General features: G+C 48.6%; 1 protein-coding gene, 1 long non-coding RNA gene and 2 pseudogenes across 2 annotated transcripts; 2 read left to right on the top strand and 2 right to left on the bottom strand.

The window, feature by feature from the left end:
- Positions 1–19,652: 19,652 nt before the first annotated feature.
- LOC149326736 (uncharacterized) lies at positions 19,653–41,798 on the bottom strand (annotated as a pseudogene).
- A 28,627-nt stretch (positions 41,799–70,425) lies between these two features.
- LOC149326734 (uncharacterized) lies at positions 70,426–202,146 on the top strand. Its single transcript, XR_016286556.1, has 3 exons — positions 70,426–71,208; positions 168,104–168,210; positions 202,045–202,146. It is a non-coding gene; the product is annotated as an uncharacterized LOC149326734 (long non-coding RNA).
- On the bottom strand, positions 99,768–110,816 carry LOC149326735 (uncharacterized; annotated as a pseudogene).
- A 47,933-nt stretch (positions 202,147–250,079) lies between the features above and the next one.
- On the top strand, positions 250,080–250,769 carry LOC149326733 (uncharacterized). Its single transcript, XM_089564663.1, has one exon. The coding sequence runs from the start codon at positions 250,080–250,082 to the stop codon at positions 250,767–250,769; it is 690 nt and encodes a 229-aa protein (XP_089420789.1).
- Positions 250,770–288,358: the final 37,589 nt, after the last annotated feature.

The following is a 288,358-nucleotide window of genomic DNA, read 5'->3' as shown; positions in this document are numbered from 1 at the left end:
TTTTGTTGAAATAAGCGTGCTATGCTATGCTAAGGGATGATCCCCACGCTGGCGTCGCTGCGTCTCATGGTGGGATAGGTGGTAGCGGTTTATTTTAAAGAAAAAATAAAAAAAGGCGAACGAAAGGAATGTTGCCGGCCGCGTCAATTGCCATCTGTAGCACGCGAGCTGCAGCCGGCGGAGGTGAAAGGGAAAATATAGCGAGGAGAAGTATAACGGGGAACGATGGCAAGAATTAACAGGGAAGAGCTTTGTATGCTATTTATAAAATTCAAAAAGTAATCAAGTTCGCGCCGCTCGCGCGCAAATGTCCGGGCAGTGGAGACACTCATTGGAAATCAAAGCGAGCCGCCGCCAGCCTCGAAGAGAGCGCGCACGTGAACGGGCGAACAACCAACCGAAAAGAGCAGCAGTCGGGAAAGGGAACTTTACGTGTGGGCGTTCCTCCTCCTCTAGCATGCGTGTGGTTTGCTTGCTCGACGATAGTCCTTAATTAACACAAGATGTATACTTTACGCGGATGATACGACATTATTCACTCAGGACAGCATTTTCACAAGCCTAATAAACAAATTAAACATGGACTTACAGAATATTGTTTTATAGTGTGACAATAACTTGCTACAACTTAATCCTACAAAAACCACTTTCATGATATTCCGATCTCATCAAAAGCATGTCATCCCGAGCCCACACGTTTATCTGGGACATCATATTATCACTGCCTCCGAATCCGTTACATTTCTCGGCATCACGCTTAACTGCCATCTAAAATTTCATCTACACACGAAATCTATCAGTAAAAAAATTTCGTTTGGAATAAGGGTGTTAATAAAAACTAGACATTTCTTTCAACGCCATGTTCTCTTATCCCTGTTCTATGATTTCATTAACAGTCACCTTAATTATTGCCTGTCATCATGGGGAAATACCTATTCATGCCATGTGTCATGTATTTCTCATCTTCAAAGTCAAGCGCTTCGCATTTTATCTTTCAGCCCATACACAGCCTCTGCTTCACCTCTTTACTCTGACGTAAACATTCTGCCGTTGAAATGCCTCCTTAATCTTAGGTTGGGCCTTCTAATCTACCGCGCTCGCAATGATAATAATCAACTTCTCTGTTTTTCCGCATCTTTCCTTGCTAATAGCAATAACACTAGATTCTCTGAACAAAACAATATTCTTCTACCAAAAGTGAGTACAAATTATGCAAAACAAACTGCTTTTTTCTCCGCCATATCAAAACCTGGAATTCATTACCACTAGCAATCAAATCCGCACGTTCGCAGCCCGCTTTCTACACTTTACTAAAAAAACATCTCTCATCAACCCATTAAGCCTCATTCCATGCTTAAGGTTGCCTTAATCTCATTTTCTGTTCCCCACTCTGACAGCAAACGGTCATTTGTTACTCATCTGGAACCTCTTGGTTTTTCCTCCGCCTATGTTTTATATCTGCATTTATTCAATGCCCATTGCTATCCGATGTCTTTTTGTGTTCTTTCTCTTGCTCTTATGCTTTGCTGTTTTATGCCTTTTTTGTTAAATTACGCCCGCTAACTATTGTCTGACTTATTCATTGGCGCAAATTACACCAATCGGTTTTAACTTAACAGTATACTTTTGTTCCAGCTCCCCTGCCAAACTTGTGCACTTTTCTTATGTATTCCTGATGGGAGGTCCCCCAGACAGTTTCCACTTTGGGACCTCCTACTGTACTAACTTTTTTATGAAACTTACAGCTCATTTATATTTCGTTTTAATAAACCTTTTAAATCTGCGAAAAAAAAAAACCGTTCAAGAGGCGACATGTGGAGTCATGACACATCCGGTTCACAAAGGCGGCGATGAATAGGACTCCAGGAACGCTTCCCTCCTCGTGTGTTAGTGCACTGCGCCACGGGCTAACAAAGGCAGAGCGAAGGCAGCACCCACCCCTGAAGAAGGGACCAAGTTGGTCCCGAAACGGTGGGCAAAAAAATGAAAATATTGGTTGGCGTCACTTCCCTCTCAACTATCTCAAAAACCCATAAAGACGGATTTCGGTCGAAGATGTTTTCGTTCCTACAATTACTGCTCTGAATGCGGCTTTCAACGCAGCACGAGCTCCAGAGCATTCTTAACTGCCAGAAGAAAAAAATATCCAGCCACTACGAAGTGCCTGGGCAATAATTGGATGCACGCACATGAAGTAATTATTTCTGCAAGGCTGCTTCTGACGACGCCCGAATTTCGCACTTTTTTCGAAGCTCACCAAGCACAGCCTACAATTTCGTTGTTATCAGTTATTCAGTTCAACACTGCCTACCCCAATTAAAAGTGTCAATGTTGCGTGAATCTGAGCACGCGTCGTTGGTACCTGTAAGCTAGACGCCTACGGCGCCAGTAGGTTCCTTCCCCCTCTCGACGGTAACTACCGTGTCCATCGGAAGTCTAGAGGGGTTAGGAATGGTGACAGCGCGTCGCGCGCTTCGGACGCTCTCCAAGGCCGCGGGAAACGGGGACCAAGGGGCCGACGACCGTTTCCTATTAAAAAGAGATTAGCTCTCAAGTGGGTGGGGGTCAGTAAGGTCGGCGACTTCTGAAAACCCGCACTGTCTAGCTAAGCAGCGGACACTACTGGCGCCACTAGAGTCGGGCTCTGGCGAGCACTGGGCGCCGCCCACTTGTGCCTACAGTGCCACTGCAGCAGTATTGATTGAAATTGCGCGAGAGCAGATTTAATAAAGCTCCGCCCAATTATCGAAGGTATTAAAACCAGCTGAAAACAAAGAAGAGGAGCGCGCCGAGTCCCAACCTCGGCCGCTTTTCTACAGACCTTTTTCAAACCGCCTTTTTTTTAACCGCCTTTTTCTCCTGTTGCCTTTATTTTTGTTTCCGTCTTCAAGAAAATAGTTTTGCTTCTCAAGAAGTTTGGAGTTGCTGCCCCAACCGGCAACGTGTCGCCGGACGAGTGGACGAAGGCAGTGTGCCACGCGCGCGATTAGTTCGAGACAGGACGCTACGTACAATTTGTCGTTTTCTGTAAATGATTGTGCACAGTGGCCGCTCGCGCGCTCTTGCTTTCGGACAGAGCCCGGACATTTGCGCGCGAGCGGCGCGAACTTGATTACTTTTTGAATTTTATAAATAGCATACAAAGCTCTTCCCTGTCCATTCTTGCCATCGCTCCCCGCTATACTTCTCCTCGCTATATTTTCCCTTTCACCTCCGCCGGCTGCAGCTCGCGTGCTACAGATGGCAATTGACGCGGCCGGCAACATTCCTTTCGTTCGCCTTTTTTTATTTTTTCTTTAAAATAAACCGCTACCACCTATCCCACCATGAGACGCAGCGACGACAGCGTGGGGATCATCCCTTAGCATAGCATAGCACGCTTATTTCAACAAAATCACGCGTTTCTCTCGTCTTAATACGCTCACTGGGGCCACGCATCGGCAGATTTCGTCTGTCGTACCCGTCTGCTCGACAAGTGAATTTGAGCACAGCACGCTTATTTCAACAAAATCACGCGTTTCTCTCGTCTTAATACGCTCACTGGGGCCACGCATCGGCAGATTTCGTCTGGTGTACCCGTCTCCTCGACAAGTGAATTTGAGCACAGCACGCTTATTTCAACAAAATCAAGCGTTTCTCTCGTCTTAATACGCTCACTGGGGCCACGCATCGGCAGATTTCGTCTGTCGTACCCGTCTGCTCGACAAGTGAATTTGAGCACAGCACGCTTATTTCAACAAAATCACGCGTTTCTCTCATCTTAATACGCTCACTGGGGCCACGCATCGGCAGATTTCGTCTGTCGTACCCGTCTGCTCGACAAGTGAATTTGAGCACAGCACGCTTATTTCAACAAAATCACGGGGTTCTCTTGTCTTAATACGCTCACTGGGGCCACGCATCGGCAGATTTCGTCTGTCGTACCCGTCTGCTCGACAAGTGAATTTGAGCACAGCACGCTTATTTCAACAAAATCACGCGTTTCTCTCGTCTTAATACGCTCACTGGGGCCACGCATCGGCAGATTTCGTCTGTCGTACCCGTCTGCTCGACAAGTGAATTTGAGCACAGCACGCTTATTTCAACAAAATCACGCGTTTCTCTCGTCTTAATACGCTCACTGGGGCCACGCATCGGCAGATTTCGTCTGTCGTACCCGTCTGCTCGACAAGTGAATTTGAGCACAGCACGCTTATTTCAACAAAATCACGCGTTTCTCTCGTCTTAATACGCTCACTGGGGCCACGCATCGGCAGATTTCGTCTGTCGTACCCGTCTGCTCGACAAGTGAATTTGAGCACAGCACGCTTATTTCAACAAAATCACGGGGTTCTCTTGTCTTAATACGCTCACTGGGGCCACGCATCGGCAGATTTCGTCTGTCGTACCCGTCTGCTCGACAAGTGAATTTGAGCACAGCACGCTTATTTCAACAAAATCACGCGTTTCTCTCGTCTTAATACGCTCACTGGGGCCACGCATCGGCAGATTTCGTCTGGTGTACCCGTCTGCTCGACAAGTGAATTTGAGCACAGCACGCTTATTTCAACAAAATCACGCGTTTCTCTCGTCTTAATACGCTCACTGGGGCCACGCATCGGCAGATTTCGTCTGTCGTACCCGTCTGCTCGACAAGTGAATTTGAGCACAGCACGCTTATTTCAACAAAATCACGCGTTTCTCTCGTCTTAATACGCTCACTGGGGCCACGCATCGGCAGATTTCGTCTGGTGTACCCGACTGCTCGACAAGTGAATTTGAGCTTAGCACGCTTATTTCAACAAAATCACGCGTTTCTCTCGTCTTAATACGCTCACTGGGGCCACGCATCGGCAGATTTCGTCTGTCGTACCCGTCTGCTCGACAAGTGAATTTGAGCACAGCACGCTTATTTCAACAAAATCACGCGTTTCTCTCGTCTTAATACGCTCACTGGGGCCACGCATCGGCAGATTTCGTCTGTCGTACCCGTCTGCTCGACAAGTGAATTTGAGCACAGCACGCTTATTTCAACAAAATCACGCGTTTCTCTCGTCTTAATACGCTCACTGGGGCCACGCATCGGCAGATTTCGTCTGTCGTACCCGTCTGCTCGACAAGTGAATTTGAGCACAGCACGCTTATTTCAACAAAATCACGCGTTTCTCTCGTCTTAATACGCTCACTGGGGCCACGCATCGGCAGATTTCGTCTGTCGTACCCGTCTGCTCGACAAGTGAATTTGAGCACAGCACGCTTATTTCAACAAAATCACGCGTTTCTCTCGTCTTAATACGCTCACTGGGGCCACGCATCGGCAGATTTCGTCTGTCGTACCCGTCTGCTCGACAAGTGAATTTGAGCACAGCACGCTTATTTCAACAAAATCACGCGTTTCTCTCGTCTTAATACGCTCACTGGGGCCACGCATCGGCAGATTTCGTCTGTCGTACCCGTCTGCTCGACAAGTGAATTTGAGCACAGCACGCTTATTTCAACAAAATCACGCGTTTCTCTCGTCTTAATACGCTCACTGGGGCTACGCATCGGCAGATTTCGTCTGTCGTACCCGTCTGCTCGACAAGTGAATTTGAGCACAGCACGCTTATTTCAACAAAATCACGCGTTTCTCTCGTCTTAATACGCTCACTGGGGCCACGCATCGGCAGATTTCGTCTGTCGTACCCGTCTGCTCGACAAGTGAATTTGAGCACAGCACGCTGATTTCAACAAAATCACGCGTTTCTCTCGTCTTAATACGCTCACTGGGGCCACGCATCGGCAGATTTCGTCTGTCGTACCCGTCTGCTCGACAAGTGAATTTGAGCACAGCACGCTTATTTCAACAAAATCACGCGTTTCTCTCGTCTTAATACGCTCACTGGGGCCACGCATCGGCAGATTTCGTCTGTCGTACCCGTCTGCTCGACAAGTGAATTTGAGCACAGCACGCTTATTTCAACAAAATCACGCGTTTCTCTCGTCTTAATACGCTCACTGGGGCCACGCATCGGCAGATTTCGTCTGTCGTACCCGTCTGCTCGACAAGTGAATTTGAGCACAGCACGCTTATTTCAACAAAATCACGCGTTTCTCTCGTCTTAATACGCTCACTGGGGCCACGCATCGGCAGATTTCGTCTGTCGTACCCGTCTGCTCGACAAGTGAATTTGAGCACAGCACGCTTATTTCAACAAAATCACGCGTTTCTCTCGTCTTAATACGCTCACTGGGGCCACGCATCGGCAGATTTCGTCTGTCGTACCCGTCTGCTCGACAAGTGAATTTGAGCACAGCACGCTTATTTCAACAAAATCACGCGTTTCTCTCGTCTTAATACGCTCACTGGGGCCACGCATCGGCAGATTTCGTCTGTCGTACCCGTCTGCTCGACAAGTGAATTTGAGCACAGCACGCTTATTTCAACAAAATCACGCGTTTCTCTCGTCTTAATATGCTCACTGGGGCCACGCATCGGCAGATTTCGTCTGTCGTACCCGTCTGCTCGACAAGTGAATTTGAGCACAGCACGCTTATTTCAACAAAATCACGCGTTTCTCTCGTCTTAATACGCTCACTGGGGCCACGCATCGGCAGATTTCGTCTGTCGTACCCGTCTGCTCGACAAGTGAATTTGAGCACAGCACGCTTATTTCAACAAAATCACGCGTTTCTCTCGTCTTAATACGCTCACTGGGGCCACGCATCGGCAGATTTCGTCTGTGGTACCCGTCTGCTCGACAAGTCACTAAAAAAACAATTCCACAACCGCCGCGGACGTGCTCTTTCGCTTGGCGAACAGGCGGCGGCCACTCCGGGCAAGGCTGCTCTAACGAGCTGGGCGGTTGCGGCGCGACAGCGTAGCTGTAGGCGGAGGAGAATGTAAAAGGGAGAGGGAACAAATAGTCTGGCCACACTGGGTTTTAGTTCACAATCTGGCAACCTTATAGCCTGGCAACACTGGAAGTCGCGCAAGTCTGGCAACACTATAGTATGGCAACACTGGGATAGCAGACGGCGGGTACGTCTCACGAAACTCTGCCCATCGGCCTTGAGCTGTACAGGACGCACCGCAGGTGAAGGGCCGTCGATGAAGCTGGTAGGTTGACCGGCACCGAAAGTCAGGAACGGGAGGAGAACCTGTAGCAGCGTAAACGGGAGCTTGAGAATCATGTTCGTTGCCGTGCTGTCCGCGTGCCCACTCTCTAAATCTTCTCATCTACTCAGAATCTTCTCAGAAATTCGTCCTGGTCTGCAGACCAGGACGAATTTTTCTTTAATTGCGAAGATTCTGAGAAAGATGTATAGCTTGCCTTCGCAGCCGTATGGCTGCGTTCGGGTGGATGTCAATGAGTAATTACTCCCTTATTACAGAGCACAATCATATGCACAGCAACAAGAATTTGGAACACAACGATTGCCAGAAAAGGAATGAAGTAGAAAATCGAAGGACATGGGAAAATGCGCAATCAGAGGGCGCGACATACGAAGCATAGGATTGTAGTTATGACTAGGGAAAAATACTTCGCACGTGCGCAAGATGGAATTATAATTTACGAAGCCAATATTTGCTTCTACACATTGCTAAGAGTGTGCACTAAGTCGCTTCAGCGAATACACTCACTACTGCGGTTTATGAAGCTATTATGGTTGATTCAGGAACCCGTTCATATAGGCGCCCGCCGGGCAGTGTGGCAGTTAGTGCTATAGCAGGAAAGAAAAAGTGACTTTTAAAAAATAATATAGCGAATAGAACGTTATTTGATTTTAAAAAGCGCCTTTGGCCTTGTTATAAAATATCGGGAGAGCAGAGCACTTAAAAACGCTTTTAGAGGCATCATGTTTCACGATAAAATGTGAAGTTTTTTATGCCGATAAAGTTGGGGAATGGGAACAGCGTTAGTTCTGTGTCTGTGCACTTCACAAACAACGAATATACTTTTTTGATTAGCAGGTTGGCGGAGCCATATATAATTGCACCAATCATTGACCCTCGGTCGCGCTTGTGGACATTCGTTAATTCCTATATTAGCGAGAGCTTTTACAACAAATTTTATTGTTTAGTTTGCTGCCAGTTCATGTTGCCTAGTATTAATGTTAGAATTTAGTACATCTCTGTTCGTTGCTGGGGTTGGTGTCTGCGTTGGTCTTATATGACAGACTGACTCTTGTGCAACGGTGTCTGTCGACAGCCCATGGACCACTGAATTCGACGTCCGGTTGCTCGAGCACCTAAAATCGCGAACGGTAAAAAAAAACAACAACTAGATGGCAGTAGCGTCATTGCTATACGGCGAGCGAATGCGCTTTGAATGCTTCCGAATTCTTCTGGAAATTGTTGCGAAGCATCGCAGAACTCTGTAGCATCCGAATGACATTCGAAGTGTCCAATCCCATTTGACTCTACTGCCATTTAAAAGTCCCTGTACACTGGTATTCTGTTCGAATTGAAGCAGTAGTAGTAAATTACTATGCACAGCACTACAACTCTATGTTACTGCTAATATGCTATAATGCACTACAGAACATACATATGTTTCGATCTAAAGGATGAAAGTAAAATATCTGCTTTGGGAAACTGTTAATGACAATTTTTCAACTTAAAACAGTGCGCAGGGACAGGACACAGTCAAGAAACACACAGACACAGCACTGACAGTGCTGTGTCTGTGTGTTTCTTGACTGTGTCCTGTCCCTGCGCACTGTTTTAAGTTGAAAAATGAACCAACTGGCCCCGCTACTTCCCATGATGTTAATGACAACTATACTGAAACTCAGAAGAGGCAAGCCTATGCACGTCTAATACCTCTTCTAGATAGCTCAAGTGAATTTTTATGCATGATATGGATTTAGCTCCTTTTGTCGGCAGTGTGGTGACGTCACGCCGATACCGAGAACCAACATCCGGGCACTGAATTCCACTCATCTGGGAGCTGAAAGGATGGCTTCCGGGCATCGTACGAGATTTAACGAGACTCATACGTGACCTGTTAGGGGCTTTCAGAGAGGGCCGCTTAGAGCAAGAGGGGAGCTCCAGGGCGAGAAGTGCTTTGGGCGGAAAAACTGCTTCCGCGCCGTCCCCAAGGATGGCGCCACGGTCCCACACTCACGCATGTGAGTGTGGGACCGGCCTCTGGGCCGCTGGGCCTTCACCGGCCGCTGGGCCTTCAGCTCATGACGTTTCCCCCTTTGGCAGGCAGATGTATACACGCTTGCGGAGTATTCGAACTAGGGTGCCTCGATGCGCGCGCGCTCCGTTGAGGGTGAAGACAACTGCGTCGTCTGCTACGGCGGCCGCCATTGCCATGCCCACTTCAAAGGCGCGGGGCGTGCTCCAACAGGCTTTGTGCACTTCCCGCTGCAAAAGCGCGCTTGTCTTCGCGACCAAAAGAAAACACAACTGCGTTTCGCGCCTTTTCTAATGAAGTGGCAACAGAATAGGCTTGTAAGGGACAACTGTCCAAATATTTTAAGATTTGGACGGTCGTTTCTCCTCGCACACGACGACTCCGGTGCTGGATTGGAAATAGTTCATAGAGCGCACTAGGAACCTAACTGCAGGATTAAAATAAATAATAACAGCAATATCGTAAGCAGGTAGATTGCATTCAATCACTCAATTGTAAATAATTAAGAACGCTCCAATAAGTGATAGCAGGTACCAAAAAAAGCCTATGCAGATGCACTGAAAAAGTGAAGCTTTATTTTCGCATGGATGACTAATCGTACAAATTCACTTTTTCTCAGCTGTTATAAAATGTTTAGGAGAGTACAACTAATTTTATTTGTAACAAACTCAGGGGCACAATTATGCCATGTGTACTATAAGCGGCTTTCCGCGCATATCATATCGAGCAATGAAATCAGGCAGGTGGCATCACCGATGTGAGCTGCAGTCGGCAGACTGTTACGGCTGTCACTAAACGTTTTAATGCGAGAGCAGCTCTCGCATTCCTTGGCTCGTTGTGCCAAAAGCCCGCCGTCACCGCGGCAGGAATGCGCGGCAGGGCTCCCTCGCTGCAATTAACCCAGGGGGGGGGGGGGGTTATGACGAGTGTATTGTCACCGCGGGGGTGACAATGCACAAGTTTAAACCTGTCGGCATGGTGAAGGAAGGAGCGAGCAGACAGGGGAATATTCCTGCAGCTACCGAGTGCATTAAAAGGAAAATCCCCGCGGCCAACATCAGCTGGTCTTCAGTTTTCGGAGAGCGAGGGTGCGGTGCTATGCCGTCTTCACCATCTGAAGTTCAATCACTCGCGTCCACATCATCACGCGAGACAGCAAAGCGTGGCCGTAGGCGGCAGAGCATGGTCGTCTCGCTTTGTCGCGACCTCATAATCAGCAACTTTCAGAGCCTCACAAAAATTACGTAGCCGCACTAAACATTGCAGTAGCATTTCCCCGCAACCCTACATTCAGAGACAAGTAACGCTCTCGCATTTACACATCACAAGGATTGCTTAAGTGCCCCCATAATCGAAATGGACTGCACTTTTCCTTTATTTTACTATGAAGGAGAATTGTTCGCGCCATTGTGAAGAGATTTCATGTTCATTGTTTCAAGTTAAAATGCAGTCAGTGAGTCAGAAGAGCAGGCGCACCAAAAACAGGCCTCAAACTTTTTTCAGCGAGAAAGTCTCATTCAAAGGAAAATACTCGAACAACGCCCTTTTTTTTCTTTTTTTGCAGTCCATCTCGTCGAGTGAATGCGGGCATTTTTGTTTTCTTAGAAGGTGCCGAACTTTCCGGGCAGTGATACTTGTTCTGTGAGCAATCTAATTTGCTCCCAAATTCGCCACACAATCCCTGTGCACCAAGTTGCTAATCCTCAGCGGCACTTAATTTCAGAGCGATAATATTTACATTTCCCTGTTCAGACCTTCCACATTGTCTCTCAATAAAAATAAATTGCGTACCTCAACGGCACGCACATGCGAATCCTATGGCGTGCGAAGGAAAGTTTTACTCATGCTGCAAATGCACGATCTGTTTGTCTGCTGCCACTTGTCGCGCTTAGTATTTACTGTCAAAAGCAGCCTTCTCTTGGGGTCCCTCGGGAACTGAAATATTCTCCATCCATTTCTGGAGTGGTTGGTGCACTGCGGCACACAACAACCCGGCATTTTTCGATGCGCGCCCGGTCAGCACCAAGAGAAAAGGCGACAAAGCGAACGCACGTGTTACGGCCGCCGCGCCGCCGCGAGAAAGGGCATGAAAATGGCCGCCGATGGACTGTCACGGCCGGCGAGGCGGCACTCGCCCTCCCAAAGGGTGACTCCACCCTAGAGGGGGCGCGCGCGCATCGAGGCACCCTAATTCGAACGCGCTGCATATACATTCTTGCCAGGCCTGCGTATCGTCGTGTACGTGTACGCTTCTGCATCGTCCTGCATTTCAATGCCGCCACCGTCACAGCTGCTTAATCCGAGCAATAGAGCCTAATTATAGGAGAGGTAGGAAGCGTCTTGCGGAAAGCGATCGCTTTGCGAGTGATACGCCACAGCAGAAGACTGCTCGCCCCTGCCGACAACGCCATGGTTATGCGGCGGCTCCCAAAAGCGACAAGGCCGCCACGGTTCGCGGCTGCCTACCTAAGCCCGCACTATTGCAGGCGATCGCTTCGACGCAACAAGAAGAGTGTGGTGTGTTAAACACTAGACCCATTTCAAGATTTTGACTAGTACCATCTACAACTAATGTGTTATGCCCTTAAACATTTCATGCTTACTCTACTCTCGGTTACGGGAGAGGCAGAAATTTTTACATATTCGAAAACTCTAAACAGTGAAGATGGTGGTTGTAAAGACTTTTTCTGTCATCGCAGAATGAAGGTTGGGATGCAGTTTTATAAGACCGCACTACATTGTCCAAAGTTTACGAGCATACACATAAAATGGAATATGTGATTGCAGAAGTAGGCAAATGCCCAAGCAGCATAGCTAACTGGCCCAATATTTTTTTTATTCACATACCCTAAAGGCCCTTTACAGGCATTACATAGGGGGTTAAAGACAAACAATAAAGCAATCGTATTACATAACACAGTGAAAAATATCACAAGGCATAAACAAACATGTGCTCAGATAAATAGGGAAGACAACAGGATAAATAAAGTATTTGAAAACACGCACACACTTGGACCACATTGTTCAAGACAATCTAAAAAAGAATACACTTCTGATAATATTCCATTAAGGGCCAGCAAAGAGTAAGCTCTTCAGTTTGTTAAGAAATGTGTCGTAATTGTTTTCGGAAACGATTTCTGCAGGTAGTTTATTCAAGTGATAGATGGCAAGGAACAATGGCGAATGACGCATAAGTTCAGTGTGAGCTATCTTGGGTTGCACTTTGAAGCAGTGGTCTAATCGGGGGAAAATGCGATGTGCTGGATTGATATGAGAATCTGAATGGCGAGTGATTGCCGAGTGAATGGCGAGAGATCTTGTGAAAGTGACATAGCAGGGTGACAAGTCTTCGCTTTCCAAGAGAGCTTAAATTTAGAGTTGATTTAATATCAGTGATGCTGGAGTAGCGCGCGTATTTCCTTGTGATAAACCTAGCAGCCTTATTTTGAAGTGATTCTAGTTTATCCGCAAGATAAGCTTGATGTGGGTTCCAGTTGAAAGCGGCATATTCTAGTTGTGATCTGACTAAAGTTGTGTATTCTAAAAGTTTGGTCGCCTGATTGGCAAAGTACAAGCTGCGCCTAATGAAACCCAGGGTTTTGTATGCTTTAGTGGTTATATATTCAATGTGTTGGTGCCATGTTAAATCAGAAGAAATGTAGACACCTAGGTATTTGATTGCAGGAACTTTTTCAATGGCCATGTTACCGATAGAATAAAAGATGGGTTCAGTGACTCTAGCCGTCGTAAATGTTACAAGTTTCGTTTTCGAAACGTTTATTTCCATATGCCATTGTTCGCACCACTTAGCTATTTCATCAAGATCTGATTGCAAAGCATTAGTGCCATGAGGGTCAGTAATCTTTCTGTAAATAACACAGTCGTCTGCAAATAGCCTAATTGTAGAAGTGAGGTTGCTGCTTATGTCGTTGATGCAAATAAGGAAGAGGATCGGCCCGAGCACCGAGCCTTGGGGCACACCAGACTTTACATGGGTTAGTGCGGAGCAAAATTCATTGGCAGACACGAACTGCTGTCTGTTAGTAAAAAAGTTAACAATCCAGTTCAAGACATTGCTGTTTATGTTAAGATTTCTAAGTTTAAATATAAGACGATTATGAGCAACTTTGTCGAACGCTTTTGCAAAATCAATGAATACGGCATCAATCCTCATTAAATGATGTACAGCGTCGTGCAGGTCGGCCACGAGCTCAAATAACTGTGACTCGCAGGAATGGCCACGCAACAATCCATGTTTGTTGACAAAAAAAAAGTTCTGCTGACTGAGGTAGTTCATTATTGCTGATGATGTGTTCCAGAATTTTGCATGGTATGCTTGTTAATGAGATGGGCCTGTAATTTGAAAGGCTAGAAGAATCTCCAGATTTAAATATAGGTGTAATGCGTGCGATTTTCCAAGCATCGGGCACAATTCCTGTATCAATGGACTGCTGAAAAATTGGAATTGTATTGGCAAAGGCCGGCCAGACAAAGGACCACAGTGAAACCATTCACTTGCAATATTGGCCCGACTGACTGTGCTGCGTGGGTATAGCTACCTTCATGGAATCGCGCAGCCAGTTTTGACAAAGAAGGCGGCAACTTCAAATATGGCCCATGATTGCCAGGATTCTAAGACGGCGCGACCAATAGCGGCAAAGGGTGCAGAAACTCCGGCTAATTTGTTTTTACGCTGCAGCGCATACGAAGACGAAGTGATGAGACAGACACAGCGCTAACCAATAACGTCTAACCAACATGCCCAAGCGTTTACCTTGTCTGGCTAATTTGGCCCATGTTCTGCAGGGTTTCATGTTGGCCCATCCAATACTGGGGACATGACAGACAACCAAGGTCAACATTGAAAGCGTCAAGGCCTGGCATAGCCAATGTAAGGGTCACATCGGTAACTGTGGGTCTACTTGAAGCCACCCTTGATCAGCAGATTTCTAATATTGGCCTGATGCTTTCTGGTAAATTGGATCTGCGGTAGTTCGTCATGCTATACGTTATCGACTAGCCTCCCGTACTGGACCACCAGAGTGCCCCATGCTGGATCTCAATTTGTGGTGTCTGTATTGCAATCTGAGGCAGGACCGCTTCTCTAGCTTAGACCCCAGCTGTGACCAAGAACAACGCACCGATGAATATCCAGCAGGCAAAGGTGTTGACTGGGGAAGTCCACTTAAGACCTCACCGGTAGTACTTGCGGCAGCCAGGCGAACAAAGCTAACGTAGTCGCGCAACCTTGATAGCTGACGCTCCCCGCATCGTCCAGTCCCATCCGCCTCTATCGCCGTGGCTCGTCGTCTGTCGCTCCAGTCCGTTTTTTTTTCCACAACATTTGCTTCCTCTGGGGGTGGCAAAAAATCGTTTCTTTCTGGTTCAAAGCAAGCATGGAGGAAGGAAAGGATGAAAGCAAGCGCCCGTGGGTGACGCAGGACCCAGCTGTGCCTGCGAAGTGGCGAGTCTGCGCTTGACAGTTGCCGCTATCTGTCGCATGCGCCTCGGCGCATGCTCTTTAGGAACTCGTGGTTTTCTTATTCAACTACCTGGAGAAGAGGCGCGCACAGCGGCCTTGTGAAAAAGGCGGATTACCGCGCTGTCGCCGAGGGCGAGAGGTGGAGAGAGGGCCACCTCTCCCCCACGTTCTCCGCTGCCACTCGGAGGGATGCCAAAATGAGGGGGTGGGGGACTTGACCAACCGCGGAATAAATGCTGCTCTGGCTAGCGCATCGGGTTCTTTCGACGCCTTTCGTAATGCGTCGGCACGAAAGCAGCGAAGGGCTTTGTTACTCACTGGTTTCGGTTAGTGCAACGTCTTAATAAAACTGAAACATTCATTGTAACAACATAATTATGTTTTTGCGCGCATATTAGTTACGAAAAATCTACATATTTGTGAAGCATGATGCATGAATATGCGTATCAGTGTGTACGTGCGCTGGTTCCTACGTTCGTGCGTGCGGTGTAGTGCACCAAATCAAAGCCATCCGACTAGCTGATTGCAGTGTTGGGCGACGCGCATGCTTGCGGCACTAGCCAAATGCTGGGCAAGGCTGAATTCGAAATACCAGCATGGGCGTCGATTGTTTGCTCGTGGAGCTTCTGGACACACAACTGCGCATGGCTGAAACTGTGCTGGCATCGCAAAAGAAGGATTACCCATGTTTGCTACATTTGTGGCTCTCTGTCTGGAGGTGGCTAAGTAAGAAGTTTGGGTGTGCGCCCATCCAAAAAGTGGTAGCAGCTCACGAATAACCGGTCCATAGGGGCGGACGCCTGGTCGACAGTGATAATGATGTTAGCAATCTGGTTTCATCAATTGGCGAGTCGAAGCGCTCGGTGAAATGCATCACTAACTTTGTTGCAAAATGTCTGGGTCGTAAACAGTGACAGTGGCCATTTGTACTATGGTGTGTTTTGATTACAAGACTGCGCTCTTCTACAGTCAGACTTATTATCCCTGCGCCGCCACGGTAGCTCAGTGTTCATGGCGCTTGGTTGCTGACCCGAAAGACGCGGGTTCGATCCTAGCCGCGGCGGTCGAATTTCGATGGAGGCGGAATTCTAGAGGCCTGTCTACTGTTCGATACAGTGGACATTAAAGAACCTGAGGTGGTCGAGACTTCCGAAGGCTTTCACTACGGCGTCCCTCATAGCCTTAGTTGCTTTCGGACGTTAAACACCAGTAACGAAACGAAACGGTATTATCCGTGCTACATCTGTCGCTGAAAGCTCAGATTGATGGACCGCGTGGGTTCCCTTCTGTTGTGATGTGATTGGTGAATAGTTACGGGAGAATATTTCCTTTGGCCGCATGTCACAAAATTCGGCGCATTTGAAACGAGTGGTCCCTTCTGCTTTGATCGAATGGGTGAATGGTGGCGTGACAATATTCCCTGTGGCCCCTTGTCACAAAATTCGGCGTATTTGAAAGAAAAAGAAACAACAAGCAGAGCCTCGCGGACGGCTCTCGCTGGCGCGCGTCGTAAAACGGGAGAGAAGGAAACCCTGGTGAGCGACTAGCCTCGTGTGCGTGGCTGCCCTCTCCACCACCACTCGCTGCCGCGGCGCGCGGGGTGATTGCCGTCGATTGTTCTAAAATATCAGAGATGCTTGTACACCAAACCGGCGGAGAGGGCGTAGCCTTTAGTGTGCTAACACATGTCCTCCCCCTCTTCACTGACGCGTCAGCGGCGGGGCAGCAACGAAAAATTCTCGATGCTCCTGGAAGCCAATCCCGGCTTTTGACCAATCAGGGACGCGCGCCCGGCGCGTGAAAGAGCAGGACACTGCACGGCAGATACTGTGTGTATGTGCGCTCCCGCCTTGGCGTGTAAAACGAAGAGACGCGGACCAAGCCTATATAAGAAGGGCGCTGAACGCTGTCGGTTAGTCTGAGCCGCTGTTTAAGTTTCAGTGGAGCGCGCCCGCTCGACTCCCGGGACCACAACACTCGCGCAGCCGAGGTTCAACGAGGCAGCACGCGCCAATCTACGGGATGGCATCGTTGTGAACCTCTGGTCGTCGGACTGTCACAGCGCCCGCTGAACAGGCTGCGTGTTGTTTGTTTGCCTCTCTCTTGTGTTAGTGCACTTTAGGCGCAACATCCCTTTTGTATTTATTTATTTATTTATTTATTTAACAATACTGTCAACCCTCGTGTGAGGGTCCTTACAGAGAGGGTATAAAAATTTCATAGAAAAACAGCACTATTCACAAGCATTGAATACATCAGCATGACACGGTACATCATTCAGTCAAGCATCAAATGGTACTTTCAAGCAGGTGGTTATCCAGAGATCGTTCGAATGCATGCACATCACTCTGTTCCACAACACTCATTGGCAAATCATTCCACATCTCAACTGCCTGAGGGAAGAAGGAATGTTTGAAAGTTTCACTACGGGCGTTGTAAGGCTGAATTATCCGACCATGATTTGTTCTAGAACTGCGTTTGCCTGGTGCTTGTATGTACGTTTCCTTCTGAATATTTATCTGTCCTTGGAGCATCTGGAACAATAACTTCAGCCGATTTTTTTGTCGTCGTGTTTCTAATAAATCCAGGTTACAGGAAGAGAGCATATCCGCAACTGAGTCTGTCCTTCGATATCGGCAGCAAATAAAGCGTACTGCGTACCTCTGAACTCTTTCTAATTGTTTCTTTAAATAATTCTGTTTAGGACTCCATACTACTGACGCATACTCAAGGACTGGCCTCACAAAAGCTTTATATGCAATTAGTCTTACATCCCGTGTAGCATGCTCCAATTTTTTTCTCAGAAAATGTAACTTCTGGTATGCTTTAGAACAAACCTCTTCTATATGTGTGCCCCAATTTAAGTTTTGTGTTATTGTCATTCCTAGGTACTTAAGCTGAGTTACATTTACCAAACATTTGTCACCAATGACATATGGGAACAAAATAACAGACTTCTTCGTTGTAATGTGCGTGTATGTTGATTTCGAATAATTTATTTCCATGTTCCATTTTTTGCACCATTCGCTTAAAGCCTGTAAAGAGTTGTTAATTCTAAGCTGGTCGTCCTTGTTTCTAACTGTAGAATAAATTAAACAGTCATCTGCAAATAGCTTTAGTCGTACATTTGGTTCCAGAACAGCAGAGATATCATTAATATAGACTAAAAATAACAATGGTCCCAGAACAGAACCCTGCGGAACTCCTGAAAGCACTGCTAGTGGGCTGGACACATGACCATCCACTTTGACCACTTGGTTACGATTTGTTAAATAAGCTTTAATCCATTTCACAATATTCAAATTAATTCCAGCTCTTTCCAGTTTAAAAACTAATTTATTGTGCGGCACTTTGTCAAAAGCTCTGGCAAAGTCTACAGCGATTACGTCAATCTGCTGCTTCCCATCAATCGTCATTGCAAAATTATGAATTGTCTCTACAAGTTGTGTAGTGGTGGAAAGGCCTGCTCTGAATCCGTGTTGGTGAGGGTAAAGTAAACCGTTTGTTTCTAGGTGATGAAAGATGTGCTTCGCTATAATATGTTCCATAAGTTTACAAGAAATCGATGTAAGAGATATTGGGCGGTAGTTATTTACAAGTTCTCGGTTTCCCCCTTTAAACACCGGAATTACTAGTGCATTGCGCCAATCTTGTGGTACACAATGGGTGTGCAAAGATTTTTGAAAAATAAGTATAAGGTATCTCGACGCCCACTCGGCATATCTTCGGAGAAACTGGGTTGGTATGTTGTCTGGTCCATTGGCCTTCTTAGCATCCAAATTGAGGAGCTGCTAAAATACACCATCCTGCGTAATTATGACGTCATTCATTTGGCTAGGCAACAGGTGTTCTGCACTAACGTCTATGTCATCTTGGGTTACAGTGAATACCGACTGGAAAAAGTGATTAAAGTAATCTACTATATGCTCCTTCTTTATCAGTACCTTATTTTCGTGCTTAATCTCCTGTATTCTCTCCTTCCTATCACTAAAGTATCGCCAGAACTTTTGCGGCGACGTTTTGAGGAAGTGGCGCAGCGTTTCATCGAAGAACTTTTTTTTTGCTTCTTTCAGCGCTTGCTTCAGCTCAGCACGAAGTCGCAAAATTGGGATACGTTTATTTTTCTTTTTACGTAGTCTTTTTATTTTACGTTTCATATGAATTATGTCCCTGGTGATCCAGGGGCTTCGGTGCTTCGTCATTTTAACACGAGTTGGAATATATCTGTCAACGCATTGTTGTATAATTTTCTTAAATTGCTGCCACAACTCTTCTACCGTTATGGAATCATAGACAGTTTCAAAATCATCAAAGGCAGATTCCAGGTAGTCAAGAATGGAGGTGTCGTCCGCTCGCCCATAATCTTTAACGCGCACAGGGATATAAGGCCTTGAGCACTCACTGGTTGCAAGTGGTATGGCAACAACAATCATCTTGTGGTCAGAGACACCATCTTCAACGTTAACAGTGTGTTCTTTTATGTTATTTGACAGGAACACCAAGTCCAATAATGACCGCGAATTTGGCGTTATTCTTGTATCTTCTTGGACAATTTGTTTGAGGTTATACGCGAACAAAATTTCTAATAGTTTCTCTCCGTTACACGAATCAGGACCAGCAGAACATAGCCGTTGCCAATTAATTTGTGGTAGGTTAAAATCGCCGGTCATTATTAGTCTCGTGTTCGTTTCGACATTCGCACATAAAAAAGTGTCTAGTTCATCTAGGAACTCAGGTGAAGCAGAGGGTGCGCGGTACACAGCTCCGATAATGTAAGTAACGTTATAAAACTTTATCTTGCACCAAACTGTTTCAGCAACATTGCATTCCATTATTACTGCAGATAAAGAGTTTTTTACGATGATACAAACGCCCCCGCCACGTGTGTCCCTGTCTTTCCTAAACATTATATAGTCCGGAGGAACAATGCAGTCAGCAGATATATTGTTATTCAACCAGGTTTCTGTTATTATTACAACATGCGGACTTTGTGAAAGGAGCAAGTATTCTAATTCTGTAGTGTTATTTACAATGCTTCGCGCGTTGAGACTTAAAAGGCGTAGCTATATCTGCGATGTGTCCGACGCTGCACTCTTGATTGAGGTATCAAGGTGAGCTGGGCTGCCTGGTTCATCTGACTGGTGCTGTCTGGAATTACCAGCCTTATCTCCGCGGCCTGTAGACAGCAGACATCGTTCGTTTCGGCTGTGATCCCAGATATAGGTTTCATTGTTTACGCGAAGTTTATCATGAACAAGAAAGACCTTAGCCTTCTTAGCCCTGTCTGCAGCCGCACTGTCCCATAGTTTTCGGCGCACTTCTACAATTTCTTTGGCATAGTCAGGGCTAATACGCCAAGAAGTTCCCTTCAGCTTTGTGCCTTTTTTCAGCAGACTCTCCTTTTCTCTGGAATCGTAAAATTTAAGAATAACTGGTCTACATTTCTCTGGTTGGGCTTTACCAAGGCGATGAATTCGCTCCACTGTGTCAACCTGCACGCCCATAGTTTTCTGAAATATATTTTCCACAACAAGTTCCTTCAGTTTTGATTCTGTTTCCGTTTAAGTGTCTGTCTCAGTTTCAGTGACGCCAAATACTAGTAAATTGTTACGTCGGCTTCGGTTCTCATAATCGATAAGCTTTGCAGCCTGCTGTTGGACTACTTCTTCTAGCTTACAAATCCTGTTATTCATCGCATCAAATGCATCAAGAAGGCCCTGCAAGTTGTCGGTTTTTGCGCTCACTGCAACAATTTCACCTTTGATGTCATCCATCTTACGCGCGAACGCAGCTTGGTTCTCAAGAATTTCTTCCAACTTCTCATTCACTTTTGGCCCGGGGTTCTGTTCAACGTCACCCGACAAAAGCAATAAGAGCACTGACCAGCAATCGTACAAAATTTCACAACACTTGCGGGGGCACGGCACGACTATCAAGAAGCGTTTGTCACTACAATAAACAATGGTATTGCTCGGAACACTTGCCTGCAAAAGCAGTAGCGGATGCTTAGACATGTTGCTTGCCAGCCAAGTGCCGTGCCCTCTGAAGCAGTGGTCGCTGCGATGCTCCTTATGTACAGCGTCGAGTGATGACATCACAGATGACGTACGGTAATCGAAGATCAGGCGTTCCACGGTGTCATTGTCACGAGGCCCTCGGAAGAAGGCCAGTCGTTGACCGTTGCTGGTTGTTGTAGCAGTAAAAATCCACGGCAAAATCTGCAAAAGCAGTAGCGGATGCTTAGACATGTTGCTTGCCAGCCAAGTGCCGTGCCCTCTTGTAGTCTCTCTCGAGTTTAACTTTGCAAGAGCTGCATTGTATTCTTAATAACTTTGTATGTGCTTGTACTAGTGATTCTGAAATCTTCTGTATCGTCTCATTGCTGTATAAACTTTGTTTTGTTTGTGAACCTTTGCCTCCGACCCATTCTCTGGCTTGCGACCGGCGAAAGCTGGGCACCAAATGACCAAAAACGTCTTGTCACTTGGTAGCTGGTCTCCGCTGAGCTGCCACGCTTAGTCGAGGGCATCTCCTTTGAGTCTGAGACCACTACCCCCACACGCTCTAAGGGTGTCTGGGAACGCCAGTCAACAGTGCGTGATATTACGTGACACTGCGGCTTATAGCAAAGGCGAAGAGTTTGGTATGAATGTTTGACCAAGTGGACGTGTCAAGCTGGATCATGTGTAAGAAGGCTTTCGGGATAACATTTAAAAATGGGCCAGCACCGAACCGATTGCCCGTCGCTCTCAGCCGCGCTGAAGTTAAAGCTGATAGCGAATGTTGGGGTTAAAGCGTGCAAGCAACTAGAATATCCTCGAACAACGTAGAATCGGCTCCGCCTGAATGCGGCCATTCGAGATAAATTTTGTTGCGTCTTGCATAATCAACAAGTAATAAAGCGGCGTGCCGGCAGCTTTGAAGAATGAACACTACAAAGATTCATGGCGTTGCTCTCCTTAATCGGGCAAGTCTTCGGGCTTCTTCTCCGTGTTGAAGGTGGGCAGTGACGTCGACTTTATCTTATGTCTAACGCGCACCGTAAGAGGACTCTCCGCACAGTTTTCTTATCGGCTGGCGTTTGAAGCAGTGCATAGCGGCTGCTTTCAGCTGATTTGGGCGTACTCGCCCCTTCCTAACCATGTGACCTAGAAACGGCACCTATTCATAAGAAAAGTGGCATTTGTGTGCTCTAAAGGCTAGCCCGGAAGACTTGGTTGCGTCTAGCACTGTTCGAAGCCTATTTTGGTGCTCTTATATGTTTGAGGAGAAGAAACCAATGCCATCTAGATGTACTACACAAATTTTCGACTTCTGACCTGCCAGCACTGTCTCCATTCCTCGCTGAAACGTTGCTTGTGCCGAACAGAGATCATATGGCATTATCTTAAACTCGAGGACGCCATCCGGAAGGATGAAGGGTGTACACGCGGTCTCTTTCTTCGACTGCAATTTGCTAGTAGCCGCTCTTAAGATCCATCGATGAGAAATATTTGGCGTTGCGGAGCCGGTCTAGTGTGTCGTCGATGCGGGAGAGGGGCTAGACGTCCTTCTTTGTTATGTTGTTCAAGCGTTGTTAATCAACGCAGAATTGAAGTGCGTAGTCTTTCTTACTCACTAGAGCAACCGGTGCCACCCAGGGGCGCTTGGAAGGCTGGGGGACATCGTCACGAAGCATTTCTTTCACTTTGTCCCGAATGGCTTGTCGCTCTCGTGGCGATACTGCGTAGGAGCTTTTTTCAGTTATTTCCTCAAAGGCCCGCTTGTATTGGGGTATTACATAAGGGTGGGATTTTAATGAAATGACCAAACAAAACCGCGAATATTATTTAGCACTGAAGGTGATCGGTTACATGCTCTTGAAAAGCAGAGAATGAAGCGATTGTGACGATGTCACGGGTTAGGCCGTTCCAGCTCTTTGCTGCTCGAAAGGAATATGAAGCAGTATGCGATGGCGGCAAGGCAACTTGTAGGGGATGACTGGTGCGGTGAGATACGCGTGGTGCAGCTGTGATATACGGTTACCGATTGAGGAAAGAATGAAAGAATTTGTGATAAAGGGGGAGACTTGTAATGCGGTGACGGAACGAAAGGGGAGGGTAGTTCTGATGATGCTTTCAACGAAGAAATGCTGACGCCATATGAGTATGAAGAGTAGATGAATCGAGAGGCTGGGAGAGGTCGAAACTGCTGCTCGAATATAATGCGACGCTGGGCAATTGGCTTTTGTCGGAACTTCGGCACTCGCTACAGCACTCGCTGTAGCTTGGAAGGAGATTGCAAATTGGTCTTCTCTCCACAGTAACAAGGCTGGTTGATGTCTAAAGTGTGCGAGTTCTCTTGGTCAGGCAAATTTCCTGTGGATTGGTAGGAGAGGAAGAAGTGCGGTACGTCGGATATTTCTTCTAAGAAACCAATTGTCGTTCTTGTGTTAACGTGCCGGTGTTGTTCACTGAAGTTAGTCAGCAGTACTTAAGCTTGGTCACTGCGAGAATGTGCGATGCCTACTGCATTGCCAGTTCCTCGGTCTAGAAGCAACTTAATGTTCCCTTCGATGATGGCTTCAGTTTTATTGAATTTCGAGGCTTCAACGGTGATGATTAAGCTTGAGCAGGATGGGGCGCTCACTTCTTCCTCCACGACACTTAGGACACCTTGAAGTTCGAGTTCTCATCAAAGGGATGGCCTCGTCCGTCGAAACGGTGATCAGCTAGAATCGCTGGTCGGTGACTGCCTGATGCTCATTAATGAAATCCATGCTCAAGATCTCTTCGCGGGAAAATTTCCGCAGCACAACGAAGGTCACGGGATAGGTATGTCCCTTGGTAGTCACTCGCGCTCTGCATAGTCCCGATTTCATAATGAGGTGGCCACCGCACCGCCCTTCGAACCAGTCGTCACTGTCCTCAGCTTCTCAGCGAATGTTCTATTCTTCACCGAGTAACCGGCTGCTGTGTCGACTAGAGAGGCAACTTTCCGACCGTCGATAACCACATCTAAGTCGGAGGTCCTGGCTTTTGCGTTGCACGTCGTCTTCAGCGTCACATTAAAGCTTCGTCTTGTATCTGAATTATGGAGAGAACGTGTCACCGAAGCTTTTCTGTGTGGCGGCGTCGTTATGAAGATGTTTCAGGTCTTTGTCGAAGCTGTCATTGTATGCGGCGTCGGCGTGCCGCGGGTGGCATCTTCATGCGGTATCGTCATTGGAGGATCCTCGAAGTTTTGCTCGTGAGCAACTTTACGTCCTGAGGCTGCTGTCTTTCGTTTCCCCTACGGAAGCTGGGAGACATTCCTCGTACCGCGGCTGTGTAGCTGCGGCGTGGCGACGCGAGACACAAGGCTGACGACGACGGTGAGCGCGAGAGGCTGTGCGGCGCACACTCCTCTAGACGCAGCTACTCGTAAATGTCTTGCAGGCGTTGGCTGAAGCGGGGTTGTGGTACATCAACGTCAAAGCCACGAAGAGTGATACGGCGGTATGCGCAGTGACGAGGATTATGGCCGGCGTCAGCGCAGCGGTAGGTTTTGCGAGGTCCTCCAGGCGTCCCAATTGCTGGGGCTTGGGCGTCATTCGTAGTCTGGGCGGGCGAGAGCAGTGGGGCGGCGTTCGAGAACAGCTGGTTTACGTCGATGATGGGGACTTAGGGTGTGTCGCTGGGGCTGAGGACCTTGCACTGCCGCTGCCTATTTTAAGGCTGGAGCTTCTGCTGGAGGTGATGATGATGGGTTGCCAAGCGCATGCTGCACTTCGCGGACGATATCCTCAAGAGTCGCTACTTTAGGCTGGTTGGAAGATGGTAACAGGCGACGCAGCTCTTCCCGTACAGTTTTGCATATGACATCCCGCAAGTTGCCTCCGAATATTGTGCCATACCAGAGGGTACTCCAGGCCATTTGGAGCTGGAGGAAAATGGCGAACTCGTGCTTCTAACGTTTTCTCTGGGGTGGCTGCTTGGCTAATGAATTCAGCAACCGTATTCGGTGGATGGCTGGTGTCATGTCTGGCATCCAAGAACTGGGCGGCGTAGAGGTAGCATCGAAGGAGCGTTTTTTCCTGCTACTTGGCAGGAAGCCAACAGGTTACATACTGAGCGCGGTGGGCCCGTGCGAGTGGTCTTTTAAAGCCAGCACGGGCTACCCGATAAGAGATAGCCGGGCAGTGAGCATGTGCAGACAGTACGCGATAACACGCGTGCTTGGTTTCGCGCGCACACAACATCTCCTTCCTCCTAATGAGCGCAAAGTCCTTTTGCTACATTATACAATGCAACTGATGCTATGGCTGATATCTATCAGGAGGTCGCCGGTCCTTCTGTGGATAGCGTCGCTCCCCTGGAGGGTCGTTCGTTGCCGCAGGGGCCGCAGCTGGAAGTGGCTCGTTGGCGCTCTCAGGATCCCCGAAATCTTGAATAAAATCTTCCGTGATGCTCTGCTTTGAGCTGTCGATGCTGAGCAGTAGCTGGTCGTGATGACGACGCCAAATGAGCACCCCACGATTCGTCTTAACTCGAACCTTGAATGAAACGGGGCCAGACTGCTGAATGATAGTGCCAGGGACCCATTTCTCAGGACCTCTGTAATTCCTCACGAGGACCTCATCGTTGATGTTGAAAAGTCGCTCACGTGCCTTGCGTCGCACCATATCGGAGAGCTGTTGCTGAGCCACTCTTCCCCCGACAGAAGGCTTGACTGCGTCGAGTCTCGTGCGCAGTCGTCTACCTATGAAAAGGTTTGCTGGAGTTTCTCTTGTAGTCGCATGCGGCGTGTTGCGGTACGTCATGAGGAACGTCTGTAAGGTTGCCTGCAAGGAGTCTTGGGGTCGTCCTTTCCGCAACGCCGATTTCATTGTCTGTACAAATCTCTCCGCAAGGCCATTCGTGCTTGGATGGTACGCTGCACTCACAATATGACGACCACCGAAGCCTTTGACGAAGCTCTTGAATTCTTCGGAAACGAACTGTGGTCCGTTGTCGGTCACGATGGTCTCGGGTACGCCAAAACGCGAGAACAGGTCTTGGAGACACTGAATTGTGTGGTACGCCGTAGTCTTCTGCATGACATAAACTTCCGGCCATTTTGAGTGTGCGTCCACAGCAACAAGGAACATTTTGTCTTTCATGGGTCCAGCAAAGTCCAAGTGAACTCTTTGCCACGGCGAAGTCGGCCATGACCATGGATGAAGTAGAGCCGGTGCTGGTTCGTTCTATTGCTGTTGACACTCTTCACATTTCTTCACGTGTTGCTCTAGGTCCGCGTCGATACCACGCCACCAGACGTAGCTCCTCGCGAGTTCTTTGCATCTTACGATACCGGGATGACCCTGATGAAGTTCCACAAGCAAGAAGGCTCGGTGTTTTGGAGGCACGACTACTCTCATGCCGTACATTAAACACCCTTGATGAACTGTGAGCTCCAAACGCTTGTCGAAGAAAAGTTTCAACTCCTTCTCAGCGACATGCGACGGCCAGCCAGCACTTGTGAAGTTCAGTACCTTGCTTAGTAAAGGATCACGCCTCGTTTCACGAGCGATGTCTTGGCCTGTGACAGGCAGCGTTTCCAAACGAAGCGAATAAAAAGTTTCGCTTCCTTCTGCCGATTGCTTTTCGCTGCTGTCGAGCGGCAAGCGCGATAAACAGTCTGCTTCCGCATTATCGGTAGATTTCTTGAATTCAAGAGCATAGTTGTAGGCTGACAGCGTCAGCGCCCAACGCTGCATGCGGGCAGCTGCCATCGCGGGAATGCCTGTTTTCGGACCGAAAATTGTTTGCAGTGGTTTATGGTCAGTCACAAGCGTGAAGAACCTTCCGTAGACGTAGAAGTGAAAATTCTTTACGCCGAATACGAGGGCAAGGGCTTCTTTCTCGATCTGACTGTAGTTCTTTTCGGCACTTGACAATGTGCGGGATGCGTAGGCAACCGGTCGAACTGACCCATTTATCATTTTCTGCGAAAGAACTGCGCCTATGCCGTACTGAGATGCGTCGCAGGCCAGGTGAAGCGGTCGCTTCGGATCATAATGGGCAAGAACTGGAGGGGAAGCCATAGCTGCTTTTATCTCCGTGAAAGCAAGCTGGCATGACGCATCCCACGTCCACTCTGTCGTTTGATTTAGCAGCCTGTACAGCGGCTGTGCCAAAGTCGAGAGACGCTGAACAAACTTGCCGTAATAATTGACCATCCCAAGAAATGACTGCAGTTGGTGCTTGTCTCTTGGAGCAGGCGCATTTAGCAGTGCCAATACCTTTTCAGGCGATGCGCAAACACCCTCGGAGTTGATGACGTGGCCCAGATAACGGAGCTCTCGTTGAAAGAACGAACACTTATCGCGCCGGATGCGCACACCGCGTTCCTGCAATCTTGACAAGACGGCTTCCAAGTTATGGAAATGCTCTTGCTTGGTCTTGCCTGTGACCAGGATGTCGTCAAGGTAGCAACTGACTCCTTGCAACCCTTTCAGCATGTTGTCCATAATTCTTTGAAATATGCTTGGGGCGGACGAAATGCCGAAAGCCAGACGGTTCATAGTATACAAGCCCTTATGCGTGTTTATCGTCAGTAGTTTCCGGGAGCTTTCCGCCATAACTACCTGCTGGTAGGCTCTACTCAGGTCGATCTTCGAAAATTCCTCTCCTCCTGCAAGCGCTGCTAGAAGGTCATCTATCCGAGGTAGCGGGTACCAGTCTACTTCCAGACAGGGATTGACGGTGGTTTTATAATCGCCACACAGTCGGAAGCTTCCATCCCTCTACACTACCGGTACCAAGGGCGTTGCGTATTCGCTTGTAGCAACAGGCGTTATGATGCCAAGCTTTTCCATTTTCACAAGTTCAGCTTCTACTGCACCTTGCAGAGCAAAGGGAACGCTTCTTGCCTTTACAAACTTCGGCTGTGACCCTTCGCGAAGGACAAGCTCGGCCTGCTCATCCTTGAAAAGTTCGGAATGGCTGTCTAGCATGGCTTCCAGCTTTTCTTGCCAGTGCTTTGACATTTCTCGAGAGAGACCAAGGTGAAAAAAAACTAGGTTCTTCCAATCAAGACGAATATCTTGCAACCATTCTCTGCCGAGGAGTGCCGGTCCTGTAGTGTCCAGGACGTACAGGGGAAGCTCCACGCTCTGGTCGTTGTGGCACACGACGACTTTCGCCAGACCCTTCGGTTTTACTATGGCCCCAGTATACGTGCGCAGCTTTAACGATGCTGGCTGAAGTCGCTTACGTGGAAACAGCCTCTGGTATTCGCGCCATGATATGACGGATACGGCTGCGCCGGTGTCAAGCTCCATCGTCAGTAGGACACCGTCAACGTTCACGGGTACAGTAAATGGGTCTGCGTTGACTGATTTCAGTGGGACAGACGACTCGTTTCGGACGGACGTGAGCATCTTCACACGTTTCCGGGGCTTTGCCTCCCTAGCTTTCTTTCCTTTCCTGCAGGCGCGTTGAATATGCCCTTTTCGGTTACAATTATAACATGTATCGCCGATATGAGGGCATGCTTCGCTAGAATGATTGGGTGACCCGCAACGGAAGCAGCTTGGCGACATCACAGACTGCTTTTCGCCTCGAACCTTATTCACTTCGTACGCAGGGGATGCGCTGTTATGCGTGAATGCCGCGCTTTTAGTTGCAGTTTCCATGGCAAGAGCTCTATCTACGGCCTTCTGGAAGGTGAGCTTTTTGTCTTCCGTGAACAACACAGGGTGAATATCCTCGCGGAGCAGGCCGCACACGAAACAGTCCCGGAGCGCTTCATCCAAGAAACTTCCAAATTCGCAACTCTGCACCAGCCTTCGAAGTTCCGCGACAAATTCGGCAATGGACTCACCGCTTCGCTGTGACCGCTTGTAAAATTTAGCACGCTCTGCGATGACGGACGACTGCGGCGCCAGGTGATCGCTCAGGAGTTTCAGAAGACTGTCAAACTCTCGTGACGACGGTGCGTCCGGTGCCGTCCGCGACTTGAGCAGCGCATAGGTCTTCGCGCCGATGAGACTTAGGAAAGCAGGAACCTTCTTTGCTACTGGAGCATCATTGACCAAAAGATAGGCTTTCAACCTTTCCTCGTACGAGCGCCAGTCACTCGTGGTCTCGTCGAAAGGTTCAATGTGGCCGATGTGACCCATGACTCACTTGGAAGTTTCGGCTGACGTTATGCCAGTTTCAGGAATTTCACCGCAGGGAAATCTTCGTGGCGGGAAGCTTTTACAAAGAGGCCAGGTTCTTCACACTGTGAATTCCGTACGGCGGTCATCCCATCCTCGTCGCCAATATGTCATGTCTGGCATCCAAGAACTGGGCGGCGTAGACGTAGCATCGAAGGAGCGTTTTTTCCTGCTACTTGGCAGGAAGCCAACAGGTTACATACTGAGCGCGGTGGGCTCGTGCGAGCGGTCTTTTAAAGCCAGCACGGGCTACCCGATAAGAGATAGCCGGGCAGTGAGCATGCGCAGACAGTACGCGATAACACGCGTGCTTGGTTTCGCGCGCACACAACAGCTGGTCAGGCCACAAACAAGTCTCTCTTTAACACTACTCAACAAGAGTTCCACCTTCTTCTCAGCCATATCAGGATTGTCACATCAAAAAAGGCGTTTTATATCCTCTACGACGTACGAGGCCGCTGCCTCATTGGGGTGCTGGACGCCTGACTGTATTAGCAGCTGAGTGCTTTCTTTCCACATGATGATTGTGAATGCCTTCAGGAACACCCGCTTGAATGATTCCCACGCCGCCAGAGCAGCTTCTTGGTTTTCAAACGAAGCAAAGAAAATGTGGCTTACTTTGATCTTGTCATCCCAACTCCTGAATACGGCGGCACCGTCAAGCTGTTCGATCCATTCTTCAGGATCCTCGACCGGTGAACCGTTGAACGTGGGGGAAGTCGGGGCTGGTGCAAAATAATGGGAGCTTTTGTTGTAGCCATAGTTGACGTCGTAATTGGAGTCTTTCTTTGATCGCGTGCGGTCCGGTAGTAGTCTGTATTTAGGGCAAAGCCTCTGCAGATGACGACTGCCTTGCACTTCGTCTTCGGTTGCTCCTTTTTTTGTGATCTGCTTCTTGGAGACGGCTCAGGCTACTTTGGCGGCTGCTGGGGTGAGGGCGACCAGGAAATCCGTTAGCACCTCCACCAGATGTCGCGTACGGAAGACTGGAGTCCGCAGAGCAGGCAGAGAGAGAGAGCAAATGGCTTCTAAACAAAACTCTTTATGTGGGCTGACCATCTCTCACAAAGAACTGAATGAGTGAGCGGCTACATTGCAACAAGTGTGCTCGGCGGTCGGCGAACCCAATGCATGCCGCTCGCGGCCGTGCACAATTTAAGGCTGATATCAAACTTTCAATATAAAGCATGCAAAGTTACCAGAACATTCTGAAACAATGTAGAATCGGCTCCACCAGGATGTGATCAGTCTAGATAAATCTGGTCGCATCTCGCATAAGAAAGCGCTAAAGCGGCGTGCCAGCAGGTTTGAAGAATGAACAAAAAAACACTACAAAGATTCGCGGCAGTGTTGATTTGGGAAATATACAGCAATTATTGTCGGAGACAGAGCCTGTTAAGCATGTGCTGGTTTTGACAATTTCATGTTAGGATGTGTCTGAATTGTAGTGGCTGTGTGCCAAGGAAGACATTTATCACCTCAAAGACGGTTACTTGTTATAGATTCATGTAGCATTTTGCAAGCTTCAGGGCACGGCATAATGTGTGCTTGAGCTCTCTTGAATTTACTCAGATTATGTAGTCAGGGTGGATACAGCGGAACACAGACGCAGGACAAGAAAAAGGAGGAACACACACCACACCGCTGGACTTGCAGCTGATTTATTGCCAAGAAAAGCGCCACATTTAAATGTTTCCCTGCGCAAGCGCACACTCTGGACGATGGGATCGACTGCATTAAGATAAAAGAAAGTTATATTCTTTATCTCTGATAAAAACCGAGAGATTGCTGCCGCGCACCTGCTTGTTTTTTCTGATTAAAAACGCTTCCAGAATTTCACGCTCGCGTCTTGTTCTCCCCCGACCGATAATACTCGTGCGGTGAAGCAAAGGAGAACAACCTTTGCGTACCTTAACTTGCAAAGCTAAATTGCTTCCAGTGCCTGAATTGAACGTTGTTCGGTGCTGCCTCAGACGTTCATTGATGCACCCCCCGGTTTGCCCGATGTAGCTTTTCCCACAGGACATGGTATGCAGTACACCACCCCCACTTCACACGAAGTGAACCTGATGCACCCGCGGGCAAACCGGGGGGTGCATCAATGACCGTCTGAGGCAGCACCGAACAACGTTCAATTCAGACACTGGAAACAATTTAGCTTTGCAAGTTAAGGTACGCAAAGGTTGTTCTCCTTTGCTTCACCGCACGAGCATTATCGGTCGGGGGACAACAAGACGCGAGCGTGAAATTCTGGAAGGGTTTTTAATCAGAAAAAACAAGCAGGTGTGTGTCAGCGATCCCTCGGTTTTTTTCACGGATAAAGAATATAACTTTCTTTTATCTTAATGCAGTCGATCCCATCGTCCAGAGTGCGCGATTGCGCAGGGAAACATTTAGATGTGGTGGTTTTCTTGGCAATAAATCAGTTGCAAGTCTAGCGGTGTGGTGTGTGTACCTCCTTTTTCTTGTCCTGCGTCTGTGTTCCGCTGGTTCCACCCGGACTACATTATGAACCAACTAGCCCAGCAATTTAAGGTCCTGAACTTTTACTCAGATTACTACATCTTCTCAGGTGTGTGACTGAGGTGAGGGAATTGAATCAGCTTCTTTCTTAGTGGTGACATTAATATCACTGTTTAGGAAGGTGCTGGCATTGTTAATTTTTTATTTTTGATATGATGATATAAAACGTGAAGTTCAGGATTATTCTTTCTTATTTACGCCGGTATATACACTATAAAATCTGTGCATCTGTGCTTGTAAGTCAAATGCCTCTCTTATATCTACGAGTGTCACCGACGCAGTCTGTTTCTGTTGAGCATTAATGCAAAGCTTCGTTTTCTTTTTCATTTTTGCCTGTTTTACATAAAACATACATGCTCACTCATCTGATATTTGTCCTTATAATGTTTTAAGAGTAGCGTAGCTGAACAAACTTGTTTTGCGGTTTCAGACAAGTCCACGAATGTGCCTAAAGGTTTCATACAGATATTCAAGTCAAGGCTCAAAATACATGAAGCCTAGCAATGTTACTAAGCTTAGCCTTGCATGAACTTCATGTGTGTGTTGATGAAATAGTGAATTTTTGTTTTGGAGGTTGACTTTCACAGTTTGACTTCAATTTTTAGCTTCTTTCAACACATGAAACATGGATGAAATCTATTACGTCCTCCAAGCAAATATATGAAGCCTTACAAGCATTCGTTACCGCACCCAGTTATCCAATGTACTGACTCCACTCATGTGGAACACAATGTTGTTTTAATCTCCTAGTGTGATTCTGAGAATTACCACAGCACCATCATAAAATGGCCAGATAGTTTGTGGTAGTGCAACTTTCAGAACAGGTAGTTGAAGAACTAACGTCATTGCAGTGATGGTTGCCATCATAAAAGAAGGCTCCCGTATGAAACCTGAAAGTCATCATGCATACGTGGTTGGCACTTTTGTGCTATCTTCCAGCTGACTGTATTTGTTGGGTGATCTTGTAGATAAGAATGGACATTTAACCTTGAATTGGACATGCAGGGTTCGTTCTGCCAAAACGAGTAACGTGATTCTTTCTGTGCCTTCTGAAGTTTTCTTTGTGGTGAGATTAAATTGGGTATTTAATATTTTTTCTTTTTAAATTATGTCATGAAACGTGATGTTCAGATTATTTCATTCATATTTCGTGTATATTCATTGTGAAATCTCTCCTTATATGTCACATGCCTCTCTTCACTTTCGGAGTGTCACCGAAGCAGTCTGTTCCTGTGGAGCATTAGTGCTATGAACTTAGTTTGCTTTTTCAATTTTACGTATTTTTACATAAAATAGACATGCTCACTCTACTCATGTTTGCTCTTATTTTCCATCGAAGTAAATGGACACCTCCTAAACTGTCTGATTGGTATGGTTAGCTTATTGACTCATCGCAAGAAGCAGTAATCGGCTCAGGCAGGTTGGATATACACATGCTTAACCCAAAGGCGGTGCCGCTCAGGCAACATGTACGGTATAGATACTTGGCACATTTGAGGTGTATTGACTTTGTTTTGTAGCCATACTGGCAATAAATTAATCATTCGGCAAACTGCGAAATCTCTGAACGTTTGGCGCCAACTGTTAATCGAAAACTTTCTTTTCAGCTTGGCATATAGGGCCCCATGAAGTGTATGTAAATCTTTGTTACTGAATTTCAGCTTCAGAAATTGCCTCTAACATTCCTGCTCCAGCCCACAATGCGCTTTCTGCACCTCACGTTTGACTAAACTGTAATTTATACCCTATTATAATTGTTGCACCTACCATTTACAATTCAGAGTTATGGTGGCTAGTTATTTATTTATTTATTTATTTGCAGATACTGCAGACCATACATATACATGGCACAGGCAGGAGGGGCATCCGCGGCAAAAACATGAGTACACATTAACAAGCACGCAGCTGGTCAGAAACAAATTTCACACAAAAATTTCATAACGAGCGAAGTACAATTAACAGTGCAAGAATTGACGCTCCAGTTCTTTAACAAAGTCGCTAACATAGTGCTAACACTATAGTGCTAACATTGGTTTTGCTGCTTCTGATTTTGAAATGCGACTTTCATCTACACAACAGGCAACAACATAAGTCCTCTGTGCGGATTTCATCATGCATATATAACACATCTGTATATTAATAAATATGTGCTTGAAGAAACAACTAAAGGATGCTGTAAGAGTCGTTAGCGGCATGGTTTTGACATTATTTTACAATGCATACTCTCATATACAGGTCCCAGCAGTATGAAAGGGAAGAACCAGTTTGCAATAGAACAATTTTTGAGTTATTTTTCTGCGAATGGCGAAAATGAGAAATGGGGACTATATCCGGGGAAAATTAAAAATTAGCAAAAAGTGTGCTTATTGCGCAAAAGACGAAATGATTGACTGAATACTCAAATTTCGTTCCCTTTTATATTGAACGGTTATGCACATACTGGACACGCTACTGTTAAGCAAGCAAACCCACATATGGCCACGCGCAGCCTATGCGAGCTGGGTCAGCATGTTCACGGGTAATTCCACGCTGGCCACACTCAGCACGTATACAAGGTGTTTGACGTAGTTTACACAATTATTAAAAGTAAGGGTTTTGAGTTAGAAGAGGGATGCCTTTGTCAGTGGTGTAGTACGCGAGACGTGCTAACTAGCAGGCTGGGTAACCAATATATTATAGTTAGGCTCCTTAATTATTGAGGTGCATGTAGCTCATCGTAAGTGATATCCATATCAATTTTTAGAATCTAGAAATTCCTGTCACCGTCGGCGCTGTGGCCGAAGAACTTTTGCTAGATCGCACCAAAATACACGCACTTTTGAGAAGCTTGCAGGCAAAGCAAACACTCCAGTGCACGTGACTCACTGATATAACCAAAATTTGTTTGGCCGCAGCGCTGAGGGTACCCGCACTGTCGATATTCTAAAAAGGGATCCGGATATTACTTACAGTGGGCTGACGCCTCTCAATAATCAAGGAGCCTAACAGTAATGGTTAAAAGTTAACAATTAAATGTTAGCTAAACAGCTTGCTGCTTAGCACGTCTCAGCAGCATTCCGATGCATTGTATCCATGACTCATGACCATGCTAAGCAGAGAAAGCCTATTTTTAAAATTGTTTAAAAGTCTTACGTGCAACTCTCTGTCCAACTGCGAGTTCTTGTACAAACTGTGCGCGATCGCACACAGATTTCGGTTCTTGTACAAATTGGCGAACAATCTTTTCAGTCGGGTGGTGCAGAGAGGTCTTCAAGGACTATAATTCGATCACATGTGTTACTTTCTCAAACCACAGGGCTGAGAAAGAAACTTTAACGCCACGGACTGCCTCCTCAGCAACTGATATCAACGAAAAAACAACCACAGGACAGCTCACCACCAAAACGTCAACAAGGTCAACAACAACAACAACGACAACCACAACAACGACAACAACAACAACGACGACAACAAAAAAACCTTGTAAGTTACCTTTTTACCACGCATATACTTATCTTCATAATGTTCTTTTGGGATAGGGAGAAGTGAATTCGCTTAGAACGTTTTCTCAACGTAGACATATTAGAATTAAAGAATTCGCAGAACCCAGAAATACTGAACTCGAAGAGTACCGCATTTTAGTTCGATATGGCTGCCAATCATTAAATGAAAAACGACAATAGAAAAGCTTATCGTTAAGCTATAAACAAGGATACCTTACTCCACGCTAGTGTTGCTCATTTTGCTGCGACGTGCAGCCTGCTGGCCTAATGACAATGCAGCACTCTCTAGTCGTGAAAGGTTCCATGGAACTATCCACTATCTCTAATATAAGACGTCTAATCTTGTTACCACTGCGTTATAAATATAAAACGCGCTTACTAAAATTAAGCTAAAGTTGGCTTCCGCCACGTCTTCGACAGCGCAGCGCGCGAAGTATGCCATTTGAGGGCTACCAGAGAGCTTAAGATTGCTTGGCGTCAACGCATGGTAGCGACGTTGAATGGAGAACGAGTACCAGAGATAAAGGACAACTGTCTAGGCTTTGAAGGGAATTTTATTGGACCGTTGTCAGAAAATAGTTACACTCCAGCGACTGATGTCGCCCGACAGAAAAAGATACAGACTGGCGACTTTTGTCGCCCAACCCCCAAAGGTACACAACCGCGACTAATGTCGACCGACACATAGAAATGTTACAGAGCGGTCAATATTGTCGCCCGCCATAAAGAAATACGAACACAAGTGTCCCACGAAAGTTCATGACAGTCCAAAAAAAGTCGGGGGAAGCACGCGGAAAATACTCTAGGTACCCCTCCGCGCACGAACATCGCGCACAACACCGGCGCTCAACACTTAATACAGGAAGAGCCGCACCGTCACGCGGCCCCCGCTTGCGACGATGAAGCGGGTGCTCCACCGTCGCAGGAACTAGTCGTCCGGTAGCAAAACCCAGTATAAGCATGCCTTCTCAAACAGGCGCGCTCGCACGCGCTGCAGCGGGAGTACATTGCTCGTTGTGGACGGCCCTGCAAAGACGCGACGCGTCTCTTGCGCCACACCGCAAAAGCACCTACACAAAATAAAAGACGCACAAATTTCCGGCGTTGACTGGTGCGGGAATCCAGGGAAACAAAAAACATATGCGACATCAGTCGCCAAAATGTCCTCGCCACCATGCACTCGAACATTGCGTGCTCTAGGGTCTCAGTATCACCGCACTGCGCACACCGCGAGGAAGGTGTGTTGTCACAGGCTGCGATGCGCACTCCCGTCGGCAAGGCCCCCCAGCTTCGCAGCCAGCCGAAGTCGCGGACGTCTGGTGGAAGGGTATGAGACGTCAAATGTCGCCACCGCACCCGCCTGCTCCGCTCTAGCTATTCCGGTGTAGCCTCCTGGGTGGCAAGGAGCTCACAAACGCGGGAGGCCTGCGTCTGAGAGACGTCGACCTCGGGCCATACCTCGGCACCATGAGAGGTGGCTCACTCGCACTCACACTCATGACCACTCGCGCTCACAACCATTCACTCACACTCACATTCATGTCCGCTCACACTCACAGCCACTCACTCACACTCATGACCACTCACAACCACTCACTCACACTCACAACCACTCACTCACGCTCATGACCACTCACTCCCACAGCGATTCACTGGCGCTCGCAACTATTCACTCACTCTCATGTCCATTCACTCTCATTCACGTTCACTCACTGTTTCCTTGTTTGCTGACAACGGAGGGGATGAGAGATTTACTGTCGCGGGCGGCTACCCTCGTGGCTCCCCTAGCATAGCCTGAGTTGCAAGGATGTTGTGAGCCGCCCCAGTATTTGTCAGACTATTTGGCAAATTTTCACTGTTTCGATTCTCGAAGAAAGTGGTAACTCCCACGCATATTCCATGCACCGAATTCTACGCACGTGTGCTCCCTCACATGCTGCTGAGACGATAAGTGCCTGTATAGAGTCAGCAGCTGAGATGCTTAGACAAGTTTTTGAACGGTGTCCACAGGCGTGCGCAGGATTCTCCATGTGAATGAGCTGAATTTCAGCGCTGCGCTCTCATCACCCCCCCCCCCCCACCACGTCTCACACAGGCCCCTACTGCCAAAACGGAGCACAAAGATGAGGAATAATTATAAAATATTTATTTACATGAGATGGAATTGCAAAATATACAAGATATTATAGAGATGCAGGTTCTATTTTAATCTGTAACATCGGCAGAAGAATATATGGTACAGAGAGGATAAGCGGCTGGTTTTTTGACGCTCAAAATGTGAACAAGTGAGGGAGAAGATTCAGAGTATTGCCGGCTTTTCCACAAGAGGTCTTGTTTTCACCCAGACGAAGGCAGTCCTCTTGATGAAAAGTTCGCAAGCACCCTGAGGCTTTTTCCTCCCTTTTTCACCACGTGAGTGCCGGCAGAGGAAGGCATTCACTGCGTCGCTGGAGCATTCATGTAACATCGCGCTTCCAGAGTGATTTCCATTCTCTCTAGACGCCAGAAAATGTGACAAATGTGTTTTTGATTACTTTCACTGCAAAAAAGAACCTGGAAAGATTGCCTCAAAATGACCCGGCAAGTAAACACTTCATGGAATGCAACATCATGGGTCTTCGGCCGTTAAAAAGCCTGCTTGGCCACAGCACTGCACTGAAACAATGACGGAACAGACGCGACAGAGTAAATGTAGGGCAGACTTGCTAAAACAGCTGGGGGGGGGGGGGGGGGGGTTGCAGCCCACTCCCTTGTGTGCGCGCCTATGAAGGCGTCTAAGTAACAATATAGAGTTTGCTTTGACAATAGTCTAGGATGGGGTCTAAATTACCAATATTTAGTCTTCTTTGACAATGACGTCCGGTGACTGCATGAAAACATTGGAGTGAAGTGGCGGCTGTGAATATTTTTCGCGGAATGAAAAATGGAGCACGTTTTTCAAACGATCTAGTCATTTCCTCACGGAAAGAGAAATGGCTGGAATGAGCCGCAAGTAGAGGATTTCCCCGCGTAGTAACGATGCTAGGGGTAGTTGCTATGGTCAATCCATTTACAAAACCTTCTAAGCTTACTATGTGTGACGGATCTGTCGACATGTCTGTGGTGCAGTACGGTTTCTGCATTGCACATAGTCCCTGTCTGAAGGTTGCTTTACAAGCCAGCCAGGCATTTTTGAACCCAGTGCGTGTGGAGACCACGTGCGCATCCGCATGTTAATAAGGGGTGCTTACATTGCACCTGGTTATTCTCCAACGTCCTTCGAGGAAGAATGTGCATGCAGCTAATTTGTGAGCCATTTTGTAGCGCGTGCCCTTCTGAGACGATAGGATTTTACTGGGAAAAAGCGCTGTCCAGAAGTTCTTAGAGGATATTGTAGTATCTGGTTCAAAGGATACCCCATGTTGTCCAGATATCAGTGCGGGTAGGATTGCTGGAATCGCTGCGTGCAAACAGAAGTTAATCCACTTACTGTTCTGAAAACACAAAAAATAAACAAAATCGCATTTCACAAGCTCATTTCGATTTCACTCGCCCAGTGCCAATGATTAGGCTCCATAAATCGAACCATGCCTTGCACACATACAGCGGAAGCTTGTATGCAGTTGTTGACTTGCCATAGGGCAGCCCCAAGCCGCCGCTGAAATTTCCGGCGATGGAGTTCCGCTTACATGACGCTGACGGGAGCCTTTTCATGAGCACAAAAGAAAACTTTTTGTTTGGATTACGGGGAGAGCGTGGGGGAGCTTAATTTTAAACTCTTTCTTGTTCTACGAGCACCATCCAGTCTCGAACATGGCGGCACCCTTCGGCCTTTTACGAAAAGCTCCTGGCCCCCTTTCCGCCCTCCGCAAACAGTTTTCTGTTTTCCTCTCGTCACAACTTTGGTTGTGTCGGCCGTCGGACTTTTTTTTTTCTTCACTGCCGTTCCGGTAGTGGCAGTTTGAACCGCAGCACTTGCTTGCACGATAAGTTTAGGCGAAACTAGAACTGTCGCCCTAGCTTGATTCTTATTAGCTTTCATATGCTTCTACTGCTTTTATTTTGTACACTGTAAAAAATTTATGTGTAAAATAACAGAAAACGTCTGGCAGCTTTCCTGCCAGAAAGTATCTGTGATTATCTGTTTTCCGTTCTAGAATGTTTCGGTCATTTCACGAAAACATGTTTTTTCATTGTGGAGAAATATTCTGTAATTTTCTGTTTTGTGTTTTGAAAGTTTTTAGTGATTTCACAGAAATGTGTTTTCACCGCAAAGAAAGTTTCTTTGAATATTTGTTTTTGTTCTGACAAACATTCTGTGATTTCACACAAATATGTTTCCACCGCTCAGAAAGCTCCTGAAAAATGCAGAAAATATATATTACTTTCTGTTCTCCATATATATTTTTCCTGCATTGTTGGAATTATTTTTTTTTGCTGTTTCACAGAAACATTCAATACAAAAGCAGGAAATATCAGTTGGTTTTTCTGCACCTTCCTTATTGTCCACAAAACTGTTTTACAGATGACATACTTGCTGCAGAAAACAAATTGGTGGTACAACTCTCACTTTGCTTAGTTTACATTGTTCTTGTAGCGGACCCTAAATTCACCTTGGACCATGCTAGGCCCATACTGATACAATAAAACTATAGCCAGCAAATGAGCGCCCCAAAGTAAAGACAATTTACGAGGCTGTGTACGAAATTTGCATCTAGAACGACCAAATAGCTCAGGAACAAATCCCTTTGTAGGTCATTACTGCGGTTAAGAACTGAAATGTACTCTATACCGTCTGACCAGGGATGACCGATTGCCTAGGGTTTGGCGCCCATTGGTCAAGGATGCCCTTGCGACGTAGAAACCTTTTACCATCATTGTTTTTTTTGTGGAGACATCTTAAAGTGCCATAGTGTTTTAAGAAGAAAAGTTATCTCATTGACATAACAAAACAAACATGTGAAATACTTTTTCTAATAATGCGTAAAAAGGGCTAATTAAAATTGCCTCTATGAGGTGTCGTAGCAATACTTTAAACTACTCTTTATGTTCTGCTTCTGTGATGGAATGACATGACTACAAACAGTGATTCGTAAATAGTAGCATGGAGCATCACTAACACTCATCAAGCAAAACTACAACTATTGAAACGTTTATTTCCATTCGTCATTGATTAAAATGCAGCTAAATGTCTTATTCAGCAAGCGAAGTGATAAAATGTTCCTAAAAGTCATACTCGGCAAGTGCCCTAATGAGTGCGGCGACCTTTGGTGAGAGAGAGTGCTGTTTCTTCTCTGATTTCTCAGTTTTCGTGCCCCTGGCTGGGTTTATTCCAGCGATGGCCCTGGAAAACAAATCAGTTTTGGCTTTACTTACAAGACCACAGTTATATCATACAACTTTCATTTAGAGACAGGTTGTCTGTTGCATGCAGCGGCCTTCACTGCCAGGCCTCTTTGAAGCATTACATCCACAGAGGGAAGAGGTGGAAAGACAAGATTGCTAAACACGCGAAATATGCAAGGGTCAGGAAGGAAGACTGAACTTAAACATAAAAATTACGCAGGGCACTTAAAACTGCTTACGTGCTGTTAAGGCAAAACCACATATCTCTTTTAGGGTTTTGTTTGTTTGATTTGCTTTATTTTTATATGTGGATTTGATTTCTTTCATTTTTATTCCTTTAATTTTACCTTTCGTTTTTCCTGTTTTGTCTCTTATCTCTAATGATCACAGTACTAAATGCATCGTGCATTCACTGGGTCCACAAGAATTCGTGGCCTGAGGGTAGCGTGCCGAATTTGCAATACGAAGCTCCAGCGTTTCACTCCCACCCTATCCGAATTAAACATTTTGTTTTCAGCTCACATTAATTCCTTTGTGTACGCGGGGCTTCCTGGGAATTTCGCCCTTTCCAGTTTGGCACCGGTTGCTGAGTGGTCTCAGGGGGGATAACATGAAAGTCCTGCTTGGCCAATCTGATTTTTCTAGACCACTTCTGCTGGCTGATATGGATGCTGGGTTACTTTCCTAATGGGGCATAGAAGACTCACCCTGAAGTCGTCTTTTTGAAACGCCAGCTGCCGGCCGAAGACTTTGCTTTAGCTGCCTCAATAACTTTAAAACTAGTCAAGCACGCATAATAACTTCAGTTCACTTCAGAACGATTTAAAAAGCAATTATTCACCCCACTGGTATTTCAAAACACAATCGCTTGAAAATAAGTTCAGTACCTTGGTTCTCAGTCCAATCTGCAGTTTCACCATTTCCCAAACCACTATATCCTCTGGTTAAATATCACACTTTCAATGTGCCATCAACATGACGCTATTATCGGGCCGTTTTTTTTTCAAACAAGATTTTTCTCACTGAAGTGTTGAACAATAATTCATATTTTACCCAACATTTTACGAGGGCGGCTCAGGTCAGCAGGACAGAGTTTTTCTTCAAACAAGCATTTCTTGGCAAGTTGTCAGAGAGAAAAGAAAGGCATTTATTCTAATGTAAAATATGGTTCTGCACGAGCAATACTTGTCTGTCTGGAACCGGAAATCATGTGGGTAAAAAGAATCCCTTTTCTTCCCTCAAGTCAAAATAAACCTGAATGCAATCAAATAATGTCAGCCTACGTTTGGCCCGTCACAGGAATATTGCTCTTTATGGCGCACACTTATTCAGCTCACTGAAGCACACAGTTCTACAAAATAGATGCTTCACTTTAGCTAAAGTACCCCAAGAAAACTATTGGCAAAAGAACACAGCCTGTTTCTTATCTTTGGGTGAACTCCATGATCCGGCTCGTATCGAATTGGTATTCAATGTTGAAGGTAAAGTGAGACACGAACATCATCTTGAAGGCCTTCGCTGCAGTGGACGCCTCAAAAATTGGCTGGCCGTCAATGGTGACGGTAAAGGACTCCGCAGTGAGAAAGCTGCATCCTGCACAAATATGATACTGTTATGATGTGACTGTCATTGCATAAATTAAAAGCACTACCTTTAGCACAGGTGAATGGTGAACAGGGTAGGTCTTCCAGGTCCTCATCGGCAGCCGTCTCCTTCATGGTAAGGGCATAGTATGTGCTACAGCAGTAGTCTTTCCAACAGCTGATTTAAATTTATGGTAAATGCACAATGTAGATAGGCATTGTTAATATGGAAGTTAATGCCTGAATAGAAGCACTGAGAAAGCCTAAAAAACTGGAAAGCATCACGAGGTTCACTGCACAATTTTAATCTGTCACTCCTCTAGCTACTGAAGTTCCCTAACAACATGCACTCTCGACTAAAAAGAAGTGGCTCAAAATGCGGACATAGTTTGATTATGACACGCAGAAAAGTCGAGCGGCCTGGCTGAACAACATGGATGGCAGTACCAAAAGAAGTGCGATGACATGCATCTTTGTGGCTTTAGTACTACAATTAATAGAGGCTTGTTATTGTAGACATTTATGCAAGAGTTCAACGAATCATAACGCTTACCTACAAAACTTTATAGAAGAGGTCTTCCTCTTCGTCGAGTAAAGCAAGTAACAACAGTGGGGTGCCTTCATATTCAGCTGCAGCCGACCTTCTCTCAGCCTTTGATGCCTCTGTTGCCTTTGATCACTTTTTGACATTTTCCCTTTTTACCTGGCGGTGGGCATATCGAAAAAGCTGCCTTCGAACAGTTTGCAGGTTCTTGTCAAAAGCGTCTGACATATTAAAGCCCAGCAGGACGTTGACGTGTGAATTCAGATTCCGCTCTTCAAACAGAAATGGGCAGTTTTGCTTGATATCCACTATGCTTCTTGATTTGTTGATCAGCATGTCGCTGTGTAGCGTAGGTTTCTGACATCAGCGGAGTAATAAGCATTTCATTCCGAAATGAAAGCCTGAACTGCTCCAGTAAAGAAGCTTTCTTTTCCTCCTGCCGTTCAGCAGTTTCACCATCGGGTAACTTGGGCGCCCAAGACACTCATCCATACGAGTCTGTCCGCACGTTGGGCTTCTTCATTTGTGGTCGTTCCAAGTCATCTGGACTTGGAGAACGAGTGCGCCTGCAGCTTGTTCTCTTTTTGTTCTTGATAAAATTTTCCAGATTCCAGAGTGAGCTTTCAAATCCACTTGCGATGACAGTTCCGTTAAGCGAATCCTGAAAGTTGTTCGGGTATCTCCCAATAATTTCACTTGCGACACTTTTTAGCACTTTACGTCCAGGTTTCGGTGTGATCTCAAGTATCTTGCTGCTCATGATTATTGCCATTTCATTTAAATCTTGTTTTTGTGGCCTTTTACCTTCTTCGGACGACTTGATCAGCTGGGCTGGAAACGCATTCCATGCAATTATCATTTCTTCCGGAACAGCAACACTGCTGGCTTTAGTGTCCATTGATGAACTCGGAGCTTGTGGGGCAGACGTAATTGCCTTCATCCTCTGGAGAAGCATTCTCCTGTCCACAGGGTTGAGAAACATCAAGTCGTTTTCTTCGATGTACTGAAGATGCTCTAAGCACTGCACACCACATTCCCGCAGTTTTGCAGTGAGTTGATGGACGTCTTCTTCGCCCAAAGTGGGCAACCACTCAGCAATAAGCTTTTACAGGTTCATTGCCTTTAACCTGCCAGTAAGAAACGAACAGAGATGGAAAGACCAACCAACGTGAAGTGACAGCAAAGGCTCAAATTAAAGTACATCCAATGGAGCATGTTTCAGAACGAAAACGGCATATTTGCTGCATGCAGGTTTGTACGGGACTAGTGGCGCATAGCTTAGGAGAGAATTTACATTGATACACCTCACTGGACCGTCGGTGTTCAAAATATTGTAATACATCATTACACAGCTCATAAGATGTCCTGAGAGATTTCAAAAGAAAAATATATTCTTTGCATTGGGAAAGAATGAGCACAACTTCACCAAAGACGAGTACACCTTCATTTCGGGAAATTATGACAACCATTCTTTGCATTGGGAAAGAATGAGCACAACTTCACCAAAGACGAGTACACCTTCATTTCGGGAAATTATGACAACCATTTTCGTCCTATACAAAACGCTCCGAATAGTAGCTTGAGTGGCTGTGAATATGGCCTCTTGGCCGAAAAAAGACCCACTTATCAGGCTTCTTACTTCGGGATCATAAAGTTCAGGCACACATGCAGATGCATTATCGAAAGCATCAGTGTCATTTCCAGAGCCTTTATATGCTTCGAAGAGCTGATGGCGAGTAGACAACGTGAGTGTAAGATTCTCATAATTCTGACAACTTCTCGCACACTTTCTAAAGTAGCTGTGTTTTCTTTCACAGCGGAACTTCCACATTTTGACAAGAGGTCTAAACTGCAGCACTAGATAAGGATAGTGTAGCAAGTAGTGGTGCTTTGGCTTCATGGGAATGCCAGGAAAGTGAGCTGCTCTGCCTGTTATACAGTATTCAATAACGTCTTGAAGTCTCATGATCATAGCACGGGTAATTGTCGGCGCTGTAGTCAGCAGCACTATCCCGGAAAGGAGTAAAACCTGTTGCCATACTTCGTTCACTGTGGATCCTACGTTTCCAAGAAAAAACAATGGAACAAAGCGCAGCATGTTCCAGTTTTGGACGGCATGACCACTGAGTGTCTTTTTTAAATGAAATTCACATGGTCTGTCGTTCAGGTCACTGTATTGAAATGGGAAGCGGGATATCCGTTTGTTCAAATCTTTCAGTGAAATCAATTTGCATACAGTAACCAAATGGCTTAGATACAAAGCAAGGTCAAAAGAAACAACACCTTCAAAGAGATCATGCACTAAACATGGTGGAAGGCCAGGGGCACAGACGTGAAAATACTTAAGCTCATTGAATGAGTTGAACTGTATCCCGTTTTCAGCACCCATGTTCTCGGTGTCCTGCAACGTCTGAAGAGAACTTTCATATCTGGCTTTTGTCCGTATCTCAAAGACACCTGATAGAGCTGCTGCCGAAAAAGGTAGTCTCTTCCTGCCAGGCAATATCGACAAATGTGCTGCGCTGTGCTGAAGTTTTCGACAAATCCACCTTCTCCATTGTGATAGCGTCAAGTGCATGACGCGTCACTTTGCCATGACGCGCACTGATAGCAGCAGCGGATAAGCAACCGCTGCGTATAAAAGAAGCGTCAGACAAATAAACGCTGATTTCCTTGTCCTGCACCGGTCTTCGCTGGTTCTCTGCTGCGGCCGCTCGGCTGCCGCACGCTACTACATTACACTGGCGACGAGGATGGGATCGAAGCGGCTGGCTGCTTTCTTCGGTTGCTGCTGAAGACTACTGCCTGGCGAATGCTGCAATGGCGAAGGTGGGAAAAATTGATACGTTTGACGAAAGGAGCGACAGCTTCGAGTCCTACTTGGAAAGATTTGAGCTTTACGTCATGGCAAATGATGTGGCTGAAGGCAAGAAGCTAGCCGTATTCCTGACTGTAGTAGGACCTCGAGTGTATGAAGTATTGAAGAACCTGCTAGTTCCGAATTCCTCTGCCAGCAAAACGTATGACGAGGTCACGGCGCTACTGAAAACACACTACAGTCCCCGAAAGGCCGTGATTGCGGAAAGGTGCCGATTTAACCGAAGATTGCAACTTGAGCAAGAGACTGTAGCCGAATTCATTGTGCAGCTGAAGCACCTGGCCAGAACTTGCGAGTTCGGCAAGTTTCTCGACGAAGCGCTTAGAGACAGGCTAGTCGCCGGGCTACGCTGCGTCGACACTCAGCGTGAGCTGTTTGCCGCTGAAAAGCTGACGTTCGAAGAGGCGTGCAAAATTGCGTTAAATCGTGAACTAGCAGCCACCCAGACTCAACAAGTAAAGCTAGAAGAGCGGAAAAGTATACCACAAAGGCGCTCAGGACTAGAAGTTGATGTTCTGAGTCAAGGCTACCGTGCTAAGGACAATTATCGAAGCAAGACTGAGCCCGTAGAGTGCTTCCGTTGCGGTAAATGCCATGCGGCCAATAATGGCCGATATCGCAAGTACAAGTGTCATAACTGCGGAGAGCAAGGTCACTTGAAATCAAAGTGCAGGCAGCGCACAGGCAAACCGAACGCGCTGAATGCGATCGATAGCTCGGCCGATGAGTCTGACGAAGAGCAAGAAATATACAGTATGACAACAAATAAGTCTGCATACTATGTCACAGTTCTGGTGGAAGGACAGGCCTTAAGGATGCAAATAGACACAGGGGCGTCCGTCACCGTCATGCCGAAGTCAGTTTTTCTTCGTAAGTTTCCCCATCTGACAGTAACGACGGCTACGGTTCCTTTACGAACGTACACAGGAGAACTAGTGCCGGTCGTAGGGTCGGCTGATGTGCGTGTTGAGCACGCTAATCAAACTGACGTTCTACCTGTTCTGATAGTAGATGACGGTGGGAAAGTGTTGCCGTGTCTGCTCGGCCGCAATTGGCTGAGGAAGCTGAAATTAAACTGGCAGGAAGTTCATGCTATACAGCAAGACGACGCCGTGGAGGAACTTAAGAAGTTTGAGGCTTTGTTTTCACCGCAGATGGGGCTGATAACGGGCTACAAAGCACAGGTCCTCTTGAAGCCAGACAGCAAGCCAGTATTTTGCAAGGCCCGTCCCGTGCCTTTTGCATTGAAGCAAGCTGTGTCCGAAGAGCTAGACGCCTTGGAACGGGCGGGGGTACTGAAAAGGGTCACCAGAAGCGATTGGGCGACTCCGCTGGTAGTGGTACCGAAAGACGGAGGAGCAAAAGTGCGGTTGTGCGGTGACTACACGGTCACGGTGAACCCTGTGCTGCTGACTGAGCACTACCCTCTTCCCTTGCCAGAAGATTTGTTCACAACATTGGCAGGCTCAAAAGTATTCTGCGTCCTAGACCTTGCTGCCGCTTACCAGCAAGTAGAACTTGCCGAAGATGCAAAGGCGATTTTAACTATAAACACCCACAAAGGCCTTTACCAGTACCAACGGCTCCCTTACGGCATTGCCAGTGCTCCTGCCATATTCCAGTCGCTCATGCACCGGCTTCTCAAGGGTATCCCTCAAGTAGGGTGTTATATTGATGATGTCATCATTGGAGGTTCAAGTGAGAATGAATGTCGGAAAAGGCTGGAAGAAGTTTTGACAAGATTGCAGGAGCACAATGTGACGCTGCGCATGGAAAAATGCAAGCTCTTTTGCAGTGAAGTCCGCTATCTGGGCCACATAATTTCAGCGGATGGAATAAAGCCACTGGGCTCGAAAACAAGGGCAATAGAGCGTGCACCGGAGCCTACAAATGGTACTGAACTGAAGTCTTTCCTGGGAATGGTAACCTTCTACTCAAAGTTTCTATCGAACTTAGCGACTGTGGCTGCGCCGCTCTACGAGCTCCTGAAGAAGGGCACGCGTTGGAAATGGACAAGCGAGTGTTCTCGCGCGTTTCGATGAACAAAGAACTTGCTCACGACCAGTCCGGTACTTGCTTACTAAAATCCGAAGCAACCCTTGGCTCTAAGCGGTGATGCGTCGCAGTATGGGCTCGGCGCGGTTCTTTTTCACATACTTCCCAGTGGGCAAGAAAAGCCTGTCGCTTTTGCTTCCAGGACGTTATCGCAAGCTGAGCGTGGCTATGCCCAGATCGAGCGAGAAGCGCTGGCAATAATCTTTGCTCTCAAGAAGTTTCATCGTTACCTATATGGAAGGGCATTCACGTTGTTCACGGATCATCAACCATTACTAGGCATCTTAGGGCCACGGAAGCAGGTCCCATCTTTGGCGGCTGCTCGAATGCAACGGTGGGCGTTAATCCTGGCTTCTTATCGCTACGACTTGAGATATCGGAAAGGATCTGAAATGGAAGTGGCGGACGCGCTGTCCAGACTGCCTGTTGCAACCGAAAACAGCGTTGATGAGACACATACGCTCGCTGTTTTTGAAACTACGCCACTGACGGCTAAAGACGTTGCCAAAGCTAGCAAGTATGACGGCATTCTCAGCAAAGTCTACAGATATACGCTTGAAGGATGGCCAGCACAAATCAAAGATCCTCCACTTGTACCGTACTATAACAGACGTGCGGAGCTGTCGCTGGAAGCGGGATGCATCACATGGGGCAGTCGTGTTATTGTGCCAACAAAGATGAGAAATGCAGTGTTGAGTCTGTTGCACACGGAACACCCCGGTGCTTCACGCATGAAGATGCTCGCACGTAGCTTGCTCTGGTGGCCAGGGCTAGACGCAGACATCGAAAACACGGTAAAAACGTGTAGCATTTGCCAACAAATGCAAAATAGCGCTCCCCGTTCTCCACTCGAGCCATGGCCGTTTCCCGCCCGCTGCTGGCAGCGAGTGCATGTGGACTTTTTTGACTTTGAAAAAACGACATTTCTTTTGTGCGTGGACTCGTTTTCAAAGTGGATCGAAGTGTTTCCTATGCGCTCTACTACAGCCGCGAAGACTATCGAGCGCTTGCGGAGTCTGTTTGCTGCTTACGGATACCCTGAACAACTGGTTTCTGATAACGGCCCCCAGTTTTCAGCGCAGGAGTTCCAGGACTTCCTCGATGCCTGTGGCATCCGACGCACGTACAGCCCGCCATACCATCCGCAGTCCAACGGGGCTGCCGAAAGGTCGGTGCAAACTGTAAAAAGGAGTCTTCGTAAGCAGCTTCTGCACGACAACAAGGGAGGTAACAACAGATCGATGCGGGAGAGACTGGACGACTTCCTGCTGGCGTATAGGACAACCCCTAACACGGCAACAGGCAAGTGTCCGGCTGAACTGTTTCTGAAACGAACTCCACGCACTAAACTGTCATTACTAAGGCCATCATTTCGGGATGACATGCAGAGTAGGCAAGAAGGGCTAAAACAGCAGCATGACCAACGGAGATCAACTTTCCGTTCGTTTAAGGAAGGAGACTGGGTGTACGTGAAGACTGTCCGGCAAGAGAAGGGGTCATGGACGGAAGGGCGTATAGTGCGGCTAGTCAGCCCTGTGACCTATCTCGTAGAGACTCAGAACACAGTTCGGCACGTTCATGTTGATCATTTGCGATCGCGCAGCTCCTTCCAGTATGCAGGACTGGACACCGGGGCGGAAGCCCCGAGACGACCCGACACCGACGACTTTGAGCGTCATCAGGAGACGCTCCCCTCCCCACCACAAGAGGCGCAGCATGACGCGGACGCGGCAGTACCCCCTCTTCGCGATGATGCACCAACCCCGACCCCGCCACCACAAGACGGGCAAGAATTGCAGCTGCCAGCTGCTCACAACGCACATCCTGAGGCGCAAGCTGAAGCGCCTTCCGACTCTCCACCAACAACACTGCGCAGAAGCCAGCGCGCCCGGAAACCACCAGACCGATATACCTCCCACGATTTCCGCCACTGCAGCTAATGAGTGGAGGCGAAGATCTTGGAGGGAAGAAATGTGATAGCGTCAAGTGCATGACGCGTCACTTTGCCATGACGCGCACTGATAGCAGCAGCGGATAAGCAACCGCTGCGTATAGAAGAAGCGTCAGACAAATAAACGCTGATTTCCTTGTCCTGCACCGGTCTTCGCTGGTTCTCTGCTGCGGCCGCTCGGCTGCCGCACGCTACTACATTACATCCATGAGTTCCCAGGTTATCACCAAGAATTGCAACCACTGTTCCGATCAGATAGGCTCCCTTTGCAGTGCAGAACTGTCCAGCTTCCAACTTCTTCAAATCACCTAGCAGTGGTGAAAATACTTTTCTCTGACCAAAGTACAGAAAGTCGCTTTCTTTGCAGAGGAAGCAAAGCTTGATGGTTTCCATTGAACGCCGTCTCCAAGGATGAAGGTTGCCGAGCATAAAATAAACAGCCAACAATTTGTGCTTCTTTTTTGCAGACCGAAGCGGGTTAACAACTTCAAATGCATCTTGAAAAAGTATTATTTTTAGAGCTTCAGGGTGGTCACGAAAAAGATAAATATTCTGAAAAGCCAAGCCATCGGTGAAATCTGCCAGTGCACCATTTGTGACAGGTAGTGGATTGTCACATTCTGCACTTACAGATTTTTTCTCTAGCATAGCTTCGATGTTTTTAGCAAAGGCATAGAGTGAAAAACTGCACTTATCCCCTTTCTGTTCTTGCCTAGGTTCATTGCAATTGGCGGTACATAGTGCAGTTCTTGCTCAAAGTATGATGCGCGACTATGTTGGGAACGAAACGTTCCGTCAGGTGCCTTGTGCAGATTAGAGATTATATCTGCTTTAACGATATCATCCACATTCTTGTTAATTTCCTGGTCGCCTACAACTGCACTCTTGAGCCTACAACTGCACTCTTGTGCTGAAGTAATACACGTCTCGTTTAGCGGTCCCTGCATCACCCAAAGGTATGCCAATGAAGATGGACTACACTCATCTTTCAATGCTTTCACAAAACAATGTTCAACTTTTATAGAACAATAGCATCGCTGGCAAGTTATCTGTTGTCAGAAACAGTCACATTGCTCCAAGACAGTGTACTGCAGAAAGTGAATAAAGGGCATGTTGCGTTCGCAAATATCAAAGAAATAATTTTCTTAGACACCTCTGGCTTTCTGTTTACCAGCTGCCCCACTTCGAACTGCCAGCAATATACAATACTTATAATTTAAAGTCTTATTGGTCCCTTTATCACGCTTCTTGGTACCTTTATCGATCAGGAATAATAGCCTGGCCATTCAGAACTGGGTTGTCTCACTCATGAATGGCTCTTTAGTCACCAAAAAAAGAACTCGACTTAGTTTTTTAATTGCAGTCCGAGTTTTGTGACAATCATTTTGTGATCTCGACGGAAAGTTTTGTTTTCTATGCCTCACACTTTTTGCGAAAAATGTTCATAAACCTAAACATCAGCTTTATTTAAAAAAACAGAGCCGCAGCATCACAAAACTCCTTTTTTTTTGGTCATGACCATGAAAATTGATAAAGAAAAGCATTTTCTGTGTCGCGAATATGCAGTCGTATTATAGTTTCTGAAAGCTTAAGTAATCTTCGAGAACATGACCAAATCTGAAAATTGAATTTTGGAAAAGAAGAAAAATGCGAATAAATGCTCTGAAATATCAAATTTTTCTCCTCGATGTCACCACAAAGAGCGATCAAGAAAGCAGTTTAAAAATTTTCTATGCCGACCTTTAATATATTTGCCGAAAGCTCAAGATGTGTTCTATTAGAATGTTTCAGAATATAAAAATCAAATGCTTCTATAAAAAAACTTAACCCTCTCACTTTACCCTCGATTATTCTATTGCGCATTGTACATGTCGTTTGTGTTTCCTTGTTTTCGTCCCGTCTTTCACGCAAGTACGTACCCCTTTGAAAAAAATCTATTATTCTGGGACAGGAAAGGCTGTAAACTACAAATTTTTCAATACCTAGCTGATAACGTAGGGTAATGGTGTGACTGTCCCCACAAGCACATGTATCAACAGCCTTCTCATGAAAACCAATCTGCCCTTTTCACTTGTCCCGCCAGCTGCAGAAGCCCGCAATATGACTACAATCGAAATAAAAGCTGCAAATATTTCTTTACAATAAAAAAATGCAACGCTACTTACCTTCGAATTACGGGATTTCCAAAGCAGGCACTTGTGGATACCGGCACACTTCCCTACAGCCACGGCAAGTTCATGGGCATATTCAGTAGTGGTTGGTAGAGGTTCCAATGTTCCTGGTGTGGTGAAAGTGCAGTGCTCAAATGTGGAACCGGATAAGTGGACACAGCTGAAAATGCACTACAGCAGAAGGAAGTGGCCACAGGATAGGACACAAAACACAGCACCATGTTCTGATTCCCTTTCCGAATCCTGTCTGATGCGATATTGCTATAGATTACATGAAGCAACTCGGGCACCATTTAGACGGGACTTCGAAACTTCCAAAAGCATGCTGTGAAAAAAAAATAGCGGGCGTTTATGCTCACTTGCCCAGCTTTCTCTCGTGCAGGCATTTCTCTCGCGCAGGCAGATCGAGGTGACATTTTACGGGTGTCTTTACCAAGCCGGATGGCACCTACATAGAATGAAAGCACACCTCCAACACAAATCAGTGACCTATCTTCGCATCTGCTAGCGCGCCGACTTGGTCGTCGCCGCTGCCGCTGTAATTAAAATATTTCTTTTGCCCTGGCTACGAGGAATATCCGCAAAATTTAAAAAAAAATCAGGGGCCCCGCGACTTTGGCCACATGGCCGTTGGCACACACGAGGCGGCTAAGGGGCGACTTGGTTTGGCTAGCCATGACTAAATGGGTCATGACTGGTTAATGACTAACTAGTCAAGATTAGTTAATTGATGACTGGTTAAGAAGTAATTAGTTGATGACTAACTAGTCATGATTAGTAAATGACGAACTAGTCATGTCTGGCTAATTACTGGCTAGTCATGACTAAACAGCCATGACAAACCAGTCATTAACAGGTCATAATTACTCATGACTGGTTAACGACTAACTAGTCATGACTGCTTAATGACTAACTAGTCATCACTAATCAGTCATTAGTCATGGTCAGTCATGACTAACCAGTCATGTCTAACCAGTCATGACCAACCAATCATCACTAATTGGTCATGACTAATCTGTCATGATCCATGACCTACTAGTCATAATTGTTTATTGACAAACTAGTCATGAATCGTTGATTGATGACTTTTTAATGACTAGCTATTCATGACTAATTAGTTGATGACAAACTAGTCATGATTGTTTAATGACGAAGTAGTCATGACTGCCTAATGACTAGCTAGTCATGACTAACGAGCCATGACAAACCAGTCATTAACCAGTCATAACTAGTTATGACTGCTTAAAAACTAACCGGTCTTGACTAATCAGTAATTAGTCATGGTTAGTCATGACTAACCAGTCATGACTAGTCATGACTAACAATGACTAATGACTAACCCGTCATGATGTTATGGCTAACTAGTCATGACTAACTAGTTATGAGTGGTTGATGACTAATGACTAACCAGTAATGACTGGTTGGTCATCACTAGTCAGTCTTAACCAATCATGACTATCTAGTCATAAGTGGGTAATGACTAGTTCAAATGCCAAATGAGTAGTTAATGATTTCCAATGCCAAAGGCCCTGGTTCGATTCTCAGCCTCGACACAGTTTTTTTTAAGTAGTGACGCCGAAACGCGGACACATCTGCCGACACGGCTGCCGACACGGCTGCCGAGATGGCTGCCGACATGGCTGCTAACGACAATATGAGGCATTAAAGGCTTTCGCCTTAAAAGGATAGGCCTGTCTACTTAGTTGGCAACGGAGGACTAACAATATTTGCAGCGGGGTAAGGGCGAGCGCACTACAGGCATAGATGCTTGTCAAATAACTGCGACTGCTTGACACCCATATTCCTTCAACAACCGCCGAGCCTGCGCGACGTCTTCGAGACAGAGTCGCGCGTTCTAATGACGGATAGCCACTCCTACTAGCGTAGAAGGGGATCGACTGACGCGTCAAAGGCGCCGTGCTGGCGAGAAAGGGAGAACCTGAGAGGGAAAGGGAACGCGCGTCCAAGAACCAAGGATATAAACGCGCAACGAGACACGCCCGGCGAACAATTCAAGTTCTAGAAAAATCACGCTAGGAGCTCGTGCACCGGGTTCCCACGAAACACCGATCAAGAGGCCACGCTACGTCTACGAGAAAACGAGCCGCCTCACAGGACGACCGGATGCGCAGCGGGTCACAATATAGAGCCCGCGACGTGACACTCCTAACAGGCCGCCAAACGCCAACGAGACAAAAAACGAAACGACGCCCCACGGACGATCAGTCATGACCTCCGTGAAGGGACGGACTCTACGTACCCAAACTCAAGCCATGAGTGACACTCTGCAGATCCGCAGACGCTGAGAGAAAGCACTTAACCGCTGGTGCAAGTCACTGGTGCACGTCGCCTGTCGCCTTACTTAGTTAAGTTTCGTACACAAAGCAACGGAGCGAACAGCTGCAGTCCTCGCCTCGTCGCGTCGCTGTTTTCGCACACACGGAGCTCACTGCAAGCTACTGGGTTGCGCGGCCTCATGGTTCCGTTTTTACCGGTGGTCGTACCCTACATAACGGCGTGAGCCTTTTTTCCGCCATCGTTATAGCTTGTCGTCTCCTCATGAACATTGACTCTTCATTAACTAAAACCTCATTAATTACAAACTTTAAATTTAGAGAACATCAACAGCTAATTCGTGTCAACGATTGTGACAGCCCCATTAGCACAAGTAGCAGGAGCGTTCAGAGTAATGCCAATCCGCATGAATCATTCCCGTAACCAGGCGCACTAACAACAAAAACGAGCAGAATCAAAGGAAAGCAACTTATAATTTTAGTACAGCAATAGAAGTGATGCTACATACCTTGTGGAGAGAGTATTCCAAAATAAAAGGTCCTGCTCCCCGGCGCTGAACCAACGCACTTGCCTACGGCGACGCCATGACGAAACTGATTTGCTGCCCCGCAGCAAAAAGAAACGCGGTGCGATATTTTGCTTAGTATTCTTTGCCTGCAATAAATAACATCTAAATTCATTACATTTTTATCCAAGTATTTTGCAAGAGTAAAATGCATACGTAGTTGATTTTATTTTATTGTCCCTGCCTCGTGTGAGTAACCGGATAAAAAACAAAATTTCGGTCATTACCTAATCCAGAACTATGTTTTGGTTGGGCCACAGAATTTTTCTTTCCGGCAACAGAAACTTTCAGTGAAATGTCTGTAATTTCACATCTTTTTTTTTACAGTGCAGTTTTTTTTCTTGAGCGAAACGGTGACAATACTCAAAGACATTCCATTTTCTATCCCTTTCCCGAGTACATAAAATTAAGTACATAAAAATTAAGGACTGTACGTCCACCCAGTCGAAAAGGCTGCGGCCGGTTTGGTTGCCACCTCATATTCACTGCCGAAAATCGCCGCAACATTTCATCACAGTTGAGTCTTCCTCTCAATCTTTTAGAGGGTAGTTGCATTGGTGATTATTATTGAAGGATGCTAGATGTCGTGCAGATTCGATGTTGCTCAAACAGATTTCTAGAAGACCATTCTGGAGAGGTCAACTTTTTATTACCAATTAATCAAAGAAAGAAAGATACCAGCAAGGAGAAATTTTAGTTACATTTGACTGACTCGTAGACTCGTAGTTCCGCCCTCGGTGGGGACAGTAACCAATCAGGTAACTCTACAAGCATCCACCCCATAAATCGTTGGGGGAACGAAAACATCAACTATGAACGATTGGGAAAGGACAACACAGCGAATCAATGATTTTGAAAAGAAGATAGCTAATCTCGACAAACACTGTACAAACTTTCCAATATAAAGATTTCGGAGGATTCTCCCTTCCTCCCGCGAGCATCGCGAACATTCTCGCTTTCCCACTGGTGCAGGTTGTTTCAACCTCTGGTAAACCCAGGTTCGAGGAAAGCCACCTCAAGGCCCATCTGTTCAGTACCATCGCTTACAAACTGTCCTCATGCCTGGAGCTATCGTGGCAATATCCTGTTGACCGCGCCTCAAGCTGTCAACGCACGTCGCCATAGACATAAGACAAAAGCCACACGACGTGACGCGGATCCGCCTTGCCGCAAGAAGGTGCACAGTGGTACGCGACCTGACGTATACGTTCCTGAAGATGGTTCGACCTTTCCCGTATTCTCGAAATCCTGCGCTGTCCGGCGCCCCTTAACCCGCTGGGCAGCGAGTGTGACTCACCCCATTCTCTGCAGATGTGGGGAGGGCAGAAAAACAAAAAAACTCAACGTATATTCCTTTATCGCGAACCCTGATGCGGCAAACAATACACAGCACTGTGAACGTCACTATGACTATTGGCACGAAACAATCATTTCTGGTGCAAATTAAAACATAAAATATTGTCACGTTGTAGTGACGGCAATCCAGCAGTCAGTCAGGAAGACAGCAACAAGCATTGCAAACGAAGCACTTTATTTGGGCTGACTTGCGCCCGCAAAAGAACTGAGGCGGCGTAAGTAACAAAGGTGCTGGGCAGTCGTCGAACTACGAATGCCCGCCGCTCGCGGCATCGCTCAGTTTAAAGCCGGCAAGGAAACTTCGAGATAACAGGACAAGATCATCTACAGTAATCTGGAAAAACGTAGATGCAGCTCTTCATGGCTGCGATCAATCGAGATTATCCCGGTCGCTTCTCGCGTCATGAACAAGAAAGATAACACCCCTTTTCTGCAGCGTTGAGCGCGAACGAACGGACACTACAATGATACGTGGCAATATTGCCACTTTCGATATTTCTTTTTGAGTTGTAGAAGAAATGCGCTGAGTATAAAAAAGAGCAAGACCAGACAAAGCTAGAGGAAGCGCATCGTCCAGTCTTGTCTCGTTTTGTTCTTTTTATACTCAGCGAATTTCTACTACAACTAAAAACATTGTCGCATTGTGAGCTTGGATATCTCCTTGGGCGTCAAAAGTATTACCATGTGTGATGTATGCGTACAAAAATAAAAACTGCATGCTTGATTTGCGACTCTGGACTCGTTCATCTTCTTGCTCCTCGCCACTTGTCTAGCATGATGATGCTCCGGTTGCATGTTTTTGGGAAGCGGAAGCGTAAGGAATTTGCTCTGCCACTCTTTAGGTATATCTTGTACCTCAGCCATTTGCTGTGGAAAGCTAATGTTTAAATCTTCTAAGACCCTGCGGCCGGTCGTAGTTGTGGCCAGTCGCATTACCTGGCTTGTAAGATGGGCGCTATTTATTCATCAGCCGTATTGTGTACCCCTAGTTTTAGCAGACGCTCCGTAGATGCTTTCATGGGTAGGCCGATTGCCTTACAAGCCGTTCGAATGATAACGTCCAGGTGGTTTAGAGCGGTCTTCCTCATACGAAGGTACGGGGCCACGTACAATATCCTGCAAATGACAAAGGCCTGTATTAGTCTAAGGGTATCCTGTTCTTGCATTCCGTTTTTCTTGCTTGTGATCCGAGATATCATACGGATGACTTGTTCGCACACCATTCGGAGCTTGGTGATCGCTGGTGCGTTCACACCCTTGTTGTTAATGAGCAGCCTCAAAATCAGTATTGTTTCCACCTCGGGAATAGGTGTATCATGGACCGAGATTTCCAACGATGCAGTATCCCCCTTCCCTCGCAGGACGAGGAGCTCCGACTTGTCAAGGGAACAGCGCAGTCCGCATTCTTCTGCATACTTTTGAACCGTACTGGCAGCCTCTTGGAGGGCCTCCTCCATCTGTCCCAAGTTTCCCTCCGTTGTCCATATGGTTATGTCATCCGCGTAGAGGGCGTGGCGGATTCCCCTTATGGCATTAAGTTTTTCCGGCGGGTGCATGAGGGCAACGTTGATGAGCAGTGGAGAAAGGACTGCTCCCTGAGGCGTCCCTATGGTGCCCGTGGCTATCGCCTCGGACCTCGTGTCGCCAATCCTGATGTGCGCTTGCCTATCTCGCAAGAAAGCATTGATGTAATTAAAGGTACGCTTTCCATAGTGAGCACCCTGTAGATTTTCCAGAATCTTTGAATGCTTCACGTTGTCGAAAGCCCCCTTAAGATCTAGTGCCAGTATGGCCCTACTGTTTCGTTTGCGCGGGGGATCGATAACCTCCATTTTCAGCTGCAGTAACACGTCCTGGGTTGACAAGTGTGCCCTAAACCCAAACATTGTGTGAGGTGTAATATTGTGGTATTCTATATACGTCGAAAGCCGTATGTGTACCGCCCTCTCCATATGTTTCCCGGCGCATAACGTAAGCGAGATGGGCCTGAGGTTATTGATGTTCACCTCCTTTCCAGGCTTGGGAACAAAGCTGAAATCAGCCGTCTTCCATGCCCTGGGTAACTGTCCACTTTTCCAGCATTCATTGATGTACTGCGTAAGATGTTCAAACGATTGCCGATTGAGATTGACAAGCAATCCCACCCTCACCCTGTGGTTCCCTGGCGCTGTGCCTCGATGGATGGATGGATGGATGGATGGATGGATAGGAGCGCCCCCTTTGAAACGGGGTGGTGGCAATTGCCACCATGCTCAGCTTTTCTTTCTTTATTATTTTTTTGTTTACTGTGTTGGCAATTCTCATTAAGATTCGCCATCATCTTTACCTACGGTTTCCTACAATTTTAACCTTATGCCACATCTCTGCTTTTCAGCCACCAATCCTCCAATCGCTTTTTGCTAACTTCCACTGCAGATTTATTTACATGACCATTGATATCTTTAAACCCTAGGGCCTCAGGAAGAGTGACTGTGCCTGCATCGACATCCGGGTGGATACAATCACATTTGATTATGAGGTGTTCAATTGTTTCCACAGATCTGCCGCACACTGCACATGTGTCATCTTCTTCGTTAAATTTCTTTTTGTAGCTGCGCGTTCTAAGACACCCTGACCTAGCTTCAAAAAGTAGGGCACTGCCTCTTGAGTTTTTCCTGAGTTATCATAGGAAAATTCTTTCCTGATCTGCCTTTTCCAGTATCGATATAGTTCTACACTATGTTTCCTTTCCATTGAATTCATCAAATTTTTAACTTCCGCGTTTTTAACCTGTCGTTTAATGCTCTTTCTCTCTCCGCTCTCATGACCGGCATACTTACTGTTTAGTTTTCTAGTTCTTTTCCGCCACTGTGAGTCAACGCTCTTTATGTACAAATATTTGAATACCTTAGCTGCCCACCTGTTATCGTTCAATTTCCTCAGGCGTTCTTTTCTTACTCTTAGCTTCCCGTGCTTCAAACGATGCCCAGCCCATATCCCCTTGTACTGCCTCGTTTGTGGTTTTGCCATGGGCACCTAGTGCTAATCTTCCAACAGCTCTCTGATTTACGTCTAATCTCGACTGAACTTCTACCCTTAAGCACAGAACCGCATTGCCGAAAGTAAGTCCTGGCACCATTATTCCTTTCCAAATACCTCTTAGTACTTCATGGCCATAAGCGCCGCCTGTATTTCCTCCACTTCGAACTCTCTGTCCAGGTCCGGATTGTCCATACCCTCATAATCCCGTACTGGCTCGTTGTCTTTCACTGTACAGAGTACTTGCTCGCGAGGGCTGCAACTAGCTGCTGGTCCGTGCCTGCGAAGCCGTGTAGGGCTCTTTAGAGGTTACGTTGCTAATCTCCGCAAGACTTGGAAAGCTCTATCAAACATCTCAGAAGACTCCACACCGCCGTGGTGCTAAGGCTGCCTTTCATGGAGTCGCATTTGGCCAACCAGTTGTTTTCGGCCAGAGATTGTGCATACTCTTCTGCTTGCAAGCTTAATTTCGCGATCTTGATCTTGAGCTTGCGGTTATGTTTTTGCGTTTTCCACCACGGTGTGAGACTTCTTCAGGCCTCCCATAGATGTAGTAGGTGGTTGTCAATGGCTGGGACTTCTTCTGATGTCTGAAGCGTACGTGTGAAGCGGTCCCTGACTCCCAGCAACGACTCAGCCCACTCCTCGTACTTTTCAATGGGTGCGCTGAGCGTACAGTCTTCCGCCTTGCTGCCCGTCAAAAAATTACGGACAAAAAAATATAACCTGATTTGACTGCAGCACTCGAGATCCCATGTTACGGTAGTTATCGTCGAGAAGCGGAGAGCCGTTGCTTCAGCAGCAAGCATTGTAACTCTTGTGTATACGAGATCGAGCCGTGCGGGGAGCGTGGCAAGAGACATTTATCTATATTTTGAAAACTGCCAACGCGAGGTTCGATAAAGGATCTAACAAAACTCTAAGGGTTCATTGCATCAGTGAAGGGCCTGCGCCCGTGGCAACGGTGAACTACAAAAGCAACAAAAGATTGCCGTTCCCATGAAAGCGGAATCCTCTGTTTCGGTTGTTCAAAGGCACCGGCATGATGCCTTATGCTGCCTCGAGTGCCCTCAGTAGTGAATAGCTGCTTCCCTCAGCTGTCGACATGAAAATACGCGACCGATTTCGCTGTCGCATCCACCTGCCACTCACATCCATTCATTGCCACTCACGTCCACTCACAACCACTCATTGCCACTTATGTCCACTCACGTCCACTCATGGCCACTCACCTCCACTCATGGCCACTCACGTCCACTCATCTCTACTCACACTCACATCCACTCACTCACAGTCATCTCTACTTACACTCCCATCCACTCATTCACATTCACACTCATGGCCACCCATGCTGGCATCCACTGACTCGCACTCACACGCACTCACTCACGCACAGCCGCACTCGTAACCGCTCACTTGCACTCACTCATGACCGCCGACACTCAAATCCACTCACTCGCACTCACACTCACAGCCACTCATTCGCACTCACACTCATGACCACCCACACTCAAGTCGACTCACTCGCACTCACACTCACGTCCACTCACACTCACTACCACTCATTCACACTCACAGACGTGAGTGTGAGTGAGGCGATATTAGTGCACTCATGAGTGAGTGTGCCGACCTATTCCTCGGGCAGGGTAGCGGTGAGAGACTCGGGTGCCCAGACAAACATACCGAAAGAACCTCGGCTGCTGTTCGACTGAAGGACCTACTATATGACCAAAAAAGAGGCGCCGCGACGTCCCGAGAAGGTAGGCGAGGTGTCCTCTCCCCGGGCAGCCGGTGGCGTTGACCAGGTCGCGGACGCCTCGGACAGCGAGAACGCTGCACATTGTCCGCAGGTTGGGCAGGCTAAACCCGCCCATGCGCTTGCGAAGACGGAGGAGAGCGCGATCAACAGTCTCCTTCTTTCCCACCCAGAAAAAAACTGCCGCAGAGGGCGGCCAGGCGATGCGTGAAAGTGCGCGGCGGACAAGCAACACGGCCGATGTAAAAGAGGGACGCGCACACTAATGATCGTATAATAAACGCGCGCTCTAACAGCGAGAGACGGAAACGTGCTGCCGCTCTCAGACGTCTCTGTGCGGTTGCCCTGATCTGAGACCACGACTCGCGGGCTACCTCCCCTGAGGAAAGGAACACAACGCCTAACACCTTCACTGCCGAGACACACTCCACATTGCCCAGCAGGTGTAACGCGAAAGCGCCGAAGCGCAGAGCTTTGCTCTTGCCCCAGTTGAGTAGGGTGCCGGACAACTCACTGTAACATGTAAAAAGCTGTAAAAACGCTGCGTATCTGTCCTCGTCCCGCAAAAACAGGGAGACGTCGTCTGCGTACGCTGACACCTTCACCTGAACCTGGCCCGGCAAGGGAAATCCGCGTATCGATGGGCTCTCGGCTGTTCGACGAAGGAGCAGTTCCAAACACAAACAACAACGGCGACAGGGGACAGCCCTCTCGAATGCCACGCTGGAGGTCGAAGGGGTCGCTCAACGCTCCACTGAAGACCAAGCGGGCTGTGAGATCGGAATACAGCCGCTCCAACGAACTCCGGCAGAAAACCGAAAGCCCTGAGAACGCCAAAAACGTAACGGTGCGAGACACGATCAAAAGCTTTCGCCTGATCGTGTGAGGCGAAACAATTCGGTATTCCCGTTCTCGAAGTGAACGTGAACAAGTCACGCGTTAGTGCGAGAGAGAGAGAAACTTTAATGTATAATGGAGAGGTCTGCCGGGTTATGGGCCTGGCATGCAACTCCAGATGAGGGTGAAAGAGAGAGAGAAAAAAAATGACATCAAACATACTCAACACTCACGCACTCACAAACACACATGATTATCAAAGTATGTCCACTAAACCCGTGTCCCTTAGAAAAACTAAGAAAGCTTTTGTCCCTCGCTCAGCGGAAGTCGCATCAGTCCAGGGTCCAAAGACATGCTCCAGGTGCACGGGGTCGTCCCGACGAAGTCCTAAAGCACCTAACAGTGCCTTGCGATCAGTATTAAAGATTTGGCAGTGGCAGATCAAGTGTTGAATATCTTCGCGCACACCACATGTCGGGCACAGACGGCTACTTGATACACCAATTTTATAAAGATAGAATTTAGTGAAGGCAACGTCCAGATGAATTCGGTGCAGGCAATTAAAGTCACGTCTATCTAAATTGCGGGCATTGCGGAATTCACAAGAGGGGTCGATGCGAAAGAGGGGTCTGTATGGACGCCACGGATCACACCACAAAGAGCGTTGCATCTGCCAGGATTTAGCAGAGAGGTCTCGCGGCATTACTACGAGAAAAGGGTATGGGTAGGAACATGGAGGTGTCGCCATGCGCCGATCTTGCTGCACCGTCAGCACGATCATTGCCTGCGAGGCCGCAGTGAGCGGGTAACCACTGAAGCACAACACGGTGACGTAACTCACAGGCCTCGGTGTGTAACCTGTTCAAGTCATCGACGATCTGCTCGTGAAGGCTTCCTGGTGAAATTATCGCCTGTAGTGCAGAGCGAGAGTCACTGAAGATAACCCACGCTGTTGGCGGTTGTTGTAGGATGTAAGTAAATGCAACACCCAGAGCAGCCAGCTCGGTAGCAGTAGTCGAGGTGCGGTGACTGAGTATCGCTGAAATTGTGGTGCATGTTGACGGAATCCAGACGCCAGTCGCTGAGGATAAGGACGTGACAGAGCCATCTGTGTAGATGTGGCGGTGCGCATTGTAGCAACTATGAATGTGCTCAAGCGCAAAATATTTAAGTGCGGGATTGGGGGTGTTTGTTTTTCCTTTAATGCCAGGGATTGTGATCTTAATTTGCCATGCTGCGTAACTCCAAGGTGCGGTAGAGGTTGTGACAGGACGCTCGTACTGTGATGGGAGAATGTTAGAAATTTTCTCCATGCAGTACTCAGCGAGTGGATGGTTTGGTACACGAGCCACAAACCGCACCTGGGCCCGAAGGATCTCCTGGGTTAAGAGCACTGATGCCGATAGACATCGGCTCTCAGCTAGAGTACCCATCGTGGAGGTGTTTTTGGGAAGGCCGAGACAGATTCTCAAGGCTTTAGCTTGCATGGCTTCAAGGATGTTAATATTTGTTTGTGAAATACCCTCCAGAGCTGGGAGACTAGCGCAAAAGGCCTTCACAGAGCGCTCCATACAGTCGTAGTAATGAAGGTGTAGAACAGCCTCTTCTGCTGGCGGTGAGCATACGAAAAATAGAGGCGTAAGAGCAGAGCTTGACTTTCATCTGTTGCACATGTGGGGACCATGACAGTGACCGGTCAAACGTTACCCCCAGAAATTTATGGGTTGTGACGTGCGGTATTGGAGTACCAGCCACTTTCAGCACGTAGCGCGAAAGATCACGCCTTGAAAATGCAATTGCTGAGCTTTTGTCTGACGACATGGCGAGACCGCGCTTGCTTAAGAATGATTCAATGCAGCCTATTGCCGTCTGTAGACGGGCATGCAAAATGCGCCTATTGCATCCGGAACACCATATACAGATGTCATCTGCATAAAGGGAGATTTCAACTGTCGTTGGCAAGCATTTTTCCAAGCCAACAAGTGAGATATTAAAAAGGGTGGGACTTAGTATACCCCCCTGAGGTACTCCGCGAGATATTTGATGCGGAGCTGTCACCTTCACTTGTTGACATAAAAATCGATCTTTCGGGAAGATATTCACGCAGCCAGTCATACATTCGTCCGGTAATGCCAATTGATTGTACAGCTGAGTGAATGGCCTCATGTGTGACATTGTAAAATGATCCCTTCACGTCAAGACACACTGCAATGCTCATAGACCACACTGCTTTGCTGCGTTTGACCCGATTGGCAAGGACAATAACATTGTCAATGCTGCTGCGTCGTTTTCGAAAACCAGACATGGTCGGAGGATAAATTCCCCTGTTCGTCAGGTCCCAGGTTAAACGGGAGTGAACCATTTTCTCCATCAACTTCCCGACGCAACTTAGAAGGGCTATGGGACGATAGGCGTTTAAGTCAGTTGATGGTTTTCCAGGCTTGAGGATAGGGATGACACGCGCGCGCTTCCAACACGTTTCAAGGGGGCCGGACTCCCAGGAGGTGTTATAAACTGCGAGGAGTTGAACCTTGGCGCTAGCTGTCAGATGAGAGAGGGTTGTGTAGCTTATGCCATCTGGTCCAGGGCAGGATCTTTTATTGGTAGTTGCCAGAGCCGCATGAAGTTCATCCATAGTGAACGGTTCGTCAAGGAGGGCGGTGTTAGGTGAAGAGATGAAGCTTTGGGGAGGTAGTGGCATCGATACGGCTGATGAACGAGCAATTATCTTAGAACAGAAAACCTCCGCTGCGTCGAGATGAGAAATATTCGCATTCACAGCTACGCACTCAAAAGGATTTAATGGCGCCGGCTGACTACTGAGGCTTCGCAGAATGCTCCAAATTTTCGAAAGAGGCTTTCTGGTTAGTGCGAGAGATAAAGAACACTGAGCGTGCGGGTACTCTGCAGGTCTGCGCAGGGCTTACGAGCACAGCTAAAACCTTACTCAACCTTTTAGCCAGCAGTGACGCCATGATCTTGTAATCTGCGTTAAGCAGAGTCATCAGACGCCACGCCTGAGGGTCAGATGGACACCCTCCAGGCTTCAGGATGAGCGCTACGCGGCTACCTCTGAAAGACTCCGGACTCTCGCCATCGCTGACAAAGGCGTTCACCATCCCGAGAAGTGGCTTCTCCAGGACGGTGTCGAACCACCACACGTTCAGGTCGTGTTTGTTTCACTGCGCTATGGCTGCGATCAGGCAGCCAGAAGGGCGTAGCAGACTCGTATGCACGAACCAATGATTAAGAGCGCTGCGCCGCGTGAAGGATACGGTGGGCAGTTGGATATTTCGAATGACAGGATAAATTGGAGTTTGACATACAACACAACTGCCCTATATTTTTTTTGCAGCAGTTTCGAGGGGATAACCTGTGTATTTGTTGCGAATTGGCGACGCGTCCCAGACTGCGCAAGGGGAACGCGTTCGCGTGCATGTTCGTAAAAGAAAACAAACAGATCAAACAAAACAAAACGAAGCCGTAGTTATAATTTAAAGGAAAGGAGCCAACAAAGAAGGGGTGGAACGCGACAGCGTGTTGTCGCGCTGCAGGGAGTCCAAGGAAACCCTAAAACAGGTAAGGCCGTGAATACGGACAACCTGAGGCCCATATCACTGACCTCATGTGCGGGCAAGCTTATGGAGACGATGGTTCGGGATCGCCTCTCTCCATACCTGGAGAGTAAGGGCTTCTTTGCAGTTACCATGTTCGGGTTTCGCCCCCACATGTCTGCACAGGATGTCCTTCTCCAGCTGCACAGGGATGTAATACGACCCACAACTATGCAACACAATGACAAAGCCATCCTCGCCCTTGATCTGAAAGGAGCTTTCGACAATGTTAAACACGGAAGCATCCTGGCCAACTTGAGTTCTACCGATTGTGGGGCTAGGGCCTACGCGTATGTAAGAGATTTCTTGACTAATCGCCAGGCCTTTCTTCGGATTGAGGGCGAGGAATACGGCCCTTACATGATGGGAACACGGGGTACCCCTCAGGGAGCGGTGTTATCACCGCTCCTGTTCAACATAGCTATGATGCACCTCCCAAGCCAACTGGCTCGGGTGGAAGGCATTCAACACGCGTTGTATGCAGATGACATTACAATTTGGACCACTGAGGGGAGCCTTGGGGACATGGAGGCCCGCCTTCAGCAGGCCGCTTCCATAGTCGATGCGTATGCCATTGACTGTGGGCTCCAATGTGCTCCAGCGAAATCAGAGCTTTTGCATGTCAGAGCGAACCCAAAGGATAGGACAGCAATTCACATCTCTCTGTCAGGAGGTCCTATTAGAGAGGTGGAGGAGCTCCGTATTCTGGGCCTTTTCATTCACCACAGACTCAGACCGGACTCCACCATTCTGAAACTCAAGAGAGTAGGCGAACAGGTAGGGCGCATGATCCGCCGCGTTTCCAACAAGCGGGGCGGTCTGCGGGGCAGGGACGCGCTTCGGCTCGTCTATGCCTTCGTGACTAGCCGGATCCTCTACGCCGTGCCATATCTCCGCACTACTAAGCAAGACGAGGCGCGAATAGACGCCGTCATCCGCAAGGCAACTAAGCGAGCCCTGGATCTCCCGGTGGCTACCTCTAATGCCAAACTCAAGGCATTGGGGGTGCTAACCTCCTACCAGGAGCTGCGGGAGGCCCACCTCGTGAACCAATACACGCGGCTCATGCAGACGGCCCCTGGGCGCCGCCTGCTAAACCGCTTACACATCCAACACGACTGCACTCCAGAGGAGGCGGAGCGTATCCCAGTACTGTGGCGCCATATGCTCTGGGTCTCCCCGCTCCCCCGTAACATGGACACCGACATGCACGTAAACAGGCGACAAGCGCGGGCTCGGGCTCTTGAGAGACAACACGGCTCCCGACCCGGTGTATATTATGTAGACGTAGCAGGCCCATCGCCCACGGGATTTTACACGGCCGCTGTCGTTCACCAGGAAATGCACGTTGATGGACTCTCTTTTCGAGCCCCGAATTCAATGCGAGCCGAGGAAGTAGCGATAGCGCTTGCTGCCGCCCACGCCAATTCGAGAATCATCATTACGGACTCCCGAAAAGCATGTGATCATTACTTGGCAGGGGAGATCTCCCCCTTAGCTGCTTGCATTCTAAGACGGACTGCCACTGATCCAACACCCAAAAGAATCATTTGGGCTCCTGGCCACCAGGGCTTACGAGGTAATGAGGCCGCTGACGCGGCTGCCCGAGCGCTTACTCACCGGGCTCCTCATCCCAGCTCTTCTGGCTCGGAGACTAACCAGCCGCTGCTGCGATTCAAGGAAATTATAACGCATTATAGCGACATCCACCGCCTTTTCCCGGCCCCTGCAAAGGGGCTGAGTAAGACGGAGGAGCGAACTTTAAGGCGCCTGCAGACAGGTACTCTACTCTGTCCTGCAATCTTAAAGCATTACGATCCTAACACGGATGGGCGATGCCCACACTGTGGGGAGACCTGTGATATCTTCCACATGGTGCGGGCATGTACTCAAAATCCCCACCTCCCTCCTTCCCCTACCCCTTCCAGAGAGGCATGGGAGACTGCCCTTCTCAACTGCTCCTCGCTTGAGTCCCAAAGGGCTCTGGTGAAACGGGCTAGAGACGGGGCATTGTCATGCGGTGTCCCGGACTAGGGACGCCGACCATGTAGCGTGGCCACTCTGTGGCTCCCAAACTCTATTTCAGAAATTAAAAGTTTTCACCACCACCACCAAGGAAAGTCATTCCCTGTTCAGCGCAACGCCTTCGCCTGTTGGAAACAGCTTTGAACGGAACGAATTCTTGGGGACAGGAAACGGATCAGTAATTGTCTCACATCTCGGTGGACCCAGAGGAGGCGGAGCGGACCCCAGTACTGTGGCGCCATATGCTCTGGGTCTCCCCGCTCCCCCGTAACATGGACACCGACATGCACGAAAACAGACGACAAGCGCGGGCTCGGGCTTTTGAGAGACAACACGGCTCCCGCGCCGGTGTATATTATGTAGACGTAGCAGGGCCATCGCCCACGGGATTTTACACGGCCGCTGTCGTTCACCAGGAAATGCACATTGATGGACTCTCTTTTCGAGCCCCGAATTCAATGCGAGCCGAGGAAGTAGCGATAGCGCTTGCTGCCGCCAATTCGAGAATCGTCATTACGGACTCCCGAAAAGCATGTGATCATTACTTGCAGAGGAGATCTCCCCCTTAGCTGCTTGCATTCTAAGACGGACTGCCACTGATCCAACACCGAAAAGAATCATTTGGGCTCCTGGCCGTCAGGGCTTACGAGGTAATGAGGCCGCTGACGCGGCTGCCCGAGCGCTTATTCACCGGGCTCCTCATCCCAGCTCTTCTGGCTCGGAGACTAACCAGCCTCTGCTGCGATTCAGAGAAATAATAACGCATTATACCGACAACCACCGCCTTTTCCCGGCCCCTGCAAAGGGGCTAAGACGGAGGAGCGAACTGTAAGGTGCCTGCAGACAGGTACTCTTCTCTGTCCTGCAATCTTAAAGCATTACGATCCTAACACGGATGGGCGATGCCCGAAGTGTGGGGAGACCTGTGATATCATCCACATGGTGTGGGCATCTACTCAAAATCCCCACCTCCCCCTTCCCCTACCCCTTCCAGAGAGGCATGGGAGACTGCCCTCCTCAACTGCTCCTCGCTCGAGTCCCAAAGGGCTCTGGTGAAACGGGCGAGAGACGGGGCATTGTCATGCGCTGTCCCGGACTAGGGACGCCGACCATGTAGCGGGGCCACTCTGTGGCTCCCAAATTCTATTTCATAAATTAAAAGTTTTCACCACCACCACCGCCGTAAGGAAAAGGAGGTAGGTGGGAGTTTGAAAAAATAGAGAGAGAGAGAAAGAGGTGCCGTATTGAAGGCAACGAAAATTGGATTTCATGAAAGGAAGTTGCAGTAACTGTCTCACACATCTCGGTGGATACCCGCAGCAGTGATTATAGGACGCCGGTTCGAATTTCTGCCGCAGGCTAACTTAACTAGTAAGTTTATGCTGCTCGAAACGCTGAATGGTATCACACCATCTGCAACATTTTGCGGCAAACTGTTGGCATGATAGATTTCTTTCCGGCGCGCGGTGCCGCCAACTACGACGCCGATGGCTTTTCGACCGAACTAGCTCTATACGCTGCTGTGTAAAGCAGTGTTGTATACTGAAAAGGGCACTATAGAACTACACAGACAAGAGGTCGCGCTGATATTGTCAACCACAACATATCTCTTAACAGCTGTCACTGAATATGGCGTTGACACGTGGTGACCGTCAGGTCTTTTTTTTATGTAACCTTAACCCCCGAGTAAAAGATATGCGGATTGTGAGGCATCACAGGGGAGCATGGAGTGCTAGCCTTCTGTCGCAAGGAAGCATATGAGAAGTGAAAGTAGAAATTAAAACATGGCCGGGGCATTCACGCGTGCTTAACATCATGGCGCAGGGGCGCGAATGTGAGTGAAAGAAAGTGGGTGCCTATCTGGTTTTTCAGCCGGCGTTCCTTTCCGCGGACGTGGTTGTTGCGACGCGTGTCTTTTGTCTTCCTTTTTCTGTTTCCTCTTTTCTTTCGATGCTCTTCTATCCACGTGGCAGCGGTGGTGGCTCGGCTTGAGTCAGTCCGCAGGCCGGTGCGCTTTCCTTTTCTTGCTTCTCTCAGTCGCAGCCACTACACATCAGCTTAGAAACGTGCTTAATTGATACCTAATCGATGGTGTTCGAATGATATCGGAACGCGATTTAAGGCATCCTATGATAATTTAATGATAATTAACCTTTCTATTCAGACGAGATAAATGGCTGGGGCTTAGCTAAGGTTAAGCCTGGATGTCTTGAAGCAAAAACTGCGGTGAGGCTTTGGGTTCAGCTTATGTTTATGTTGAACGTCGCTGTTCAGCTTCGTTTTCAAGCCGTTTACCGAGATGTGCCTCTCGTACTTCTGGCGTTTCAGACTCGGCTTTGCTGCGTCGTTTAGCGAGACGTTCTTCTCGTTGTTCGTGGTGTCTCGGACGCTCGTTGAGCTTGCCGCCTTTCATTTCTTCGCTCCTTTTCAACCAACTCCCGTGGTAGCACTTCTGTATCGGTAGTATCACTCTCTTCTCCTTCCATGTTGAATGCGCACGCCTATTCTCTGGCAAGCGGTTATACTATAGCCGGCCTCCGCGATAATCACGCGCTTGCTGCGAACGCCAAACGATGACGCATAGCGCGCGGCAGCACGCGCCTGTTCTACGTTGTTGTTGTGACTGAGAGGAATGAAAAGGAAAATTGCACGGGCCTGCCTACTGGCTCGAGCCAAGCCACCACCGCTGCCACATGCAGATAGAGGAGAGTTGAAAGATCAGAGGACAGAGAAAAAATGGCTGAGGCTTAGCTAAGGTTAAGCCTAGTCAGATGCGAAGCATATTGATGGCTAGGCTTGGTAATACATGGCTTTCCTTGGTTGAATACTTGGTCATTTTAATACAACCATAGCCTGCGCCATGCGTAACGCCACTCGTGCTCCGACATACGCCGGCTCACGCGAAGCGCGGTGTTGGCTAGCGTAGTGAAGCTTTTCGCTTCAAAACTGAGTAGGAAATTGGGTGAGTTGTGGAATCCAACCAGGGTCTTCGGAGTGCGAGACGAGCAGGCTAACCACTCGGAGACGCCGCTAGGGGGCCAGACGAAGAAAGCGCCTTTCGCAAGTGCTCCTGCCTCGACGCCTCATTTCACCCGGCAAACATCAACGCAGTAGAAAATGAAGTACTCCATCGCTTTCTACTGATCAAGCGAAATCCGTGGATACCCGCTATACATCCGTAAGTCCAGATTTTGCCATTTCCGGCCCGTTTGAAAATCCAAGGCGGAGAACGCCACGCTAAGCCTAGGCGGCGTCGGGCAGTCGGCCCGAAGGAACGCTGCTACAGCTCACGCCGCACTCGTGAGGATGGCGGACGCTGACGCGGCGGCGTCGGCCGGAGCCACGACACCGCTCGAACAGAATCTTCAAAGCGCCCACAACGCTACCGACAACGCTACTGACCTCTCGCAGAAGAGAACAATCGACAACAGGGGATGGTTCACTGCCAAATACCAGAACTCAAGACCGATTGCCGTTCCGGAGGCCGGGACAGACGCGGCGGACAATTCAGCGCTGAGCCAAACCAAACTGCAGTGGAATACCGTTGGAAGAGAGAAGCTACCTGCTTTGCCAAAAAACGACTTCAAAGTCATCCTTAGACCGAAGAATGGACTCAACATCAGCGAACTGAGCACGCATCAGATGGCCCGGGCTATAACCAAAGCATGCTGAAAACCAGACATCTGCAACGAAGTTAGCTTCCTTATACGGCTGCGCAACGGATCCAACATCGCTATACTCAGTACGCCAAGCATGGAGACTGCCAGTGCTGTGCAGTGTATCTCGAGTCTACGCTTTGGTGCAAACAACTATGCAGTGACGGCTTACGTGGCCGCGCCGGACAATTCGTGCAACGGTGTCATTCATGGAGTGGACGCCGGGACCACGCCAACTGAACTACTATCACATCTTCGGGTACGTACCCAAGGAGTCAAAATACTTTATGCAAGAATGCTTGGCAAATCCCGAAGCGCGGTCATTTCCTTCGAGGGAAAGATCGTTCCGCGCTACGTCTACTATTACGGCGGCGAGATACGTTGCTCCCTCTATCGATCATCGCGGCAAGTTTGCTGTACATGCTTAAAGGCCGGACATAGGGCGGACGTATGCCCGACACCTGACGTCGTCGTCTGCTCTAAATACACCAAACCAGTGATCGAGGACGGACACTCCTGCGAGCCCAGGTGTGTGCTATGCACGGAAGCGCCTCCTACAGGGGAAAAGGAGTGCAAGGAACGCCTCAGGAAACCGACACCACGGACGAGAAAAAAAGAGGAAGCAGGCGGCGGAGACAACTGCGGACGTGGCCGGGCCCGGAAACGCTGGTTCAGCGAGGCCTCCTGTTCGAGATCCAAGTCCAGATCGGCATCGAGATCACGATCAAAGTCGAGATCGGCGTCCCGGACCCGGGAGGATCCGGAAACCAAAAAGAAGCAGCAGCAGAAGAAAACCACACCAAAAAAGGAGGAAGCTAACTACGGTGAGCTGGAAAGAGCATCTTTTGCCTACCTCTCTCACTGCTCCAAATATTCAGGGGCACTTTGACTGTCTAAAGTGCGTAGAGGCGAAAGCGTTTTCCGCACCACTTTCAGTGCTTCTGTGGCACTGGTGGCGTCACATGTAATTGAGTACTAATTACTAAGTGATGACAAACCACTAATTAATGGTTAATTACTGATAATGCCTGAATACTAATTAGCTGCTAATTAAGCTTAAGCTTAAGCTTCGCCTTTAGGAGTGGAACGCGACAGCGTGTTGTAGCGCTGGCCAGGGAGTCCACGGAACGCCACCACCCGTTCGGCGCGATGCCTTGCCGTTTCAACGCAACGGTTTTTGAGGAAAGGAAATGGCGCAGTAAATCTCTGTCATCTCGGTGGACACCTGAACCGCACCGTAGAGGAACGGAGGAAGTGGGAGTGAAAGAAGAAAGACGAAGATGGCCCGTAATGAAGAAAATGAAAATTCTATTTGAGGAAAGAAAATTACGCAGTAACTGTCTCACATATCTCGGTGGACACCCGTCAAAATTCAGGAGGTTGGGGGGGGGGGTGCACTTTTTTGACCTAAAGTGTGGTCACTGATGTGTGGTTAAGATGTTAAGCTTCGCCTCCAAGAGTTGAACGCGAGAGCGTCTTGCAACGCTGCCAGGGAGTCCATAGAACGCCATCGCCCATTCGGTTCTACGCCTCGCTCGTCGGTTAATTGGTTTTTGAGGAAAGGAAATGTATTTCTCTCTCATATCTCGGTGGACACCTAAACCTCGCCGGAATGGAAGGGAGGAGGATGGCAGTGAGCGAAGACACCGTATTCACTAGATGTGCCTTTGTTCATTCCAAACCATCGTGCTGGGATGGCGGAGTGGATAGCATGCTCGTCTCGCACTCCGAAGACCGGGGTTCGATTCCCGAGCTCGACCAATTTCTTACTAGGTTTTATTTATTTATATGGCCTGACTAGAGAAGTTAATTAGGCTAATTGGGTAATTAAGCAATTAACTGAGCTCAGTCCTACTTACTTGGAGCATCACTATATGGTCCCTTCAATTGGTTGCATGGTTACTAGCCAAAGTATAATTGGCCCCGTTTGAAATTGGCGCACTGTGACGTCACGACCGTTTCGACCAACTGAAAAGCGTGACATTCTCTGTCGACAACTGCTGCTTACAACGATGAGACATTAAAGGCTTTCGCCTTAAAAACACTAACACACCGAAAACAGTGATAGCTAACAACGCCAATGGGGAACCTAACGAGGAAGTTCGAGAGCTAAGACAAATAATTAAGACGCTCAGGGCAGAGAACGCCTACCTGAGACAGAAACTATACGATCTGATAGACGAACTAAAGGCCCAAAGAACAAGGCAGAACAACACTAACCCGAAAACAGACGAAGATCAGGCGACAACTATAGGGCGCCAAGAATTTACAACTGCCATGGTTGCTGTTAAGAATGCACTGGAAAATCTTAGCAACCTCATCTCCAACATCCAAGACGAGACACGCAAGGATAGAGAGCGTCTAGTACAATTCACAGCCATGAAATCCAGAGGAAAACCCTTTAACAGGCCATCTCAGTATGGCGAGCAACCGTAAACGCTCGGTCAAGTTGGAAACCCTCAAAATGTGGCGGGGGAATTGCGTGGGATCCGCCGAAAGCAGGGTCTTCTTAAACAACACATCACAAATTGCACCTCGCCGCCAGACATTATCGCCCTACAGGAAACCGGCTGCTCACTCACTCTCGCGTGGTACTCCGTCTACGAGGGGCAGGGGCAGAGCAAGGTCGCCACGCTGGTTGCGAAAGCAGTCACCGCAATCAGACACGACATCGACGGTACAGACATTGACCACGTCCTTATAGAAATCATTACCCAAAAGAGAAGCCAAGAAATTTAGCACCTTCCTACTTAACGTGTACAGCCCGCCAAGCCAGAGGAAAGCCAATTTCAGCTACCTGCTAGGCAAGGCAGAAGCAGCAGCAGGCAAGAACGGTATCGTTATCCTGGGGGACTTTAATGCCTGACATAAAAGCTGGGGCCACGTTTGGGAAACCCAGAAAGGCAGGGATCTAGCCAGGGAAGCTGATTGTAGAAGGCTCACCCTCATCACTGACCACACCAAACCCACGCGAGTGGGGAACAACATCAACCGAGATTCGTGTCTAGACTTATCATTTCTCAGAGGGGTAAGGCACGCAAGATGGGAAAACGACGGCGAAACTCTAGGCAGTGACCACTGCATCTTGCGCGTCCATATAGAAACCCTCCCGATAGGAGACAACATGGCCAGGCTAGACTGACAAACTGGAAAGGGTATAGGAAATCCAGGGCACAATCTGAAAACGCTGAGATCACCGACATAAAAGGCTGGGTCGCAAGAATCAAGACGGACTGGCAAAAAATAACCCGAAAGGTCGCCCTCACTACCAACCCCGGGGTGGACAAACATCTCTTACACCTGTGGGATTCCAGACGGGGCCTACTAAAAAGGTGGAAAAGGCAAAAGCATAATAGGCGGCTCAAGCGTAAGATCGCTGAGGTCACCAGAAAAGCCGAAAAATATGCGACGGAGCTCTCGAGGCGCGACTGGAACCAAAAATGCAACGAACTGCAAGAGACTCTAGGTTGGGCCAATACATGGGCCTTGCTAAGGGCTCTCATGGACTCAACCACGACAAAGTCCGAAACTCGTAAGACGACCCAAAGGATTGCGCACCAGTTCCAAGGCACTGACGAGGAAATACTACAGGACATCAAGCAGCGTCATATCGGCAATGCAACACACGCGGACAGCAGCTTGGCATACACGGGCGAAGCGAATCCCGCTCTGGACGAACCCCTTACCATAGAATAAGCCAGACACGCTGTGATGTCCTCCACAAAGAACACAACACCAGGGAAGGATAACATCACCAATGCCATGATAAGGAATCTGGATGACAATTCAATCAAAAGATTCACGGAATTCGTCAATAAGCACTGTGAACAAGGGACCCTCCCGGACGACTGGCGACATGCGGAAATAGTAATGATTCCTAAGTACGGAAAGATTCCAAACCTGGAAAATCTTACACCCATTTCGTTAACATCATGCTTGGGAAAAGTGTACGAGAGAGTTGTGCATCACAGGTGGCAGACCCACCTTGAGGACAAGGAACTCATGCCGCACACTATGTTTGGATTTCGAAAATACCTATCAACACAAGACGTTCTCCTGCAGATCAAGGAGGAGGTGCTCACTACTGTCCCAAAATATGGAGAAAACATCTTGCTCGCTCTCGATCTTAAAGCGGCCTTCGACAACGTCAGTCACAGGGCTGTGCTGGAGGGGCTCAGCAAACTGGGTTTCGGGCAGAGAATACTCAACTATGTGAAAGCCTTTCTGACTAACAGAACCGGTACCATTGGAATCAGAGGCATCAGGACTGACACCTTCAACACCCTTGAAAAAGGAACACCACAAGGCTCTGTACTATCACCTATGCTTTTTAACATTGCAGTGATTGGTTTAGCAAGGGCGCGCGATGAAAGTGAAGGAATCAGGCATGCCATATCACACGCAAACGATATCACACTCTGGGTGACAAGGTGATCCTTAGGAGAAAAACAAGAGCTTCTTCAACGAGCAGCAGACATGGTCAACGCATACGCCCGACACTGTGGACTTGCATGCTCCCCTGAAAAATCCGAGGTGCTCAGAGTCTACAGAAAAGGGTACGATCTGCAAAACACTATAGTTATCTACATAGGGAAAACGAAGGTTCCGGAAGTATCGAAAGTTAGGATCCTTGGCATGTGGATCCAAAGCAACCGTCGTATTGATCACACGATCAGACAGCTAGCAAATACCACAGCACAGGTCACCAGGATGATTGCAAGAATTTCTAACAGAAGAAGAGGTATGAAGGAGGAAGACACATGTAGGCTAGTACAGGCCCTCGTGGTCAGTAGGATCTTATACGGCGTCCCCTACCAAACACCGCTCGAGCAAGAAAAGGAGATGTTAGAGGCAATACTTAGAAAAGGATACAAATACAAATGCGCTCTAGGACTGCCGGTCAACACTTGGACGGAGAAATTCCTTAAACTTGGCATAAATAACACAGTACAAGAACATATCGAGGCCCACCTTCTTGCGCAGAAAATAAGACTGATGCTGTCGGAAACGGGCCGAAACACGCTGCGGTTGGGGGGCATGAGGGACGCTTTGAAAGAAATCAATAGCACAGCTAGCGTTCCAAATGAAATCAGGAGGATCATTGAGATCAGTCAAATTCCAAAAAACATGCATTCAGATATACATAAGGCGAGAAGAAAGGCAAGACCCGAATTCCACGAAAGAAGCTTCGCCGGGGCAAAAGACGTATTATACGTTGGCGCAACAACATACAGACACCGACACGGCTCGGTAGCCAGCGTGGTGGATCACCAGCTCAGGGAAATCAACTGCGCTTCGATAAAAACCAAGAACATCCTCGAGGCTGAGGAAGCAGCACTTGCACTCGCCATCATCAAGGCTAGGGCAATCACCTTTACGAGATGCTTCATCACGTGGACACCAGGCCATGAGGCTGTCAAAGGGAACCAATGTGCGGACGGCAACGCCCGAGCATACGCCAACCTGGAGGCGCGCACAGAAGGGGAACTGGACGGAGTCACTAGACGGTATGGAGCCCTCTTAGAACACCAACGAGCCCTACGGAAGACCTACCCTCCTCCCCACAAAGACCTTAGTAGAGAGCAGTCGGTTGCCTGGAGACAACTGCAGACTAATACATACCCCAATCTCAGTCTACTCAGCAAAATTTATCCTACCACATATGACAACAAATGCCCGCTATGTGGTGAACACCCAACGCTTTACCACGTTACATGCGCCTGTCAGAAAATGCAGGCAGCGCCAATAAACAACACACCAACACCGGAGCAGTGGGAGGCTGCGCTGTCGAGCTCGAAGCCTGAAGAGCAGCTCAAGCTGATCGACAGGGCTCGCAAAACTGTAAAGGCCGCTGGGGCCCTGGACTGAGGGCTCCACCTACGCTTAGAGAAAGAACCCTTGTAGTACAATAAAGTTTTTCATTCATTCATTTATTCCGCCATGCCAGCTCGATGGTTTGGGATTTGAACAAAGGCGCGTCTAGTGGATACAATGCCTTCGTTCACTTCCATCTTCCTCCCTTCCCGTTACGGCGAGGTTCATGGATGGATGGATGGATGGAAAAACTTTATTTTCTTCAGAGAGAACCCATGGCTGACGGCGACCTGGGTGGCCCACTCCACGGCCCTGGTCTGGATGACCGGGTCTGAGCTGGCCAACACGGCCTCCCACTGCTCGAGGGAAGGATCACGCATAATATCCGCCGGTGGCGGTGCTATGCTGCAGCTCCATAATATGTGGTCATAGGTTGCCAATTCGTGACACCATTTGCACTCCGGCTGAATGTCCGGGTAGATTTTGCTCAACACGTATGGGTTGAAGAAACATCTAGTCTGCAATCGTCGCCGGACGCATTCCTGCGCCTTCACCAATTGCTTGGCCGGGGATGGGTAAATCCTCCGCTCAAGTCTGAAATAATTAGTAATGTCATGAAAGGATACCAGCCCATCTCTCGTGGACATTCCCGGGACGTCCGGCTCACCTACTCGGCTGACGAAACCTCGAGTATTCATGTTAGCCGTCTAGTTCCCAGGGTTCTCAGAGTGTGCAGGTACCCAGACAATTTCCGCCTCTGTAATCCCTCGCTCCGTGGCCGGATTCAGCAATCGCGCCGCGGTGACATATATTCTGCCCCTCGCCAAATTTCGGATGGCTGTTTTTGAATCGCTGACGATCAGGTCAGCATTACTACTAGTTATAGCTTGTGCTATCGCCGCTTCCTCTGCAGTTTCTGGGGAGCGGGTTTTGACTGATCAAGAGGCGATCAAGCGTCCACGCCCGTCCACCACAGCAATTGCAAATGCATCCTTGTCCTTATACACGGCGACATCTACATAGACTGCCCCGTTGTACTTCCCGTACTTAGCATGTAAAGCTTTGGCTCTTGCCTTCCTGCGGTCCTCGTGATGTATTGGATGCATGTTCTTGGGCAAAGGTTTTATGTACAAGCCCTTGTGCATTTCTCGCCTCATCTGAATTTTCGTGTCACTGGCTGGAACGTCAACTCCAATGCCGATCCTTTCCAATATGTCCCTTCCTGCCTTTGTTTTTGAAAGCCTACCGAGCTGCATCACCAAGTGCGCCTCCCGTAGTTCTTCTAGGGTGTTGTGCACCCCTAATCTCAGCAGCCTTTCGGTAGACGCATTGTCAGGCAACCCAAGGGCCGCTTTATACGCCTGCCTAATCATAGCCTCCAGCTTTCCTTTTTCCGTCGCGTCCAACTTCAAATAAGGCGTCGCATACACTATTCTACTCAGCACAAACGCCTGCACTAGCTTACACAAGTCTTTTTCCTTAACACCTCTCTTACGATTGGCGATTCTCCTGATTAGCCGCACGGTAGCATTGACCGTATTTAAGGTGTCCATCGAGATATGCGAGACACATACATTTCCTTTCCTCAAAAACTTCTGGAAAACTTTTGGAAAGTTCTTTAAGACGTCTGTTTGAGGCGTCCGCGGTTTCTGAAACGTCTAACTGAAGACTATGTTACGAGGACAGGCCTATAAATTCAGGTGATTGGCAGAAAGCTGCCACCATTGATTAAACATGATATAGATCATGGCATGCGTTTTTACTTCTGAACGAACCAGAGCAAAAAAACACAATGGACAAGAAAAAGGCGGAACACGACGGACAGGAGCGCTGAACTTTCAACTTTATTTTGGAAGTACAGATGCAACTTATATATACAGCTATGTCAGGGGGCGTACCACACCAGGAAAGCAAGAACAAGTGGAATCTCCAAGGTCATAATGAGACAATCGCGACACAAGCAAACCAAAGATCTTAACTAATATAATACGTGAAGGGGAGAAGTTTCAATGAAGGGAAGAATAAACAACAGGAGAAAAAAGGGAAAAAAAGAAAAAAACGCCCGACCTCGTGAAGATGAAAATTGATTCTAATAACAAAAAGCAAAAAAAACATCAATAAAAGCGATAAAGGCAATAAAGTTAACAGGGCAATGGAAATGAAACAGATAAGATGCCAACAAGTAACATGGCAAAAAATACTAACAGCTCAAAATAAGAAACATCGTGGAAAAACTTACAGCTAAAAAGTAAAACCCACAGGAACATAAGGTAAAATTTTGTATACAAATAGCGGAATCAAATTTGGCGGGAAAAAATACGGTTACTTAAGGTGGGAAGTTAAAGACTCAAATTTTGTGCCAGATAGGCGTGTCCTTTCTCAGATAGCGACACTGAAGGCTTGCTAATGCACTTATCTTTTAACGCAGCTATTGTGATTACATGAACTATTTCACGGGGCCTCTTGCTTCTGATTGTGGCTATTACCCGAGTTTTTTTTCAAAGTGCGGCAAACAACCTGTTTCTACATCTTTGCAATCTGGACAATGGATACCGATGTGACGGCACTTTTGGACATTGGCGTTCTAATCATTTCCTTTTAGTCTTTCATTTAAACAACGCCCTGTCTGTCCAATATACTGCATCCCAAAGGACAAAGGGATGGAATAGACAACTGAATCAGTGCATTCCACAAAATTCTTGTGCCTGATATTGCATATACTCTCTTTTTTACGATTATCATTGACCTTTCTGCAAAGCTGGGAAAGTCGCTTTGGGGCACTAAAGACGACTTCAACACGTTTCCCAATTTTCTTCATGTTGTGCGAAATGCGATGCAAGTAGCGAATAACAGCGACCTTTTTCTATTGGCGTTGTCAGCCGTGGCAGTCGAATCGGGTCGTTTTGATTTTTTAAGCATTGCTTCAGCGACTGAGACTAAAAGCTTAGTGGGGTAGCCAGCATTTTCTAATCTAATTCTTTGCGCTAGAAAACTGGTCTCAATTTGGTTTTCACACAATTTTACCAACGCATTTCTAAAGATTCCTTGAACTACGTACATTCCTTTTAGCCAACATAGAGTGGGCTGAGTGAAAGGCAGCACCGGCTTCTTGCCGGTACTTCCTTAAAGGTAAAGGGACTTCCGACTAATGGGTCCTTGAGATTTTTAGAATTGGGCCTTCATTTCAAGTGTGATCACCTATGCTGGTCTTATGAGCCAAGGGGCCGGTACTTCCTTTCACTCAGCCCACCCTAAGTCGGTTAAAAGGAATGTACGTAGTTCAAGGAATCTTTAGAAATGCCCTGGTAAAATCGTATGAAAACCAAATCGAGACCAGTTTTTTAGCGCAAACAATTAGATTAGAAATTGCTGGCTACCCCACTAAGCTTTTAGCCTCAGTCGCTGAAGCAATCCTTAAAAAATCAAAACGACCCGATTCGACTGCCACGACTGACAGCGCCAATAGAAAGAAAGTCTCTGTTATGCCCTACTTGCATCGCATTTCGCACATGAAGAAAATTGGGTAACGTATTGGAGTTGAAGTCATCTTTAGTGGCCCAAAGCGACTTTCCCAGCTTTGCAGAAAGGTCAATGATACTCGTAAAAAAGAGAGTATATGCAGTATCAGGCACCAGAAGAATTTTGTGCAATGTACTCATTCAGTTGTCTATTCCATCCCTTTGTCCTGTGGGAAGCAGTATATTGGACAGACAGGGCGTTGTTTAAATGAAAGACTAAAAGAAGATGATCACAACGGAAATGTCCAAAAGAGCCGTCTTATCGGTATCCACTGTTGGGATTGCAAAGATGTAGAAACAGGTTGTTTGCCGCACTTTGAAAAAACTCGGGTAATAGCCACAATCAGAAGCACGAGGCCCCGTGAAATAGTTGAGGCAGTCAGAACAGCTGCTGACTCAGAAAAGTGCATTAGCAAGCCTTCAGGGTCGCTATCTGAGAAAGAACTCGCCTATCTGGCACAAAATTCGAGGCTTTAACTTCCCATCTTAAGTAATCGTCTTTTATCCCGCCAACTTTCATTCCGCTATTTGTACACAAAATTTTACCTTATGTTTCTGTGGGTTATGTTTCTTATTTTTAGCTGTTAGTATTTTTGCCGTGTTACTTGTTGGCATCTTATCTTTTACATTTCCATTGCCCTGTTTTACTTTATTGCCTTTATCGCTTTTATTGGTTTTTTACTTTTTTGTTATCAGAATCAATTTTCATCTTCACGAGGTCTGGCGTTTTTTCCCTGTTTTTCCCTGTTGTTTATTCTTGCCTTCACTCAAAGTTCTCCCCTTCACGTGTTATATTAGTTAAGATCTTTGGTTTGCTTGTGTCGCGCTTGTCTCATTATGACCTTGTAGATTCCACTTGTTCTTGCTTTCTTTGTCTGGTACGCCCCCCTGACATGGCTGTGTATATACGTTGCATCTGTACTTCCAAAATAAAGTTGAAATTTCAGCGCTCCTGTCTGTCGTGTTCCGCCTTTTTCTTGTGTTTTTTGCGCAGCTTCGTTTAGAAACTGCGAAGACGGGAACACAGAGGTGAAACGGAGGGAATTAAACACGCTAGAAAAAACAGACAGAATTTCTCCGGCTATATCTTGAAGAACGTCTGCTTGGGATATCTTTAAAATAACCAATAAATCATCTACATATCTCAAAATTTTCACGACGCAACCGTGTGTCAAATTGAGCGCAAGCTGGCGGTTAAACTTAGCAAGGAATATCTCAGAAAGAACAGGGGCAACACAGGACCCAATGCAAATTCCTTTTTTCTGTACATAACACCGGTCTTCAAATTTGACAATAGTCGACTCAAGATAAAATTTTGGAAGCTCTAGAAAAGATTCAATGGAGACACCACAAGCGTTCCGAAAGGCAACAGCACCCGACTGTTCTATCAACTCCCTTACAGCAACGAAAAGATCACCGTGAGGAACTGAATAAAAAAGTTCCTCCACATCCACCGAAAAGGCAGAATTGGCCCTTGGAGCACGTTCTTTGGGAATGTCAGCCACACAATTAGACCTGGAAACTTTGAACGGATCTTCCGGTTTAAGTTGACCCAGATGGGACTGCAAAAACTTGCTGACGGGCAACAGCCAGCTGTCTCGGTCCGTTAGTCTTCCAGAACGGACAAGAGTCTTTGTGGGTTTTGGCGGTAAAAAAGATGGTTAATCCCTCAGGTTTGCATTTAGAAACCTTAGTTGCTAGGGTCTGCAGATTCAGCTCACACAGGAGAGAGACGGCGCTTTGCTTCGCCTCGGACGGCAGAAGATTAGTTTTCTTGAAGTTCTTGTTGATGACCTGTCTGGCTTTTTCGTCCAAGAGCGCTCGAGGAAGGACAGTGAATCCTGCTTCTTTGTCTGCCAGGAGCAAAGAAAGGTTGTTTTCACGGAAGTGGTCGTCGATATGACGCAAAACCGCCCGACTACCAGAACACTTTTTGAAGTTCCTTCACAAGCTGTCAACCCCTTCCAACTGCAAAGAATGCACTGCACCGCGCACTGCAAACAATGCGGTTGTTTCCCGCTCTTCAGCGGTACAGGTATTTTAGGCCGCAGAAAAGACAAGCTTCAAAGAGAAATCTTTGAAGCAGCAGTCATCCTTCGTTCGGGGACAAGCACATGCGTGAGCAATCCATCTGTGACGCTTCTCAAGAGAGAATTAGAATTCCTATCAGAATGATAAGATTTGGGGCATGATGATGTTCGCTTGTGTCACATGTGCTATGGGTGCTAATCATTTTGTGCCTAATGCTCTCTTCATTGCATGTTATCTTTTTCCTTTTTTTTTCGTTGATGAACGCAAAGCATATATTCGGTGACGCGGGTTTCACTAAAATCAGTTAATAGTTGGCGCTCTGTGGTGTTTTTTCTATGTTTTGTCCTTGTCTGCCGCGCCAAAGCATTTCTTGAAATATGTATGATCAACTGGCCTACAAAACAACCCTTCTAAGCAAAACATTTATCATTACCCTCATCCCCCTCGCCCGAAAATTGGCAACCATACCTTACCTGTAGCACACTCTTTATGCCGACGTTATCAGACTGTGGACCACCCACGGCAGTGACGGCGGCATAGAGAACACCTTACAGGAAGCACCCACCCTCACCCAAAACTACGCACGGACCATCGGACTGCCTTGCTCCTCAGAGAAGTCCGAACTGCTCCTCATCCGGCCTAAGAACCGCCATTCTCCCCGCTCCCCCATTGCCATTGAATTGAATGGTGACCCGGTGCCTGAGGTTGACACTCTCCGTGTATTGGGCTTGCACATCCAGAAGGATGACACAACACCACCACCCTCGAGAAACTTAAGGAGTTTGTAGGCGCGATTTCGCACCTCATCCGCAGGGATTCGGGACATCATAGAGCCATGAAGGAGCGCGACCTATGTCGCCTCATTCATGCATTTGTCCTCAGCCGTGTGTACAAGGGAAGAAGAGCGGCGAGGGCCAAGGCTCTCATCGACCTGCACGCCAACGACGAGCACGCGCGGTACGTGGACGCGGCCGAATACCAACGGAACGCCTTCGCAGCGGTCGTCATAGAGGCATCGACCGGCGCCACGAGGACGGCAGCGAGCGTGAGAAGCGCCGGCAGACTGCTACACGGTGCTGAGTGACTCGAGAAAGGCGGTGCGAAACTTCGCCAAAGGCCAAGTCTGCAGGGAGGCCGAGCGCGTACTACGAGCGACTAAACTGCAAGACAGAAGAGTAAGAATCAAGTAGTTTCCGGCGCACGCGGGCGACGCGTCGGAACGCAGTGCGAACTACAATGAGAGGGCACACGCAGCGGCTCGAGCGCTAACCAAGCGCGCCCCGGCAACACACCGTCCGACGTGGTTCGGAGCCAAGGACCGCATGACCGACTACAGCGAAATCACGAAGGCCTACCGCCTGGCTCGCAGGACTCTCCCACCCCCGCACCCGAGGCTGAGTCGAGCGGAGGCGGTACTACTGAGACAGCTCCAGACCGGATCGCTTCCGAGCCCGGGACTGATGCATCGCATGTACCCCGAGACCTACCCGACTGATACGTGTAGAGTCTGCCGGAGGAAGCCGGCAGATCACACGCACATCTTGTGGGACTGCATCAGAAATCCAAAGAAAGCAAGATCAGGAACAATCCCGCCGCGGCTGGAGGCAGCCGCGAAGAGCAACGACCATGACCAACAGCTATGGGCCGTCCAGCAGGTCATCGGGGTGCTCGAAAGGCAGGGACCCAGCGAGCCGGCAACTGCGAGCGGGGACCCGCGCCGAGTAACGGCAGCCTCGTAGACGACGTAGGCCCTCGTCGGGGCGCGCGAGCGCCCAACTGCAGGCATAAATAAAGTTTGCTCCAATCCAATCCAATTGTACACTTGTACTATCAGAAAGGAATGAAACGCGAACAAGGCAGCTGAGCCACGAAAGGCAAAGTAAGAATATTTTGTCCCGGGGAAGCTCAATACTTGCTCGGGTTCTTCTGACTTGGAAGGCGCGAAGACTCTTCTTCAGGAGTGGTATTCAATAGCACTAGCATTTCCATTTAAGGAGTTAATATTACCGCGTCTTTGAGATGTCATCTCAGTTTTCTTGTTCGCGTTTCATTCATTGCTGATAGTACACTACCTCCTACCTACAACTATCCAAATATGATATAAACGCTTTGGATCCTTTGATTCGTAAGGCATTCAAGGTAGCACCTCATCTTTCCCTCAACGCACCCACGGACAGATTACTAGGCCTGGGCCTCCACAACACGATCGGGGAACTGGTGGAAGCCCACCGACAGGCCCAATGCATCAGGCTCACACAAACCTCCACAGGCCGGTATGTCCTGGATTCCCGCGGAATCAGTATACCGGCCAACGACCAAACCCTCCTCACCATCCCACGACCCCTTCACCGGGAGCTCCTCATCAAGCCACTCCCCAGGAATATGCCCCCGTCCCATCATGAGCAACGCCGCAGAGCCCGTGCGAAGGCACTCCATCGAGTGTACGGCTCCAAGCCGGACTCCTAATGGGTGGACGCGGCCTGCACGGGTGATGAAGCGACAGCAGCTGTGGTGGACTCCTCTTCATCCACCCTCCTCACACTACTTCCGCCTCCAGACACCTCTACAGAGGCTGCAGAGGAAGCCGCCATTGCACTAAGCTATCACCCGCATGAAAGCCCGGCATATTTTTAGTGACTCTAAAACTGCGATTCTAAATTATGCTCGAGGCAGAGTCGATGTCCCTGGTTTTGACATACTGGACTCTCCCGATGCACCCCCACCCCGCCAAGTGGAGCTGATATGGGTGCCTGCTCACTCCGGGAATCCCGGAAACGAGGCCGCCATCCCTTTAGCCTGAGGTTCTTTAAACCGGGCTCAGGTGTCCTCGGATCGGGGATTCAGGAAGAAGCTCATGAACTCATTCAGTGAGCTGACGCAGACATTCAGAGCCTCACTCCAACTCTATCCCCCGCCCCGCCCCTCCCTAAATAACAAACACGCAACACTCTGGCGCAGACTACAGACACACACTCTCCCCGTACCCCTTACCCTAGCCCACTAGCATCCCTCCTTCCACACTCCTGCTTGCGCCCTATGCCAAGATCCCTTCGCTTCTTCCCTCCACATCCTTCCCCGCTGCCCGGCGGACCCTCCTCCGCGGGACCTAGAGAACCTCAAGACCAGGGAGGACTGGGAGATCCTGCTGCACTCGGAGACCCGGCCGGGCAGACCACCGCCACCAGCTGTGCTGCCAGTGTTATGGACCTTAGGAACATAATCTCTTCAGTGCAACCAGCCGCAGTGGCTCAGTGGTTACGGCGCTCGGCTGCTGACCCGGAAGAGCCGGGGTAGATCCCGGTTGCGGCGGCCGAATTTCGATGAAGGCGAAATTCTAGAGGCTCGTGTGCTGTGCGATGTCAGTGCACTTTAAAGAACCCCAGGTGGTCGAAATTTCCGGAGCCCTTCACTACGGCGTACCTCAGAGCCTGAGTTGCTTCGGGACGTTGAACCTAAATAAACCAAACCAAACGAAACTTGAGTGCCGTTGGGTCATGCGGGGACCCTGGGGCGTGCCCCGAATTCCTCTTAGAAAAAAGTTTTTCTCTCTCTTTCGTCAGAACCGCGCTTCGCCTCTTCTGCGCATGCGCGAAACCGAGCGACGTCACGCGCAGCACAGGTGGCCGCCGACTCGGTAAGAAAAAAATAATAAAAACAAGCACAGAAATGAGAACACAAAATAAATAAAAAATAAAATATAATTAAAAAATAAAAGACAAACAGTGCGCCACGAAACTCTCATACCTGGGTGGACACCCGAACCGCGCCGTCAGAGAAGGAAAATGAAAAGAAAATTGGTTTTAAGAAAAAGGAAACGACGCCTGTCTCTCCCATATCTCGGTGAATGCCCGAACCCCGCCGTGAGGGCCTTATGGAAAGTGAAATGAAATGAAAATTGGTTTTAAGGAAATTAAATGCCTGTCTCTCATATCTTGGTGTACACCTGGAAGGAATGTACACCGCAGTACATGTCTCTAAAGCAACCTTCTAAAACAGCACCGTATTCACTACACGCGCGTCTCCTCCTCCGCCTCCATACAGGCAGTGTGTGGACGGCCGAACACCTCCATCGTTATCGTGGTGCTCGTGCGCGCGAAATGCGACAGCCATGACGTCAAACCAAGCGTAACTGAAACTTTTCGTTGTATATCCAGGCTTAACCACAGCTAAGCCACTGCTAATTTTTTGCCTCATTCAATCAAATCCTTTAGCGTTGCCACCGTTTCTTTTTACGGACCCACGAAAGGAGGAAAAAAACGGCTTGGTCCTGTCGCGGATGCCAAATTGCCGCGAATTGGGTGACGCATACCTGACTGCCGAAGGGGACGTTTTCGCGTGCACTTTAGTCCGAGAAAACAAAGAGATGATACAAGAAAAAACGAAGCTGCATTTATAATTTAAAGAAAAGAACCCAATAAAAAACGACGAACACCAAGAGAAAACATACACTCGACAAGCGTATACAACACTAAAGATAAAAGGAAACAGTTCATCAGATACAGACCGTCCCAAGTGAAGCGGGAATGTCTTGCAGGCAGCAAGGACGCGGGTTGATCACTTGCGATGCATCTCTGGCGTTGCGTCGAAGGAAGCGGTGGTAGAGAGCCAGGTGGTAAGGTGGAGCACGGCAAGACACCGATGTAGTCGTCAGCCAGCCTAAGAACTTGGCAGCAGCAGCGCGAAAGACGTAGCCAAGTCCCGTCGACGGCGTGCCGAAACGCCGTAGGCTTATGCTTCAATCCAAAGGACCATCGGCAGCACGGACCCCCAATCCGTCGGCTGCCACCTTCTAACTTCAAAGGGACGTTGTAGGCTTGCGTCGGTGATCCAAGGGAAGTCCCGGCAGAATGGACCCAACGTCTGACGTCTAGCACCTCTACGCTTGGATGACGACACTTCCGCTGCGGTGTCTTCCTTCACACCTCGGTTTACTGTCACATCAGCTCTCCACTCCTCGTACCCGCCTCGCAGACACCATTCGCACGTGCACACGGCCAACGCGGGGCTGGCACGTGCGGCGCTCCACTGTCCGCTGGTGGTGAAAAACATTTATCGTGTATTAGATTTTGTTTTACAGAGAGGTGATTGGGTAGGCCCTATTGGCCGTTTCCGCTCACTATACTTGGTGGAGCCCCTATCCGCGGCCCCATTGGCAAGCAACGCCGTCCGCGTATGGTGAACCAAGGCCTTTGGGTCTTTAGGTCCTCACAGCCGCACAGGGCCGCCTCCCAGTCCTCTCTGGTGGGGTTAGGCGGATACATGCCTGTATGGGTGGGTTTGATAAAGTAAACAAGTGGCACTTCTCCAACAAAAACGCACTTTAGCACCGATTGTTTCGGAGCCCGCTTCACTCGCTCTTCAGTGGCGAATTCAGTGTTGGCAGTCACGCCTGAAGAAGGAGCCGACACAGCCTGGATATATATATACGCCGCCGCGCTGGCTCAGTGGTTATGGTGCTCGGCTGCTGACCCGAAAGACGCGGGTTCGATCCCAGCCGCGGCGGTTGAATTTCTTTGGAGGAGAAATTCTACAGTCCCGTGTACTGTGTGATATCAGTATACGTTAAAGAACCCCGGGTGGACGAAATTTCCGGAGCCCTTCACTACGGCGTCCCTCGTAGTCTTAGTCGCTTTGGGACGTTAAGCCCAAACCACATATATATATATATATATATATATATATATATATATATATATATATATATATACATATATACACATAATTCCGTTGACACACGGTAGAAAAAAAAACTTTATTGTAACGTTTCGACCAGGGTCTGGCCTTCGTCAGAGTGATGTGGTACAGGAAAAAGACACAGCTTATGAGCACATGTACGCGGGGTGGAAACATTCTGATTCGCGCTTCGCCTCGGCAAACACCTCAGTATGAATCGCCAGTGAATGATAAATGTAGTCAACTAAGCACAGTAAAAAAAATACTAAATCATCGAGGAGGACCACTGCAACCACATTGTGAAAAAAATGTAAATAATACAAAAATGTTTTGGTCGTATGCTCAAATGCACAAAAAAAGAGAACACAAAATAAGGCGAACAAAAAAAATTTATCAGACAGATGAGAACACAGATGAATACCACTTTTGATTAAACAACGCCTCGTGTGAAAGGGTATGGTACTAAGATGTGGTGCTGTTTCACAGATAAGCCACATACTAAGCATGAAAAAGAAGCGCTAACAGTAAAAAGAGGACAAAAATGATCAGTGCAGACGAAACATGGCATGGTACTATAAAGTCTTGCGGTTATGACGCTAGAGAAGTCAGCTTCCCAACATTTTCATTGAGATCGCAAGAAACCGTATTAAACTTGTGCATAAAAAACGATTCACGAACTTCACGTTCATGATGCGTCTTGATGCCTGATTCCAGTAAAGTTACTTGAATTTTTTCGAAAGGGTACTTAGTGTTATTCAAATTCATTTTGGGTGGAAAGAACAGCGCGAAAGGGACGGAAGGCAAAGATGAAGGAAACCACACGGACGAGCGCTGACTCACAACTATTTTTTACTCAGAAAAAACAGAGAGTTATGGTTAAAAAAGTCACATGACCTGACGTCACCCGCGCCCATGCTCAGAGTACAACAGTCTAAGAACCATACCATGAGTCAATATTAAAACCCTACAACGCGATTTCAGAACACCGTGATTAACCGAAAAAGCACGAGACAGCCAGACTCAAAAAACAAAAGCGCTGAAAAATAAAACAAAAACCACGCGTTGTCAAGAAGCGCGACCTCTTCATCAACATCATCAAAAAAATCATCAACAAATCTTGAAATATGCATTGCAAAACCCCCAATTTTGTTTTTTATTTCCTTGTTTACCTGAGCAAGATAAATGTTGCTTAGGGCTGGAGCAACCTTTGAGCCTATGCATATGCCTTTTCTTTGAACATATACATTTTCTCGCCATCCCACGTATGTTCACTGCAAATAGAAAGCCAAAAGCTCAAGAAACGCAGACACAGAAATGCCGCACCAACTCACAAACCTAGCTTCGTCATTTCCTTTGTAGAAAAACCAGCGCTTACGAACACGGACAGAGGACAAGGGAAACAGACTGACGGCGCTGAACTTGCAACTGAATTTTATTCATACGTACGCAGTCAATTTATACATTTGCACAGACATGCGCAAAGACATCTTGTCAAACCCGGATACACTGTTGCCACTCACAAGCGTAAAAATAGAGAAAACAAAAAACAGCAATCATCCATTCAAGGCACGTGTGTCACTACCTCACCCTCCCTACCCAGAATGAAGCAGGCTCATTTCCCTCCCTGACAAGCTAATCGAGGATTTGCTTACGCATCCCTCGCCCTTCCTGATGATGTGAAATGCGTCCGTGATCTCCCTCGTGCGCTGATCATGATGTACAAACAGCACTTTCGTGTCAACAAAATACGGAACACAATCACAAGTGAGGCAGTGTTGTGCTACATTTCTGTTATCTCTGCTGCTGACCGAACTGGCGTGTTCTGTGAGGCGAATGTTGATACAACGGCCCGTCTCACAGAACACGCCAATTCGGTCAGCAGCAGAGATGCATATTTCTGGGTTAGAGGGGTACAACTATATTGTCCCGAATTTCTCCGAGCATGTCAACTTTGGCGGTTGTTGTGTTATCTCGGCTCAGATTGAGTTTTCCGACAACCTGAGGCCCATCTCACTAACCTCTTGTGTGGGCAAGCTTATGGAGACGATGGTTAGGGATCGCCTCTCTCGACACATAGAGACCAAGGGCCTCTTTGCAGACACTATGTTCGGGTTCCGACCGCATATGTCTGCGCAGGACGCCCTCCTCCAGTTACACCGCTACATAATACGACCCACTGTCATGCGCCACAACGACAAGGCCATCCTTGCCCTCGATCTTAAGGGGGCCGTTGACAACATTCGTCACGGCAGCACCTTGGCTAACTTGAGTACCACCGATTGTGGGCACAAGGCATTCACATATGTAAGAGACTTTCTCTCGAAGTGTCAGGCCTTCCTCAAGATTGAGGACGACGAATACGGACCATACATGATGGGCACACGGGGTACAACCCAAGGGGCGGTCTTGTCGCCGCTTCTTTTCAACATTGCCATGACGCAGCTTCCCCACCAATTGGCCCGGGTGGAAGGAATTCATCACGCACTCTACGCGGATGACATAACAATTTGGGCTACCGAAGAGAGCCTTGGGGAAATGGAGGACCGCCTTCAGCGGGCCGCCACCATAACCGATAGCCACGCTATCCGCTGTGATCTCCAATGTGCTCCCGCAAAATCGGAACTTCTGCACATCAGATCCAATCCTAACGACAACACGAGTTTGCAGATCTCTCTGACGGGAGGTCCTATCAAAGAGGTCTGTTCATCCATAACAGGCTTAGCCCAGAATCCACTATCGCCAAACTCAAGCACGTAGGCGAACAGGTCGGACGCATGATCCATCGCGTTTCTAACAAGCGCGGCGGGTTGCGAGGCAGGGACGCGCTTCGGCTTGCCCATGCCTCCGTGACCAGCAGGATCCTCTACTCCGTTCTCTACCTTTGCACTACGAAACAAGAAATAACAATCGACACCATCGTTAGAAAGGCTACAAAGCGAGCACTGGGCCTCCCATTGGCCACCTCCAATGCTAAGTTGTCGGCGTTGGGGGTGATCAACTCCCACCAGGAGTTACGGGAGGCCCACCTCGTGAACCAATATACGCGACTCCCGCAGACGGCATCCGGCCGCCGCCTGCTAGACCGCTTGCACATCCAACACGAGTGCACTCCAGAGGAGACGTGTCGGATTCCGGAGCTATGGCGTCACAAGCTCTGGGTCCCTCCACTCCCGCGCAACATGGGCACACATACACACGAAGGCATACGAGAGGTGCGCGCTCGGGCCCTCGAACACCAACACGGATCCAAACAGGGTGTATACTACGTTGACGTGGCAGGGCCGTCGCCCAATGGATTCTACACGGCCGCAGTAGTTCACCAGGATCAATGCGTTAACGGGCTCTCCTGTCGAGCTCGAAATTCAGCACACGCCGAGGAAGTAGCCATTGCGCTTGCCGCCTCGGACTTCAATTCGAAGGTAATCGTGACAGATTCGCGTCGAGCCTGTCAACACTACTTGGCTGGCGAGATTTCACTTTTAGCCTACAGTATATTAAAGCGCACAGTGAGGGAATCGGACCCTTCGCCCAAAACGCATAGTTTGTACTCCGGCCCATCAGGGCGTTAGAGGTAATGAGGCTGCGGACGCGGCTGCCCGAGCGCTTACCTACCGGGCACCTCATCCAGGCTCTTCCAGCTCGGAGATTGTGCAACCGCTTCTGCGGTTCAGAGAAATTCTGGACGACTATGCGAACGCCATCGGCTTTTCCCTGTGCCTGCTAAGGGCCTGAGTACAGCTGATGAGCGAACTCTGAGGCGCTTGCAGACCAACACTCTGTTGTGTCCTGCAATAGTGAAACATTTCTACCCCAAAATTGATGGGCGCTGCCCTCACTGTGGGGAAGTATCCGATACTTTCCACATGGCTTGGGCCTGTCAAAAGAATTCTTCCCTTCCCCCCAATCCTTCCCCTTCCCGAGAGGCATGGGAGGTAGCCCTGCTCAACTGCTCGGGGCTGGAGTCTCAAAGGGCTCTAGTTCAACGGGCGCGAGTAGCGGCCTCGTCCAGCGGGGTCCCGGACTAAGGACTCCACCTATGTAAAGGGCATTTTTGGTCTGCAAACTCTCCTTTTGTTTATTAAAAAGTTTTCACCACCACCACCACCCGGATTTTCTTGCCTCAGGAATTTGACAACTACATTGGAATTTTTCACAGCAAAAGGATCGTGAACGGTCAATCCTGAAATGTGTTCCTCTAGGTAACTAGAGATTAAATACTGTCAGGTGCCGCCCTCGGAAATTATAGCCCTAAATCGGACATCGATCTTGTGGGTTTTTGCCGAAAAAAATAAATCCAATTCTGTTCCCTCTGATTTCTCAACCGAGGTGGCTAATGCCTTTAAATTAAACTCATTCAACAGTGAAATCACCCGCTCTTTCCCAACCACATGATCTACGTTGACCCGTTTAAAACACTTTTTGACAGCCGCCAAAGCCTTTTCATTGAACATCCCTTCAGGAATCACAACATAATGCTCTTCCATATCTGATAACACAAGTCTTAAATCGGCAGTGTGGAAATAATTCTTACTCTGTTTTGGTCTACCCAGAGTGCTTTTGTTTTTTGTGTCTGGCTGTCTCGGGCTTTTTCGGTTAATCACGGTGATCTCAAATCGCGTTGTAAGGTTTTAATATTGACTCATGATATAGTTCTTAGACTCTGGTCATGTGCGCGGGTGACGTCAACTGATGTGACTTTTTTAACTATAAATATCTGTTTTTTCTGAATAAAAAATAGTTTTGAGTCAGCGCTCGTCCGTGTGGTTTCCTTCATATTTGTCTTCCGTCCCTTTCGCGCTGTTTTTTCCACCCAAAATGAACGTATACCAATTCGCCCAACTTTCAATTCTACTACAATGTTATTCAAATGTTTAGAGATAGGAAGGTTAGGCACTGTCTTTCAATGAGCTTTGTGATTATTAAAGCGATATCTGAACGGTGTTTCTGTTTGGCCACTATACTGAATTTTGCAGACTGAGCATTCAAGCATGTAGATTACGTTGCTGGAATCACATGAATAGTTTCGCCGAATTTTCCCTCTAAAGTTCGATGCAGTGCTGGAAGCCGTTACTTATGTCATCGTCTGCGCGAAGACTTTGCAGCGCGATTTATTACATCGATGACAACCGTTTGAGCACTGCTACGCTGTAATTGCTATAACTGTACATGGTTGTTCAGAGGCATGACTAATTCCCCTACAAATTAATGGGCTAACGGATTGTTTGATGTTTGTGGCGTCGTAGAAACTTTCACAAACCCTTTCACACACTTTCACAAACTATCGATAGCGTAAAAAACTATCGATAGTGTTGCTATCTATAGTACTACTAGCGATAGAACCGCTATCGATAGCAAGACTATCGGTCGTGAAACTGTCGATGGTAAGATTATTGATAGTAAGAATATTGATATTTTCCTTGTGCTTGTTTTAGAAGAAGTAAGAATGTCACTGAGGTTTTTGCCACGGCGATAGACGACCCGGGGAGCTTGATGAAAAATGTGTTTGAGTCGATCACTTTGCATGAGAATGACATGGTGTTTTCTTTTTCAAAATGCCCGCTACGTTTGGAACTGATGATGAGTGGGTTAGTATCAGGTTGACATGCGATTTATGGGATGGTTGGTGTTTTGCTTTGAGGAGTGTCTCACGGTCAAGAAGGCCTGCGCGTTCTACAGCATCGTTTATTAACTGCGCAGGATATTTCCGGTTAGTCAGGGCGTTTCTGAGGCTAGTACCGTTTCTTTCGAAGTCGCTTTCGTGAGAACATTTCCGTTTAAACCAGAACCTTGTCCATATGAGATGCTAGTCTTCCAGTGTTTATGGTGGCTGCTTTCGAAATGCAAGTATTGAGGTCTGTCACTGCGTTTCCGGTATAAATCTGTGCTATGTTTGCCATTCTTTATCGAAACTGTTACATCTAGGAAACGAATTGTGGGTGCCGAGTAGGAATTAGAGAAAATAATGGCCTCAAGCGTGTTATTAAATCTAGAGAAGAATGATAGAAGTTCAGCTTCACCATGCTCCCAGATAAGAAAAATGTCGTCAATGAATCTTTTGTAGTAGAAGAGTTTTAATGGGTATGTAGCAAGAAACTGGTCTTCTAATACACCCATAAATATGTTGGCGTAGTTGGGACCAATCCTTGTGCCCATCGATGTCCCGTTTATCTGGACATAATGTCTACTCTCAAATTCGAAGTTGTTTTGTTGGAGTATTAATTTCAAAAGTATGGCTAGCGTGGGACCATCAACGTTAGAACCGAAGTCTTGCTTCTCAAAAGCCTGCACAGCTGACCGGATGCCGTCGAAATGCGGAATGTTAGCATAAAGCGACGCAACATCAAGGGTTACAAGCAAAGCGCCATGGGGGATATTGATGGCGGCTATATCGGCTAGGAAGTGTGTTCGTTCGTAACTTCACGTTAACACTTTAAAAAGTTATGTAGCATCCTCAACTGCTCCGCGTGGTCTTCGCGTTAATGTCAAACCAGCAACGTCCAAACTGTCCAGCAGCAACGCTGCAAAGTGGGAAAACTTTCTGCAACGGCTGCTTTGGGATTTATGCGTGTTGTTCTGGGTCACCATCAATCAACCCTAAATTTACCAACAAATATAGAGAAGCAATTGCTCAGCCACTCTAAACTGCCTTCCGAAGAACTCACCGCCCTTGATATTTACAAAGACAAGAAGTGGGCGAGATATACGCCATCAAGTCAAAAAAGCTTTCGCTTGACAAAATCTTTCCCTCCACGCAATGCCAGCCTCTGCTGCCACTGCCATCTCAATTCCAAGACCCAGTTACCAATCTGTCAAACTTCACCTTGACTCATGACGACGAGAGAGCCCTGTCACATGGTCTTATTTTCTCCCCCGCGTCCGGTGGGTTTAATGAGTTTCACCTGTTTAAAGACTTACAAAATTTTGCCCGCAATATGAGACTTAAGGGATACTTCCATGACCGACCACAAGATCCGGAACGAGATGAAAATTTGCCGTCGCAAAATCTCTGGACCCCTCCTGCTCAGAGAGAAAACTGCCTTGACAATTACATTAAGACAGTTCAAAAGGATGTGCTAGAAGCATACAATACTAAAAAGAATTTCCGTCGCAACCTTTCCGGAAAAGAAACCGCGGCAATAAAAAGACTGGCTTCTCAAACTGACATCGTTATCAAGCCGGCTGACAAGGGTGGTGCCATCGTGGTGATGAACAAAACCGATTATGTCGCTGAAGCCGAAAGGCAGTTGCAGATAACTCATTTTACCGTCTCCTAGACAGCGATCCAACTGCTCAGTTTAAAACTGTTTTCGAAAAACCCTGTCCAATCTCATTCTGGGTAGTAAACTTGAAAAGAGTACAGTCAATTCTATAACTCCACTGAAGCAAGGATTTATACCGGAAATACAGTGACAGACCTCAATACTCACATTTCAAAACCAGTCTCCTTAAACACTGGAAGACTAGCATCCCATATGCAGAAGCCGCCCGGTTTAAACGGATATATTCTGACGAGAGCGACTTCGAAAGAAACTGTACTAAGCTCCGAAATGCCCTGACTAAAATCCTGCGCAATTAATAAACGATGCTGTAAAACGCGCAGGCTTTACTTACCGTGAGGCACTCCTCAAAGCAAAACACGAACCATCCCATCAATCGCATGCCAACCTTGTACTAACCAACTTGGCATCAGTTAAAAAAGTCGCGGGCATTTTGAAAAAAAACACCATGTCATTCTGAAGCAACATGATCGACTCAAACACATTTTTCATCAAGCTCCCCGGGTCGTCTATCGCCGTGGCAAAAACCTCAGTGACATTCTTACTTCTTCTAAAACTAGCACAAGTGTGTCAATCGGCTGTCGTCCATGTAATAAATCACGCTGCAAAGTGTGCGCGCAGCTGATGACATCAGTAACGGCTTCCACCACTGCATCGAACTTTAAAGTGAAAATTCGGGGTAACTATTCATGTGATACCAGCACCGTAATCTACATGCTTGAATGCTCAGTCTGCAAAATTCAGTATATTGGCCAAACAGGAACGCCGTTACGATATCGTTTTAATAATCACAAAGCTCATTGCAAGAGTGTCTAACCTTCCTATCTCTAAACATGTGAATAACACTAAGCACCCTTTCAAAAAAATTCAAGTAACTTTACTGGAATCAGGCTTCAAGACCCATCGTGAACGCGAAGTTCGTGAATCATTTTTGATACACAAGTTTAATACGGTTTCTTGTGGTCTGAATAAAAATGTTAGGAAGCTGACTTGTCTATCGTCATAACCGCAAGATTTTATAGTACCATTCCATGTTTCATCTACACTGATACTTTCTGTCCTCTTTTTACTTTTAGCGTTGCTTTTTCTTTCTGATTATATGGCTTATCTTTGAAACAGCACCACATCTTAGTACGATACCCTTTCACACGAGGCGTTGTTTAATCAAAAGTGGTATTCATCTGTGTTCTGATCTGCCTGATATATTTTTTGTTCGCTTTATTTTTTTTTGCTCTTTCTTGTGCATTTGAGCATACCACCAAAACATTTTTGTTTTAGCTATATTTTATTTCACAATGTGGTTGCAGTGATCCTCCTCGATGTTGCAGTATGCTTTGACTGTGCTTAGTTGACTACATTTATCATTCTCTGGCGATTCATACTGAGTTGTTTGTCGCTGCGATGCGCCAATCAGAATGTTCCCTCCGGGCGTACATGTGCTTATAAACTGTCTTTTTCCTGTACCAAATCACTCTGATGAAGGTCAGACCCTGGTCAAAACGTTAGAATCAAGTTATTTTTTCTACCGTGTGTCAACCGAATTACGTTTATGTTCTACCGGATCCATCCGATCTTTCACCCCCTTTATATATATATATATATATATATATATATATATATATATATATATATATATATTGTTGCGGGAAAGAATATATTTACAAATATTTACAAATAGAAAAGAACAGCTGCGAGCGGCACCGAGAACACAATCCGAACTTCGTTGTCGTCTTCTACTCCCCTCACTCGTGCCATCCCTCATTGTCGTCGTCGTCTGCCCGCTTTAGGACCCCCGGCTGCTGAAACGCCGTCTCGGCGTTAGGGCGGCGACCTATGAGCGTCGTGATAAGGTTTAAGGCGACAGACGTGGACGATGTCGGTGGCGGCGGCAGAGGACGATGGCGAGGTCTCAAGGGGAGAAATTTCATAGTTCACGTCGGTAACACGGCGCACGACACGGTAAGGACCACGGTAGTGCGAAAGGAGCTTCTCGGAGAGCCCGACGCTGCGAGAGGGCGTCCAGAGAAGGACGAGTGATCCTGGGGTATATTCGACTGCCTGGTGACGGCGGTCGTAGGCGGACTTCTGAGAAACTTGAGGGGCTTGGAGCTTACTACGTTCTATTTGGCGCGCCAGCGTGGCTTGGGAGATGGTGTCCCGAGCGTAAGCAGTGGTGGGGACTGAAGAAGGCGGCAATGAGTGTGTCCAAAGGCAAGGTGGGATGCCTACCAAACAAAAGGTAGAAAGGAGAATAGCCTGTTCTGTCATGAAGGGAAGAGCTATATGCAAACGTCACATAAGGCAAGGCTGCGTCCCAATCTCGGTGGTCTGGCGATACGTACATAGCTAACATGTCGGTGAGCGTACGATTGAACCTTTCCGTAAGCCCATTGGATTGTGGGTGGTAATGTGTCGCGAGCTGGTGCTGCGTGTCACACGAACGAAGAATGTCGTGAACTACTCTGGATAGAAAATAACGACCGCGGTCGGTGAGCAGTTGATGAGGGGCGCCATGGTGAAGGATGACGTCTTGCAGAAGAAAATCGGCGACATCGGTAGCGCCGGTGGACGGCAAAGCACGCGTGATGGCGTACCGAGTCGTATAATCAGTTGCGACAGCGATCCACTTGCCGTAGAGGAACGTCGGAACAGGGCCAAGAAGGTCGAGGCCATCACGGTGAAAAGGTTCCGGAGGTATGTCGATGGGTTGCAGAAGACCGGCAGGCAAAGTGGAGGGCCTTTTCCGACGTTGACACAGGTCGCAAGCGGCCACGTAACGCTTGACGGAACGATACAGCCCAGGCCAAAAGAAGCGATGCCGCACCCGAGCGTACGTGCGGGACACGCCATGGTGACCGGCTGTCGGCAGATCGTGCAGTTTTTCAAGGACAGAAGAGCGTAGACGTTGGGGTATCACGAGCAGGAGCGGAGGGCCATCGGAGCGTAGTTTGCGGCGGCACAAAATGCCGTTCTGGAGCACATAAAGGTTCAGAGACGAAGATCGGTTTGCAGAACGGATGCCATCAAAGATAGGTCGTAAAGATGAGTCGTGGCGCTGTTCGTTGGCAATATCGGCAAGATCAGAGATAGCTAAGAGGCAGGGCAGGGTCTCAGCGTCCTCTAGGTCAGGTGGTTCCACAGGGTATCGGGATAAACAGTCAGCGTCCTGGTGATGACGCCCTGAGTTGTACACGACGCAGTATAAGTATTCGTGGAGGCGCAAAGCCCAGCGCCCAAAGCGACCGGTGGGATCTTTTAGTGAATAGAGCTGTAAGGAGATAGCACCACCCAGCGTCGTTTGTGAGAAGACGAAAAAGCACGAGGAGCGCGTGCGGAGGGGTACGCCGGGACAGGTGGATGAGGATTACGTAGCAGAGAAGAGAAGAGCGCGGTGGGCGACGGACGTGGACGAGTTCTGCTGGCTCCCTGAGTTCCGGGCTTGGGCCTCAGCCGCAGACGTCCGGGCCACCAGACCCGGACATCCGTCGTCGAGAGCCTCAACCACCAGGCACAGGCGCCACTCTTCTCCGTCCATCCGTCAGCTGCTCCACACAGGCCGCCTCTGGTGCCTACGTGGCGCACCCGGGCTACCAGACCTGGGAACCGTGCTGGGAGCCCACAGACGCTGACGCTGCGGTAACGTTGAAGGCCAACGGGGGAATCGCCGGCAACAGTGCTTCGGGCATTGTCATGCGGTGTCCCGGACTAGGGACGCCGACCGTGTAGCGTGGCCACTCTGAGGCTCCCAAACTCTATTTCAGAAATTAAAAGTTTTCACCACCACCACCACCACCACTGGAACGCCCAGAGACTTCCTGACTGCCCGACACCCAGCCAGTCCTCTCCGCTCGATGCTCGTATGAGAGACAAGTAGTGTGCCTTTCCTTTTTGACTTTCTTTCTCCTGTATTTTTCGGAAGGATTTTCTTCTGTTCCCCCGTGTGTTTTTTCCGTGTGTTGTTGCGTTGCTCTCTTGTCTCTTTCCTCTTTTCACGCCCATACCGAAATTGGTTTCCTTTCCTATAAAAGCCGCCTCATTTATTGCGTATACCTTTAATATTGTGTAAATTAAACCTGCAATCTTCCACATCCTCACAACAGCCAACAGAGAGCGTGGTGATCGGTGACAACAGCGAAAGAACGGTCGAACAGGTAGGGTCTGAATTTAGCTACTGCCCAGACAAGGGCGAGACACTCGCGCTCAGTAATGGTGTAATTTCGCTCTGCGGCTGAAAGTAGGCGGCTGGCACAAGCGATGACTCGATCTTGACCCTGTTGACGTTGGGCTAGCACGGCGCCGGTTCCATATCCGGAGGCGTCGGTGTGAACCTCTGTGGGAGAGGACGGGTCAAAATGTGCTAAGATGGGCGGAGTGGTCAGCAAATGGACGAGGGATGAAAATGAGTTCTCTTGAGCAAGGCCCCTGTAGGGGGCTAGCATGCGCCATGTGTGTTTATTCTCCCCCTCCCCCCCCCCCCGCCCTCCCCTCTTCGCGGCTAAGGGAGGGGAGCTTCGCCGTTGAGCGGGCCCCAAGGAGATCTGTGGATGCGCGCGGTCTCATTAGGAGCGCCCACCTTTCTGTCCCCTGTGTCGCCGCTGTAGACCCCGGAGAGCCCCCGGCGGGGGGGGGGGGGGGGGGCGGCGTGGAGGGCGCAAAGCGGGCAGCAGCCAGAGAGGGAGCGGCCGGCTCACCCAAGCCTCCCATTGTCCCCCTTTGGGGAAGGACGCGTGTTTCTCGCCGGGGCCGCTTCGCGCCGGTGCACAAAGAGCCAAGAGCCATAAAGATGTCAATGCCACTGTTGCATCGTACGCCGACAGCTCACCGCGACTTGACAAACACCACTTGCGGCCCAATTAAGATTCGAACGCTTCGTTCGGAGGTTGGACCGCTTTTCTTTTGAAAAGAGAACACTTCTGGACGAAGCGGGCCCAGCGCGTCCGGATGAATGGGAGCCGTGGGCGACGGTGCAGCTGGCTGGCGTCCGGTATAGCCCCGAGGCTCGAAAACTCGGTCTCAAGAAACGAGAGCGCTCAGAAGACACCACCGGACAGAACGAGCACAGCCACCTGCTTAATTGGGGACAGTGGCGGCCACTTGACTTATGTCGCCTCCCGGACCCCGTAGGACGGCTGGTGGGGTCGGCAGTCCATTGTGAACCGACTCGTATAGGAAAGTGGATCTGCGCTCCCGGGTGTAGTTTGCGACGGTCACAGCTGGGTTGGGGCCGATAATTGCCCTAGTTCCGGGAATCGCCAAGGTCACGGGTACTGGGGAGACAGACATACCCGTGTCAGTGTTTTGACATATTGTTTTATGTGTTTTGCTGTGTATTTCATAGGGGAGAGAGTTTGTGTAATACAGTGGAAGTGTGGGGCGGGGCCCGTAACTCAGGGGGCCAATCCGTATGCGTGTGAATTCTCGGAATGTACTATGTTTTAAGTGAAAATGATGCCCTTTTTACAATATGTACATTTGAGAGAGAGTTATGTGCTTAAGGAAGTTGGAGGGCGGGCCACACGGCTAATAACCAATCGTGTTAAGAGTTTGACACGACTGGATGCTGATGAATGTGGGTCGGGCCCATGTGTCTTTAAAACTGGGTCCCGGAGCCCGGAAAGGAGGTTCTGGGCTATGGAGATAGATGTAACGCATCTTCGGCTATGCCGAGTAGGGGCCTCACCTAAATGTTAGCCAGTTCCATGTTGCTGTTGTGCTCACTGCTGAACTTGTATATATATGTAAATACTTGTACATAAAGCTTCAGTTTATATCCCCAGCAAGTTCTCTGTTGTTGTCAAGTATTGTCTAGCCAGACCTCCACCCTTCAAGATATCAAAAGCCGTCTCCGACGGGGCAGCCCTGGTGCAAAGGAAGAAAGGAAGGAAGAGAAAAGAACCTGTTCACTTTTGCTGGACAGGCGAAACTAAAGGGGGTGTCGTTCTTCAGAAGATCGGTGAGGGGTGTTACCTCGGCAAGCTTGCCGTTCTAATACTACACGTTGTACACGCCAGTAGAAAGACGGCTATTGTAAAAAAAGCTGCTGGCTGAAGGAAGACTTAACGCGTGCCGTTACTTTATATTCAACATGGATTAAAATAAATGATGGTTCTTTCAGTAATAATTTTAGGCCTGCTGCGCGTGATTATTGAAACGCCACAAGATGCCGCGGCATGACAGAGCATAAGCTGTCTTCGCTGACAGATTGCACAAGAACGTCAGTTTTCTCCTCTCGCCAAGCAAAGGCACATTCTTCAATTAGGCCTATGGTCAACCGCATCATCTGCACCCTTGGGGAGTGAGCACAGGAAGACGCAGGAGCATGTGCCTACGCACGCACGACTCACAGGACGCACGCTTTGACTTTGCCAGCGTTGGCATTGTCAGTGACTCCGATTCTTACTGCCTACTACAGCGCGCCAGGCCATGTAGCAATCTTCGTTTAAGCGCTGGCTTCAGTCACGGCGGGTCATTGCAAAGCTGCAAATGTTTGAGCTAAACGTTTTATAAACCTTAAAGGAAAGCCAATTGTCTTGAAACTTTCGATGTCTGGGTGACAGGTTACTCGCGTTCCTCAAACAGGTTAAAGACACGCTAAAAGGAATTAAATTTTAATTCTTGACGTATTAAAAATGTTCACAAGAAAAGAACATGCTTTCAATGTATTTTCAAGACTGCCATACGCTAAAATCCAAGCACGCGCATTGAGTTTGAAGCTGAATGCATGAACATTACTTTTAACAACTTGCTGTATACAGTAATCGTACTTGGATGCAACAAAGTCTGCGTGCAGAATTTATTTTGTATTTTAGAAGAATATAATGCGAGACTCCCTCTTGATCTAGAATTATCAACCAGAAAACGACACTGAAAAAATATTTACCAAAACCCAGGACGATAGGTTTTCTAAATGTAATTCAGTTGTCCGCATTTCGAATATTACGTTCTCAATATGGCTCCAACAAGCACACATTTCTTAATTTATTCGTAATACCATACAGGGCCTTGTAATGCATTCAGTACGGAGGACGAAAAATGTCGCATGTACACTGTAAAGAAGTACGAATACAACGCAAAAAGTAAACAAAAAGGTTAAAAAAGAACAAATACGCACAACTATATGCTGCCCAAGTGTGTTGTACTGCATAACAGTACATAATGGCAGATTTATAAATCACAAAAAATGAAGCCTGATGATCTGCGTCCCTCCTTCCCCATTGCAGTAAAAACACGGCGCTAGTTACAATGCATTACAGCCCTACAACCTGAATTTTTCGGTGTTACGTTTTGAATAATTTTGGTTTGCTTCCAAGAGAAAAGTTTCAATAGAATTACTAAGAAACTCTTCACGTTTCACAAAATTATGGACTGCGATCTAAAGTTATTTGTATTGAAGATCTGGAAGTTTTTTTTCCCCTTCTTATCACATATAATTTTTCTTCCAGAAGAATGCAGGGTTTCCTACTCAAAAAAGATATATTCTTGTCTGTACGCATGTGCCCATGGCTTGCGAAAATTAGTTTTAAAACCAAAACCTTATGGCAGCTCGACTGCTGTACATATGTGCACAAACCCAATATCTAAAGGGGTGTTTCACGAGAAGTTTAAAAAAATCTTGAAAGCAAGCCGTTGCTGGTATCAACGGCCTATTCTTTGCCGCCATGGGACGCCATGTGTCGTTTCTTTACATCCTCCTTTAGCCAAGCGCGCATCAAGTTGTAGAGGTGGTTCAGGAGCAAACGACTCAGTTACATTGGTAGCATGCTTCTTTCGCAATTCTCTATTCCGGTACTGGAAGAAAATCCGCGGAATAAAATAGTAGACATGAGTGAGCTCATACGCTACCATAATGCAGCGCTCTCAACCAACTTAGTAGGGCAATAGTGTAATCGTTTTACGACTAAACGAATATTGATAAATAACCAGAAGAAAAAAACCACATGACGCCAGCGCGATCCGAGCCGAACACCTCCAAATGTCGCGTACGGTGCTTTTTGCACTGAACTACGGGACGAATGTCTAGTTTTATACCTTGGCGAACACGCCTGACATTGGGTTACACTCAGCGTAAATACCCCGACAGTTTATTTGTAGCATGGTATTAGCATAGCACCTTACATGGAAGCGGGCGAATGATGTTTTGTGTTCGAAGAAATTTAAACTCTGTGTACCTTGGGCAGAGTTAATCTACGGATTTGCCTAAGCTATATTAAGAACCAAAGTATTCAAAGTGAACTATGTATACATTGGCAACTCTTGCAGATCATCGCACACCGCTGATCTGCGAAGCACGAGTCATAATGCTGGAGCCCAGAGATCTGCCGGACAACTTATGTGACCACCTTTTTTTGCAAGAGTTCTATTTCGAAGATCTCCTTAGAAATAAGAAACAACTCGAAGCTCATATTCCAGCTTTTACATCAACGCGGGTTGGTATAGGAGGGCAGCAACTGTAAGTAGGATTCATTTTGCTTCAGCTTGCAAAATGACATGCAAAGTTATATGCAAAAACTTTATCAGCTACATGATAAAACTACTTGATCACGCGCCTGAAAGGGCACTATTTCAGGAAGGAGGAGATAAAACTTTAATCACTAATATGAGGGGAATATTTCTTGAGGATTCTGGGTGTCGTTTCTGTACAGGAGGGGGAGGGTAAGAAGTGCGTTGAGTCCAGGGCGACGACGAGAGCTCAAGAAGTGAGTCGCTTGATATCTGCATTGCAATGTACTATCGCGCTCAATATGAGTTGCAACGCGCGGTCATCGACCGGGGCTCGCTCCGTGGTGTGCCTCCTCCAAACAGTCGCTCGGAATGCTGGGAGAAACTGCTGTTCTAGGAAACAACAGCACCCCCACTCAGGAAAAAGTTTCTCCCGGAATTCCGAGCGACTGTTTGGAGGAGGCACACCACGGAACGATCCCGGGTCGATGACCGCGCGTTGCAACTCATATTGAGCGCGATAGTACTTAATTGCTGTGCCTACCATAACGAGAGAAATGCAGCGTTTCTAAATCTTCAATACGGAATACTATTCGAACCAAAGTGCACTGTATTGATTCATTACTAATAATTGTTATGGTGGCTGACAAAAGAAATTGGCAATGGTTTAACTCTGATTAAACAGGGTAAATTGCGTCAGCGATGGCAACCTCGGTATTCCGCTGTTTTTGGAGTCTTTGCGCGCGTTCTTCTGGCGCGTTCTTCCTGTCGCTTCCACTTGTTCATAGAGGACTGCACAGCAAAGCGTTGACGCCAAGGCATGCGCGCATTTATGGGCGCTTAACAGCGCGGTAGCATGAACGCTGCCATATTTGGTCAAGTGACCGTTCCCCCACGCTGCCAGGGAGTCCACAGAATACCATCGCTCGTTCGGCTGTAATATAGTGCGTAGAATAGCTGTATGCCTTGCCCGTCGGTAAATTGGTTTTTGAGGAAAGGAAATGTATCTCTCTCGCACATCTCGGTGGACAGCTGAACCTCGCCGTAATAGGAATGGGGGAAGATGGGAGTGAAGGAAGACACCACATTCACTAGACGTGCCTTTGTTCATTCCAAACCATGGATCTGGCATGGCGGAGCGGTTAGCGTGCACTCCAGAGACCCTGGTTCGATTCCCCAAGTCAACCAGTTTCCTAATCCGCGTTATTTATTTATGTAGTGTGACTGGAAATTAGGCTAACTGCATTTTTTTGAGGGTCACTTGACGTTTCGTACACAAGCTGCGCAGCAGCGTTTCGAACTGCACGCCAGTGCTCCTAACGCCGCCTTCGAAGGCCAGAAGTGCCAGATCTCCCAGTGGCGCCATCTGTCGTAGACACATCCAACGTGTCTCGCCGCTGCCGCGCATGGATGGATGGATGGATAGGAGCGCCCCCTTTGCAACGGGGTGGTGGCAATTGCCATCATGCTCAGCTTTTCTTTATTATTTTTTGTTTAATGTGTTTTCAATTCTCATTAAGATTCGCCATCATCCTTACCTACGGTTTCCTAGATTTCTAACCTTATGCCACATCTCTGCTTTTCAGCCACCAATCCTCCAATCTCTTTTTGCTAACTTCCACTGCCGATTTATTTACATGACCATTGTTATCTTTAAACCCTAGGGCCTCAGAAAGAGTGACTGTGCCTGCATCGACATCCCGATGGATACCATCACATTTGATTATGAGGTGTTCAATGGTTTCCACAGATCTACCACACACTGCACATGTGTCATCTTCGTTAAATATCTTTTTGTAGCTGCGCGTTCTAAGACACCCTGACCTAGCTTCAAAAAGTAGGGCACTGCCTCTTGAGTTGAGGCTGAAGTAGCGCGCCGACGGCGCTGCCATCTGGCGGCGTGCGGCTGAAGCAGGGGCTGTTCGAGGTCATCCGTCCCTACCGATTGGGGCTACGCCACGAGGCAAAACCTACAGTAGCATTGCTAACGCAATAAAACATCTGAATGTTTGGCTCACTTCTGCAGTAAACCTCCAGGAAATCACTCAGCTGCTCATATTTATTTATTTATTTATTTATTTATTTATTTTGAATACCCTCAGGGCCCGGGTCGGGCGTTACAGAGAGGAGTGCAATACACAACATAATTAAGATAAAAGCACAGGCATATATATATATATATATATATATATATATATATATATATATGTTGGATTCAGACGCCGTGAAGTCAAGTATTTATTCGGGCAGCAACACGACACAACAGACAGAAACAATTCAGTGGCTTCGCCTTATAAAGACAGCCTGGGTGCAACCGAGTCATGCCATTGGCCAGCGATACAACTGCACGCGTGGACAGTAATTGCGAACATCAGATACGCGGCGCACAGTAGCAAAGTGCTGCAAACACTTCCCCTCCGACAAGATCAGAAACTGTCATACATCAGACTTCCGAGGCTTCCGCCTTTCACGCATGCTGCATCTGGGTAGTACCGGCGAACAGGCCTCGCTCTGTTCCGATGTTGACGCACTTTTGGCTTCAGTTGCGAGTGGGCAACCATCACTCCCATCCAAGACTTGTGGAGTTGAGGCGGGTCCAAGGGAACACTCACTTTCTAACATATCACTAGCAAGTGGTAAAGGTATCTAACTTTCGTTAACAGCGAGCTTCACACAAGAATGTCGCAAATGGTCCGCATGCACAAACCGAGTCTGTCCATCCACCACGACAAGATATGTCATAGCAGATTTCACATCCACCACCTTGCCTGGACGCCATTTCACCTGTTCCCCACGTACCGAACTCACAAACACCCTATCTCCAACAGAAAATGCTTTAGGTGAACTCCTCCGCTTGTTTGCACTGCGAACATTCCTCTCCGATTTGGCATTGATTGCATCTTGTAGTCTTGGTTTCAATAACGACAATCTAGTGCGCAACTTCGTTTTCATGAAGAGTTCAGCTGGTGTTTGGCCGGTGAATGCGTGCGGCGTTGTTCTATAAGCGAACAGAAAATTATCGATTCTGTGCTGCATTGACCTAGAACTTTTATTCCTCTGATCTTCGAGTAATTGCTTCAACAGTGACTGCTTTACTGTTTGAACCGCGCGTTCTGCCGAACCGTTCGACTGAGGATGATATGGCGGAGTAAGGGTGTGCTTAACCCCGTTTGCCAAAAGAAATTCCTCAAAACTGCGAAAAACTGCACGAAACTGCGGTCCGTTATCTGTGACTATCTCAGTCGGTAAGCCATGGTTTGCGAACAACGAGCGCACTGTCTCGATGGTGCTTTGCGCTGTCGTTGACGTCATGATCTTGATTTCCAACCATTTAGAATAGGAATCGACAGCTAAAAGAAACATCTTGTTTTCTTTTTCCGCAAAATCAAGGTGTACCCTCTCCCAACTGTTTGTGCACCATTTCCAAGATGAAAGCGGTGCTAGTGGCCCCACAGATTTTGTGCTTTGACAAATTTCGCACTGCTTCGCAGTTTGTTCCAGGCAGTTGTCTATCTGTGGCCACCAAACCATTGACCTTGCAAGTGCTTTCATCTTAGTATTTCCAATGTGTTGTTCATGCAACAAACACGTAACTTCACTTTGAAGCGACTGGGGTATCACGACCCTGTTGTTCCACACCAAACAACCACAATCCACAGTAAGCTCAAATCGCCTCACGAAGAAAGGTTGATAAGAAGCGTCAACAGCGCGCGGCCATCCATGCCATACCATTTCACGCACAGCGCTGAGCACTGGATCTTTCACAGTTTCTCGCTCGATATCTTTAGCTGTAGCGGGAAATATACCTGCGCTTAAAAGACACGGACTGAAAGATAGAGACACACACACACAGCGCTGGACTTACAACTGAATTTTAGAGCGCAGCTCTTTGGCGTCCGTTCCTGGGTTTCGCGTCGTCGTCGGCGTTGTCGTCGGCCTCGTAACCAGCTCCGGCCCCCTTTCATCCCCCCAGCGCTAGCAGCGACCGACTGATACCGCTGGATGCCGCTGACGCCGCTATAGAGTCAAGATAACGTGACTGCATAGAACACCGTCGCCGCCATGCAGAAAGAGGAGGAAAGGGTCCCCCCCCCCCCCCCCTGTTCTTGTGTGGCGGATAGGGTGCTCTTCAGTTGCCGAAGCGCCGGATATTTCACGATTTCACGTAGGCCCCGGCACGTCGACGAATACGTGACCACCTTCCCACGGCTAGACCTGGTTCTTAGCGCTGCGGAAGCGAGGGTATCATATTGTTTGTGTCGGCATCGGCGGCGTTGTCCCTGAAACCAACTCCGCAGCTGGGGTTGACTCACTATCGAAAAGGTGAAACAGCTTATTTGCTGCGCTCAAATTTCGCATTAGGAAGTAACGTAATCGTCGGTAATTTTTTATTCGGGAAACACTGCTCTTTATACACACCAGCAGCTGATAAAAATGGAAGATGGTAACACCCAGATGATAAAAATCGACAAACTGTCTCGTCACATGTCTAGTCCTACCTTCCCTTTTGCAAAAATGCCCTTTCCTTTGATAGTAGTGAAAGGAACGTGCTACTCACGCATGCAACCCGACTGTCCGCTATGCTCATGGCTTCAATTATTTCACGCGCCGTTTGGTCACGGTTCCTGCTTTCTATCTTCGTCTCGTTATAGGAAGGTACACATTTACACTCTTGACAATGAACCACCAAATTCCCATCGCCTTTCCGTTCCATGCCCTTCCGATGTTCACGGAGCCGCTCGTTCAAACATCGCCCCGTTTGGCCTACGTATGCTTTGCCACATGTCAGCGGCAAAGTTTGTCGATTTTTATCATCCGGGTGTTACCATCTTCCATTTTTATCAGCTGCTGGTGTGTATAAAGAGCAGTGTTTCCCGAATAAAAAATTCAGTTGTAAGTCCAGCGCTGTGTGTGTGTGTCTCTATCTTTCAGTCCGTGTCTTTTAAGCGCAGGTATATTTCAATATGGTAAACCAACTCGCCCAACAAACCACTCTGTAACGGGAAGTTTGTTGACAGGCAAAAAACAAAAAAATTCTTCTGCCTCGTCACCGGTTTCCGGCTGTGGAAGGCGTGATAGTCCGTCTGCATTGGCTACCTTTGTTCCTGGTCGGTGCGAAATACGAAAGTTGTAGTTTGCAAAAAAATTCCCCAGCGGTGTACACGAGCTGCAGCTACGGCAATTGTGTGAAGCTTTGCCTCAAAAAGGACGGTAAGGGACTGGTGATCAGTGACTACATTGAAGCTACGCCCGTAGAGATATTTATGAAACTTCCGCACTCCATAAACAACTGCAAGAGCTTTTTCCACTTGAGCGTAGTTACGCTCGGCAGGAGTCATTGTCCATGATGCGAACGCAATCGGTGGTTCTATACCTTCAACCACGTGCGACAGCACTGCGCCTAAGCAGAAGCGTCGCATGTCAACTGTATTTCCTTCCTTACATCGTACAGTTCCAAGACCATCTCTTCACTGATCAAATTCTTACAGCGACTGAAACATGCATCGCACTGGCTCGACCATTTCCATGTGCTGCCCTTGCGCAACAGTTGGTGCAGAGGCTCTACACATTTGCTAGATCAGGCAAAAATTTGGCATAGTAGTTTATAAGGCCCAAAAATGCCTTTAGCTGAGTCACGTTACTTGGTTTTGGCGCGTCTCGAATTGCCTTCACTTTTTCAGCTGCTGGGTGTACGCCGTGCTTGTCTATCTCGTGTCCTAAGTAACGCACACTTTCTTGGAAAAATTAGCATTTCTCAACGTTGACACGAATGCCGTGCTCACTGAGTGCTTGTAGCACCTGCTCGGAACGGCGGTAGCACTCTGCCAGGTCTTTACCTGCTATTAACACATCATCCAGGTAACAGGCAGTACCAGGGATGCTTCGCAAAACCTGATCCATCACGGCCTGAAACATTGCGGGCGCGCTTGCCACTCCGTAGTGCAATCGTCTAAACATGAAAAGCCCCAGGTGCGTATTCACCGTCAGCAATTCCTGTGCCTGCTCATCCAGCTCAAGTTGCAGGTACGCCTTTGACAAATCCAGCAAAGTGAACACGATTCCCCCAACCAGAGACGCGAATATGTCCTCTGGCAGAGGCAGCGGATAGTGGTCGAGTTCAATATCCCTATTGACTGTGACTCGGTAGTCTCCACATATCCTAATCTCTTTTCCAGCTTTCTTCGGTACAATCACGAGCGGTGTAGCCCAAATACTGTGTCTGACTCTGTACACCACACCAGCTTTCTCAAGGTCGCGCAATTCATTTTCCACTTGTTCGCGCAAAGCATAAGGTACTGGTCTCGCCTTACAAAAGGTTGGATGCGCATCGCTTTTCATTTGGATGCTGCCACTGAATCCCTTGATAGAACCATAGCCTGTCTCAAACACATCACCGTACAGCTGTTTTAACCTCTTCTCGGATTCCGCTGCTACCATCTGCCTGCCGTACTGTACGTTATCTATGTCATACTGCAACTGCTGCACAGCATTCTGCAAGTCAACTTTTAGTGTCGTAACCCAAACGCGGCCTAAAAGCGTCGGCATTCGAGCTTGAGTTTCTTGTTTTGCAATTATCAGAGGCAGATCGTAGCTTCGGTTCCGATAAGACACACTCACGTTCGCTACACCCTTTACTTTGAGTGCAGTGCCATTATACACTCCTAGACGTACGTCGTCATTGGAACATGGGTAGTTTGGGAAATTTGCATCGAAGTCTCTTTCAGACATTATGGTCACAGCGGCTCCCGTGTCTAATTCCATTGGAAAAATCCTTGCCGTTAACCTTTACATTAAGCACAATGGGCGGAGAGCTACGAACTTTGTAGTACAAACCGTAAGCAACTCAGGTGTTTCCGACAAGGTTTCCTCAACTTTGTGAACGACCTTTGTTTTGCACATTTTCGCTACATGACCTGGCTTCGAACATTTGAAGCATGTACTTTTGAGAAAAGGACAACTCACTGACTCGTGCAGTCCGCCACACCTATGACAGGCGCGAACAGTGCATTTCCCACATTGCTTTCTTGGACCGTTTTGGGGGGCACGTTGCACGTTGCTCGCGGGCTTTTCCTTAGTCGAGTGTCTTCCGCCTTGCGTGGCAGGTTCCCGATGCCAGTAGACGTCGGCAGGACTGGCGGTTGACCCCTCCGGTAGCATTTCCCGGGTGTCCTTCTGGGCTGTTTCCAAGGCAGTGGCGATTTTGCAGACTCGCTCCCATGTAACTTCGTCATCCGACAGGGCAAGAAGGCGGCATCGAATCGAATCCGTACGGATTCCAGCAATCAGTCGATCTCGGAGCGCTTCTTCCAAGAATGTTCCAAACGAGCACGTAGCAGCCAGCCTTTTGAGCTCGACGATAAACTGTTTCAGGCTTTCGTTCGGCTCTTGCTTTCGCTGGTAGAAGTGATACCGTTCGGTAACCACAGACCGCTTTGGAGCATAGTGCTTTTATAGAACTTCTGCAGCTTCTTTGTACTTGACCTCTGTTGGCTTTTTCGGCAGCAATAGGCTACGCAGAGTCACGTAAGCCTTTTCACCCAGGATTGTTAGGAAGACTTGCAACTTCTTACTTGCGTCTATTCCGTTGGCGGTTGCGTACAGGTCGAACCTTTCCAGGTAGACGTCGATATTGCCAGAGTCTGGGCAGAACTCTGCCAAAGATCCCAGGGTGGTGGTCATCTCTGATCTCCTTGATTGCCGTGGCGTCTTCGTCGGTTGTGCAGGCTGGATTCATGCTTCTGCACGAACTATCCCATCCTCGTCGCTATGTTGGACTCAGACGCCGTGAAGTCAAGTATTTATTCGGGCAGCAACACGACACAACAGACAGAAACAATTCAGTGGCTTCGCCTTATAAAGACAGCCTGGGTGCAACCGAGGCATGCCATTGGCCAGTGATACAACTGCACACGTGAACAGTAATCGCGACATCAGATACGCGGCGCACAGTAGCAAAGTGCAGCAAACTTGATAAGCGCTGCGCCGACACAACAATATATAAAGCAAACAAGGGAAGTGGAATGAGGGGCTCGTTATAAATATGACAGAAGCCAACAGCTACAGAAACCGAGGAGCTCAGGGGACTTTTTCTTTTTAGGCATGAAATGCTTTTAGCTCCCGTTGTCGGCAGTGTGGTGACGTCACGCCGAGACCGAGAGCACTCATCCGGGCACTGAAATCCACTGAATTCCACTCATCTGGGCTCTGAATAAAAGGGAAGTTTATTCAACAGTGCAAACAAACAAAACATTGGAAATACACTCATGACTGAGGGCAAAACAAATGTATACAAAGTGGGTGGCCGCCCAAAAACACCATGCCCTTATTTTAACACACCGTACATATCACAAATTACAGCCTATAGTGCATAGAACGAACACTGGACAAAGAAGAATCAGCCTCCCGTGGCCAACGACGCACGGGGGGGGCAAGGATCTTTCTCAGGGTGATTGGCCCTTTCAAAATTATACACCACCATCCTCGAACAAACCGGCATAGTCGGTAAAGAGGGGGGGGGGGGGGGGGGGTCGGCCCGGCTAATACCGCAACGCCGGCATAACCAGCCGACCTTCGTGCAAGACAAAGAAGCGTGTGTGCCACCGTCGCAGAAACCGCGCCTCCCCATCCGCTGCAAGCCTTTCAGACAGGTATTGCCAGATGAGGAGACGTAGGTTCTGCAACGCGGGGTACATAGCCGTCGCTTTTGACGCCGGGCTTCGGCCAGACAGCGGCCACGCCACAAAACAAACATAGCGGACATAAACACTAGTTTGCCAAAATAATCCCGTGGTTGCCGGATGCCTGGCCCGGCGCAAACTGAAAACATCCGATACACCTGCCACCACATTATCCGGGCAACACGGCACTCAAAGAAAGTGTGTCGCGCTCTCTCTCGCGCTCCACATTGCGCGCACTGGGCGTTGGGCACAAGGCCCCATAAGAGGCGTTCGCGCGTGGGGAGGACCCTCCATCTCCTCCTCCACTCAAAGTCGCGGACCTGCGGAGGGAGACGACTTGTGCACCACGTGCGCCACTTGCGTACCGCGGTGCGCCGCTGGTCGTCGGCGCAAAGGCGCACGCACGCGATCATCTCGCTCAGCCGAGACGCGGGCGTCTCAGTCAGGTCGACTCCTGGCAAGTCAGTACAAACAGACTGCTTAAAACCAGCAGCCGCTCTATAGAAGCGCAGAGGCCTCTCGGCCTGTGGACCTATATGGCACTCAGCGTTGAAGAAGCGCCGCACTGTGCTCATCCAATAAAACATGAGCGAACGCCCAAGGTATGCGTCGCTCTCCACCAGCGTGGTTACGAGCTTGGCGCTGAGCGCACGCGCCATGGTGGCTTCACAGGGCAGCCCGAGTCCTCCTCTAGAAGGCGGCAGCTGGCAAAGGCGTCGAGCGACCTGCGCCGTGCCACCGTCCCAGACAAAGGCGCCCACAAGGGACGCGAGCCGACCCGCAGTACGACGCGGCATCACTGCTACGCGGGCCACATAGTGGGCAAAGGCGCACGCGCGGCCCTTGATGATGCTCACCCTGGCCTCCATGGAGAGGCCTCTGAAACGAGAACATCCGGGCACCGTACGAGACTTGAGATTCAACGAGACTCTCTAAGCCCTCCTACGGGACCGGTATACAAGCGCCGGTTGCTCTCCAAATGAGTCGCAAAAAATAACTGCTGCCAATTTTGTTCTCAATGTTTATCAAGATATCAGTCGAGCTGTGCATTGATAATGCACGGAATTATAATTTCCGATTTCTAATAACGCATGCAAAAAGCACATACATGCCACAATACACTTCGTTGTCATACGTGATCTGTTCCACTCATCGGGGCACTGAAACGAGAGCATCCCGGCACCGTACGAGATTTAACTAGACTCTCTAAGCACTCCTACAGGACCGCCGTACAAGCGTCGGTAGCTTCGCCCCGAACGGGTGGTGGCGTTCCTCCCTTCCTGTACGGTGTGGTTCGGGTGTCCACCGAGATGACAAAGAATTACTGCGCCATTCCCTTTCCTCAAAAAGCGTTGCGTTCAAAGGGCAAGGCATCGCGCCGAACGGGTGGTGGCGTTCCGTGCACTGTCTGGCAGCGCTACAACACGCTGTCGCGTTCCACTCCTAAAGGCGAAGCTTAAGCTTCATTATTTAGCAGTTAATTAGTGTTTAGTTATTAATAAGTAATTAGTCACTAATTATTAATTTGTCATTACTTCGTCATCAATTATGTGTGACGTAATCCAGTGCTGACGTCACCAGTATCACATAGGCAAAGTGTTGCGGAAAACGCTTTCGCCTCTACGCACTTTAGACAGTTTCGAACACGCTGCATATACATTCTTGTCAGGCCTGCGTCTCGTCGTGTCCGCGTACGCTTCGTGTTATGCCCGTAAACATTTCATGCTTACTCTACTCTCGGTTACGGGAGAGGCAGAGATTTTTTTTTTAAACTTATTTATTTAATTTTTGGTGTTGATCAATTTAGAATATTACTGAATATGTTATCGCTTAATGCTAATTGATTAGAAAAGCAGAAGAAAAAACAACCCCATGCCGCCGGTGGGATCCGAACCCACGACCTCCGAATTACGCGTCCGGTGCTCTGCCTCTGAGCTACGGCGACGGCTGTCAAATCTTCTGCTTTCGGGGGTATTTATGTTTACAAGTAACCTAACCTTGAGAGTGTTCATCAGCGCCACCCACGTTCATAAGCGGCGGACGTGGAACGTCCTGAGTTACCGCAGGTGTGACGTAGAACGTCATCGAACGAAGAGGGTGGAAGCTGCGTGAGAACCCTCTTATGCTTCCTACGGCGTCAAGGCTGCCAGAACCGAGGCCCTCGCTAAGCAATTAAGCAAACAAGGGAAGGGGAATGAGGGGCTCGTTATAAATATGACAGAAGCCAACAGCCACAGAAACCAAGGAGCACAGGGGACTTTTTCTTTTTTTTTAATGTATTTCTTTAATTTCTGGTGCTGATCAATTTAGAATATTACGGAATATGTTATCGCTTAATGGTAATTGATTAGAAAAGCAGAAGAAAAAACAACCACATGCCGCCGGTGGGATCCGAACCCACGACCTCCGAATTACGCGTCCGGTGCTCTACCGCTGAGCTACGGCGCCGACTGTCAAGTCATCTGCTTTCGGGAATATTTATGTTTAAATATAACCTAGACTTGAGAGTGTCGGTCCCCACCTCTCCTCGTGCACTTCCAGTGATCCAATCGATTCTCGCGCATTGAAACTCCGAGACTGAGGTTCAGATAGACTCAAGCAGCGTGTTCCTAGGTGCCGTCCTAGTTCAGAACACCCACAGAGTGGAGAAAATAATCGCATACGCTAGCTGTTCCCTTTCGAAGGCCGAAGCTAGCTATTCGGCAACTGAGAAGGAGTGCCTTGCCATCATCTGGGCTACGTTGACATTCCGCCCGTACCTCTACGCACGACTTTTCAACATAGTCAGCGATAGCCACGCACTGTGCTATCTGCCAGCCTGAAGGACCCCTCCGGCCGCGTCGCTCAATGAACCTCGAGGAGTTTGACGTCACTGTCGTTTACAAGTGTGGACGCAAGCACTCTGCCGCCTACTGCCTGTTACGAGCCCTTGTAGGGTGCCTTCCTAGGACCCATCAGCTCCAGCTCATTTGCGCAGTGGCAACGCACGGACCTCGACCTAAGCTGCCTCATCGAGTTCTTGGAAGACAATATTTCTTGAGCCCCTGCCTCTATGAAGCAAGGATTGTCTTTTCATCATCATCATCATGATTTATTAACCCTTAAGGGTCCCGTGGGGACATTACATAAGGGGGGGGGGATACAAGTGTCCGACGGTCACACATTAGAAAAGGCAAAAAAAGAACAAGAAGAGAGAGAAAAAAGAATAAAAACTAGAAAGAAAGCTAGACAAAGCAAACCTAGTTTCTGTAAAGACGGTTCTACCTGCGAGTTTCTGTAAAGACGGTCGACAGGCCTCACACGATGAGCCGACAGTTGGACATCTCGGGTGTTCTTGCACCCTCCGAAGAATAACAGACATACTACTGGCACCGACTGCCTGCGGATGTCGCACATTATGGGAAATATGCAAAGATTGTCAGCAACGAAAGACGCTTCCCATCCGACCAGCAGGATTTCTGAACCCCATTAAACCACACTCAAGGCCTTTGCAGCAGATCGGCATGAAACTCCTTGGCCCTTTCCCGAAATCAAGGTCTGTAAAAAAGTGGATAATCATAGCGACCGACTACCTGAACCGCTACGCCGAGGAAACAGCCTTACTGAACGGAACTGCAGCAGAGTTCACCAAATTTTTCGTGAAGTGCATTCTTCTGAGACAAGGCGCCCCTGATGTGCTCACCATGGACAGAAGATCGTTCCTGGTGCAACTGACGCAAGCCATCCAGCGCTACAGCCAAACAAGCCACCGCAGGACACCTGCATATCACCAGCAGAGAAACGGACTCATGAAACGCCTCAACGAAACCATCACTGACATGCTCTCCATGATTGTAGATACCCGACACTAGACCTGGGACGTCATCCCGCCTTACATCGCCTTAGCCTACAACACCGCAGTACAGGATACCAACCAGATGACGCTATTTAGGCTTGTCCATGGCAGGGAGGCCACGACCACATTAGACGTCATGTTGTCCAACGTTACCGATGACGATAACGACGACGTCACCGCCTACCGTCACGTCACCGCGCGCAGAAAAAGCCCGGAGAATTGCCCGATTAAGAATCAAAGACCAGCAACGGACCGACAACATAAGCTACAACCTACAAAAACACAACACGGAATATAAGCCAGGAGACTGAGTCTGGTTGTACGCGCCCATTCGCCACCTCGGACTGAGAGAAAAATTTCTACGCCACTTATTGGGCTCGTACAAGGTTCTTCGCCGGCTAGATGCACTGGACTATGAAATCTTTCCTTGGGATATGACTGCATCCCAGCGATGCCGCGTACGGCCAGAAGTGCTCCATGTCGTCCGTCTAAAGCCCGATTATGCGCTCTAAATGACGCTGTGTTTCCACTCTTATTTATTTTAAAGCATCAGGGCGATGGTTCTTTGAAAGGAAAGTAATACCGCGAATCTTTGTACTGTTTGTTCATTCTTCAAACGTGCCGACACGCGACTTTATCTCTTTGCTTGTTATGCAAAGGCTCGACCAGGTGTATTTTGATTGATCGCATCGAGGTGGAGCCGACTATAGGGAGTTCCAGACTGTTGCAGTGACTTTACACGCCGCATCACGTAAGTTCGCTATCAGCTTTAAATTGAGGACAACCAAGAGGGGCGGGAATTCTGCGCGAAGGCCATTGAGCACGCTTGTTGCTTTCGCCGCCTCCTAGTCATTAAGTCCATTGTGTGCGCAGGTCAGCCCAATGAACAGTTTTCTTTAAAAAGAACATGCCATCTTCTTCACTGCCTGGAGTGCCGTCACCAATAGGTGACAATATACTTCTAGCTGGCACGCTTAGTGAAGCGACACAAAAAGCGCATATACCTGTACAAGGGTTGGTAGAAGGCTTACACGTGAAGGGGACACTCTTCATAAAATAACTTCCAAGAAGGCGCCGTGGAAGCTGTGGGAAACTAAAGTCCACGGATGCTCGAGCCGTCAGAAGAAGAGCATACCTGATGCATCTGTGACGCTACATGTTTCAGAATGCTACAGCGTGACTGTGAGTGCAGCAGGCGAGGACTTTTCTTTGCATGTTGGCATAGGTGATGCTGTGACAATAGTGGTGGAAATCTGTAGAACGCGAAATTATCTCATGCGATGCGCATGATGCGATAGCGTACTCAGTTAATGGCCGTAAATGTGGAACTGGTCATTTTCTACTTAACAAAATTCAAAGACCCTGAGAATCCACATACCTCTCCTGCCTTGGTGCTAAATCTGCACATGTTCCAACGGGTTGAAAAACCAGGATTAAAGCACAGGGCCTAAATCGCAAATTATTTACCCCCATAACTGATCAGTGCCCCGGGATTCATCGAGGTCCCGAATTAATCGGGGCACCTGTATCAGCGGAGAACGATCTCTTTCACATGAGACCCGTCTAGGTCAGGACCAGTTTCGTCAGTGTGCTTGTACAAGTATTTCAGATGTAGACATCTTTCTAGAATGTTGTGCAAACTCAAGCTGGCTGGTAGATACCCATATACGTTTATCGTGTAACACCATGCCAGCACTGTGCACATTCACATACACAATACAAGTATATTAGCAGGGCGGAAACGATATGAAGGTCGCAAGGAACAAAAAGGCGTAGAGCAGGAAGGAGGATGTCCTACAATGGGCACAGCGGCTGGTGCGGGGGCAGAGTAGGTGGGGTAAGGTAGCATGCTCCGACTAGCTCATTGTTGCCGGACTATGCGCTAAATTCAGCCTTGAATATCACTGTTGCTGGACTCCTCAAAAACACCCGCTGCAGCTTCACTAAATTCACGTTGCCGTTGGGTACCCGCCAGTGACTCTTTGGGTACAAGCTTAAAACATCATCATAATATTTCCTCTCCCGCCTGGCATTCAACAATGCTGCTTGTTCTAGTACCTCTGCCTTCTCACACCGTCCTCTCTACACCCCCCCCCCCCCCCCCGGGGGGCTTCTGAGGCCAGAAAAATCCTGATGCAAGTCAGTGTCTGAAAGTCAGTAACTCCTTTTTTCTCTCTGAACGCCGCTGCTTATCTTGATGCCCTTCCCCTGCCTTGTGCACCTCACTTCATCCCGCCCAAGAACTCTCGCTGCCCATACTCTTACCAAAACCATCCAAGTCTTCAGAGCAATGCTGGTTGCCTCAGCGGTGGCCTGCTACCACATGTGAAATATCCAGTGCATGTGCACAGCTGAGCTATAATATTCGCATGCGCACTCTATTGCCGCGGTCGCTCGTGCGCATTCGTTTAAATGAATGCGATACCTTCCCAATTAGGCATCTTCCGTGATGAAGTATTGAAGCACAGCTCAGCACAGCTCAGCTCAGCTTAAAGTGGTACACTGAAGGTATGGGTACAACATGTGAAATCCGCTGGTGCATGGGCCGATCTCAAGGGCATGCAATGATATTCGTGAAGAGTTCTTAAAATAGGCGCAATATGCGTGCATTCATGCCTGTTATCCTTGACTAGGCAGTACTCCATTCGGTTTATTTGAGCGCCACAAGCGATAAAACACGTTAGAAGGCACTGCGGAAACCGCATTAGGAGCAATGCGAAAGCATTAACGCCTCCTCGGCACTCTTCGCTTCCCTTTGGTCCTAATTGCCTCGATTTGGTAATAAAAACCTGTTATTATAGCGCATACAGATCTGTCTATTTAATTGGCTTATCGATCACATATCGATCATGTATGGACCATGTATCAGTTGCTTATCGACCACATATCCGTTACTTATCGATCGCGTATCAGTTAATTATACATCACTTTTCAGTTACTTATCGATCACTTATCAGTTACTTGTCGAGCACTTCTCAGCTACTCATCGATCACTTACTAATTACTTATTGTCACTTATCAATCACTGATCGGCTTATGGGTCATTCATCGATCACTTATCGATCATGTATCGATTACGTATCGGTACTGTATCGATCTCTCATTGATTGCGTAATGATCTGACTGAGAACATCTGTGCAATTCGTGAATTAATGAATGAATGAACTTTGTTTCCGCCATCATGGGGCCTCACGGTCGGGGCGCAGCAATTAGGAGGGGGTGCCTCCCAGCCGGCTGTCAGCACCGGAGACCGCGGAGAGATCTTGTGGTAAGCTCTCTCTGCCTGACGGATGATGAGTTTTTGCTGATCCCGGTCTTGGCTTCGGATCAGCTCTTCCCAGGTGGCAAGGTCTGGGATTATTTGTGATTCATCCACAGGAGAATCCTGACATTCCCAACTTAAGTGATTTTGCGAAGTCATTCTGTGGCAGCTACTGCAGACCTCAGGCTCCCCAGTGTCTTCATCGTGTAATATAAAGTAGCGAAAAACTCTGTTGACCTGAAGCCTCCTCCAGGCCCTGCACTCCTTTGGAGTGAGTGACCTATCTGAAAGTGAGTGTGTTCTCCTATTGAGTGTAGGTGTTTCAGTTATTTCTTTATACGTTATGAGAGGGTCTTTATTCCCAGTAAGGAGCACTTCCAGAGCAGCTCGGGTGTATAATTCATGAGCGAGGCTGTGAGCAGCCTCATTCCCTGGAATGCCCTCACGAGCAGGAACCCATAATAGGGAGACCTCTCTGCTTGAGGAATAATCTTCGTAGTAATTTGACTGCTTGACTGGAGACCACCCGCTTACAAAAGTTGTGAACAGCTGCCTTACTGTCAGCCAAGAGGATCTTGGCTTTGGTACTGACGCACGCAAGGCAATAGCAGCCACCTCTGCCACTAACGCATTCCTAGTATTAATCGATGCTACAGTCACTTTCTCCCCATTCCCATCAACAGCAGCAATGACGGAGGCGCCATCGGACCCACAGGCTGCGTTGCAGAAGGCTATGCTACCCGGCGGGTCCCATGCAAGATTGTTCGTTATTCTTCGAGCTCTATATCTTCTCCTTTCTTTGTCATGCTCTGGGTGCACGTTCTTAGGCATACTTGCCATTCTGAGATGCTTGCGTATGTCTAAGGGGATTAGCTCTGCTGGATACGGGGGCTTCCTCTCGCTCTCCCCTAGGTCATTGAGGATCTGCCTGCCTGCTATTGAGGAGTGTGCAATTCGTCCAATTCCACCGCGCTCCATTCAAACTTCGCGCCGCGCGTTCCTGCCACCTACCTTTTCGTTCACGTGGGCCAATAACGTGGTACATCATGTGGCAGCGCACTTCTGGCAATTTCGTGCCACTCTCGGCCCGACCATGCCCAGTTGTGGTCCCTTTTTTGGCTCTAATTAATTAACTAATGATCCGATCGGCGCCAAACTTTTCGCGCCGAATCCTGACATCATCCTCCTTCCATTATAACCACTTTTGAGACGATATCCGTTTATAGTTTCCCAAAGTCGCTGCAGACCCGGTTTTGATGAGAGAAAGCCGCCTGGAGGTCCGCTAGGTGGCGCCGCCCTAGTTAGGTGGCTGCCTATCGTGCCTCTGTTTTCACCTGCCCCTGGCCTGGTCCAGGGCTTTTCCCGACCCTGAATTTGCTCTCCATCGCGTCAGGAAAACTTCGGCCACACGTGGACACTATTGGCATCACAGCCTGCTGTCGAGCTGGCCATAAAAGCGCCTTCAAAACTCTCAAGCGGCGCGGCGCCTCGCTAACCCTAGCACGCCGCGCCTGCACGTCTGGCATGCAGCGTCTCGCCAAGCCCCCGAAGCCGAGACCCACCTATGCCTCACCAGCCTCAGCTTCTTCCGACGCAGCCGCCGCGGGGCCTACTCCAACAACGCTGACAGCCGTGTCTCAACCGGCTGCGTTCAAAAGCGCCCACAATACCGCGCACATTCCGCCGCAGTCAACGCTGGGAGCGACGATGGGAGCTCCCGATCGAGAGCCGCGGCACAGCCGGCAGCTTTCGGCTCCGCCGCAGCGTCCACTGCTAGCCAACTCCACGCTCTAAGGGACGCTAAGAGCTTCGGGCCCACAGACGCACCACAGCCGGCTGCGTTCGTCGCCACCGCCAGTGCCGCCGCACCTACTCTGACCACACTTCCCGCTGACAGCAAGTCCTGTAGCTCGGTACCTGCGTCGCAGATTGCGGCTCAGGCTCGCGACTCGTCTGCAGACATGGATGTTACGGCGTCCCCGGTCGACGACCATCTCATTCCATACCCTGAAATCGGCTGGAGCACCATCGGTACCAGCCGAAAGCCTGCCTCCGCGACCCGACCCCGCGCCGAGCTCATCACAGTTGCCATCCAGCTTCCCCCTGGTACCCACACCCCCAAGCTACCTCTTCGACGTACTCGCTGCAGTCATTTCCGCTGCACAACTCTCCTCCAAGAGCAGTGCAGAAATCACCCTTCAGGCCAAGCCAGCCCAAAGCCTTGTGTTTTTAAAAACTCATTCTCCTCTCACCGCCCACCTCCTACTTTCTATCACACATCTTCAGGTTCATGGTCAGTCTATCACCATCAAAACATCTGCCCCTAATCCTCCCATCTCAGGCCTCGGAGCCACCCATAACATCTGTGGCCACTTCACCCCTGAATAGCTCATGCATGATATCGAATGATTCGAAACCAATATTCTTGCCGCTCGCGTGATGGGCACAACTCAGTCGGTGCTCATGACTTTCGCTGGAACCGCCATCCCCCACTTTGTGTATTTTAAACGCGTTGCCTTCCGGTGCCGTCCCCATAAGCCTAAGCCTCCCACCTGCACCCGTTGTCTTGCTCTTGGACACCGCGCCCACCAATGCCCCTAGGACAGCGTACCGGCTAAGTGCCGTCGCTGTGCTGCTCCTCTACCCACCGACCCTACCGCTCATGTGTGGGCCCAGCCCTGGTGCGTTCATTGCCAGGTAAACACCCACCGCTCCATCGACCCCTCTTGCCCTTTCCACATCGTTAAACAACGCGAGTGTGCCAAAGCTGCATACCTCCGAAGCCTAGCTTTGCGCCGGGCCACTCAACCTACCACCCCCTCCTCCTCTAAGTACGAACCTCCATCAGATCCCATCACATCATCACCAGGCTCCTACGCCGCCAAAGTTAAAGGATTATCGGTTCCAGCGTCCCTCTCTCCCACTAAACCACCCTCTCCATCCCTGACTGCGGAGAGCCGCTCCTTCGACCTCCGGCTCGCTATGCTGGAACGCCAGCAGCGAGAGGAGCAGCGCATTTCCCACGACCGACAACAGCAGATTCAGGCCTTGACCCAAACCATCCAGACAACCACGTCCTTTCTTGCCTCCCAACTTACAAAGCTAAATGAGCAGCTCTCCACGTTCACCACTCCCTCCTCCACCGCCCAGGTCGCCCCTTTGGCTAATCTTGTCGAAACCACCACACAGGCCCACCACACTCGCTTGGTTCAGCTAAAGAGATCGGTTCTCCAGGTTCTTAACACCCTCCAAGCACAATCCAAACAATTAGAATCCTTCACATCTGCGCTCCACTCCCTACATGAGTCACTGCCCCCGGCCAAAAAGAAGGGACGCGTCCCCTCACGAGCCTCTACCTCTGTACTGTCCTAATGGCGTTTGGCGAGGACCTCGAGATTGCGCTGTGGAACTGTTGAAATCTGTGCCATAATAAGGCACCCCTCCACTAGTATCTACTCTCTCGCCCCTCCCTGCCCCATTTTCTCGTTCTCCAGGAGACTCGGACGGCCCGCACTGTCCCAGGCTACCGCGCCTACCACGCCACTACGTCCATACCACTTGCGTCTATTTATGTACGCAGTGACGTGTTCATGGAGCCACTTCACAATTGCTCCCCCCTCCTTAAATATTTAGTTGGTGTGGTGTATTACCATCCTTCTTCCCGCGTCTCACTGGCCCTTTTGTCTTTCTACGACCCCTCTGTCACCTCCTCTTTAATCTTCGCCCTGGGCAAGTTCCTTCACTCTCTTCCTTCTAACTCCCATCTTCTCTTTGGTGGTGAATTTAATGCCCCTCATACAGTCTGGGGCTACCCTCAAACCCGGCCGCCTCCCCCACTGTCTGGCCCAGTAAAGCCACCTCACCGTTCTTAACACTCCTGGCTCCCCTACTCGAGCGGGCACTCCCCACGACACCCGACCTCACTTTCTCTCGGGGTTCACTTTCCTTTCACTGGCCGGTGACAGCCGAAACTCTTCTCAGTGACCACCTCTCTTTCCCACGTCCCTCAATTTCATCCGGTCACTCATACTAACTGGCACGCCTTCCGCGCTAATCTAGCCTCCGACTCCTTTCAATTCTGCGACGACTGGACGTCGCGCATCACTCCAGTGCTCACATCCAGTACCCGTCGCGTTCGCTCTCGTCACCCTATCCCAGACCTAGATCCTCAACTTCACCGTTAATGTAATCGCCGTACACGTCTTCAACGCTCCTTTCGCGCCCAACCCCAAAATAGTCAACTTTCTTCCCGGGTCAGTGCTCTGGGGCCCGATATCGTCGCCCACTGCGCATCGCTCGCGCGCTGGAGTTGGAGTGTTGGAGTGCTCTTTATGACCGTCTTGACTCGGAATTGCACTCGCGATCCACATGTTCTCTCTTCAAATCCCTCCTTGGCGCTAAGCCTGCCCTTGCTCCCACTCTAGCTAAAGCCCTCACCCATGGGACTCCCTCCGATGTTCTTGATCAGCTCGCGTCTCTCTACCTCTCGCCACCTCTGGGACCCTCCTACCCGGTGTACTCTGGCGGACCTAACCCCGATCTGGACCACTCCTTCACTCTCCGAGAGCTGGAATCGGCTATGGCTGCTAATGCTACACGCTCGGCTCCCGGTGAGGATGTCACTACATAGACCACACTACGCAACTTGCTGACAGCGGCAAAGAATTCCTCCTTCAAGCCTATGAGGCCTGGCACAACGGCTGCCTGGCGAACTCCTGGACCTCCTCCATCATTTCTACGATACCAAAGCCAGGCAAACCTATGTCTCTCTCTAACCTCTGCCCAATCTCCCTGACATCGTGTGTTGGTAAGTCCCTTGAGGGAATGGCCCTGACTCGCTTCTCTAATATTCTTGAGCCGAGGGAGTACTTCCCCCATTCTCTCATCGACTTCCGACGCCCCGTTTTGCACAGGACATTTTTCGGATTCTGCAGCACACGTTTCTGTCACATACCCTCATATTCACGCACTTGTGACCGTCGATGTTCGCAAGGCCTTCGACGGTGTTTGCCACGACCACATCCTTCCCCAACTCGCCTCCGTAGGCTGTGGCTCTCGCATGTACTCTTATATCCGCTCTATTCCTCTCTAAACGTGTCGCTCGCTTTCGAGTAGACACCCATCTGTCCGACCCCCACCACCTTACCCGAGGCACTCCTCAAGGTGCTGTTCTCTCTCCTACCCTTTTTAATCTTGCTATGGCCCCTCTCGCCCACCAGCTAGCTCAAATTCCCGACCTGCATCATGTATTTTACGCCGATGACATCACTCTGTGGTGTTCGTCTGGCTCTCCCGGTCACGTACAGCACACCCTGCAACGTGGCCTAGATCTCATCGAATCCTTTCCCACCACCCCTGGCCTCTCCTGCTCCTGAAAAATCCCAGCTTCTCCTTCTCAACCATTCCTCATACCAGCGCTCACACAAGCACTTTGTCTCTCTCCACCTTTCTGGCTCTCCCATTCCTGTCGTCACGCAATGCAAAGTTATGGGCTTTCCTTTGCTTCCGGCCAAGAACGTGCAAGCCCTCCACCGCGCTGTCACCACCTGCCACTCTGTAACTCACCTCCTGCGGCATGTGGTCACTAGGCGCTCAGGTCTCCACGAGGCTCATGCGTGCCGAGTTGCCCACGCACTGGCCCTGAACAAGGTCTTTTACTTTGCACCCTACGTTTTCTTCAATCAGACTCAACTTAATGCGCTCGAGACTGCCCGTGTGTCCCTTTACAACGCAGCTCTCAACCTCCCTATCACTACCTCTACCGCTAAGATCTTTGCCAAAGACCTTTTTCATCCTCTCCGATCTCTTCTCTCTCTCCATCGTGACTCGTAACTTGCCCGGCTTTCCCTTACCCGTCACGGTCAGTGGTTACTGAATGAAGCGGGTATCTCTCCCATCCTGCCCCGGCTTCCAATTTTTGTACCCTCCCCCTCCCGACCAACATGTCGCCCGTCCTGCAGGCCGGCCGTCGTCATGCGCACCGTTCCCCTCTCTTTGATACCCAGGGCTTAGCCTACACGTATGCCTCATTCATGGCTCCTCGAGGTTTCTGCGGCTCTGCCGTGTACCACATCCACCTCCCTGCTCCTGAAACCCATACCAGTGGCAGTGGGCCGATTCTAGGCCCTCCGAATGCATTGTCCTTCGAGGTCCTCGCCATTGCACATGCACTCCAGTCATTTGCCCTCCTTCCCTCTCTTCAAGAATACACAGTCTATTCAGACTCACAAGCCGCTATACGCCACATACAGAAACACACCCTAACCCCTTCTCTCCAACAGGAGGTCGAACGAGTGGTCTCCGCATTGCAGCCTTCCATCGTTTTCCTCCTTTGGGTCCCTGGGCATACACGGATTAACGGCAATGAGTTGGCCCATCAGCTCACCCGCGACGCGCATTTCCGGGCAACGTTGAGCCCTGGCCCAAGCCATCGGAGGACGGTGGGAGACACCCTTCGCCGCACCATAAAAGAGGTCTACCTCGAGCTCCGCCTCGACAAACGCCTTTACCCTCCCTCTCATCAATCACTCACTGTGCAGGAGGCTCGGCTTATTCGGCAGATCCAAATGAATGCAGTTATCACCCCGTCCCTCCTCTTTCTCTATCGCTATCGATCGGACCCTTCCTGTCCCAACTGCCCCTGTATCTATGCGGACCTGACTCATTGCCTCTTCTCTTGCCCGGCTGCTCAGCAGTCGGGTTCTGACCCCCCACGTTCTCTCCATCACAGCTGGCTCGACTGGCTTGGCGCTGAAGGGGAGGAAGAAAAGCGACTTCTTGTCGCCCGGGCGGTCGTCATGCTCGGCCTGTAAATTATGGCCGAATAAAGGTCTTCTACTAATACTACTACAAAGCCACCGACATAGCCTAGTATAGCCTAGTAATGCTTTCGCAGTAATAAACCTATCGCTTGACCCTGACGATAGCCAGGAATACGACCACAAATAAATAAATTAAATATAGTATTTGCGACACTACTGCCGCTAGTATCGCTAGTGACTCGCGAATAAGCTGTGTACAGCACTGGCTAGCGCAGAAATAAAAGAACTTATGTACGCATAATCCTTTTATTTCAAGAACTTCATGGGAAACATCTCATGTACTACCTTACGGGAGCCATGCGCCGAGACAATCGTCCGTGCTATACGCATCCATGGAGCGCCTTTTTCAGCCCACTGCGTTAGCTATTCTGACCATGGGAAGCGCCCAATATGATATATGATATGATATGATATGATATGATATGATATGATTTATTTCTGTCAAAGCGGTAGGGGCTCGAACAAAAGTGAAAAATAGTTCACTTGACGAGGTAATAGGGAGTTAATACGTTTAGTTTAATAGAAAACGACACTGCACGAGCTACACTTGGCATTAGAATCACGCTCTGAACCCATGGATGTGTAATATCGTTTGTTGCGCCTGGCGGTGGCCATTGTGACAAATGTGGCTTGAGCATGCCTATTTCGGGCTGCTCGAGGGGGGGGGGGGGTGCAGCGTGGGAGCAATGCGGATGGATGCAGTAGGTGGCGTGGCATAGGGCGGTGATGACAGGGGGCGTGTATCTACGGTGTCGAATGAAGGGCGTATGGGGGGGGGGTCTTATTTCGTAGCATTGGACCCGGAGTTTGGGCATCCTTCATGAAACCCGACCGGCCCATCAAAGTCAGATGCGCTGGTTATTTGTGCTGACAGGCGCTGAGGGTGGTAAAAAAGCGCCAGCTTCCAGCACCGTTTGATAGGTTGGCTGGTGGGCTGAAGGCGAGCACCAGCTGGCAGGGTAGCGTGGAGATGGTGTCCCTTTTATCCCGCGAACTGTCACAAGCTTGAAGCTCTAAGGCGTCCAGCTCAACAATATGGCTTCTGTCATCATACGAAATTGTACGTTCTCTTGTGCTCGTGTACTCCGAATTGCCTGAACCAAGTATTATTTTGATCTTTGAAGGCACAGCCTCACACATCATAAATAAGGCAAAACAATGCAGGAAGAGATCCCAAAGCACAGGACTGTCGTGGCTCCTCTAGGAGATGATGTGAATATCATAATTTGGGAAGCAGTGTACCAAGCCACGAGGAATGCCATGAGAAACCTGGTTGCACACTGGCGTCGACAGCGCTTAAGCAGCTCCCGTAGGTTGCAGAATGCTCCTCAAGGAATGCAGTTCGCAAGGTGGATGCATAGCATTTATTTGCTGAGAGTCGTTCCATATAACTAGACTTCTCGACATGCCCGGTATTCAATATACAATGGTTAAATCCTTTTGAACTGAGTGTGCCTTGGTGGTCGGAGCATTTTCCCGCCAACGCAATAGCGGTAGGATATTTTTGAAGCACTGAATGAATTTATATGCTCTAGTAACATTACCTCTTTTAACGCAGTGCTTGCTGGTGACTTTTATATGCCTGATATTAAATGGGAAACTGCCCAGGCAGCATAAAAAGGATGGCCTGACATCGCCATATGGTTGGTGAAATTTGGCATGATTATTGTCTTACATGCGCTTTTAGGCAATCCGATATTTTTCCCAAAAGCGACCCATCACTCATGCCGAGACAGGGCCTATGCTTAGATGTTTAACTATCAGCAGTGGCCCGTTGTCTACGCTCGGGCTGGGCCTATGTTCAGCCAGTGTGCCGAAAACGGTCCGACGTGCGCGCAAGGATTATGCGCATGTGAGCCAGTCTGTGAACAATGGCCCGATATTGATGCCAGAACTAGGCCCATATTGAGCCAGTCTATTAATAATGGTCCCAGATTTGTACCATATACACCTGATTTATAAATAATGGGCCGACGATCATTCCAACACTATGGCCATTATGAGTCAGTCTATGAATAACGGCTACGCGTTTGCGCAAGGACAAGGTCCATATGCCAAATTTTCCTGCCCTGGTCTAACGTTCATCTCTAGTGCGTTGCAAATATCATCTAGAGGTTGTTGATAAATTGCAGGGCCAGTTGGACATTATATGCGATGGCGGGCCCTCTTAGTTTTATTCCATAACCCTTCCTGTGAATTCTGCTATTTGGTTTTGGCAACAATGGCCGAGCTTTGATCTAAGACTGCGAAGAGTTTTTTGATGCACATGATGTGGCCAATAACAATGCAGACCTAGAAATAAGCAGCCAGTGTACATGCAAAAAACTGGAATAAAGTATGCAAGGAACACAAATTATTCCATCTATGCTGCGAGTACATCGCGAGATGCACGTCGTCTGCAGCCACTGAACCGATGACTCATACCGGCACTAATCGTTGCACTCCTATTGTACGAGAGCTGTTGCACCGCCTTCAAATAATTTTCCTGGAAACTTCTGCAGGTTGATCTCATTGTATGTGGAAGCTTCAAAGATACCCAGTCAAAAAGCACAACAGGATTACAGCAGAAAATTTCTGTTGAGCTGTCTGCCTGCTGTTCTGTCGCGTTTTTGGCATGCCGTATATGTTGTCTGCCTGGCGTCCTCTGTCTTGGTGTCCTGTAGTATGTCTTGTTGCCCATCTTGTGTCTTGTTTGGTGTACCCCATTGTTGTTCTTTAAGCAATTCTGCTGCATATACAAGGGTAGCTGCAGGGCAGTCAGCTCAGTGCATGCGTCCCATAGCAATGCCATGCCAAAAACACTGTGCTTACAGTAAAATCTCTGCTTTATTTAGTGAACACCACTGGCCATTTGCAAATTTCCTAACCTGCTCCTGGTCGCTGGCACAAATCGCACGCAAGTTGGTGGCTTGCTCGGCTTCCACGTAACTCTTGGTCGCATGCAACTGAAAAAAAAAATTGAGAAATCAGTCCGAGATATCAAATTTGATAAGCATTGCATTGTTTTAATGACTAAGAAAAAACAGGATTTTCAGTATCTTAGTCGTATTTAACACTAGCTTCCTACAGTAAACCTAATTTACTACGACCTCGTTAACAATCATTTGCTCACGGCCCTAGGACGACCGCGTATAGTTCTATGGTGTGTAGTTCTTGTTAACTCCAAGCCGCTGTCTCTGCACCGGTGAACGCAGACAGCCTTGGAAAGAGGAGTTGCAGCTCCGAGTTTTGAGCTATAGATAATCAGAAGCTCGGTGGTCCTGTGGGAGAAGTATTGGCTGGGTGACACAGTAACAAACACTTCACTCCAGTTGTTTTCTCTTCATTGCAAATAACTGACAGAAAACTCCTCCCCCGTTTTGACTTCAAAGCACCCATACTAAATGGGCACCTACCTTCCAGCAACGCTTAATATTTATGGGTATAATTACTGTAATGAAATTACAGTCAGTACCTATAGTTTTAAGTTTAATCTAAAATTATAGGCACGTCGGCGAACAACCGCAAGCACTATACAGAAATTTGAATAACCTGCATTTTTAAAAATTATATCTAAGAATAAATATGAGACATTCACTACTCTCCACCTGATCTTTAAGAATCTTTTTGGGGTGCGCCAGTTGGGAGAAGCCAGGTGTTGTCGAAAACTGAAGGGCCTTATGCATCGCATCAAAATACCGGAATCACGCCTTTAAAAAAAAACTACGGCTTCTTCCACAAGCAAGGCTGAATGATGGGTCTGATGGTGTGGCATGATGAAGAAATTTTTACCAGCCAAAGAAGACGCGTACAGAAGAGAGGACCACACACGACAAGGGCTGGTGAAAGACCTAGTCCTGTGTGGTTCTCTCTTGCGTATGCGTCTTCTCTGGCTGCTAAAAAAACTTCCATGAGTCCCCAATTTGCCTGTCATGCACAAACTTCAGGATCCCTGTCCGCTACTAGAAAAATTTCACTACTCCACCTGGCTCGGCCTCCCATTGCGCTTCTCAAACTCTCGGAATCCTGTTGTCCTAGCGGATCATCAGCTGTTGCTTGTATTATTTCCGCTTTAGCACCACACTTTCTAGGGCGAAACTGATGAATACAGTACATTCAAGAGAGGTTTGTGTGGCATGCAAATGGCTTATAGCATAAAGGATAGTTAAATATAGCATAGTGAATTCCCCATGTCCCAACGGCAGCTGTAGCCAGCTATCATTTCGTGCAGTAGCACATTCGCGGTCGTTTTTAAAGTGGTGAAGGTTTGAGCATTTTGTTTCAAAATGAGTGTGAAGGAAAGACGTTCTATGTTACATGAAAAGAAATTAAGACACATTGAATATTGCAAGAATGCCCCGATGACAATACAAACCCTGCCATCCATGCTAGCAAAATCCAGAAACCTGTAAATAATGTGGTTGATAAAGACAAGCTTCCACGCACTCATTACAGCACAGTGGATTTTTCCTTGAGCTAAACATGAGTAAATGAGTATCTCACAATAATAGGCAAAAGAAATTGCAGTGAAGATTTGCAGTTTATTGCAGTCAGTCAGTCTCATAGAAAGGTTATGGAAGAAAATACAAGCTTATGAGCTTCGTATCCACATGAGGTACCCAATATATGCACGTAACAGACAAATTTGCCTTGAAAAGATATATACCACTACAGGTCACAGCCCTTCTGCGCCTGGTAGATTACAAAAAAGGTCTGCACGGGTAGGCAATAAGCATGTCAGTTTGGTTGAATACAGAACTTAGTATCCAGGCCATAGCTCTCCAATCTTCAAATACTTATGCATATTGTTAATACGCAAATTGTGCATATTTGTGCATTTCAGCGGACGACAGATACATCTAGCAAAGCAATAAAGAGAGGCAGAAAGTTCTGTAATGAAAGAGAACAATATTTTGCTGGCATATAAAACACTGATATGCTACTAAGCGTGGACAAGGAAATCAGGCGTAAAAATGATGAAAAAGAGGCGCGGAAAATTGTTAAAGTTTGAAAAATAATTATAAATTCTCACAAATTTTGAGAAGTTATGCAGCGTTAGCAGTGACAATGCTTGCTCTACTACTGCAACTGTTAAAGGCACCTCAATTTTGTGTTGTACCTTTGGGTTGCAAATAATGCGTAGCGATTTTGTAAGCATGGAACACCATGTTAGAAGCATGAACTCGCGGTATCTTATTAATAATCATGGTGTTTGTACACAGTAGTTTAGGTTTTGGCTTTTAGTTTCCAGGTTTTGTCTGGTTTTTGCATGATGTGAATATTCTAGAGGCCTGTGTACTGTGCGATGGCTGTGCACCTTAAAGAACCCCAGGTGGTCGAAATTTCCGGATCCCTTCAATACGGCGTCTCTCATAGCCTTGGTCGCTTTGGGACGTTAAACTCCATAAACCAAACCAAACCAAACCAAACCAAAAACCAGACAATGCCTTGTCACGTGGGTCCGGAAAGCCGTGACGTCGGGTAGGCACGTCGTTTCCTTCAAACGCACCTGGTGCGCGTGCGCATGGAAATCCGTGCAGAGGGCAAATCACAAGCCGCAATGCCGAATAGCTCCGAGTCGGAAGCTGAAGAATTTTATTTCGGCGAAAGTACCAATTATGAGGAATCGGTGGATGACACCGACGATGAGAAAGAAGACGCCGAGGTTGCAAACCCAGACAACCACTTCCTTTTCGATCCGCTGGCCACCGATTCCGGAGAGGAGGCAAGCGTCAGGCCCGGCGCAGTTCTGGGACACGGGTTTGAACAGCCTAGTATAATTATGGGAAAAGGGGCGCCAGATTGTCTGGTAGAAAAGCCCGACAGGAAAGCAAAGCGACAAAATGAAGCAAAAATACGCAGAGGGCACAGCCCCAAGTTGCAGTTGCAGCGGTTAACAAGTGAGTGTTGGCCGTCCCTCGAACGCGTCCCCTGCAAGCGTCTCAGGATACCTGATACGGGCCGCCCACTCGGACCCGGCGGCGTCTTGCGCGGGTGTGTGCGTGTTGTTACCACGCCTTCTTCCGTTCACACCTTAACTATTGCACACTAGTATGGGGAACGACTACAAAAAAAAAAAAACGTCGGTACACTTCTGCGTCTAGAAAAAAAAGCCATGCGTTGCATAAACAATGTGCCATATTTACATCCTTCAGCCGCGCTATTTCGTCATCATCATGTCATTATTATTGAGTCTCTCTATAGTTACCGCCTCCTCTACCACTTTTTTCCCTCGAGGTCCTCGCCATTGCACATGCCCTTCAGTCATTTGCTCTCCTTTCCTCCCTTCAAGAGTACACAGTCTGTTAAGACTCACAAGCCGCTATACACCACATACAGAAACGCACCCTAACCCATTCTCTCCAACAGGAGGTCGAACGAGCGGTCTCCGCATTGCAGCCTTCCATCGTTTTCCTCCGCTGGGTCTCTGGGCACTGAGAGATTGACGGCAATGAGCTGGTCCATCAGCTCGCCCGAGACACACTTTTCCGGGCACCGTTGATTCCCTGGCCCAAGCCCTCGGAGGACGGTGGGAGACACCCTTCGCCGCACCATAAAAGAGGCCTACCTCGAGCTCCGCCTCAACCAACGCCTTTACCCTCCCTCTCATCAATCACTCACGGTGCAGGAGGCTCGCCTTATTCGGCGCATCCAAATGAATGCAGTTATCACCCCGTCACTCCTCTTTCTCTATCGCTATCGATCGGACCCTTCCTGTCCCAACTGCCCCTGTATCTATGCGGACCTGACTCATTGCCTCTTCTCTTGCCCGGCTGCTCAGCAGTCGGGTTCTGACCCCCCACCTTCTATATCCATCACCACCTGGCTCGACTGGTTTGGCGCTGAAGGGGAGGAAGAACAGCGACATCTGGTCGCCCGGGCGGTCGACATGCTCGGCCTGTAAATTACGGCCGAATAAAGGTCTTGTACCACTAATACTACTACTATTTTGCTAACGAAATGTATAAAGAATTCCTTCTCTCACTCTCAGGTCCAACGTTGCGCTGTAATATTTCGAAAACAGGTGCCCCTGAAAAATGGTTGATTCCACACCACCGAAATAATTACCTTCTCCAGTCATTAAGCTATACAGTGCCAGTGTTACTAAATCAGATCAGTTTATCTAGCTTTAATAACACTCGAATAACGCGTAAGATTTTGCGTTCAATGTTTCTGGAGTGACCCGTGTTTGCTGTTTCTGGCGTAAAATGGTAACGTGTTGTATAAAAACATACATATGCTAGTTTAACCTGTCATATGTGCAATTATCGCTTTTTTGCAGTTTTATGTGCATGTTAACCCTGGCTTTTGTATAACATCTCAATATCTTTTTTGATTAGTTTACTTTACCTGTTATTTTTGTAAATCTGCGATAAAATGTGACCGTGATCAAATGTGTGTGACCGTGTGCAATAGCAATTGATATCTTGTATATAATTGTTTTGTACCGCCGTCCCTGCTGCCGGTCGCCGGCTTCCAGGCCTCGTCAAGCTGTTACTACAGCTTTTTGCCTGGGACAGAGTAGTTTGAGACCCTAGATTGGGTCTCTCCAGCACCACTGATGTATCGCGGCTGCCTGGGAGACCGTCAACATTGTAAAAAATGTTGAAAATAAAGGTGAATGGAATTGAATTGAATTAGGGGGGGGGGGGGTGGCGGCCTCCGTGTGCGCCGAGAGCCGGGTTTAGCGCTCTTTTGCCCCTTCTATCGCTGTGCTGTTCAAACCCGTTCTTTGCGACTACTTTACCATTTCCACCCCCCGTTTGTTTTTCTGGTTGTTGTTGTTCAGCCGCGGCTCGTGTGCGACTTTTCATGCTGTCTGTTATACGGTCCCCTGCCCTTATTCTCAAGTTTGTTTCGAGGGTGGAGATTATACCTCCTTTGTTCTGCGTCCTTATATTGAAAAAACCGATTCATTGTAAGCCTGCCCTGACGAAGGGAATATACAATTCCCGAAACTGTTCGCAAAATAAACGTTAAAAGAACAGTCGTGTTTGCTGTAATACTGAACCTGATTATATATATATATATATATATATATATATATATATATATATGTATATATATATATATATGTATATATATATATATATATATATATATATATATATATATATATATATAGCGAACTATACGCTTCGTTAATGGAAACATATTTATTCGACTGGATGTTTCGATCGGAAGACCGATCTTCTTCAGGAGTGATTTCACTTTGTTAATGCATCCCATCTTATAGGGGTGGGTACAGAATAGGTAAGTGGGAAACACAAAGAACATAGCAGAAAAATACACATAAAAAATTTTTAGAGGCAGTGCGACCCACAAAGAAAATACAACGTCCAGATGCGGCCTCTGCTTTGTTAAGCACCACAGGCTTGCTTATTGACAGGCGTGTCAAGCTCGGAGGTGCTCGACAGGTGCGTGGCCGTGCAGCAACTTTCGTAAAAAAATGTGGGAACTTATTCCTTCTCCTGGCCGCGAGGGAAGGGAAAAAAACGAGAAGAGCAGGGAAGAAACGTCGGAGGAAAAAAAAGTGAAATAGGAGAAAGAAAATCCTTTGAAGCAGTGCTTTTTCTTCGCACCCAGCAATAATGCACCCACGCCTGGTTGAGCGGAAGTATCGGAAGGAATGTAAAAAATGTAAGCTTACATAGTAAAGTTAAAAAGGTAAAAATAAAAAAGAATGTGGCGTTCGCGGGACCATAAGGTGAGCAGACCCGGGGGCGGGGGGGGGGGGGGAGAAGGTAAGGCACAAATGTGGCATGCAGAAAGGGGTATCACCTCAGACGACAGGGGAAGTGTCGCTTTGTTTAATTTCGTAGGCCTCTGACCTCGGAAGAGAGGTGAGGGTGCCGTAAGTTTCATTAATGCCATTTTGCACTGTGTTAAATTTAAAAATAAAATATGATTCTCGTTGCAAGCGCTCACTAGTGTTTTTGAAGCGACTCTGTAGTATTGTTACTTTAAGTTTGTCAAACTCGTGGCCTTTCTCGCGGAGGTGTTTCGAAAGAGGGAGGTTGGGGAGGGATTGGGTATGTGTGCGGTGGTTATTAAATCTGAATCGGAAGGAATTGTCTGTTTGGCCTATGTACTGCATTCGACAGTCACCACACTCGAGCATGTAAACCACGTTGCTGGAATCGCAATTTAGGTCTTCCCGGATAGAATGCTTGAAATCTGAATGGGTGCTTTTAGCCAGTGCCGTGGTTTCCATGTGTTTGCAGACTTGACATCATCTGTTTTCGCATGCTGTGGAACCTACAGCTCTCGGTTTATTGACTGTCGAATGGACAACATGGTTTTGCAGATTTCTTGGTCCACTATATGTTACTTGGGGGACCGTTGTGAAAATTTTTGAAAGCCGGTCACTCTGTTCTATGATATTAAAGTGTTTTGTTAGGATGTTGTTAATGTTCGGAAGATTATTTGTGAAGGTTAGTATGAGATTACAGCTCTGTGATGTTGGCTGAGATTCCTTAATGACATGATTAACATTAGTTGCATCTGCCTTTTTAATGGCATCGTTGATTACAGAAGACGAGTAATGTTGTTTGTTTAGAGTGTCCCGCATGCGATTAGCATTTTCGTGAAAATCTTCCGATCGTGAGCAAATTCGTTTGAATCTGATGGCCTGTGAGTATGGGATTGAAGTTTTGCAGTGGCGTGGATGGCAGCTGTTGAAATGAAGATACTGTTGTCTGTCTGTGGGTTGTTATAGACACTAGTGATTAATGTACGTCCTTCTACTCGAACCAGAACATCCAGGAAGTTAATGTCATTGGTTGAGTAGGTGTGTGTGAAAGAGATATTGGGATGGATTTTGTTGAATGAGGCGATAAAATGGATGAGTTCGTTCTCAGTTTCAGTCCAAATTATGAATATGTCATCCAGAAAGCGTTTGTAAAAAGCTGGTTTTGTTGGATATGAGGAGAGAAAGTCTGATTCTGATATGGATATATATTGTCACGTTGTAGTGACGGCAGTCCAGCGGTCAGGAAGACGCTAACCAGTCTTGGAAACGAAGCTCTTTATTTGGACTGACTTGCGCCCGCAAAAGAACTGAATCACTCGGCGGCGGCGTAAGCAACAAGCGTGCTCGTCGGTCGTCGAACTACGAATGCCCGCTGCTCGCGGCATCGTTCAATTTAAAGCCGGCAAGGAAACTTCGAGATAACAGGTCGAGATCACCTAGACTAATCTGGAAACACGTAGATGCAGCTCTTCATGGCTGTGATCAATCGAGATACGAGGAGGTACCCAAAAGAAACCGGACTTATTTTTGTTTGAACTTATTTGTTCACATTGTAAGCACAGACTTTCAATACCCTTCAAAGTATTCCCCACTTGCAATGATACGTTTGTCGAATCTTTCATTCCATTTTTCAAAACATTGTTTAAATTCATCTTTTGTGATGCTTGACTGTGCCTCCGTCGTTTTTTTCTCCACCTCAGCAACATCAGCGAAACGCTTTCCATTCACCTATTTTTTCATTCTAGGAAACAAAGAAAGTAGCACGGGGCAAGGTCGGTAGAGTATGAGGGTTGAGGAATAGGGGTCATTCCATTTTTGGTCCAAAATTGTCGTAGAGACAGGGCTGTGTGAGCAAGGGCATTGCCATGATGGAAAAACCAGTCACCCGACCGCCACAAATCTGGCCGTTTCCACCGCACACTGTTGCCCAATCTTTTCAAAACATCCAAGTAGAAAGCCTGGTTAACTGTCTGACCCTGCGGAACAAATTCTTAATGGACGACTCCTCTCACGTCGAAAAAACAAATCAGCATTGTTTTGAGGTTTGGTTTCACCTGACGAGCTTTCTTGAGGCGAGGTGAATTTGAAGTTTTCCATTGGCATGATTGTTGCTTTGATTCAGGATTCGATTCAGGAACACTTGAGTTGTTCCCATAGCATCGTCCTTGTACGTCTTTCTTAATATTTCAAGAGTTTACATTCAACTTTTTCCGAGCAAAAATCAGAATTTCACCGGCGTACGCTGTTCACGAAAATCAGCCATTGCAAAACGACATTCACACAAAACAGTCGTCACTCTAAAACTCTGCCTAAACTAGTCTGACCTCCTTCAACGACGGCACTCGGCTTACTGACTCTGGAATGTTCGTTCTATGCGCTCCTAGTGGCAAAACGCGGTACCACAGAAGCTTTGCCGACCAAAAAATTTAGTCCGGTTTCTTTTGGGTACCCCCTCGTAAGTCCGGTCGCTTCTCGCGTCACGAACAAAAATGATAACACCCCTTTCCTGCTGCCTTGCGTGAACGAAAGGGCACTACAATGATACGCGGCATTACCCCCCTCCCAAAGAAGCATCGTCTCGATGCTTTAAAATGAAAATAGGCACGGAGAATGCAAACTACGAGTTCTTTAGCGTTCATAATGTGGCTTCAGGCGTACGACATGTACGACTTCCGGGCGTGTGCGGCGTCGCTGAGATGCTGTCGTGCCGTCGGGGATGACTTCATAGTTGAGGTCACCGATGCGACGGAGAACCCTGTACGGGCCAAAGTAGCGTCGCAGTAACATTTCACTCAATCCACGGCGGCGAACTGGCGTCCATATCCAAACACGATCACCTGGCTTGTAATGCGTGTCTCGTCGGCGCAGATTGTAGCGTCGGGCGTCGGTGTGCTGCTGGTCTTGAATGCGAAACCGCGCAAGTCTGCGGGCTTCCTCGGCGCGATGAAGGTAGGCGGCCACGTCGAGGTTGTCTTCGTCGGCAACGTGCGGGAGCATTGCGTCGAGTGTTGTCGTGGGCTTCCTGCCGTATACCAGCTGGAATGGGGTAAACGTGGTTGTCTCCTGGACGGCAGTATTATAGGCGAAGATCACGTAGGGCAGAATGGAGTCCCACGTCTTGTGTTCGGCGTCGATGTACATGGAGAGCATGTCTGCGATGGTCTTGTTCAGACGCTCTGTTAGTGCGTTGGTTTGCGGATGATAGGCAGTCGTCCTCCGATTGCTTGTCTGGCTGTAGTTTAAAATGGCTTACGTCAGCTCCGCTGTAAACGCCGTTCCTCTGTCTGTGATGAGCACTTCCAGGGTGCCGTGTCGCAGGAGAATTTGCTCCACAAAAATTTTTGCGTCTTCTTTTGCGGTACCACTAGGCAACGCTTTTGCTTCGGTGTAGCGGGTCATGTAGTCGGTGGCCACGATGATCCACTTGTTTCCTGATGAAGAGGTCGGAAAGGGGCCGAGGAGGTCCATCCCTATTTGCTGAAAGGGCTTAGTTGGCGGTGGTATGGGGTTCAGGAGTCCGGCTGGCCTAGTCGGAGGCGTTTTGTGACGCTGACACTCACGGCACGTTTTCACGTAATGGGAAACTTCGGTAGCTAGCCGCGGCCAATAGTACTTCTCCTGGATGCGGTGCAACGTGCGAGCAATCCCGAGATGCCCTGCAGTCCGCTCATCATGACATGCCTGCATAATTTCTTGCCTGAGATTTTTGGGCACGACAAGAAGATGTACTGTCCTGTTGGGCGCAAAGTTCTTCTTCAGGAGGACATTATTGTGAAGGACGAAGGACGACAGTTGCCGCTTGAACCCTCGGGGAAGGCGATGCGGTCTTGCCTTTCAGATAATCAACTAGGCTTTGCAAGTCAGGATCCGAGTGCTGCTGCTGCGCGAAACTGCTGGCGCTTACCGGTCCTAAGAAAGCGTCGTCGTCGTCTTCTTCGCTTGCTGCGTCGACGGGGGCTCGCGACAAGCAGTCTGCGTCGGAATGCTTGCGGCCAGATTTGTAGACTACAGTTATGTAGAATTCTTGAAGACGCAGGCTCCAACGAGCAAGGCGGCCGGAGGGATCTTTCAAATCGGCTAGCCAGCACAGAACATGGTGATCGCTCACAACCTTGAATGGTCGTCCGTACAGGTAGGGGCGAAATTTCGACGTGGCCCAAATAATGGCGAGATATTCTTTTTCGGTGGTCGAATAGTTGGCCTCGGACGGTAGTCCAGCGGTCAGGAATACACCAACAAGACCTGGAAACGAAGCTCTTTACTTGGGCTGACTTGCGCCCGCAAAAGAACTGAATCACTCGCCGGTGGCGTAAGCAACAAACGTGCCCGTCAATCGTCGAAGTATGAATGTCCGCCGCTCGCGGCATCGCGCAGTTTAAAGGCGGCAAGGAAACTTCCAGATAACAGAACAAGATCATCTACAGTAATCTAGAAAAACCTAGATGCAGCCTTTCATGGCTGCGATCAATCGAGATTAGTCTGGTCGTGTCTCGCGTCATGAACAAAAGTGATAACAACCCTTTCCTCCAGCCTTGAGCGTGAACGAACAAACACTGCAATGATACGTGGCAATACAAAACATAAAACTATGTTCACGAGATGCACTTGCAATGTTCAATAAAACGGAATGTTGATCTAGTTGGTACATGTTGCTGGGAAAAAAACAGCGCTAAAACGAAGGACAAAGAAGAGGACAAGAGAACCGGCACTGACTATCAACTGGAAGCTTTTAGAACAAACACGCAATATATACTCCAACTTTTCTTTGTGCTTCGTCTTAGCGCTGCTTTTTCCCAGCAACTGGAAATGCTATGTACTCTCTCCCCCTGTCATGTGGAAAAGCTTACTTCGGCCAGACGGGCCAATGCATTAATGACCGATTAAGACAGCACCGCACTTCACTGCACCCAGATAACACAGCTAATCTTCCAAAGCATTGTAACAAGCGTCATAACTGCTCCCCCTTTTTCAATAATTGGAGAGTCATCAGGCGCGGAAAACCTACAGAGAGCAGGATATATTAGAAGCATTTAAGACTAAGAAGTTAGGCTCTTATTCCGTCAGCAACACTTCGGTAAAATTTTCGTCTAGAGAGTTTCAGTAATGAGTGAGACTTAGTTTTCACATGCAAGAAAACTTCATCAACCGATAACTTGACTTTTATCTTTTCCTATCTAGGCATGAGTCTGCTTATGCGCTTTTACGTCCTGCTCTGCTCGAGGCTTTCAGGAAATAAAATATTCAGTTGTGTTCCAGCGCTGTCCATGTGTATTTCTTCTCCGTGTGAACGCGTCCTGTTTTGCTGGTTTTTCTATTCCTTTGTGACATGCACCAACTGGCCCAACAAGCTACGCTTCTTCGATGAATTCACAAAAAAAAACAAACGGCGAAAAAACAAGCTACCACTATACTGATTTGGTTTTGGAAATCATTTTTATACATTAAACTACTCTTCAAGGTCTCACCGATCAAATCGAAGAATCAGCCGATCCCGCAAAAAGAGGGTATGAATTTGAAATTGATTTCACAATCCCCTTTACTTGCCAAGAAACCAACTCAGACTGAAGGAAGAACAAGCGTCTTCCGTTTCCGTAGCAGACCTTGAGATGGGACCGTTGTGTTGACTGCCGCGTAGCTGGTGTGGAGATCTACCTCTTCTTTCTGTTCTCTTCTTTCCTTGACCCCTTCCCCAACCCCTTTCCCGATTTTCTTTTGGGAAACAAAAACGCTGTATTTTACTGATTTGTTCGTAATCTCAGCCAGTGATAAAATTTTGGTGCGGGAGAGACTACCTATTTCAGGTGCGGTCTCAATCTGCCTTTAGTAACACATGCCACGCAAGCCTATAAGAATAAGCGTGCATGCAGCTGCGAAAGAAGTATTTTGAGACCCATGCTTGCGCGGGTGAAGCAAAATTGTCATGTATATAATCAGCGGAAGTAAGCTGGAGCGTGCCCCAACGCTATAAACACCACAGTGTCATAGGCTGGGTATTGATTTTTGACAATAACTTTTGCTTTAATTTCAGGCGATCTAACAAAACGTACCACCCAAGCTTATCAGCGATCTTGCAAGACTCCAGCTTTGTGGAAATGCTAGAAACGATGAGTCGGCTCTATGTTTACGACAGCGCAGTTCTCTTTGGATATGATAGGTTACTTTTCAACACCATGAACATGACGTTAATCAAAGACCAACTTGAATATTTAAAGGTTGGTACACGACGGTAACGCTGACTGCATATGTGCGCTGTCTGCCACCGAGTGCTAAAAAGTGCGATGCAGCGACTACTTGAATTTCGAAAATAAAAGCTGTTACATATGTAATGTTTCTCCCCAAACTACCTTTTTGTGCCCAATACAGACCACGTGCGTCCATTGCAGGTCAACGGTCTCATATTTGTTCACCTAACAGTGTCTTGAGGAGTCCGTGGACCACTCACCACTTTGCTAGTGCCATGCGCCTGTCTGACTATTCAGCCATTTGCTGCTGTCTTGGAATGGGATCCGAACTCTAAAGGACCAGCGTTTACCCCCTTAGCTAAAAAAAGGAAGTGCGAAAAATGCATTTCGGAAATATTGTAATAATGTCAGATTTACTTCGCATTTCTTGTCTCTATGCTTAAACTGCAATAGGAATGCTCTCTAAGTATACTAAGAATAATATTTAAAGCGTTCTTAAAATTACGCGACATATACATTTTTTCCTGCTTAGTACATGTATGATGCATTGAGCTATAATAAAATGTACAATAAATATATTAGATTACGATATAGATAGATAAAGCATACGTTCAGTATATTAAAATATATTCACTTCGGCTTAAAAACGGTCTACTAGTCGGCTTCATAAGGTGAGATGGGTTGATGCTGCCAACTGCAGAACAAAGTATTGACACCAGTACTATAGGAGAAAGCATATGGAGCCCATCTCCGAAAAGACGCAACGACCTTCAGTAAGGAGCTGGATAAGATTGCAAGGTCACGTACGTAATTAGAACCCTAAAGACATCTCCACCAAGCAAATGCCCATGAAAGTAACCCAGCAAACTGGAAGTGCACCGTCCCCTACTTGGCTTGTCTTATATATGTCCGTAGAGACCCGACGCATTATCTTTCCCGGTGAGGTGTTTTTTGCGCAAACTTTGGACCCCCGAACTGTAGCAGATGCGCCATACCGGTTGAGTTCTAGAGCTTAATTGCTAGGCGTAACTTGGGTCAGGCGTAGGTCACGACTGGAACTGCCAACGAAAAAAAACACGGGCGTCTAAGGGAGCCGGTAAGCCTTGCCAATCAGGGTTCTTTTCGTTGGCATACTCGGGCCCGAAGGTACCCAAGATGCCTATGCCGGATAATGCTATCACGTTCTCCACACGTAACGTAAATAAGTGGTGGTTGCCTTCCTGCTATGATCGCCCGCTTCTACTGTTCTTGGCAAGCGATTCAGACGGCGGCATACAGGCGAGGACCACCTGTAGGATGTTATCAGCGAGCTTATTCTGGAAGAACTACGTAGGCAGCTGGAGTATTTCCACCGGGTAGATTTAGTGGCCTTCAAAAACATCGTGCGCGACGTAGCCCTGTTTGCCTTTGGTTTCCTTCCATCCGTGAGCGGATCGAATGCTAAAGCAATGAGTTACACCTCTATAGGATGCAGTTCTGCGCCGTTATGTCACCAAAGGCTATCTTCAACCAGAACCAGCAGTACTAGAACGTCGCTCTTGGCTGCGGGCGCCAACCCTGCGAGCGGTGCTCTATCACATTGTAGTTCGATTCTTGTAGAACACATGACAACCGTGTGCGTTTTTTTCGTTTCGATCAAGGCGACGAAGTCATCAGACATTCCCCTTAGGTTAGAAAGAATGAATATCCAAGTCTTCTCGAATGACGGAATGTGGGTACCATCCAAAAAACAAAAACTGGTAATGGCGAAAGAAACGGGGACACAGAAGGCACACAAAAGACAGGACTGACGCCAGCTCGAGACTTGCACGTTGAGACGGCAATCAGGTTGAGACACGTAATGGCTACTTCGGTGCGGAAGCTTCGAAAGAGGAGAGGGCCCATTGTAGGAGAAATATGGTCAAGTAAAACTCTAGCTTGGGCGAGTTGGCTCATGTTGAACGAAAAAACTGGTAATGGCGCAAGAAAGGGGGACACACAATGCACACAAAAGACAGGATTGACGCCAACTCGAGACTTACACGTTGAGACGGCAATCTGGTTGAGACACGTAATGGCAGGTTTGGTGCTGAAGCTTAGAAAAAGAGAAGGGCCCATTGTGAGAGAAACATGGTCAAGTAACACTCTAGTTTGGGCGACTTGGTTCATGTTGAAAGAAAAAACTGATAGTGGCTCTAGAAACGGGGACACAGAAGGCACACAAAAGACAGAACCGACACCAACTCGAGACTGGCACGTTGAGATGGCAATCAGGTTGAGACACGTAATGGCATTACGTGTTTCAACCTGATTGCCGTCTCAACGTGCCAATCCCGAGCTGGCGTCAGTCCTGTCTTTATTGTGCCTTCTGTGTCCCCGTTTCTTGCGCCATTACCAGTTTTATCTTTCAACATGAGAGGGGGCCAACGGGAGCGGAGGGGGCCAACGGGAGCGGACGCTCGCCGAATGGGCTCCGTGTTTTACACGGTTTTTGAGAAAGTTTTGCCGCTTACATCGCACTCCAGCCCCACGAGACTTACAGAAGATTGTTCCGCATCGTTGGACACCGTATTTGTCCCCTTCACCATCATTTCGGCAAGTTCGAGACCCAACGTGGCCGGCGGCCGGCGGCCGCGTTCAGCCGAACGCCGCAGCAACAGCGGCGGCTTGGCTCGCATCTGCCACATCTCTCGCCATGGAGTACACCGTGCAAGGTGAGCCCATTTCACCGCACGAGGTTCAAACTCCCGACTGGAAGCATGTCCTCGCCGTGCGAGATCGACATTCTCGAAAAGAAAATGAAGCCCACATAGCGCATTCAACTCAAGCAGCCAACGCAGAGACGCCAACATCCCAAACCGGAGACGCGGCATGTGGTTCAGCTAAAAAACAAGACAAATTGCCTCCCGCTTCACCTCGCTACAAAAATTCACGACCTTTACCTCCCTTGCCGCGCGACGACTACAAGATTGTCTTTAGGCCAACGGGCGGCGGTTTTGATGTCACAGCGTTCTCAGAGCGTGAGCTTCGAGCAGCCATACTGAACGGCAGCGCGGTACCAGTCGCGGCTGCTGAAGAGGACCTAGTGCGCAATAACCCAGTCAAAAACATTCTCACAATGGCGACACCCAGCAAGGAACGCGCTCTTCAGTACGTCAAACTAAAATCCATCACTGTGCAAGGACTCAAGGTGGCAGTGTCGGCCTACATTGCCCCCCCTGACACTGCAATCCAGGGAATCATATACAAGGCCTACGGGAATGAGTCTCCAACGGAAATCTTTGATGAACTGAGAAGAGCAAATCCACTCCTTCCCATAGTGCAGGCACGTTCTCTAGGAAAGACGTCAACATCCCTTCTAATCCACTTCGCGGCGGAGAGGCTGCCCCAATCCATCAGGTACTTCGGAGTCCTGCATGCGGTTTACCCCTTCCGTCCGAAAGTAGAATCATGCACGAACTGTCGCACAGTTGGACACAGGCGTGACGTGTGCCCAATGCCAGTACAAGATCACTGTCAATGGTGCGGTGTTCAGCATCCATCAGAGCAAGTCTGCACCCCAGTCTGCATCATATGTGGAGGCGACCACAGAACGGGAGACGCAAGATGCAGGCATCGTTTCGAACGCACGACCAAAAAAGCATCGGGATCCTCGTGGGCCAAGGACCGACCTTCAAGACCAAGCTCCAAGGGCAGCGACTCGACCACACGTTCCAGGTCCGACTCATTCCCCAGGCTGAAGGGTTCCAGATCCTCCAGCAAAAGTCCAACAAGAAGCGGAGACTCCAGCGCCTCGTCCAGGGCCGGAACATCGAAACAGGTGAGCTGGGTGGACAGGGCCTCCCATCTTTCGCATGATCGATCAGAGTCTCAAAAATCCCAAGAGCAAAAAATCATACAGAACCTAATGGAAGAGAATCGAATCCTTAAACAGCAGATGGCGCAGATTCTCGCTCGATTAAATACCCTTACGAGTCCCACCGCCCCCTCCACAACCCACAATTCACCTCCTCCTAAGACAGACGAATCCAACCCTACAGATAACTCTCAGCAATTGGAGCAAACCTCTTTTCACCAGTCAGACCTCACTCCTCGTAAAAAACGTCCGCTGGTTGATGAGGGAACGCAAGTAGTAACAATCCAACAACTTCGGGAGATCGAGGAAAAAGCCAACAACACTGAAAAAAAAGTCGAGGTGGGCTTCACTCAGATCGCTGAACGATTTACTCACCTGGAGCAAGTACTTGATGATATTGTTAAGAAACTTAGCAGCCCGCCGTCTAACCCTTCCTCCCAACCAGCATAGAAATGGCTACCTCTTCCACGCCAACCCCCCGTCAAAATCCTTCCCTCCATATTTGGCAATGGAACTGCAGAGGCCTTAAAAAGAAAAAAGATAATCTTCTTCTTCATATTCAGCAAGCCTCTCAAATCCCAGACATTATAGCAATCCAGGAACCTAACAATACGTATAAGTTACCAGGCTATCAAGCTATCCACCCCTCTGATGCATCACACCAATGTGTCACTACATTCGTGCATCGCAATATCACCTACATCATTCATGACATGACAGACGTGCTCCATGACTGCCAGTACATTGAAATCCTCCCCCGCAAATCAGGTCAACCTACATACTTTGTCCTGAATATCTACAGCCACCCGAAGGATAAACATTCACAGCTTCTCAGGGCCTTACGAAAAGCCCTTTCTGTTGCGGCGCACTCACCACTAATTGTTGTCGGGGATTTTAACGCCTCGCACACGGACTGGGGATATAAATATACTCAACCCAAAGGGAAACATCTCTGGGAATTCATCCACCAAAATCACATGACTCTCTATACAGATCCCAATCAGGCAACTAGAATAGGCAACAGTGTAAGCAGAAATACCTGCCCAGACCTCACCCTTGGAAAACATCTAAAGCATGTTACTTGGACAAATACAGGCCAAAACCTCGGAAGTGATCACTTTATTCTTTCACTCACGTGTTACGCAAAAAACCTCACCCTGCCAGTCAAGATTAAACGCATAGTGGACTGGGACCTTTTCAGGAAAAGGCGAGAGTCCACTGCCACTCAAAAAATAGAGGACTACTCCTCTTGGGTTACCCAATTAAACAAAGAAATTGAAGCTTCTACCAAGGAAGCAGCAACTACTCAGGAGTCGAATCAAGTAGATAGCCGACTACAACATCTGTGGCAAGCCTATCAAGGGGTGGAAAAGCGATGGTTGCGGCAAAAACATAATCGCAAACTTAAACGTACCTTGGCCAAAATTCTAGAGCAAATTACGGAACACGCTGCCTGGTTAACCACTCAGCAATGGTCTCAGATATGTAATAGACTGGACGGCAATCTCAAATTTAAGAACACATGGCATTTCCTCAGATTTCTATTAGACCCCAGCTCACCTAGATCAGAGACCTCCAAAGCAATTATACGCTTAGTTCATTCCGCACAACAACAAGGTCAGGACATTATTCAAATCCTTAGAGATAAATACTTCCCAGACACCCCTCAACTAACCCCTGTACAATATGAGGGATCTTGTAACTCTCAACTCGATGCCCCTATAGCCGAGGCAGAGGTTTGGGCAGCTTTACAGCAGCTCAGGACCACTTCAGCACCAGGTGCAGATCAAGTCACCAATAAGGCTCTGAGAAATCTGGATGGCAAAACTGTCGCGGCCTTCACAGAATTTATGAATCAGCATTGGGAAGCTGGCACGCTCCCAGAACAGTGGAAGCATGCCAGAATTACCTTTATACCTAAACCAGGCAAACCGCTAGACCTGCAAAATCTTCGGCCCATATCTCTAACTTCATGTGCGGGCAAGCTCATGGAGCATGTTGTCCTAAACCGTCTCATCCGACACATGGAAGAGAACAACATCTACCCCCATACCATGTTCGGTTTCAGATCCCACCTTTCAACACAGGATGTCATGCTACAGATCAAGGAAGACATACTTGATCCTTCGATTCCTCACCTCACCAAAGCACTTCTTGCTTTAGATTTAACCAAAGCATTCGATAATGTGCAACATTCAGCCATTTTACAAGCTTTGAGCTCCCTGCACGTGGGAGAACGCACCTATGCATATGTGAGAGCTTTCCTTACGGGCAGGACCGCGGAGTTCCAAATCGGATCAGTCACATCTCCTACCTTCCCACTAGGCAGCCGTGGTACGCCACAAGGTGCAGTTCTCTCACCATTTTTGTTCAACATCACGCTCATCCGCTCTTGCTCAAATCTTGTCTAAAATTCCCCACCTCTATCACTCCATCTATGCAGATGATATCACCGTCTGGACGAGCGCAGGAAACTGCGGTGAAATAGAGGAAACATTACAAAATGCAACAAACGCGGTCCAACAATATGCACAAAGTATAGGCCTGGCATGTTCCCCTGCCAAATCAGAACTCCTTCTAATCAGACCCCGATACCCGGATCCTGATCCGCCACAAATTGTTATCAAACTTGAAGACATTCCAATTCCAATTAAACCCGTCATTAGGGTCTTGGGTATGCTCATCACGAATGACGGCTCCAACACGACCACCATTAAATCACTCCGCCACACTGTACAGAATACGACTGCGATCATTCGTAGAATTAATAATAAACACCGAGGCATGAGGGAGGCAGACACGCGACGTCTCGTTCAAGCCTTCTGTATCAGCAAACTCATTTATACTCTCCCCTATCTGTATCTCACTCGGACAGAGCAGGAGCAGATAGATAGAATGATCAGGGGTATATATAAGGCTGCCCTTCACCTCCCGAATTCAACCCCCACCAGCAAATTCCTCAAACTAGGCGTGCATAACACCCTGGCAGAACTAATTGAAGCCCACCTCACGGGGCAATACTATCGCCTCTCTCGAACACCTACCGGACAGAATCTTCTGAAAAGACTCAAAATCACCCTCGACGACCAAATTTCGGATCAGCATAACATTTCTCTAGACCTTGCAAAAAATCTTTATATTCCACCTCTGCCTAGAAACACTCATCCTGAGCATGACAAAGATCGTCGCACAGCTCGGGCAACAGCCCTACATAAGCACTACGCTAGGGATCGAGCAGTCACATACGTAGATGCTGCAGAATATTCTACCACCTCAGCCTATGCAATCACGGTACTTAACTGCAATCATAATCCTTGCTCATCCCTTACTCTCAATCGCGTTCAACATCCCGTCGAGGCTGAAGAAGCAGCTATAGCCCTGGCCATTACTCAAACAAATGCCAAATACATATTCTCGGATTCTAAATCAGCCATACGAAATTTCGCCAAACAACGGGTTCACACGCCAGCACATCGCATTCTGAACAGTGTTGTACCACCGAGTCGGCTCATCACACTCATCTGGGTTCCTGCGCATTGCGGACACCCGGGGAATACGGCTGCACACAATCACGCCCGAGGACTCGTCAACCGGGCGGTGGACGGCCTCCCCTCCTTCCGCAGTGCTAGGGAACGCATGATGACGTACCATGAAGTCACGCTTCACTACCGGGGTTCCCGACTAGTTTACTCCCCTCCCCATAAATCGCTAAATAAGGCCGAGCAAGTCGTTTGGCGACGGATTCAGACAGACACTTTTCCGAACCCTTACCTGTATTCCCTCATGCACCCAGGGGACTACCATCCGTCCTGCAAATTATGCCAACACCCTAAGGCGGATGTTCATCACATACTTAGGGCTTGCCCTAATACTCCAACTCCCCCTTTTCTGAGACTCGACGACCAGGAGAGATGGGAGGCCGTGCTGCACAGCTCACAGCCGGAGGTTCAGCTCCGAATGGTGACCTGGGCCACAGAGGTCGCCAGGGCCCATGGGCTCCTGGCCACCTAGCGCGACCGCGAGGGCCCACCTGTTCCTGCAAACCCCTTATCCTTATCCCCACCCTCACTGGCTTCCTTTTAAGGGTTGCTTAATAAAAGTTTTTCCTCCTCCTCCTCCTCAACATGAACCAACTCGCCCAAACAAGACTTTTACTTGACCATATTTCTCCTACATCATCATCATCATCAGCCTAACTACACCCACTGCAGGGCAAAGGCATCTCCCATGTCTCTCCAATCAACCCTGTCCTTTGCCAGGTGCCGGCACTGTATCCCCGCAAACTTCTTAATCTCATCCGCCCACCTAACTTTCTGCCGTCCCCTGCTACGTATGCTTTCTCTTGGAATTCACTCCGTTACCCTTAAGGAGCAGCGGTTATCCTGCCTTCGCCTTACATGCCCTGCCCAAGCCCATTTATTCCTCCTGATTTCAACACAGGTCTTGACACAGCGCTGTTATTATAAGGATGTTGAGCCTGCTTCAGGTGCAATGACTCTTACACACCTGTTGCCTGTTATGCATATATGTCCTCTAAAAGGGCTTTACAACAATACTTTTATGGTATTTCTGGCATGCACAGTGAAATGTCACTCAGTGATGTAACATTGCACGATGACACCAATTCTTGTACGGCATGGCATCGTTGCAGTGTACTTGGCAAGCTGCTGTCAGCACCGTTGTATTGCTGGTTTATTGCTGCGGCATGTGGTTACACTGCACAGTTTTTACCTCTTCGTTTTTAAAACTATCCTTGAAAAATTTTAAATTCATTTTTGAGGGAAAGGAAGTGACAGAGTAATTGTCTCACAACTCGGAAGGCTCCTGAACCATAATGTAAGGGAAGGGATAAAGGAGGGAGTTAAAGAATAAAAGAAGTGGTGCCGCAGCAGAGGGCTCCAGAATAATTTTGGCCACCTGGGAATCTTTAACCTAAACTGAGATCAAACAGCACGAAGTTTAGCCTGCGTAAAAAAAACAAGCAATCCTTCTTAGAACTAACATTTTTCGCACCAGCTAGTCTGTAGTTTTGACTGCAGTGACGTCGAATCAAAGGTTGCTTACTTTGCAGAACATCAATACAGTGAACAAGATGTGATGATACCAGATGAGGTGATCCTCTCTGCATAGCAACGAGCTGGTTTGGGAAATGCGAAGACTCGTGGAGAACAGCTTAGTTACATTTGATTTCATGTTTGTTGCGGTATAATTGGTGACGAATTCTAGTTCATGATTGAGTACATACTCAGTGCGGAAATGAAGAGAGCTAAAGGAATGCTTAACAGTCTGGAAAGAGAATATTTTATGAAATGCAGTAAGGTAGTGGAAGTCTTAAGAGAACATCTAGGCCAGGCCGTGCACAGATATAGAGCATTTGAGAGAAAAGGTTGGGAGAATAAGAAAAAGGTTTATTGCCTTAGGATTTTTTTATTTTATTTATAATTACTGCGGTCATTGAACAACAATACCAACACAGGTGGGTACATAATTTGTATTACACAAAAGAACCAAAATAAAAAAAATGCAGCAGACAAGGCGTCACCAGCAGCGAAATTACTACATCACATTGTATCGCTTCACAACATTAGAATACATACACTATAGTTATCGAGCCAAGCATATAATAGGTTATAATCAATCACTTTTAGTAAAACAGCACAAATTACTCAGGAAACGAACACTCAAAAATTCGCCACTTGTTGCAGCAGCGCCTCAAAATGGGAGAAATAATTCTGTTTTGCTACATGACCCGCAAGGTTGCTCCATTAGGTTGTAGTTCCAGGAAAACAGGAATATATATATATATATATATATATATATATATATATATATATATTAGTCCGTTCGTGTGGATAAATGTTTTACGTAAAGAGAATGTCGCAGGCGTGTAGCATAACCACTAGAGTAACTAACAATTATCGAGATGTCAATGTTGTCATCGTCATCATCAGCCTGACTACGCCCACTGCAGGGCAAAGGCCTCTCCCATGTCTCTCCAAAATGGGACAAATAATTCTGTTCTACTATATGACCCGCAAGGTTGTGGTGTCCATTAATTAACTGGAAAAAGAATTTCAAACGACAAATACGATTTCTATAAGAACCCCAGGTGGTCGAAATTTCCGGAGCCCTCCACTACGGCGTCTCTCATAGCCTTAGTCGCTTTGGACGTTAAACCCCATAAAGCCAAACCAAACCAGTAACGGATGGTAAGCCACTCTCTTTACGAAGATTAGTGATAGAAGTGTGGCCATAGGAACTATAGATAAATCTTACTGCTTTGTTTTGGATTCTTTCTAATCTGAGAATATTGATCTTGGTATATGGGTCCCAGATCATTACGGCATATTCTAAGATTGGCCGCACAATAGTGTTATACGCAACGATTTGTGTTTCAGGAGCTCAGAAGCGTAGTGCACGCCTCAGGAAGAATATTTTGCGAAAAGCATTTGCAGGGATGGTATTGATATGTTTGTTCCAGGAAAGATTGTTGGAAATCCATAGGCCTAGATGTTTGTAGCATGTTACTTCAGGTAAGATTAAGAAGGTCCTTTATAGACCTTCTAAATATGTCACATAAATACTTGGAGCAACACTGCGCGTACTGCTTCAGAAAGGCATTTGGGATGTCGTCTGGGCCGAACGATTTCTTAATATGGAGATTTAGAAGCAAATTGAACAATTCATTTCCAGATATGATAGCATCAGGTATAAGGGTGAAGAGAAACTGAATGATGGGAGATGACTAATGTCCGCCGCAAAAACAGTTTTCAAGGTGTTCTTAAAGGTGATACAGGTTGCATTATCATTGCGTATACATTTTCTATCTATTACAAAAATGTCGCCACTGCAGGAACTCGGAGTATTCGTCCTCCAAAATTTTTCAGGAGATTTTATATTAAATGATGGAAGTTGTACACCACAATATCTTTCTCTGTCAAGTAAAGTTTGATCTTTTAATTGTTGTGACACCTCTGAAATAACACGCGCTATCTAAGTGGCGGCTGATTTCGCCCGCTTTTACAAACGTTTTAGCCTACGCTGCAAGTGCAGCGTCTCTCCGCTGAAGCAAGGGTTGCTGCTACAAGATTGATTAGATATATTCGGCACGAAACGCTAGATACATTCATAAGCTATGTTCTTGAAGATAAGCCATAAGTCATTAATACTGCAAGGATTCGTTTGGAAATCGTCATAGCGAAGGTCAAGAATGTCAATGATGGACTCATTATCCGCTCGTGAAAAATTTGGAAAGGAATGAAGATCATCTACATAATACATAATATGCATAATAAATACATAATACATAATATAGACCAGATGCTACATAATATGCTCCCGTCGCTTCTAAACAAACGAGTTGCTTCATAGCCACAATACTGTTTTTTTTTGTTGTATATATATCATAGCCGCAATAATTGCACTTTCTACCTTTTTCTGTATTACACCGTACATTGTATAATTCATTAAACACTCTACTAATCTTGTAATTGTTTTGCTTTTGTCCTGAATTTGTGCCACATCCTCCCATGTCTGATGCGTTGTGTTTGTATCCTAGTTTTGTTGCCAATGCCATGATTTTTAGGGGCCATGAACCCCGTCAAGCCCAGCTAGAGGCTTTTTGTTCACGGTCCTCAGCATCTGTAATGTTGATGTTGGAATAAAATGATGATGATGATCTTCATGCATTAAAGAAACATCATTCAGTGACAATAAAACTGCCTAATGATATGATATACCAGTAGCAACATTGACAAAGATGTGTGCTGTAGTGTTGCCACTTAGAAAAAAAAAATCTTGTATGGACATCGAACCGTGCTTTACTCTTGTAAGCTCATTTACAACTTACTTACAACAGATGCAAGTTTAAGGCAATGTACAGCATTTCGTTTTTCATGAAATTGCAGGATTGGGAAGAAAAAGTGCACCAACCAATGTTCGGGAAATTGGAATCACCCGTCATAATTATTTTGTCTTCTGGTTTTACATGGCACTGAATATACCCTTTTAAATGGTGCAAGACAGTGACAGGGCAGTTAGAGGGCCTGTAAATGGCGCCTAGTAAATACTTGATGTTATCAGCATAAACACTGCAGAATATGCCCACGACTCTTGTGACCTCAGGTAATCTTGTAAGTTGCAGAGATGCTTTGTGTAGCATGGCAACGCCCCCCCTCCCTACTCTGTCATGATCTTTTCTAAAGACCTGGCAGTTATTTGGGGCAAATTCACTGTCATATATATCTTCGCTTAACCACGTCTCAGTCAGCACTACTAAATCAGGATCACGCATAAGTAAGAGACCTTCCAACTCAATGGCTTTATTAAGAACACGGCGACCGTTAGTATATAAAACTCGAAAGCCAGCTCTTTTAGTTTTGTTGCATCAGCTGTGCTTGGTAATCTTGTGCCACTTGTTTTCAGTTTTGTCCCAGGCAAATAACGTCCCGTTCACACTTAATTTATCAAAGAATAACTTGACTTTCGCACCGTTAGACCTTTCTTCTGCAGAGCTTTACTATAGTGTTTGCCTTATCTGACGAACACCTAAATTGATATTTCAGAGCCCTTGAGCTCGGGACAGACTTTCATTATTGATACTTTTTCACGGCAGTCTAAAAACCTCACAATTACTAGACGATCGCCATTTTTCTTTTTTCCGGGCATATGACAGCGTTCAAATCCGCTAACGGATAAATCAAGCTTTTCAAGAAACACACACTCTTATCATTTTGGTAAGATCATCAAATGTTTCAGTGCTCCCTTCTTTAATGCCATAATTTATCAGATTATTACTTCGACTCCAGTTTTCTAATTCATCAACCTTATTCAAGAGGCTGTAAACATTCTGTTCTAGTTCAGCTACAGTTGATTTCAGGCTACTTACTTCTGCCTTTAATGTACAAAGAGAAGCCATCTGAGTTTCTATGCCAATCATTCGTTCATGTAAGCTTGCGACATTTTTTCAAGTTTTTCTTGCCTAGGCAGGACATTGTTGTCTGAAGCAGTTATGTTATATTGCCCCAAGAGAAGTTAATTCAACATTTCCTGGCCTGTAGGCCCCGGTTTCGACTCAATGTCACCACAGATCAAAAAGCTTAATTTGAAAGAAACAGCAGAGACAACAATTTTCAAGCCAAGTGGGCATGGCAGCAGCAATAAAAAAAGGTCATCACTGCGAAAACACTTCATTCGAGAATAACTGACCTGCACTATAAAGCAGAACTGATTGGGCATCATGTCCGATGTGCTGCTGCCTAGGGCACTGATTTAGATGGCCAGGCGACAACTTATAGCCACTGGTATGTCAACGGTGCTTGACGTCGCCGATGGGACGTCAGAAGGCGAAACAACGAAGATAGGCTTGACGTTCTCGATGAGGGGCAATGGCCGGCTCATGCGGATGACTTGATTTCTGGATGACACGGCAGAGCAGCAGTAAATCCTCCTTCAGCGCAACTAAGGGAAGGCTGAACTTGAAGAAAGAGTGTTAGAGCCTGCAGGATAAAACAGAACTGATTGAGCATCATGTACGATGTGCTGCTGCTTAGCGCACAGCCCACAGAAGTTACCAACAGCGCCTTGCACTACCCTGAAAAAGAAATTTAAACTGTTTTGCCTCTGCAAAGCTGTCGGGCAAAGTGGGGTACATTATAAAATGCTTAAAATTAAGAACAGTGTGGTTAACCACTGAGAAAGGTCGTAGGGCTAATGATTAGAGATTGGGAGAGAACTGCGCTGGTTGGGAATAAAAGCGATTTCAAATCTGAGTGGGAATCATAAATGGACATACGCATGACATTTTTAAAGAAGCGGACTCTCCTTTTGGATAGTGAAGTGGTTACTGACAGCAGGAAATTGCGCGCTTCTTGCCTTCATTTTATGGACATATGCTTTGTGTTTTAGGTCTCATGGTGTGCCATATTCAGCATATGTTCGTAATGAGTTTTTACCTGTCTAATTATAGGCACTGGTAGAATAGAAAGACTCTAAAACCTCATGAATGCACACTCACTCTGAAGTGAAGTTTGTCAACCCCGTCAGTCACCACATTGACGCCTAACACAATCTGGCGGGCTGGTTGGTGGGAATCCATACGATTTCAGCAGCGCGAACACGGTTAGGAAAAGACAGAAGGCGGACAGGACAGAGCGCTGATAGTTCAGCGCTCTGTCCTGTCCGCCTTCTGTCTTTTCCTAACCGTGTTCGCGCTGCTGAAATCGTATTGATGCCTGTCACTCCAAATAGGAGCCGTCATGGTGGCTGAGCGGTTATGGTGCTCGGCTGCTGACCCGAAAGAGGCAGGTTCGATTCCATTCAGGTTCAATTTTAGCCGTGGGAGTCGGATTTCAATGGAGACGAAATGCTAGAGGCCCAGGCCCCGTGTGATGTCAGCACACCTAAAGAATTATTCAGTGTCCAACAATAGCGCCCTGCGTTCCTGCGCCGCTTTGTGGCATTAAAAACCATAAACCATGCAAAATTAATGTCTACAGCATTTTCTACAAGTTGTTTAAGATTACTAATTTCTACACCTGAACAATTTTCTGCACCTTTTCCTTTTGTCTTTCCCTGTGTTATTTCATTCCTCATGCTGAGTAGTAGATGAATGATTTTAGGTGGCAGCTAAATATTCTTTTCATATTGTTACCGATGAACTGGTTACTCAATAAGTGGAGGAATCGTGAACGAAGAAGTGGCGGTGCTCTAAACGACGACGAGGTTGACAGTTGGTAGCTGGGTCCTATTGTCCCTTTCGTCCCAAATACTGTTCACTTGACTCTAGCACGCTTTCAGCGATTCTAGCGTTTCCACACCTTGAGCCATGAGGCTCTCCTCGCTGCAGCGGATTTTCAACACCTGGAATTTCCTTGGAGTGTGCGGATGTGCAGTTCGAGGCAATGTGACCCATGACCCTTTTGCGCTGCAAGATACCGCGGCTAAATCTTTATTTATGCCGATCGGGGCTTTCGATATCCAACCTTTGTGAGTCTTGTGGCGAAATTGAGTCTATAGAACATTTTTTCCTCTCCTGCCGGAGGCTCGCTGCTCTCCGTAGAATTTACTTGGAGATCCCCCCCGCTCGGCTTGGGCTTCCTCTATCTATACCGATTCTCTTATCCTTCGGGGCAAGCGCCAAGGGATATGCCCTGAAACCAGTGTTCGATTCTATTCACGATTATATAATTTCATCTGGTAGATTCCTCTGCTAGAATGTGAATTCACAACTTTTCTTTCTCCGTATTTTTTGTTTTGTACAAATTATAGCTCTGCGTCCCAAAATTTTAGATTTAAATATATTCTATTCTCTGTACATGAGTGCGTTTGTATCCGCTATGCACCCTGGCCAATCCCCCGCCGTGGGTATGTGCCATTCATCCCGAGGACATCATCATCATCATCAGCTGGGCCCTCGGTGTCTGAGCTGAGTGCTGGCCATCTCAGAGCAGCCGCCAATATAGACTTACCGCAGTAACATCCCCGTAACATCTTTCGGTGGAGGTCGCGGGTTCGAGCCGACATGCCGACGACCCGACGAGCCGACGAGACGACGGGCCGAACCGGCGAGATGACTACCGACCCGGCCCCTCCGCCTGCGCCTGCCACGCCAACTGTCGTCGTAGCCCACCCTCGCGACCCGGGCACATTCTGCGGTACAGATGGCGTGGACGTCGAGCACTGGCTCTCGCTTTATGAGCGTGTTAGCCAGCACAACAGGTTGGACGCCACACTGATGCTGGGCAATGTGATATTTTATTTTGCCGGCACCGCACGCGTCTGGTTCGAAACCCACGAAGAAGAGATTGCCACGTGGGATGCCTGCAAGCAGAAGCTCCGCGGCCTGTTTGGGAAACCAGTTGGCCGTCAGCTTGCTGCCAAAAAAGAACTTGCAGCTCGCGCCCAAACGGCCACTGAATCATATATTACATACATTCAAGACGTCTTGGTACTGTGCCGAAAGGTCGATCCCAACATGACCGAAGACGATAAGGTAGGCCACATTCTTAAAGGCATTGCCGATGATGCCTTCACCTTCTTCTATGCCGGGACTGCTGTACGGTTGACTCCGTTCTGCAGATGTGTCGACGCTTCGAGCAGGCCAAGCACCGGCGCATTGCACACCGCTTTGACCGCCTGCCTAACACAGCTGCCAGTTCCACGTGCGAGGATCTGCCGACACTGAGGCAGCCTTCAAACCCCGACAACGTGACTCGCATCGTGCGCCGTGAACTGGAGGCCCTGGCTCCTGTTACGACCAACGCGCCCCTGTCGGACAACACCCTGGCCACAATATCCCTTATTCAAGCTGTTGTCCGCCAGGAGGGCGCCAACTTGGGCATGCCCTCCAGCCATCGTCCCGTCGAACCTCGGAGTGCGAGCCCCATCTCTCCTGTGGTCGCTACTGCTACGGCCCGCAACACCTTCGTCCCAAGTTACACAAGCTATCGCAATCCGGATGAGTGGTGTACCCTTGACGACCGGCCGATCTGCTTTACGTGCTCGCGCGTAGGCCACACCTCTCGCCACTGCCACAGCCGTTGGTCCGCACCTCCCCGACCTTTGCCCTACGTCGACCGCCGTTATGACTATGGACCCCGTCGTTTCACGCCTCGTAATGACCCACCCAGCGCCGAGTCCACAACGCCTCCTCGTAGAACCAGCCGCTCTCCCTCCCCGACAGCCCACCGTTCCCGCTCACCTCTTCCGCACCGCAGTTACTCACCGTCCTCTGCAGGCCGCTTCGCGGGAAACTAGCCAGTGCAGCTCCCGGAGGTGATGCTGCATTGGTGCCTTCACAACCACAACCTTTTGGTCTTCACAACTTTTTGGTGTCCTATACCGACATTTTTGACTTCGCTTCTGTTCCTCTGGGTCAAACATCGGTTGTGACACACCGCATTGACACCGGAAATGCAAGACCTATACACCGGAGGCCTTATCGTGTGTCGCTACCAGAGCGCCAGGTCATCCAGCGGGAGGTGGACAAGATGTTGGCCAACGATATCATCGAGCCTTCAAACAGCCCTTGGGCATCTCCTGTCGTGCTCGTGAAAAAGAAAGACCAAAGTTGGCGGTTTTGCGTCGACTATCGTCATCTCAACAAGGCCACGAAGAAAGACGTCTATCCCCTTCCGCGCATAGATGATGCCCTGGACTGTTTACATGGCGCCCGCTACTTTTCTTCCATCGACCTTCGTAGCGGGTATTGGCAAATCTCTGTTGACGCAAGAGACCGCGAGAAAACAGCTTTCGTCCCCCCTGATGACCTTTACCAATTCAAGGTCATGCTCTTCGGCCTTTGCAACGCCGCTGCCACATTTGAACGGATGATGGAGTCGTTACTCCGGGGCTTCAAGTGGACGACCTGTCTTTGTTACTTAGATGATGTAATTGTTTTCTCGCCCTCTTTTGAAACCCACCTGCTTCGCCTTTCGTCCATCTTGGCACTTTTCCGTCGCGCAGGTCTTCAAAAAATGTGCTTTCGGCCGCCGCGAACTCAAAGTCCTCGGCCATTTGGTGAATGCGAGTGGCATACAACCTGACCCTGATAAAGTTCGTGCCGTCAGTGCTTTTCGCTGTCCCCGCTCGCCTAGCGACGTCCGCGGCTTCATCGGTCTCTGCTCCTACTTTCGCCGGTTCGTCCCGAACTTCGCAGCCGTCGCTCGCCCTCTCACCAATCTGTTGCAGAACGGCGTTCCTTTTTCCTGGGGACCAGAGCAGGCTACTGCACTCTCCAGCCTTATCGCCGTCCTCAGCAACCCTCCTGTATTGGCCCATTTCAACCCGTCTGCCCCGAATGAACTTCGCACCGATGCCAGTGGTCACGAATTGGCGCCATCCTTGCTCAGCGACAACGCGGCCAGCACTGCGTGATTGCGTACGCCAGCCGTCGTCTTTCTTCCGCCGAGAAGAATTCCTCCATCACAGAACGCGAGTGCCTGGCTCTTGTTTGGGCCATTGGAAAATTCCGCACACACTTGTTCGGCCGCCCATTCACTGTTATAACCGACCACCACGCCCTGTGTTGGCTCTCCTCTCTCCAGGACCCTACTGGCCGTCTTGGCCGGTGGGCATTGCGATTGCAAGAATACACCGTTTTCGTGGTTCACAAGTCCGGTCGCCTCCATCAAGATGCAGACAGCCTGTCACGCTATCCCGTCGATCCTCCTTCTACAGACTGTGAGTCGGATGCCTGTGTCCTCTCCATCTCCGACCTCTCCCACATTGCCGACGAACAGCGCTTGGATCCCACCCTCACCTCTCTCATCGACCGCGTCAGCACCGACCGGCGCGATACTTCTCTGGCCCGGTTTTTTCTGGACGGGAACACGCTGTACCGCCGCAACATGCGACCTGATGGCGCTGAGCACTTGCTCGCTGTTCCCGGAGATTTACGGTCCACTATCCTCGAACAACTGCATGACGCACCTACGGCTGGTCATCTTGGTGTCTCCCGTACGTGCGACCGCGTGCGCCGGCGTTTCTTCTGGCCTGGTCTGTACCGCTCCGTCCAACGCTACGTGGCCGCTTGCGACGTCTGTCAGCGCCGAAAGAAGCCCGCTGTCCTGCCGTCTGGACACCTGCAGCCGATTCCCATCCCGACCGACCCGTTTTCTCGTCTTGGATTAGATTTACTTGGACTCTTTCCGGCGTCCTCCTCGGGGAACAAGTGGATTGCCGTCGCCACCGATTATGCTACGCGGTACGTGACCACTCGCGCCATTCCAACCAGCTGCGCCACTGACGTCGCTGACTTCCTTCTGCACGACGTCATATTACACCATGGCGCTCCCCGTCAACTCCTTACCGACCGTGGCCGCTGCTTCCTCTCCCGAGTTATTGTCGAAATCCTTCGTTCGTGCTCCGTTCGTCACAAGTTCACCACTGCTTATCATCCTCAGACGAACGGCCTTACGGAGCGTCTCAACCGCACGCTGACACATGCTCGCCATGTACGTATCCGACGACCACCGGGACTGGGACATAAGCTTGCCTTTTGTCACCTTCGCCTACAACTCTTCGCGCCATGACACCGCTGGTTACTCGCCCTTCTATCTTCTCTTTGGACGAGACCCCTTACTGCCCTTCGACACTCTGCTGCCCACAGCCGGCCCTGTCATTACATATGCGCATGACGCTATCGCCCGAGCAGACGCCGCCCGCCAGGTTGCTCGTCATAAGCTCTCCGCCTCCCAAGAGGCTCAAAAACACCGCTACGATGACCTGCACCGTGATGTTCGCTACCCTGCCGGATCTCTCGTATTGATGTGTGTAGTGCCGGAGCTCCCATTTTGCTGGCTGGCCTCCCTGGAAACAAGCGCTGCGCGCTCGCCGACGCTCAAAGCAGGCCCAGACTTTCTCGCACAAGTCGCGACATGCAGCGTGACTCATCCCGCCGCCGCGGCGCCGACACGGACCCTTCCTCCTGTCCTCCTCTCCGTCGGTGCGCACTCCTCCGACGCTCGCCGGCTCTCGACCATTGGTCTAAGTTGAACGGTGGCCAGTGATTGGAGGATTTGAACGGCTGGCTGCCGTAACCGTTACCAGCGGCTATAAAAACGGAGCCGCGCTGAACCCGAGCAGCAGACGGGCAGCAGAAGAGCCATCACGCCGGAGCTACGCTCGCCGCCGGGGCCGCCCTTCTTCTTTGTGCTAGCTCGTGGTGCTCTTGACCCTTGTATCTTGTAAAAGCCCTTGTACATACTGTACATAAAAGTTATTTTACTCACCGTCGCCTCGACCGTTTCCTGGCTCGGACTCCCAGTCCCAACAGTGGTGACAACGGTGGGATGCCTTAGACCTAACAGTGGATGGCAGCTGCGGGATGGCCCGGCGTCAGCTACCTCGGCGCGGTGAGTGCCTGATGTTTTCCCCTCAATTCGCCAGACTGCTCTAGCACACGTGATTGTAGTCTAGAGTAGGGCTGTGTGTGTAGCACTGTAGAGAGCTTTGCTGTTTCGAGCCAAGTCGGAGCGCTTTGAAACGAAAGCTGGTGCAGAGGGAGTAAACGAGGCGTTTTGGAAAGAATTACTTGCGCGTGTCATGCTAGTAGCGCTATAGTAGTGAACGGCAAGGGAATTCTAAGAAAAGGGCAAACTACAAGAGGCTATTGTGCGCGATGGAGAACTTCAAAGTGAAGGCACTCATCGAAATTTGTGAAGAGTTGGGCATTGATTTGGGCCCCGCAAAACGAAAACATGCGATTCTTGAGTTCATGCGGGCAAAGGAAGTAACGGCTGAGGAAGCCAATGAGGCCTGGGATGAGATCAAAGAACGCCGTGAGCGCGAGGCCGAAGAGGCAGAAAAACAGAAGCAGCTTGAGCGCGAAGAGGTAGAAAAACAGAGGCAGCTTCAGATAAAACGGCGTGCTCGCGCTAAGAAACTGATGGACCTCGAGCTTGAAGCGCATGAGATCGATTTCGAGAGATATAAAACATTGTCCGCTCTGCATGAGACTAACGGTCAAACGCTGAGAGACAGGCCGCAGCCCTTCGTGATCGCCGAAGATATGGCGAAATATCTTGCGGAGTTCGAGCGCGTCTGCGAGAGAAAGCGCGTTGACCGGAATGGTTGGGCACAGAAGTTGGTAGCCCTGCTTTCCAGCGAAGCGTATGACGTTGTCAAGCGCCTGTTGGACGACGGCTTGGCGGACTACGATGAGCTGAAAAGCTTCTTACTGGCGAGATATAACGTGTCACCGCTGGACCTGTACCTGCGAGAGAATAGCACCCCATCGTTTAACGATTTTCCGTACCAGTTTAAAGCCGACATTTTAGAGTGGCTCGAAAATGCTGAACGGTCGGATGATCGTGACACAGAGGTAGAGTGCGTAGCTGTAGAGCAGAGCTGCCAGTGCGGCACAGAGGAACGTAGTCCGTGCTTGGCAGATGTAACTGCTGCTGTAACAGTGGGAATTGTCCCGCATTCGCCAACCGAAAAAACCTCTATGCCATCGGATAAGGTAGTCACAGCATCGGACGATGCATTTACAGAGGTCTCGCCCATTGAAATTGTGGCGGAGTTACCGGAAAGCGAATCTCCTAGCGTGTCGAAAGCAGGAGAAGTTGCCGAACAGGGCAGAGAGGACGTCCGTCTGGACGTGAATGAAAACGCCTGCGCCGACGCAAGCGAAGTAGATGAGGTCGGCACACCGTGTTGTGCAGCGAGTTCGGCAGAAATGCAGAAACCCGACACTTACGATCAACGGATGCGGACGCATATAGAGTTTGCGGACGCGGAGTTGTGCGCTAGCGTTTGCAGCGAGCGATGCGAAACGAGTCCCGTGCTTTCGCACTGCTCTGAGCTTTGCGACTTTCCAGAAAGCAGCTGCAGTGGCGAGAACATCGCGACTGAGTGCAGAGCCGACCCTCATCCGCAATCGCCTAAAACCCGTCAGGAACACGACGAGAGCTGTAGGCCAACACTCATGTCAGGAGAAAACACTGGTTCGTCAGTGCGTGAAGAAGCTAAGGCGCTGGACGACAGTGGACAACAGAACGTTCCAGAGAACATAGCGGCGGTAGACGTCAACCCGTCCGAGAAAGATGAGGACGAATGCGCACTCAGAGACGCTGAGCAGGAAGAGCGCAGCTTTGAGGAACTTAGTGAAGGCGCCAAAGACAGGTCTGATCTAGGTAGCGCAGGTGAATCGGCTGACAATCAGAGCGGTATTGTCAGACAGCAGGAACCTAGGCTACGGAAGAAGCATGTGCTTCCTCAGGAGAAAATGAAAGGAAAGCACAAGAAAGAAAGCTGCAACCGGAAGGAAAGTAACAGCCAGTTCCGAAAAGTGAGTTATCACCACAAGGTGATAGACAAACAGTTCTGCCGCCGGAAGGACAGGAAAGGCAAGCTCAAGAGAGAGAGCTGTCACCGGAAGACGGTGAAAGGCAGGCAAAAGAAAGCGTGGTGCCGCCGAGAGATGAAAGGCAGGCATAAGAAAGACAGGGCGCTGCCGAAAAGAGAGAAAGGGCAAACGCGCGAAAACGGGTTGCCACCATCGGAAGCGCCAACGTCGCCGGCAAAATGACTCTAGTAAAGTGAGTCACGTTGTTAGCCTTGAAGCTAGCGTCACAATCGCAGCTAGAGAAAGGTGCGAGGCATCACTATTGCGCAAAGCGAAGCGCATAAGTGTGTCGAGGCACATAGGTCTGGGCAGTAGAATAAACTGCAAAAAGAAATCGTGCAAACATTCGCGCGGAAAAGTGCACCAAGGCACCAAACCGAGATTCAAGAGAGCGCTGCCCGGGAGGCGAAAAATTAAGGAGCGGGACAAGTGTGAATCTTGCCGCCAGCACAGAGAGAGCGAGACGCGCAAAGGCACGTGCTCTCATGCGGGCTCTCGCTTTCCGCTGCATTCACGGGAGAAACCGCGCTCCCATAAAAAGCGGCACGCGCGCGGAAGGAATGCGCGTGTACGGCTCAAAGCGCGAAAGATTGAACGAGGCCGCAGTGACAGGGGCAAGAAAATTGCCAAGAAGAAACCGTCTAAGTGCTCAGCCAAGCACAGTTATCGCGATAGAAAGCCGCGATTCGAAATGACGCCACTTAGTAGGCGTAAAATCAAAAGGCCGTGTAGAGGCGAACTACACACCGAGCGGAAAGGCAAACGGATGCGCGAGAAAGTCAAGACTCGTGCAAGGTCTGACTTGCCCCCACGAACAGAGAGAAAGAAAGAACGGTCCCATCGGAAGCGTTGCGCACTCGCTATGGGACGTCGCGACTGGCGCACGAAGCGCAAAGAAAGGGACAAGTTGCCAGTCTATGAAAGCGAATCGCTCTCGTACTGTAGCTCCCGTAGAAACTGGAAAGACAAATACAGAGAGAAAGAAAAGCGCGTATACCGCGAAAGAGGCAGAGACATTAGCTACCGCGGTAGTAGAGAAAGAAAGAAAAGCGCGTCTACCGCGAAAGAGGCAGAGACGTTAGCTACCACGGTAGTAGAGAGAGAGAGAGAGAGAAGAGCGCAGCACAGCGAAAGAGGCAGAGTCACTAGTTTCTGCTGTAGCGGGTGTCGTTTACCGTCCGTTAGAAGCGAGGAAAACGCGAACGTAGACGCACTAAGCCGTGTGTTCTAAGCAAGGCTGGCTTCGCCTCCTCGTGACCTACATTTTGTCTCTTCGCGAGCAGCTGTTAAGTTCGCTCGTAGATCGGGAAACAAATTGATATCCTCATTTGTGGCCTCAGCTGAGTGTTTTCCTGGCCGACTGATCTCAAAAGAGCGAATTTATTTTGCATTCATTTCATTCCAAGTGTTTCCTGTGTTTGACACTTTGTTTGAGTTAATTACTTTCAAGTTCTTGTATCCCACATGTGTCTCTTGTTGAAGAGGGAGCGAAAAGGGGACAGAACTATTGCTAGCGGAGTTTTTGTGACCTTTAAGTCTGGTGTATTGACGGGTGACAGAGGGCACTTGCTCGTGTTGGGTGTTGCCTGTTGTCGGTCGGTTCTTCGCAACATGCAGAACGATCAACGACCGATGCTGAGAAGCAAGCTCTTCCGAAGGACCGAGCGAAGCTGATCCAGTCACCTGGGCGACAAGGCTGCGGAGCAGTGATCCTGTCCTGGCGAGCGGGACCCGTTCTCGGAAAGGAGCCTGGAGCTACCTGCGGCTGAACACCGGACGAGAACTTGGAGGAGCATGGCGTACGAGCGCGCCCCGCATCCGAGCCACGCGGAAGTAGCTCGTCTTCGTGGCGCATTGTCTGGCGGCGGTGGTGCTGTAGTGCCGGAGCTCCCATTTCGCTGGCTGGCCTCCCTGGAAACAAGCGCTGCGCGCTCGCCGACGCTCAAAGCAGGCCAGACTTTCTCGGACAAGTCGCGACATGCAGCGTGACTCATCCCGCTGGCGCGGCGCCGACACGGACCCTTCCTCCTGTCCTCCTCTCCGTCGGTGCGCACTCCTCCGACGCTCGCCGGCTCTCGACCATTGGTCTAATTTGAACGGTGGCCAGTGATTGGAGGATTTGAACGGCTGGCTGCCGTAACCGTTACCAGCGGCTATAAAAACGGAGCCGCGCTGAACCCGAGCAGCAGACGGGCAGCAGAAGAGCCATCACGCCGGAGCTACGCTCGCCGCCGGGGCCGCCCTTCTTTGTGATAGCTCGTGGTGCTCTTGACCCTTGTATCATGTAAAAGCCCTTGTACATAGTGTACATAAAAGTTATTTTACTCACCGTTGCCTCGACCGTTTCCTGGCTCGGACTCCCAGTCCCAACAGTGGTGACAACGGTGGGATGCCTCAGACCCAACATGTGGCTCCCATCCCGTCCTGTGGGGTTATGTGAAAAACTTCTGCCGCGCTACACGTGTCCTTATCGTGTATTACGGGCAGTGACCGACGTAACGTATGAAATCACGCCGCTGCACCCAAAGTCGACGTCCGCTCCACTGAAGTCCGAAGTCGTTAATTTAGCTCGCCTCAAGCCCTATCACCCACCATCGACATCGCACACCTAACACGCACCGGGACGTTGCCTTCAGCCGAGGGGGATAGTGTTACCAATGAACTGGTTACTCAATAAGTGGACGAATCGTGAACGAAGAAGTGGCGGTGCGCTGAACGACGACGACGTTGACAGTTAGTAGCTGGGCCCTCGGTGTCTGAGCTGAGTGCTGGCCATCTCAGAGCAGCCGCCAATATAGACTTACCGCCGTAACATACCCGTAACAATATCAATAGCGACCTTCCTCTGTCTCTCTCATTGCTTGCTATCTGTATCTGCAGTATAGTATTATCCAGAAATATTTGAAGCGTAGATCGAAGAGATACGGCCTGGATAGTAAGTTCTGTTGAAGAATTGCGGGGTCACAGCTGAGCACAAGAGCAAGATGACCAGCGTGGCAAGCTTCTAGTTCCGAACAGCCCGTGCCATGCGTGCGCTGCGAGCACGCGCTGTCAATCTTTATTTTCCTCTATCGCGGGCACGAATGGCACCAATGGCCACGCACCAAGGTATGAAACACTTGCCAGTATTAGAGACTATGAGTAAGAGACGACGACCCCAGAGCAATAGACTAATAAGAACAATACGAGTATGAGATGCTTGGGAACCATACCTGCATTTTGCAACTATAGCCTAGTACGGAAAAAGCCGTACAAACCATTTGTTCGTTCTGCCAAAAGGGGTTGACATACAAAAGGCATAAGGAGATATGAACGGCACACAAACCGAAAATCTCAGGCTGCCTCTTTCTACCGACGGTTATAACCTTCACAAACAGTATATTCAAAATTCCATCTGCTTGCCGGTTCTATAAGAGTGTGCGTTTCTATAAGAGTGTGCTAGGCACCCCGCCATTGATGTCTTGCATGAATCTACATCCCACGGCGCTTTCTTTGTGCTGGTTATTAAGTCGAAAGCCTTTCTTGGTTATGTTGTCCGCAAAACGTATTTGGCGTCCGCAAAACGTGTCCGCGGCGATTTCTCAGTTCGTGCGAGAGTTGAGCGAAAAGGAATGATTGTATGATAAATAATGATTTCAGGTTGATACACGTCAAAATTTGGCCGATGTGGAGGAATTATATAAGAAATTAGAGTCAAAAACATCATTTAGGTGTCAAAATAGTATCGGACATCGATACAGTGTGAGAACATGAAAACAGCAGTAGACGTCAAAATTGTGGAAAACGCACCACGTACAACCACGTTAACTAAAAAACTAAAAATATCTGAAAAAAAGATGATGCAATACTTGGGAGCGGTGACGTCGAGCCAATGTGCTTGCCATGACGGCACATGATGTCGCACCGTGACGTCATGTCGTAGCGTTGTGTAGGGTCACCCTGACTTCATAGGAGAGAACGCAGTGTGTCGGTTGGTGGGTGCGCGGTGCCCACCCTCCAAAGTGCTTGTCATCTAGACGCTTGACGATGACGACATGTCCCCTCACTGAAAAGGGGTCACTGACGTTATGGAGGAGCGTGGTCGGAAAAAAAAATAGCAGGCTAGAATGCTCGGGCACGCCGATTCCGTTCCGGCGTCTCCTCTTACGTCGGTCTTTGCCTCGCCGCCCTCGAGTGCGGGTGCTTCTTTCGAGTGTGTGAATGGTGACGCGCGTTAGCGCGTTTGTCTTTACCGATGGGGCGTCAACATCGTAAGACGGCCTTCACATCGTCAACATCGTCTTCACGGTCTGCGAAAGGCGAGGACTGTGAAGGAGACATCAGTGTTCTCGCATTCTCCCAATGCGGGCCGCCGCAGTGGTCGCTAGTGATCCCAACATTCAGAAAGGTCTTTTCACTGTCTCCGCAGAGCCATATACGGTCTTTACATACTCGCTGCTGATTCAAAATATACAAATTCATTTTAGTTTCCTTCGGCACCCTTCTTAAGACTGGACAAATGTTTTAGGAGAATCCCCCAAGGTGGCGTAGTTTTGTAATAAGGGAGTAATCACTCATGACGCCCACCCGAGCGCCGCCATACGGCTACAAAGGAAACAAATACAGCTTTCTTCGAAACTTCGCAGGACCTGTTAAGACTTGTGAATGTGAACGGTTGGCAAAGAGAGGGGGTGAAAACAAATATGGAAATTTAGCCAATTGCTGAGCAGATTTACATGCGACGAGAATTGCGATGCCACCATTATGTGTCATCCAAGGATGATGTCTCGCATGTAAGAGCTGCTTTGATGGTTTGGTTTGGTTTATGGGGTTTAAGGTCCCAAAAGACTAAGGCTATGAGAGACGCCGTAGTGGAGGGCTCCAGAAATTTCGACCACCTGGGGTTCTTTAACGTGCACTGACATCGCACAGTACACGCGCCTCTAGAATTTCTCCTCCAAAGAAATTCGACCGCCACGGCCGGAATCGAATCCGCGTCTATAGCTGCTATGAATACGCTTTAGTGATCGTACTGCCGCCCAATGTACTCATCCTCGTTTCGTCGCTCTGATATTCAGTGCCCCGCTCGTCTGATTATTGTTTAGCATCCACCCTGACTTTTTCCCGAGCTTTAAGCGTCCGTATGTCATCTCTCAACTCCGAGCCGCGTTCGTGGTTTCGGGAGCTAATGCAGCAAGCTTTGAAAAAAATTTTTTGTCATCCGAGATGGTCGAACATGACCGGAAGTAGTACACCAGCAGATAAATTTTGCAGATCGTTACAGCTGTGTGCTGCACGTCTGGTTGGAAGATTTTACGCGATAGTGCTAGGCATTGGAAGAAATGCTGACTATAAATCCTTAAATAGAAGTCCTCGCTGTTTGTTACGAAGAGAAATTTACTAAGATATTTTTTTGTGTTAGCACTGCTTAGTATTATTCAATTTTATTGAAAGTGTAACATGACTTTTTAAGAGGGCGTTAGTACTCGCCTTTAAGAAAATACACCGTGCAGGTATGTGATGTTACTTGTGTTTGGCGCATGATAGCCATAGTTGCTTATGCGCCATAAAACCCCATATAACTAACTAGTATGTGATGTTTTCGAAATATGAAAACAATAAAATTTTTCATATTTCTACGGGAGATTTTCGATACAGCTTACATCGTGGTGATCACTGCTGTCGATGCACAGTTGTCCAGATGAGTTCTAGTAATCATATAGAGAGATTAATAACCATACTCCGTGCCTTATTAGATACAAGTGTATTTGTCGCCACTACTTTTGTGCCATGCAGGGAGTGCAAGCATTTCAAAAGGAAAGGACACAAGGCCCAGTGTACACAGCATTGGGGGTTTATTTTCCGAACCCTACATACTGGGAAGAGGTTGCCCAGACGATAAAGTGAGTAACTTCATATTTTAAATTCATAGTTTGTTAAAACGTGTAACACTGATGCCATGCAGATTAGTGCCAGCACACAGCTTTGACTTCAATGGCACTGCTTTCTTCGGTACTCTGCGTTAAATACCAGGTTTTATAACTGAGATGATCCCGCATGGAAATGTTTACCAGCCGAATCCGTAGTTACCCTGTGTATTTTCTATTTATTAATTCTCAAATTGTGAAATGAAGACCGTGAAAAAACTATTTGCGGTTACTCGTTGAAGTAAATGGATTAGAGCTGTACTCCACGATAAGGGGGGCAGTAATTCATCCGCTAACATATTGATATCTAACGCCGACTGCGTGAACAGGGTAGGAGGCTAAAACGAAAAAAAAACCACATAGCCCAGCTGATTTGTTAAACTGAAGAAAAAATCACTACGTGAGGAGCATAAATTCTCGAAACTTTAAACAGATATTCATGAGTGCGTGCTGTTCGGTGAGTGAGCCGGTCATGCATGGTTAAGGAAGGGTATTGCGCAAAAAACACGGAAAATTGCGCTCTATCTGCTATCTTCAGCTCTTTCCTGTGTATGTTTTTTTTTATATACGCAATACTATCTCAAGAAAACGAGAAGGCAAGTATACGCGGTTGGCTTCTCGTCCGTGTATAGATGGGTGCACATGCATTATAGATGCGACGTAAAAAAGCACGTACCTTCACGTGTAGCATGGAAAAAATTCAAGAGCGATGAGTTTTACAAACGGTATTTTTAATACTTGTCACAAAGTGCTTCTTTCTTGTGTGTCCTGAATTAGTGTTATTAAACTGCATAACTTACCGCTTGTAATGGATTGCACTGTTTAAGTGCAGCACCTGGTGGAATGAGTTACTTCTGAATATATGTGATATAACTACGTCCCGCAGTTTCTGTATTTAATAAAGTCAGGTCCTACCCGGGTTGAACATGGAGCTGTCATACGAAGCGATATTTTTATGAAAAGGGACAACAGCCGATTGTTCGAAGAGCTACCTAAGGGCATACAAGTGTGTTTAACAGCTTATGAACACTTCACTAATTGCCTTGTGTTTCACGTGAATGGAGCCACCTTCCCGCTGGAATCGCTGAAACCAATGATAACCGGCACTTTCGCACCGCAGTAGCTAACATTGTATAAATAGCAGAAAATTTTTGCAATCCTCATTCATCTTGTTTATGCATTTCTTATTTGCAACCCTTCCCCTTCTTGGATATCTCTGGCGCTGAGGGTTCAATAAACAAATAATTAAAGTTTCACTTATTAGTTTTCAGCAGGAGGCGAACGAGCCCTTGGTACCACGTAAAAGAGAATCATCGGTCGCGGATGCATTAAAAACCCTCCGCGCTGCGCGCTCCCTCCGTTGCGGCAGTATTGAAGCCGACTAGCTACGTTCATATTTCTGGCGCCTACCATTTCGGGGCTTCCTTATGCAGCGTCCTGTAATCCTTTGAAGAATAACCTCCTGAAAAGTTTAAAATCCGGAAACCCGCGACAAAAAACCTATGCTGTGCATCTAAATGCATGAGTGAGCCAAAATGCATCTTGTATCGAATGCAGTGAATGAGCGCAGAGGAGCCATCATGACGACTCGGCATGAATGAGTCGGCACAGGTGAGACTTGAGTGCTACTAAGCGATCGAGGGCGGATAAACCATTAGCCACTGTTAGGCCACAAGTGTCATAGCCGAAATTTTTATAGTTCGTGTGCTCAAGGAAATAGAGGCCCTTTGTTATATCGAAGCTTAGTCACGCTGCAGGGGAGCAAGAATGGAGTGTGCCCAGGCAGCACAAACCATGGGCCCAATATTGAGAGCGAGTTGACTATGTCTTGTCCCATATAGGACCAGGGCTGACTTCAATCTCCCCGTATTGGCATTGCCATTTAGTATCATATCCAAAGTAAATTTCACAGGTTCTTCTCTTCTTGCACCAGGGTGCCCCGCCAGAGACGGTTCGTTCACTTGAAGGCTTAAGCGTTCCTTCGCACCAGGGGCGCCCCGTCAGAGATGGTCTTGTGATCAGTTGAGATGCAGGGGTAAGGCGAACACTTGAAGTTTATGTACAGCAATTTACATTAGATACATGTTTAGGCACTCGAGACAAATTAAAGGGCAAAAAGATACAAACAACAAAAAGGTGGAACTGGCTAACACTAGCGGAGGCCCCTACTCGGCACAGCCGAAGATGCATAGCATCTCGCCTTAGCGCCAAACCCCGCTTCCGGCTCCGGGACCCGGTTTTAAAGCCCTAAAGGGCCGGCCCACATTTGGTAGTTTCCAATCATGTTACACTGCTCACATGATTGGTTTACCGAGAGCATGACCAGCCCTCCAGCTTCCGTAGGGCAAAACGCCCTTTCCATTGCAAAATAAAAGTAAAAACAAACACAAATACACATTCGTGCCAGCACGTGCGCGAATCGGTACCGCGGGCGGGGGGCACCCGTAGTTCCCGGCGCGTTCGCGAGCGGCCGCGTTCCAAGAAAGGAGACGCTTCGCTTTGAGCGCCCCCAGCCGCATTCCGATGACCCCGCGTACACTACCGATCCCTTACATCCAACAATGGCCCTACTTATCCGCTGTTCTCCCCATATTGGCTATGCCCCTTTATATCTCCAACAATGGCCCTAAATGTCTGCTGTTGTCCACATATTGGCAATGCCGCTTCATGACACCTCCACGATGGCCCTACTTGTGCGCTGTAGCCCCCATATTGGCAATGCTGATTCATTACACCCGCAATGATTGCCCTACTTGTCCACTGTAGCCCCCATAATGGCAATGCCACTTCACTATACCACCAACGATGGCCCTACTTGTCTGCTCTTATCCCCATATGGCAGTGCCATCTCCTTCAACCTACAATGATGGCATTTCTTCTACGCTATTTTACCTGCATTGATGTGCGCTTACTGAACACAGGGGTGTATGCAAGCCAAGTAATCAAAAAATGAGCAGTGGTCAGGTTCATTCCCCAAGGAAACAATTTGGAAAAGCGGTGTGTTTTGACATTATGGTATGTGGTGTAGAGAGAGAGAGAGAGAGGGAAAGGCAGGGATGTTAACCAGAAAGGATTCCGGTTGGCTACCCTGCACAGGGGAAGGGAATGAGGGGAATTAAAGAGGAAAGAGAGAAGTAAAGGGAAATAATCACAGTCTGTCAATCAAGGCAGTCGCTCTCAAAAAGCGAAAGAGTGCCTTGTAAGCCTTGATGGCAGTTGACTGTTGTGGCCACGGACCGAGGATCTTGGCCTCTGTGAAAGGGCGAGGGTCCAGGCGGTCCAGAGCACATCGCAGCTTATGTCTTTCGGCTACAAAGGCAGGGCACTCACACAAGATATGGGTGATTGTCTCATCACAGGCACAGTTGGTGGCAAAGAAACTTGTTGCTTTGTATCTGCGTCCGACAGGGCTCAGTAAAAACCATGGAAACGATCTTTAGCGTGTGCCTGCAAGCTGGGCATTACTATTGGTCGTTCTTCGATCTTTTTCATGCAAGCTCAGTGCTTCGCTATTCCATTAAATGATACGGGGTGATCGAAGCGAGTATATAGTTTTCCCACAAACAGGCGGTGACAACCAAATTCAATACATGGTGCGCATTTGATGCGTGCAAGGGCGAGTGACGTTGCCCACTGCACTGAGAGCAGCTTAGCAGTGGAAAAAAGGATGTTGTTGTGTTGTGTTGGGTTTAATGGCGCATAAGCGACTAAGGCTATCATGCGCCAGGATATGTTACATAAACAAATATAAAAAATCTTGAACCCCGTTCTCAAGTGGCGAAGCTAAATTGGCAAGCTTTTACGAAATCTGGAGATTCAGGGGCAATAACAGTTCTGTAGCTTTAAGAAAATTAGGTGGGCGACAACGAAGGCACGCTAACTAGGACTCCGCGTTTACATGAATACCCCAGAAGCGCATCGTATTTCCTAGTGTATCACGCGGAGGGGACATGCCATTCTTGCATGGCATGTCAAGTCAAGCGAGAACAGTGTCCTTGGGTCCAGAGCACGCGGCGAGAGAAGGCAGCCGCTCACATCTTGGACGTAGTCTGCATGCTTTGTTACCTCTCTCAGGGGGTATTTGTAGGCGCCGAGGGAGAAGAAGGGGGCCGGAAAGCCAGGGTGCCTCGACGCGCAACAGAGGGGGAGGGGACGCATATCTAGTCTCCCTACTGAAACTTCTTTCTACTCATCCCAGCAGTAGTTTGCATTAGACGCACTTGTCGATCTGCCGCCTGCCTGAGTGATTAGTGCATTTCCTTGGCGCATTTTTCCTGTTTACATGAAAGGGGTACACCAAAAAGCTGATATGATGTGCTACTCTCGCATTCATGTAAACGCGGCTTCTCAGCCGCCCTTGTGCTATGCGCTTTTCTTTCAGCTTATTTAATGCTTCTACCCACTACCTTCGACAATTAGATACAGTCTAATTCTAGGTTTTTTAGCGTTTAAGTACTTTCGCGTAACACATAATGCGGTCAACTTCAAACCGAGGATATTTTTCCACTCCATCGTCTGGGATAGCAAGATATAGAAAAAAACGCTCTCAAGAGAAACAGTGGTCACTACACTGTTTCGTCCGCAGCTTAAACCAATACACATAATATATGATGAGATGTTACTTCCTTAAGCCAGCCCCAGTGCACTGTAAAATTTTGTGGTACCGTCGGTAGCCCATGCAGCTGTTTAAGCCTTCTTAGTCGGTTTAAAGAGAGTGATGAGAGCGCTTACTTATTAACAGCTTGAGCAGAGATGGTACGCTTTTAGCTCCCGCTCTCGGCACACACAGAGATGTACAGCCTTTGTCAAAAGTTTGGAGCCCAGGGGGTTTGCTTCTGAGCCTCACTGTATGGTTCGTGATGCATCTCCAGCGCTCCAAATTTCCTCTGGGTAAGAAGACTTCTGGTTCTGCCTCCTTCAATGGGTAGGACTTCCCAGAATGCTTCAGGAGTCCCACTGCAAGGCTGAGAAGTAAACACCCTGGGCTCTAAACTTTTGACAAAGACTGTACATCATCGCGATAAATGCCTCACCCACAGGATGCTCACCCAGGAAAAAAACAAATAAATCGCTTTTTCCTCTACTACAATTTATCTAGGTCATTACTATACGCATGGCTCATTTGGAGAGCCAAAATAATCTGTTTAAAGCGGAATTTCGGTTTTATCTGAAAAAATCAGCAGACGTGAACAACCTGCGGCACCTTTACAGCGTGAAGAAGCAGGAGGCAAAGAAAATGTAGATGTAGGCTAGATTTTAACAAAAAAAAATAAACGAAGTCTGCATCGTGAAGGCGCGAACGCGGCTAGCTTTTTTAATGTCGTAGATCGTCTTATTATTCTAATCTGCTTTTGGGTATTCTATATCGATGGTTCTTCCATACCTTTTCGCGTATAAATATCACCTTTATGAAATAAAAGATCGGAAGTTTTTACCAATGACAATTCTACTCGTTTATTTTTGCTCTTCCTTTGCGTGAATCTTCAATACCAATGAGCCGAAATTGGTGCATTGATCAGTAGCGCATCGCGTCATTTCGAGCTAGCGGAGGCACGCACGGGTGGGCCAAATGACTATGGGTCAGACGGACCTGTATACATTTTTGCTTATAAAATGTAAGATACTCGTCACCCTACAAGCGAATCATTGAATTGTATTGTGTTCCTTGTGTTCCTTGGACGTGTGTTATCCTAGTTTGTTCGCCACATGTATCATATATGAAACACTCAAAGAACACGCATTGTGCATGCTAATTTTATGTATTGTTTTATATTTTCGGTATTTTCATACGCATTTATCTCAGCTTGAACAAAAGAGGCACACGAACCCAGACATTATGCTAAGAGGGCCGAGTCGGCCTGGTTGGTTCATGTTGAATGGTACGACGTAACAGCGCTGATGGACGGAGGGATGCGCCTGTCTCTTCTTCCGTCCTGACCGTCAGCGCTGTTTGCCGTACCATTCAGACATTACGCCAATGTTTCAGGTGTTTTGTCGAAATTGATGCCCAAACTTCACATTTCCACTTCCAACGTTTGGAGCGCCGAACGTGAGGCTCGCCCTTCATTCTTGTTTTTCGGCTTGCACGCAGACAATTCTTTGACATCTCTGCGTTGTCGTTTCCATGCCGCTTTTCACGTTATGAACTGCTTAGGACGGATCCTCGATACATTACAGAATCCTTTCACACGTTTCACCCTCTCCCTCCCCCTTCAGGAGCAGCCTTTTGCTGGGCTGAGCCCATTTTTTAGAAGGGCGCGGGCCCTCACCATGCCAGCTTTTTTCCCTTTGCGATTTTAGATAAACTGACCTTTTCTAACCTGCAGTCCAGTTGCTACGGGCAGCGCCGCTCATCCACCTTCCCTAGATTTTCCTCGGCCTCTTTTCCGGCTCCTGTTTCTCCTGCTAGAGCAATTTCTCCGAAAAATATAATCAACCTATCCCATCGTCGTCTCCTCCTCTCCCTGACGCTCTCGCAACGATTATCGCCTGTAGCTAGAAAGGTGGCGAAAAGGCACGCAACCAGTGCGCCGACGAAGCATACGCGCTCAAGATGACGCTGTTCGTTGTCTCCGCATTCTAATATCCACAGCAGATACGTTTCGACAATTATGCCATAAACACTAGCCTGGCTTGCAACAATATATTTGTGAGTACCAGCATGCTTTTATCTAGAAATGTGTTCGGAAATGAATATCACTCTTAGCGTAATTGCTGTTTTGACTCACCGCCAACCTTTTTTTTCTCCGGGATGAAAAGAGAATGAGAGAAAGAACTGGGCGAGTTCTGTATGCCAACTCTCATTGCGAAATGTCTAGCGCAAAGGAGTGCACAGAATGTGAGGACATTATTTTTCACCTTAGATGAAATACATTTCCTGAACGCTGACTAACCCTTCAATCAGCATGGTGGAGCTTTGCATGGTCCGATTCATGTTGCGTTCATTGCGTCTCAGGCCGTCTACCGTTAGTGCAAGATGATTATCAGAAGCACTTATTCTTTCACTGCAGCAGGCATCTCAGGCCACCTGTAATATTTCCGTGCCGTGTCCCTTTGCCTTGGACACTTTCAGACGTACAAGAAAATGCGAAATTCCTCGTCCCAGCGAACCTTACCTCATCTTGTCTCTGAATTAATAACCCATGGATTATCAGAAGAGCGCTTTCGTGCCATACGCCGTCGACATTTGTGGTCAATGCATTGTCTTTGGCAAGGTTTAAGACTCCGACCTTGTTAGGCAAAGGCAGCCCGCATAACTGGCTGCCTGGTAAGTGAGTGCCTGATTCATGCTCATAGGTACGTGGAGCAATGAGAGAGCGAGAGTTGTGGGCTGAGGGGATTGATAACGTTGTGCCAGAAACGCGGTGCTGAAGCCATAGGCCGTCGAGATTTGTGTTCATTGGCATTGTCGTTGGCAAGTTTTTACACTCGACCTTGTTAGGCAAAGGCAGTCCGCATAACTGGCTGCCTGGGTAAGTTAGCGCCTAATTCATGTTCATAAATACGTGGAGTAATGAGAGGGCGAGAGTTGTGGGCTGAGGAGATTGACAACGTTGTGCCAGAAACGCGGTGCTGAAGCCATAGGCCATCGTTGGTTGTGTTCATTGGCTTTGAGAACGTTTTATACCCCGATCATTTTATGTAAAGGTAGTGCGCATAACTGGCTCCATGGGTCAGTGCACGCACCAATCACGCTTATAGGTACGTGGAGTGGTTAGAGAGGCAGAGATGTGGGCTGCTGGCATTGACAACGTTTATCCACAAACGCGGCGCTGAAGCCATTGTCCGTCGACTTCGTGTTCATTAGCGTTGACATTGATGTTTTACACTCCGACGATTTTAAGTAAAGGTAGTCCGCATAACTGGCTGCCTCGGTAAGTGGACGCCTGAACAGCGCTTATAGGTACGTTGTGTGAAGAAAGGCGGTGAAATTTTAGCTACAGCTTCACTACGCAGTAGTGAAGCCAAAGGCCGTCGACATTTGTGTTCATTGGCGTTGGCGTTGAGAACGTTTTACACTATGACTAGTGCATACAGTAAAGGAAGTGCGCTTAACTGGCTGCCTGGATGAGTGGACGCCCGAATCATGCTTATGGGTACGTGGAGTTATGAGAGAGGGAGAGATGTGGGTGGCAGGGATTGACAACATTTATTAAAAAACGCGGCGCTGAAGATGTATGTCGTCGACGTTTGCGTCCATTTGCGTTGGCGTTGACAACGTTTTAAACTATGACCTTTTCAAGTAAAGGTAGTGCGCATAACTGACTGCGTCGGTCAGTCGACGGCTCAATCGCGCTTATGGGTATGTGGAGTGATGAGAGAGGAAATGATGTTGACTCCAGGGATTGCAGGGAGTGCAAGAAACGCGGCGTTGAATCCATAGGCTGTCGACATTTGCGTTCACCGGCGTTGGCGTTGACAACGTTTTACACTCCGACCATTTTAAGTAAAGGTAGTGCGCATAACTGACTGCTTGGGTCAGTGGACGCCTCAATCGCGCTTAAAGGTATGTGGGGTAATGAAAGGGGAAGAGTTCTGGTCTGCAGAGATTGACAACGTTGCTCCAGAAACACGGCGTTGAAGCCATAGGCAGCCGACATCTCTGTTCATTCTCGTTGACAACGTTTTATACTCATATCATTTCAAGTAAAAGTACTGCGCATAACTAGATGCTTGGGCGAGTGGTCATCTGAATCGCGCATATAGGGACGTGGAGTGATGAAAGAGGGAGAGATGTTAGCGGCGAGAACTGACAGCGTTGTGCCAGAAACGCGGCGCTGAAGCCATAGCCGTCGACATTTGTGTTCATTGCCGTTGGCACTGACGTTTTACACTCCAACAATGCTAAGTAAAGGTAGTGCGCATAACTGGCTGCCTCGTTAAGTGGACGCCTGAATCATGCTTATAACAACTTGAAGTGATGAGAGAGAGAGAGTTGAGAGAGTTGTCGGTTGCATGGATTGACAACGTTGTGCCACAAACGCGGCGCTGAAACCATAGGCCGTCAACATTTGAGTTCATCGGCTTTGGCGTTGACAGGAATTTACTCTCCGATAATTTTCGGTAAATGTAGTGTGCATAAGTAACTGCATGGGTACGTGGACGCCTGATTTATGCTTATAGGTACGTGGAGTGATGAGAGGGGGAGAGTTGTGGGCTGCAGGCATTGACAACCACGTGCCAGAAACGCGGAACTGAAGCAATAAGCCGTCGACATTTGTTTTCATTGGATTTGGTGTTTACAACGTTTTACATGCCGATCATTTTAATTGAAGGTAGTGCGCATAACTGGCTGCCTTGTTAAGTGGACACCTGAACCGAATAATGACAGAGGGAGAGTTGTGGGCTGCAGGGACTGACAACGTTGCGACAAAAACGCGGTACTGAAGCCATAAGCGATTTACATTTGTGGTCATTGCATTGGCGTTGACAAAGTTTTACACTCCGGCCTTATTAGGCAAAGTCAGTCCGCATAAGTGGCTGCCTGGGTAAGTGAGCACCTGAATCATGCTTATAGGTACGTGGAGTAATGAGAGTGCGAGAGTTGTGGACTGAGGCGATTGACAACGTTGTGCCAGAAACGGGGCGCTGAAGCCATCGGCCGTCGACTTTGTGTTCATTAGCGTTGGCAGTGATGTTTTACACTCCTAACATTCTAGGCCGTCGTCATTTGTGTTCATTTTCTTTGACAATGTTTTACACCCTGATCATTTTATGTAAAAATAGTGCGCATAACTGGCTGCGTGGGTCAGTGCACGCAGCAATCGCGCTTATAGGTACGTGGAGTGGTGAGAGAGGCAGAGCTGTGGGCTGCTGGCATTGACAACGTTTATCCACAAACGCGGCGGTGAAGCCATTGACCGTCGACTTTGTGTTCATTAGCGTTGACTGATGTTTTACACTCCGACCAATTTAAGTATAGCTAGTCCGCATATCTGCCTGCCTCGGTATGTGGACGCCTGAATCGCGCTTATAGGTACGTGGCGTGAGGAGAGAGGGTGAGATGCGGGCTTCAGGGATTGACGACGTTGTGCCAGGAACGCAGTGGTGAAGCCAAAGGCCGTCGATATTTGTGGTCATTGGCGTTGGCGTTGACAACGTGTTACACTAAAACTAGTTTAAGTAAAGGAAGTGCGCATAACTGGCTGCCTGGGTAAGTGGACGGCTGATTCATGCTTATAGGTACGTGGAGTTATGAGAGATTAAGAGATGTGGGCTGCAAGGATTGACAACGTTTATCCAGAAACGCGGCGCTGAAGATGTAAGTCGTCGACGTTTTCGCACATTTGCGTTGGCGTTGACGTTTTACACTATGACCATTTTAAGTAAAGCTAGTGCGCATTACTGACTGATAGGGTCAGTGGATGCCTCAATCGAACTTATAGGCATGTGGAGTGATGAGAGAGAGAATGTGGGCTGCAGGGATTTACAATGTTGTTCTTGAAACGCGGCTGTGAATCCATAGGTGGTGGACATTTGTGTTCATCAGCGTTGGCATTAACAACGTTTTACACTCCGACCATTTTATGGCAAGGTAGTGCACATGACTGGCTGCCTAGGTCACTCGACGCCGTAATCACGCTTTTAGGTACGTGGAGTGAAGAGAGAGGAGGAGATGTGGGCTGCAGGGATTGACAACTTTTATTATTATTATTATTATTTATTTTTTATTTGAACATATGTTAGTCCCTTCTTGGGACTGTTACAGGAGTGGATTTATAAATAACAAGATGCAAGTTAACAACACAATAAAACAAAAGCCAGCAATCAGGTTTAAAAGACAAGAAATCAGCATTCATATGCGGAATCACATCAAATGAAAAACTGAAAACGGAAGAAAGCCAACTCTGGCCTTCAAAACATGTGTTCAAACACGTATCAAAGTATTCATTAATACAATCATACATTTGGTACATAATCGAGTGAGCAAAAAAAAAGCAACATAAAACCAATACAGACTATGGATGGTCATCAATTCTGGCTTGATGACAAAACTGATGAGACTGCAAGCTCCATGAATTTTTCTAAGGAATGCTGCGCAGTTATAGATTTATCTAGGGCGTTCCATTCCCTTACTGCTCGGGGAAAGAAAGAAAAATAATATGTGTTGTTAGCACAGAAGTATTCATTAATCGTAAAATCATGCTTGTGACGTGTGCCTCTAGAACGGTTAAAACTAATGTAAGTAGCAGGATCCATGTTGAATGCATTATGAGTTAATTGATATAAAAACTTGAGTCTATGAAGTGTTACGCGACTTGATAATGTGTCGAGGCCTGCGCGGGAAAGCAGCTCCGTGGGAGAGTCAGTACGCCGGTATCTGTGGTAGATAAAGCGAACCGCTTTTCGTTGAACTGATTCGAGCATGTGTACATCTTTTTGCATATACGGAAACCAGACGACGTTTGCATATTCTAAGATTGGGCGGATAAGAACCTTATACGCGAGTAACTTCGTATCTGATGTTGCAAAGCGCAAGGCGCGTTTAAGGAAGTATAAACTACTCATGGCTTTTTTGGTAATATTTTGTACTTGGGCTTTGGAGCTGAGATCGTCAGAAATAATCACACCAAGGTATTTCTTTTCAGTTACTGTTTTAAGAACTTCGTTGCCTGCGCCATAAGGGAAGCTAAGTTTTGTTTTCTTATTTGTGACTGACATCACTACAGTCTTTTCCATGTTGATCACCATTTGCCATGTATTACACCACTGTACGACGTTGCTTAGAGCTGTGTTTAACTTTTCTTGGTCTGCTTGACTGTTTATTTTTTGATATAGCACGCAATCATCAGCAAAGAGACGCACCTTTACATCCACGTGATATGTTATGTCATTTATGTATAAAATAAATAAAAATGGTGCAAGCACAGAGCCCTGCGGCACACCAGAAATAACCGGAACAATGTCAGAGGCATGGTCATTGTATTGCACGTATTGTTGGCGTTCCGATAAGTAGCTGGCTATCCACCTCGTAACGGGACCGTCGCCAAGTATCTTATTTAACTTGAAGTTCAGTTTGGTATGCGTTACACGATCAAAAGCTTTCGAGTAATCAAGGAATATTATGTCGGTTTGGCTTTGGTCGTTGATTCCCTGCGCGAGGTCATGAAAAATTTCTGTGAGCTGGGTAACAGTGGACAAGCCTGCTCTGAAGCCATGCTGGTTATGATGAATGATGTTCTTGGTCTCGGTGTGTTCTTTAAGAAATTTTAATAAAATATGCTCAAGTATTTTGCAACAGGTACATGTGAGGGATATAGGCCGATAATTAGACAGGGACGTTACGTCTCCTGATTTGTGAATGGGAACTACTTTTGCTATCTTCCATTCAGCTGGCAGACAGCTGTCCTCGAGTGACTTGGAAAATATTAGATAGAGGTATTGGCTAATATGTTCAGCATAACGCCTAAGAAAGCAGTTCGGAATTTTATCAGGACCGCAACTCTTTTTTTCATTAAGGTTCAATAACAAAGAAAGAATCCCATGTACACTTATGACTGGAGCGCCTGAAAGTTGTGTTGACTCATTGCTATGACACGCGAATGTTCCTAAGACATTATTGTCGGCAGTGAAAGTGGATTGGAAGTAACTGTTAAATGAGTCAGCTTGCTGTTTTCCGTGTGTAGGTGAAGAAGCAGTCACATTTTTTCTATTTATATACCTCCAGAACTTTTCCGGAGAATTTTTGATGAAGTTGTTAAGTGTAGTGCCACAAAATCGTTTTTTAGCCTCAAGTACCTTATTCTTTAGTTCTTTTGTTAGCTTACTTATGTTTACCTTTAGCTCTAAGCTTGCTCTTTGCCTATTTCTTTGCCTTAACCTACTAATTTTTCGTTTCATGTGAATTATATCTCGAGTAATCCACGGGTTGTGCTTGCTAGTGGCCTTCTTTATCAAAGGGATAAAAGTTGTGATGCAGTGCATCACATGCTCTGTAAATTGTGCCCACAAAGCGTCAACAGTAGTACTACTATGGACATACAGATCATAAAAGTCATTGAATTCATGAATGAGATAAGTCATGACAGCCGCATCATTCGCTCTATTGAATGCGCGCACATATTTTGTCGGGCCACGCAGACGGTCCGATTTCGGCAAGTTTAGTGTAGATAGTACCATTTCATGATCAGAAATACCTTTTGAGACTTCCACTTTACAGTCGTCTATGTTAAAATGGTTACTAACAAACACCAAGTCCAGTATTGAACTGGACGTTCCTTGCACGCGAGTAGGCTCACTAACAATTTGCACAAGCTCTAAAGTAAACAGGATATGAAACAAAGCATTGCTTGTTTGATCAGCTGAACTTAAAGTATTCCAGTTAACAAGTGGGCAGTTGAAATCACCAGCTAGTATGATAATAGAGCCATAGGCGTATTTATACATATAATCGAACAGCAGATCCAGGTATACAGTTTCGGCATTTGGCGGCCTGTACACAGCGCCAACTTTAACAGAATTACATTTTAGGTGAACTTTGCACCAAACGGCTTCTACCCCTGGAATGTCAGGCATTTTCGAGAACGGTAGGTCATTTTTCAAGATCAAGGCCACTCCCCCACCCCTAGATTCCCTGTCTTTGCGAATGATGGTATAGCCCGGGGGAACGATTTCATGATCTTGAACGCCCGAGTGCAACCAAGTCTCAGTGATCACCACAATATCTGGATTCAAGGCGAGAGGGGTAGCTTCCAAGTGGTCGATTTTATTTAGGAGGCTGCGTGCGTTTATATTTAACAGGGTTATCGGCGGCTTCGTGTTCTTTTTGATGGATTGCTCACGTTGTCGTTTTTTTCTACTTGCTTTTTCTCACTTTTTTCTATTTCAACCATGTCGTTAAGTTCTTCATCCCATTTGAAAAGCTGACCATTGATGCTTACTTTATCGTACGTTAAGAAGACCTTCTCCTTTCTGTCGCGGTTTGCCTTTGTTTTGTCCCACAGTTTCTTTCTAATTTCTCTGAGAGGACGTGAGAAGTCATCACTGATAGAGTATCCTGTATTCTTTAACTTTGAGCAGCATTTGAAGATCTTCACCTTATCACGATAGTCCGAGAGTTTGAGAATTGGTTGTTACTTTGGCTGTTGGTTGTTACTTCCTCATTTTTTCTTCTCCCAAGGCGATGAATCCGCTCAATACCTCCGACTTCAATTTGTAGTTTATCTTGAAAGATGCTTTTAGTCACATCCTCACGGAGACTTTCAGCGGATTCATCCTCTTGTTCATCCAGACCATAGATGATGACGTTCGACCTGCGACTTCTATTTTCGAGTTCGTCTACCTTTTTTGCCAGAAAGGACACGGTGTGTTCAAGTGCCGCTATTTTCTCACTGCTCTCGGCTACTTGTGTCTCAAGCACACCAATCCTTTCCAACTTTTTGTCAATTGCATCAAGCTTTTGATTAGTCGCCGCTCTACCTTTCTTTATTTCCTGGATATCTTTTGCAATAGCTTTTAGCTGTTCTGATACATCATCTGGGCCCGGATTGGTTTCAACGTCCCCGCTAAGAAGTAAAAGAGTTTGAAAGAAGGCATGCACCGTGTACACAAGATCGATCACGGGCCGTGGGCACGGCAGCAGGAACAGACAAATATTGTCACTACGGTAAACTTTTCCATAACGTTTTCTCACCTGTAGAAGGCAGAGAAAAGGGTTGGTCTGCATCGTAGCACCGCTGCCGCGCCCACTGGTTGATGATCCGATGTAGGTTGCATTTATAGTGTGGCAGTATGACGTCGACCAGGATCCTATTTCCGTTTCCGAAGTTGATAGCGTGGCTCCCGATGGCACCGAAATGCTGATATCAAGCAGGGCTTTATCATTTTGGCCACCAGTTGTCGATCCGAAGATAGGCGGCACAAGTTCCAGATCCAGTGTAGAAGTGTGCACTCTTGGTCCCGCTGGCACAAGCAGCAAACCGATCCAAACCTGCAGAAGGCAGAGAAAAGGGTTGGTCTGCATCGTAGCACCGCTGCCGCGCCCACTGGTTGATGATCCGATGTAGGTTGCATTTATAGTGTGGCAGTATGACGTCGACCAGGATCCTATTTCTGTTTCCGAAGTTGATAGCGTGGCTCCCGATGGCACCGAAATGCGGATATCAAGCAGGGCTTTATCATTTTGGCCACCAGTTGTCGATCCGAAGATAGGCGGCACAAGTTCCAGATCCAGTGTAGAAGTGTGCACTCTTGGTCCCGCTGGCACAAGCAGCAAACCGATCCAAACCTGGAGAAGGCAGAGAAAAGGGTTGGTCTGCATCGTAGCACCGCTGCCGCGCCCACTCACCGAAACGCGGCTCTGAAGACATAGGTCGTCGACATTTGCGTTCATTGGCGATGCGTTGACAAGATTTTACACTCCGACGTTGTTAGGTAAAGGTTGTGCGCACAACTGATTGCTTGGATCAGCGGACGCCTCAATCTCGCTTATAGGTATGTGGAGTGATGAGAGAGGAAAAGATATGGGCTGGAGGGAGTGACAACGTTGTTGCTGAAACGCGGCGCGGAAGCCATAGGTCGTAGACATTTGTGTTCATCGGCGCTGGCGTTGACATCGTTTTGCTCTCCGTCCATTTTAAATAAAGGTAGTGCGCATAAATGGGTGTGTGGATCAGTGGACGCCTGTATCGCGCTTATAGGTACGTGAAGTGAAGAGAGTGGCAGAGATGTCGGCTGTAGGCATTCACAACGAATATCCTGAAAAGCGGCACCGGAGCCATAGACCGTCGACATTTGTGTCCATTGGCGTTGGCATTGACAACGTTTTACACTCCGACCATTTTAGGTAACGGTAGCGCGCATAACTGACTGCAGGGGTCAATGGACGCCTCAGTCGTGCTTATAGGTATGTAGAGTGATCAGAGGGGGAAAGATGTGGGCTGCAGGAATTGACAACGTTGTTCCTGAAACGCGGCGCTGTAGCCATAGGCTGTAGAAATTTGTGACCATCGGCGTTGGCGTTGACAACGTTTTAAACTCCGATAAATTTAAGTAAAGGTGTGCGCATAACTGGCTGCCTGGGTCAGTGGACGCCTTGATCATGCTTAGAGGTAGGTGGAGTGATACGAGAGGGAAATATGTGGGCTGTAGGCACTGACAACGGTGCGCAAGAAACGCGGCACTCAAGCTATAGGCTGTCGAAATTTGTGTTCATGGGCTTTGGCATTGACAACATTTTAGTAGGTTGGTTTTTGGTTGGTTAATGGGGTTTAGTGTCCCAAAGCGACTGAGGCTTATTTTATACATTGTAAGTAATGTGTTCATACATATAGTGTTATATGCAGTGATACGTTGGTCTGTTGTACTTGTTTAATTATGATTTAATTATCGCGTTACTCTTCTTCTACCACAGTAACAAATTTCTACAAAGATGTATTAGTAGTGTTAGAGGGGTTCAAACTATTCCATTCTTTTATGGCAGGCGGGAAAAATGAATATCTGAAACAGTCGTTTCGGAATCCGTACTCTCTAAGGGTTAATGGGTGTTTATGCCGGGATGGTCTGGATTCGTCTAGATATATATAACAAAGTATCTATGTTTAACGTGTTTTGTACTAATTGGAACAATAATTTTAGACGTGATAGTGTGGCGCGTTTCGGTAAAGTGAGGATACATGCTTGATTTAGTAGTTGGTATGGTGAATCACTGGTCCTGTATTTGTTAGAGATAAATCTATTTGCCTTTCTATGCACTCCTTCTAGTTTGTTAATGAGCTGTTGTGTGTAGGGAAACCAAATCGTGTTTCCATATTCGAGAACCGATCGTATGAATGTGTTATATCCTAACAATTTGGTCTCCGGTGGCGCTTCTCGAAGCCGTCTTCTAAGGAAGAACAATCGTTTTAAAGCAGATGATACCATACTCTTTATATATGATTCCCATCTTAGATCATGTGAAATGATTAATCCAAGGTATTTATGTTCGTGAACTCGGGTGAGCGGTATGTTACTGATGTTGTACATATATTCGGCTGTTTGTTTTTCACGGGTTACAGAGAAGAAGGCTGTCTTTTTAATGCTCAATACCATTTGCCATTTGTGACACTATTTTACCACTTCATGAAGGGCGCTGTTGAAATCATCGTGGTCATTGACAGAGATAATTTCGTTGTAAAGGATGCAGTCATCGGCAAAATGTTTAATTTTAACTTGTATTTTAGAGGGCAGATCATTAATGAAGATAAGAAATAAAAGTGGAGCAAGGACGCACCCTTGGGGTGCTCCCGACGTAACGAGCGCAGTAGAAGATATGTCATTGTTAACTACAATATACTGAGATCGGTTAGTTAAGTAGTCCTCGATCCAGTTGATAATCGTGCCATTAGCTAAAGTTGATCTAAGTTTGTTAATTAGTTTTTTATGGCTTACTCTGAAAAACACCTTAGAGAAATCTAGTGCAATCAAGTCAACTTGCTTTTGCTTATCAATGCTCTGGAATAAATCATCTGTTAGTTCGAGTAATTGCATGATAGTTGAAAGTCCGCTCTGAAATCCATGTTGAACAGCCGATAAAATGTTCTCTTGCTCAACATAACTGGTGATATGCTTTAGTATAATGTGTTCCAATAATTTTCCTACCGTGCACGTTAATGATATTGGTCGGTAATATGAAACGTCATCTTTGCGTCCTGTTTTGTGTATGGGAATAACTTTCGTTCTTTTCCATTCATTAGCTTGACTGCAGATTATTAAGGATTTAGTGGACATTAAATGTAAATATTTCGCATTGACTGCGCCATATATTTGCAAAAAAGTGTTTGGATTATTATCAGGACCATTTGCTTTTTTGTATCTATTGATAATAGTAGGTTGAGCACGCCTGTGTCAGTTATTGTGGGCATGTCTAGCGGTGTTTGATTGCGGTGAATACTGTCCCGTGTACGGCCATCGTCATCTGTGAACACGGATTGAAAGTAGGTATTTAAGGAATTTTTAAAGTTTTGATTTTGTCCTTGCCAATTGAAGGTGTCTTTTTGTGTTTTGGGGCTGAGGTATTTCCAAAACTTGTAAAAAAGTTTAAGTAATGGCAGTGCGCATAACTGGCCGTCTGGGTCAGTGGACGCCTGAATCATGCTTATAAGTACTTGAAGTGATGAGAGAGGGAGAGTTGTGGGTGGCAGGGATTGAAAACGTTGTGCCAGAAACGCGGCGCTGAAGCCATAGGCTGTGGACATTTGTCGTCATTAGCGTTGGCGTTGACAGCGTTGTACACTACGATCATTTTATGTAAATGCGGTGCGCATAACTGCCTCCCTGGGTCAGTGGACGCCTGAATCGCGCTTATAGGTACGTCCATCTAGAAACGGCGCACAGAAAAACACGCAAAACACAGGGAGAACGGACAGGACCAGAGCGCACTAGCAACTGAAGCTTGGTCGAAAAACACTTCTGCCTGGGTCAGTGGATGCCTCAATCGCGCTTATAGGTACTTGGAGTGATTGGAGGGGGAGAGATGTGGCTGCCGAGATTGACAACGTTTATCCAGAAACGCGGCCCTGAAGCCATAGGCCATCGACGTTTGTGTTCATTGGCGTTGGCGTTGACAACGTTGTACACCAACCATTTTATTTAAAGGTAGTGCTCATAACTGTCTGCCTGGGTCTGTGGACGGCTGAATAACGCTTATAGTTACGTTGGGTGATGACAGATGTGGGCCGCATGCGACAGAGCTGAGATCTGTGTGAACTCTCGCGATCAACCATTAACGGCCACCTGCTAGAGTGGCAGGGTGGGGGTGGAATTTAATGTACATATGAAGATCAAGAGGAGTTTCCTAGCGCTCATGCGCGAGAACATCCCGTTCTTCTCGCTCTTTACGCGTGGCATGGCTGTGACAACCTCACGAAATACTTGCATAGACCTCTTGTTTGAGAACCAGGCATTGGCACAACAATTCGACCATACAGGTTTGTGGAGAAGAATCGTATACACCATTTGTCGTCGGGTCTCCACAAATATATTCGGCTGGGCGCGTTCAGCCAGCGGGAACGGAACAGCGCGCTGCCGGCCTTGCAGTTAAGCAGCCACGAAATCCAGTGTGTGCGGTGCTTGGCAGGCGTACTGGAACTGTCGTCGTCTTCTGCGGCCAGACCACAATGGCAAACTATAGGGTGTTTCACGTAACTTGAACCAAGCATTTAAAAAACGCTTCAAACCGCAGCCTGCTGAAACCAACGATACATTGTTTGCCACCGTGTGGAGCTCCTTTGAAAATTTTTATTCCGCTTAATTAGTTAATTAACTAAGATGAACTGTGCAAATTTTGAAATTTAATTTTAATGCGAATAGCCTTACGTTAGATTTAGAGCAGGTTTAGAAACAACCGATTTATCTTATTGTAGCACCGTATCTCCTAAGCGATCCTTTTTTCCGGCACCTCAAGAAAGCCGGCGAATTATGAAAAAAATATAACGTGGCAGCCCTCTCGGCAGCGTTTCGAGCAAATGGAGCGTGCTTGAAGTGAACGGCCGCCACTCTTAGCAGCAGCTTGGCAGTTCGTCAGCATTTTCCGGAGCGGCGCGTGGAAAAGACGGGCCGCTGCGTAAAGTGCTGACTCACAGTCAAAGTCGCGCCGCAGTCTCTGATAAGTGACAGACAGGCCACGGATAGGCAACAGTGATGACTGTAATTCGTTAGTTCCATAGGTCATTCCAGAAAGGGCAGGAGTTCGTCATGGTTTTAAGGCAGCCTCCGCTTTTTTCCTCCCTTGTATCGCAGTGCAGCCAATTAGCAGTTCAGGAGAATGTTCTCATAGCTCAGAGCGGAAAAAAATGCGTTTCTCAAATGAAGAAAAAGCACACTTGGTGCTAGCCTTTGGTGCAGCGGGTGGCGATCGGAGATGAGCAGCTCAGATATTTCTCAGCTGGCATCCCGGAACAAAACCAAGCTCATCAACCATTGTGCGACACTACGAGACCCTCAGGTAGACCGGAAGCTTCACCACGAAGCCCCATAGGCTGCGCTCCACAAGTCAGGCTGCTCGCGCGGATGTCCTTTTTATCATTGCTTCCCGTCCTCATGCAAGTGTGCGCGATTTAAGTGCGGAGACTGGAGTGTCGGCATCGATGCCATGGAGGACACTCAAAAGCGCCGCCCTCCGTCCATACCACGTACATCTGCATCAAACAGCTTGAAGATGAAGACTTACAAAACCGACTGGAGTTTTCGGCCCTTTATTTTTTGAAGGAACGTTGACAGGACAGCGATATGTTTTTGAGATCCTCGAAGGAGCAGTGAATAAACGATCCTTCGGCCTGCCCCTAGGACGACTCCCTGACGTGTGGTACCAAAAGGACGGGACTCCTCCGCACAGCTGCAGCCTTGATCGCTCTTGTGCCAACCGCTGGATTGGTCGCCACGGACCTGTGGCGTGGCCTGATCAATCCCCAGACCTCACATCTTTGACATACATGGTCTGTTCTGAAAGTAGTAGGACTGATTTTTTTAAACAAAATTTATTCAAGAGAATAGTAAAAACGATTACAATTTTCCAAGGTAGCACCCTTCCGCACCTACACCCTGCTGCCAATAAGTTTTACAGTTTTCGTACGCCTCCAGGAACGCCTGGACCGGAATGCTGTGTAGCTCCCTCGTCACGGCCTGTTGAACCAGCTCTACCGATCCATGATGTTTCCCCTCGAGCGTCGATTTTATTCTCAGGAATAGAAAAACGTCTGGCGGGGCCAAGTCGAGGCTGTAGGGGGGCTGAGGCAGCGTTGCCGCCTTGTGCTGGGCAAAAAATCGGGGTCCTCATTCACATGATGAAGAAGATCCTACCGGTTGGCCTTTTCCTCCTCTGACAACACTCCCGGCACCAACTTCGCGCACGCATTCCTCATGGATAAGTTTTCGGTCACGATCTCAAAAACTTGGGTTTGAGGAATGCTCAATTCATCAGCAATCATTCTGATACTCATCTACGATCACTGTTAAGTAAATGTTTTACTCGCTACACATTTTCGTTGGTCTTGCTGGTCGAAGGGCGTCTGGAGCGGTCGTCTTCCTCCACTCTTTGCTTACCTTCTCGGAAAAGCTTGTGCCACTCAAAAAACACCTGATCTACCCATGGAAGCGTCACCGTAGGCCTCCTTAATCATTTTGTGAGTCTCTTTGCCCGTTTTACCAAGATTTACTCAAAATTTGATCGCGTATGGCTGATCTAGTAAACGCTCGACGATTCTGCGTGACGAGACGTTTCGACAGGGGTTCACAGTACAAGTGACCTCCTCTCTTCAACGGCTGAGAGCCGACTGCCGATTTTCCCCAGCATTCCCAATATCCCCCTTCAACGATCCTGTACGCGCAGACAACCTCTCGACCACCCATTCGCCCAGGAAAAAACCAGTCCTACTACTTTCAGAACAAACCCTGTATTTTTACGGGGATACATCAGGAATCGGATATAGACACAAAGACGACAACATCTGAAGCTCTGAAGACGAAGATAACTCATGTTTGCCCTCACATTCCTCAAAGCACGCTGAAGGCTGCGTCAGCTAGCGTGATAAAGAGGTGTCGGAACTGTATAGTTCTCGATGGTAGATTTTTCGAACACATAATGAACTAGAGGACAGTGCGTCACGAACCCCGATCCAGTCGCCTATAGATAGCATTCCAAGCCCACCTGTCCGTTTGACATTCGCTAACATACGCAGCCTTCCTCCTAAACGCACCGAACTCTGCTCATATCTTGATAATAGCAACTGTAATATACTACTTTTAACGGAAACGTGGTTGCGTCCAGATATCGCTGACGAGGAACTTCTGCCTGATAGCAACGGATTTCAAATTTACCGAAAAGATAGAATAGGCAAAAAGGGCGGCAGAGTATTAATCGCAGTCAATAATAACATTTTGTCTTTCCTTGTGGATATCCCATGTGAACTGGAAATCATATGGGTAGTAATAGCATCCCGCTTCGGTAACACTGTCTTAGGCATCTGCTACAGGTCCCCGGACTCCCCTGCCACGTTTGTCGCTGACCTATATGACAATATCACGGCTATTCGAACCAGATTTCCTAAATCTGACATTTTCTTGTTCGGGGATTTTAATTACCCAGACATTGATTGGCTGAACCTATCTTCACATTCATCTGCCTCCAATCAGCTCATGCAGCTAACACTCGACTTTTCTTTTGTCCAACTAGTCAATGATCCAGCACGTGATGCTAATATTTTAGACCTTCTTCTATCGTCTTCTCCAGAGAGGGTTAGTGATATATCTTATAATGACGGATTCAGTGATCATCAGCTTCTTCAGTTATCGATTAATGTCCCTTATTACTCACGCCGAACCCAACCAAAACAGATACTAAAATACAGGAAGTCTGACTTTGACGCTATTAATCGTCGTCTCGAGCATTTCTCCGAATTTTTTGCTCGTGATTTCTCATCCCGGTCTGTTAACAAAAAGTGGACTTCGTTCAAACAAAAAATAGCGAAACTGGTGCGCAAACACATTCCGAGAATAACATTACGGGTCAACATATCTAAACCTTGGTACAACAATTCCTTACGAGCATTTAAAAACAAGAAAAAACGTATTTTCAGAACCGCGAAACGATTGCCCACTGATTCTGCGCATGCTGAGCACATACAGTGTGAAGTATAATACTGCCATGCCATTCGGAAGGCCAAACATAAATTTTTATCACAGGACCTTCAATCGCTCATAAAAAATAACCCCGCAAAATTTTGGAAAACAATTTCCCCGTCACGTTCGACACCACGTTCGACACCATTTCATTGCTTGATGAAAACAAATGTCCAATACCCCAAGAGAATTGTCCAGCCACGTTTAATGACTACTTCACATCAGTATTCACTACCGAAGACTATTCCAACCTACCTCCACCCCAAGAACTCAATTACCCATTCATGACTGCTATAGATATAACAGCAGAAGGCGTAGCATCTCTAATTAACAGTCTTAAGGTATCAACTTCCTCAGGGGTAGATGGAATAAATACAAAAATTCTCAAACACACAATACATCCCTCTAGTATCATTCTCTGTCATATTTTCAAGCAATCTTTAGCAACTGGCGAAATTACTTATGATTGGAAGATTGGCAAAATAATCCCGGTTTACAAATCTGGCGACAAAAACACAGTAACTACCGCCCCATATCACTAACGAGTATTCCATGTAAGTTACTTGAACACATCGTTGCATCTAACATCGCGAGCCATCTCAAGAACAACGGTTTCTTTTTCCCATGCCAGCACGGATTCAGAAAAGGGTTTTCCTGTGATACACAACTAATTGAACTTACTAGTGATTTATTCAAGAACATGGATGGAAACTACCAGACTGACTGCATATTCATTGACTTTTCCAGAGCGTTTGACCGTGTTGGCCATTTTCGCCTTATAGCTAAAATATCGTCGCTTAATTTAGACTCGCTGTCTCCTGGATCCGGAACTTCATATCTTTTCGAAAGCAGTTCACGGTAACAAACAACTTTTCATCACCCCTTAATGAGGTCACTTCTGGCGTCCCTCAGGGAAGTGTTCTCGGCCCCTTATTATTTTCAGTTTACATAAATGACCTGCCATCGCATCTTACATCATCAGTTCGACGTTCGCCGATGACTGCATAATTTATCGCCAAATCCGCTCAACCACTGACCATGCAATTCTTCAGCAGGACCTTGAATGCGTAACCAACTGGTGCACATCATGGCAAATGACCCTTAATACTGACAAATGTAAAATCATGACCGTTAGCCGGAAGCATTCAAACTCGCTATTCACTTATTCCCTTAACAGTGTCACGCTATCCCGCACGTCTTCCTATAAATACCTTGGCGTTTATCTGACTTCAAATCTTTCTTGGGCGGAACATATTCAATACATAACTGCCAAAGCATCGCGCACGCTTGGCTACCTGAAAAGAAATCTTCATAGCGCACCTCTTTCTACCCGCAAGCTAGCATACTTAACATTTGTCCGTCCCCAACTAGAATATGCATCAGCTATCTGGTCACCACATCAGGCTGATTTAATTCATTGCCTCGAAGCAATTCAGAACCGTGCTGCGCGTTTTATTTCTCACGACTACAACCGTCATTCCAACGTAACAAGCATCAAGTTATCTTTATCGCTAACAAGTTTACAGACACGTAGAATTATCGCACTTCTTTGCTTACTACAGAAACTAATATACAGTCGTCACGCGTCCACACTGCCACTGACACGCCCAATGCGCACTACACGTCGCCTACATAATAATCTTAGCTTCCAACGTCTATTCGGCCGAACACTCGCGTTTAATTCTTCTGCTTTGCCACGTGCTATCAAGTGTTGGAATGGCCTTCCGGATTGCATTGCTACCATACGTGACCCATTAATGCTCAAAAACGAATTGACCACCTTCATGCATCCATGATATTGTACATAAATTTTGTTCGTATGTGTAGTCAAATCCATGCAGTGCCGCTATTTGTTTGATGTTTTTTCCTCTGTGTCAATATATTACGATTTTCTTCAAGTACGGTGTAATAATTGTTTGCAGTCCAATTCATTTAATATTGTTTACTTTTGTTATTTCCACATTGTACCATCTTTTGTCTGCTAAATATTGTAACCCCTCCTCTCACAAATGTTCCAAGTGTGGAACCTGTGAGGTATTTGTATAAATATAAATATTGTAAGCACAACATGCGACCTTCGTCTTCATCTGTACATATCCATCATCATCGCTCAAAGCACAACATGCGACCTTCGTCTTCATCTGTACATATCCATCATCATCGATCATCTTCTTCTTCGAAGGGTTGGTCGCCATACTTGCGGGTGCCATTAAAGCTCGCTCCATCCTGCGCTCTGTCTCCTGTCTCACAAGTGGTGGAGTGTGCTCTCGATCCCTGCGTCCTCTCTGCCGCCAGACTGCAGCTACGTTCCGGTCGCCACCTGCTCGTACCATCTGCACCGATGGATACCGTCAGCGACAACACCACTCGTACACCCGATGGGCTCCCCGTTCTTCTTCCCCTCGATTCGAACCGTCTGGAGCCAGCAATGATGAGCCAACCCGGTCCTTCCCAATCTTCTGGACACCCCACTTGGACCATCACCACACTCCAGCGCGAGCCTCCCATTTTTGCTGGTCTTCGTGGGGACGATGTCGAGGACTGGCTCGACCAATATAACCAGGTCAGTGCCTATAATCGTTGGGACTCAGCGATGAAACTTGTAAACGTGTCGTTCTACCTCACTGCCGTGGCCAAGACTTGGTTCGTCAACCACAAAGATGCCATCCCGGACTGGGCTCACTTCTCGGCACAGATACGACAAATCTTTGGCACATCTGGTGCAAGTCCCGCTGTCTACAAAAAAAAGCTAGATACGCGCGTTCAGCTACCCGGTGAGTCCTACACATCCTACATTGAAGACGTGCTTGCCCTGTGTCGACGTGTCAACAGCGCTATGTCAGAGAACGATCGGGTACGTCATCTTCTGAAAGGGCTTGGGTCATTTGCCTTCAACACGCTTGCTGCTCAGAATCCAACGTCAGTCCAAGACATCCGAACAACTTGCCATCGTCTTGACGACCTTCAGTCGCTTCGATTAAAAGACACCTGGGACACCCCACTTTCACCCGACGTGGACTTACGCTCCCTCATTCGCTCCATTATCCGGGAGGAACTGCACGGCTCCACCTTACCGCCAGTTGATTCCCACCCGCCTCCAGCCCCGTCGTCCTCGCCTTTGCGTGATCTCATCAAAGACGAGCTCGCTTCGGTCACTCGCCCCTTGGCTGCGGAACCACCTGTACCGCGTTTTGTGCCTCCCTATGCCCAGGTTGCTGCGACGCCTCCTGCTGCTGTTTACCCGTCGCATCCACAGCCCGTCCAGCAAACTCCGGTCTCTGTGTCCCCGAGCCCCGCTATGTGTCCTGTTTGGAGTCCACCTGCACGTCGGCCGGTATGTCACTACTGCGGAATTCGCGGGCATGTTGCCCGTGTGTGCCGTCGGCGTCAACGCGACGAGCGCGAGTGGTACCCAGACTTTCGCAGCGGAGCTACGTACTCGTCACCTGCTTACCGTCCGGCGTATGCCTCCAGTCCTCCTCGTCGCCCATCGTACGGGGACTTCTCCCAAGACGCTCCGCACTCGTCGTACGCTTACCGCCCACCGTTTGCTGACCCTACCAATTATCGTCCCTCCTATTCCTCTACCTCTCCGGACCGCTCCTCGACCGACAGGCCGTCGCGCCGCCGCTCCCCATCGCCTTTCCGCCGCTCGTCGTCGCCTCTACGTCCACCATCCTCCCAGACAACTGGCCACACGGAAAACTAAATTGTGCAGTTTCCGGAGGTAAAACTGCACCGCACGCCGCCCTCTCAATTCCTCCTGCACAGCCATCGAACATGTTAACCGTTGACATTGAAGGCACTGTAGTAGAAGCATTGATCGATACGGGCGCCGCCATTTCTGTAATTAGTTCTGATTTATGTTCTCGTCTTCGCAAGGTGCGCACCCCTTACAGTGGTCCTTCTCTCCGTGCTGCCAATGATGAATCAATGCGTCCTTCCGGATTGTGTACGGCACGAGTCACTATCGACGGCATCCTGCACTACATAGTATTTGCTGTGCTTCCCTCCTGTGCTTATCCCCTCATCCTCGGCTGGGACTTCCTCCACTCTGCGCAAGCTGTAATTACCTGCTGTCCCCCTACTCTACAGGCTTCTGGATCCGACCTTTCAGCCGTTTCTGTCCTGCCTTCTCATCATCTGGTCACCACCGCTGATCATGTACTTTACCCCGGCTACGAAGATGTCCTCTCTGTTGCTTCTGCCCACGTCAACGCTGGGGACGTTTTCGTCACACCAAGCCCCCGTCTTCTCTCAAGGGGCATCTTTCTCGTCGCGTCCCTGCTCCGCTTCACCAATGGTTCTTCACTACTGACTGCCTTCAACACTACGCCGGAACCCATTCTTCTGCGTCAAGGCACAGCCATCGCTTCTGTGGATACCACTCAACCTGTGGCCGTTCTTTCCTCTGCGCCATCAAGCTTCGCTCTTTCGACCCCTGCCTCTGCCTCTGCATCTATTTCAGCTGCTATCAGCCCCGGTCTCACCCCGACTCAAAAAGATGAATTGCTTGCCGTCTTGACCAAGCATGCCGCTTCCTTCGATACCCAGGCAACAACCTTGAGCCAAACCACCGCAGCTAAGCATCGCATCTACACAGATGGTTCGGGCATCATTCGCCGTCGCCCGTATCGTGTGTCTTCTAGTGAGCGCAAGGTTATTCAAGATAACGTAGCCGACATGCTCAAGCGCCACATCATACGCCCTTCTTCGAGTCCTTGGTCTTCGCCTGTTGTGCTCGTTCAAAAGAAGGATGGCTCAGTACGCTTTTGTGTTGACTATCGCGCCCTTAACAAGATCACTAGAAAAGATGTTTATCCGCTGCCTCGGATTGATGACGCCCTCGACTGTCTCCAAGGTGCACAATTTTTCTCTAGTCTCGACCTAAGATCCGGATACTGGCAAATACCAATGCATGAGGCCGACAAGGAAAAAACTGCTTTCGCCACTCCCGACGGATTATACGAATTCAACGTTATGCCGTTCGGCCTATGCAATGCTCCGGCCACGTTCGAGCGCATGATCGACACCGTTCTCCGCGGCCTGAAGTGGAAAACGTGTCTATGCTACCTCGACGACATAGTCATTTTTTCTTCGACTTTTTCTGAACACCTTGTTCGTCTCGATGAGGTATTAAGCGCACTTTCTGAGGCCGGCCTACAGTTAAACACCAAGAAATGTTGCTTTGCTTCCACTTCTATCAAGGTACTCGGTCACGTCGTTAGCCAGAAGGGTGTAAAGCCTGATCCCGACAAAGTGGCTGCGGTTTTGCATTTTCCTCGCCCATCGCGCGTCAAAGACCTGCGCAGTTTTCTGGGGCTAGCGTCATACTTCCGGCGCTTCATACGCAACTTTGCCTCTATTGCGGCCCCTTTGCATAAGCTCCTCTGCGCTGACCAGCCGTTTGTTTGGTCTGAGGCCTGTGAGGTCGCTTTTACTACCTTAAAGAAGGCTCTCACATCTGATCCGATACTGGCACATTTCGACGACAATGCTCCAACGATTTTACACACGGACGCCAGTGGACACGGCATTGGTGCAGTTCTTCTGCAGCGGCAGCACTCTTCGTGCGAGCAAGTCATCGCCTACGCCAGTCGTACACTGACTGCAGCGGAGCAGAACTACACGATAACTGAGCAAGAGTGCCTCGCTGTTGTCTGGGCCATTCAGAAATTTCGCCCTTATTTGTACGGCCGCCAGTTCACAGTTGTCACTGACCATCATGCCCTGTGCTGGTTGTCCTCGCAGAAAAACTTGTCCGGCCGCCTCGGCCGCTGGATTCTCCGTCTCCAGGAATATGACTTTACCGTCACCTATAAATCGGGCAAGAAACACCAGGACGCCGATGCGCTATCTCGTTGTCCCCTCGCCCAAACCCAACCTCCGCATCCGCAACCCGTGTCCTCCGCATCCTCAAACTGCCAAACTACCCCTTCGACGGCTATTTCAACCTTGACCGCCGCACCCATTGACTTGATGCCAGCTCCCAGTCTTGGCGATCTCGCCTCAGCGCAGCGGGCCGACCCTTACTGCCGGACTCTTATCGACCGTCTGAGCGGTGCTACGCGGCCACCGAATGCCCGCCTACGTCGCCAACTTAACTCTTTCAAGCTAGTCGACAACATCCTTCTTTGGCACAATTACAGCCCCTTCGGTGATTCATGGGTGCCTGTCGTACCCCGTTCTCTTCGCCGAGAAGTTTTGCAGGCCTTTCATGATGAACCCCCTGCTGGCCACTTAGGCTTTCAGAAAACTTATGACCGCATCAAGCGCCGTTTCTTTTGGCCTGGCCTCTCAACCGCTGTTGGAAAATATATTGCGTCTTGCATCTCTTGCCAACGTCGTAAACGGAGCACGTCTGCCCCTGCGGGCCTTCTACAGCCTCTCCCCTGTCCTTTCTCCCCTTTTGAAGTGGTTGGGATTGACCTCTACGGTCCCTTACCATTAACACCAACGGGCAACCGTTGGATCGTCACTGCCATCGACCACTTAACTAGATACGCTGAAACGGCCCCTGTTCCTTCCGGCTCTGCTTCAGAGATCGCCCACTTCTTCCTGAACGCCATCCTTCTGCGCCATGGAGCTCCTCGTGTCCTTATTAGTGACCGCGGCAAGTCCTTCCTCTCCAGCATCCTTGCCGAAGTTCTTCACGCCTCCCGAACCATGCACAAAACCTCTTCAGCTTATCACCCTCAGACAAATGGGCTCACAGAGCGCTTTCATCGCACGCTCTCCGATATGCTAGCCACCTACATCGAGCCCGACCACACCAACTGGGACACCATGCTTCCCTTCGTTACCTTTGCATACAATAGTGCCGTGCAAAGAACCACCAACTTCTCCCCATTCTTCCTTGTGTATGGACGTCAACCTACCTTCACCCTCGAAGCGTCTTTCTTCTCCGCCCCCTCAACCTCTTCCAGACTCTCTCACGAACAGTTTACTTCTCGTCTTACCTACTGCCGTGCCATTGCTCGCCTGAATACCGACGCCTCCCAAGCCTCCCGGAAAAACACCTATGATCTCTCCCACCGTGCCATATTTTTTCACCCTGGTGATGAGGTACTGCTGTGGACACCAGTGCGTACCCCGGGATTGTGTGAAAAATTTTTGAGCCGTTATATTGGTCCGTATACTGTACTCGAACAAACGTCCCCGGTGAACTATCGCGTTGCCCCAGTTCATCCTGTTAATGATCGTCGTTGCCGAGGTGCCGAGATTGTTCATGTTTCCCGCCTCAAACCCTTTGCCCGTCGCCCTACTGTGCTCTAATCTGCGCCCGAGCCGGTCGCTTTCGTACGCGAGGGGAGAAAGTGTAAGCACAACATGCGACCTTCGTCTTCATCTGTACATATCCATCATCATCGATCATCTTCTTCTTCGAAGGGTTGGTCGCCATACTTGCGGGTGCCATTAAAGCTCGCTCCATCCTGCGCTCTGTCTCCTGTCTCACAATATAAATAAATAAAGTGAGAATCCGGCAGTTGCGGTGAATTATGGCTATTAATATTCGCAACTTTTACTTCCTACCTGGGGATAACACATTCACTTTAACCGGCCGTCCGTGGCCTGTCTGTCGCATACCACAGACTGCGGCCCGCCTTTTTCACGCGGCGCTGCGGAAAGTGCTGACGCGCTGTCAAGCCGCTGCTAAGAGCGGTGGCCGTTCACTTTGCCACGGTCAGCGAGCACGCTCCGTATGCTCAAAACGGCGTTGAGAGCTCTCCAATATGGTAGCGCATGAGCGCAGTCACGTGGTATTTTTTTCATATTTCGCTGGCATTCTTTAGATGCCGGAATAAAGGATCCTGTAAGAGATACGATGCTGCAATAAACTAGATCGGTTGTTTCTATACGTGCTCTACAACCTAACGTAACGCTCATGGCATTAAAATGAATATTGGAAAATTTGAGCAATTAGTCTTAGTTAATTAACTAGTTAAGCGGAATATGAAAATATTCTGAGGAGTGCCACATGATGGCAAACAATATATCGGTGGGTTCAGCAGGCTGCAGTTCACCGCTTTTTGAAATCCTTGGTTCAAGTTACGTGAAACACCCTGTATATCCATTCTTCCAACCAGAAAGCTTTCTTCATGACAATGGAGAACTGTTAGTGGAGTGTTTTTTGCAGAACAAAAATGTGTAAAAAATAACAAGTTTTCTCTAATTTCTCGAATACTTTGCCTCAATGCTGAAATAGCTGATGAGCGGCGCTAAAATTTCGCTTTAGGAAGTAATGTAACCATCGGCAATCATATTTCAAACATTTTCAAAATTAGTTACTATTGTAACTGTTTTAAAAGTTGCTAGCCAAATACAGATAACCGTTACTTTTCTCTTGTTCTTCTTTGGTTAGTAAACTATTATTTGGTCTTCAGTTGCTCTGTCACTAGTTGGTGTCTCTGGCTCTTCGATTGGAACAGACCTCAAGCGGGGCTTTTTCGAAACAAGAAAATTTACTTTGAAGCAGCTGTAGTACGTAGTATTGTTGAGCCTTCTTTGCAGCAGTCATATGAAAGCGCCCTGCATTGGTAGATCATTTTCACTTCTTTTTCAGTGACGTACTTGCAGAGTATTTTGTAGCGCTGTCCCAACATAACGCAACAAGACGACATCTGTCTCTTCAGGACACCAGCTTGGGCATGTTGGTTATTCATTTGTGACGGAACAGCGCAAAACACCGGGACAAGAGACAAGCGCGGACTTACAACTGATTTTTATTTCGAAGAAACACTGCTTCTTATACCTTCTTCACCCACTCAAAAACACATGCGTCACAACCATATCGTTCAACGTTCAAAAAAATACAACAAGAAAAATAATCACAGAGTTATAATCACATTTTTAACACGTCAAATTCTTTCTTTGTCAAAGCAACAAACGGCGTGCTGACACAATCGTCGCGCAGACTTGTTATCGAAGCTGCCTCGATTATTTCACGGACTAACAGGTCTTTCTGATTAGCCAGAGCTCTACATTTCTGGAAATCTGGTGCAGAACTTGTTGAAGGGCAATCTCTGCAATGAATTCCCAGGTTCCTGCAAGCTTGCTCGAACTTAGTTTTGTGTTCTAGTATCCTTTCATTCATGCACCTGCCAGTCTGCCCTATGTATTGTTTACCACATGTCACTGGCAACGAACAAACAGGGCCTTCTGTACACTCCACAAAGGGGGTTCGATGCTTTATCGTGCATCCCTGCTTCTTTTTGGTCGGGTCGGAATTGACTCGTCTGCACAGACTTTTGAGTTTATTAGAAGCAGTCATCACTACATTCACGCCAGCTTTTCGACCAATGCTTTTCAGGCACTGGGAAACATTGTGAATACACGGTATTGCTACCACAGGCCTCCTTTCTTTCTGTTTCTTTGCCTCATCTTGCTGCTCGGGCCTAGCCTGCATCAAGCGCTTTTTCATCTGTTTGGCAACAAATACCAACAGGTGCGAGGGGTAATCCGAGTTGCAAAGCCGTTCCGCCTGGCGAAGAAAGCTCACTTCCATTTTGGGAACACAGGACTTTTTCAAGGCATTTGTGAGGCACAAGTTCCAAATAGCCCTCTTGGTCAGCTTAGAGTGAGCTGATTGGTAGGGCATTGGCGCTTTCTCCCCTCTGGGCTCAGAGGCCCAGAGGGGAGAAAGCGTTTCCAGCGTATTCGCCCGTTGGCCATCACAAAGAACAAGGTAGTCGTCAACGTACCTATATACCTTTTTAACGCTTGTACCAGCAAGGGTTACGTTCAGGAACCTGTTTTTTCGTTCCAAGTACAAATCACTGAGTAGAAATGCGATACATGAACCGCTGCAAACACCGCGTTTCTCGAGATACACTTTTTCTTCCCAGAGGACGAAAGTCGACCTGAGGTACACTGATAATAGTTCCAAGAACCATCTAATAGACATTCCGCAGTCGTTCTGAAATGCAACAGCACCATGCGTATCTATACATTCTTCTACAGACACCATTAGCTCGTCATGCGGTATGGAATAGTACAATTCTTTTACATCAACTGAGCATGCGGCAAAGTCACTGCCTGAATTGTCATTTAAAAATCTAGCTATATCGTCCGAAGATTTCACATGAAATGGATATGTTAGTAGTTTTAATTTTGCTGGCAAGAAGACACCAAGAATCTGTTTCCAAGTCCCTCCCTCAGAAATTATTACCCTCAAGGGCCAGTCTGGTTTGTGAGTTTTTAAGTGAAAAACGCGTCCAAGTTAGACTTCTTGCAAGTTTTTATGCCTCGAAGGAGGCAGTCAAGTTTAAGTTCTTTGCAGAGCTTCATTGCAGTTAACTTGGCTTTGCTAACAGCTGATGTCTTGTGCTCGTCAAAAACAGAGCTGATGGTTTCTAACGCCTTAGTTTTGTGCAGGTCCTTGGAAATCACAGCAAAGCCCCCCTCTTTGTCAGAGGTCAGCAACGCAAGAGAATTGTCTTTCAAGTACCTTACAGTACGTCCACTGGCAGATTCCTCTCGCAGAGCTGGTAGCGGCCAACGACGCGCTTGTCTCTTGTCCAGCGCTTGTCTCTTTCCCCGGTGTTTTGCGCTGTTCCGTCACAGATCTGTCTCTTATCGCTCATATGTTGAAACGCTACAACGCTCAAGCGCATTTCTACTTTTGTACGACCAAGAAATAATGAAAGAAGTAAACTACGGATTATATAGTTGGTTGTCCCACGGTTGATCTACGATATCCTGCATCCATATTATTGGAAGCATAATTTTTCTATATGCAGAATTATAAAATGGGATGCATAGCGCTTGCACCTTTTCGACTGGCGGCTTGCTTCAAGCTGCATAGTTTGCATGAAACCAAGGTCAGACGTCGGGCTGTTGTTTTATGAACAGGAATTAGTTGCGAGCCCGACAATTCACGAACCGTTCATTCACCCCGAGTTCTGGCAGCTTACAGAGGGCCGCGAACAGTAATGGGCTGTAATGGGCTGCGAACCTGTGCCCATTACAGTGTCAACCGTTGGCAGCCCGCAATTTTATTGCACGCTTCCTTAACTCAGTTTCTCTGTGTGGCCCCAGTATTGCCTCGTGATGTTGATGATGATGCTTATGGCTTCAAATGGCATTCGCAAACGCAAACTGTTCTGACCCCTTTAAGGGCTGCGATTGAGCAAATTGCTGATCTGCTGCGGTGTTTACTCCAAGGACACCTAAATGCTATTTAGTGACTAATGGTACTTTGTTTCTCTTGGCTTGCAGAAACACATTCACGCCTAGCTACATTATTGTCCGACTGTACCAATATAATTCCGTTTATAAGTATCCTGGTCCCAATTACACGAATCCACTGGCGGTGCCACCAAACAACTACATCGACCCCAGAAAGAAAGGTTCCAACAAGCTTCCTCTGGTAAGGTAGCCTTTGACGTGCGATACTATTTCTTGTCTGCACGGTTTTATTCCATACATAGGAGCACCTAGAGAGGCGCGCCATGAAGCAGGAATAGCTTGAAAAGTACCTGTTTTAATGCAGAACAGATTCACCCTTTTTCGATCTCGATCTGAGCCGAAACAACCACGAATGCCAGAAGACAATTTTCTTCATATCCCGATGTGCGACAAAACTAGATTCAATATTTGGAGCAGTTAGTGTAGGATTCAAGTGATATCAAAACAGTTTCTTTGATGATGCAGCTGTCAATCATCGGAAACTAAACAAGGGGTGCCATTGCTTCCACAAGTCACAGTAGGCAAATATCCATTACGTTCGCATGAACGGCTTTAGAACTGGAGTCAGAGGAACGTATGCAGCAGTAGAACAACACATCGGCCTTCCAGCAGAACAGTCGACACCAGAAGTGCGCCGCAATAGTATAGCGATACGCCCAGGAGAGGTATTGTGCAGGGTGCACTGATTTAGGAATGCGTGCTTTGTTCCTGCCCAGTTAGTTCGAGCCCCAGGAGCCGCAGGTTCGAGACATTCAGCGCGGACCAAGTAGAGGTGTCTGAATAGGCGACACAGACGCAATGTCTCCTCTGCACACGACTACTCTAAAACGCTCCTTCATGTGTTGCCGAAGAGAGAGAGAGAAAAAACTTTTATTCAAAAAGAGGAAGGTAGCTCGAGCAACTTGGGTGGCACCCCTAGTCCAAGGCGCCACTGGCTTTAGCTGACTGACGGACTTGGTGAACCAACTTAAGTTGCTGATCCAGGGTCTCGCTGGTCAGGGCCACCTCCCACTGCTCATATGTCGGGTTGGCCGAAGCCACTTCCATAGCCCGCAAGCGTGACGGAGTCAGGATGGGTACACTCTGGAATAAAAAAATAATAAGGCGAGCATAAACCGTTGCGAAGAATATTGCCCGTACCGACTCAAGCAATTCTTACAGCGGTGGATATCAGCCGAGCACCTCAGAGCGCTGGCTTTTCACTGCACATTGATTACAGCAGCGAGGCTTGTTATAAATATTGGGTATAGTGCAACATTTACTCTACATTAAACTCTACTTGCCCGCTGATGAGCACGTCCTTCAAACCACCGTGTCTTCATTATTTCTTCTAAATAACAGTTTTTTTATGTAAAAATTTTGATTATGATTGTTGGCTTGGGCAGGCTCGTATTTGTACTTTGTAATTTTTCAAATAAATAATTTATTTATTTATTTATTATTATTGAAAAATTTAAAACTAGCACTTTCTTGGCACCTAAAATTCCTAGAATCTTTAAATATTCTCTACTAAGTGGTGCTGCTCCTGTGTATTTTTGTATGCCTAGCGTGGACCGTAATATAAAAAAAACAAATAAGACCAAATCGCACAAGTAGTCGATATTTGAAAATAAACTATACACTATGCAGGGTCACCTGTAACTTATAAATAGCGTTGCGATGCCACAAATTACGGTGCGCACATTGGCTCTGCCTACTCGCGGTTAGGTATGCAGGGCTAACTGTGTAAGTGGAAATGGGATCATGGCGATTGTGGCGTCTTCGACGTTTGAACCTTAAAGGTCCTCGGCATACGCAACGCACCGCTTCGTCTCCTGCTCTCCGCCGACTCACCCAAAAGTGGGATGCCACTTGTACAGCGGCTGCACTTACAAGGTCGGTTCACTGAGTTTAGTGTAGTACTGGCAAGAACAATCATCGTAATTAAATGCTCGTAGCCACAGGAAAGAGAAGGATTACCGTGCAGAGAAGGTATGGTGACATTATAGGAATGCATAAAGAGAGGGTGGTTTATATGATTGAGCCTAAAGAGGATGGTTTGTGCAGAGCTGGGTAATGCGGAACCGGAGGTTGGTTGTCGCGAGAAGCACTCTCAGTATGGTTATTGTGGAAGGTGGACAGTCGTCGAGGCGGAGGAATACGCATCCACAATGTGGTCACCGTGAATTGATGCAAATGACTGTCACTGTGGAGGGGCGTGGATATAATGAGGGCGATCAAGTGCGCAAACGGAGAGTGGTTGCAACGAAAAGCACCTGCAAAATTGTTCGCGTTCAAGGTTGTCGAGGAACGACTTTTGGGAGGGCATGCTCAAAGCGTAGCAGGGAGCGAGCGCAGCTTGGTTAACCCGGTTGGAGGAAGTTACCTTGGGAGCAGGAGAATGTAGCAAGAGCTGTGTCGTATGAAAACGGAGGGTGGGTACATTAGAAGGAGAAAAAGTTTGCCATTGAAGGAAAAGAGTATGGCGAGAGGGGATAAATGCGCAGCTGAAGAGTGGTTGCTAACCACACGGTGGGTGGTTGCCGCGATGCGAGGAGGGGCAGCAACAAGTGCTGAAATTTTGACCAGATGGTACTGAATGTGGAAGCATGCGGAAGAGCGTTAAACCGGATGTCGAGCTTGCACTGTAAAGAATGCAGGATTTCGTCAATTATTTCTTCAGGCTCATGCCGCCATGGCCAGAGGACAACGCACCTCGGAAATATTATGAAGCAAAGAGCAGCGTTTGATTGACTAATCACGCTGAAGAGTGCAGAGAGTGTGTTTGCTTGTAGTGTTCGATCCAACAAGAGCAACGAAATTTCCGGAGCCCTCCACTACGGCGTCTCTCATAGCCTTAGTCGCTTTGGGACGTTAAACCCTATAAACCAAACCAAACCAAAAGCAACAAAGTTGTCTTGTGATGCTTCGCGTGACAGGATCGGCGCAGCACTCCTGCAGTGCCACAAGGACAGATGGAAGCCTGTCACGTATGTTTCGCGGGCGCGAACAGCGGTGCTCACGAACTGAAAAGGATGCGATGGCGTCACTTAAGGCTGCGAAAAATTCAACCATTTTGTCTACGGCGGACCGGTAATTCTTGACACTGCTGACCCCTCTTGATCGCTCTGGAAGAACGTGATTGGGGTCTATCCCCCGACGTTGAAGCGGTTTTTCTGAGCCTTCTTCGCCATTATATAAATTCAGCTTATGCCAGGGAAACAGCTGCTCCTTGCCATCGACATGCTGCCACGGGTAACAACCAGGACCATCGCAGAAAACGACATGATCAATGACGACACTGCAGTGCGCGCAGTAAGCGTCGTATCTTCACTCATCGCAGAGGCCACCTGGGAGAGGTTGGATGTGGAAACCATTCGAGATGAAGACTCAAAGCTAGTTCCTGAGGATATGGTGGCCGGAAAAAAACCACTTAAATACCAGTCAGAGTCTTTTGAGGGAATTGTAAATACTGCTACCAAGACGAAAGAAATTTTGCAACGAATTCATCAAGATCACCTGGCATCAATAAATGCAAATCAATAGCAAGGCATCTAGTCCTCCGGCCTGGAATAAATTCTCCCTTGAAGCTCTCGCGCAGGTCTGTTCTGCATGCAAGCCGTACGCGTACAGACAGCCACAAGAGCCCTTAGAACGGCGTCGACTACCTGATAAACCTTCGAATTTTGTCGGCATCGATATTTTTGACCATGTTGGATGGTCGTACTTTTACCCATAATGCATGATCACACTTTCCTGAAGTGGAGCAGCTCAAAGACACTAACGTAAAGACAGCTGTGGAGGCAAACAAGAGCGATTTTCGCCAGATATGGCATACCAGTTGACGTTTGTTCAGCCAATGACGCACAATTTTTAGTCAGGCTTTTACTGCCTTTACCCGAACGTACGACTTCAACCACACAACTTCTAGCCCTAGGTACCCCAAATTACAATGACGTAGTGAAAAAAAGCGTTCAAGTAGTGAAGATTTTATGGAAAAGCACTCAAATGAATCAAGATTTTGGGGTTGGTATCATTCGGACCGTTACCAGTAGACGTACTTCGAGGAAGCACACTACGGACGACGTTGCCCGACGTACGGCAGCGTCTAAGTTGCAGCGTACAGAAGCGTGCCTATACCGACCATTCCAGTCAACAACTAGAACCGCTCTAACCCGGACTCACGGTTCTTATGAAATAGGGAATGTGGGTCACCAAAGCCCAAATCGTTCAAGCTTCGGGTTATCAGAGTTCGCATACTGTAATCCCCAAAGACTGTGCAATCCTGCGGCGCAGTCGACGACATCTGTTGCCTGCAACAGATGCTTTGCGGCAGAGAAGCCATTATCAAAACGATAAGGACCCAGGCTTAGCAGCAGATCAACGCTGTTGAGTATCAAGCAGCGACGATGCCTTAGGGTCACCGGCCACAACTGGTAGCATTCCTGCCTCCATTACGGCTCCTGCAGGATTGCAGCAGCACCAAGAACCTATATCGAGAAGGTCAGACCGAGAACGAAAGCTGCCACAGAGGTTTACATATGACCGAAACTAGGTGCAGGTTTCCTAAGTTGCGCTCTCCACGTTTCGTTTCTATGAGATGCTTCGTGTTTTAGAGCGATAGCTCTACTCCTATCATGAGCCCCCTCCGGATGCTTAACCGTATGACCTATTCATGTACTGCGCGCCTGCCAGATGTTGTGAAGAGAAGGAGTGGAGAGGGCAAGGGCGCGCCACAATGAGAATGACGCGAGCAGCGACATACCAGCAGATACGCGCGCTGCCGCGGAGACGTGGCGCAGAGTAGTTGCCGCAGTGCGCATGCGCGCGACATCGGAGAGAGCTCCGGCAGTTGTGGGCTTCGTCGTCGAATTGCGGAGATGAAGAAATGGTGTGTTCCAGGTATGCTGCGAACGCCCTCCACGACGCCACATACCTTAACAGAGTGGACCAGGAAAGCGTTTTGCAGGATCGCATGCGCAGGGCATCAAAGTAAGTTCTTAATCGAACGCCGGTGCACTTCGATGCGTTCAACGGCACGCAGCTTGTGTTCGATGCAACGCCGGCAGCATAGAGCTCCGGCAGACGTGCGCGCCGCCGTCGCCGCGTTGCCGGGGAACCTCTGAAACCGTGGGAGAGGTTACTAAACATTTAAACCTGTCTTTTGGCTTATATCACCGGAGCTATTCCTCGGTATCCGGTTCAGCAGTGTTGAACCACTATACACTTTCTTCCTTTCAAAGAAAAGAGGATGTATAGAATCTGGCGCTACGCGGCCCTCGTATCATCGCCCGGTGTGATGTGGTCGGTATCTGTGTCACACATGAAGCTTGGTGGCGAGAGAACGCACCCTTTCCCACTTTACTGTACAAATACACAGCCGCTCAATAAACGAGGGCTTCTTCTGCTCACCTCACGTGGAGCCTCTAGTCATGGCTCCTCTGCGTTACAAAACTATACGCCTAGCGCAACCTTGTATGCGCTCGATTGACCCATTCTTGTTTGCGGTGTCGGGCCCCTGCAATCTTTATTCTTTGCGTAGGTTGTTTCAAAAAAAAAATAATTTGTTCATATTATATCGATGCCTATATTGTACGGTGGCATTCAATTGAACCCAAGCCCCTCATTTGATCAAGACCCATCTTTTGAACTCAAATCTGTAGCAATATCACACATTGAACTTACCCACTATACAACTGACTGATGTTGCAACACTCCGATCAGCACAAATATATCAAGCATGGTGACTGGTCTTTCTAACCGTGTTTACGCGCTTGAAAAATTCGTACAAACATACCAGTCCTACGACTAAAATCAATTTCTGACATTAACCTTGCAGTCTGGAAGCTATCATCAGAAATTAGGGCTCTCGCGAAGAAACCTTCGCGCTTAAACAACATAGTCTTTAGTATTCTCGATGATAAAGCCTCAAGTTGGTGTAAATATGAGTCATGCATTATGTCATTTTGTTCTCACCGGCTCGGTGTAACTATCGAAAGCACTGAAATAGAACGTGCCCACAGATTAGGCCATTTTCGCGAATCTAGCAATCGCCCCATCAATATAAAAATCGCCAGCTTCAAAAAGACTGAAATCTTAGTTGCTGGACCTAAACTCTTATCTGGAGTAAAGAGTCCGCGAAGGTTATTCTGTCCGTGCTAGATTAGCTCGCGGCAAACTCTTCGGGTCTGGACAACAGAGCGGCTCTAGCTTCAAGATGCGCTTCGACAAGCCTATTAATGGGAGAAAACGTTATACTTATGATCAAGAATCTGTTATGCAAGAACTTAAAGCATATGCTGGCGCTCGTCTTTGGCGCCGGCACTGCTGCTTCAAGCACCCCTCTGTGTGTCGAACCACCGCCTATCTTGCTTGCTCACGTCCACAGCTTTTCCACAAGAAAAGATCTGTGGAAGCTATTTTAAGACATAATAACACTGATATAGCGGTATTCACAGAGACATGGTTGAACATACGCAATCGATATGACAATTACTTTCACATCACATCATTCAACATTCGCAGGCACGTTAGGGTGGATTGCAGGGGGAGGGGGGTGCACTCCACAAAATTGGATACCCCTTACCTGACTACTGATATTAACTCCAAGCCGTCGCTTTGGACCTGTGGTTACGGCACTTGGCGGCTGACCTGAGAGAAGCTTGTGCGGTCCCGGCCGCGGCGGTCGAATTTCGATGGAGGCGAAATTCTAGAGGCTCGTGTATTGTGCCATGTCAGAGCGCGTTCAAGAACCCTAGGTGGTCGAAATTTCTGAAGCCCTTCCCTAAGTCGTTCCTCACAGCCTGATTCTCTTTGAGTCGTTAAACCCTCAATCACCTAAACCTAATATTACCTGCAATAAGGAAATTTTGTTTTCCCACTTTTCGCTTGCTAGAGGCATTGCTTCTTATCGCGCATTGCTTGTTATCACGCGCTTGATTGGGACATTTATTTTACTTATAAACTCAATTCGATTCTGCTCCAACTGAAGTTTCGCTTTCCTCGTGTTGATCATACACTTTACGGTGATATGAATTTTCATGTTAGCTGGTCCTGCTGGCTGTTTTCTCCTGTCTGCTCAAAGCATGTTGACTTCGTTCTGATGTTTAACTTTACCCAAGCAGTCAGCACGCCAATTTAATAATAGCACATTTGATCAGGATTTTATCCCAGACGCAGAGTTCAGAGTGATGGTCGCACGTAAAAAGCCTAAGTGATCAATTAAATGCCAATATTCATCCTACCCATCCTATCTGCTTCACAAGCAGCTTTTGCGGAGCTGTTCGGCTTAAATCTGTCAAGAAAAATTGGCTAGCATTCAAGCACAATCTTTTATCTTTAATTCAAAGTGAAGTAAATACTCCTGTTTACATTTGTGGTGATGTTAAGGAAACAAGTTCAAACGAAAAAAAGACCTTTTTCGCGCAAACAAAACACCGAGTTGTGCTCTTAAATGGACAATAGTGGACTCTGAGGGACTACGCAAAGCTGATTGGAATCCTCTGCAACAGCGTTAAAAGGTTATGAAGCGTACTTACTCCTACGTGCAGCAAAAGCTATATTGCCTTACTTAGCCCAGATGGCTCTCTCGCAACAGTAGACCAGTGCTACAATATAATGAATTCTTACTTACAATTATTCATTATCACTCAAGAACCTGTTCAAAACATACCCGTCTTACTTCATTCCAACTTCTTCCAGGTGCACCCTATTCATATTACAGCAGAAGGCATAGTAAACTCATTGACAGTTTAAAGCTCCCAAGTAGCCCTGCCCCTGACGGCATCCCTGCAAAGATTCTCAAGTGCGCTAAAATAGTTCCCTAGGGTTATTTTGAAAAACATATTCTCGCAGTCCCTAACTAATAGCTCGCCTCCGTATGACTAGAAATGAAGCAAGCTAGTCCCACTATTCAAATTAGGAAACCGCTCTGATTCGTCCCGCTACCACTTAATCTCATTAACTTGCATTGCCTGTAAGCTCATGGAACACGTTGTATGTTGCCAAGTAGCGAACCACCTTCAAAATAACTCTTTTTTTTTTCAGCATAGATTCCAGCCTCGTCTTTCATGCAAGGTGCAACTTCTTCAATTCAATACGGACCTTCATTTCCATTTCGAATCATTACTTCAAACCGATGCCGTATTTTCGACTTCCACAGCGTTTTATCGCATCTCGCACCCACGTCTCATGCCTAAGCTTTGATGCTTCAGTGTTGATCCTCTATTAAGGAGGAAGCCTTTAATGCCTCATCCTTGTAAGCACAAGTTGTCGACAGAAATGTCGAAAGTACATATAAACAGCGCTAAACGACAGGACTAGAAGAGGAGTAGACAAACACGGCGCTGAACATACAACTGAATTTATTGGAAGGAAAAAATTTCAATATATACATACAGTCATACATACAATACATACACATTGATGTATTGACTGTGCGCACGTGTGCGCGTTTTTGTATGTATATATTGAATTTTTTTCCTTCCAATAAATTCAGTTGTAAGTTCAGCGCCGTGTTTGTCTACTCCTCTTCTAGTCCTGTCGTTTAGCGCTGTTTATATGTACTTTCGCCATAGAACACCAACTCGCCCAATCTACCGTTCTTCGACGGAAATGTCACGCTTTTCAATTGGTCGAAACGGTCGTGACGTCAGAGTGCGCGAACTTCAAACGGGGCCATTGCACTTTGGCTACTAACCATGCAACCAATTAAAGGGATCGTATAGTGATGCTCCAAGTTAGGTGGACTTACTTAACCAATTAGCCTAGTTAACCTTTCTAGTCAGACCAGATAAATAAATGAAACTGAGTAGGAAATTGGCCGAGCTCGGGAATCGAACCCCGGTCTCCGGAGTGCGAGACGAACACGCTACCACTCCGCCATGCCAGCTCGATGGTTTAGAATGAACAAAGACGCGTCTAGTGAACACGGTGTCTTCGTTTACTCCCATCTCCCTCCCTTCCCGTTACGGCAAGGTTTAGGTGTCTACCGAGATATGAGAGACAGATACATTTCCTTTCCTCAAAAACCAATTTACCGACGAGCAAGGCGTAGAGCCTTTCCTCAAAAAGCGTTGCATTCAAAAGGCAACGCATCGCGCCGAACGGGTGGTGGCGTTCAGTGGACAGGTGCCTGGCAGCGCTACAACACGCTGTCGCGCCCACTTACCCATCATAGCGCCCTAAATTCCTACCTCAGGCTTTCATGAACACCGAAGGGGCCTTTACGAGGACTCCTTTTCCGTGAGTACGCTGTATTTTGCACAAGCACTTTACGAAGATCTCCGAAGCGGAGTCGCCGCACTAAGCCTAACCCCTCTCGGCGGAGCGGCGTTCCACGTCAATGGCGCCTAGGCGGCGCACGGCGGAGCGGCGTTCCACGTCAAGGCTTCATATGGCCGACGCCGCTGCCTTCCCATCCAGCCACAGCGGGTCGTGCTCGCTGTCCACGGCAACGGAGGGAGTCCACGAACTTGCCGACATGGATACCCAGGACGCCATGCCCGGAATTTCTACCACCGACACAACGGAGGGGGGAATACCGCATGGGCCGCAACGAGACAGGACTGAAGCCTACCCGAAGGCGACGCCATGGTTCAGGATGATCGACGCACGCAAAAAACGATTCAAACCTGTAACGGAGGCAGAAGCACACACACCTGCCGAAACATCACGACCCGCACGCCCCATCAAATTACCGAGGCTGCCGCATGATGACTGCAGGGTGGTAATACGCCTACGTGGAGGGGTGACGCTGCATAACAACTCCGGTAGGTCACTTCTTGCTGCTTTGCAATTCAAGCTCAGCCGCCAATTGACCCACGAGGCCAGAGTCAGGATCAAGCCAGAGCAAAACATCGCTATTCTGAGCACCCCAGATCCGGACCTCACTGAACAGATATGCAACATCCAAGCAATCAATCTAGGAGGAAAGGAATATTCAATGAGCGCTTATGCAGCCTCACCAGATAACTCACGTAAAGGTATCATTACCGGCGCCTTACCGATACCTTCAGAAGAGGAATTACTAAACTGCACGGAAACATATCCCCAACAAATCAACATCATTCAAGCGAGGCCTTTCGGCACCAAGGGGGCATGTCTATATACTTTTGAAGGCAAAGCAGTGCCACGGTTTGTCTACCTCAGCGGCATCGAATACAGGTGCAAACCATTCCGACCAGTGATGCAGGTTTGCGGATGCTGCCTGAAAATAGGGCACCGTGCTGACATTTGTCCCACTCCGCAGGAGAAAAGATGCTAAAATTGCGGAGTACGCAATCCTCCACCAGGACATGTCGATTGCAAAAAGTACTGCATCGTCTGCGACACATCGGACCACTCCACCATTGACACGAACTGCCCGGCAAGACAGAAGAACTACACCACAAGAGGGAAAAAGACAAGCAAAGCTGAAGCCGTAATCGGACGTCATCATTATAAAGACATTGCTGCACAGAGCCAAATGCAGAAGAACCAAAAGCCTGAGCAGAAGCAAAAGAATGCGCAGCAGAACAAGACTGAGCAGGAGCACGAGACTGAGCATCGGCCCAAATTTAACCAAACCCAAGCCGACCGGCCGGGAGAACTTCAAGGATATAGCAACAGCACAACAATTTTCACGAAAGGGAATCAGAAAAACGGTCCAAGCAAGGCACTCGCATCCATCCAAAGAAAGCTTGGAACAAGAGCACAGAACAATGGCCACCGCTCCCAACACTGAGGAAGGAAAACCCAGTGGCCACCACGGGTGCCCAGACACCTTTGGAGTGGACCATGGAGACCGAGACCTCAGAACCGTCGGACAACCAAGATAGCAAAGACCACACGGAAAAGCGCAGTGTGGACACCGGGAACGCCGGATATAAAGCTTCACAACGCGATTTCGCACAACTTCAACCCCTTCGGGTGCCCAGTGGTACCGAGACAGACGCCACCGAGCCATGGGCCTGTACCTCGAAAGCCAGTGATTGCGCATCCCACATCCAGGAGACCCAGGAGACGCAGTCACTCCGGAACGCTACACCCGAGAAAGAAGCCGGCTCTGCTAAAAGCGGTGAGTTGTCCGTCCAAGCAGCCTCCACTCCCACCTCTTTTCGAAACCCTGACTCCCCTATTACACCTCAAGAGGCGGTTAAACAGTACATACGTTCCGCTGAATTTCACTCAGAAATCACTACCATAATAAATACTATAGTTGCTGAACAACTCGGAGCGATGCAGCAACAGCTCATACAAGCCCAGGCACAGTTGATACAGTCCATGGCTGACAGGATAGAAGCTACGATTAACACACGCTTGGAAAAACATGAAGCCGGCATCAACAAGCTTTTCGAACTTGTACCGCATCAGGAATTGCCTCGCAAGCAGCGCGCAGTTGAACCCGCTGCCTGTCCTCATCCACTCTATCCAGACCAGCAACATGGCGCAGAACAATAACACGCGAAAACGTCGGCGGCGACACCAGTCCAACACACCAGCAGAAACAATTATATGGCAATGGAACTGTCGCAGCATACGCCGAAAACAAGCACAACTAGCCGCATATATAGCAAACTCCCCTAATCCCCCCCATGTCATCGCTCTGCAAGAGACGGAAACAAATCGCATTCATATCCGCGGTTATCACACGGCAGCACTTACACCACGTACGGCAATCCTGACACTCGCATCCATGCCGGTACTAGACCGCACACCGACAAACACGCTCGACAGCAAGGGCACTCAATATACCGCGATAGAGCTAAGCTCACCAGGACACACATATGGCCTCACTATTATTAACATATACAGCAATCCTAAAGATAAAGGCAGAGTTATTCCGGGTATCCTGGGCTCCTTCCGTCCCCCAAACCTTCTTGTGGTGGGTGATTTTAATGCACGTCACACGCACTGGGGATTCAACTCGGATACCCCAAAGGTAACCTGATTTCTACCGCAATCGCTGATTACAACCTTAGCCTGATCACAAACCCCACCGTACCCACTCGCATTGGCACAAGCGTCACCCGCGACACCACACTGGATCTCACATGGGCCACACCGAACATAATCGTTAAATCTCACACGGTGCTCCAGGATAGCCTTGGAAGTGACCATTTTCCAGTCTCCACTGTTATATCTTATGAATCCAAGATTTTCAACCCTCGTTCGCAGCTTCTCACTGACTGGGATAAATTGCGCTCATATTTGGCAACTGATTCGACAGAACCCAGTACTGTCACTGACTGGACAGACCGTCTGGTGAAGGCCATCCAGGCGAACAGCAAAAGCATTAAAAATACCCCTAAGGCACCGCAGGTTGATCCGCATCTGGCTCATCTATGGGAGGCCCGACAGGGACTTCTCAAGCGCTGGCGTCACCAGCGACACAATCGTAAATTGAGACTCCGCATAGCCGCTCTCACTCGCGAGGAAGAAGAATACGCGAACACGCTAGCCCGCGCAAACTGGGCAACCTTTTGTAACGACCTGAAGGGTACATTAAGCACTAAACGCACGTGGTCCCTCCTACGCGCTCTCTTGGATCCAACAACCACTAAATCTCAGACACAAGTAAACACACAACGTCTAATACAACTAGAGCTCCAAAAGGGCACCGACGTAATTGGCCAACTAAGGGACACTTATATACCCACATCTCTTCAGTCGGCAGATCCACCCTATCTACCTCCACCTAACCCAGAACTTGATGCCGACATCACCTTAAACGAAGTCCGCCGAGCACTCTTTAGTATTGGCCGCTCTACGGCGCCGGGGCCGGATGGCATAACGTACAATGCACTACTCAATCTGGAAGATGTCTCCCTCCAGGAACTCACGGAGCTCTTTAATAACCACTGGCAAGCTGGGACGCTCCCATCAGCCTGGACCCATGCCAGCATGCGATTTATACCCATACCGGGCAAAGCCCTCACTCTTCAAAATTTGTGCCCCATCTCCTTAACGAGCTGTGTCGGCAAGCTCTTCGAGCATGTCATTCTCAATCGCCTGCAACCATTCCTAGAAACAACAGGCTTTCTATAGAACGTTCAATTCGGCTTCCGCCCAAACATCTCGGCGCAAGACGTACTTCTTGCCCTTAAAGAGTCCCTCTTTTCCACCAGGCGCCGTACAGCCAGTACGCGAGCCATACTGGCCCTGGATATTCATAAGGCTTTCGACACAATAAGCCATGACCATATCCTCACGACATTAGCAACCACGGGATGCGGCACCTGCATATGGCAATATATTCGGGCCTTTCTTCAGGGACGTACGACAGAACACGACCTTGGGGATATTGCCTCCCAGCCTTTCCCCCTGCCTAACCGGGGTACCCCACAAGGGGCGGTTCTGTCACCTTTACTTTTTAACATTGCCCTAGCACCACTGGCAAAGGCCCTTGCTGCTATCCCAGGGCTGCACACAGCCTTATACGCAGATGATATAACCTTCTGGACAACGGGAGGATCCCTTGGAACAGCCCAGGATATCCTGCAATCTGCCATAGACATCACCACCACTCATTTAGCAAACACAGGCCTCCGTTGCTCTCCAAATAAATCGGAACTCCTGCAACTGAAGCCCCTCCCCAGTGACCCTCAGATCGAACTACACATGTACGGCAATCCAGTGCCCATTGTGCCTCAGGTGAAGATTCTCGGCCTTCTAATTAACAACATACTCGATGCAACCGCCACCCTTCAGCTCTTGCAGAGACAGACCAAACAGGTCGCTGCACTTATTAGGCGGGTGGCAGCACGCAATCATGGGCTGTCTGAACGCTAAACCAAATGCACTAATCATTAGCCGCATTACATACCACCTTCCATACCACACACTCACTCAGCGGCAAAGACAACAGGCAGACATCCTAATACGCACGGCTGTCACCTCTGCCTTACGTCTTCCACGGACGGTTAGCACGAAACGTCTCCTGGCCACTGGTACCCACAATACAGTGATCGAATTAATAGAGGCTCAACGCACCAACCGATTAGTCCGCCTGAGTCGCACGGAAACAGGACAATGCCTACTGCGACAGCTACGTCTCAATCCACCAATTCCCACCCCAACAAGTCCTACACCTTACATGATTTCTCTGCGCACGCAGGATCACACATATCAGAAGCCCCTACCGCGCAATAGGAGTGCTAGTCTCCATCACGGTAGGCGGCAGGCACGAGCGAGCTATTACACGGAAACATACAGCAACCGCTCCGATATCCTTTATGTCGACGCGGCACAAAATTCTAAACCAGGATATTTCACGGCAGTCGCAGCCTATGAAGACGGCACAGTGGGGGCCGCCGCCACTATTCGAACTAATTCGCCTGCAGAGGCGGAAGGAGCCGCCATCGCACTTGCTCTGGCCCACTCCATCATTGACAAAAACATAACAGAAATTTGCACAGATTCACAGGCCGCGTACAGCCACTACCTAAAGGGCGTGGCGACTCCGGCAACACACCGTATTCTTACCACGGCCACCTCTCTTGACCGAACGGTTACTCTGTCGTGGGTCCCTGGGCATGCCTCGATCCCCGGTAATGAGCGCGTTCATGCGCTGGCCCGAGAACTCTCCTCCCGGACCGCGGAGGATCAGGCACCCAACCCTGCGCAAGAAGCCCCTTCGGTCCTCTCTACATATCACCAAATTACCACATTTTACAAATTCAGCCGCATGACACTGCCACCACCCCACAGTACCTTGTCGCCCTTATCCAGCGCCACATGGCGGCAATTAGAGACAGGCTGCTTTATTTGACCCCACCGCCTCTCATGCTTTCATCCCACCTTTCCTCCTGATTGTAACACCTGTGGCGTGCCCAAATCCACACTTTTCCATTACCTTTGGGAATGTCCTTCCCCAAAGGCAGTATCCCCCATCCCCAATCCCACTCATTCTTCCTGGGAGGCTGCTTTACGGACCGCTCAGCCCGCCGGCCAGAAATGGCTAGTGGATCGGGCTTTACGTGAAGAACTAGCCCGTGGACTCCTGGACCAGTAGGGGACCACCCTGGAAGATTTTTTTTTGTGTGTGTGTAATAAAGTTGTTTCCATCCATCCACACTGTCGCGTTCCACTCCTAAAGGCAAAGATTAAGCGTCATTAATTGACAGTTAATTTATGCACCAATAGAATGTAAAGGGAACAATCGCGTAGCAGAATGCAGCACTCAGGCTTTCGCCTTTCACCACTTTAGCCGCTAAAGTTCCTCGTAATTTTTATTAAGGCGGAAGCCTTTAATGCCTCATCGTTGTAAGCAGAAGTTGTCGACAGAAATGTCACGCTTTTCAATTTCTCGAAACGGTCGTGACGTCAGAGTGTGCGAATTTTCAAACGGGGCAAATTGTACTTTGGCTAGTAATCATGCAACCAATTAAAGGGATCGTATAGTGTTGCTATGAGTAAGTGGGACTGAGTATAGTTAATTACTTAATTACCCAATAAGCATAATAAACAGATCTAGTCAGGCCAGATAAATAAATAAACTGAGTAGGAAACTCGCCGAGTCGAATCATCAAAATGGAAGGAAGTTCATCGCTTGCAACCATTTCTCCAGCGTAACTAGCTACCAGGCGCCATCTTTCGTACGATCGGCATTACCAGGTTTTAGATAAAAAGGCCTCGGGACGCTTCTGGATGAAACCTATGACAGATCGACGCACACCATTTCAAACAGCATATGTTAGGGTACCTAAAACCAAGGGTCATTTTCGATATCTGTCTGTGTTACGGCGCTATACAGTTTCAAAGTTAGAAAAATGGGCGAAATGTGGCCCTCTCCGATAGGCAGCACAGTATAATATTCAAACGCGCTGGGATGCTCGTGTATTAACAGCAGAGAACTGAAACTTCGGCACATTCCTCAGCTAAGTCTATATTATACAAATCCTCGGATCATTTTTTGTAGGTGCTTTTGTTCACATTTTACGATTTTTTTTTGTACCCCTTGCCATTCAGTTACGCGCCGTGTCGCCGCCACTGCCGACAGATGGCGCAAGTAGTACATGTCCCGGAAAGCTGGGCATGGGAACACATCAGCAACTGAGAACGAATGTGGGCAGCCCCACATAGGCTTTCTGCATCGCTTTTAAAATGGGACCTATTGGGATGTTGTGGGCAAGCCACTAGAGGCCGACTGGGGGGCTTGTTGCAATCCTCACATTCGTGCCATTGAAACTTACACTGACTGCCCACACTCTGCCCACACTGCGCCCACAGGGGTGCTCGCATCGTAGCCCACTTTGTGCTACACGGGAAGCCGTGATTAAGTAATTTTCTAAAACAATAACAGAGGACAAGATGACAGTGGTGCAACAGTAAACGGTAAGACAAGGCAGTCGAATGTTCTTGAAAATTACTTTTGGTGCTGACACATGGCACAAGAGAACGTTGAAAGTATCCAGGGTGATCACACGAGCTTAGTAGGGTCAGGTCGACATGCCCTTTCAAGCTCAAACATACCTGTCGCTCTGACTTAAGAACAGCAGGTAGGAATCTTCTTCTATAAGCAGCACGCGTTGAGTCAGCCCGACAGCAGCAGGGTTGATTATGCCGCTTCGGAAATTTTTTACGGGCCTTCATGCCTGTGAAGATGTCCCTCCTTGAAACGCATACCACAGTATGCGATCGATTGTGCATAATTTTTTCGGTATATAGGGTATTTTACTACTCTCGTAATAATTTCTAGCAATATTAGTGCAAAAGCACAATTCCGGTGGGTAAACGGCGAGCAAGGTCTTGTGATAGTTGGGTAAAGTACCTTGGGGTGTTTGTGGGCTTCTTCTGAGTGGAATAAAGAAATATAAAAATGTTCCCGCCGGTAGGATTTGATGCCGCGGAGGCGCAAACCGATTAGCTACCCTGGCCTCTGCACGACATCACTATGCTATTGCCGCAACCGATCACGTGTCGTGTTAAACTTGAACACACTCTGCACTGCCCGTCGTGTTCGCCTTCAACTTCCCACTGCGGCGCGATCAGGTCAGAACAACTTGGCTTTTCCGAGAGCATAACCTGGGCCTGATATCGTCGCTGGATGTGCTATGAATCCAGCAATGCAAAACTATGAGCCAATAAAGCCAGCAAAAGATGCAAGCACAAAGCCACGGGAAATAACAAGACAAGCCAAAATGACGAAAGAAAGTTTTCGCCCCGAAAGAGAGAATCTAGGTCTCATATAGAGATGTTTTGAAAAAAGTTTATTTCAAGGCTTGAAATTTTTCTAGAAAGCTTAGGATTACCGTACATAGCTATCAGGCAACAATAGCGTACAATCCGAGACTGTTGTGTGTAATCTCAGTTCTTTAATTCTGTCCGAAAGGTACCATTTTTCTGGAGAACCCAAACAACATTTGTGAGCAATTAGAAATGTTTCATCATCTGGGTGGGATATGTACTATCTAATGAAAATGTTTGGACACGGATGGAACTGAATATGTTAAAAAATATTCCGAAGCCGCAAAACGTGACTTTCAGCGCATTCCACATAATATTTTATACTGAGGTGCTTCAAGTCAAACAAAATGCTACTACTTCTGTTTTTAGGGGGGGGTTTAGCGTCCCAAAGCGGCTCACGCTATGAGGGACGCCGCAGTGAAGGGCTCCGGAAATTTCGACCACCTGGGGTTCTTCAACGTGCTATGACATCGCACAGTAGAGAGAGGAAGGGAAGAAACTTTATTAATGAAAAGCAATTACTCGGGTGGTTCGCCCAGGTCCGAGAAAGCATTCTCGAATACGGCCCTCCAGGCCTTAGTGATCCGATGGCGCTGAAGGGAGAGCTCTGTGTGAGCCTGCTTTGCCTCCCAGTGCTCATCGCTGACTACCCGTACACTGTGCATTTTACGTTGCTCGGGCGAGCTCCTAACCAAGTGGAGGATGTCGGAAATCTCTCCGCAGGGCGGGCGTGCTCTTCTTGAGTATTGCGCGACGAAATTTTATTGTGTCGAGCTAGGTTTGGGAGTGTACGGGCTTGCATGTTTCGATATATGGTGGCTTCCTGACGACTGAGATCATTGGGGGGAGGGGGGGGGGGGGGCTGAGTACTTACTGCTGCTAAGTCGTTGGCAGTTTATGATTTCATGATGGGAAAATAGCGCACAAGGAACAGAAGGGACGGATAGGACACGACGCAGACAAGCGCTAACTCGCAAATCTATTTTCCCATCACGAACGTTATCCAACTTGCCCAACTTTCGGCTTTGTTTATGATTTCGCCGTATGTTAGTGGACGCGATGTTTCGGACGTCGACGGCGGCGAGGTTCGGAATGTATTACCTCGAGCTATCCTGTCAGTTGCCTCATTGCCCTCTATGCTTACAGCATAGAGGGCAATGAGTGTTACAGCTGTGTGTATCGGGACGGTGCTTCCTCTGGATGTGGGCGGCCGATTAGCAGCGTTCCCAAATGAGCTACGCATTGCAGGCTTGCTGGGAGTCACTCATGGTTGGAGTGATTTGCTCGTTGGTGTGAACCTGTGATGGCAAGTGCGACTACGGCTACCTCAGCGTCCACTATGATCTTTCGGCTTTGGACCCTAGCGCTGTCTATCTGCTCCTCGAGGTTGGTGGTGACGTTCGCTAGTACACCTGTCCCACCTTGGCAGGGGCGGCGCACGGGCCTCTAGAATTTTGCCTCCATCGAAATTCGCCAGCCGCAGCCGGGATCGAACCCGCATCTTTCATGTCAGCTGCCAAGTACCATTACTACTTATCCACCGCGGCGGTTGCTGCTGATTCAATAGCTTTTAAGTTTTAAGTTCAAGTTACAAATTATATTCTCATTATTTTGATGTTTGTGCCAGAAGAGAAAGTCGATGTTCATCGCCGCTAGTGTTTTCTCGTAATGACATTGCACAGCGCAAGAAGGCAGCGGTGTTGCTAAAAATTCCAACCGGCCTTCTACTAGTTCCTAGTTTCTAGGTACTAGTGTTGTACCGCAGCCGGCATCAGGGCTTCTCGCGTGCTGTGCTTACACGAGCAGTGAGGCTTGAATGGTTTCAGAGTCCATCTATATTTTCTGGAGTGGAAACTTTTCCATAACGCAATGGGAGCGCTTAATATTGTCATGCAAAAGTTGGGATTGAAAACTTGAGGCCTGGACAGGCGGCGGAGCGCCGAAACTGAAAAGCACCGAGAGCCAGCAAGAGCATCGAGTGGGTGGTGGTAGAGAAAACATTTATTAGGAAGGGAGGGGAAGTATGCTTGGATCAGCCTGTAAGAGACCGATCCTTAAATGCACTAGGTTGATTGCCTTTGTTTGGGACCCCAGTGGCAGGGGCCGCCGCCCGGGCGCGACCGGCTAAGGCTTGTTGGGCCTGTAAGTCGTGGCAGCCGAGCAGGATCGCTTCCCAGTCCTCCGGGGTTGGGTTAGGGATTTGTGGAATACCCAGGTTCGAGGGGCAGGCCCACACCGTGTGATAGGTGTCCGAACACACCGCTCTACAGTGCGGGCAGCTGCCGCTAAAGGAGGGTTCAAAGTGTTTTAGTGCGGCCGGGCACAGGATTGTCTTGGTGAGGAGGCGGAGAAGGAACCGCTCATCAGCCTTCTTGAGGTCTTTACATGGCGGGGTTAAAGGCGATGATTATCAATATGTTTTATTATATTATATATACCGGATTAAAATTTCGTTCTTAATCTCGTGGGGAGGTGAAAACAGCCCGGTCATAGAGCGCGCAGGCCGCTGCGTCTGCTGCCTCGTTTCCTGCGAAGCCCTGATGAGCAGGGGCCCATATAAGATAACGGTGTGCGGGGTCCGTATCCCGTATGCAATTCTGGTAGATTCAATAGGCTAGTATGCGATGCAGCCTTTTTCGACGTGGTGGCAAAAGTTGTGGCAATTTAGATTTAAAGTTAGCCTTGCCACCACTTTTTCTTGTTTAGCCGTGTTAGCTGTTGGCTCTCATGGATATCAAATCGGTCATCTTTATGCTTCGTTATCGCGATTTGTGCTTTTACCACTTTTAAAAACGATTTTTGCCCACAGTTTGTTACGCAGCAAAAAGGGCAAGTGAAATAAGATCTTCTCGCTGCTTCTTGTAATCTTTCTTCTTTATTTTGCGGTCTACTGTATTGAAAATTGAAAATTGAAAATTTTATCTTGCTTGTGGCTTGACACGTTTTTGATTCTAGATTTATCCTTGTGGGCGGTTCGTTGAGGTTATATATGTAGGGGTTGGCGCCTTTCTCAAATAAAGTTGCAGTTCGGCGCTCGTGTGTGTTTTCTCGTTGTGTGTCTGTGTGTAGCTTGCGCTGTTGAAATTATTATGAATGATTAACTAGCCCGTCAGCTCACTCTGTTCAAGATGATACTATACTGATAATATGTGATTCCCATTTTAGATCATGTGAAATGATTAATCCAAGGTATTTGTGTTCGTGAACTCGGGTGAACGGTGTATTTTTGATACTGTACATGTATTCGAATCTTTGTTTTTAACGGGTTACATATAAGACGGCTGTTTTTTTTAATGTTCACTGCCATTTCCCATTTGTGACACCATATTAGCACTTCATGAAGGGCGCTGTTGAAATCATCGTGTTCATTTATAGAGTTAACTTCGTTGTAAAAGATGCAGTCATCGGCAAAAAGTTTAATTTTTACTTGTATTTTACAGGATAGATCATTAAGGTAGGTAAGCAATAAAAGTGGAGCAAGGACGCACCCTTGGGGTACTCCCGACCTAACGAGCACAGTAGAAGGAATTTTATTGTTAACTAGAACATACTGAGATCGGTTATTTAAGTAGTCCTCGATCCAGTTGATAATAAGGCCGTTACCTAAAGTTGATCTAATTATGCTAATTAGATTTTATGGCTTACTCTGTCAAACTCCTTGCATAAATCTAATAAAATCAAGTCAACCTGCTTTTGGTTGTCAATGCTCCGGAATAAATCATGTGTTAGTTCGAGTAGTTGGGTGATAGTTGAAAGTCTCCTCCGAAATGCATGTTGGACAGGCGATAGATTGTTCTCTTGCGCAACATAACTGGTGATATGTGTTAGTATAATGTGGTCCAATAATTTTCACACTGTGCACGTTAGTGATATTGGTCTGTAATTTGAAACGTCACCTTTGCTTTTTGTTTTGTGTGTGGGAATAACTTTCGTTATATTCCATTCATTAGCTAGACTACAGATTATTAAGGATTTATTGAACATTGAATGTATATATTTCGCGTTGACTTCCGCATATCTTTGCAAAATTGTGTTTAGAATATTATCACGACCATTTGTTTTTTTTTTGTATCTATTGATAATAGGTTGAGCACGCCTGCCTCAGTTATTGTTGGCATGTCTAGCGGTGTGTGACTGCAGTCAAAAACCTCCGGTGTGCTGCCATCGTCATCTGTGAACATAGATTGGAAGTACGTATTTAAGGAATCTGCAAAGTTTTGATTTTTTTCCTTGCCAATTGATGGTGTCTTTTTGTGCTTTGGGGCTGAGGTATTTCCGAGATTTTCCAGTGGAATGTTTTAAAAAGTTAGGAAGCGTATCTGAGAAGTAATTTGTTTTCGCTGCCTGAATTTTTGCTTTCATTTCACGGATGGCGTTCATGAGCTTCTGTTTAACTTGAGAGTCATTTTTTATTTTAGTGATTTCCATAGTCGTTTTACTTTGCGTTTCCCATGAATGATATCACGTGTTATCCAGAGATTACGTGTATTTGTTCGTTTGGTCCTAAATGATACAAAGTTTTTTATGCAGTGCGATAAAATGGCCTTGAAGCTTTTCCATTGGGTATCTATATCTGTACCTTGATAATTAGCGAGTTCTTCAAACGATTCGTACTCCAAAATTAGGTAATTAAATAGGCTTTAATCATCAGCGATTGTGAAGTCTGGGTATGTAGTTTTTGAGATAGTACGAGCTGCTGTTGCTTGAATGGGTGTGGTGTGAAGGGTGTGGTGTGAATGATGTGGTGTGAATGGGTGTGAAGGATCTGATATGCCATCGAGGACTGCTAAATTGTTTTGATCGATCGCAAAGTGATCGCTGAGGAAGATGAGGTCAAGAATGTTAGATGCACTACCTTGAACCCGTGTGGGCTCTTTGATAACTTGGAACAGGTCAAAACTAAGCATAATATCAAAAAGAGTTTCAGAACACGGGAAGCGATACGACATGCTTTGCCAATCTATATCCGGTAGGTTGAAGTTCCCAAGAAAGATCAGTGTGGTTTTTTGAACATGTTGCATATATTCATACAGCGAGACTAATTTGGGCTGATCTGCCGAAGGGCTGTGGTAAACACAACCATCAGTCCATCAGTTCGCTCCAAATATCAACTTAATAAAAATTTTCTCGGCACCCTCAACTTCTGGTAAGATTCCGAAGGGAATTTTTTTATTTATTAGTATAGCCAAACCTCGTCTACGTGCTAACCAGTCTTTGCGCACGATAGCATAGTTTGGTGGGGCAATTTCTTCGTCATTGATATCACCAATAAGCGAAGTTTCTGTATTCGCTATGAAGTCAGATTCGAGGCCAGTAAGAAGAGATGGTTTAGTTTGGTTTATGGGGTTTAACGTCCCAAAGCGACTGAGGCTATGAGAGACGCCGTAGTGGAGGGCTCCGGAAATTTCGACCACCTGGGGTTCTTTAACGTGCACTGACATCGCACAGTACACGGGCCTCCAATTTCTCCTCCAAAGAAATTCAACCGCCGCGGCCGGGATCGAACCCACGTCTTTCGGGCCAGCAGCCGAGCACCATAGCCACTGAGCCACCGCGGCGGCCCAGTAAGAAGAGATTCTAGTGACTCAAATTTATTCGCGCATTTACATTAGCAAAAGTTATTTGCTTCGTTTTGTGGAATGACGGGGGCATAGGTTTGGTGCTTTGCAATGTTCGTTTTTTTTTTTGGCTTGTACTCGCGTTTATATCCAGACGCGAGTTGTCGCGTTTTTATGCGTCTTTACGGGTACTCGGCAGTTGTTTTCTTCATTTTATTCGACCATTTCACCGTTTGTGCGTATTATATTGAACACTAGTGCAACGTTGCCCCGGAATCTTTCATTGCTTTTCCACTAGTCCATAACTTTTTCCTTAAGTCGCATACTCGGGCTGAGAAATCTTCACTGATCGCATAATCACTATCTTTAAGTTTACTACAGTTTTTTAGCACAAGAGTCATTTCACGATAGTCAAGAAGTTTTAGTATTACAGGCGTGGATTTTTCAATTGAAGGTTTCCCAACCTGTGCATGCGTTCAATGGCGACAGGTTGAATTCTAAGGATATCTCTAGCAATATCTTAATTAAAAATTTGTTCTAAGGACTCACTGCTTTCATCAGGAACTTCTGTAATGCTGTATTCTAAAAGGTTACTCCGCCTCGATCGGTTTTCCAAGTCATCCAGTTTTTGTTCAAGCGAGGCAACGACTTTTTGCATTTTTACGACCTGGTCTAGGCAGTCCAAATTTTTTCTGTCAAGGCCAGTTATGTTTTTCAATTTGGCTTCAATTTATGCTAGTCATTCGTCTTTGATGCTTTTTATGTCTCCGGCAATCGCCTCCAGCTTCTTAGAGATCTGAGCGAGATCTCGACCGGGGTTTGTCTCGATGTTCTTGGCCAACAACAGCTATTCTGCCTCTTGCATTGCCAGATCAATCAACTCAATCAACTTTATTCAGCATTTTTTGTCCTGAACAACAGAAAAGAAATGCTAGGGTAGGAGCAAAAAGCCACAAACTCAGTAGCTTGACGAGGCTCCCACCCCTAATTGACAAGGCCAACAAACTGTCACGTTATTACATATATATATTGTAACGTGCTGCTCACTGACAGAGTTGGTTAACGTCGCGACGGAACCTGACACACCTTCCTCGAAACGGGCGAGTTTAAGGCCCCGGGACAACACAGCTGGCTCTTCAGAGTGGTTCACTGTCCACAGCTCAGTACGGCCTCTCACCACGGGAACGACGCAACGAGGCACGACGATACTCTTCTTAGAGCAGGCGAGTGTCGTAGGCTCTACCACAGCTTCAAAAGATTCGCACTGATTGTGAACAGAGGAAACCCGCACGAATGCTGCGGAGAAAGCTGGTACAATAGTGTCTTCTTCCACCGCAAATGCTCCAAAATCCGGTGTCGAGTTATCCACAAGAGCTGAAAGTAGTGAAGAATTCAAAGCAATTTCTCCCGTACGACAGTGTAAAGTTGCACCACACTCTTGCAGAAAATCAATTCCAAGAATCACATCATGCGTTGACCGTGGTAGCACTGCGAATTCTGTTCTAAACGTTAGACCACCAATAAGAACATCCGAAGCACACACACCAAGTGGAACCAAAGGTTCACCACCGACACCACGAAATAACGCTGCACGGTCACCACTAAACATAACTTTCCTACCTAAACGGTTCTTAAACCTCAAACTCATAACGGATACGGTAGCACCAGTGTCCACAAGAGCCATTGTTTTCACACCATCAATAAACACTTCCAGTTTGTTCTTCAACATAAACACAGGCAGAGGTATATTGGACGTCATCGACTCGCCGGCGGCCTCACCTCCATCGGCCGCGCCTCCTAGTTTCCCGGAGGCGGAGGGGATGCACGACGTCGAGAAGGTGACCGCCGTTGGCGCTGAGGTGGCGGCGTCACACTGCGGTCAGATGCAGGTGATGAACTCCGCAAAGTGCTCGGACGGTATGGGCCCCAAGCGGACGTTGAGGGTCGCTGCTGCGCGGTGTGCACTTGTCCGTAAGTAGGCGCTGGGGGTTGGCAGTCTTGAGAAGTCGGGAAACGACGGCGGCAATATCTAGCGATATGCCCTGCAATGCCACACCGGTGAAAACAGATATGGAGACCCAAGTTAAGGCTATGATTAATCAGGCTCTTCCCACAACCGAGCGTCGCACTCTAGTGGAACTCCTTCTGAAGCACGTGTTCGTGTTCGACTTTGCCAAAGACGATTCTACACCACCGCCTACCAGTCGTATTCATCACACGATCAACACCGGCTCCGCACCTCCTATACGCCAGAAGCCCTATCGAGTCTCAGCCACTGAACGTAAGTTAATAGATGACCAAGTTCAAGAGATGCTAAAGCGAGGCATAATTCGAGAGTCTTGAAGTCCTTGGGCAGCTCCAGTTATCCTTGTTAAGAAAAAAGATGGCACATGGAGGTTCTGTGTTGACTACCGTCGCTTAAATACGGCCACGAAGAAGGACGTCTACCCGCTTCCACGTATAGATGACGCAATTGATTGTCTGCACTCCGCTTCATACTTTTCTTCTATTGATTTGAGATCCGGCTACTGGAAAATCCCCATGCACGCTGCAGATAGGGAAAAAACGGCATTCATAACACCAGACGGACTTTACGAGTTTAACGTTATGCCTTTCGGATTGTGTAACGCGCCTGCAACATTCGAGCGGTTCATGGATACAATCCTGCGTGGCCTTAAGTGGCAAATTTGTTTGTTATTTGGACGACGTTGTAATTTTTGGCAAAACGTTTAGTGAGCACAACAGCCGCCTGGATATTGTGCTTGATTGCATGGAACGAGCTGGCCTTATCCTCAATTCCACGAAATGTCATTTTGGGAACCGTGAAACAATTGTTCTTGGTCATTTAGTTGATAAAGAAGGTGTTCGACCAGATCCAAAGAAAATTGAAGCTGTCAAAAGTTTTACGGTGCCTCAATCAGTGAAAGAGCTGCAGAGTTTTTTAGGGCTCTGCTCGTACTTTCGACGCTTTATAGCTAGGTTTGCGGACATCGCTTACCCACTGACGTGTTTGCTGCATAAAGATGCACCGTTCAATTGGACCAGCGAATGTGACGCAGCTTTCCGACATCTGAAATTTCTTTTGACCTCGGGCACCATCCTACGCCACTTCTGCCCATCTGCACCAATTGAAGTGCACACTGATGCAAGTGGTATCGGTATCGGCGCTGTACTTATACAACGCCATGGTCACGATCAGCACGTGGTAGCATATGCCAACCGGTCATTGAGTAAGAGCGAAAGAAATTACACGGTTACTGAGCAAGAATGTCTCGCCGTTGTTTTCGCTGTACAGCGCTTCCGCTCCTATCTGTACGGGAATGCTTTCACCGTCGTGACCGACCACCACTCGCTTTGCTGGCTAGTGAGTCTTCGTGACCCCTGTGGCCGCCTTGCTCGATGGGCTTTGCGCCTACAAGAATTTAATTTCACTGTGGTGCATAAAAGCGGGCGTAAACACTCAGATGCCGATTGTCTTTCCCGTTTGCCGCTTCAAACGACTGATGACGACGCATACAACTTTGATGAATACTTGGCGTCACTTTCACAAGCCTTCCCCGATCTTCAACTTTTCCGAACTGAGCAACGCAAAGACCAAACATTAACCTCTTTGTTTGATGCCGCTCAAGATTCTGTAAAGAATACTTTTTGCATTCGCGACGGTTTGCTTTATAAGAAGAATTTCGCTTCTGGAGGCGCACGCATGCTTCTTGTCGTACCCGAAAACCTACGCATCACAGTTCTTGAAATGATGCACGACGACGCCATGTCTGGGCACTTGGGAGTAACACGCACACTCCACCGCACACAGCAACGATTTTACTGGCCTAACATGCGTTCAACCATCCAGCACTATGTAGCCAGCTGTGTGCAATGCCAGCGCTTTAAGCTGCCGACTTCAAGTCCATCTGGCAAACTGCGGCCAATCACACCTCCAACAGCCCCGTTTGAGCAAGTTGGCAATGACCTCCTTGGACCTTTCCCACGGTCCTCGAAAGGAAATCGATGGATTCTTGTGTGCGCAGACCACTTAACCCGTTATTGTGAGACAGCCGCGATACCAGCTGCTACTGCGTGTGAAGTATCTAACTTCTTACTTCGTTTCGTCATTCTTCGGCACGGCCCTCCTGCAGTTCTCATTAGCGACCGTGGACGCCAATTTACAGCGGACGTTGTTGAAGAACTTCTCCGCCTCAGCAGCTGCAGTTTTCGCCACTCCACGCCATATCATCCCCAAACGAACGGTGTGGTAGAACGCACTCATCGGACGCTCACCACCATGCTTGCTATGTACGTCGCTGCAGATCATAAAGACTGGGATGGCGTCCTCCCGTTCATTACTCATGCATACAACAGAGCGCAACATGAGACAACTGGCTACAGCCCCTTTTACCTGCTCTATGCTCGCTCGCCTCGCTGTGGCCTTGACACCATTCTACCATTTTTCATCCACGACGAACCTTCTCTTGCGACCACACTCTGCAGAGCTGAAGAAGCTCGCCAGCTTGCCCGCGTTCGAATTTTATCTTCGCAAGAGCGTTCCAAGAACCGCTACGACGTCCAACACCAAGAAGTTTCTTATGTTCCTGGTGACATTGTGTTGTTGTGGACCCCTCTACGCAAGCGTGGTCTGTGTCAGAAACTGCTATCCCACTACACTGGACCGTTTGTTGTGTTGGAGTGCATTAGTGACGTTAATTACGTTATATCACGACTAACTGCTAGTGGTCGACGGTCACGCCAGTCTCAGGTGGTGCATGTAGCCCGCCTCAAGCGATTCCATCCCAGGCGGTCTATTTAACTCGCCCGACGGGCTTCGTCTGCGAGGAGGGAAATGTAACGTGCTTCCATAGAACCTCGACGGAAGAAGCAGAAGATGAAGTACCAGCAGAGAGAAAGGAAGAGAAAGAGCTGAAGGACGCTGGTAGGCTTCCTGCTTCCATCCTGCTCCGACCGATCCCTTCTGTGAATAACCCCCCGTGCGTGCTAAGCACGTAACAATATATACATACACACATACACACATACACAAATACACACATACACACATATACATGCAGGACTTAGAACCAGCAGGAAAAAAAAAGTATGCAATGGAATGTGCAGTAAGACAGGTGCTATATCTGAAATAGTTTTGATGTGAGAAATGAACATGTATCTGTGTTCACACCACTGCCAGATCACACAGATATATGATGCAGGTCGGGAATTTCAGCTAGTTCTGAGGTGAGAGGGGCCATACGCGATTGACAGGGGTAGGAGAGAGAACAGCACCTTGAGGAGTGCCAAGGGTGGGGTGGTGTTGGTCGGACAGATGGGTGCCTACTCAAAAACGAGCCACGCGTTGAGAGAGGAATAAATGGATATAATAGTACATGCGGTAGCCACAGTCCAAGGAGGCGAGTTGAGAAAGGATGTGGTCGTGGCAAACACCGTCGAAAGGCCTTCCGAACATCGATGGTAACTAGTGTGTGAACTTTAGTGCGAGTAGGTGACAGGAAGGTGTGCTAGAGAATCAGAAACATGTCCTGTGCCCAGACGCGGCGTAGGAAGCCGATTAGAGACGTGGGGAAACAATTATTTTTCCCCAAGAAATTTACAGAGGTGAGTCAGAGTCATTCGCTAGAAGGTCTTACCAAAGCACGACGTCACGAAGCTTGGGCGGAGGTTAGAGAGAGAGTAAGCTTTGCCTGGCTTTGGAATCATAGAAACGAGGGAGGAGGACCAGGGGCTCCGCAGGCAGCCGCTGTCCCAGGCCTCATTGTAAGTTTTAAGGGGGAATTCTTTGGCGCAGTCAGAAAGGTTACGAAGTGTGGTGTATGTAATGGCATCGTGACCGGGACCCGAGCGTGTACCATTAGCATCCAGAGCCGATTCGAGCTCCCGGAGAGTTCAGGGGTGGTCCAGATCGGGGTTAAGTCCCCCCGAGTACACAGGGTAGAGGGGTGCCAGAGGGGGCGGAAGGTAGAGAGAGGCGAGCTGACCAAAAACATCTGAGGGAGTCCCCTGAGTGAGGGCTTTAGCTAGAGTGGGAGCAAAGACAGGCTTAGTGCCAAGGAGGGATTTAAAGAGAGGCCATGCGGATCGCGAGTGCAATGCAGAGTCAAGACCATCACAAAGAGCACTCCAACGAGAGTGCTCGAGGGAGGCGTTGTGGGCGACGATCTCGGCCCGCAGAGCAGTGATCCGGGAGGAAAGTTGGGCATTGTGTGGTTGGGAGCGAAAGGAGCGTTGAAGACGTTTACAGCGATGCCATAAACGAAGAAGGTGAGGATCTGGCTCTGGGATTGGGTGACGAGAGCGAACGCGACGGCTACGGGACGTAAGCGCTCCAGAGATGCGCGACGTCCAGTCGTAGGATTGAAAGGAGTTGGAGGCGAGATTAGTACGAAAGGCGTGCCAGTCAGTGTGAATAACCAGATGACAGCGAGGGATGTGCAAAAGAGAGGTGAAAATGTGGATGAGAAAGTGGTCACTGAGAAGAGTTTTGGCTCTCAAATGCCAGTGCAAGGAAAGTGAACCCCGAGAGAAAGTGAGCTTGGGTGTCGTGTGGCGCTGTGAGGCAGTGCCCGCTCGAGTAGGGAAGCCAGGAGTATTACGAAGGGTGAGGTGGCGTTCCTTGGCCCGATAATGGAGGATGCTTCCTGGTTTGAGGCTCTGGGGTAGCCCCAGTGTGTGTGAGGGGCATTAAAGTCGCCACCAAAGAGGAGATGGGAGGTAGAATGTAGAGAACGAAGGAACTTGCCCACAGCACAGAATAAAGAGGAAGTGACATAGGGGTTGTAGAAAGACAAAAGGGCGAGTGAGCTGCGGTAAGACGGGTGATAATAGACTACACCAATTAAATATTGAATGAGGGTGGAGGGGATGTCCAGTGGTTCAACGAGCTCATCGCTGCGTACATAAGTAGATGCATGGGACAGTACGGGCCTTCAGAGTCTCCTGGAAAAGGAGAAAACGGGACATGGAGGGGTGGGTGAGTAGATACTTGTGGAGGGGGGTCTTATTATGGAAAAGATTTCGACAGTTCTACTGAACAATCTCCAGTTCCTCGCCAAACGCCGTTATGATAGTGCAGAGGTAGAGGCTCGTGAAGGTAGGCGTTCCTTCTTTTTGGCCGAGGGCAGTGACTTATGCTCGGATTTCAGCATAGAAGTGAAGGATTCCAATTGCTTTGATTGTGCTTGGAGGGTGGTAAGAATCACGAAAACCGAAGGCTCTAGCTAAACCAAGACAGTTTGGTGTGCCTGTGTTGTGGTTTCGACAAGATCAGCCAAAGGGGCGGCCTGGGCGGTGGGGGAGGGAGTGGTGAACGTGGCAAGGTGCTCATTTAGCTTGGCAAGTTGGGAGGTAAGGTTGCTTGGAGGGTTTGAGTCAAGGCACGGATCTGCTGTTGTAGATCGTGGGAAATGCGCTGCTGCTCTCGCTGCTGGTGTTCCAGCATTGCGAGGCGGAGGTCGCAGGAGCGGCTCTCGTCACTCAAGGATGGAGATGGTGGTGTAGTGGAAGAGAGGGACGCTGGCACCGAGGATCATTTAACTTTGGCTGCGGAGGAGCCTGGTGGCAACGTCATCGGAGCGGATGGAGGTTCGTGATTAGAGGAGGAGGAAATGGTAGGTTGAGTGGCCCGGCGCAAAGCAAGGCGTCGGAGGTATGCAGCTTTGGCACCCTCGCGTTGTTTAGCGAGGAGGAAGGGGGGGGGTGTTTACCTGGCAATGAACGCACCAGGGCTGGGCACATACATGACCGGAGGGGTCGGCGGGTAGAGGAGCAGCACAGCGACGGCACCTGGCCGGAACGCTGTGCTGGGACCATTGGTGGACGTGGTGTCCTAGAGTGAGACAACAGGTGCTGGTGGGAGGCTTAGGTTTATTTCAATTTCAATTTTAATTTATTTCGAATTTCTTTTACAGGAAATACAAACACTTTTTGGACCCATAGCCAACGGCTAGTTCGGGTCCAAGTACACAAAATACGTAAAAGCAAATTGAAAAACGGCGGACATATACAGAAAAGCGTAAGCGTAGTACAAGATTAAAAGCAAAGCAGTCTAAATAACACCAGTAGATAACATTCGGCGCAGCAAAAGAAAGTAGCTTTGAAAACACGACATGCAAAAAGAAGTTTCTGACATCGAGTGTTAGTAAAAACTATCGTGTTACATATAGAGTACATAACAACAGAAAACTATGAAGTAAAAAGAATTTCAGGTGAAATAAACTATTTAAATTAAGTGCTTTTTAAACATATCAGCAAAATTGTGTCAGTTTTTCAGAGAAATGGGTATCGCGTTCCGAATTTTTACCCCAGCAGACTGCACTAAACGCTCACCATATACATTGCGGATAGGTGGGAGGTTGAGATTGCCGAAAGAGAGGTTCCTAACGGACCGAAGCGGGGGATGAAGTGTTGATGCATGATAAGGTTGGTTGTGTCTTACTATGTTGTGAATACATACAGAGATTTTTAATCTGTACAATAAATCAAATGGAAGGATCATTGACTCGTGGAATAATGGTTTGCTGTGCTCAAAACGGTTAGACTTGTTTATTATTCTTAATGCACGTTTTTGAAGACGGATAATAGGATTTAAATACGTATGGTAAGTTCTGCCCCATGCTTCGACACAGTATGATAGATGGCTTTCAATGGAGGCAAAATAAAGCATTCATAATGTAGAGTTGTCAAACAATTCCTTAACCTTATGAAGAGCATGGCATCCAGATGCCAGCTTCCCGCAGACTGCCACAATTTTGTCTTTCCAGTGTAAGTGGCTGTTAAATGTGACAGCTAGATATTTAAATGAAAACGTGTGCTCTATTATTGCATTATTTACAAGGATTCGGACATCGGACATCATTACTTTTCTTCTTGAATGGAATATCAGGTATTTAGTTTTTTTCGTGTTTATTGTCAGCTTATTAGCTGAGAACCATTGTGCTATTTTATGAGGACGGCACCGGAAGACAACGCGTTTAAAATATACAAAATGGGGATGATGGTACCAGCGAACTTTATGAGCACCGTTTGAGTGGTACCAATCATGCGAGCAGCAAGAATATCTGTTTTGAGAGATTAGAGATCATGCACGAGGTCATCAGGGGTGAAGTGGCCACCGACGTTATGGATGGCGACGAGGCATGAGATGGTAGCATGGGGGCGTATGTTGTGATGCTGATAGGCTTACAGTGAAGCTGAAGATGCGTGATATAAAGTAGGAGGTGGGCGCTGAGAGCAGAATGAGTTTTTAAAAACAGAAGGCTTTGGGCTGGCTTAGCCTGAAGCGTGATTTCTGCACTGGTCTTGTAGGAGAGTTGTGCAATGGAGATGACTGCAGCGAGTTCGTCGTAGAGAGGTAGCTTGGGAGTGAGGGCACCAGGGTGAAGTTGAATGCCCACAATTATGAGCTCGGCGCTGGGTCGGGTGGCAGGAGAAGGCTTACGGCTGTCACCGATGGTGCTCCAGCTGACTTCAAGGGATGGAGTTTCGTCTACCGTGGGCGCCGTAAGGTCCATGTCGGAATCGTCAGCCTGAGACGCAATCTGCGACGCGGGTGCCGGGCTGCAGGTCTTGGTGTCAGCGGGAAATGTAGGTCAGAATCGTCTTTTCTTGGGCTAGTTGGTTTTTCATGCTGTCGGTGATGGCAGCGCACACGAAACAAGAACGGACAGAAAAGGGAATGAAACACAGCGCTGAGTTTAAACTGAGCTTTATTGAAAAAATAAGCGACTTTTATACAAAGAGTTTTTAACATGTGATTCAGAAGATGTCAAAACGTCCTACTACATGTGCCATCAAAAATAACTGATGCACTAGATAAACCCTGATAAAGAACGTGATTGAAAACACTGAGGAATCCTGAGAATACGCGAAAGGTCAATCAGATGAAACGGGTTAGATTTGTGCAACGCCCACCTTTTTTTCTTAAGACACGTGCCGCTTAAAACCCCCTAAAGGGTGCCATGATCAACAACGGTGAAGAAACAACTATGCAAATCCCTGTCAAAATTTTTTTTTTTGATACCAAAATGCAAAAGCAGGGTGAAACTGTATATGGGCTCCTGTTGTCAAAAAGTAAAAGAAAAAGAAAATAAAATGACAAAGACAGGACTGAAACGGCATAGAAACACATAAACTAAAACAGCATAAAACTAATATTATCCCACCCGTTAAAGAGTGCCCAACTTTACGGGTGCGCGCCTGCGGCCTGCAAGATTCCAAGTTCTTTATCCAGGAGCACTATGGACGCAGCGCTGACGCACGTGTTCCCTTTCTGTTCGATGGCTTTTGCCTCGATAATCTCCCTCGTGGTCTGATCTCTGCTTCTACTTAAAATCGTAGTTTCCTGGAACCATGGTATGCACTTGTTGCATTCGCTGCAGTGCACAGCGAGATTTCCTTCTCGTATTTTTCTCTTGCGCAGATTGCCATAATTATTGTTGTGTTCTCGGAGTCGGTCGCTAAGGCATCGGCCCGTTTGTCCTATATAAACTTTCCCGCAGCTTAACGGAATCTGATACACAACGCCTTTAGTACAAGGTACAAACTAAGTCCGGTGTTTTTTTTTGGAGCATTGCACTCGCTGGAGTAGCTGTGGCTGGAGTAACTGTGGCGGCTCCGGCGTCGGCGACGAACGCAGCCGCCTCCGGCGCGTCTATGGACCCGAATCTCTTGGCGTCCCTTAGAGCGTGGAGTTGGCCATCTGGGACTCTGCGGCGACGACGACGAACGCTGCGCGCTCCTCCGCGGCCGTCGATCTGGAGCTCCCAAAGTCGCCCACAGCGTTGAATGCGAGATCAATGTGTGCGGTGGCGTGGGCGGCGTTTAACGTAGCCGGTTAAGACACGGCTGTCGGCGTGGTTGCAGTAGGTTCCGCGGCGGCGGTGTCGGAAGAACCTCGGGTCGCCAGGGCGTCGGTGGGTCTCGGCTGCAGGGGCTTGGCCAGACGCTCTATTGTAGAGGTGCAGGCGCGGCGCGTTAGGGATAGCGAGGTGCCGCGCCGCTTCAGAGTTTTGGAGGTGTATGGAGGGCGAGCTCGGCCGCGGGCAGTGATGTCGATGGTTGCCACGTGCTTCGGAAGCCTTCCTGAATCCTGAAGCGATAGAGTGTAAATCAGGGGCGGGCGAGGGCCCGGACCTGGGCAGGGGCAGGTGGAAGCAGAGCGCGATAGGCAGGCAGCTAACCAGGGCGGCACCACCTAGCGGAATCCCTCCACGCCTAAGATTACACAACCATTGCCTAGACGGCGCGCAGCGTTATGTTGTCGCTATTTCGATGAAAGATACGATGTGATTGAAGCGCACATCAAGTTTTAGCATGAACAGGTGCAGGAATATATTAATTCATGATTTGTTCTGTGAAAGGGCAAGTGCCGCTGCCTGCCACACTTAGATCACTATAGGAAAGAACAAAAAACGATTGTAGAAGAACTGCAGATTGAGCTATTTGGTGTAGATTCATAGTGGTGGTTCAACAGCACAAACACACACACACCAAGAAGGAGGCAAGACACACACAGCGCTGAAAATACAACTGATTTTTTATTTTTAAGAAGCATGTCATAATATACACACACGAAAACAACACACACGAAAAAACAGCGCACATGCGCAATGTCAACAATCTCATAGTACTAAAAAAGTTAAAAAAGCTTTAAAAGCACGTGTGGATCCGCAGAACCCCTATCCACTGTGTAGCATATTCATTTCTCTAACAGATAATGTTACAGATGGCGCACTCACGCACCCTTTATCTTTCCGGACAATATGAAAGGCTTCAGCAATTTCCCTAGTGCGCTGGTCAGAATGACAAAACAACACATCAGTGTCACCAAAAAATGGCGTGCCTTTGCATGTGAAACAATGCTTCGCTAGGTTTGTTTCTTTCTTCTTTAAAGAATTAGCGTGCTCCATGAGCCGCACGTTAATACAGCGGTCAGTCTGGCCTATGTAGGCAAGGCCGCAGGACAAGGGGATCTGACAAACTATGCCAGTCTTACAGGGAACATATCTTGTTACATGATTGATGTTGCAAGCATTTCTTCTGCGCCCCTCATGCCTTCTGTGAACCGCCGCTCCCGCTCTTTCTAGTTTGTTAGGAGCAGAAAACAGAACTTTTACCCCATGCTTGCTCCCCACTTTCTTAATCCGCTCCTACAGCGCGTGGACATACGGCATAACTACTACCTTTCTTCTTCCTTCTTCCGATCCCTTCTCCTGCCCAGACGTGTTTGCAGGCGATTTCAGAGCACGGAGGACTTTGCCTGCACTCGAGACGAGCACTGAGTCCGGGAAACCAGCTTCCCTACATCTGTTTGCCTGGGCTAAAAGACTAGACATCATTTTATGACGACAAGATTTCTTCACTGCCATGCCTAAGCATCCCGTAACAATACCACTTTTTACGATCTTTGAATGAAAGGACTTGTAATTTGAAAGGGGCTTTTCACTCCTAGGCGAATACTGCCAACAGACATGATTGGGTTCGAAAGACAACTTTAAATCAAGGAATTGCAAGACTGTTTCTTGAGGGTCTTCATGTGTGAACCTCAGTCCCGACCCATTACGTGCAAAAATATCAAGGAAATTTGACACAAATTCGGGATTCACGGACCTAGCTAGCACTAAAAAATCCTCCACGTAGGGGAAAATGCGTATGCAGCATCCGGCCAAATCACTCTCAATTTTCATATCAACCCGGCTTAGATAAAAGTTGCTTAGAACGGGGGCTACGTTGGCACCTGTGCACACACCTGATTTTTGTATATAAAGTTGACCATCCCACTCAACAAACGTGTTACTCAAGTAGTAAGATAACAGTTCTAAAAAGGATGCCGTTGTAATTCCACACTCATTTTGGAACACGCATTCATCGTTGTCCTCCGTAATACATTGCTGAACATACTGGATAAGTTGAAATTGCGGAAGAGAATAAAACAAATCAACCACATCCACGCTAAAACGAGCGCAGTGTTCCGGGCTCTCATTTCGGAAGAATTCAGCAACTGCCTCAGAATTGGGTACGAGAAACGCATTCTTCACGCGAAGTGACGACGAGTGACGACACAGATAGGTAGACACAGCCAACTGCCATGAATTGCGCTCCGAGATGATTGCCCGGAAAGGAACGTTAGGTTTGTGCGTCTTAGCACTAAAGAAAATTTCTAGCACCGAGCGTTCACTTCCCTTCACTTTCTTTGCTATACCTTTAAAACTTTAACTTCTTAAGTAAAGTCACCGCCTTCTGCTTGCACTGGGCAGGATTTCCTAGTAACACTTTTGAAGTTCTTCATAACCGCTTCACGGGCCTTCTCAGAAAACTGATCCTCTGACATTAGTACGAAAAAGCCCTCTTTATCCGACTGGACAGTGCGCAAGCGGTTATCGCAGAGATAGTTGACTAATGAGCGAAACTGCTTAACTTCCCTTCTTTAGCTAGCGCATTTAGAAACGGCATCAATGCACTCAGACTCACACTTAGATCTGTCTTCAGCTGGGGCTTTGGAAGACACATGTCGCGCAAGAGCCAACCTTTCCACAGTTCTCATGCCAGATTCTAGGCAAAACTTGGGTCCGAGGCGTAAAGTTTCTGCATGCTTGGGATCCACGGCGACGCCTCCAAGTGCCAAAAGCTTCCCTCGCGTTTACAGATTCCTCTTGGCTTTTGGAAGGGAAGGGCTGACCAAGTTCCACATGAATTCCGTAAGCTGGTCTGTGGTCCTACACCAATCACCAATTCAGCGCTGTGTGTGTCTTGTCTCCTTCTTGGTGTGTGTGCATTTGCGTTGTTGAACCACCACTATGAAAAAACGATTGGTTAGATTTAAAAGAGCTTAAAAAGTTAGCTTGGGTTCAACTACTCTTGAACCTCACTAGAGAGTGAAAGCTATGACGCATCGGGTAACTATAGGCGGCATGGCGTCGGCTAGAGCCACGTAACTTCGACCGGAACCCCGTCAACAGAGCCGCGTCTGTCTTCGCGAAGTCGACAGCTACCTGTGGATACCACTCGCTCACAGGTGGGGCAAAATTTAGGTTTTTTTACGGCCGATCTTCACTTGTGTATCGTGGCGGCGGCGCTATGCCTAACGCCTACGCCGACGCCCGGTGGTGGTGGTGAAAACATTTATTAATCATAGAGAGAGGTGTTGGGGGTCGTGACCTGAAGGGTCACGCCCTTACAACCACTAGGTGGGATGCCTAGTCAGGCACACCATTGGCGTTTGCCGCAGCCCGGGCGCGCTGCGTTAAGGCCCTTTGGGCCTCGAGGGTGCAGCAACCGGACAGGGTCGCCTCCCAGTCCTCTCGGGTGGGGTTCGGGATAGGGGGTAGGGATGGGTTCTGCTGGCAGGCCCACACCATGTGGTAGGTGTCAGACACCTCCCCACAGTGTGAGCACCGCCCGTCGAATTTAGGATCGAAATGCTTTAGAATTGCCGGGCACAACATCGTGTTGGTGAGCAGGCGCAGGAGTACCCGCTCGTTGTCCTTCCCCAGCCCTTTGCATGGGGTGGGAAGAGTTTGGTGCGTGGATTTGTAATAATCGCATATTTCCTTAAAAGTGTAAATCGGATTGAAATGGAAGTCCTGGTCGGCGTCGGGTCCCGTGGGAAATGCCCGGAGAGAGAGCGCGCGGGCGGCGGCGTCGGCTGCCTCATTTCCGTGGACGCCTTGGTGACCTGGAGCCCAAACGATAGATCGGTGCGCGGGATCCGAGTATCGGCTACAATTTTGGTAAATACGATAAGCTAGGGGAGTAACCCACCCTTGCGTGACGTTTCGACAAGCCCCTCGTGAGTCGGTGATTATGTATTTGGAGGAGGTGTCAGAGGCTGCCAAAGCGATGGCAACCTCTTCTGCGTGAATTGCTGACTGGGCCTTGAAAGTAAGGGCGTCTACTGTTTTACCCTCGTGGACGACCGCGGCCGTGTACCATCCCCTAGAGTCCGGGCCGGACGCGTCCACGTAGAAGACTCCTGGTTTGCTCCGAAAATGGCGGTCCAAGGCTTCCGCCCGCGCCAGGCGCCTGCCATTATGATCCTCTTTGGACATATTGGTGGGGAGAGGCCGCACGTGGAGGGCGCGTCTCCAGTGTACGGGAAGGCGGCATCTCTCCTCTGTGAATTGAGTGTGCTGGATGTGTAGTCGGGCTAAAAGGCGGCGACCCGACCCTGTCTTTGTGAGACGAGTGTATTGGTTGTTGAGGTGGGCCTCCCGAAGCTCCCTAAAAGTGTTCACCATCCCCAGTGCCATAAGGCGGCTGGTAGAGGTAGAAACTGGGAGGTCCAGCGCTCGTTTCATGATTTTGCGGAGGATGACCTCGAGGGAATCCTCCTCCTGTTTCCGCAGGTGGAGGTAGGGAGTCGAATGCAAGATTCGACTGGTCACGAATGCGTTCGCCAGCCGCAAGGCGTCTTTGCATCGTAACCCACCGCGCTTGTTGGAAACCCGGCGGACCATGCGGCCCACCTGGTCCCCCACCTGCCGGAGCTTGGCGAGTGTTGTGTCGCAGCGTCGCTGGTTGTGTATGAAGAGTCCAAGGACTCTGATTTCCTTGGATTCGCGAATGGGACCGCTTTGCAACGAGAGATTGATTTGGGTCGAGCATGTGCGCGAGGGACGTAAATGCACGAATTCCGATTTCTGCGGGGAGCATTGCAGACCACAGTCTCGAGCATAGCGATCCACTATGCTGGCGGCCGTTTGCAGGCTAGTCTCCATATCCCCCAGGCGTCCTTGCGTAGCCCAGATGGTGATGTCGTCGGCGTATAGCGCGTGCTGGACCCCTTCGACCGCACCAAGCAGGGCGGGTAGGCGCATCATGGCAATGTTGAATAGCAGAGGGGACAGCACCGCGCCTTGTGGAGTCCCCCTCGTTCCGAGCAAGAAAGGTCCGTGCTCTTCGTCCTGTATTCTGATGTAGGACAGTCTGTCCGTGAGAAATTGTTTAACGTAATTGAAGGTATTGGTGCCGCAGTGAGTTTGACTCAAATGTGTGAGTATGACCTCGTGAGTTACGTTATCGAACGCTCCTTTCAGGTCGAGCGCAAGGACAATTTTATCGTTGTGGGGGTGTGTAACGGGGTTCAAGATTTCGCGGTCGAGTTGGAGCAGGACATCCTGTGCGGATCTATGTGGGCGAAATCCGAACATGGTGTCCGCGAAGGTGTTGTGTTGTTCGAGGTACTCGGACAGCCGATCCCGCACCATCGTCTCCATCAATTTTCCCACACACGAGGTGAGAGAGATGGGGCGGAGGTTGTCCGTGTCGATCGGTTTGCCGGCCTTCGGGATGAAGGTGACAAGAGCCGTCTTCCAGTCAATGGGGAGCGGAGTTTCCCCCGTCCAGATCGCATTGATGTATTCTAGAAGGCACTGGTACGCTGATTCAGGAAGGTTCGCCAAAAGTTTGACGGTGACCTTGTCCCGGCCCGGCGTGGTGCCCCTCTTCATTTTGGCCAGACCCGCCCGCAGATCGTGAAGCTGGAAAGGCTTGTCCAACTCCGAGTTTTCTCTGCCGGCGTAGGAGTAGGCCGATCTGCGGGCGTCCTGCGTTGTGCACAGGTAGCGATCCCGGAGTGCCTGTGCCAACTGCGTTGTATTTCCTTGGAATGCGTGCATGGCTTTGTGTAGTTGCTTCTGCGTTTCTGTGCGGGTATGTGTTGGGTTGATGAGGGCTCGGAAGAGCCGCCAAGTGTTGCGGCTCGACATCTGCCTCGCCGCCGTGTTGCAGCGATCTACCCAGTTGGAGTCAGCGAGTTGGGCCGCGTACTCTGCTGCCTGCCGGGTGAGGTCCGCAATGCGCGCTTTAAGCTTCTTGTTGTGTTTCTGGCGCTTCCAGCGGCGCGTGAGGCCGCGGCGCGCTTCCCAGAGGTGGAGGAGGTGGTTGTCCGCGTCCGTGACCACCTCTGTAAGCTGTATCTGCTTCTCGTGGGAGCGAAGGTGCGATATGACTGACCGGGACCAGTTTGCGTATCCTTGCTCTGTGATAGTCGTGTTGGTGTCGGATGGGAAATTTTTGCGAAAGGTGGTCCAATTGGGGATGCGTGCTAGTGTGGTAGGGCGCTTTAGGGGGCGTGTATAAACAGTGGCGTTGATGATGCAGTGGTCGCTGCCGAGGGTATCCTCGGTGTTGATCCAGTCTGCGTGTCTTATGTTACGAGTGAAGGTGAGGTCCGGGCATGTGTCTCGGGTCACCGAGTTGCCTACGCGGGTAGGAAATGCCGGGTCGGTGTGGAGGGTGAGGCGCAGTGTGGACGCCAGCTCCGCCAGCATGCGTCCGCGCACTTCCTCCTTACGATAGCCCCATAGCTGACTAGGGGCGTTGAAGTCGCCCACAATCAGTAGGGGGTCGCGACCCGCCTCTTTAAGTGCACGGCTAAAGAGGTCCGCGAAGGTCACTCGCTTCACTTTCGGGGAGCAGTATACATTAAGTACGTGCAGGGGAGGATCCGATCGGCGAAGGGGAAGTATCCTTACCATAGCGTACGAGTACGGTATGTTGAGATCGAGGTCGATTTCGGTGGCTGTGTACGACTTGTGTACGAGGAGACACGACGAGGGGTCTCGCTGGAACGTCACGTAGTTAGTCAATTTTGCCGCCGCTCCTGGCTCCTGGAGGGCGACCACGGCGGGTAAAGCCTCGAAAGTTTCTAGGTAGAGGCGCAGGTTCGCGCGTTTCTGCCGAGACTTGAAGCCTCTACAATTCCACTGCGTTACGGTTACCAATGTGTGTGTTTTCGGAGGAGGGGAACGCTTGTTAGGCCGTGCCGCCATCATTAGGATTAGAGGTGAGAGACGGGGGCTGATTGGACTCTGGCCTAGAGCCAGCACTGGGTGGGGGTGTGGCGTAGGAGTCCTGCGATACCGCGTCTCTGGGATTGCAGATAATTTTCTTGTGCGTATTGAAGGCTCGGATCCCCTCGAACCGCCGACTGGTCCGGGTGGTTTTTGATTTCATGCAGCGGCTTATGGCTGCAGGGACCGATGCCGAGCATCTGGACTCCATGCAGTTCATAGCCGTTTCCACCATTTTCTCAAGCTGGGAAGTGAGACGCACCTCCATCGCGGCCATTGCCGACGCGAACGCGGGCGGCAGTTCGGGCTCACTCTCCATGGCGTCGGAACTCGGGATACCCGTCGCGGCAGCTAACTTTTCTTCTAAATTTTGAATTTTGGCGAGCAGTTGCCCGATCTGTGCTCTAAGCTGCTCATTTTGCCGGCGGCTTTCGACATCTACGCCGTAAGCCGAGGAGGGGGAAGTGGACGAAGGGGAGGGAGGAGAGGAAGCGACCCCTGCCCAGTTGCTCACCTGAGTGTGCTGTTGCTGCGCCGGGGCCCGGGCTCCGGCAGCGCCACTTGGTTTGAGGTGGGAAAGTTCTTGGCGTAGTCTCCGCTAGAGGGCGGTGGCGGTGCCTGCTTTTTCTTCTTGTTTTTCTTCTTTCTCTTCTTCTCTCCCGTTGACTTCAGTCCGGGAGATGAGGAAGCCGCGTTGACGTTTTCCTCGAGCGAGCCGGTGGCGTTACTGCCACGTACCGCGCCGCCATTGGCTCCGCCGGTGGTGGGATCTTGTCTGTTTCCAGACTCTGGCTTTTCGAATCCTCCATGTCGAGAGGGCTTGACACCGGCAAGATGAAGTCGGCGGAATTTCGCCGTGCAATCTTTCGAGCCCGTGGGGTGGGCTAGTCCACAGATTGCACATGTTGGGTTGCACTCATGTGGCGCAGGGCCATCCTGCGTCACAGTAACATTTTGGCCGCAAAGGCCACACGTAGATGAATTTGGAGTGGGGCAAGTGTCCGTGCGGTGTCCCACAGTACGACACTTTACACAGGCGGGAACGGTTCGCTTGTATTCTCGGACGGGGGTAAGTTCCCCGTTGTAGTGGACGTACCGCGGGACCACCTTACCCACAAAGGTGATCACCGCGATGGACGATTTTCCAAGGCGGCGAATGTTGGCAATCTGCCCGCCTCGCCAGGCAATTTGGGCGGTGAGCGTTGCGCTGGTTTCCTCGTCGGCGATGCCTCCGATGACGCCGCGGCATACGTCTCCGGTTTGTTTCAAATGCCCGTGTACGGGCAGGGTGCCTTTGCTCGTGGTCAAACTGATATCGCCGATCAGGCGATCGGCGAGGTGCGGATTTCGTACGCCTACAACGAGAAGATTCTGCTCCCAGGCGGGGACGATGTTGAGAATGTTCTCGGCAGCAGAGATGCCGAGGTGCGAGTTCAGAGCTTTGCCCAACTCACCACGTCGGAAGGTGTTCCGTAGGTCGGCGGTGACTGTGGGCTTGAGGATGACAACGTAGTCTTCAGGGTGCATCTCTGGCATAGGACGCGGCTTCCACTGACACGACTGGGCTTGTTTTCTAAGTGATGAGGCAGGCCCGTGCGTGAGGCCTTGCTGCGTAGCTTGGGAGGCCATCGATGTGGCAGCCTGCTTGTTGGAGCCGGCTCTGCCCCGCCGGTTGACGAGTTGGAAGAGCTCCTCGTGCTCGAAACGGGCAGGTTCCGCAGGAGCTTCAGGTTGGGTAGCTGGAACAGTCGTCCAGGCCATTTCGGAAGGGTCGTAGCCCCTGAGAGGGGCTTGAGAAGCCATCTTGACAAGTACCGAGGGTGTCACCGCCGCGGGAGCGACGCAGCCGTTAGGCGTAGCGTCCACTCCTCGCGGCAAAGTGGAAATCTCCCCTCACAATGCGAAAATTGGGCCCACCTGGTGAAATTTGGTGGCTCCAGAGTCCTGGTGATGTTAGGAATCCACTCGTTCAAATTTCAGGAGAGGCCGAATTGATGCGCCGCAAGAATTAGCGGCCGTGAGTGAGATGGCTTCCCCAAACCTACAACGCGGCTACGACGCGGACGCCATGGACTGGTCTGAGGTTCCAGCAAATCCAGCACCTGATAACCCGGACTCTGCGCCCATTGAGAACTTCAAGCTATTCAAACTAGTGGAACGCCGCTGCCGCAAGCAGAACGCCACCTCCAAGAAAGCGGACGCCACGTCGGCAGGCCACTCAACACGGCACAACTCTGCTGCGCGCGCTGCAGTGCTTCACGGTGGGCCCCACTGTAAGACCGGACCTGCTTGAAAACCAAAGCCGCTACCGCGGCTTCATCCCGAAGGAACCGTTATCACCCTGAAGCCCCAGGTGACCGTCGCTCTGAAGGATGTCTATCAACATGGCGAGCTGGGAGCAGCGTTCGCGGCCTACCTGGGTACCAAGGCCGCAGCATTACTCAGCCTGCTCCCCACATAGGAGCAAAACCTGATCGTACGTCGCGGACAAGCTACTGGGGGACTTCGAACTCACAACATGGAAGGGCCGGCTCTCCATGTGCGGCCAGTTGAAACTGACTGATGACGTGGGCCGCGGCGTCATCCCCGTGGTCAAGCACCAGACCAGTGAGTCCCTCCAAAACAAGATCCAGTGGCGTGCTGGAGAGCTTGCCGATATCTGCAAGCTTGGCAACTCAGACGTCGCGGAGCTTACCTTCGTGGGCAAAGTGGTGCCGCGATACGTTCATTATAACTCAGAAGTCACCCTTGTGCGCCCATATAAGAAAATGATTCCAAACTGCGTGCAGTGCAGCACTGCGGGCCACCGAGCGGACACATGCCACTGCCCGGATCAAAAGTGTGGCCTGTGTGGCAAAGTGCTGCTGAACGTCGACGGGGTGAAGACACCGCATAAGTGCACTCCGTCTTGTGCAGTCTCTGGGCAAGCCCACGCCACCAACTCCCGGGAATGCACGGGAAAATTCCGGCAGCTCAAGATGCCCGGCACCAAGGCTAGGCGCCCAGAGCTCCCAGGAAACCAGCGACCTGGCAGGCAGCCAAGTCATTCAAATTCAAATGCCGGTGGCGGAACGCCTTGGGCTGACGGCATCGACCACAAAACGTCATCACCTTCGTCCTCAGTGAAGCCACCGCCTGGGAAGAAGACGGCATCCCCAACGCCACCGACCAGCGGCAGGGACGCTGGCCACTTCCCGGCCCTCAAGACAAATGGCGCTACCAGCGCCGGGGCACCAGCGTATCAACACGGCAAACAACAAGTGAGCAGCTGGGCTGAGATCGCCTCCTCCTCATCCAATTCCCCCCCCCCCTCCCAAGTTACCGTCTCCGCACTCGACGCGAAATACAAAATACAGATCGACATACTCTGGGCAATGAATGAGCTTTTGCTCAATAAAATTCCAAATTTATAGTCAAAATTGGCGTCTGCCGCTCCGATCCCGCAGACCCCGGACGCAATGGAGAGCGACGCGGAGATCTCGCCTGCCCTCGTGACAGCCACCTCCGCGATGGAGGAGCTCTTAACCTCTAAATTGCGATCTATGATCGAGACCGCCACGGACCGAATCTTGACAAAGGTAAAATCTGCCGTCCCCGCGGTAGTATCAAAACACATCATTGACAACCCCTGCCTCCTCTGTCGGACGGGGTCCATTAGGGACGTATCCTGTCCTTCAAAATTCAACCGTCAGATTATTGATTCGGACAATCAGGACAGCTGTCCTGCTCCGTCCGTCATCACCCCCTTGATGGCATATGTAGCTGGCTCTAGGGCAGCCAATCCCTCCTCATCTCCTCTAAAAATTTTAAATCTTGGCGAGACACCTTAATCAAAGGAGTTCCGCCATCTCCAATTCGGCCATGTCAACCTCCATAACACAATGAAGCTGTAGAGACTTTAAAGACCGCACTAAGCGGGCTAAATTCCGCCTCTACCTAGAAACCTTCGAGTCCCGACCAGCCGTGGTCGCCCTCCAGGAGCTAGGCCTGGGCGCCACACTTTAAATTACACGACGTTCCAACAGGATCCCGCGTATTGTCTTCTCGTGGATCTCGACCTCCAGCTGGAGTATTCCTCTGTAATGGTGACTATCGTACCACTCCGCCGCAGGGACCCGTCATTGCATATACTGAACGTGTAGTGATCTCCAAAACTCAAGCGAGTTACTTTTGCGGACCACTTTAGCCGCACGTTAAGAGTAGCGGGTCGCGATACCCTGCTGATTGTGGGCGACTTTAACGCTCCCAGTCACCTGTGGGGCTATCGCAAGGAGGAGTCGCGCGGGCACAAGCTGACGGAGCTTCCGTCCACGTTGGGCCTCACTCTCTATAGTTGATAATACACCCATTTCAGAGCAATGCTACCCAGCATGGCCCCAGCAACTGCTGACACACCATTCCTCGCATGAAACACACATCCAGCTGTGAGGTGGTCTCGGACATGGATTACCACCTTCTACACCTCTGGGAAGCCCGTCGCAGCCTCGTCCGCTGGTGGCGACGCCAGAAACACAACACAAAGCTTAAAGCTCGAATTGCCGAGCTCACCCAGAAAGCGGCAGTATACGCGGCGCAACTCGCCTACTCCAACGGGGTGGATACATGCAACACGGCCGCGCGACAAATGTCCACCCGAAACACGTGGCGTCTCTTTCGAGCCCTAATCGACCCAACCCAAACACGAACCGAAATACAAAAACATTTGCAGCGTGCCATGCATGCTTTCCCTGGCAACACGACTCAAATGGCACAGAAACTTCGGGATTACTATCTGTGTACAGCCCAAGACCCCCGTGGATCTGCGTATCCTGCGTATGCCTGCGTATGCAGGCAGAAACAACACGGAGCTTGTTAAATAGAATTCAGCGCAAAAAAAAAAAAACGGACAAGGGACGAAGTAGGGTCAACAGAGACTAGTCCAACTACACAGAGCAAGCTGCCCAACTATCCCGGCAGCTTGCTCTCCTGAACACGGAGCTGGATCAGCCTTTCCAGCTCCCTGATATGTGGGCGGCTTCTTGAAAATGAAACGGGGCACTGCGCCAGGAATGGATGAGGTCACCGTCAAGCTTTTTACGAACCTGCCCTACTTGTCACAGCAGTTCCTCCTCGATTACATCAATAGAATTTGGCGCTGGGACACCCTCCTGCCAATCGACTGGAAAACGGCTCTGGTGACTTTTATTCCAAAAGCAGGCAAACCAACTTACACAGATAACCTCCGCCCTATCTCTCTAACCTCCTGTGTGGGCAAACTAATGGAGACGACGGGGCGAGATGGGCTCTCTGCATATCTTGAACACGAACATGTCATTGCGAGCACCATGTTCGGATTCCGCCACACAGATCCGCACAGGATGTCCTCCTCCAACTCAATCAGAAAGTCATTGACCCCCTCGATTGTCCCCATAGTGACCGGGTAGTACTCGCCTTGGATTTTAAAGGGGCATTTATTTTTTTTATTATTTATTTCTTATACCCTCATGGCCCACAGGGCATTACTGTTGGGAGTGGTACATAGATATCAAATGAAACTGTTACAAAAAGGGAGGTAACGCATACGTAGACATGCCTACGAAAAATGATACGCATGATTGTAAAAAGAAAACTAGCTGCAAGACAATGCATGAATAAAAAAAAAACGAAACAATACAATAATTAGGAATACCAACACCAAAAGAAATAAATTCACAAAAACAGGGGGAAAACGTTGCAAGTAAACACAAAGGTATGAACTAGAACATCACCTTTCGTAGAAACATCGAACGGATACGATGGCAGAAGGCTATTAATAAAACAAAGTTCATCTGAAAAAAAGGAATGGAGCTAAATACACAATATTCAAAACGAAGTGAACCAATTGAGGCTATGGTAAACCATATTGTAATAACATTGTCATAAACTCATCAATGTCCTTTCCAGCTACAATATGTGGTGGTGGGTGGTTCCATTCCGATGATGTTTTTGGAATAAAGGAATTTATGCAGGATGTTGTCTGGCAACGAGGAACGCCAACTTTCCGGTAGTGATCGATGCGGGATGAAACAAATGTTGGTGTTGTGATCAATCTTTAAGAGTAGGGTTCATGCTGTAAATTTTAAAAAACAGACACAGACCGGACACTTTTCTGCGCACAGCAAGAGGGGTTAACGATAAACTATTTTTATTTCTTTGACACTGGAAGCACGATCATAGTTGCGCACAATAAAACGCGCTGCTCTATTCTGGACAGCTTCTAGGGCGTCAATAATTCTGTTAGTGAAAGGGTCCCATACAGAGTTAGCGTATTCCAATTTTGAGCGCACAAGTGACTTATACAGAAGAAGCTTGACAGGGGTTGGTGCTGAGTAAGAATTGCATTAAGGTATCCAAGCATGCGGTTAGCGGAAGCTATGATAGAGCTGACGTGTGCTTTCCAAATTAGATCTGACGTTAGAATGACGCCGAGATATTTATAAAATTCAGGTGTGTTAGCTAGGAAGTAGAAATAGTGTAGGCAACGGAACTTGAAGTTTCGCGACGGGAAAAGCGCATTACTTTGCACTTAGTCGTATTAAGCGTTATTTGCCATTGTGAATACCAGATAGAGATAGTGGTTAGGTCTGCGTGAAGTAATTCAACGTCATTCATACTTTTTATTTCGCGGTACACGACACAATCGTCCGCAAAGAGTCCTACTGAAGATGTTACATTGTTAGGCAAGTCATTAATACACAAAAGGAACAGCAAAGGACCTGCGACAGAACCTTGTGGGACGCCGGAGGTCACAGGAATGGATGACGAGTTAAAGCCATTAGCGCGTACATACTCCAATCGGTTAGACAAAAAGCACTCAATCCTGATGTAAAAAAAAAAACATCATGAACGTTATCCAACTTTTTACATCATGAACGTTATCCAACTTGCCCAACTTTCCGCTTTGCTGAGCACTCAATCCACCTTAGTACGTTATGGTGAATATTAAGTTTACTTAGTTTGTAAAGAAGTAAGTTGTGCGACACTGTGTCCGATGCTTTGCGAAAGTCAAAATAAATACAGTCAGCCTCGTTGCCATGATCAAGTATGAGGTTGTAGCGTGCCATCGCAGTCCGGCAGCAGAAGACGACGACTGTCCCAGTACGCCTGCCAAGCACGCTCAGACTGGATTTCGTGGCTGCTTAACTGCAAGGCCGGCGCAGCGCTGTTCCGTTCCAGCCTGGCTCAGGGCGTCCAGCCGAATATATTTGTGGAGACCGCAGGACGACTGATGTCTGCGATTCGTCTCCACAAATTTGGTGACTCCGGACTTCGCGTCTTCGTTCTCTGCTCCTGCCCTGCGCTTTGCATCAGGCGCTTCGCTAGGCTTACCACTGCCGGGAACTCGAGACCCCGCCTACCTTCCATCGTGTAAGCGCTGGCCATGGATCCCTCCACTCCTGTGCCGTCTCCGTCGGCTCGCACGCTGCCACCTCATAAGTCTGCGGTCTTCGTCCTCAAGCTCCCCGACTTCTGGTGATTGGACTCGGAACATTGGTTCCTCACCATCGAGGCCTTGTTCCGCCGGCACCGCAACACGTCACAGGTGACCATGTTCGACCATGTCATTGGTGCGCTCACGCCTGCTACTGCTGCGGTTGTTCGCGACGTCCTGCGCTCTCCGCCTGCCGATCGCCCTTACGATCATCTTAAAGCGATGCTCATCCAGAGAACTACTGCAAAGGAGCCGCGTCGCCTGCCGCAGCTCCTCACCTCAGAAGAGTTCGGCGATCGCAAACCTACCGACCTGTTGCGTCGCACCACCGCCCTGGCTGGAGACTCGGCTACTTCCCACGACAGCGCGCTCCTGCGGGAACTCTTCCTGCAGCGCTTGCCTCCGCAGGTGCGCATGATCCTGAGCACGTCTTCATCTCAGACCCTGGAATCCCTGTCTACGCTGGCGGATAAGATCCTGGACTTCGGCTTTCCCTCCGTTGCAACACTTCATCGCCCTCCTGCCCCTCAGCTATCGAGCCCAGCTCCTGACGATTGCTATACCCGTCTCACTGCTACTCATGAAGAGCTAGCCCGGCAGGTGGCGCAGCTTACAGCTGAAGTTGCAGCCCTTCGTGCTCGCCGGCCGCATTCGACGTCTTCATACCGCCGTAGCAGCCCCAGTTTTTCTGGCAATCGTTCTCCGCCCTCGACGACGCTTTGCTGGTTCCTCCACCGATACGGCTCTCGCGCACGCCACTGCCGCCAGCCCTGCTCCTTCGCGGGAAACGGTCCGGCCGAACACTGAAGGCGACCGGTGTTCTTGGCCCGCGATCCAGTCGCTTTTTCCACGTTACTGATCGTGTAACCGAAGTCCGCTACCTCATCCTCACTGGTGCCGAGATCTGTGTTCTTCCGCTTACGTTGGCTGAGCGGCGCCGTCCTTTAGACTCTCCTCCTTTGACCGCAGTCAACGGATCCACCATACGGACATACGGCCAGAAGTCGGTAACGCTTAACCTCGGACTCCGGCGTACCTTTCGCTGGGTATTTGTTATCGCGAACGTGCGCTCGCCAACTGCTTAAGTGCAAGGCCGGCGCAGCGCTGTTCCGTTCCAGCCTGGCTGAGTGCGTCCAGCCGAATATATTTGTGGAGACCCGACGACGGCGGATGTCTACGATTCGTCTCCCGAAAGTTAATATTGCTCGTAAGACTTATTGTGTTTCGTAAGAGAACTATTTTCTAAAACCATGTTGTGCCCAGTTGAAGAACGAAGATGACTCAAGAAAGTTCGCTAGGTGAGACAGGATGACGTGCTCCATTATCTTGCAAGGAATGCTGGTTAATGATATTGGTCGATAGCTGAGTGAAAGTAGTTTGTCGCCCGATTTGTGGAGTGGAACCACCTTACCCAATTTCCAGTAATCTGGGAGTTCACCGTTTTGTAGGGATTGCTGAAATAATTTTGACAGTATTATGGCAGAGTAACTTTAATGCTTTTCAGAATTTTACTGCTGATATTATCTGGACGGCAAAAAGAGGATAGTTTCCTGTGATCAATGGTACTTATGATGCCTTCAAAATCAAAATGAATGGGATCCATTAGGAATGTGATGTGACAATCATAATTCGGTAGTGATGTGGTAGAGGAGAGAAAAAATGCCTTAGCAAAAGTTTAATTAAGTACCTTAGCACTGTCTTTAATAGGGGTGGGATTTGATTTTGCATCGAGAAGAGATACTGCTGGCTGGTCTGAACCGTTGACAACGTTCCAGAACTTTTTTGGATCAGTTAGTAAAAGTGATGCCAGTGTAACGTTAAAATATCGTTCCTTGGCTATTTTTAAAGCATTTTTGTACTCTTCAACCACATCTCTGAGTGCTGTCCAATATTCACTTTTTCGCGATGACTTTGCCCTGGAATATAACCCTCTTTTTTTGTTACCAAGGAGTTTTAATGACCGGGTGAACCATGGTTACCTGCCGTTAGCAGTGGTGATTCTTCTAGGAACATGCAATTCAGTTAGTGCATGCAATTTCCTCTTAAATAAGCAGCAATTTTAATTAACAGACCTTTGAACTATTAGACCTTTCCTCTGGTCCTGACAATATTGTCACGACCAGAGGAGCCGCGAATGTAGGCGTCGGGAAGAACCCAGGACTGGGAGCCTTCTTTTCATTGAAGAGCCAGGCTCCAGGACGTAGAACAGAACAAGCGCGCCTCTAAAGCCCACCGCTGATTCGTCGTCGTTTTCGACTCTGCGCGGAGGCCGCGCAGCGGGTTAGGCGCGTGGCATTATTCCCCCCGCGAAAGCAAACATCGTTTCGATGTGGAATGTGATATGTGCAGGGAGAGGAGGAGGAGCAAAAACAAGAAGAATAACGGGGAGGTGAACTATACAATGCGCGCTAGATGAGATGCGGGGACAGTCAAGTTCACACGTGGGGTAAAGGGAAAAAGGTACGAAACACAGCGTGAATACAGCGCTCAGTCACGCGAAAAGTACGTTAAGCGCACAACATGCACGATTTCAGGTCGTTGACGCTGAGCGCCAGCGATCACAGTTCCATGGGGGAAGACTTCGTAGTTGACGCTGTTGAGGCGGCGCAGGACTCTACGGGCCAAAATACCTATTTGTAAGCTTTTTGCACAATCCCTTGCGGCGCACGGGTGGTCCACACCCACACATGGTCGCCCGGCTTTTAGTGCACGTCCCTGTGCCGCAGGTTATAGTGTCGAGCATCGGCGGATTGCTGGTCCTTGATGTGAAAGCAGGCCAGCGGACTGGCCTGCTCTGCTTGTTCCACGAAGTGGCTTGGTTCAGGGGGGAGCTCTGCGTCGCCGTACGGCAGCCTGGCCTCTAACATCATGCGGACCTCCCTGCTGTACACTAGACGGAACGGGGTGAACTGGGTGGTTTCCTGCGTTGCGGTATTATATGCGAAGCTGACGTACGGCAAGACCTCATCCCAGGTTTTATGTTCAACGTCGACGTACATCGAGCTCATGTCCGCCAATGTTTTGTTGAGCCCTCCATTAGACCATTATTTTCGGGATGATACGCTGTTTTTGGTCGATGAGCAGTGTGGCTAAGCGTTAAGATGTCACGTAGGAGTCGGACTGTAAACGCCTTGCCTCGGTCTTTAATGATGGCCCATGGGGCGCCGTGTCCAAGCACGATGTTGTGCCTAAAGAAGTGGGCAACTTCGGCGGCAGTACATCGCGCAAAGGCCTTCGTTTCAGCGTAGCGGGTCAAGTAGTCACTGGCGACTACGATCCACTTGTGGCCGGTGGACGAGAGAGGAATTGGCCCCAGAAGGTCCATGCCGACTTTGTCGAATGGTATTTGTGGCGGCTCGATGCACTGAAGCAGTCCAGGAGGCTTGAGCGCGGGTTTTTTTCGCCACCGGCATTGCCGGCATGTCCGGACATAATGCTTGACACTTGAAGTTAGGTTGGACCAGTAATAGTTCTGCCGGATTCGAGATAAGGTGCGTATAACACCAAGGTGGGCGGAAGTCGGTTCATCATGGAAGGCAAGGAGGACTTCATCCCGTAGATCAGTCGGTATGACGAGCAGGTAAGTTGTCAGGCTTGAAGTAGAGATCTTTTTTTAAAGCACCCCTCTCCGCTTGCAGAACGATACCACGATACCTAGCTCGTGGTATTTCAGGGCGCCCACCTTCGAGATGTTCGATGAGCAGACACAGCTCGGCGTCGACCCGCTGTCTGGAAACGAACTCAGACGTGCTGACCGCTCCAAGGAAGCTTTCATCGTCGGTGGTGTCTTGTGGAGGAGGTTCGAGGGCAGCGCGTGACAAGCTATCAGCGTCGGTGTGTTTGCTGCCTGACTTGTAGTTGACGGTGAAATCGAATTCCTGCAGGCATAATGTCCAACGTGCTAGGCACCCGCAAGGGTCCTTTAAATTTTGCAGCCAGCACAGCGAGTGGCGGTCGGTGACCATACAAACCGGTCTGCCGTACAGATATGGGCGGAATTTACCGGCGGCCCAGACTACCGTCAAACATTCGTTTTCAGTGGGAGAGTAGTTCATATCAGCGCGCGACAGTGCGCGGCTGGCGTAGCAACTACTTTTTCGACACTGTTTCGATACTGTTGTGCCGCTCAACTAGAACGGCGCCAAGATGGACGTTGCTCACATCCGTGTGTACCTCTGTGTCGGCGTCTTCGTCGAAATGGGCCAGGATGGGCGGCGATTGGAGTGGGCGTCGTAACTCCTCGAAGGCAGTCTGCTGTTCGTTGCCCCAGGAAAATGTCGTGTCATCACGGGTTAGGAGCGTCGGAGGCCTGGCGAGCGGGGCGAAGTTTCTAATGAAGCGGCGATAGTAGGAGCAAAGGCCCAGAAAACGTCGGACTGCTTTTTTGTGGGCGGGGACCGGAAAGACAGCAATGGCAGCAAGCTTCTCTGAGTCAGCTCGGATTAAGTCAGCACTAACGACGTGCCCGAGGAACTTCAAATCGGTGAACCTAAAGTGGCATTTTTCTGGTTTGAGAGAGAGGTTGGCGGATCGAACGGCTTCGAGGACAGTTCTGAGGCGGTGAAGATGTTCTGTGAACGTCGCGGAAAAAATGATGACATCTTCAAGATAAACAAGACAGGTCTGCCACTTCACACCTGTGAGGATGGTGCCGATCATTCATTGGAATGTGGCAGGAGCACAGCAGAACCCGAATGGGAGGACGCGAAATTCGTACAGCCCGTCCGGTGTGATGAGGGCGGTTTTGTCACGGTCGGTCTCATCAACTATCTGCCATTAACTACGCCTGAGGTCGGCTGAAGAGAAGTACTTGGCTTGACGAAGTCGGTCACGGGATTCGTCGATTTGCGGCAGCGAATGCACGTCCTTCTTGGTCATATTGTTAAGCTCCGTGCTGTCGACACAGAATCATAGTGTCCCGTCTTTCTTTTTCACAAGGACGACAGGAGACGACCACGGCCTGCTTGATGGTTGGATGACGCCGTCTGTGAGCATGTCTTCGATCTGTGTTTGGATAGCATCTCGCTCACGAGGGGACACATGATATGGCTGCTGATGGATGGGTCGGGCTCCTTCGTGCGTGATAATGCGGTGTTTGGCAGCAGCGGCAGCGACGCGACTACATCGGTAACGCGCTTTGCCGTTGTTGCAGATCGAGCTCCCCGTTCTCGAGTGATCCTGCTACTAAGAATTGGCAATCGCTTCTGCTGTGCGCCTTCTTATGCCTACGCCAAAGCTACGCCTTTCTATCATCAAGCACAACCATCGGACGCTTGGCACGCTTCGGACACAATCTGCGCAGACGCCAACCGGAAGGCCCTGCAAGATAAACGCAAGCAATCGGACCAGCTGTCACTTGGCAGCAGCGGCAGCGGCGCGACTACATCGGTAACGCGCTTCGCCCTTGTTGCAGGTTAGTGCAGCACTGCGCAGAATTGTCATAGTTTTTGTGGTTTATGATATTGTGTCTGTCGCTGCTGCTGCCATTTTACTTTGGTGAAGCGTGCTTTTATGTCGTTTGGTGAAGTGTCCGCCTACGAAAAGAAATATCTAGTGCGTGTTCGTCCTGCGAGGGAACTATTCATGTCAATGTGCCGAGTGCGACATGCACATAGTGCCAAAGCGCTTACCATTTTGGTAAATGTGCGGGAGTGACGTAGAAACCTTTCAAAGCAAAAAACAATGCTGCAAAAAAAGCGTGGCGTTGTCTCACATGCCGGGAAAATGAGTCGTGCACGAGTAGTAGTGCAGACAGTGATTCAGAACTAGATGTTAAGCTAGCTCTTGCCTCTATACTAGAGAGCTTGTCAGAGCTAACAAAAAAGGTGGCAGAAATGGAAGAATCTGTCCAACATATGTCTAAGAAATTTGACCAATTTGAAAGACATGTTTCCCGTCAGGACAATGAGATCAAGGTACTGAAGAAAAGAGTAGCAGAAGTCGAAGAAAAAGATGACATGACGCAAGTTGTGCAAGCAAGCACAACTTCAACAAGATGTTAATGATCTTGAATACCGAAGCAGGAAACTTAATCTAGAGATACCCGGTATTCCTGCTCTGCCCGATGAAAATCTTACTTTGTTAAATGACATCGCCCCGAAGCTTGAAGTACCACCCCTGACGGCAGCAGACATTCAAACAATACACAGACTGCCTGCCCGACGGGATAAGACGCAAGGAATACTCGCTCGTTTCACCAGACAGACGACAAGAGATTCTTGGCTGAACGCTAGGAGCAAATTAAAAGATAATGAACCGAGCATTGTCATTCAGGAAAACCTGACACGGTATCACAGAGACTTGCTTCGAAGTGCGAGACAGAAGGCAAAATATACAGGTTATCTTTTTGTCTGGTATACGAATGGGAAAATTCTCGTTCCTGAAGATGAAGGAATGACTGTCATACTTATCAAAGGAGCAAGCGATCTGAACCAGCTTACCTAGCACTGCGCAAGCTCAGTACCAAAGGAAAATGGAAAAGAAAAATGGCACAGTGCCCGTATCACCTTCCGCATGACTTGAACCACATCGCTTCCTCTTTCTCATCCGCATCCGTTAAAGCTATACATGTCAACGCACGCTCAGTAAAAAATAAAATGGTCTTGCTAAATGAATTTTTTTTTTTGCGAATTTGGGTTTATGTTTTCAGTGATAATGCTGAGTGAAACATGGAGCACCAGCGCGCATAATGTTTTCAAAATGACCAATTCCAAAACCTACTATCTCAACAGACCCGTCGTGCGTGGCAGGGAAGTGGCTTTACTTCTGAATGAAAATGAAACTGGTGAAATGCTAAACCCATACAGTGTGATTACGCCGGACTATGAAATAATATCATTGTGCTCAAAGAAATGTATTTACTCCGTCTGCTACCGCCCACCCAGTGGAATGCATCCGTTTTTTCTTAAATTCTATGAACACTTTTTGTCTTTTGTAGTTGATGGAGGTTATACGCTTATTGCTGGAGGCGATTTCAACATCGACATGAGCAGCAACAATTATTCTACGAGAGAATTTAGGATTGTTTTGGCTTCAAATGGTTTCATTAGTGTAATAGAAGTCCCTACCAGAGCAACAACAGGAAGTCAATCCACTTTAGACTTTTTCATTACCAATCTCGCCCATCCGAAAATTGAGACCAGTGCCTTATCATGTCCCCTCAGTGACCATCTCCCAGTGTTCTTTTGAATGAATGAGCCAACCCATACACTGAAAGAGCCAGAAGGTATTAGGTACCAGCGTATATCCAGTGTTACACTGAAAGCTTTTCGCGATGCTCTTACATAAGTTGACCTGGCTCACATAGCTCACCTCAATGATGCTACTGAAGTTTATAATAAGTTCCTTGATATTTTTAAACAACTAAATTGTGGGGAATCGCGTAGCGGTCACGGACTGTGGTCTTGTTGAGGGCCCGGTAATCGCCGCGCGGCCGCCAGTCGCCGGTCTTTATGGGCACCATGTGTAGGGGTGACGCCAAAGGACTGGAGGAGGGACGGATGAAGCCAAGCTCTAGCATAATGCCACGTATCATTGTAGTGTCTGTTCGGTCGCGCAAGGCCGCAGGAAAGGGGTGTTATCATTATTGTTCGTAACGCGAGAAGCGACCGGACTAATCTCGATTGATCACAGCCATTCCAGATTACTCTAGATGATCTCGACCTGTTATCTCGAAGTTTCCTTGACGGCTTCCCTTGACGATGCTGCGAGCAGCGGGGATTCGTAGTTCGACGACTGACGAACACATTTGTTGCTGACACCGCCGCCGAGTGATACAGTTCTTTTGCGGGCGCAAGTCAGCCCAAATAAAGAGCTTCGTTTCCAAGTCTTCTTGGTGTCTTCCTGACCGCTGGACTGCTGTCACTACAACGTGACATCTGGTGGAGGTGCTGGGTAGCCTTCTATGTACCGGATACTCCCAGAAAGTCGCGACGCCAGCCCTTCGAGTCATTCACTAGAGGACTTGACTCCAGTCTACCGCACAAGCCGACGTCTGCAAGGGGACGCACCTTTCTCTCTGACGACAGCGAGGCGATCGGGTGCGAGGCGACGAGCACGAGCAAACACGCGAGGCCCAGTCGTCACAACATGATGAGTCACGTTGTGAGCGACCGGCGCTTGGAGTGACGGTGGTCGGAAGACATCTGGGTACTCGGCAAGTATGGTGGACCAAGAGTCGGAAACGGTGCTGTGTGCCTGGAGGAGCCGGAGTGGTGGAAGTCGGTAAGAGACGCCTTGGACGACTAGGCTTGTTTCTGAATCCAGTATGCGGTTTTGCCGCATGTCAACTAGGAGCCTGTAGTGTCATAGAAAGTCGGCGCCGATGATTGCCGAGCGCACGTTCGCGATGACAAATACCCAGCGAAAGGTACGGCGGAGTCCGAGGTCAAGAGTTACCGACTTCTGGCCGTATGTCCGTATGGTGGATCAGTTGACTGCGGCCAGAGGAGAGACTAAAGGACGGCGCCGCTCAGCCAACGTAGGCGGAAGAACACAGATCTCGGCACCAGTGTCGATGAGGTCGCGGACTTTGGTTACACGGTCAGTGACGCGGAAAAGGCGCCTGGATTGCGGGCCGAGAACACCGGTCGCCTTCAGTGTTCGGCCGGACCGTTTACCGCGAAGGTGTAGGGCTGGCGGCAATGGCGTGCGCGAGAGCCGTATCGGCGGAGGAACCAGCAAAGGGTAGTCGAGGGCGCAGAACGACTGCCAGAAAAACTGGGGCTGCTACGGCGGTATGAAGACGTCGAATACAGCCGGCGAGTACGAAGGGCTGCAACAGATGGAAGGATGGACGGACGGACGGACGGACGGACGGATGGATAGGAGCACCCCCTTTGAAACGGGGTGGTGGCAATTGCCACCATGCTCAGCTTTTCTTTATTATTTTCTTATTTACTGTGTTGGCAATTCTCATTAGGATTCGCCATCATCTTTACCTACAGTTTTCTGCAATTCTAACCTTATGCCACATCTCTGCTTTTCAGCCACCAATCCTCCAATCGCTTTTTGCTAACCTCCACTGCAGATTTATTTACATGACCATTGTTATCTTTAAACCCTAGGACCTCAGAAAGCGTGACTGTGCCTGCATCGACATCCGGATGGATACCATCACATTTGATTATGAGGTGTTCAATTGTTTCCACAGATCTAACACACACTGCACATGTGTCATCTTCTTCGTTAAATTTCTTTTTGTAGCTGCGCGTTCTAAGACACCCGAACCGAGCTTCAAAACCAGGGCACTGCCTCTTGAGTTATCATAGAAAAAGTCTTTCCTGATCTGCCTCTTCCAGTATCGATATAGTTCTACACTATGTTTTTTTTTTTTTTCATTGAAGTCATCCAATTTTTAACTTCCGCGTTTTTAACTTCGGCTGCAAGCTGCGCCACCTGCCGGGCTAGCTCCTCATGAGTAGCAGTGAGAGGGGTATAGTGATCGTTAGGAGCTGGGCTCGATAGCTGAGAGGCAGGAAGGCGTTAAAGTGTTGCAACGGAGTGAAAGCCGACGTCCATGATCTTTTTCCGCCAGCGTAGCCAGGGATTCCGGGGTTTGAGACGGAGACACGCTCAGGATCATGCGCACCTGCGGAGGCAGGCGCTGCAGGAAGAGTTTCCGCAGGAGCGCGCTGTCGTGTGAAATAGTCAAGTCTCCAGCCAGGGCGGTGATGCGACGCAACAGCTTGGTAGGTTTGCGACCTCCGAGCTCTTCTGATGTAAGGAGCTGCTGCAGGCGACGCGGCTTCGTTTCAGTAGTTCTCTGGATCAGCATCGCTTCAAGATGCTCGGGCCTCCGCGGTGGCTCAGTTGTTATGGTGCTCGGCTGCTGACCCGAAAGACGCGGGTTCGATCCCGGCCGCGGCGGTTGAATTACTTTGGAGGAGAAATTCTAGAGGCCCGTGTACTGTGCGATGTCAGTGAAAGAAATAACCCCAGGTGGTCGAAATTCCAGGAGCCCTCCACTACAGCGTCTCTCCATAGCCTTAGTCGCTTTGGGACGTTAAACTCCATGAAACCAAACCATCAAGATGCTCGTGAGGGCGATCGGCAGGCGGAGAGTGCAGGACGTCGCGAACAACCGCAGCAGTAGCAGGCGTGAGCGCACCAATGATATGGTTGAACATTGTCACCTGTGACGTGATGCGGGGCCGGCGGAACAAGGCCTCGATGGTGAGGAACCAAAGTTCCGAATGCGATGACCAATGTCGGGGAGCTTGAGGGCGGAGACCGCGGACTCATGAGGTGGCAGCGTGAGAGGTGACGGAGACGGTACAGGAGTGGAGGGATCTATGGCGAGGACTTACACGATGTAAGGTAGGCGGGGTCTCGAGCTCCGAGCGATGGTAGGCCTAGCGAAGCGGCTGATGCAAGTGCAGCGCAGGAGCAGAGAACGAAAACACGAAGTCTGGAGTCACCAAATTTGTGGAGACGAATCGTAGACGCCAGTCGTCGTTAGGTCTCGTCAAATATATTCGGCTGGACGCTCTCAGCCAGGCGAGAACGGAGCAGCCCGCCGCCGGCCTTGCAGTCAAGCAGCCACGAAATCCAGTCTGCGCATGCTTGGCAGGCGGGCTGGGGCTGTCGTCGTCTTCTACGGCCGGACCACAATGGCACGCTACAAGCCTATCGAATCTACCAAAACTGCATACCGTACACGGACCCCGCCCACCGTTACCTTATATAGGCCCCTGCTCAGCAGGGGTTGGCAGGAAACGAGGCAGCAGACGCAGCCACCCGCGCGCTCTCTCACCGGGCTGTTTTGTCCTCCCCATCTGATCCGATTTTAATCCGGTCTCTAGGTTCAAAGATATTAAAACCTACTATCAAGATAGCCATCGCATTTACCCAAGGCCATGTAAATGCCTCAAGGAGGCAGATGAGCGGCTCCTTCTCCTCGTTCTCACTAATACATTTCTGTGCCCGGCAGCATTAAAACATTTCGACCCCTCTTTAGCGGCAACTGCCCGCCCTGTAGTGCGGTGTTTTTGCACACCTACCTCATTGTGTGGGCCTGCCCCACCAATCCGGCCATTGCCCCTATCCCCAACCCAACCCGGGAGAGCTGGGAGGAGACCCTGCTCGGCTGCCACGATTTACAGGCCCAACAAGCTTTAGTCGGGCGCCCCTGGGCGGCGGCCACCGCCACTGGGGTCCCATAATAGGGACCTCCACCTAGTGTTTGTAAGGATCGGTCCCTTACGGGCTGATCCAAACATACCTCATGACCCTTCTGAATATTTGTTTTCATCACCACCACCACAATGGCGTCTGCAAAGGTGAGAGCGTTCCGGGCGCTAGATGACAGAGCGCCCATCCTGCCACCCTGGCAGGTGGCAGTGAAAATTGACGCGAGTTTGGTCACCCGCTCAATGCTGTGGCCTATTGCTGCAGTGCCTCCTGCCTCCCACAACGCTGTCACGCTAACGCAGGCAGCCCACGTCTCTCTCTCACCACCCCACCTACCTTAAAGCGCGATTCAGGCGTCCACTGGCACAAGGATCCAGTCCTTTTCCTGAAAATCCTCAGAGCCTGAAACGTTGTGAATGCCAATGCAGGCAGCGCACATCTGTCACTACTGCCACTTAGCTTAAAGGACGACTCAGGTGTACACAGTCCCAGGGAGCCAGTTATGCTCCTTTCCATTGGTTTTGAAGCTGCTTCTCTCCATCGGGTTCGTAGCTTAAAGCGCGACTAAAGTGTTCACTGTCCCAGGGGGACAGTTATGTGCCTTTGCTTTGCTTTCGATGCTCCCGATGTCGGTTCCGTACCTTAAAGCGCGACTAAGGTGTCCACTAGCCCAGGGGAAGAGCGGGGTTGTTATGCATTTTTGCTTGCCAAGGTGTTTGGCCGCTAGGGGGCCGTTTAGTACAGATGCGCTCCACATCGGCTCCGCAAAAAGAAAGCGGAATTCTCCAATCGCCAGCATCATCGGCCCAACTTTCACCACCCACTAATCTACGAATATGAGCACCGCACGCCATCAATTTTTGGCCCGACTACGCCACTTTGCGGCCACCCACGGCCCTTTCGTCTCTCTATGACCTCTTTGCCTGAGCTAAGCCGCGCTCCGCTCGGAGCTAGGCCTACTGCGACGGACGCTTCCGCCACCAACGCCATCATAGAGGTGCAAGTGCAGGGAGAGGTTCCTAACCCCCACGACTACGACCCAAGGGACTGGACGCAGATTCTTAGTGTGCCTACGCGCTCCAAGGACGTCCTTTCACCATCCCGAAGCCAGGAGGCAGCAGCCTCTGCTACCGGTGCCCCCAAGTTTGTATGCCTTGGCAAGTCAGCGCACCTGCAAGCAACGTGCGCAGCTGCGCAGCGTTTGCGGCACTAGCCGCCGCTTCCTGCTGGAGACTACAAGATCGTGTTTAGATCACGAGGCGGACTGTAGCTGGATTTGATTCCACCCGGACAACTACGGGGCGCCATCTTCCAAGCGGCGTCCAAGATCTACGAACCAACGCGTACCCAAATCAGGGTACAGCCCGTAAACAATACGTGCACCGTAAGCACGCCCCTAAAAGCTGACGCGCTTTCCCTGGTTCGCGTAATCAAAAACCAAGGCAAGGACGTCGGCGTCGCAGCTTACATAGCCCCGCCGGATGAAGCGGTACGCGGAGTCATCGCCAATGCGCATTGGAATGAGACCCCGACAGAGCTCCTGCAAGACCTGATCACCGGCAACCCAGACGCCTCATCGTGGACGCCCGCCGAATGGGCTCCACGCGTTCCATCTTAACCACTTTCCGGACTGGACCTGTCCCACGCGCCGTTTTTTACGGAGGAGCCCTTCACAGATGCACACCGTACCGAGGGCATCTAGACGCCTGCACGAACTGCCGCGTCCGAGGTCACCGGACGGATGTGTGCGTCCACCCAAGTGCCACCGCTGGGGGCAGTCCCATCCTAAAGCTGTGCGCTCATACACCCCAAGCTGCATTGTCAGCGGAGGCCCTCATTTGACCGGAACTGGGAACTGCAAAGCACGGGGCCGTAAAATAGCGTCCCCGAGGAATGCTCTCTCTCCCCCGTCTACATCGCGGCTTTCCCGCTGCGATCAACACAGCACAGGCAACAGACGCTGCTCGATGCCTTCCCGTTCATCGTCTAGAACCAGACAGAATGGCAGCAACAAATGCTCGCGTCTCACCTGGGCAGATCGCGTTTCTGCCAACGCCACCCGTCATCCCCACCACCCCAGTCCTCCCAGGGAGATCCGAGAGAATAGGAACTCAAGGCCTTGCGTGACGAGGTAAGCCGCCTTTCCTCCCTCCTAAGCACCTCAGCCCCCTCCATACCCCCTCAACCCGCACCCCCCCCCCTTTCATTAACTCGACCTCATCATCCACAGACACTTCTAGCACCCCTCCTGCAAAGAAACAGCGCACCACAGACGCTACACCCAAACCCGTGCCCCCAGAAATAGACGCTAAATTAGCAGCACTCGAAGCCCAATTTGACCACAAACTAAAAGAGCTAGACGCCCGCCTCAAGGCCAGATTCAATCACCTTACAAGGGTAGACGTGCAGGCTAGTTGGTGAACCATGACTCTTTAAAACAGTTCAAAAGACAAGGACACAGATAGAAAAGACACACACAGCGCTGTTACAACTCCGAGTTGTAAGTCAGCGCTGTGTGTGTCTTTTTTATCTATATCCTTGTCTTTTGCGCTGTTTTAAAGAATCGCCTTGCCGCCACCCTCACCGAAAAATTGAGCAGCGCATGGACGCTATGCTTACAAAGATGATGGAGCTCTTGGAACATAATCTTACCCATCGCTTCACCCAACTTCAAACCCCCTCCACTCCCCCTATCCCACCTCCGCAAGAACAAACCACCTTTCCTAAGCCGCATATACCAATTGACATCCGTCTTACTACCCTCCTCATTCTCCCCACCACCTAATATGGCCGGAGGGAACACTAATTATCTCCCCATTTCAACTTGGAACTGCCGCTGCTACCGGGCAAAGCGCGCACCTCTGCAACTTCTTCCCACCATCACAGCCGCGCCCCACATACTTCTTCTCCAGGAGATTGCACACCGGGCAACCCTCCCCTGCTACACATCTACACACTCGGATACCACTAGCACACCCAGGGCGTCCACACTCATCCACCACAGCCTCACCTACAAAACTCATCACATCACGTCTGAGACGCCCCGCGTGAGCACAGAGCTTATACATCACACACATTCACTTGCTTCTATATTTATAGTAAACATGTACCACCCCCCGTCCCTGCCGATGGCCCCGCTAGAATCACTTCTGTGAAAGCTACACCATCTAGCAGGGAAACATCCCCTCCTCATCGGTGGGGGCTTCAACAGTCAGCAAACTGACTGGGGATACACAACCACGACACATCAAGGTCGCAGGCTCTGGCTGCTCCTGCAGAACCTCCAATTCACTGTGCACAACACGTTTCAGACACCTACGCGGATCGGCAGCAGTGTCAGCATGGACACCAGTCCGCACCTGGCGCTGAGCCGCTGCATCCGCGGCGTTACCTGGAACAGAACTCAACATACACTGGGCAGTGATCATTACATTATACAAATCACTGTTCCGTACAAACCTCCCCGTCACGAAAATGCAACACACAAACTCATTAACTGGGATGCCTTTCGCGCTGCACCCACCGCCCTCCCGGACACTCCGATCGCAGACATCGAAGCATGGGTGCAGTCACTCAAGCATGACGTTAATCATCATCATCATTTATTGGCCCTTAAAGACCCCTGCGGGGTATTACATAGGGGGGGGGGGGGGCGAACATCGAAGCAAGTAATGACATTATTAGGTAAAAAAAAAACATATACAAAAAAGTACAGTAAAACAGTGAAAAAAAGTATACAGTGAAGAAAAAGTATACAGTGAAACAATCGTTGCTTGGGGAAGAGAAAAAAAGAAAAACACGTTTATAAATCAGGCAGACAGGTGCAGTAGTAGATCAAACAATCATAACATAAAAATAAAACGCAAAGGCAACAGTTACCCACATTGGGATTTCAAGTGCAATGAGAGCATTTGGCGGAATTTAAGAGCATCACGTTCAGTGACAATTAATTCGGGTAGTGAATTCCATTCATTAATGGCAAGAGGCAGAAATGACTTGTTAAATGCTTTGAGGAGCCATGAAGTCTTAGGATGCTCATGGAGTTGAAAAGACGGCGTGATGTTCGGAGGGGAGGGAGCAGAAGGGAGTGTCGAAGTGAGGGAAAACAACAGTACAATTTACGGAATAATGATAAACGGGCAATTACACGCCTATGCGCGAGAGGCTCGATGTCGGCAGATAATTTTATTTTGGTAATGGTAGAGCGGGTGTCATAGTTGGAGGAAATAAAGCGGGCTGCACGGTTTTGGACGGCTTCTAGGCTGGCTATTAAGTAGGCTTGATGTGGGTTCCATATTGGGGATGCAAATTCAAGTTTGCTACGGACGAAAGTTTTGTAGGGTAGGCTGCGAATGGAAGAAGGGGAGAAACTGAGGTTGCGTCTGATAAAGCCGAGTGTTTTCGATGCGTCAGCAGCAATCTTCGTGATGTGCTCGGATCAAGTGAGGTTGCTCGTGATATGGATGCCAAGATACCGGTATGATTCGGCTTTAGTAAGGATGGTTGAACTGAGTGAATAAGCGTAGTCGATATTAGTGCGCTTGCGTGATACCTGCATGTATTTGCATTTCGTTACGTTGAGCGTCATTAGCCATGTGGAACACCAGCTTTCAATCCTGTTTAGGTCGCTTTGGAGCAATTCCTGATCATTGTTGGTTTGGTTTGGTTTGTGGGGTTTAACGTCCCAAAGCGACTAAGGCTATGAGAGACGCCGTAGTGGAGGGCTCCGGAAATTTCGACCACCTGGGGTTCTTCAACGTGCACTAACATCGCACAGTACACGGGCCTCTAGAATTTCTCCTCCAAAGAAATTCCAGCCGCCGCGGCCGGGATCGAACCCGCGTCAGCAGCCGAGCACCATAACTGCTGAGCCACCGCGGCGGCTGATCATTGTTGGTAGTTATGCGGTGGTACAGGACGCAGTCATCTGCGAAAAGACGAATTGTCGATGAAATGTCGGAAGGAAGATCATTGATGAAGATTAAAAATAAAAGTGGGCCGAGCACCGAACACTGAGGCACATAAGAGAAGACTTTTGTTGTGGGAGAATTGTCATTATCGATAGCAGCGAATTGAGAGCGATCAGTTAGGAAGCAGCGAATCCATTTTAATATCAGGGGATCGAGGCATAAGCGTGAAAGTTTAGCTAAAAGGCGTAGGTGGGGTACAAGATCAAATGCTTTTGAAAAATCAAGGTAAATGACGTCTGTCTGGAATGAAGAATCTAGGTTTAGGCTAAGGTCGGTAGTGAATTCGAATAGTTGGGTTTCGGATCGGAAGCCGTGCTGATTGGAAAAAAAGAAAGAGTTAGAATCAAGGTGAGATGCGGTTTGTGAATATATAATATGCTCTAATAGTTTGCATGCAATGCAGGTTAAAGAAATTGGACGGTAGTTGGACGGATCATGACGGTTGCCTGCTTTAAAAACTGGTACTACTTGACTTAGCTTCCAGTTGTCCGGAATTAAGCTGGTAGCAATAGATTGATCGAAGATTACTTTTGGAAAATTTGACTGGAGATTTCCTTGGTGCATTTCAGTATCTTAACTGGTATATTGTCTGGTCCCGGGGCACTTGATACTTTAAGTTTTTCGATGAGGCTTGCAATACCGTTAGCTGTTATAGTAACAGGCGGTATTTGCGAAAATGAAAACTTCGATACAGGAGGAATGTCTGAAGTAGATTCATTGGTGAAAACCGAGGAGAAATAAGAGTTCATTACAGCACTGCGTTCGCCTGATGCGACCACAGAACCATCCGGGTTAACCAAGGAGATGTGATGCGTAGACCTATTCCCTGGCGTAAGGAGATTCCAGAATTTCTTTGATGTCTAGCATGATGTCTAGCGCATGATGTCTAGCAAGTCCTGGTGGTAAAATTTCCTTTTTGAGCTTCGTAAAAGTCTCGTGTATTCGCAAAGACGCGAGAAATACTTATCCCACCTTGAGACACTGGGAGAATGCTTTGCAAGAGGGAAAATACATTTTTTTCTCATTAAAAGTTTTCTGAGGGCATTGGAAAACCAAGATTTGCTGGCATCACCTCGAATGCGTACGAGGGGTACATATAGATGAATAAGTGCTATTAATTTTTGTTTGAAGAGCAACCAGTTATCATTGACGGTTCTTGTGGAAGAGGACATACGAAAGTGATGGAAAAACTTGTCTAGCTCAGCAATGATACTTGGAACATCGGCCTTATTATAGTCACGAATGAATTTAACTGAAGGTTGACGAGTAGCGATGGGTATAGATAAGTTAAACAACAAGGTACAATGATCGCTGAAGCCCGGAATGGATGATAATGACTGGACACATTCAGGATCTGAAACAAGAGCAAGGTCGAGGGTATTGTTTAGGCGAGTTGGAGTGTGAACTCTTTGCACAAGGTTAAAGGTAAGGACTAAGTTTATAAACTCACTCGATTGGCCAGAATGTGCGGATAAGTTGTACAAGTCAATATCAGGAAAGTTGAAATCGCCGCATAGTAGGTAAGTTTCATGGGGATAACGGGTATTAAGGTCGAGTAGTATTGAGTACAGTTCATTAACAAATGAAATGTCGCTGTCTGGACGACGATAGCATGCAAGCAATATGACTGTGCTAGAAGGAAGCAATAACCTTATCGCAACAATTTCATGATTGCAGATGGGCAAAATAGGAAAAGAAGGCGTGCTCGATTTTACAAAAACCAATACACCACCTCCTCTCCGCATCACCCTATCGCGTCTGTGGACCGTGAAAGATCGCGTATCGTGCAGCAGCTCTTCATTCGAGATGTCCGAGGTCAGCCACGATTCAGTAAATATAGCTATATCAGTATCGCTATCGTTTAGGAAGGCTTCAACGGCATCTTTCTTGGGCAGATAGCTGCGGACATTGGAAAGTAGAACTGCTAAGGTTTGATAACTCGGGGCTGCGTATGTCACTTGTGGTTACTGACGAAGTAGGTGTGGCGGAGGCCGATGAGCGGATGGCAAACGCTATAACTTCACTTCTTGGACAGAATCTGTTTCAGAGTTATAAATAAATTGACGGTCATTCATAGGAGCTTGTCGAAACGGATCTTAAATGTGGTGCTTCTTCCTTGGGCGTAAGAATAAAGCTTACTTCTGGCCACTCGCACACGTTTTGAATAATCTTCGCGAATTGCAAAAGAGGTATTTTTTAGCTTCGGTCCTGCCGTTAAAATCCTTGATTTTTCCTTGAAACGGGCCAGTTTGACAACTATTGGGCGATTTTTCTCCTCTTGGTAACGCCCTATCCTGTGCGCCCGTTCAATGTCGTCAGGGCTGACGGTAAGGCTAAGTTTATCTGAACAAAAAGAAATAATCAGAGACTCAGACTGAGCCCAGGTTTCAGAGCGATCATCCTTAATTCCAAACAAGATCAAATTGCAGCGGCGAAGGCGATTCTCTGCGTCATCATATTCGTCGGCAAGAACTTTAATTTCCGCAGAAAATTTTTCTACATTCGTTTGCGAAGTGCTAGAAGAATTGGGGTCGATTTGTTGATTCAGCTCGGCAATTTTTTCCAGTGCATCAACGCGAGAAGACGAGCGGCTGACCACATCTTCAATATCAGTTTGTGCAGCACGTATTTTTGCGAGTTCAGCAAGGACTATGGCTTGAGACTGTTCTAAGCGAAACAGTGTCTGCGAAATTGATTCAAGCGATACAGGTGGGTCCTCTTCTGTAGGACCAGGATTTAGTTCAACGTCACCCGAGAGGACAAACAAGAGGCATACCAGGTGGGCGTTGAGACAAAAGTAACATGACAGGCACATTACTCTACGGTAGAAGTCAAGCAGGTCAGCGGGGCATGACACTGCGACCAAGAAGGGGTTGCTAGTACGGACAGTGTTGGCATGAGGTAGGTAACTAACCTGCGCAAAGAGTGGCGGTTTCATGAGCACGTTCGTTGCAGTGGCGTGCCCCGAATGGCCCCAGAGCGATAGCTGCATTTGTAGTCGAGGCGTGGCTCCTGTGGTGACGATGGTGTGTGGTTGCCAGGCAGGCGTTTCGAAAGTAGCTGCATGTGGCGGATGGAACGTGTCTTCTGCTGTCTTGGCGATGAACACGGGAAGCTGCGAAGCAGCCTCACCGAGGTGACGGGCGGTGGCGGGGTAGATGCTGCCAAGGCAGGAATTCAGCGCAGCAAAGATCCAAAGCAGGAAGGCCTGCGCAAAGAGTGGCGGTTTCATGACCACGTTCGTTGCAGTGGCGTGCCCCGAATGGCCCCAGAGCGATAGCTGCATTTGTAGTCGAGGCGTGGCTCCTGTGGTGACGGTGGTGTGTGGTTGCCAGGCAGGCGTTTCGACTGTAGCTGGATGTGGCGGATGGAACGTGTCTTCTGCTGTCTTGGCGATGAACACGGGAAGCTGCGAAGCTGCCTCACCGAGGTGACGGGCGGTGGCGGGGTAGATGCTGCCAAGGCAGGAATTCAGCGCAGCAAAGATCCAAAGCAGGAAGGCCTGCGCAAACAGTGGCGGTTTCATGACCACGTTCGATGCAGTGGCGTGCCCCCGTTCACCACAACATGCGGCACATTGAAACTACAACCGAAATCCCTACCCTCGACACAGCCTAGCCCACCTCTGTGAGGCTTATCACACTATCCTGGAACGCTTGAAAGGCAACAAACACAACAGAACGCTTAAAAAGCGCCTAGCCGCGCTGCAGATACAAGTCCAACAGCACTCTGGCGAGCTCTGCTGATCCAACTGGGGACAGTTATTTGACGGCATCGCAAGGAAACCTGTGCAGCAAACGCGCATGGCAACTCCTCCGACACCTTATTGGGCCCACACGCACCAAATCAGTAACACAGCACCACGTGACACGCCTCACACATGAACACATTTACGATCCCGACACCCTTCTAGACACACTTCAAACCATGTACACATGGCGGCCCCACACCTCTACCCCACTACACTGGGCAAGCAAATCCCACACTCGACACCGACATCAAGGAGACGGAAGTCAGAGCGGCACTCCTGATTCTCGGCGCCAACTAGGCACCTGGTGCAGACCAAATCACAAACTCCATGCTTCGTAATCTGGATGACGAATCGATCTCCCACATTACGAAATACTTCAACCAGTGCTAGAGGGAGGGTAACCTCCCGCAGTCCTGGTGCCACGCCAATGTAATATTCATACCTCAGCCCAAAAAATCACTTACACTTCAAAACCTTCGCCAGATTTCACTAACCTCATGCCTAGGGAAGCTCCTCGAGCATGTTGTGTTAGCTAGACCCACAAGTCACATGGCGGACAACAATGTTTACCCGCATAGCATGGTGGTATTTCGCCCCCATTTATCCGCACAGAACGCCATGCTGCAACTCACACTCACACACGAAATTTTCGACCCGCTTCTTCCAGGTCACATCAAGGCAGTCTAAGCTTTGGACCTCTCCAAAGCTTTTGATCGCATTCAACATCAGGCGATCATGACTGCTCTATCCCCATTGAATGTGAGTGCGCGCACGTATGCCTACATTCAAGCATTCCTCACTGACCGCACGGCTGAGATACACTTCGGCCCTCTGTCTTCCCCTCCTACACGCTTCAGAGTAACGGCACACCTCAAGGGTCCGTCCTTTCCCCCTTTCTGTTTAACATTACTCTCATCCCCCTCACCCGAAAATTGGCAACTATTCCCCACCTGAAGCACACTCTTTATGCCGATGATATCACCCTGTGGACCACCCACGGCAGTGAAGGCGACATAGAGAACTCCTTACAGGAAGCAGCCACACTCACCCAAAATTACGCACGGACCATCGGACTGTCTTGCTCGCCAGAGAAGTCCGAACTGCTCCTCATCCGGCCTAAGAACCACCGCTGTCCCCGCTCCCCCATTGCCATTGAACTGAATGGTGACCCTGTACCTGAGGTTGGCATCCTCTGTGTATTGGGCCTGCACATCCAGAACGATGGCAAAAACACCACCACCCTCAAGAAACTCAAGCAGCTTGTAGGCGCGATATCGCACCTCATCCGAAGGGTTTGGGGACATCACAGAGGCATGAAGGAGCGCGACCTATGTCGGCTCATTCACGCCTTTGTCCTCAGCCGTGTGCTGCACACTACCCCATACTTACAACTATCCAAACATGACATAAACGCTTTGGATGCTATGATTAGCAAGGCGTTCAAGGTAGCACTTCATCTTCCCCTCAACACATCCACATACGGATTACTGGGCCTAGGCATCCACAACACGATCGGGGAACTGGTGGCGGCCCGCCGACAGGCCCAATACATCAGGCTCACAGAAAATTCCACAATTCGGTATATCCTGGACTTCCTCGGAATCAGAATACCGGCCAACAACCCATCCCTCCTCGCCATCTCACGACCCATTCACTGCGAGCTTCTCATGAGCCCGCTGCCGAGGAATATGCACCCGTCCCACAATGAGCAGATGCGCAGAGCCCGTGCGAAGGCACTCCATCGAGCGTACGGCTCCGAGCCGGACGCCGTATGGGTGGACGCTGCCTGCACGGGTGATGCAGCGACAGCAGCTGGGGTGGACTCCTCTTCATCCACCCTCCTCACACTACCTCTCGCTCCAGACACGTCCCCAGAGGCTGCAGAGGAAGCCGCCATTGCACTTGCTATCACTCGCACGGAAGCCCGGTACATTATAAGTGACTCTAAAACTGCGATTATAAATTTTGCTTGAGGGCCAGTTCATGTCCCTGCTTTTGACATACTGGACAAGCCCGATGCAGCCCCGCCCCACCAAGCAGAGCTGATATGGGTGCCTCCGCACTCCGGGACTCCCGGAAACGAGGCCGCTGACCTTTCAGCCCGAGGTTCTTTAAACTGGGCTCAGATGGCCTCAGATCGGGGATTCACAGAAGGAGCGGATGCACTCATTCAGTGAGCTGATCCAGGGATACATAGCCTCACGCCAGCTATACCCCCCGCCCCACCCCTCCCTACATAACAAACAAGGAACACTCTGACGCAGACTACAGACACACACTCTCCCCTCACCATAGCCCACTATCATCCCTCCGTCACCACTCCTGCTTGCGCCCTGTACTAGGACTCTACATCCACAAACACAGCGGCCAGTCACTACATTGGCCAAACTCCGTAAGGTGGGCGACCAGGTGGGCCGCATGATCCGCCGGGTTTCCAACAAATGCGGGGGGTTACGAAGTAAGGATGCCTTGCGGCTGCCAAACGCCTGTGTAACCAGTCGAATTCTCTATTCGGCTCCTTATCTCCACCTACGGAAACAAGAGGAGGATGCCCTTGAGGTCATCCTTCGCAAAATTATTAAGCGTGCCCTTGACCTGCCCATCACTACTTCAAACAGCCGGCTTATGGCTCTAGGGGTGGTGAATATTTTCCGGGAGATCCGGGAGGCGCACCTTACAAACCAGTACACGCGCTTGTCGCTAACACAGTCGGGTCGCCGCCTTCTTGATCGACTCCATATCCAACACACCCCTCCAATGGAAGACAGGTTTCGCATCCCAGAACTGTGGAGACGTGCCCTCCACGTGCGGCTTCTTCCAGCAAACATGTCACACGAAGACCATAATGGTCGGCGCCTGGCACGAGCGGAGGCGCTAGCCCGACATTATGGCAACAAAACAGGTGTATACTACGTGGACGCCTCCGGTCCTCACTACAGGGGATGGAACACGGTCGCAGTGGTTCGCAACAGCAGCACAGTTAACGGCCTCACCTTCCGAGCCAGCAGTGTAACACAAGCAGAAGAGGTCGCGATTGCTCTCGCGGCCTCACATTCCGATTCAAAATACATAATCACCGACTCGCGAGGGGCCTGTCGGAACGTCGAACAAGGCTGCACTCCCTTCCTAGCCTATCGAATCTACCAAAATTGAATACGGGATACGGACCCCGCCCACCGTAACCTTATATGGGCCCCTGCTCATCAGGAGTTGGCAGGAAACGAGGCAGCAGACGCAGCCGCCAGCGCGCTCTCTCACCGGGCTGTTTTCTCCTCCCCATCCCATCAGGAACCCGATTTTAATCCGGTCTATACATTCAAAGATAATACAACATATTATCAAAATTGTCATCGCCTTTACCTCAGCCCATGTAAAGGCCTGAAGAAGGCGGATGAGCGGCGCCTTCTCCGCCTCCTCACCAATACATTGCTGTGCCCGGCAGCGCTAAAACATTTTGACCCCTCCTTTAGCGGCAGCTGCCCACACTGTAGTGTAGTGTCTTCTGACACCTATCACATGGTGTGGGCCTGCCCCTCCAACCCCGCTATTCCCCCCATCCCCATCCCAACCCTGGAGGACTGGAAGGCGACCCTGCTCGGCTGCCACGACTTGCAGGCCCAACAAGTCTTAGTCGGGCGCGTCCGGGCGGCGGCCACCGCCACTGGGGTCCCATACTAGGGACCTCCACCTAGTGTTTGTAAGGATCGGTCCCTTACGGGCTGATCAAAACATACATTCTTAATAAATGTTTTCACCACCACCACCCCCTGTGCCCAGAACCCTTCGCCTCTTCCCTCCACATCATTTCCCTCTGCCCGGCGGACCCTCCTCCGCGGGACATTGAGAACCTCAGGACCTGGGAGGACTGGGAGACCCTGCTGCGCTCGGAGGACCCCGCCGTGCAGACCACCGCCACCGGCCGTGCTGCTAGTGATATGGACCTTAATAACATAAACACTTGAGTGCAGTGGGGTCGTGAGGGGACCCTGGGGAGTGCCCCGAATTCCTGTTGAAATAAAGTTTTTCTCTCTTTCTTCCCAAGCTGCCGCTGTCCATCGGTTTCATAACATAAAGTGCAACTCAAGTGTCCAGTGTCCGAGGAACGGGGGGTTGGGAAGTTATGCGCTTTTCCTATGCTTTCGAAGCTCCCGCTCATCACCGGTTTCGAAGGCGCGGCGAAAGCGCGGCTAAGGTGTCCACTGTCCCATTGGGGACAGTTATACGCCTTTTCTTTTGCTTCATCTGAAAATCAAAATGAAGATTATATTCCTCCGGTTCGCGACCTTGCCTTTACATGGCGTAGTGAAGATTTCGCATGAAAAACCTCGATCCATGTTCTGCGGACCTTGGTGGCCAGATTTTAAGGCGAAAACCTTTAATGCCTCAGCGTTGTCCGTAGAAGGCTGTCAGTAGAGGTGTCACGCTTTTGATGGAATTCTACCGAGATATGTGAGACAGTTACTGCGTAATTTCCTTTCCTTAAAGGGGTAGAGACACCAAATTTTTGTGTTGTATCTCTGGGTTGTAAATAATGCGTAGCGATTCAGTGAGCATGGAACACCATCTTAGAAGCATGAACTCGCATTATGTAATTAATAATCGTATTATTTGTACCCAGCAGTTTCGGTTTCGGTTCGTAGTTGCCAGGTTTTGCCAGGCTCTTTCATGACGTCAAAAACCAGACAATGCGTTGTCACGTGGGTCCGGAAAGCCGTGACGTCGTGTAGGCATGTCGTCTGCTTGACACGCACGTGGTGCGCGTAAACACGGAGAGCCGGGCGGAGGGCAAGTCGAACAGCTCCGAGTCGGAAAGAAGAGTTTTATTTCGGCGAAGACACCGATTATGAGGAATCGCGGGATGACGCAGACGAGGAAGAAGACGCCGCGGTTCGAACCCCGACAACCACTTCATTTTTGATCCGCTGGCCAGCGATTCCGAAGAGGAGGCAGGCGTCAGGCCCGACGCAGCTCAGATTGTGCCAGCGAACGCCGAGCGTGTAGGCAACGTCCAATGGTAAAGGCGCGTTCACACTACTCCGACGATCGGCCGATTTCAGTCTGGCGATGGTCGGCGGCAGCGATTTTCGTGCCGTCGGCGCGTCTGTCACACTGCGCAGACGCCGACCGAGCACCGGTCGTCGCCTGACGAGCGCATCGCCGTCGCGTCGCCGAGATAGCAGCCGTCGGCCGACCCGCGTGTCACACTCTGCCGACAACAGCGCCGACCTCACGCCGACGTTGTCCCATCCCGACAGCTCGACGCTGCTTCTTCGTACGCGCTGCTCGTCTGCTAGCTCCGTTGATGAAGGCGTCGTGGAAATCGAACTTATCTTCTATTATGGGACGAGTTCGCACTAAAGCGATGTGAAGAGTAGGCCCTTTTATTATAGCACAGTCGACTTCCAAAGCGCCGTCAACTGCGGAAGCGAGACCACCTAGGCCTAACGACGACTAGGGCAGCCTGGGACCAGCGCGCAGTTCAGGCGCGTTCACACTAGGCCGTCGGGACCCCGAGGTCGACGCGACAGCGACGCCGACGGTCGCGTCGGACAACCTGGTCGTTCCCTGACTAGCCAGTCACACTGCACCGACGACGACGACGACGCCCCAACAACCAAGCGTCGTCCTAGTGTGACAACGCCGCCGACCAAAACGAGACCCGTTGGCCGACGTGCCTTGGGCATATCGGTGGCCGAGCGAAAACATTCGCCGACCAAAAACAAGTAGCGAGCTCAGAGCGCGAAGTGCAATCATTATTTAGACAAATAATGCACGCGCAGCAACATTCATCAAGCCATATGGCCACTTGGCCGACGCGCCGCACTGATCGTCGCTTGCGAACTGCCGCCCCACTGCAAGCAGGGACACGGAGCGGTGAGCATCGCTGCGCCGCTCTACCCAAGCTCTGCCCGCAAGCGGTGTCGCACTTCGCCGCCGTACAGCAGTCCCTCAGAAAGACTGCTCGAGCAGCGAAAAAGCATGCCTGCTTATGTTTCGAGCTTTCGGCAACGGCATTGCTCGCGGGCGCTCCGGGCGACGAGCTCTTCTGCTGCCTGGTTGCCGTGGTCGTCGGTAGGCCTATAGCCTCTTCCGCATCGAAGTCGCAGCGGCCGGCGCTTCGGAAGTCGCCTGCGCTATAATAAAAGACCTACTCTACACATCGCTTCACTGTCAACAGCATCATCTCGCAATAAAATAATAGTATGGTAAATCTCCACGACGTCTTCACCAGCGAAGCGAGCGGGCGCCAGGCGAGCCGGACCGCAACGTCGGGCCAGCGGCAGCTGCGAGGCGGTTGTGGCAAGAAGTTTGCTCGTATCACAGTCGTTACCTTTGCCAGCAGCTCAGTATTCGTCAGCGATCCTCAAAAATGACACATTTTTCGCATTTCTTATCCCAGGGTTTATTATTTACGTCAAGAACACACTTTAGCTCCTTTTTATGACGCCGGCAGATGGGATCCAGGCTGGCCGGCCGGCCGGCATGCTCGGCGTACTTCACGTTCGCACAAGAAAATACATAACATCCACGATACCAGAGAATGCTTCCTAGATTAGAGCACCGGCAATATTCCTCTGCAAAAGTGGATCTTTCGGCAACGACATCGCCTGCGGCAACGCCGGGCGTGAAGCACCGTCGCACTCGCGAGCGTGCAGAAAAAAAGACTCGTGATCGTGAGCACTCGTAACCAAGGTTGCTAGGCCGCGAAACCGCAAAACTTGATTCCCGTACGTTAGAAAACTGTGCAATGACGTAGGAAATACTTGCTTTTGTTTTCTTCTCTGTTCCTACGTCACATTGATGCACTAGCGATGGCTCAGACTTCAAGAGTGAGCATTTTCACAAACTTTAAAATGAAATTAAAATATGTTCTATACCTCCCTTAAATTTAATACTTCGCTCTTATGGTCCTCACATACAAAGGAAACGTATGGCAGTCTTTTGTACAACCTTGGAATTTGATGTCTCTACCCCTTTAAATACAAGTTTCATTTTCTGCATTACGCCCCTCTTCCTTCACTCCCACTTCCTCCCTTCCTCTACAAACGGATGTCGGGTGTCCACCGAGACATGTGATAAAGCTGCTAGTTTCCTTTCTTCAAATAAAGTTTTTATTTCCTTCATCACGGCCCATCTTTGTCTTTTCTCTTTCACTCCCACGTCCTACCTCCGTTCCTCTACAAATAGGTGACGGGTTTCCAGCGAAATATGTGACACTTACTGCGTAATTTCCTTTCCTCAAATACAATTTTCATTTTGTTCATTACGGCCCCCGTTCCTCTTTCTTCTTTAGCTCCCACGTCCTCTCTTCATCTACAAACGGATGACGGGTGTCCACCGAGATATGTGACAGTTAATGCGTAGTTTCCTTTGCTTATATACAATTTCCATTTTTCTCATTACAGCCCCTCTTCCTCTTTCTTCTTTCACTTCCATGTTCTCCCATTCTCTGCAAATGAATGACGGGTGTCCACCGAGACATGTGATAAAGCTGCTAATTCCTTTCCACAAATACAATTTTTATTTCCTTCATTATGGCCCATCTTTGTTTTTCCTCTTTCACTCCCACGTCCTCCCTCCGCTCCTCTACAAATTGGTGACGGGTTTCCACCGAAATATGTGACAGTTACTGCGTTATTTACTTCCCTCAAATACAATTTTCATTTTGTTCATTACGGCCCCTGTTCCTCTTTCTTCTTTCAGTCCCACGTCCTCTCTTCCTCTACAAACGGATGACGGGTGTCGACCGAGATATGTGACAGCTACTGCGTAGTTCCCTTTGCTTATATACAATTTCCATTTTTCTCATTACGTCCCTTCTTCCTTTCTCCTTTCACTTCGACGTGCTCCCTTTCTCTACAAACGAATGACGGGTTTCCACCGAAATATATGACAGTAACTGCGTAATTTCCTTTGCACATATGCAATTTTCATTTTTTTTCATTACGGCCTCTCTTCCTCTTTCATCTTTCAGTCCCGCTTCCTCTCTTCCTCTAACAACGGATGACGGGTGTCCACCGAGATAGATGACACAGTTACTGCGTAATTTCCTTTGCTCATATACAATTTTGATTTCCTTCATAACGGCACCTCTTTTTTCCTCTTTCACTCCCACTTCCTCCCTTCTTTTAGGTGCGGTTAAGCTGTCCACTGAGATGACAAAGAATAACTGCGCCATTTTCTTTCCTGAAAAGGCATTGCGTTCGAAGGGCAACGCATCGCGCCGAACGGGTGCTGATGTTCTGTGGACTCCGCTGTCGCGTTCCACTCCTGAAGGAGAAGCTTAAGCGTCATTAATTAGCAGTTAGTCTTTAGTCATTAATCAGCAATTAGCTATTCATTAGTAATTAGTCATTATGTGTGACATCATCCAGTGGTGATGTCACCAGTGCCAAAAGGTCAGTCAAAGGCATTACGTAGCTCAGTTGTGTCTGCAGAACTGATCTGTAAAACGTGTCCATACGGTGACATCATGCCCGATTAATGAATTTGTAAAAGTTTAATGCAATGAACAATGAACTAATGACTGATGTAATATGTCGCGGCGGCTGCGTTTCGATGGAGGCGAAACGCGAAAAGGAGCCTGTGTGCTGTGCGATGTCAGTGCTCGTTAAAGATGGCCAGTTGGTATAAATTATTCCTCCCCTTCTTATCTCCACATCCTTTCCCTCTGCCTGGCGGACCCATCCCCGCGGGACCTAGAGAACCTCAAGACCTGGGAGGACTGGGAGACCCTGCTGCGCTCGGAGGACCCGGCCGTGCAGACCATCGCCACCAACCGGGCGGCCAGTGTTACGGACCTTAGGAACATAAACACTTGAGTGCAGTGATGTCGTGCGGGGACCCTGCGGCGTGCCCCGAATTCCTCTTCTAGTAAAGTTTTTCTCTCTCTCTCTTTCTGTCGAAATTATTCTGGAGTCCTCCTCTACGGCATGTCTTTCTTCCTTCCTTGTTTCACTACCTCCTTTATCTCTTCTCATACGATGCGGCTTGGGTGTCTACCGAATATGTGAGACAGATACTGCACCATTTCCTTTCCTCCAAAATCGATTTACCAATCCTTGCCTAAGCAAACTTTACGGCCGACAGAATTTTTCTAATTGTTTATGATCTGCATCACGGCTGTAGTTTACAGGAGATAATTACGATGATAACGAAGGCACGTAACATGCATTGGGTGCCACTGTTATCCACCCTAGACGGTCTGCGCTTCTCCTTCAGTTCCGTTATTGCCCCTGCCTACTAATATTGGCAATGAGATACCGAAGAATTCTAATTTTTTCGTTGGCTTACTATGATTTAACGTCCCAAAACGACAGAGGCTTTAGAGGAACGCCGCACTGGAGGGCTCCGAAAATTTCGACCACCTTGCGTTCTTAACGTGCACTGACATCGCACAGTACATGGGTCTTCAGAATTTCTTCATCGAAATTCGACCGCCGTGGCCGAAATCGAATCCCTGTTCACGGGCAAGCAACCGAGCGCCATAACCGCTGAGCCACCCCGACGGCCCCGTATAGACAGGTTTGGTTTGGTTTTATGGGGTTTAACGCCCCAAAGCGACTAAGGCTATGAGAGACGCCGTAGTGGAGGGCTCCGGAAATTTCGACCAGCAGGGGTTCTTTAACGTGCACTGACATCGCACAGTACACGGGCCTCTAGAATTTCTCCTCCAAAGAAATTCAACCGCCACGGCCGGGATCGAACCCGCGTCTTTCGGGTCAGCAGCCGAGCACCGTAACCACTGAGCCACCGCGGCGGCTGTTCCGTATAGCCAAAAACACAGTCTAATTCTTAAAGAGGACATTTTTCGACTCAATAATCTGGGGAAGCGGATTACGCAAAATATTGCGGTGAAATGAATCAGCGGTTACTGCATTGTATCCTATACTCCTAGTATGAGAGCCAATTAGGTTCTCGAACCAGCCGAAGTTCATTGCAAAGCTTAAATGCCGTGGGGAGCCTATGGTGAAGTTTACCGATTAATTATCTGTAAAAAGATTATTCCGTCGAGTGTCGCAGCGCTCTTAATAATTAATAGCCAGAAAAAAGATACGATACGATTAGAGCTAGATTTAGGTTTCATCGCAAATAAACAACAGCAGATGTAAACTTTCCGCACATTTACTATGTGAAGAGGCAGGTGAACAGAAAAACTATACAGTTGTCGTTGCGACTGAGAGAAGGATTAAAAGGAAAGTGCCGGCCTGCCGACTGGCTCGACCTGAGCCACAACCGCTGCCACGTGCAGATAGAGGAGAGTTAAGAGATAAGGGGAAAGAGTTATAGAACGGACGCTCGTCGCAACAACCGCGTCCGCTGAAGTGAAGACGCTGGCGGAAACACAGAGAGCCCCCTTCCCCTCGTGAAGCCGTGGAAGCAAAGCTGACTTGCTTTTTCAAGTGTTGTAAATTGTTTTTGTTATTTTACTGTGCTTTTGGGCATTTTGTATACATAGGTTTTGCATCCAATCTGGCTTACAAACATCGCCCTAATTTATTAATATCGTCTGAAATCTTTTCTAGTCGTAGTTTCACTCGTTTCTGTGTGCTTTTTCTTTGAGCGAAGACTAATAGCAATGATGCGCAAATGGGCAATTGCTGAATATTGCGTCGCGTTATTTGGAGCAAGCCTAGACACTCACAAGCGGGCCACATGACCGTGGTTCAGGGTGGTGGTGGTGAAAACATTTATTAAGATAGGACAGGAGGTATGTTTGGATCAGCCCGTAAAGGACAGATCCTCAGAAGCACTGGGTGGAGGTCCCTAGTTTGGGACCCTAGTGGCGGTGGCCGCTGTCCGGGCGCTACCGACTAAGGCTTGTTGGGCCTGCAAGTCGTGGCAGCCGAGCAGGGCGGCCTCCCAGTCTTCCCGGGTTGGGTTGGCGATGGGGAGAATGACCGGGTTGGAGGCGCAGCCCCACACTTTGTGATAGGGGTCTGAAGACACCGCACTACAGTGCGGGCAGCTGCCGATAAAGGAGCGGTCAAAATGTTTTAGTGCTGCCGGGCACAGAAATGTATTGTTGAGAAGACGGAGAAGGACCCACTCATCCGCTTTCTTGAGGCGTTTACAAGGGCGGGGGTAAATGCAATGACTATCTTGGTAGTAGGTTGTAATATTTTTGAAGGTAGAGACCGGATTAAAATCGGGCTCCTGATCGGGTGGGGACGAGGAAACAGCCCGGTGAGAGACCGCGCGGGCGGCGGCGTCTGCTGCCTCGTTTCCTGCCCACCCGTGATGAGCAGGGGCCCATATCAGGTAACCGTGTGCGGGGTCTGTATACCGTATGCAATTTTGGTACATTCGATAGGCTAGGAAAAGTGTGCAGCCTTGTTCGACGTTCCGACAGGCCCCTCGTGATTCTGTGATTATGTATTTTTAATCGGAATGTGAGTTCGCGAGAGTGATCGCAACCTCTTCTGCTTGTGTTGCACTGCGGGCTGTGAAGATGAGGCCGTTAACTGTCCTGATGTTGTGAACCACCGCGACCGTGTACCATCACCCATGGTGAGGGCCGCATGCCTCCACGTAGTATGAAACTGTTTTGTTTCCATAATGTCGGGCTAGGGCTTCCGCTCGCGTCAGGCGCCGACCATTATGGTCCTCGTTTGACATGCTAGCTGGAAGAAGTCGCACATGGAGGGCGCGTCTCCACAGTTGAGATGTGAAACCTGTCTTCATTTGGAGTGGTGTGTTGGATATGGAGTCGAGCAAGAAGCCGGTGACCCGACTCTGTTTGAGGCAAGCGGGTGTACTGGTTTGTAAGGTGCACCTCCCGGAGCTCCCAGAAAATGTTCACCACCTCAAGGGTCATAAGCCGGCGGTTTGAAGCAGTGATGGAGTGGTCAAGGGCACATTGAATAATTTCGCGAAGGATGACCTCAAGCGCATCCTTCTCTGTTTCCGTAGGTATAGATAATGAGTGAAATAGAAAATTCGACTGCTGACGAGGGCGTTTGCCAGCCGCAAGGCATGCTCTATTCGTCACCCCCCGCGTTTGTTGGAAACAAGGCGGACTATGCGGCCCACATGGTCCCCCACCTTACGCAGTTTGGCCAGTGTAGTGCCCGGCTGTCTGTATTTGCGGATGTCCGAGTACCCGTATCTCATCAGTTTCGGATATGGGACCACTCTCAAGAGAAAGAACTATTTTAGTTGAGCACTTTTGTTAGGGGCGGAGGTGCACAAATTCCGATTTTTGAGGGGAACGTGGGAGACCGCAGCGGCGGGCGTAACGGTCTACTATCGTCACCTCTGTTTGCAGGCTGGTTTAATGTCCCCTGTGAGGCCCTGCGTGGTTCACTGAGTGATGTCATCGGCGTACAGGGCGTGCTACACGCCGGCGACACCACCCAGCTAGGCCGGCGGGTGCATCTTAGCCAGATTGAAGAGCAGTGGGGACAGTACCGCGCCATGCGGGTTCCCCGCGCGTTCCCGCGCGTAAGGCCATTGTATGCGGATGTAGCATTGCCGATTCATCAGAAATCGGCATATGTATCGGAATGTGTTGAGGCCAAGTCGGTCTGGCTTAGGTTAGTGGGTATTATCTCGTGTGTTACATTGTGAATTGCTCCTTTAAAATCCAAGACGAGTACTACCCGGTCATTATGGGGCCATTCGAGGAGTCAAGGACTTCCCGATTTAGTTGCAGAAGGACATCCTGTGTGGGCCAGTGTGGGTGCAGCCGAACATGATGATCGCAAGGACGTGTTTGTGTTCAAGATATGCAGAGAGCTGATGCCGCACTATCCTCTCCATTAGTTTGCCCACACAGGAGGTTAGACAGACAGGGCGGAGGTTATCTGTGTCAGTTGGTTTGCCTGCCTTAGTAATAAAAGTCACCTGAGCCGTTTTCCAGCCGATTGGCAGGGCGGCGTCCCAGCGCCAAATTCTATTGATGTAATCCATGAGGGACTGCTCTGACAAGTAGGGCAGGTTCGTCAAAAAGCTTGACGGTGACCTCATCCATTCCTGGAGCAGTGCCCCGTTTCATTATGCAAAGAACCGCCCACAGATCAGGGAGCTGGAAAGGTTGATCCAGCTCCGTGTTCGCTCTGCCTGCATAAGGGTACACAGATCCACAGGGGTCTTGGGTTGTACACTGATACACGTCCTGAAGTTTCTGTGCCAGTTGAGTCGTGTTGCCAGGGAAAGCGTGCATGGCACGCTGCAAATGTTTTTGTGTCGGTTCGTGTTTGGGTTGGGTCGATTAGGGCTCGAAAGAGACGCCATGTGTTGCGGCTGGCCCTTTGTCGCGCGGGCGTCTATCCACCCTGTTGGAGTCGGAAAGTTGGGCCGCGTACTGGTTCAGGTAGACCTGCCTGCATTGTTACACGGTTATTCGCTCTACCAGTGAATCATTGTAGAGATGAGCAGTGTTGTTAGGACACATGTGCTATCCTACTTTGTTTGCCACCTGTATCATATACTAGACACTCGAAGATTACCCATTACAGTTGCTAATTTTTGTTATTGTTTCCTATATGGCCTATTTTTGCCTATTTTTGAAATATTTTTAGCTGCTTATAAAAGTGTTCATTTTGATGTTAGCTATCGATACAGGAAAATAAATAGAAAACAGGTTTATCGATCGATATATGGTAATTTGCGTATCGCGCGCTTCTTGCGCTTTGAAATCAATGTATTCTGGGCCATGCCGATGTTATATATTCCACTAATTTGCCAAAGCACGAAATACCCATGGATTGGGGTAGTTTGATTAAGGGACATGAACTGAAAAGCCAGTTGCATTCCGAAGTATGATAAGCCATCAGTGTGCCAACGCTGGAAATCCCATTGAATTTTGGTGGGTTGCATGCACAGTTCAAAGATTGAAAAAAAGAGCAATAAATTCATATCGGCGATGCAAAATACCTCATAACTGCAGCGGTCTAAGCGTGAGCATGGAACCAAAATTATAAATATTGGTAATGTGCCAAAAAGCCCATGTCGGCCTGAAATTCATGCGCATGTTTTCTAACACTGTGCTATGATTTACTCAAAGCTAGTATGCTGCTTGGGGGCAGAGTTGTGAGAATTTCCAGCATTCTGCTTACGGTGAGCGCAATCCTGTAATCTCGATCCTGTAGATTGGGTGCGGGTGGTACAAGAGGGCGGCTTACATACGAGTGTATACGGTGTCTGCTCAAGAGCGGAAATGCAAAAGCCTTTGCTTTTCCTCTCTTTCTCCCCTCATTAGTTACGCTTATTTATTTCATTTTTTATTTACCTACATTTCTCGTTCTTTTCATGTTTTTTTTTTATTGGTTTGTTTTCATTATTAACCTTTATTTCTATTTTTCTAGTTTTTGCGCTTCTTTTTCTTATTTTACAACATTATTTTTGCATCGCTATTACCAACTATCACACTCTCTAGCACTATCAGTAGCTATCGTTGCCTCTATCACTGTCATCACTATCACTATCTATCTCTAGCACTACCACTAACTGCAGCTTTCATTATCCCTACCACTACCATCAGTACCACTATATAACTAGCAGAAACATTAGATTTCTGTAGCTATCATTATCACTATCTATCACTATTTTTAGTATCTATTTACTAACTACCACTAGTATCATTATAGATATTGCCGCGAATTTTTGTAGCGTTTGTTTGTAGTGTTTGTTTGTTCATGCTTCAAGGCTGCCGGCACGCCGCTTTATCGCTTCGTTTGTGACGCAAGACGCGCCTAGATTTATCTCCATTGCTCACATCCAGGCGGAGCCGGTTCTAGTTTCCAACTTTCCAAGCTTTATCTCGAATGTTCCCTACCAGCTTTAAAAAGAGCACGGCCGACAACGGAGGTCATTCTGTTCGACGACCGCCGAGCACGCTTGTTGCTACGCCGCCGAGTGATTCAGTTCTTTGCGGGCGCAAGTCAGCCCAAAATAAAAGAGTTCTGTTTCGAAGACATCCTCGTTGTTTTCCTGTTCGCCGGACTTAAGTCACCACTACGTGGCATCTGGTGGAGGTGCTAACGGATGTCCCTGTCGCCCTCACCCACTGGGAGCCGTGAGAGCAGCCCGAGCCGTCTCGAAGATCACGCGAAAGCCGCAGAGGCCATCCCCTCCGCAGGTGAAGGGCGAAGCAGCCGTCATTTCCAGAGGTGTCCACCAGAATTCGCACTGCTATCGGACCGCACGCGAGCGAAGAAGGACCCCTCAATTTTGACTTGAGCCATGGCTACGACACCAGCCCCCATAATTTTACACCAACCCCGGCTGCCGCGAACGTTCAACGCTTCACCGGGCGAGGATCCCGAGGAATGGCTGGAACAGTTTGAGCGTGTCACCGTGTTCAACAGTTGGGACGACCAGACTAAAAAAAGCCATGTTTTCTTTGCCTTGGAAGGATCAGCGAGAATGTGGTTCGAAAACAACGAAACTTCTCAAGCTACGTGGGAATTATTCAAACGGGAGTTCCTGAAGGCCTTCTTGAGCATCATCCGGAAAGAAAGAGCCCAGCTGCTTCTACAGTCACGCATCCAACACCTGAACGAGTCAGTGACAGTATACGTAGAAGATATGAAGTGCCTTTTTCGACGAGTCGATCCTGACATGACGGAGGAGAAGAAGGTGGAGCTTTTGATGCGTGGTGCTCAAGAGACACTTTTCAGTGGTCTGACTCGCCACCCACCGAAGACGGTCGCGGAATTCACCAGTGAAGCAGCCGCCATTGAGAGAACCTTGGAAGCACGAGCGCGTCATTTTCCTCGACAGCCCCAACAGACCTCGACTGCCCTCTCGGATGGCACATCATTCGGAGTCAACCTGCGGGATGTTATCCGAGAAATTGTACAGGAAGAGCTGCGTCGCCTGCTACCATCTTCCAACCACCCTCAAGTAGCGACCCTTGAGGAAATCGTACGCGAAAAAGTGCAGCATGCGCTTGGTACCCCGTCATCTTCGCCTCCAGCTGAAGCACCAGCCTTAACCTACACCACTGAACTACACAGTCCTTAGCCCCAACGCGAGAGCCTAAGTCCGCCTCTTCGACGTGAACCAGATGTTCCCGACCGCCGTCCCCCTCCCCACGCTCGCCCAGCCTGCGAACGACGCCCAAGCCCCACGAAGTGCGATGACTGGAGGACTTCCAACAACCGCCCGCTGTGCTTCCATTGCGGCGAAGCCCGTCATATACTTCGCCACTGTCCGTACAGACGCATCGGCCGGCGCGGTTTCGCCATCGACGCCCCACGACCATTCCCCTGCCAGCAACCACGGGAAATCCACGACTATCACATGCACAGAGGGGAGTATGCGTCGTCAAGCCGTCTTTCCCGCTCGCCGTCGCCGTCCACCGCATGTTTTGCATCAACGGGCCGCAGCTACGACGCGGCTGTCCGAGGAAGGGCCCCTAGCCCACGTAGGGGAAACTAAACAAAGCAACCTCTGGAGGTCAGATTGCTTTCCGAGGAAACGACGAAGATCCTCCAGAGACCACGCCGTATGAAGACGTCGCACCCACTACGCCGACGCCGCATACAACGACAACCTTAACCACGACACGAACCACCTTCAAAACGACGCCGTCAACAGGAAAAGCTTCGACCACACGCCCCACCCACAATTCACATATCCGATGAAGCCGTGACTCGACGCCGAAGACGACGCGCAACGCCAGAGCCAGGACATCCGACTTAGAAGTGGTTATCGACGGCCGCAAAGTCACCGCTCTTGTCGACACAGAGCCGATTATTCGGTGATTAATGGACCATTAATCACCGAATGGTCTTAGACATAAACTAAAACTTGCCCCACCTGAACTTAAAAAATTAACCTACTTTTCGATAATAAGACCATCACTAGAATATGCGTGCACCGTCTGGGATCCCTACACTAAACGTAACATCGAGGCCCTTGAAATGATTCAACGCAAAGCCGTCCGTTTTATTTTTTCAAAGTATCGTGTAACTGACTCACCAACGACCCTCATGCGAACTCACGGTATTGAAACATTACAGCTGCGGCGGAAAATTCAAAGACTGAAACTACTTTTCTTACTAAAAAACCATAAACTGTCTATGAATGCAGACCCCTTCCTCAAACCTAACACTACGCGCCAAACACGAAATCATCATACACAATCATTAACCCCTTACAGTGCTAGGATTAACGCCTTTAAATACTCATTTTTTCCACGCACCATTGAGGAGTGGAACAGGTGTCCGCCAGATCTCTTAACCAGAGCTGATTCTTTTGACTCTATGTTTTCTTCACAACATTTAATTTGAGAGCCATTTATTTCTACGTTTACTTTTTGTATTTTGCATCTGTGCGTGTATTTATTGCTGTATTTTGTGTTACAACTTGTATTTAACATTTTTCATTTTTGCTAAACCTGTTCTTTTTTGCATATATTATGTATTCGCCCCTCCTGCTTGGGCCTACTGTAGGCCTGCAGTATGTTATAAATAAAAAAAAATAAATTCGCTGCGCTGCTGAGGGAAGTAATGACCACTTGGGAAAGCCCACAAATTCGCACCGCAGGGAGCCACCTAATTACGCCATCAGGATGGTGCACAGCGCGTGTGACTCTCAAGGGACACACCTATCCCGCGACCTTCGTAGTAATACGGCAATGTTCCCGCGAAGTCATCTTCGGCATGGATTTCCTTAATGAGCATCACGCGATCATCAACCTGCGATCCAAGATGCTCACACTTTCCACGGACGTGGCCATCCCATCGATGAGAACTACGGGACATCACGTTGCGCTTAGTGTCCTGGAGGAACAAGTGAGTGTCCCACCCCGCTCAAGCATCATCATCACCGTTGGCGCCACGGAAGCGAATAACATTGAAGCCATTATCAAGGGGAACATGCAGTTGCTTTTCGACCGAGGAATCGGCAACGCAAGAGGCATCGCACATTTCCGCAAAGGACAAGCCGAAATACCGCTGACTAACTTCAGCGAAGAATATCGGCATGTTAGCAGAGGAACGACGATTGCATTCCTCGGCGAAATATCCGACGTACGAGAATTCTTCGCGCTCTCCGAGCCATCCGTAGAAGATTCACCTGACCAAGAGAACTCGCCCACTTTCGATATAAACCCAGCCCTGCCCCGTAACAGAAAAGACCACATCCGCAATCTCCTTCGAAGCTACAGCGAGTGCTTCTCGTCATCGTCGAAGGTCCGACAAACGCCGATTGTCAAGCATCGCATTATAACCGACCAGCACGCCCGACCTCTCCGCCAGAGCCCCTACCAAGTGTCGCCGCGAAAACGACAAGCCATGCGGGACCAAGTGGAAGAAATGCTGCGCGACGACGTTATTCAGCCTTCAAAGAGCCCCTGGGCGGCACCTGTTGTTCTATTGAGAACGAAAAGCGGTGCACTTCGATTCTGCGTTGATTACCGGCGCTTGAATAATATAACAAAGAAGGACCTTCTGCGGACCCGCTCCCTCGCATCGATCACACACTGGATCGGTTCTGCAACGCCAAGTATTTCTCACAGATGGACCTCAAGACCTGGTACTGGCAAATTGAGGTTTATGAAAGAGATAGCGAGAAGACCGCATTCATCACTCCAT

This window comes from Amblyomma mixtum, chromosome 10 (genome assembly GCF_055824585.1).
Source record: "Amblyomma mixtum isolate Tamu chromosome 10, ASM5582458v1, whole genome shotgun sequence".
NCBI lineage: Eukaryota > Metazoa > Arthropoda > Arachnida > Ixodida > Ixodidae > Amblyomma > Amblyomma mixtum.
The sequence above is the reverse complement of the archived record's forward strand: the minus strand, read 5'-3'. Positions and strand labels throughout refer to the sequence as shown.

Coding starts and splice junctions, on each gene's coding strand:
- LOC149326733 (XM_089564663.1), top strand. CDS start 250,080: ATGTTCGACCATGTCATTGGTGCGCTCACGCCTGCTACTGCTGCGGTT.